This window comes from Microcaecilia unicolor, chromosome 1 (genome assembly GCF_901765095.1).
Source record: "Microcaecilia unicolor chromosome 1, aMicUni1.1, whole genome shotgun sequence".
Taxonomy (NCBI): Eukaryota; Metazoa; Chordata; class Amphibia; order Gymnophiona; family Siphonopidae; genus Microcaecilia; species Microcaecilia unicolor.
The window spans coordinates 704269372-704521041 of NC_044031.1; the positions used below are offsets into that span (position 1 = coordinate 704269372).

Consider the following 251670-nt stretch of genomic DNA (forward strand, 5'->3'; position numbering starts at 1 on the left):
GCTGAACTTGTTATAATCATAGCACATCAAGTGGTCCTTTTACTAAGGTGTGCTAACCAATTAGTGTGTGTTAGATGCCATGCAGCTCAGCTCATAGGTATACAATGGGCTGTGTGGCATTTAGCACACACTAAATCTGTTAGCACACATTAGGAAAAGTGCCTTCACGAGTCCCAAAACAAGTAAAAAATAAAAATAAAAAAATTAATGTGTACTTATCTTGTGAAAACGCTGTCCAAATCAAATCCACTTTTCACAATAAAGTTTTCCAATATCTCAAAAGTTCAATTGCATCTATAAGAATGCATTCATTCTGTAAGGTCCCAAACATGGACCATGTTTCACCATTCACTGCTTCAGGGAACCCCAAAAAGCCAAGCTTTTCTCTTCAGATATATACAATTGCACAGCCAAAATAGAACCCAGTTAACAAATATCTTTAACTTGAAAATAAACAAATACATATTTCAGCATCAAATATAAATTATTAAATAAATGAGTTATGCAAAGTAGATGGGATATCACAGGTGGAAATTAATAACTTGAAAAAGACGCCATCAAATGTCGAACCCACCCTTTTTAAAGGTCAGATCATGTGGTCAACAAACTCAAGGGGGTTGGAAATGTTCAAACTAAAGCAACCAATGAGCACATTGCAATTTTACAGACATGCTCACACTTCAATTTCATAATTCAGTCCAAAAGGAGTCATAGTCCGCCATGTGTATACCCACCTTAGAACCTTTTGTAATAAGTGTTGTGAAAAGTTACCTCCACAAAGGAGCCATGGAGCTATGAAACAACTGAAATCCTCAAGTCAGACTTTGCATGTACAGCAATACTAGAGAAATATCAAAACTGAAATGCAAGATATCAGACATGCACACTTCCCAAAGCTGACATATTCCATGTAAAAAAAAAAAATACAGAACAAAATACTTTTTTCTACTTTTGAGCATTTTATTTTGCCATTCACCTTGGTACCATTTTTTCCCTTTAGATTTCTGTGCTTTTTTTTTCCCTTTTCTTTGGGTCTCCTGTCCATTTGAAATTTCTTCTGTATGTTCACCATTCATATTCCCTCTGCCTCCTTATCCACCCTGTCTAGCATTTCTCCCTCTATGTCCCTGTCCCTATTCTCCTGCAATATTCACCATCTCCCCTCTATATCCTTAACTTGCCCAGTCTAATATCACCCCTCAGTGTCTATGTACCTCCCCTTCTGTGTCCCTATGCTTCCCTCCATGTCTAGCATGTGTCCCTGTTGTTCCCCCTTTGTCCAGCTTCTCCACTCTCCCCTGCAGTCTGGCATCTATCTTCCACAGCCCCTGCCCCCACCCTCCCTGTTCTGGCAACTCTTCCACCATAGGTCTGGTTATCCCTCCCCCCCCCCAACCTGCAAGTCTAGCATCTATCCCTCCTCCTTTCAACATGAATCTGGCATCTCTCCTTCTTCTCATGGTCCTAGCACCTGCAGACTTTCATTGGGTCACCAACTGCTAGCAGTGATGAAGACAGAACTACCTTCGACTGGCCCCATGGCCTTCCCTCTATCACATCTGACCCACAGAAAGCTCCATCAGAGGAGGCAAGACACCTCAGAGAGAAGGCTACAGGGTTTGGTTGGAGGCAGCTCATTCTTCATCATTGCCACCGCCAGCAATCTGTGGCGAGTTTGGAAAACTCTGGTGGACAAGAGGTGGGGGAAAAGATCCCAGACCAATGGTGGGAAGAGGCAAGGAAAGGGAGACGGAGATGCTAGACCACAGAGGCAGGGAGGCTGCAGCCCCTACCAATAAGCAACCCTGGGTTTCCTGTCAGGCTTGCTAAATGGTAGGTATGACCCAGGACAGCACTAGCTGGAATATGCAGTCCAAACCCAGTCTCCACTCATGTTCCACTTAGTTCATATGAATTACTTCAGAATTACATAGCTTATTAGTTGTTTGCTGTTTTTACTTTCATGCGAGTCCTTCTATATATAGAGTGGCCATTTTTGAACTTGTTTGTCTTCCTATAATCTATTAGTGCGGAGGTAATAAGCAGCAGTCCGGCTTTAAGATAGACTCCGATAAGAGGTACAAATGGTAACACTTTTCCTTTACTCACCACATAACACGCGAACCACAGAACCCTGAGGCAGGTCATCGAAACGGTGGCCATCGTAGGTCGTGGTCAAGGTGTAGGAAGGACCCGCATGAAAGTAAAAACAGCAAACAACAAGCTAAGTAATTCTGAAGTAAATTCATATGAACTAAGTGAATCTAAAGTGTAAATGTATAAGAATTGAGCAGTAGACAAGTTTAAAGAGGTTTTTTGCCCGATGATGAAGAAGCCCAGCCCTTGAAGCTAAGATTTTATGCTGAGGGCTTCTCGAGGCCTTTTCCTCTACACATAATTATTTCGAGTACTTGAGTGTTAAGTGCTTTAGTCAGACACACTGGTGCTCTATACTCGATATCTCCTGATTTTCTAGATAATTAGTGTATGCTGGCATTCCAGCATGGTATCAATTAAAGCATTTATGCACTAATAAGTGTGCTTTAATACAGACACAAACTGCTTAGCACACTTTAGTAAACAGAACTTTCAATATTTAAAAATTTCAAACATGTTGGTTGCATCTTATAGACTACCCAAAGAGCTTTCAAAGAGTCAGGTCACTTCATCAGATACACATCGTTATTTCTAAAACTTACAATTAAAAAGTAATTTTATTCTAAGGAATGCGTGTGGCACAAATCTGCTGGTAGAAAACAGCTATGTGATGCAGTTATCATTCCACCATCCAAGCGAACATGATATTTACTACTGCTCCATTTTGTTTTGGGGGGAAAAAAACTAATAGAACACATAAAAATATCTGAGTTTATGAACCACACATATTTCTATAGCTAAAAGCCAAAATAGGTTTCTGTACTGAGTTATTGTGGCTCAAAGAAGCATCCTGAATTTATAACAAGGGAGTGACTTCCTGTTCTCAAGGGTTCTGCTGCCAAAGGCAACAATTGAAGACAAGGCTATGAGCCAAAAGAATCACCTAATTCTGGCACTTTGCTTACATTATTTGCACAAATTGACTGCAGCATAACGGTTTGCTATTAGATATACCTATATCTACCTACCTATAGGTACTGATATTTCATGTACTTTTTATTTTACTGTCTATTTTAGCTGTACATGTTAACACAAAGTATTTCTGCCAAAATTGGAGAAAAACTATTTTATTATTTCTTGTAGCCATTATTTTCAAACTGTCAAATGCAGGAGCAGACTTTGTCAGTGATACAGTGTAGCATCTATATTACAAGTAAAGTAGCACATGCACAAGTGTTTAATACATTATATTGCAAATGTTACAGTATTTTCATATGAAAATATTGCTTTTAAATATTTAATATTGTTACAACCTGATATTAAAAAATAGTGCACTTGTTCAAAAATATATTTTGCAGTACAAAGCAATGTATACATTCTCCAGTGTGCACATCCCTTGAGTACATCAGTTTGGACACAGGCAGTATAATGCTCTACTTGCATTCATTACTACTATTTATCTTTCACAAGCACAGCTCAAGTAGAAAGGTAAGTTGAAAAGTTTTTTTAAGTCTCATTAAAACATGGGCATTCTACTGGAATTTGTATTACTTCCAGCATATTTTAAAATTAAAAACCAAAACTGATTATAAACACCTAAACCTAATAAAACTGTAGGCACTTTAAAATCAGTTAATACTTGCTGAGGTCAACTCTGACAATTAATGAATGATACCACGTGTTTGTTAAGATGACTCTGAGAAGAGTACAGTGAGCCTCTGCCCTCCTAACAAGGCACAAGACAACATATGTTAACATACTTCAGAGTATTTACAAGGTTTTACATGTGAAGATGCTTTATTATAAATACTTTAGTAATTTAAAAAAAAAGTGCTAAGAGGGTCCTGCCACATGATTCTCCCATTGTTATTTAATTACGTTCAGCAACACCATACAGGAATTAGAGGCAGAGGGTCTGTTGGATAACGGAGTAACATGATTAGTTAAAACACCTAAAGTGTTTTACACTTTAGTAGGAACATATGTAGCAAAAGTCTTCATCAGATTCTCTAACACTGACAAATAAAGCAGTGCATTTCAAACAAAACTGAGATTTCACAAGGCAGTTTTTATATATCCCCTCTTGGGGCACAGCATAAGTAAACATACGAGATGTGATTATTTCACATCTTTCTGGTGGGAATTGGGAAGAGAGGTTTTGTGTTTTGCTACTGAATAGATGACATGGATGGGCTGGAGTGTAAATTTTAAGGGGGCTTTAATGTTAGCTTCAGAACTTAGTACAAGAACCGTACTGGGTAGACTTCTACGGTCTATGCCCTGAGAAAGGCAAGGACATATCAAACTCGGGTATACATATAAAGTATCACATACTATGTAAAATGAGTTTATCTTGTTGGGCAGACTGGATGGGCTGTACAGGTCTGCCATCATTTACTATGTTACTATGTTACTCTTTTGTTGATTTACAGTGCTTTGGATCAGATTTAAAATGACAGATATTTCCTTTTGTTCTGAAACAGGGACTAAGATAAGATACCTTTTTTATTGGACTTAATATATTTTTCACTAGCTTTTGAAACCAGTATCACCTTCTTCGAGTCAGAAAAACAAGACACAGGCCTTCTCCGACACAAAGGAGGTTCTGCCTTTGAAAGCTAGTCAAAACAATGTACTAGGTTAGTCCAATAAAAAAGGACATCATATCTTCTCTTTGCTCCATTTTATTTATATTCATTCCCTTTGAAAATACACTAATATAGCTACCACACCACTTTATCCCTGATTCAGAAAATCATTTGTTTATTGTAGTCTCTCATGTAGAGATGTTAATCGTTAAACAGCAAGTACCCTTTCATGGGCATCACAAAATTTAAAACATGTAAAATTTACAAAATGATTGTGCAGTAACTTTGTAAAATACAACTGAACTTCATTTGGCCAGTAAGACTGAGCATTTGCAGCACATATTACAGCAGTGTTAGAGAAAAAATAAATTCTGTTTAACACTATGGTTAATATATGCATATGTAAAATTTTAAATGTGACTGATTTCTAAATGAAACAGAAAGGCTTATTTAGTGCAGTGATACAAAGTAAAAGCAAATTTTGTGTTAACAGACTTACACAAATTGTTTCACAGGTCTCCCACTTAGACCTCTCTCCTCTTCAATCTGTTCAAAATTCTGCTGCACGACTAATATTCCGTCAACGTCACTATGCTCATATTAGCCATCTTCTCCAGTCACTTTACTGGCTCCCTATCCGTTTCCGCATACAGTTCAAACTCCTCTTATTGACTTATAAATTGCATTCACTCTGCAGCTCCTCAGTACCTCTCCCCTCTCATCTCTCCCTACACTCCTCCCCGGGAACGCCATTCACTGGGTAAATCTCCCTTATCTGCACCCTTCTCCTCCACCGCTAACTCCAGATTCCGTTCCTTTTATCTTGCTGCGCCATATGCCTGGAATAGACTTCCTGAACCGGTACGTCTAGCTCCTTCTCTGGCTGTCTTCAAATCTCAGCTAAAAGCCCAACTTTTTGATGCTGCTTTTAACTCCTAACCCTTATTCACTTGTTCAGAACCCTTATTTTATCATCCTCACTTTAATATTCCCTTATCTCTTATTTGTCCTGTTTCTCTGTTCTAATTAGATTGTAAGCTCTGTCGAGCAGGGACTGTCTCTTCACGTTCAAGTGTACAGTGCTGCGTATGTCTAGTAGCGCTATAGAAATGATAAGTAGTAGTAGTTTCAAATAGGTTTGTGGTTACTCAGCTGTTTCTACAGACAAGGATCCTCAAAGTTTGCAGGCAGGAACCTGACGCCTAAAGAACATTTTTTTCAAGGCATTCATTTTCTTTAAAAATATATAAACAGTACATTTTTTACTTTGTGACTTTCACTTTAAGATTGTACTATTCATCTTTATGAGAAACATTTTGCTACAGAATTTAATTTAAAATTTTTCACATGCAGTATCAATTAAAGTGGCCCAACATTTCATTCCACTGCTTTGGGGAATTGAATTTTAAAGCACGGCAGACTCTGCTGCTCAGTACATGCTTTAAAATTTTCAATTCCCTGAAGCAGTGGAATGAAATGCTGGCCACCGGACAGTAGAGGTGAAGTTCAGCAAGTGGGCTTACTTCTGTGAAAGTTAAGTACAAAACTCTATGCTCCTATGTTTAATTAATGCAAGCAAGATACAAGATTACTGAAATGGTTGCACAGTTGTTATACTGAAGTTTTAAAAGTGAATTTATGGAGGTATTTTATGTCGATGATTGGACTGTAGCCCGTTTTTACACCAATACAAGTTATATTAAGTCTGGGAACACCAAGGCTTTTCCCGTCTTGTTTTAATTTTTTTATTTGATGTCTGATGAGTAGTGGATATATCACATTGAATTATCAGGTGTGAGGATTTTGTATTATTCCTTGTTATATGCACTCCATCTTCTTCCAATGAGAGATTAGGATATAAACCACACGTCGGGGTACTAAGAAGTTACATTCATTGCCCTTAAATGCAGCCTTCCTGAAAGATCAGTGTTGCTGCCGTTGCTACTTAACATCTACCTGCATCTATTAGTACCTCTTATTTTGTCTTATGGTGTCCTTTTGCTATATGTTCACAGATGATATTCAACCAAGGATTTCTGTGGGTAGAGATCAGTAAGACACAGAAAAACTAAATAACTGTCTGGATATGATAGCATTTAGTTGAGATCTATTGGTTAAGTTTGAACTCAGGTACAACAGACTGAAGAGGAAGTTATCGTTTGCTCTATTTTGGGGGGAGAACAAATCTTACATGTCAAAAGTAGGTCTATAGACAGGGTGTTTTGTTAGCTGAAAATCCAACTTTGGAATCACACATTTTGCAAGTGATTAGATAATCTTTGACATCTCCCAGACTCCTAAAATAGCTGAGAGCTTAAATTCCAAAATCTGAATAACTGCTAGGACTGATAATTGTATCAGGTGGGGGACGGGGGACGGGCTTTCTAAATGATCTTTGTATTGGATACAGATGATACAAACACTGCAGCTCAGTTGCTTCTTCACAAAACAAACTGTGATTATGTGACTCCTTTATTAAAGGCGCATTAAGAATTAAAATTACTGCGCCTGACAACACTGTATCAGGGTCACCCAGTATACTTGATGGAACATTTAAAGGGAATTCTATAAGGCGCACCTAAATTAAGGCACCAATTGTGCATCAATGTTTTTAGAATACTAGCACCTATGTGTGAGATTGGTGCCCTTCATTGGGAAACACACAAGTGCTAGGCGCTATTCTGTAAACATGGTGTGCAATGCCGCTTAGCACTCAACCTCAAGTATGCCATACCTGTGAGTGGCTTACAGTATACTCAGCTTCAATGATATTCAATTTCAAATATATCCACATTAACATAAAAGGCGCTTGTTGTAGGATCATCAGATTAACGTACCAACCTCTACAATGGCTATTTATGAGCCAAGCATTTGAAGGAGAGGCGGTATCAAAATCCTCATTAATCCTAGGTTTTTAATTATTTTACTTACCTATGAAAAAATAAGTAAAATAATTAAAAACCTGGGATTAATGAGGTTTGTACGTTAATCTGATGATCCTACAACAAGCGCCTTTGTATGTTTATTGTTAATGTGGATATATTTGAAATTGAATATCATTGAAGCTGAGTATATTGTAAGCAATTATTTACTCCCTTCACCCCTTAAATTGGATATATGCCTATAAACCTGTGAGTGGAGCATGGGCATTCTATAAGTGCAACTTATAGAATACTGTCAGATGTACACACTGCAAGGCACACTTAAGCATGCCAACTTACGGCCTGCCACTGACATCAGCATGCCAAGGCTACTATGTGTTAATACTCTAAAATGGGGTAGGTGCGTCCTAATGCAGGTATAGAATTAGCACCTATGTTTTGGCATGACTTTATAGAATTGCCACCTTTATGTACTATGAACTCTCCTGGTGGTCCTGATGGTGTTCTCAGGAAGAGCTATTGACCTTGCCTGTTAAACTTGCAAATAACTTTGAAATGGTCATTTGACTATGCTGGTCCTCTGTAATGGAATCGGCTATCTGTGGAGATCCAGAGGGAACAAGACAATTTATGTTAATGTAAACAAATAAGACATGGTGCTTCACAAAAGCTTTTGGGTAACGTAGCCAGTCTGGAGCACAGGGCAGACGCAGCAAGATGAAGTGAAGGATTTAGGAACTGAATTGTATTTTAGTACGACATTTTACACTTTTTTTCTTTCATCAAACATTTTTGATGATATGCCTCATCGAATACAGTAAATAAATATTCACAAAGGAAGAACACAGCTTTGATACACTTCACTTGTGTTGTGAAAATCTTTACCCATTTCTGGTTCTGCTTCTGCACACACTGATGCACAGGCTCATGGAACAGAGGACAGAAGAATGCAGAACTGATCTAGGACAAAAATGATGTTTCAGGCAATATTTCAAACATATAGCTATCAGCAATGGCAAATCCTACTTCCCCAGCATTAAAAAGAAAACATTCTAGTTAAGGCAATGCTTCAACTCAGCAGATTCAAACATTGGCTACACTAAAATGCCTTTATATGGATATACAGTGATGCTATTGTATACAACATGCATTTACAGAACATTAAGACAAGTGCCTTCTATAATTAGAAGTGTCATTCATATTAAGAACCTATGAAATTGTGTTTTCTTCTGAGCTCCACAAGCTATTTCCAAATAAAATCCATTGAGGGTCCAATTGTCAGTCAGTACTGCCTTGCAACGGAGGAAGGAAGGAAGTCCGCTTATGCTTAAAGCCAAGTTAAGTGCGTATCTGTAACTTAAGACATATGGCCCCATCATCACACACAGCCCTTTTTCTAGGATCCCCAATATTTCAGAGGCAAACACACTGTAGAGAAACCAAGCAAAACATTATTTTCATGTTCCCATAAATCAGCAAGATTGGACTTGTTTACTTCTGTCAATGCAGAGCCGTTTAGTGCCAAACCTGAACATAATGTCAAGAAGAAGCTCCTGAGAGAGTAGAGATATACAGTACCGTGCAACTGCACCACTACACTCACATCAAAAGACTTTTAAACATAGCCAATATTTGCACTGGCTGTGCAAATGCTTCTTTTTAATTCCCTGTTCTGTCCCTAGAAAAGGCAAATGTTACATTATGGGAACAGCACTTCTTAGATCCCTCAAAAGTATTAATAGCTGTTCTATCTGTTACTGCTTTTAGTTGTTTTTATACTTTGCTATAGAAAAACTACTATGAAAACCTCTCATATATTTATATACATCTTTGGTAAAATATACATAATTGTATCATAACAACATACCCTGCTATAAGGTCTCTGCACATATTAAAAAAAAAAATCAGCCCTGGCACTGGTAAAAACTGGTTTAAAAACACCAGCCATCCACAAAATGCTTTATTGCTCCATCATCAATTCAGTGCAACTATGCTGGATTACTGCGGCAACACCCTGGAGAGTAGACAACTGCAAACTTCTAGCACTCTACTGCAGTACTTCTAGCTCGTGTTACACCCGTAAGTTAGTAGGGGGCAGAGTAACAAAAACTCAAGAGGTTCAGTACTATAGGTGAGCAGGAGCTGCTGTCTCTCTTTTATTGTCCAATGTGTCTTGAATACCATTGTTCATATTTTATACCATGAGAGAGTGTTGCAAACCTTACAAACAGGCTGACTTACTAAGCATGGGGTACATTTACCAGAAGTGAGTAGTTAGTAACAGTGTATTCTTGCACTATAAATGCAAGATTCTGTTAATTTTAATTTGAAAATTTCTGTTATATATTACAGACCATTTCTAGAGTCCATGCATAAAACCCAGTTCAAAAAGCACATCCGTTTCTTTTGGGGAGGTATTTGATTTTCTTTAGGGCAGGTATATTGTACAACTGCCTTCAGCGGCAATAAATTTCAGCTTCCTTAAGCAATGAAAGTCTGAAGTGACAGTATCAGATCTCCTTTTACCAAATGTGTTGCATTTTTGAACAAGTTGTCTAGGGTTCCCAGCAGCTGCATTTTGTGGGCTTAATCTCACGAAATCATTTCTGATCAGATGTCAAGTTGCTGAAGGCCAAGACATTTGCTCCTTTGAAAGGAATGTATTCAAGATACAATATTTTTCACGTTCAGCTGCAGGATCCTCATATATGGGGTTTCAGCCCTCTGTGTAGGGCTGGAAAATTCCCAGGTTCCATTAGTTGTACTCTGACCACTTGTCCTGTTGAGAGATAAGAGAAAGTAATACCTCTAACTCAGAAGGTGGTCAGCAGAAACATCTTCATAACAATTATCCAACTTACACAGGTGCAGTGGGGCTTGTAGGGAGATCCTCACGCAAATCACTACACAGAGGAAAAGAAACAACATTTAGATACAAGTCACACAAATGGATGCAACTGGTATATGTAGAAAAAGCAGCAGTATGCATATATTTTCCCTTATGAAATGGCTTTTTTTTTTTTTTTTTTTTTTAATGTGCAACCAGCAGGCATAAAAATACATGTTCTGGTCCAGTTTATACACTTATTTGCTGCTTTATTTTAAAAAATTCACCCAAGCTGGTATATATTTTAGCACACTGAAAAATGTACATAAAAAAAGCCAAACCCCACACCTCAGAAAATGCATTTAAATATGCATATACTTTTATACATGTATTTAGTGGAACATTTTGTGGAGTGCCACAGGGATCGGTACCGGGACCGGTGCTATTTAATATATTTATAAATGATACGGAAATCAGAATTACAAGTGAGGTGATTACATTTGCAAATGACACAAAACTTTTCAAGGTTGTTAAAACACGAGCAGACTGTGAAATATTACAGGAAGACCTTAGGAAATTGGAAGACTGGGCATCCAAATGGCAGACGAAATTTAATGTGCACAAATGCAAGGTGATACACACTGGAAAGAATAATCCGATGCTAGGGTCCACCATGGGGGTCAGAACTCAAGAAAAAGATCTAGGTGTCATTGTAGATAATATGTTGAAATTTTCTGCTCAGAGTGTGGTGGCGGCGGCCAAAAATCAAACAGGACGCTAGGAATTATTAGGAAAGGGAATAAGACCGAAAAAACTATAATGCCTCTGTATCGTTCCATGGTGCGACCGCACCTTGAATATTGCGCTCAGTTCTGGTCGCCGTATCTCAAAAAAGATACAGCGGAATTAGAAAAGGTTCAAAAAAGAGCGACCAAAATAATAAACAGGATGGAACTCCTCTCGTATGAGGAAAGGCTAAAGAGGTTAGGGCTCTTCAGCTTGGAAAAGAGATGGATGAAGGGAGATATGACTAAGGTCTACAAAATCCTGAGTAGTGTAGAACTCATTCCAAAAGTACAAAGACTAGGGAATGCTCAAGGAAGTTACATAGAAATACTTTTAAAACAAATAGGAGGAAATATTTTTTCACTCAACGAATAGTAAAGTTCTGGAACTCTTTGCTGGAGGATGTGGTAACAGCGGTTAGCTTATCTGGGTTAAAAAAAAAGTTTGGACAATTTGCTGGAGGAAAAGTCTAGTCTGCTATTGAGACGGACATGGGAAAGCAAGTGCTTACCCTGGGATTTGTAGAATGGAATGTTGCCACGATTTGGGTTTCTACCAGGTACTTGTGACCTGGCTTGGCCACTGATGTAAACAGGATACTGGGCTAGATGGACCATTAGTCTGACCAAGTATGGCTACTCTTATGTTCTTATGCTATGGTTCGCAAGCAGGTCCTCTGAGATCACTTGGCAAGCCTGATTTTCTAGATATCCACAATGAATATGCAAGTATACTTGCATGCATTAATTGCCTCCACTGTACACAGCTCTTTCTCTCTCGTGTTCTATTGTGAATATCCTGAAAACTGGACTGGCTGAATGAGCCCCCAGGACTGGGTTGGGAACTGCTGCTTGTGGTATCTGTAGAAAGAATGTTTTGGTGCACAGCCACTTATTCTGACCTTGCAGGTTTTTGAATTAAAAGTGTCAAAGAGCTGTAAATTACACCAGGCAAACATTTCATATTAATTATACAACTTACACAGGGTCAGTGTGGCTTCCAGAGAGATCTTCAGGCAAATCACTGCACAGAGAAAAACAATTTGGGGTGTCATTCAATAACCTGATACAATCTATAACTGTAGTGTGTCTTCTGATAGTGTCAATGTAAAGTGTTTTGGTCAAAAGTACAATATAAATACAAATGAACTAAGCTAGTTTGGGTAGTTTGTGATTACAGAAAATAACCAAGATTATAAACATGTTTTTTTCTAATGCTGTGCATAGATGTGGCTTACTTTGACTTTCTTTAGGCACCAAAATTCAAAAGTAGTTGCTTTCTACAGATTTGGTCACGACAATCTGAGAGGGCTGTGCTGGAGTTTCTTTTAGAATGTAATGCAAACTCAACCAAATGATAAACTATGTTCTGAATCTGTCTGTATATAGCAGCACTGTCCTGAAAAAAATGGCCACACAAGTCATGAGGTGACCCAGAGGGATTGAAAAGAGCTCTAAACCTATACACATGGGGGAAAGATACATCTGAGAACTTGCTAGAATGAAATATTGCTGCTATGCCTGTAACTACATAATAAAAGCTGGAATCAGCAGGGCGAAAACATGGTATTTACAATCTTAAGCCTGAACAATATATAATGATTAAACAATCTATCTCATGAATCAAAAAGCATACCATGGTAATGGATTTAGCAGCAAGATTTCACAATAGGTGCATAACCCTGAATATCCAGGTTTAAAGAGAATTATCAAGCTCATCAATTCCTTATTTTTATTTCATATCTGCCTTTTGATTAACCAGGTTTACACTATAAACTTCAGCTGCCTCCAGAACACTAATAACCCTGTCTACCAAAAGCAGACATCAGAAAATCCTAAACTGCACATTGATTTCCTGAATTAATATTCTCACAGTTCAGAAATGGGACCACTTAACATGGAGAAACAATGAATCCTATAGCAGTTTTAAAAAGAATTTATAATTTAAAAAAAAAAACCAAAGTCAACCACACCTCTTGGTTAGATCACAGGATATTCCAATGTCTTGTGTTTCTATATCACTTTTTGAATGGAGTCCTCTAAAATAGTCCAGTTTATCTTGCAATTCATTATTCTGCAAAACAGTATTGGTCTTAGTTAGAGATTTTAGTCAGCTTCTTTATATACTTCTACAAAATAAATCCAGTGTAAACTTTTTTTTTGCTCCAGCTTCTCATATAACTATTGCAACTATTGTTACAAAACTAAGGAGAGCATGACTTCAAGGATTAAAAAGAGACCTGTATTTTGAAGCTGAAACTGCAGAGTTATTTCCTGTTAAAATTCTATTCCATGTTAAAATAAGCACATTAATCTGGAAGTGGCTCAGCACACTGTTCTCCAGAAATTCAGGTTTGGATCCCCTGTTCATTGTGGCCAGCTGGCCTTCGGGGGCACTGCGTTAGTAATACATAGGCTTTGTGAGCAGGGAAGATAGCTGCCCCTGCGGTGATCAACACCAGTTAAGAAACTGTTTTCCGGGTGTGCACGGGAGAAAAGATCTTTTAGCCCCAAATATGGGGGCAGCAAAGACCACTGAGCAGAAAAAGTTATTTACTTGCAAGCCTCCTGAATGCCGAGATCCCTACACATTCACATATAGTAACATAGTAGATGACGGCAGAAAAAGACCTGCACGGTCCATCCAGTCTGCCCAACAAGATAAACTCATATGTGCTAGTTTTTTGTGCATACCTTACCTTGATTTGTACCTGTCTTTTTCAGGGCACAGACCATATAAGTCTGCCCAGCACTTCACAATTTACAATGAGTGAGGGTCCCAAATTATGCAAGTACCATACCACATTCTGAAACAGCATAGGCTGCTTTACAACAATCCATTTTTTACAGCAAATTACAATGTTGAATTAAATTTCCTAATTTAAAATAAAAATGCTTTATGTGGTTCTACTATCATCTTCACAGGTATAACAAAGATATGAAATACAAGAATGAATGCAAATGTGTTTTTAACTATCCAACAACCTTCATAAAGTTCTAATTCAGACCAAGTTTTCCCACTTCTGTGTCCTGCAAATGGTACTAGGTAGTGTTCTGAAAGACTTGACACTCTACTGGCAATGTGACCCCAACCTTAACCACATGAGAAGCCTAGAAGCAGTGAAGCCGCCCACCTGACTGCCTGTGGAGACAAAGGGTGGAACCAAGCCAATGAGACACATTCTGAAAAACATCTTTCCAAGCACAGCTGGATCCTCAGACAACCAGCAGGGGCAGGAACAGGAACTGCAGAGTAAACTGCTTCCCAGCACCAGCCTTTGTTCTTAGTTTAATGATTAAAATCTGCTGAATTAAGCTTTCAGGGTTTTTTTTTTAAAGACACATCTTGAAACTGAAGATCAGATGAGTTATAATGTATTACATATAATCTATGACCAGTAGCAGAATTATAAGAATGTCAGATTACTCAACAATATGTTTCTTTGTAAAATATTTTGTTTTGCTTTTGGCCACTCAGGAGGATGGCACAAGAGCTATTGCTCTCTGGGTTTTTAAATTTATGGGATTGGTGCTACATGGCAGGGTCCCGATCCTGTAAACTAAGGTATGCATAGGACAATGGAAAGACAGCCAGTCCCAGAGTTTGTACACATCTCTTATTTGCAAGTATTTCCAGACTCATATCCACTTATACAGCTTAAATCCAGAACTTAGTAACATAGTAGATGACGGCAGAAAAAGACCTGCACGGTTCATCCAGTCTGCCCAACAAGATAACTCATATGTGCCACATTGTGTGTATACCTTACCTTGATTTGTACCTGTCTTTTTCAGGGCACAGACCGTATAAGTTTGCCCAGCACTATCCCCGCCCCCCCAACCACCAGCCCCGCCTCCCACCACCAGCTCTGGCACAGAACAAATAATTTTTCCAAGTGTGCTATTCAAACTTATTTTCCATAAAATAAATTTACTTTCTGTGATGTTCTGTCTCTAACAGAAAGGCATTAAATTGATACACTGGAACAATTAATGCACTCTTATGGCCATTATGAGTTTGAATGAAATAAATGGACCAAAAAATTCTGTAATGGGTATTCCCTTCCTGTTGCTCATTATAAAGTCTCCTTCCTTTTCCAGTGCTCTGTGACATTTCCATACTGGTTTCCTCATTATTTACGATAGTGAAATGAGCTGTCTCAAAGGTTCATTTAAAACAAATTTTCAAGTGAAACAAACAATGTCCCAGTGAAAGCAAAATTTAGGTTACAAATTTAAGCATAAAGGGTCAAATTAAACAAGTTGTAAAGTGCGTGTTAAGCCCGATTTGCGTAGGCTGTCAAGGGAGCAAAAGGGATGTCTAAGCCTGGACAATCAGAGTTAGCAGAGTATTTTACAGAAAGTTCCTTGAATATGGCACACTTTGTAAAATAACTATAAGGGCACAGGGAAATACACATATTGAATCCAGGCATGAACAGTGAGAACATTATTTTACAAAGGAACACGTTCATTAAAAAGTACGTGTAGCAGCAGAGCTTGCAACCTATCCAAGTAAATGCCACTACTTACAAGCATAAACAGTGGATTTTACAAAGGAGAGCCAGGCTACAAGGAGCTGAGGTACTTTTAACCACCAGAGATGTAAGCACAATTGACCTCACAATCATTCATTAAGTCCAAACACACAGTTACTTAACACTTGTGCAGGCTTCAGAATAGATCTAAATGCCAATGTCTAGAATTTTCAAATTTCCGGTAACGGAATTCAAACATGTGTGGGATAAACATAAAGGAATCCTGTGCAGAAGAAAGGGATCCTCAGGAGCTTAGCCTAGAATGGGTGGCAGAGCTGGTGGTTGGGAGGCGGGGCTAGTGTGGGCAGACATATACAGTCTGTGCTGGGGCTGGTGGTTGGGAGGCGGGACTAGTGCTGGGCAGACTTATACGGTATGTGCCGGGGCTGGTGGTTGGGCGGCGGGGATAGTGCTGGGGAGACTTATACGGTCTGTGCCAGAGCCGGTGGTGGGTGGCAGGGATAGTGCTGGGCAGACTTATACGGTCTGTGCCAGAGCCGGTGGTGGGTGGCAGGGATAGTGCTGGGCAGACTTATACGGTCTGTGCCAGAGCTGGTGGTTGGGAGGCGGGGATAGGGCTGGCCAGACTTATACGGTCTGTGCACTGAAGAGGACAGTACAAATAAAAAAGTAGCACATATGAATTTATCTTCTTGGGCAGACTGGATGGACCGTGCAGGTCTTTTTCTGCCGTCATCTACTATGTTACTATTACCATTGCAAAATTGAAAATACATGCATCCTTTCTTGGCCAGCCCAAAACACACCCCCTTTAAAAACTGTGTATGCTGCAGATATACATGAGTAAGTAGTGGCATTTCTAAAACCTAACATGGCATTTACACTTGTAAATGCTGATATTTATATGTTCAAACATCATGTAAAAATAAAATGAGCTCTCTAATGTAACACAACAGCACATTGTGTCTTCCTCAGTTGGAAGTGTTTATGGTGGGCATGTGTGTAGAGGGAAGGGAAGTATGTAAAGGAGAGACTGTATATGACACGTATGTATAAGGATATATGTAGGTACGGAGGCAAATAGAAACAGGATGTGGAGGACTGGCGAGTGGCATGTGCATGTAGGAGATGAGTATGTGTAGAGAAGATCATGGGAGCAGGGGTAGAGTCAACTGAATTTCGATTTTGGTGACGAAACTGGCCTCAAATCCGCATTCAGCCTTGTTTTGGTTTTGGCCAAAATGTCACAGCTGAAACCAAAACTTTTTATTCTATGTCCTGTGGCACTCCTTCTCACTCCATCCCTCCCCCCCACACATAAGATAACCCCCTTCCCAGGCCTACCCGTAAGCTGCCACCCCCCTTCCCTGGGTCTACCCTATCATCTTGGTGGTCTAGTGGCTACTCAGGGCAGAAACGGACACAGGATGGAAAGGAGCAACTGGGAATTGCTCCTGTCCCAACTTGCCACTAGACCACCATGGTGATAAGGCAGGCCTAAAGGCAATGCTGACCTACTGGTGGGTCTGGGAGGGGAGCTTCTGTTCAGCAGGGGATAGAAGAAGGAAATGGGAGCCCTCCCTCTTCCAGTCACTAATCCCTTCGGTCTCCTGCTTTAGCTGAAGGGCTTGGGACCCCCTGCTGGTAATAACTTTTCTTCATGGTGCTGCATTAGTGTCCTGTTTGCTGTCATAGTAACATATGTGGAGGGGCATAATTGAACGGGGCGCCAAGTTTTCCTGAGGGTGAACTCACAGGACGTCCCCGCGAAGGGGCGGGGAAACCCTTATTATCGAAACAAGATGGGCGTCCATCTTTCGTTTCGATAATACGGTCGGGGACGCCCAAATCTCAACATTTAGGTTGACCTTATGGTCGTCCTTAGAGATGGTCATCCACGATTTTCGGCGATAATGGAAACCGAGGACGCCCATCCCAGAAATGACCAAATCAAAGCCATTTGGTCGTGGGAGGAGCCAGCATTCGTAGTGCACTGGTCCCCCTCACATGCCAGGACACCAACCGGGAACCCTAGGGCAGGGGTAGGCAACTCCGGTCCTCAAGAGCCGCAGGCTGGTCAGATTTTCAGGATATCCAAAATGAATATGCATGAGATAGATTTGCAAGCACTGCCTCCATGGTATGCAAATCTATCTCATGCATATTCATTGTGGATATCCTGAAAACCTGACCTGCCTGTGGCTCTCGAGGACCAGAGTTGCCTACCCCTGTCCTAGGGGCACTGCAGTGAACTTCAGAAAAAGCTCCCAGGTGCATAGCTCCCTTACATTGTGTGCTGAGCCCCCCAAAACCCACTCCCCACAACTGTACACCACTACCATAGACCTTAGGGATGAAGGGGGGCACCTACATGTGGGTACAGTGGGTTTGTGGTGGGTTTTGGAGAGCTCACATTTACCACCTCAAGTATAACAGGTATGGGGGGGATGGGCCTGGGTCCGCCTGCCTGAAGTGTACTACAGTACCCACTAAAACTGCTCCAGGGACCTGCATACTGCTGTCATGGAGCTGGGTATGATATTTGAGGCTGGCATAGAGGCTGGAAAAAATATTTAAACAATTTTTTTAGGGTGGGAGGGGGTTAGTGATCACTGGGGGAGTAAGGGGAGGTCATCCCCGATTTCCTCCGGTGGTCATCTGGTCATTTAGGGCACATTTTTGTGGCTTGGTCATAAAAAAAATGGACCAAGTAAAGTTGGCCAAGTGTTCGTCAGGGACACCCTTCTTTTTTCCATTATCGGCCGAGGACGCCCATGTGTTAAGCATGCCCCAGTCCCGCCTTCGTTATGCTTCTGACACGCCCCCGTGAACTTTGGTCATCCCAGGCAACGGAAAGCCGTTGAGGACGCCCAAAATCGGCTTTCGATTATGCCAATTTGGGCGACCCTGAGAGGACGCCCATCTCCCGATTTGTGTCGAAAGATGGGCGCCCTTCTCTTTTGAAAATAAGCCTGACAGTAATATAGTAGATGACGGCAGATAAAGACCTGTATGGTCCATCCAGTCTGCTCAAATCATCGTATATGTGGACTACATATGTATACCTGATCACGATTCGTCCTTGTCATTTTAAGGGCATAGATCCATAGAAGTCTACCCAGCACTGACCCCCTTCTCCAGCAACTAAAGCTCAATCAGTCCAGCCATAATTGGGGCACAGACCATAGAAGTCTGCCCAGCACTGGCTTTGCTTCCCAATTGCTGGTGTTGCCATCTAATCTCCGCTAAGCTTGTTCAGTTCCACGCCTTCTATACAGAATTCCTTTGGATTTATCCCACACATTTTTAAAATTCTGTTACCGTGTTCATCTCCACCACCTCCCACAAGAGGGCATTTCAGGTATCTACCACCCTCTCCATAAAAAAGTACTTCCTGACGTTACTCCTGAGTAGACCCCCCCCCCCCCAACCACAATTCATGTCCTTAGCAAGATATGGCCTCCAAAACTGAACACAATACTCCAAGTGGGGCCTCACAAATGACTTGTACAAGGGCAACACCACCTCCTTTCTTCTGCTTTCTTTCTATGCATCCTAGAATCCTTCTGGCCACTGCCTTGTCGCATTGGTCATCTTGAGATCCTCAGACACCATCATCCCAAGGTCTCTCTCCTGAGCAGTGTTATTAATCTCTCTCCTCCTATCTGGTACATCTTCTTTGGATTTCTACACCAAGTGCATCACTCTGCCCTTCTTCACATTAAATTTTAACTGCTAGATCTTTGACCATTCTTCTAATTTTTGGAGGAGATCTCTTTTCATGGTATCTACTCTCTCTGGGGTAGCCACTCTATTGGCTATCTTTGTGTCATCCACAAAAAGGCAAACTTTTCCTTCTAACCCTTCAGCAATATCGCCAATAAATATATTAAACAGAACTGGCTCCAGTATGACCCCTGAAGCACTCCACTGCTCACCTTCCTTTCCTCCGAGTTGATTCCATTTACCATCATCATCTCGGTCAACCAGTTTGCACTCCAGTTCACCACTTTGGGTCCTCAGTTCACCACTTCAGCCCTCTCAGTTTATTCAAGAGTCTTCTGTGAGGAACAGTATCAAAGGCTTTGCTGAAATCCAAGTAGATTACATCTAGTGCATGTCCTTTGTTCATTTCTTTGGTCACCCAGTCAAAGCAAACAATCCGATTCGCTTGGAAGGATTTACCTTTGGTAAAGCAATGTTGCCTCAGATCCTGCAACTCGTTGAATTCTAGAAAGTTAACTATCTTTTCCTTCAGCAGTGACGCCATTATTTTTCCTACCACTGTCGTGAGGATTTCCCGCCTCTATTTTTCCACTTCTTCCCTGTCCCCTCTTGTGAAGAGGAACCACATCCACTCTCCAATCCTGCGGAACCTCTCTCATCTCTAAAAGATCTATTAAATAAATCCTTAAGAGGTCCTACCAAGATTTTTCTGAGTTCCCTCAGTATCCTGGGATGTATCCCATTTGGCCCCATAGCTTTGTCCACTTTCAGATTTTCCAGTTGCTAATAAACGCTTTGTTCCGTGAAGGTGCAATATCCACGCCATTCCCAGATATACTTTCAGCAGCTGACTGTGGTCCTTCTCTAGGATTTTCTTCCGTGAACACTGAAGAGAAGTATTTGTTTAGCACGTTTGCTTTATCCTCCATAGTCATATAAGTAATAATGCATATGGACAGACAAATTAGTGGTTTTCTGACATTTTTTTTTAGAGAAAATTATTCTGGTCTCAAGGAGTCCAGTGTCCGCAACATATATGCCCTAAGTGTCTTGTTTTAAAGTGTTTTATGTTCCCCTATGATAAAAGATCGAGGAGGGCAAGTTCTATAGACAGCACAAGGGGACTGCCATGGGGGCCACTAACCAGCTTATTTTCGAAACGAGAAAGATGCCCATATTTCAACCCAAATCGGGAGATGGGCGTCTCCCGTGGGCGCCCAAATCGGTATAATCAAAACCTGATTTTTGGTGTCCTCAACTGCAGTCCGTCACGGAGGCGAACAAAGATCACGGGGGCGTGTCGGAGGCATGGCGAAGGCGGGACTGGGGCGTGCTTATCAGCCGAGGAGAGATGGGCGTCTTTAGCTGATAATCAAAACAAGAAGGGCGTTTTTGATGAGAATTTGGTCCGTTTTATTTGGACCCCTTTTTTTCAGGTCCAAGTCCCAAAAAAGTGCCCCAACTGACCAGATGACCACCGGAGGGAATCGGGGATCACCTCCCCTGACTCCCCCAGTGGTCACTAACCCCCTCCCACCAAAAAAAAACCCACTTTACAAACTTTTTTTCCCAGCCTGTATGCCAGCCTCAAATGCCGTACCCACCTCCATGACAGCAGAATGTGTTCTATCCTCTGACAGCCTTTCCCTGGTTCTGATGTGGGTCTCGGGTGTGTGACACCTTTTCTGTTAAGGGCACTGCAGAGTCACATCAGCAATCCATTGTAGTGGGTGTAGGGTATTGGGCTCCGTGATTCCACTAGCTTGTGTTAAATGCTCACGATGTTGGTAGTTGGTAGGCTCTACTCCCATGGTGCTTTTCCCTCTGCTTACTGGGTCAGAGTGTGCCCTGTTTTATTTCCGGTAGTCCATGAGGTAGTAGCCATTTGTGTAAGACACTTTTAGATCCCTTTCATGTGTTAGCCACGTTTCAGCACTTAGCTCTTACCTTGAATGTTGCTGAAAGAGGGCATTGTACACCATTCTGCCAGCTCGGACCTACTGCTAATCTCAGTACCAGGGAGACTCGTTGCCAGTGGGGCACAACCTCTGATCTGCAGTTAACTGTGAGTAAACGTGCTTATTCAAATAAAGGACGTTTTCAGCGAGATTAGTCTTCAGGTGTGAACTGCTGTGCCAAGGTTATACACCAGCAACAAGTCCTGTCCCTGGAGCGCTTTTAGTGGGTACTGCAGTGCACTTCAGGCAGGTAGACCCATTCCCTCCCACCCGTAACACTTGTGGTGGTAAATGGGAGGCCTCTAAAACCCACTGTACCCACATGTAGTTGCCCCCTTCACCTCTAAGAGCTATGGTAGTGTTGTACATTTGTCCCTCCCACGACCAAATGGCTTGGATTAGGACGTTTCTGAGCTGGGCGTTTTTAGTTTCCATTATCGCTTAAAAAAAAAAACGTCCATCTCAGAAAGGACCAAATCCATGGCATTTGGTCCGTCCAAACCATATTTTCGAAACGAAAGATGGACGCCCATCTTTTTCGAAAATACGGTCTGTCCTGCCTCTTCACATACCCGTTTTCGGACATAGACGCCCATGGAGATGGGCGTTCGTGTTTGATTATGCCCCTCTAAGGCTCCCTCACTGGCTAACCTTTATACTATTATACTACACGTAATTGTTTTAGTTAAGTTTAATGGTTAGGTTTCTAGCATTGGCTGTGCATTTGTAATTACCAAAGAAACCTGTTACATCAATGTGTTTTGTTGATTACAGATTTATTGATGACATTTTCATTATATGGAAAGGAAGAGATGATACATTTTTGGAATTTCATACATAGCTGAACTCTAAGGATCGAAATTTGATCTGAAATATAATGCGACAGAGGTCTCTTTTCTTGATATTAAAATTAGATTGTAAGCTCTTTGAGCAGGGACCGTCTTTCTTCTATGTTTGTGCAGTGCTGCGTACGCCTTGTAGCGCTATAGAAATGCTAAATAGTAGTAGTAGTAGTAGTAATATTAAAATTAGATATACAGGAGGCAAATTTGAGACTACTTTTTATCACAAACCAAGTGATGTGAACAAACTTTTAAGCTACAGTAGTTGTCATAGAGACATATTTTCAAAGCATTTAGATTTAAAAAGATACATAGTAACCTATGGAACTTTATAAGTCTAAATGCTTTGAAAATGAGCCCCACAGTATGGTACTCAAGTGAAATTTACCATATAGCCAGTTCTTAAGGGTTAAGAGAATTTGTTCAGCAAGCAAAGATGTAACACATCCTAAGGGCCCTGTTTACAAAGCCGCGCTGTAGGTGCACTATCGTTTTTAGCGCACACTGCTAGAGACACCTATAGGAATATATGGGTGTCTCTAGCATTAGCGCACGCTAAAAATGCCAGTGCACCTTAGTAAACAGGGCCCTAAATTTTGCGGTTAAGGTGACATATACAACATTGGCAACAAAGAAAATGTCCCCAAACTTTATTTTTCTTATGGGTCTTTGGGAGGGCTGATGGTGCAAGAATATCCTTCAAGTTTTTATGCCTTTTAAAGGAAACTGTGTCTTTCCTTGCAAAACGGGGTATGGTTTGAATGATAGGCCAATGCTTCCTAAGAATCTTGATATCATCATGCAACAGATAAAAAAAACCAAAAAACTCAGTATGGCTGATTCTACATTTCTTACTGAGAGAGGAAAGGTGAGGAGCTGAAACTCTGCACTAAGGTGCTGTTGCTTTGTATCTAGGAGCTGCTATCTGTAAGTAATATTTCTTCTTGTCAGTACCCCTTTTACCCCCAACACTTAAGCCAATTTTTTTAAACAGCAGTCATACTGTTTTTTAAATTGCTTTCACACACATCTATTTTTTAGGCTATCTTGGATGCACACTTGCTAAATAAGGAGAAAAGGTTTTAAAACCCTTATTAGGTATGTGTCCTCGGTCTCTAGATTTTTTATGATTCACATATTCACAGATACATGTTAACACACACACACATATATATATATATATATATATATATATATACAGTGGGGGAAATAAGTATTTGATCCCTTGCTGATTTTGTAAGTTTGCCCACTGACAAAGACATGAGCAGCCCATAATTGAAGGGTAGGTTATTGGTAACAGTGAGAGATAGCACATCACAAATTAAATCCGGAAAATCACATTGTGGAAAGTATATGAATTTATTTGCATTCTGCAGAGGGAAATAAGTATTTAATCCCTCTGGCAAACAAGACCTAATACTTGGTGGCAAAACCCTTGTTGGCAAGCACAGCGGTCAGACGTCTTCTGTAGTTGATGATGAGGTTTGCACACATGTCAGGAGGAATTTTGGTCCACTCCTCTTTGCAGATCATCTCTAAATCATTAAGAGTTCTGGGCTGTCGCTTGGCAACTCGCAGCTTCAGCTCCCTCCATAAGTTTTCAATGGGATTAAGGTCTGGTGACTGGCTAGGCCACTCCATGACCCTAATGTGCTTCTTCCTGAGCCACTCCTTTGTTGCCTTGGCTGTATGTTTTGGGTCATTGTCGTGCTGGAAGACCCAGCCACGACCCATTTTTAAGGCCCTGACGGAGGGAAGGAGGTTGTCACTCAGAATTGTACGGTACATGGCCCCATCCATTCTCCCATTGATGCGGTGAAGTAGTCCTGTGCCCTTAGCAGAGAAACACCCCCAAAACATAACATTTCCACCTCCATGCTTGACAGTGGGGACGGTGTTCTTTGGGTCATAGGCAGCATTTCTCTTCCTCCAAACACGGCGAGTTGAGTTCATGCCAAAGAGCTCAATTTTTGTCTCATCTGACCACAGCACCTTCTCCCAATCACTCTCGGCATCATCCAGGTGTTCACTGGCAAACTTCAGACGGGCCGTCACATGTGCCTTCCGGAGCAGGGGGACCTTGCGGGCACTGCAGGATTGCAATCCGTTATGTCGTAATGTGTTACCAATGGTTTTCGTGGTGACAGTGGTCCCAGCTGCCTTGAGATCATTGACAAGTTCCCCCCTTGTAGTTGTAGGCTGATTTCTAACCTTCCTCATGATCAAGGATACCCCACGAGGTGAGATTTTGCGTGGAGCCCCAGATCTTTGTCGATTGACAGTCATTTTGTACTTCTTCCATTTTCTTACTATGGCACCAACAGTTGTCTCCTTCTCGCCCAGCGTCTTACTGATGGTTTTGTAGCCCATTCCAGCCTTGTGCAGGTGTATGATCTTGTCCCTGACATCCTTAGACAGCTCCTTGCTCTTGGCCATTTTGTAGAGGTTAGAGTCTGACTGATTCACTGAGTCTGTGGACAGGTGTCTTTCATACAGGTGACCATTGCCGACAGCTGTCTGTCATGCAGGTAACGAGTTGATTTGGAGCATCTACCTGGTCTGTAGGGGCCAGATCTCTTACTGGTTGGTGGGGGATCAAATACTTATTTCCCTCTGCAGAATGCAAATAAATTCATATACTTTCCACAATGTGATTTTCCGGATTTAATTTGTGATGTGCTATCTCTCACTGTTACCAATAACCTACCCTTCAATTATGGGCTGCTCATGTCTTTGTCAGTGGGCAAACTTACAAAATCAGCAAGGGATCAAATACTTATTTCCCCCACTGTATATATATATATATATATATATATATATATATATATATATATATATATATATATATGGCCATTTGTTAACATTCACCTCACTATGGAGTCCATCCACACATTGAGTCTCCAGAGCTCTGCCTGTCTCTTGGGCCCTACGCGTGGAATGGGTAGCATTTCAGAAAATGCTACCCTAGAGGATCTAGATTTGAGCTTTCTACCTAAGAGCCTAAAGTTGGCTTCCAGAACCTCTCTCCCACATTTTCCTATGTCATTAGTACCCACATGTACCAAGATAGCCCGCTCCTCCCCAGCACTATCTAAAATCCTATCTAGGTGACGCGTGAGGTCCGCCACCTTCGCACCAGGCAGGCAAGTCACCAGGCGATCCTCACGTCCACCAGCCACCCAGCTATCTATATGCCTAATGATAGAATCACCAACTACAACAGCTGCCCTAACTTTTCCCTCCCGGGCAACACTTGGAGACATATCCTTGGTGCGAGAGGATAGTACATCCCCTGGTGGGCAGGTCCTGGCTACAGGAGTACTTCCTACTTCACCAGGGTGATGTTCTCCTTCTAGGAGACCTCCCTCCTCCAAGGTAGCACAGGGGCTACCAGACTGGAGGTGGGACTTCTCTACAACATCCCTGTAGGTCTCCTCTATGTACCTCTCTGTCTCCCTCAGCTCCACCAAGTCTGCTACTCTAGCCTCAAGAGAATGGACACGTTCTCTGAGAGCTAGGAGCTCTTTGCACCGGGCACACACATATGACATATCACCAACTGGGAGATAATCACATGTGTGACACTCAATGCAAAAGACTGGATAGCACCCCTCTCGCTGCTAGACTGCTGACTCCATGTTAGTGTTTAAAACGTGCTACAGTATTCAGGATATTAGCCTAATATAAAAGTGTCTTTTAGTTTATATAGTATATTGTATGATTTATTTAGTGTTTCCTTCTTAGATGGTAATGAAATGTATTTAAAACTCTGTAAGAGCACGCCTTGCTTGCTACCCTAATTACAATAACTGACTATAAATGAAGAGTTGTCCTAGGGGTGGGTGGGAAGACTAAACTTGATCCTGCAGTGCCTGCTAGATTCTGTTAATGCTGTGGTACAAAGTTTTTAAAACTAAGTGGAAAAGATTATGGAGATAAGTTGATAAAATTGGTTTTTATATTTTTATTTTGCCTAACACTAACCTACAATTCCTCCTTTAAACCCCAATCTTTAAGTTCCCAAAGCACAAAGCAAAATAGTGTTCACTTACCAGAGAAATGTCCTCTTCTCTCGGAACTTCTCAGAAAGAAAGTTCAGTGGGACCTTTCCTCTTTATATAGTTTTGAATCTAAGGGGCCTTTTTTAAACAGGCTCTTTGAAGCTGACTCAGCAACCTAAGCAAGTATTCTACTTCCCCACACCTTAATTAACACTTAATTGAGGTCGCTGGATGAGCTCATCTCCAGCAGCCAAGGAACAGAAAATAACTGCCTTTTAGAACAAGAGTTTTTGGCTGTTTAGATGTCAGGAAGTATTTTTTCACGGAGAGGGTGGTGGATGCTTGGAATGCCCTCCCGCGGGAGGTGGTGGAGATGAAAACGGTAACGGAATTCAAACGTGTGGGATATGCATAAAGGAATCCTGTGCAGTAGGAATGGATCCTCAGAAGCTTAGCCAAAATTGGGTGGCGGAGCAGGTGGGGGAAGAGAGGTTGGTGGTTGGGAGGCGAGGATAGTAGAGGGCAGACTTATACGGTCTGTGCCAGAGCCGGTGATGGGAGGCGGGACTGGTGGTTGGGAGGCGGGAAATACTGCTGGGCAGACTTGTACGGTCTGTGCCCTGAAAAAGGTAGGTACAAATCAAGGTAAGGTATACACATATGAGTTTATTTTGTTGGGCAGACTGGATGGACCATGCAGGTCTTTTTCTGCCATCATCTACTATGTTATGTTACCTCTAGAAAAGGTTTCAATTTAAAACTATGGGAAAAATGCCTATTTCTAGAGAAATTTTCAGTTTAAAACTATGGGAAAAGGGTTTGTACACTATGGCAACTAGTTAATGATGTGCTATTTAAGATATGATTTTAATTGATTGAAATTGTATGTCTGGTTCGACAGTGTAAACCCCTGCCACAGCCTTTAGGCAAAATGTCGCCATTGTCAGGTATTAGCATAATAGAGTATCTCCATATCTGTTGGTCTGCTTCTTGCAGATTGCTATCTTCATACACAATTATACAGGGGCAGCAGAACATCTTTTTGCTTGGAACAGCCAAACAAACCAAGCTCTGCTCCCCCTCCTCCACCACGCTGGTGATAATGTGTGAAGAAAAAAAAATACTCATAGGGCCATGGCCTGTGGCCCATCCTGTTTTGCTGTCTATACAATTACATATATATATATGGCAGTCAGTTTTGCAAAGTCTACAGGGTTTTATTTATAGAAAGTCTTTCTAAAATCATCCTCTATGTGCAATCCAGAGAACTGTTGCCTACATGATATGGAGATTTGCTTTCTCATCTGCAGTCTGAAAATCCCACCAGTTTCTATGCATAATAAGTACTAGGAGTTTCAGAAAGTTTGGATAGAAGTGGAATAGGAAATAAATATGGAAAAATATCAATTCAGCAAGCTTATTATGGGGGAGTAGGAAATGCAATACTTTTAAGATCATTTTAATAAAAGGCTCTTGTGTTCGACAGAAGAAAATCACTTCTTTCACAACCACTATTTTACCAACACAGCTAGCAAGACTGTCAAAATGGTTTTAACAGAAGTTATATCAAAGTACAAAAGGTGAACAGTTCAGGAGAACTGAATATCATCTCGGCCTTACCTCTCCTTCCAGGAAGGCTACCCTTTCTAAGAGCTGCTGTATGAGTAAGTCTTTGTGGTGTATTCTTGTTCTTAATATTTCAACCTATGAAAAGATATGAATACATATATTTAAATAATAACAATTTATCTTATACTCCTTCAAACTAAAAATTCTTGATTTCAGGTTATATGGGATTTTAGATATTATTACTTCAGCACCCCAATAAATAACTCTTTGCCAGAGAATGTAGTAACAGCGGTTAGCATATCTGGGTTTAAAAAAAGTTTGGACAAATTCCTGGAGGAAAAGTCCATAGTCTGCTATTGAGACAGACATGGGGAAGCAACTGCTTGCCCCGCAATTGGTAGCATGGAATGTTGCTGCTAACTGGGTTTCTGACAGGTACTTGTGACCTGGCCATTATTTGGAAAACAGGATTCTGGGCTAGATGGACCATTGGTCTGACCTAGTATGGCTACTCTTAACTAGTAAGAAGCTGGTAAGAATGAAGTTACAAGTGTCCACATGGTATACTTAAAGGATAGTACTACAACTAGGCACCCACATTCACCTGCCCCTCAAGTACATAAATATACAGAACACTATACATTTTCACGCAAGTGTACACTTACTGTGAAAGTGACAGTAGGGTGACTAAGTGGGAATTTGTAGGGGAGAATGAGAACCTGACAGTTGGTAGATATCTGGGAAGCGGGGGAGTATTAGATGGGTTGGGAGTAGTGAGGGCATGAGGTGAGAGGAAGGGTATACAAAGGGTGGGGAGAAGTTGAGACATGCAGTAAATGACTTGGAGGACTGGAGACAGGATGAGAGGCAGTAGAAATTGGGTGAATCTCCTCATAAAGATGGTTAGTACTGTACTCTGTGCCTATGGTCCTGCTTGCTAGAATTGATCTGGGTCATCAACAGAGTCAGAAGGAGAATAGAACAGTCATTTTGGCCTGGTCATTGGAAGTAAGCAAGCAGACAGTTGAGAGTTTAGAGAGCCAAATCGTAAAGAGAAGGGATGACGTCAGTGGAGCACAAAGAGGTGAGTGTGGGATGGGGTTGGGTTTGGAATGGTAAGAAAGGAGTGGGGGGGGGGGGGGGGCAAAAGAGGGAAAGGAATAGTGGGGGAAGAAATGGGTTGTGCTACAGAGGAAAATGTGAGAGGTGGCAAGAGGGGGAGAAAGGGATAGGACTGGGCAAGAAGGAAAGAGGTAAGTGTGTGTGTGTGTGTGGGGGGAATAGGGAGTAAGAGAGGGAAGAAAGGGTAGGCAGAGCAATGGAAATTCACGGCAGAAGAAGGTAAGCATGAAGGGCTGGGTCCAAGAGCATGAGGTGAGGTACACGATAGAAAGAGAGGGTATGGCAACAGGAGGGGAAGAGAAGGTAGTAAGGTGTGAGAGGGTAGGGAAAAGAGAGATGAAGTAAGAGAGAGGAGTGTGGGTGAAGACAGAGGAGACAAGAGTGGAGGGAGCTTTTGGAAAGGCTGATGCATGAGTACTGGGTGACATAGGAGAACCTTCAGCCTTACCATGGCCCCCCCAATTAATTTTCAGATCCCTAGACTTTTGACTCCTCCCTCCAAAATTTTGTGAAGGTTTACATTACCTAACCAAAAGTGCCTGAGTTCAGTGAGTAAAAATGACAAAATCCAACAAATAGAAATATCTGCTGCTTGATAAGCAGTATAAAATCTATTGTACTGTTTTAGGATATTGCCAGGTACTTGTAACCTGGATTGGCCACAGTTGGAAACAAGATGCTGGGCTTGATGGACCTTCGGTCTGTCCCAGTATGGCTATACTTATAATCACTTCCACTTGGAAAAAATATTGTGATCATAATCTGGTAAAATACAGCACCTGTGATGCTATTATAAGACAACACACTTAGAACTTAAGGTGTTTATGTACTCTGCTTGGGTCTGCATTTGACAAAAATAAAATTTTAAAAAGTTGAACTCTTGCACCTTAATGAAAGATCAGGACAGAGCACTTGCAGCATGCATGATACAAAACTCTTACTGGAAGTACTTTCCAAAAAAACATGCAAAGTAGTCTGCCAAAGAACGAGTCAGAAAATTCTAGGACTATCCATGAAGACAATGAACTTCTATACAAAAATAAATAAACAAACCAGTAACAATGTACAATGGCTTGCAATTATTCATGCTCTATGTCATGGATGGATACAAATCTTGGTATTTCATTTTTGTGTCATCTGTACACAGTTTTCAGAAAAAGTGAAGATACTTACCTGTATAGCAGGTATTCTCCGAGGACAGCAGGCTGATTGTTCTCACAGTTGGGTTGACGCTCACGTCGGCCCAGGATCGGAAGTTTTGCTAGCAAAAATCTAAAAAATCTTCCACTCTTCTGGCGCGCAAGCGGTGCGTACTGCGCATGTGTGGACCGGTTTCCCACCCGTCGCATGAGTAAGGACCTCAGTGTAGTCCAAAAGCAAGAGGAGAACAATAACAACTCCAAAGGGGAGGAGGGCGGGTTCGTGAGAACAATCAGCCTACTGTCCTTGGAGAATACCTGCTACAGGTAAGTATCTTCGCTTTCTCCGAGGACAAGCAGGCTGCTTGTTCTCACAGTTGGGGTATCCATAGCTGCCAGGCTCAATCAAAACAATGAACATTGGTCAATTGGGCCTCGCAATGGTGAGGACATAATAGAGATTGACCTGAAAAGAAACACAACTAAGTGAGAGTGTAGCCTGGAACAGAACAGAAATGGGCCTAGGAGGGTGGAGTTGGATTCTAAACCCTGAACAGATTTTGCAGGCTGCTGAAGGCAGTAGTGAAATGTGAATGTGTGAACTGATGACCACGTTGCAGCCTTGCAAATCTCTTCAACAGAAGCTGACTTCAAGTGAGCCATTGACGCAGCCATGGTTCTGACATTATGTGAACATGGCCCTCGAATCAGCCCTGCTTGGGCATAAAGGATATGCAATCCGCTAGCCAATTAGAGATTGTGTGTTTTCCGACAGCGACTCCCCTCCTGTTGGGATCAAAAGAAACAAACAACTGGGCGGACTGTCTATAGGGCTTTGTCCACTCCACGTAAAAGGCCAGTGCTCTCTTACAGTCCAAGGTGTGCAACTTGTCTTCACCAGGGCGGGTATGTGGATGGGGAAAAAATGTTGGCAAGACAATTGACTGGTTCAGGTGGAACTCCGACACCACCTTTGGCAAGAACTTAGGGTGAGTGCGGAGGACTACTCTGTTATGATGAAACTTGATATAAGGTGCATGCACTACCAGGGCTTGGAGCTCACTGACTCTATGAGCTGAAGTAACAGCCACCAAGAAAATTTAATTTATTATATTTGTATCCCACCTTATCCCACCTATTTGCAGGCTCAAAGTGGCTTACATAGTATTATTAACATGGTTTTTCCAGTGTATCAAGTATTGTTAGTATTGTGTAGAGATTAATTAAGGGAAGAAAGAGAAGGAAGGGATTTATTGGGTATTTCATAATTGAATGGGTTGGTGAAGTGGATTAGTGGGGCTGTAGGTTCTCATTGTAGGCTTTGTTGAAGAAGTATGTCTTCAGAGATTTGCGAAAGGTAGTTGTTTCGTCGATTATTTTCAGTTCTGTGGGTAATGCATTCCATAACTGCGTGCTCTTGTATGAAAAGGTGGTGGCGTGCATCAGCTTGTATTTTAGTCCTTAACAGCTGGGGAAGTGTAGGTTGAGAAATTTGCGAGATGATCTTGTGGCGTTTCTGGGAGGTAGGTCCACGAGGTTTAGCATTTAGGTTGGGGTGTCTGCGTGAATGATTTTGTGTACAATCGTGCAGATCTTGAATGCAATGCGTTCCTTAAGTGGGAGCCAGTGAAGTTTCTCTCTTAAGGGTTTTGAACGTTCATATTTAGCTTTTCCATATACGAGTCTGGCGGCCGTATTCTGGGCTGTCTGGAGTTTTTTTAATAGTCTGTTCTTTGTAGCCAGCGTACAGTGCGTTGCAGTAGTCCAGATGACTTATTAACATTGACTGTACCAAGGTACGGAAGATGTATCTCGGGAAGAATGGTTTTACTCTTTTGAGTTTCCACATGGAGAAAAACATTTTTTTCGTAGTGTTTTTCACATGGGCATCAAGAGTAAGGTTTCGATCAATGGTGACTCCAAGAATTTTCAAGTTTTGTGAGATAGGAAGAGAACAGTATGGTGTGGTTATGGTGCAGAAGTTTTTTGTGTTATATTGTGAGGTAAGTACAAGACATTGTGTTTTTTCTGCATTAAGTTTTAGTTGGAATGCATCTGCCCAGGTGTGCATTATTTGGATGCTTTGGTTGATCTCGTTGGTGATTTCATTTAGATCCTGTTTGAACGGGATGGAAATTGTGAAGTCATCTGCATATATGTAAGGGTTGAGGTTTTGATTGGCTAGGAGTTTGGCTAAAGGTATCATGATTAGGTTGAATAAAGATGGTGAGAGGGGGGATCCTTGGGGTACTCCACATTCAGGTGTCCATGGGAGTGATCTGTCCGCGTTCGTTGTTACTTGGTATGATCTTGTGGTTAGGAATCCTTTGAACCATTTGAGAACTGTGCCTCCTACTCCGAAGTATTCTAGTATATGTAAAAGTATTTCATGGTTAACCATGTCAAAGGCGCTGGACGTGTCGAATTGTAGGAGGAGTATGTTGTTACCAGTTGCAATTGCTTGTTTAAACGAGTTCATTGCGGACACTAGAACTGTTTCAGTGCTGTGATTTGACCGAAATCCTGATTGAGGCTCGTGCAGGATTGAGTGTTTATTTAGGTATTCAGTAAGTTGTTTCGTCACTATGCCTTCCATGAGTTTGGTTATAAGTGGAATAGATGCTACTGGGCGATAGTTGGTTAGGTCCATTGTGCTTTTCTTAGCATCTTTCGGTAGCGGAGTAAGTAGGATGTTTCCTTTATCCGTGGGAAAGAGCCCATTTTGTAGTCTGTAATTTACGTGGGTCGTTTGGGTGCAGATCTTATTAGACTATTAGGGCAAATGTCTAGTTTGCATTGCGATTTGGCCTTCCAGGTCAAATACTTCAGATGGCAGGAATTCAGTGGCTCAAAAGGAGCTTTCAGCAGCTGGGTGAGAATGACGTTGAGATCCCATGACACTGGTGGAGGTTTTAAAGGGGACTTTGACAAAAGCAAACCTCTCATGAAGCGAACAACTAACGGCTGTCCAGAGATAGGCTTACCCGCTACACGTTGATAAGCACTAATTGCACTAAGGTGAACTCTTACTCTGATAAGTGTAGAAGGCATTCAAGCAGGGTCTGTGTAGGACAAGAAAAAGGATCTAGGGCCTTGCTGTCACACCAGATGGCAAACCTCCTCCATTTGAAAGAATAACACTTTTTCGTGGTATCTTTCCTGGAAGCAAGCAAGACTCGGGAGATACCCTCTGAAAGACCTAAAGAGGCAATTTCTAAGCTCTCAACATCCAGGCCTTGAGAGCCAGAGACTGGAGGTTGGGATGTAGAAGCGACCCCTCATTCTGGGTGATGAGGGTCGGGAAAACACTCCAATCTCCACGGTTCTTCGGAGGACAACTCCAGAAGAAGAGGAAACCAGATCTGACGAGGCCAGAAGAGAGCAACCACGATCATTGTCCCGCGGTCTTGCTTGAGTTTCAGCAAAGTCTTCCCTACTAGAGGTATGGGAGGATACGCATACATAAGGCCTGTCCCCCAATGCAGGAGAAAGGCATCTGACGCTAGTCTGTCATGGGCCTGAAGTGTGGAACAGAATTGAGGGACTTTGTGATTGATCTTAGTGGCGAAAAGATCTACCGAGGGGGTGCCCCACGCTCAGAAGATCTTGTGGACAGCGCCCATGTTTAGCGACCACTTCTGATGGTTGCATGATCCTGCTCCACCTGTTGGCCAGACTGTTGTTTACGCCTGCCAGATACGTGGCTTGGAGAAACATGCCGTGACAGCGTGCCCAAAGCCACATCCGGACGTCTTCCTGACACAGAGGGCGAGATCCTGTGCCCCCTTGCTTGTTGGTGTAATACATAGCAACCTGATTGTCTGAATCAGAATGATTTGGTTGGACAGCCAATATCTGAAAGTCTTGAGAGAGTTCCAGATTGCTCATAATTCCAGGAGGTTGATCTGAAGACCCTTTTCCGGAAAAGACCAAGCGCCTTGAGTGTGAAGCCCATCTACATGAGCTCCCCACCCTAGGAGGGATGCATCTGTCGTCAACAATTTTTGTGGTTGAGGAATTTAGAAAGGATGTCCCAAGGTCAAATTGGATCGAATGGTCCACCACTGAAGGGAACTGCAAAAGTCGGTGGAGAGATAGATCACATCCTCTAGATCCCCTGTGGCCTGGCACCACTGGCAAGCTAGGGTCCATTGAGCTGATCTCATATGTAGGCGTGCCATGGGAGTTACATGAACTGTGGAGGCCATATGTCCTAAGAGTCTCAACATCTGCTGAGCTGTGATCTGTTGAGACGCTCGAGCCATGGACACGAGGGCCAGGAGATTGTCTGCCCTTGCCATGGACACGAGGGCCAGGAGATTGTCTGCCCTTGCCTGGGGAAGGTAAGCTCGAGATGTCCGTCTGTCCAACAGAGCTCCAATGAACTCCAATTTTTGAACCGGGACGAGATGGGACTTGGGATAATTGATCACGAACCCCAGTAGCTCTAGCACTCGAATAGTAATCCGCATGGACTGTAGAGTGCCTGCCTCCGAGGTGCTCCTTACCAGCCAATCGTCGCGATAAGGGAACACATGCACTCCCAGTCTGCGTAACGATGCTGCAACAACAGCCAGGCACTTTGTGAAAACCCTGGGCGAAGACGCGAGGCCAAAGTGCAGTACACAGTAATGAAAGTGCCGCGTTCCCAACCGAAATCGAAGATACTACCTGTGAGCTGGGAGTATCGAGATGTGGGTATAGGCATCCTTTAAGTCCAGACAGCATAGCCAATCGTTTTCCTGAATCATGGGAAGAAGGGTGCCCAGGGAAACCATTCTGAACTTTTCTCGGACTAGGAATTTGTTCAGGGCCCTTAGGTCTAGGATGGGACGCATCCCCCCTGTTTTCTTTTGCACAAAGAAGTACCTGGAATAGAATCCCAGCCCTCTTCCCCTGGTGGAACGAGTTCGACCGCACTGGCCTTTAGAAGGGCGGAGAGTTCCTCTGCAAGTACCTGCTCGTGCTGGGAGCTGTTGGAATGAACTCCCAGTGGAAAATTTGGAGGCTTGGATTCCAGATTGAGAGTGTATCCTAACCGGACTACTTGAAAAACCCACCAGTTGGAAGTTATAAGAGGCCACCTTTGGTGAAAAAATATTAACCTCCCCCCCCCCCCCCCCCAACCGGTAAGTCATCCGGAACGGACACTTGCACTGTGGCTATGCTGCACCGGAGCCTGTCAAAAGCCCATCCCTTGCTTTTGCTGGGGAGCCGCAGGGGCCTTAGGCGCACGCTGTTGACGAAAACGGGCATGCTGGGACTGAGCCTGGGTAGGCTGCCGAGAAGCAGGAGTGTACCTACACCTATTATAGGAATAGGGAGCACTCCTCTTCCCTCCAAAAAACTTCCTACATGAAGAGGTGGTAGCAAAAGACGCCCGGCGGGAGAGAGAATTCATAGCATCATTGTGCTTTTTGACCTAATCGACCACATCCTCTACTTTTTCACGAAAAAGGTTATCCCCCCGGCAAGGAAGATCCGCCATTCGCTGCTGGATCTTATGATCCAGGTCAGAGACATGCAGCCATGAGAGTCTGCGCATCACTATAACTTGAGCAGCTATTCTGGATGTCACATCAAAAGTGTCGTAAATATCCCTGGCCAGGATTCTGCTGCCTGACCACCTGGTGAAAAGGTTCGGCCAGATCCAGAGGAAGCGCTTCGACCAAACTAGACAGTTCCCTCACCGAGTTCCACAATGGATGCTCGTGTAGAGCTGGTATGTCTGAATCTTGGCTGCGAGCATAGCGGCCTGATACGTCTTCCTCCCAAAAGAATCCAAGGTCCTAGACTCTCTGCCTGGGGAGTTAAAAGCAGCATCAAAAAGGTGGGCTTTTAGCTTAGATTTGAAGACGGCCAGAGATGGAGCTTGACGTACCGGCTCAGGAAGTCTATTCCAGGCATATGGTGAGGCAAGATAAAAGGAACAAAGTCTGGAGTTAGCGATGGAGGAGAAGGGTGCAGATAAGAGAGATTTACACAGCGAATGGAGTTCCCGGGGAGGAATGTAGGGAGAGATGAGAGTGAAGAGGTACTGAGGAGCTGCAGAGTAAATGCACTTATAAGTCAATAGGAGGAGTTTGAACTGTATGCGGAAACGGATAAGAAGCCAGTGAAGTGATTTGAGGAGAGGGCATAATGACACTGGTGGAATATTAGTCGTGCAGCAGAATTTTGAACAGATTGAAGAGGAGAGAGATGGCTAAGTGGTAGACCTGTGAGAAGCAAGTTGCAATAGTCTAAGCGAGAGGTGATAAGAGTGTGGATCACGGTTCTGGTAGTGTGGTCAGAAAGGAAAGGGCGAATTTTGGTGATATTATAGAGAAAGAAACGACAGGTTTTAGCAGTCTGCTGAATATGTGCAGAGAAGGAGAGGGAGGAGTCGAAGATGACCCCAAGGTTACGAGCTGATGAGACAGGAAGGATGAGAGAGTGTTATCCACAGAGATAGAGAATGGGGGAGGAGGAGAGGTTGGTTTAGGGGGAAAGATAAGAAACTCAGTCTTGGTCATGTTTAGTTTCAGATGGCGCTGAGACATCCAGGCAGCAATGTCAGACAGGCAGGCTGATACTTTGGCCTGGATTTCGGCTGAGATTTCTAGGGTGGAGAGGTAGATCTGGGAGTTGTCAGCATAAAGATGATACTGAAAACCATGGGATGAGATCAGAGTATCAAGGGAAGAAGTGTAGATGGAGAAACGAAGAGGTCTCAGGACAGATCCCTGAGGTACACCAACTGACAGTGGGATAGAAGTAGAGGAGGATCCACTAGATTATACACTAAAGGTATGCTGGGAGAGATAAGAAGAAAACCAGGAAAGAACAGAGCCCTGAAATCCAAGTGAGGACAGCGTATCAAGGAGTAGGCTGTGATCAACAGTGACAAAAGCAGCAGATAGATCGAGAAGGATGAGGATAGAATAGAGACCTTTGGATCTGGCCAGGAACAGATCACTGGAGACTTTAGCAAGCGATGTTTCAGTTGAATGAAGGGGGCGAAAGCCAGATTGAAGTGGATCAAGAATAGCTTGAGATGAAAGAAAGTCAAAGCAACGGAGGTAACAATACGTTCAAGTATCTTGGATAGGAAAGGGAGGAGAGAGATGGGGCGATATTTGGAAGGACAGGTAGGGTCCAATGAAGGTTTTTTAAGAAGTGGTGTGACTACGGCATGTTTGAAGGCATCAGGAACAGCGCAGTGGAAAGTGAAAGATTGAGGATATGGAAGATAAAAGGGATGACAGTAGGAGAGATAGTGCTAAGTAGATGGGTGGGAATAGGATCAGAGGAACAGGTAGTTTGTTTCGAGGAGGAAATAAGATGTGTAGTTTCCTCTTCAGTGATTTCAGAAAAGGAAGAAAAGGAGGCAGGGGTTGGAAGGGTGAGAGAATGGACTAAGGGAAGGAGAGGTGGAGGTGACCTGGTTGAGAATTCAAGTTTAATCTTGTGAACCTTATCATGAAAGAACTCAGCCAGAGTCTGGGGAGAAAGTGAAGGGGGGGGGGGGGGGTTGGAGGTGAAGGCACTTTGAGGAGAGAGTTCAGTGTGGCAAAGAGATGTCGAGGGTTTGAGCCAAGAGAATTTGTCAACTGGATATAATAGTCCTATTTGGCAAGTAAAAGAGCTAAAACAGCAGACTGGAAGGAGGTCAGCAAGAATTTGAAATGTATGAAGTCAGCATGGGCACGGGATTTCAGCCAAAGGTGTTCGGCAGAGTGGGCACAGGAACATAGGTAGCGAATTCTATTCACCATTATCTGCTCTCCGTGGACTCTGTACTGGGACTCAGCTTTTTTGGGGACCACTGGATTAGAGAGAGGGATCGACCAGTTTCATATAAGAACTTCCCTGAGTGTATTATGCAAAGAAGCCATTGCAACCTCTGTAGGTGGAGAAGGATAATCCAAGACCTCAAGCATCTCAGCCCTGGGCTCATCCACAACCTCCATAGGAAAGGGAATATCCTTAGACATTTCCCGGACAAAGGAGGAAAAAGAAAGACTCTTAGGCGGAGACATCCTTCTCTCAATGGGCGGAGTAGGATCAGAGGGGACCCCATAGGACTCTTCTTCAGAGAAGTATCTGGGATCTTTTTTTTTTTTTTTTTATTTGTACCCCGCGCTTTCCCACTCATGGCAGGCTCAATGCAGTATTTTATACCTGGGGCAATGGAGGGTTAAGTGACTTGCCCAGAATCACAAGGAGCTGCCTGTGCCTGCAGTGGAAATTGAACCCAGCTCTCCAGGACCAAAGTCCACCATTCTAACCACTAGGCCACTCCTCTTCCTCCCACAAATGCTCATCCTCGGTATCGGACAAAAGCTCTCTAACAGCAGCCCGAACCTGAGCCTGTCTCGACGTCGAGAAACGACGACCTCGAGGGTGATGTCAAGAAGTTGACCCCTGCCTGGACTGCAGTGAAGCTTCCTCCTCCAACATCGAAGGAGAGTCAACCCGGGTGGCAGCAGACCCCAATGCCGCAAGTGGCACCGAGGTCGAGGACCTCACACAGGCGAAGGACCAGATGCCACTTCAACAGACCGTGCAGAAGGCACAAGCACCCCTGGCACCATAGTAGACTGGCGCAGCAATCCCTCCAGAAGCTCTGGAAGAATGGCCCTGATGCGCTCGTCGAGAGCCGCCATCAGAAAAGGCTGCAGGGCCGGTGCAGGGGCTGGTGGGAGAATCTGTGGGAGCTCGAGAGCCGGTACCAGGCTGCCAGAAGACCGATGCATCGGCACCTCCTGTATAGAGGGCGAGCAGTCCTCTCGGCACCGACGCTTCTCGGGTGCCGAATCCCTCGGCTCCCTTGAGCTTTCGGTACCGCGCGTGGAAGGATATCGATGACAGTGCTTCTTAGCCTTCGCTCGACGCCCGTCATTGAAGCTCCTCGGTAGCAAAGAGGAGGACATGGAATCCTCACGCCTCCTCGGGGCTGGGTCCGACGAAGGACGGTCCCAGGGGGGCCTGCATAGCAGTAGGCCTCAAGACAGGTGGAGACCCACTCAACGCCTCACTGTTCCCAGCGCGATGTGGTCGTTCGGCAGCCATTACCTGTGCTCTCAAAGTCGATGCTTCCCTCGATGTCGATGCCGCAACTTCGGTACCGATGTCGATGTCAAAGGACCGGACCGATCCGCAAAAAGTTTTTCTAGTTGAGCCTCCCGAGACACTTGGGTCCGTTTTTTCATCAAAGGACACAGCTTACAAGCAGCTGGTAGATGATCGGGCCCAAGGCACTGGAGATACCACACGTGGGGGTCGGTACCCGAGATGGTCCGGTTGCACCGAGTACAACGCTTAAAGCCGCTGGGTGTCCTCGATGACATGGATGGAAAAATGGCGTCTGCGAAATTAAAGGATGCGATTGTGCCAATTAAAAAGGCACAAAAAGGGAAACAAAAGACAGTTGCGGTGAATAGAAAAGAAACTTAAACCTAGTGACTAACACTAAGAAAATAAAGGGAACTACTCTACTTTTTTTTTTTTTTTTTAATTTTGTATAATGACGAACAAAAAAGAAAAAGGAAGCAATCATGCACAGACTCTTTCCTGGGCCGAGAGGAACACAGCGGGAAAAAAAAACGAGTCACTTCATACACAGAGAAAAAAATACTGAGATCCTTACTCACGCACTGGGCGGGAAACCGGTCCGCGCATGCATGGTGTACGCCGCTCGCGCGCCAGAAGACTCTGGACGATTTTTGCTACCAAAACTTCTGATCCTGGGCCGACGTCGACCCAACTTTGAGAACAAGCAGCCTGCTTGTCCTCGGAGAAGATGTATTTATCCATTCATTTGGGACTAAGCAATACTCTGTATCAATGCCTGGAAGTGGCATAGGGACTTTTATGTGGGAAAGCATGGGCAGGACTCCCACTTACATGCATAATTTACAGAATTTACGTGATCGCAGTTACGCCAGGTCTGGCCGGTGTAATTGTAGACGTGTAAAGTATAAGGCATGCAAATACCAAGTTACACTGGTGGTTGTGTTTTTTTCCAGCACGTGGCAACAGGGCCCCAAAAGGAAACACACATTTACAGAATTGTCTTCATAACATTGCTCCACTTAGCCTGTTTATGCACATCACAGCTAAAGTAATCAAATATTTTAGAACTCAACTCTGAGCAATACACATACAAGTGACCAATGTAGGTGTGTTCTGGGGTGAAGTGTCGGCAGTGCGTGGGTGAATTGTGTGCATGCATATTACAAGCTAGCATTTATGCCTGCTTGGGAGCAGATGGAAATTTAGAGCCCACAATCTTAGTGCTATTTTTGCGAGGTTTGTGCTAGAAAGACAGATGCCTATCTAATATTATAAAACAGGCTACAAATAGGTATGTCCTCCACCTCCAAAACCTAGGCAACCTGTTAGAAAATTACCTTCCACATCTATCCCGCATACACCTGAAAATAATAGTAACTACAAAGGAAATGATAACTTTTTAAAAATGATAGGCATACATCTTGAAAGGACTTTTGTTTATCTGGCCCTGGGTGGCGTTGGATGTGGTGATTCAGTAAGACCAGGAGGTTTTCTGCGGATTAACTCTGTTGGGACTGGCATGGAGGAAGGAAGTGAGCAAGAGGAAGTGTTCTGCTAAATAGCCATGAGGTACTGACATCATTTTTGGAGGCTGGCTGGACATATAAAATGCTGTGGTATGCAGATGAATGATCAAAGAGGCATGCTCAAAGGGAAGTGCCTCTTTGGAGCCCCTGTGGAGCTGAGGTGGTTTGAACAGAGTACCAGGAATTTGCATAATTGTTGTGCTAAACTAGGTATTTAAAGTTTTGGGTTCCTATAATGCAGTAGAAAAATAAGTTGAAGAAATGCGATATGCTCCAACCTGCTCTCTCTCAGGGGTCTATGGATACATTTGTAGTGGCAGTGACATGATAAAGCAAAAGAAAAAATTATCAGAAAAAGAAATCTGACACTTTCTTCTCAGATTGCGGGGCAACAGCAAGAGGCATGGCTGGTGCAAGCACTTCACATGCCAATACACACTGCTGTAAAATTCCCGCCCAAGTGCTCTTGGAGCATGGCCCAGTGCCATATCCGTGAGTCCCCAGAACTCTTGGCTCTTTTCAGCACAGATACCACCACCTGGGAATAATGATGCAACTAAGGCTTGTCAAACCCTGGGGGATTCTGGATCCGGTATCTGGTGTCAATCGTTTTGGGCAGGACAGGGACCGACAGATGGTACTCCCAAGTTCTTCACCTGAACATCTTTCAGGATCCGGTGAAGAAGGCCATCACAGCCTCTCTAGGAGGAGGAGGAGTCATAGTCCAGGACCTCAAACAACTCAGACCTGTGCTCGTCCTCTGTCTCCAAACCAATTGGAATAGCAGACATTTTCCTGACAAAACTGGGGAAGAAAAGGCACTCAGGTAGAGACTCCTCTGGAGGGAAGAGGTCAGATGGGATACCTCATCGGTGTCAGTAAAGAACTCCTCATGGGAGGTCCAACATTGAGACTGCCTCAACACAGAGGGACCACTACCTCAAGAGGAGTGTTGAGGTGTAGGCTCCAACCTTGATACTGGAGAAGTTTCCGCCACCAACATCAAAGGGGTGCCCACACGGGCAGTTGCTGACATTGGTACTGCAGATGGCACTGGCATCAGAGACCTCACCGCAGGCTGAGGGCCTTGCGGGGAACAGCAAGAGGCATTGGATGGTGCAATCACCCCAGACGCCAGTGCACACTGTTGTAAAATCCTTGCTAAGTGCTCTTGGAACATGGCCCGGATGTGCTCATCGAGAATGGTCCAGGCTGTGTCATACGAAGACAAAGAATACAGCTGGAAGGGGTATGTTCAGGCCTTGCCAGAGATGGTCTTATTGAACCATGCACAGTGCTTAAAGCCACTGGGAACCTTCGATGACATGGAAGGAAAAACGCCTGTGGCAAAATCAAATGACTTGAAAAAAGGGGCTGAGCACCACAAAAAAAGGTAAAAATAAACCCCAACCAGAGCACAGGCCTAAGAGGGCCAACTGAGTGTGAAAAAAACAAAGAAAACTTAGACGCGGGGTAAAAGTGCTAAAACTGTAAGGGAAAGGAAAGGGAAAACCCCCTAAGGGGAAAAAAGAAATCCCATAGGGAAGGCACAAAAAAATCGCTGTTGAGAAGCAACCACACCAGACACTTTGAGGGAACCACGAAATAGTGCATCTTCTCCTCACGGTGGAAGGAAGAATGCTGCAGGTCCTGCATTCTCACGGTGGGCAGAAAGGCACTCATACACGCACAGTGGGAAAACTGCACATGTTGTTTAAAAGCTGTAATACACTATCAAGCATTACATACCAGGCGATGTGGATGTCGTTACCCATATGTGAGAATATGGCCTGCTTGTCCTTGGAGAACCACTTTTACCACATTCTCTGGCAACGAATTCCAGAGTTTAATTACACATTGAGTGAAGAAATATTTTCTCCAATTTGTTCTAAACTTACTACTTAATAGCTTCTTTGCATGCCCCCCAGTCCTTGTATTGCTTAAAAGAGTAAACAAGTGATTCATGTCTACCATTTCCAGTCCACTCAGTATTTTAGACTTCTATCATACCTTTCCTCAGCCATCTCTTCTCCAAGCTGAAGAGTCCTAGCCTCTTTAACCTTTTCTCATAGGGAAGTCATCCCATTCTGTTTATCATTTTTGTTGCCCTTCTAATTTCAATATACCTTTTTAGAGATGCAGTGAACAAAATTGCACACAATATTAAAGTGTGGTTGCACCATGGAGCGATACAAGGGTATTATAATATTCTCAGTTTTGTTGTCCATTCCGTTCCTAATAATTCCTAACGTTCTATTTGATTTCTTAGCAGCTGCTGCACCTGAGCAGAAGGTTTCAACGTATCATCAACGATGACACCTAGATCCGTTTCCTGGGTGGTGACTCCTAATGTGGAACCTCGCATCACACAGCTATAGTTTGAGTTCTTCTTTCCTACATGCTTCACTTCGCACGTTTTCACATTAAATGTCATCTGCCATTTGGATGCCCAGTCTCCCAGTTTCATAAGGTCCCTCTTGCAATTTTTCACAATCCTCTTGTGATTTAACAACTTTGAATAACTTTGTGTCATCAGCAAACTTAATTACCTCACTAGTTATTCCCTTCTCTAGATCATTTATAAATACGTTAAGAAGCAATCCCAGTACAGACCCTGGGGAATCCTATCTACCTTTCTCCATTGAAGATACTGACCATTTAACCCTATTCTGGTTTCTGTCTTTTAACCAGTTCTTCATCCACAAGAGGAACTGCCTTCTATCCCACGACTTTCTAATTTCCTCAGGAGTTGTTCATGAGATACTTTGTCAAATGTCTTCTGAATATTCCAAATGTACACGTCTGATCAGATTGCTGTTATTTTACTCCATTCCATTTGTCACCTTTTCTGTAGGCAACAGAAGATAACATTCACATAGCTATATCAAGTAAAAAGGTGTTTCATTTCACAGCATCCAGCACATGTGCATTTTCATCCATCTTCCTCATGAGTTTCCACTGGGCTTGACACAGAGTAATAAATCTTACAGAAGATTTGTACCTGGTACAATGCAGTACTACGCCAGCTCTACTGAAAACTTAACCAAAAAAATGCTACAAACCTACTCTGTGCCAGGCTGTGCATCAATCCATCCCAGTCACTAAATTAGAACATGAAACGAAGCTTTAATACACCCCCCCAATAAACAGTTACCTTTCCATCTAGAATAATGTACACGGCACAGCTCCCTAAAACAGGAAACCAAAATTATTTGATATTTTAAGTCACAATATCAGGGTAGGGAGGTAAATACAAGCAGCATAAGATACTGCTGAGTCTTCAAGGACTCAAATCTTTCTGATTTTATGTATTTTATGTACATTTAAATACTATTTTACTGATCTAGTGATCATTCAAAATGGTTTGCAGAATGCATAAAAGCAATACAAGTATGGAACAGAGAATAACAAACAGCATCAGATTAACAATAAGACCAGGAAAAAAAAAGAATTACTAAATTATTAAGAAAAAGTTAAATTTATTGGGGAAACAAAAATGTTTTTAACTTTCTCATAAACTGCTTTTCTTATTTCAACTTCATGGGGAGTTTACTTCCTAAATCTGGTCCAATCACTCAAAAGGCCTTCAACCGCCATCTAATCTATTTATTTAACAATGACCACTCCCATGACCTGTAGAGTAAGCTACCTTGACCTGATCGCAGCCGCCAGTTTGGAATGTAAGAAATAAGTTTCTCTTTTAAATATACTGGTATCTGATAAGGTAACACTTTGAAAATCAAAGCTATTCATTTAAAATGAACAGGACGCTAGTGTAATTTATTCAAGAGAGATTTGCCACTATCACAGCGATACCCTCCCAACAATAATCTGGCTGCCGCATTCTGAATTATTTGTAATTTCTTAAAGAGCATGCTGGGTAAACCTATACATAAAACATTACAATAACCCATAAGAACATAATAGCCATACTGGGTCAGACCAATGGTCCATCTAGCCCAGTATCCTCCTTCCAACAGTGGCCAATCCAGGTCACAAGTACCTGGCAGAAACTCAACAGCAACATTCCATGCTATCAATCCCTGGGACAAGCAGTGGCTTCCCCCATGTCCATCTCAAAAACAGACTATGGACTTTTCCTCCAGGAACTTGTCCAAACCATTTTTAAAGCCAGATACACTAACCACTGTTACTAAATCCTCTGGGCAATGAGTTTATTTATTTATTTGTAACACTTATACCCCGCGCTTTCCCACTTATTAGCAGGTTCAATGCGGCTTACATAGTATAACAGGTTTACAAAGTAACATAGAATGGATAACAATTGTAATATAGTGTATAAAGAGGTGGTCAATTAGATGTGGGTAAGTAAGATGAGTAAGGGAGGAGGGGTGGAAGAGGTAGGGAAGTGGGAGGAGGGTGTATTGGGAAAGCGTGTTGTTAATTAAGGAAGAATGTATAGTGAGGGGTTGGAAGAGTTCCAGAGCCTAACTATTCTTTGAGTGAAAAAATATTTCCTCCTCCAGTACAGGTGCTTTACTACTCTTTGTCGATCTGGCTCAGTACGTTTTCCAAGTTCACCGAGATTTCTTCCAATTTCTCCACATCATCATCCTTGAAAACCATTTCTGGTACAGGTAGATCACTTACATCTTCTTCCATAAAGAACAAAGCAAAGAATTCATTCAAACTCTACTATGGCCTTGTCCTCCCTGAGCGTCTCTTTTGCTCCTTCATGATCTGATGTACCTCAAAAAGGAGTTACTATGAGTTTTTGTTTCCGCAGTAAGTTTTTCTTCATATTCTCTTTTAGCCTTCTTTATCAATGCTTTGAGGCATATTTTCAAAGCACTTAGCCTTCCAAAGTTCCATAGGTTTCTATGGAACTTTGGAAGGCTAAGTGCTTTGAAAATATGTATCAATCTTGACCGTGCTTATGTTGCTTCTTATTTTCTTCATTCAAATCCTTTTTTCATTGTTTGAAGGATGTTCTTTCGGCTCTAACAGCCTCTTTCACTTCACCTTTTAACCATGCTGGCTGTCGTTTGCTCTTCTTTCCACCTTTATTAAGTGGAATATATCTGGTCTGGGCTTCCACAATGGTATTTTTAAAAAACATTCATGTCTGATTTAAAGCCTTATCCTTTGTGGCCGATCCTTTTAGCTTCTTTTTAACCATTTTTCTCATTTTGTCATAGTCACCCTTTTGAAAACTAAATGCTGCTACAGCAATTTTCTTAGTGACCTCACTCCAGATATCACCTCAAATTTGATCCAACATCATTACCTCTTGTAGCATATCCATACCACTAAGGACTAGATCTAAAATAGCTCCCCCTCTTGTCGGTTCTTGGACCATTTGCTCCAAGAAGTACTCATTTATTACATCTAGGAATTTTACCTCCCTAGCACTCCCTTGCATAACATTTATCCTGTCAATATTGAGGTAATTGAAGCCACCCATTATTATAATCTTACCCAATTTGCCAGTTTTACTTATTTCTGTAAACATTTCTTCATCTGTCTGTTCGTTCTATCCTGGCAGATGGTAATACAGCCCTACTAGTATACATTATCCCTTCACACATGAAATTTCTATCCACAAGGATTCCACTCTTAACAGCAAAGCATATGAAATACACTTCCAACTTCTCTATTATAAATTCCAAAAAGTACTGTTCCCAATCTTATTATATATTAAACTCTTGCATTTATTAAATATAGGTACAAAACAACTTAACTTGCTGATCTCTTTAGTTGCCAACACACCCACTCGTACTGGAAGATGCCAAACCTTCAATGAAACTTCTAATCCAGGGTCTTTCAACTTTCTCCATGTTTCACTGAACCTTATTTAAACAAGTAGGGGGAAAACTCCCGACAGTGGCACCACTGTTTTGCCAAAAAAAAAAAAAAACCTGCTGTTTCAAGTACAGTGCAGGAAGGATTTTTAGAAACTTTTGCTCTTTTTTTTTATTGTTTTACATAAAGGGGAGCATCAATGCTGCTGCTCAAAGGATGCAAAGGTATATTGTAAGAGAAAAGTAAGAGAAAAATTCAAAAGCATAGTAACCTGTTTTATAATGGTAGACACTGTTGGGAAAATGGTAGAGACTATTATAAAGAACAAAATTACAGAATATATTCAAAAGCATCGATGAATGAGACAAAGCCAACATGGATTTAGTGAAGGGAAATCTTGCCTCACCAATCTATCACATTTCTTTGAAGGGGTGAACAAACATGTGGATAAAGTTGAGACGGTCGATATTGTGTATCTGAATTTTCAAAAGGCGTTTGACAAAGTACCTCATGAAAGACTCCAGAGGAGTCTTCCTTCTGGTTTCCTTGGCACATGCTGGTAATGGAGGGATCATGCAAGTGACTCCTGCTTCTGCCTCTCCCGTGGCATTCTTTGCAGCTTGGGTTCCTCTCCCATGACAGTAGATAATTTCACTCACCGAACTTCCATAAGCAAGCCTTGAATGCATCTAACTTTCCTAGGACCAATGACTAATGTTAAATTGGCTAACAATGGTATTTCTGAGCATCTGACAAAATGCAACTCTTGTTAAGAGTGTGTGTGTGCCCTCTAGCTATCCTTTCTTGTGCAAGACAGAGTAGTTTACTTTTACCCCTGTTTCTTTGTTAGAGAATACATAAGTACACAAGTATTGCCATACTGCGACAGACTGAAGGGCCATCAAGCACAGCATCCTGTTTCCAACAGTGGCCAATCCAGGTCTCATGTACCTGGCAAGATCCCAAAACAGTACAATACATTTTATGCTGCCAATCCTAGAAATAAGCAGTGGATTTTTCCCAAGTTCATTTTAATAATGGTCTATGGAATTTTCTTTTAGGAAGCCATCCAAACCTATTTTTAAACCCCACTAAGCTAACCACTTTTACTACATTCTCTGGCAACAAATTCCAGAGTTTAATTACACGTTGAGTAAAGAAATAATGTCTCCAATTCATCTTAAATTTACTACCTTGTAGCTTCATTGCATGCTCCCTAGTTCTAATATTTTTGGAAAAAGAGTAAAGAATCGATTCATGTCTACCCGTTCCACGCCACTCAATATTTTATAGCCCTCTATCATATTTCCCCTCAGCCATCTTTTCTCCAAGCTGAAGAGCCCTAGCCACTTTAGCCTTTCCTCAAAGAGAAATCATCCTATCCCCTTTATCATTTTCGTCGCCCTTCTCTGTACATTTTCTAATTCCACTATATCTTCTTTGAGATGTGGTGACCAGAACTGCACACAATATTCGAGGTGCGTTCGCACCATGGAGTGATACAAAGGCATTATAACGTCCTCATTTTTGTTTTCCATTCCTTTCCTAATACCACCTAACATTCTATTTGCTTTCTTAGCCGCTGCTGCACACTGAGCAGAGGGTTTCAAAGTATCATCAACGATGACGCCCAGATCCCTTTCTTGGTCGGTGACGGCTAATGTGGAACCTTGCATTATGTAGCTATAGTTCGGGTTCCTCTTTCCCACATGCATCACTTTGCACTTGCTCACATTAAACGTCATCTGCCATTTAGACGCCCAGTCTCTCAGTCTCGTAAGGTCCTCTTGTAATTTTTCACAATCCTCTTGCAATTTAACAACTTTGAATAACTTTGTGTTGTCAGCAAATTTAATTACCTCACTAGTTACTCCCATCTTTAGATCATTTATAAATATGTTAAAAAGCAGCGGTCCCAGCACAGAGCCCTGTAGAACACCACTATCTACCCTTCTCCATTGAGAATACTGACCATTTAACCCTACTCTCTGTTTTCTATCTTTTAACCAGTTTTTAATCCACAATAGGACACTACCTCGTATCCCATGACTCTCAGATTTCCTCTGGAATCTTTCAGAAGGTACTTTGTCAAATTCCTTTTGAAAATCCAGATACACAATATCGACCGGCTCACCTTTATCCACATGTTTGTTCACCCCTTCAAAGAATGTAATAGATTGGTGAGGCAAGATTTCCCTTCACTAAATCCATGTTGGCTTTGTCTTATTAATCCATGCTTTTGAATATGCTCTGTGATTTTATTCTTTATAATAGTCTCTGCCATTTTGCCCGGCACCAACGTCAGGCTCACCGGTCTATAATTTCCCGGATCACCTCTGGAATCTTTTTAAAAAATCGGCGTTACATTTGCCACCCTCCAGTACCATGCTTGATTTTAAAGATAAATTACATATTATTAAAAATAGTTCTGCAAGTTCATTTTTCAGTTTTATCAGCATCCGGTCCAGGTGATTTGCTACTCTTCAATTTGTCAAATTGTACCATTACATCCTCCAGGTTTATAGAGATTTCATTTAGTTTCTCTGACTAGTCAGCTCTGAATACCATTTCTGGCACCGGTATCTTTCCCAAATCTTTGAAGACCAAAGCAAAGAATTCATTTAATCTCTCCGCTATGGCTTTCTCTTCCCTGATTGCCCCTTTTACCCCTCAGTCATCTAGCGATCAGATTCTTTTGTCAGCTTCTTGCTTTTAATATACCTAAAAAATTTTTACTATGTGTTTTTGCCACCAACACAATCTTTTTTTCAAAGCCCCTCTTTGCCTTCCTTATCAGTGCTTTGCATTTGACTTGCCATTCCTTACACTGTTTCTTATTATTTTCAGTTGGATCCTTCTTCCATTTTCTGAAGGATTTTTTATTAGCTCTAAGAGCTTCCTTCACCTCAATTTTTAACCATGCTGGCTGTTGTTTGGTCTTCCTTCCTCCTTTTTTAATATGTGGAATATATTTGGCCTGGGCTTTCAGGATAGTATTTTTGACCTTTGCAGCTGCTCCTCTAAGATTTTTTTTCACCATTCTTCTCATTTTATCATAGCCTCCCTTTTGAAACTTAAATGTTAGCGTATTGGATTTCCTGTGTGTACTTACTCCAAAGCAGATATTAAATCTGGTCATATTATGATCACTGTTATCAAGTGGCCCCAGCACTATTACCTACTGTACCAGATCATGCGCTCCACTAAGGACTAGATCTAGAATTTTTTCTCCTCTTGTTGGCTACTGTACCAGATGCTCCATAAAGCAGTCCTTGATTTCGTCAAAGGATTTTACCTGCCTAGCATGCCCTGTTGTTACATTTACCCAGTCAATATCGAGGTAATTGAAATCACCCATTATTGTGTTCCCCAGTTTGTTATATTCCCTAATTTCTGATAACATTTCTACATCTGTCCATCTTGGCGAGGTGGACGGTAGTAGATTCCTATCACTATCCTTTTCCCCTTTACACATGGAATTTCAATTTATAGGGATTCCAAGATGTGTTCCGTGTCATGTAGAATTTTCAATCTATTTGAATCAACGCCCTCCTTAACATACAATGCTACCCCCCTCCATCAATTCGATCCGCCCTATCACTACGATTTAGTTTATCCCCAGCAGTTCTACTTTCATAGCCTCTTCTGGATCCTTTAGGCACAGCCAGTTGGAGAAAGAAAATCTCTTATTTTGATTGTCTTTCCTGTGTCATCATTAATATGCCCTATTTGAGCAACAAGTCATACTATTGTGAGATAGTGTGACTGAAACAAGGGGAAAATTCAAAAAACAAAAAGAAAAACCCATGGGAAACTAAACAAAGTAAAAATTTTTATCCTGCCAACCTCTAGCCTCTAACTGGGCCCATTATCTTTTAATGGGGTCGGTGAATGTTCAATAATAGACCCCCACTCCCCTGACTACTTCAAAAACAAAGCTGTAGCTCCTTGAGCAACCACCATCCCTGATCCTTAAAACAGCTGCATCTATGGATTCCCACAGCTCTGGTAGCCTGCCCCCTAGCAGTAGTAATGCACGACAATTTCTAGAGGTCTGCTGGCACTATTTCAGAGAAAGCAGCTACTTGAGCAAGAGCAACCAAGGATCACTTTGGCCCATTCCCTCTAAACTATGCAGAAATCCTCCACCTTCATTCCTGCCAGTGATGGTAATGTTTCAATACCACATAGGCAAGTGCTGCAGGACTCTAGAGGACCTTCCTGTTCCTGAAAACTCTATATTGAAGCATCAACCCCACTGGAAGGAATGAGGTCAGAAGACTCCTGCACAGCTTAGAGTGAACACTGGACAGGTGAGGGATTTGAGAGAGAATTGTTAAATTTAAACAATTTAAACTTGAATCAGGAATCTAGCATGGGAGATGGCTCCAGGGCAGGTGGGTAGAGGACAGGAAAATTTTAAACATGGATCAAGAGACCCAAGAGGGTACCCACTTTATTTTTTTAAATAAAGGATCAGGTGTAAGGGATGGGACTGGTCCAAGAGGTGCCATTCTTAAGGGATTAAAGGATAGGGGAAGCATTTTAAACATTTTAAGAAATCCCTGGGAGCACTATCCCCCATCAGCAGACCAATGCATCCAAGAGAAAGTTAACACTTCCTGAGGTGATGTTAACATTCAATGAATAATGCAGCTTGTGAAGTTATTTATTTTGCATAATAATAATGAACTGCTTTGCATGCATCTGCATGTCTCACAGATCATTATTATTTAACATGTTAGAATAAAAATGTGTGCATTGCGCTGTATTAATGGCAAATAATGTAGCTTAGTAAACTGAACCCTTAGACTATGAGCCCTTTATAGAAAGGAGGAATCTACAGTACCTGCACTGTAACTCACTCTGAGCTTGGTTTTGGAAAAAAATCTAACTATAAAATCTAATCCAAATCTAAACCGAGATGGAAATTCAGCATCCCTTCTAATCAAGACACATCTGTAGGCCAGAGGAAGAAGGGAAGGTTTGGGCTATGATCAATTGACACATCAAGAAGGAGTTCCATATATAAGCAATTGCATAAAGACTAAAGGCCAACTCTTCAAAGTCCAAACAAATAACTATTGAAAGATGCTGCTTTTGTAGAGTTCCATACTGAAAAATTCAAGGCATATTGAAAAAAACCCCCCAATAATTTCATCAGCTACAGAAAAGAAAACAAAGTGCCTGCAAAAGCTCATGCTTCTACCTGACCTTTCTATTGGGTAGGAGCCCTTATATTTTATTTCAGAATGAAGACCAAGTTCTTGAGTATAGGCAGCCACCTTGTTTAACAAATTTATTACAAGTCTGAGCAATATGTGGAAAACGGGAGGAACCACAATACATCAAGCCCTAGATTTTACTCTAAGAATGCATAGTAGTTCTCCTTATTGGTTATATCAAACTTAATTGAAAAACTCAACCCAATTACTGGAACAAATTATTTGCTCCCATCTGAAGATACAGTGCCAATCTTCAAGAGTCTTGCTACATCGCTTTGCCTGAATTGCCACCTTGTGTTCTCACAGCTGTCCCAGAAAGTACTTATTTTGTAGCAAACCATAAAAGTGTTTTTTCCCCTCCATTAAGGTCTGTATAAATACTATTACTACTAAATGCTTCCAGTTGTACTATATTTCTCAGTTTTCACAAAAAGGACACCAACAGGCTCATTTTCGAAAGAGATGGACGTCCATCTTTCGACATAAATCGGAACATGGACGTCCATCTCCCAGAGACATCCAAATTGGTACAATCGAAACCCGATTTTGGACGTCCAAATTTCAAGGGGGAGTGTCGGAGGCATGGGGAAGGCGGGACTTGGGCGTGCCTAACACTTGGACGTCTGAGCCATAATCGAAAAAAGCAGGGACGTCCTAAAGTAAAACTGGGACGTTTTCACTTGGACATGTTTTTTTTTTTTTACGAATAAGGCACAAAAAGGCGCCTGAAATGACCAGATGACCACCGGAGGGAATCGGGGATGACTTCCTGTTACTCTCCCCCAGTGGTCACTAACCCCCTCCCACCCTCAAAAAACATCTTTAAAAATATTTTGTGGCAGCCTCAGATGTCATACACAGGTCCATGACAGCGCATGCAGGTCCCGGGAGCAGTTTTAGTGGGTGCAGTGCACTTGACACGCGGACCCAGACCCATACCCCCCCTACCTGTTACATTTGTGGAGAAAACAGCGAGCCCTCCTAAACCCGCCAGAAACCCACTGTACCCACATCTAGGTGCCCCCCTTCAACCGAAAGGGCTATGGTAATGATGTACAGTTGGGGGCAGTGGAGTTTGGGGGCTCAGCACAGATGGTAAGGGAACTATGTACCTGTGAGCAATTTATGAAGGCCACTGCAGTGCCCCCTAGGGTGCCCAGTTGGTTTCCTGCCATGTCAGGGGGACCAGTGCACTACAAATGCAGGCTCCTCTCACGTCCAAATGGCTTGCATTTGGACGTTTTTGACATGGGACGTCTTTGGTTTCGAAAATCGCTGAAAGTCAAAGATGTCCATGTCTAAGGACGTCCTTGGTATTTTCGAAACAAAAGATGGGCATCCATCTTTTTTCGAAAATACGGTTTTCCCCACCCCTGGATTTGGACGTTTTACAAAGAAGTCCAAATCCCAACTTGCATGTTTCTTTCGAAAATGCCCCTCCAAGTATCCTGGCAACAATAATCTGTATATATTATATTAACATATTTCTTCCCCAGTTTAATGTGCTTCTGCTGACTGATACAATACAAACTTAACTTAGGGCCCTGTTTACTAAGCCATGCTATAGGCACACTAGCATTTTTAGCGTGTGCTAACGCTAGAGACACCCATAGGAATATATGGGTGTCTCTAGCGTTTAGCATGCGCTAAAAATGCTAGCGCACCTTAGTAAACAGGACATTAGTGTATTACTGTACTGTTTTGCTCATAAAATGCTCATACATTAACCAGCATGACAAATGGACTGTCTAACCTCCTCTAGCATAACCACTAATTATAAAGATAACAGATTTGATTTAATTTTCCATGGAGACCACATTCTTTCCATGTGTCACATTTTAGCCAATAAGTATTTTTCATGGACTAAATATATGATGTGTGTCTGGATGAACTGTATTACAGCAATTCCTAATTTATTATTGCAACTCTTGATGAAAATCAAACATACAACCTATGTAAACATACCATTTCTTTACAATAGTTCACTTTTAAAATACAAAAAATAAATTATTCATATTACTAGAAGAAAGCTTTAAATATGTGCAAGATAAAACAGTAAACAATATTTTGAGTTTTTTCCTGGCATACAGCAGCTAAAGAACATTGAATTAATGTAGGGTCCCAGCATCTTAGAGATAAACAATACTGATATTTATGAGAGGTATTTAAAAAATATGATTCTTGGCCAGAGAGTACCTCTTCAACCATATTTTTGACTTTCTTCTGCTGGCAATGGACCATGTCATCTAGGTGTTTAATTCGTTCACGTAGACTGACTGCTGCTTCTTCCAGATGCTGAGATCTATCACAACAGGAAGGAAGATTCAGTAACTAATTTATGAGGCAATGTGGTATAAAAAATGAAATCCCATATGAATTACTCCAAATGACTCAAGACTCAGCATCTAAACATAAGCAAAATTCCACTAAAATCAATGAACTATAAAATGAGCAGCTAGTAAATGTTCAATAGTATTTATATCAAGCAAGTAATTACTTTAATCATTAACTTTCATTACTAAACTTCAATGGGCACTTTATATTGAAGTGCAGCTCTGGATCAATATTATAGTTTGACAGCCCACAGGTTCTTACTGGCCAACCAATTGCTGCCCAGCAATAACACTTCTTAGCACCTAGAAGCTAAGCACTCAGTCAACTAGAGATTGCTGCAAAGTCCCATGGAACTTTCAACTGCCATTCACTAACTTTCAGAAATTTCTGTTTTCAGTTGATTCTGTTTATGTTATTATAAGTCAACATAACAGATTGCTAACACTCTGGCAAATTGGAGATTCCCACAGCAAAGCACATGAAATTCTGAAGTTCTATGGCATGTCGAGATATTGCCTTTCAAGTAACGTAATGTAGTAAATGACAGCAGATAAAGACCTGTACGGTGTGTTTTTAATCACATATCACTTTTATGGTACATTTATTATGCATTATTTTTGTGTCTTGTAAATCGGGTTGGACTATGTCCAAGTAAGGCAGTAAAGAAAAATAACAACACAATACTTTGCTTCTTAACAGCAATATTAAGGCAAGTGTTCAAAATACTATGGTGCTCATTTTCGATGCAGATGAACATCTTAAAATGCCTTAAAAAACATCCAAATCCTGATTTTGCAAAATCAGAGTTTGGATGTTTCACACTGTAGTTCATTCAATTAGTAAGGAGGCGTGTTGTGGGCATGTTTTAAAGAGGACTACAGAGGGCCCAAATGAAGAACATCCAAAAGGGATTTTCGAATAGGAAGAAATGTCCGTGTCTAAAAAGAAGGATGTTTTTCTCTAGACCTGTTTCAGTCATGTCCAAGTTACAAAATGTTGTCCTAATTGAGCAGCTGACCATTGAGGGGATTAAGGCAATAACCCTCCTTAATTCTCCAGTGGTTGCTGTCCCCCTCTATCTCCCAAGCTCTATGTCAGTTGCAAATATTATAGCCATTCTGAACAAAGCAGGAAGAGGTCAGATGAGTACTCTAGTATTCAGTGCAGGGGACTGAACCAAAGGACCCATATTCAAGTCCCACTTCAACTTCTTTTTTTTTTTTTTTTTAATAATTCTGAGCCTTCCAGAAACAGAAACTTGCTGTACCTAAATATATAAGACAACTGCAAGCCTGAAGGATATTGAAGTGGTGTACATTCAGGTACAGCAGGTATTTTTCAGGTTCTAGAGGGATCACATTTACAAAAAAATAATTATAATGGTGTTTGTACCTGTGTCTCTTGGTTTACAGTTCACTGCACTAACCACTAGGCTACTCCACTGTTCTGCAAGGACATCTGTTTGGCTGTATTTTTGAAAGTGATGCCAGACAGACATTCATGTCCTTGGGTTTTTTTGTTTTTTTAAATCATTCAAAAGTTGTATGTCTCACTTTGCAAAATGGCTATTCATTTTGGATATTTTCAGTGCAAAAACATCCATCTCAAGGCCATAATCTACTGATACTACTACCTATTTCTAAAGTGCTACTAGACATATGCAGCGCAGTACACTGGACATGAAGAGACAGTCCCTGCTTGACGGAGCTTACAATCTAATTAGGACAAACAAGACAAATAAGGAATAAGGGAACTACTAAGGTGGGAATGATAAAACATGTGTACTGAACAAGTGAGTAAGGGTTAGGAGTTAAACGTAGCATCAAAAAGGTGGTCTTTTAGCCTACATTTGAAGACGGCCAGAGATGGAGCTAGATGTACCGGCTCAGGAAGTCTATTCCAGGCATATGGTGCAGCAAGATAAAAGGAACAGAGTCTGTAGTTATACTGGAGGAGAAGGGTGCTGATAAGAGATTTACTCAGTGAATGGAGTTCCCAGGGAGGAGTGTAGGGAGAGATAAGAGTGGAGAGGTACTGACGAGCTGCAGAGTGAATGCACCCACTTGTAAGACAGTAAGAGGAGTCTTAACTGTATGCAGAAATGGATAGGGAGTCAATGAAGTGACTTGAGGAGAGGGCTAATATGAGCATAGCGACACTCGCAGAATATAAGTCGTGCAGCAGAATTTTGAACAGATTGAAGGGGCGAGTGATGGCTTAATGGGAGACCTGCGAGAAGTAAGTTGCAATAGTCTAAGCGAGACTATTGTGTGGATGAGAATGTGGATAAGGGTTCTGGTAGTGTGTTCAGAAAGGAAAGGCCACATTTTGGTCATATTATACAGAAAGAAACGACAGGTTTTAGCAGTCTGTTGAATATGTGAAAAAGGAGAGAGAGGAGTCAAAGATGACCCAAGGTTATGAGATGAGACAAGGAAGGATAAGAGTCTTATCCATACAGAAAGAGAATGGGGGAAGAGGAGAGGTTGGTTTGGGGGGAAAAGATAAGAAGCTCAGTCTTGGTCATGTTTAGTTTCAGATGGCAGTGAGACATCCAGGCAGCAATGTCAGACAGGCAAGCTGATACTTTGGCCTGGATTCCTGCTGAAATGTGGAGTAGATCTGAGAGTCATCAGCATAAAGAGGATACTGAAAACCATGGGATGAGATCAGAGTATCAAGAGAAGGAGTATAGATGGAGAAAAGAAGAGGTCTCAGGACAGATCCCTGAGGTACACCAACTGATAGTGGGATAGAAGTGGAGGAGGATCTACCACAGTATACACAAAGTATGATGGGAGAAATAAGAAGAAAACAAGGAAACAACAGAGCCCTGAAATCCAAGTGAGGACAGTGTATCAAGGAGTAGGCAGTGATCAACAATGTCAAATGCAGCAGATAGATCAAGAAGGATGAGGATAAAATAGAGGCCTTTGGATCTGGCCAGGAACAGGTCACTGGAGACTTCAGCAAGCGCTGTTTCAGTTGAATGAAGAGGGCAAAAGCCAGATGGAAGTGGATCAAGAATAGCTTGAGATGAAAGTCAAGACAACGGCAGTGAACAGCACATTCAAGTATCTCGGACAGGAAAGGGAGGAGGGAGATGGGGCGATAGTTGGAAGGACAGGGTGAGTCCAATGAAGGTTTTCTGAGGAGTGATGTGATTACGGAATGTTTGAAGGCATCGGAACAGTTGAAGTGGAAAGTGAAAGATTGAGGATATGACAGATAAAAGGGATGACAGTAGGAGAGATAGTGCTAAGTAGATGGGTGGGAATAGGATCAGAGGAACAGGTATTTAGTTTCGAGGAGGAAAGAAAATGTGCAGTTTCCTCTTCAGTGATTTAAAAAAAGAAAGAAAAGGAGGCAGGGGTTGGAGGTTTGAGACAGTGGACTAAGGGAAGGAGAAGCGGAGGTGACTTGTTTGAGAATTCAAGTTTAATCTTATGAATCTTATCATGAAAGTACTCATCCAGAGTCTGGGGAGAAAGTGAAGGGGGAGTTGGAGGTGAAGGTACTTTGAGGAGAGATTTCAGCATGGCAAAGAGATGTCGAGGGTTTGAGCCAAGATAATTTGTCAACTGGATGTAGTAGTCCTGTTTGGCAAGTGAAAGAGAAGACTGGAAGGAGGTCAGCAAGAATTTGAAATATATGAAGTCAGCATGGGCACAGGATTTCAGCCAAAGGCGTTCGGCAGAGAATGCACAGGAGCGTAGGTAGCGGATTCTAGAGGTCAGCCAAGGTTGGGGTTTGGTATGCCTTACAGAATGGGGAATGGGAGGAGCGAGACTATCCAGAGCAGAGGAGAAAATAATATTATAGGAAGAGACAGTCTTATTGACAGACTTGGCTAACACAATGGTTAAGAAGATATTTGAAACACTGGAGGGCAGAGTAGAAAAGACAACAGCCCGAAGATTCCTAAACATATTGGTTGAGATTGGATGGGACTGGGGGGGGGGGAGGTGTTTAAGTGTGAAAGTTATTAGATGATAGTCAGAGAGGGGAAGAGCTGAGGCACAGAAACTGGAGAGTGAGTAGTTTGAGAAGATAAGATCAAAATAGTGGTCTTCTGGTGAGTGGGAGTAGTGAAGCAAAGTTGAAGATTGAAAGAGACTGTTAAAGCGAGAAACTGAGAAGCATAAGAGTCAGAGGGATCATTAGCATGAATGTTAAAATCCCCAAGAATGAGAGAAGGAGATGAAGGTTCAAGAAAGAAGGAAAGATGTGCATCCCCAAAAATATACATTAGAATACTAAAGAGCTCAGTGTAATATATTTGCATGGGGCTCTTGGTGGCTGCTAATGGCACACATTAGGAGCCACGGAAAACCCCTTTGTGCATTACTAGCTACATAAACGTTTGCTTTAGACTGGCTAGAACCAGTCTAAACCGAACATTAATAGCATGGTAAGTTTTGTGCATTTGGCCCCAAGAGATGTTTTTGCGGGTTCATAGACACCTAAGATAATTTTATGAAAGGATTTTTTTGTGTGTACGCCAGTGTAAGTACATAAAAGGCTTTTTATAAAATAAACATAGAAATATTTATAACAACGATACTTTATTTTACAATCTAAGAAAGTTTTTCCCTCCAATGTTCACAAAAACTTTTTTACAAAGTGTTTTTCCTAATCACTAACCTCTCAAGTGGCATAGAAAGCATAATTGTCCATTATTCTTAAACATCAGTACCCATTTAGACAATCCAATTTTCTTAATGCAAAGTAAAACTCTAATACAAACAATGCAGATAATTACCTTTATACTGATGTTTTCATCAATCCAAAGGTTTTGCATATGTCACTAATATTCTCTTGAAGCTTTAGACTTGAAACCAGGATAAAATGTTTCTAATTGAAGTTTTAATCCAACTATTTATGCTCTTTGCGATGCTCCAGATGTAGATCTTAATCTCTAATTTCCAGTTTAACAATGTCACCAGTTAATAATCACTTTCAGCTTATCCTCTGGCAACCACTGTGGCTCATTTCTCCCAGTTCTTTCACCAAGTTAATTGCCAAAATAGCCACTTGCCCCAAAAGGGCAGTTTAATTAGACGCGGCTTTGATGCTGCATTTGCTGCCCAACGCCGCAACCGAAGTTGCCGAAGTGCCGTGACAGCCAAAGACATACTGTGAGCCATAACCCGTAACATGTCATAAATAGCATCCACCCAGTAGGCAGACCCCATTTCCAGTGGGGAGTTATGGTGCCCATCTTGTGTTGAAGATTGCTGATGCCACTTCTGGCATGCTCCAGCCACAAACAAGCAGCGCACTGTCGCTTGAAGGCCCAAAGAGGCCAATTCAAAGGCTTGCTTCACTGAGTCTTCTAGCTTCCTATCCTGTAGGTCTTTTAGGAGAATGCCCCTTCCACAGGCAGCCTGGTCTTCTTAGTCACTGTCATAACCAGGGAGTCCACCCTGGGAAGCTGCACTTTATCTTTCTCTTCCTGAACTAGTGGGTAGAGGCAAGCCATGGCTCTTCCTATTCTCAGCCCCGAGTCCAGCGAGACCCATTCTGCTGTAATCATGTCTTGAATGTCTGGATGCTTTGGGAAGTACTAAGCTCCACTTTATGAAACAACCTCAGTACTTTCGGATCATCCCCCTCCTCAGGAGGGAGTTCTCCCTCCTCTAAGAGCTCAGCTCCTTTAATGATGGTTTCTCTGAATAGAACCAGGCCCCATCAGATAAGGAGGGAGAAACAGAGATAGCCTTATCTGTCCAGTCCTGGAGGTCTAAACAAGATCTCTTAGGAGCTGGAGGGGCAGAAGTGCGGGGAAACTGAAGCACCTTGAAGCAATTCTAACTGTCCCCAATTCAGTAAATAGGCCTGTGTAAGAGAAATATAAACTGCAGAAAAAACAACGTTCCTGATGAAGTTAAATGCTCTGTCAGACCCTGAGGCTGTAAAGTGGTGGCTGTGGTCCACGAGTGATCAGACAGAGGCTGCTCCTCACTGCCAGTTAGCCCCAACAAAATGGCATACAATCCTGCGTTCTTCTTCATCAAACTGCGCACCAGTCCTGCTGAGAGCCTGAAGACCCCGGCATATTCAGATGCTGCACAAATCCAAAGACGTGCTGCTGCCGATCATTTCTTCTATGTCCTATGGGAGTTCTGATTTAAATGCAGTGCAACGCCCCAATGACAGCCCCCGGCTCCCACAGCGGAAGACCGCTTAACTGTCTCCGCAGCAGTCACCATTCACCCTGGGCACCCTTCTCCCCATGATTCAGGAAAACAATTGGCTATGCTCTCTGGACTTCAAGGTTACACTCACATCCATGTGTGGTGGAGCACAACTCACGTTCCAAAGAGCTCTGAGCTTGTCACAAGCTCCAGACCAGGCAACGCAGATCGCGTTACCCACCATAGGCCTGCTTGTCCTCGGAAAATACCTCTTACAAAGGAAATGTGTCAGTCATTTCTTTTATCTTGATGTTTGTAATATGGAGTCCCTGAAATGCTCCATACTCTCTCACCACGGTTTATGTTTGTCTTCAACAGTTAGCTGCAATAGGACATTTTAATATTCCATTCCAGTTTTATGTAGATCTCCACTTTCCTGTACCACTAGGACCCCCCCAAAACTCGAATGGAATACTGAAAACCTGAAGTTTATAAAGATAAAGACCTTTGGGTTCATAACTATCTCACAGTGAGAGGAATACCTATACCATTTATGAAAACCCTACTAGTTTGGATCAAAACCTCAGTATGGAAGCACAAATTAGTGGGGCAATACGATAATACCTGTTTCTAACTGAAAATACTGAACCAACCAAAATGTTTTGTTTTTTGGTAAGGAAAACCCTGCCACCCTGATTATGTGCTTTGATAAATTTTGATCAATTCTTGTTTAGAATGCTGTAATGGGGGGTGGGGGGAGGGCATAAAAGAACTACAGTATTTGCTAATTTAATTTCTCCAAAATCTGACTGCCAGACTGCTAGCAGGGAAACAGTTGAGGAAACATATATCCCCTGTTCTTCTAGAGCTCAACCGGCTACCAGTCACTTTTAAATTGCTGGTTATAGTATTTAAGAGGACTCACAAACTGGATCAAGTTATTTACCATTGTGATACGTTTTTGCGGTTCCCCCTCATTAAGAGGAGTGGAGGAGTGGCCTAGTGGTTAGAGCACTGGTCTTGCAATCCAGAGGTGGCCAGTTCAAATCCCACTGCTGCTCCTTGTGATCTTGGGCAAGTCACTTAACCCTCCATTGCCTCAGGAACAAACTTAGATTGTGAACCCTCCTGGGACAGAGAAATATCCAGAGTATCTGAATGTAACTCACCTTGAGCTACTACTGAAAAAGGTGTGTGCAAAATCTAAAATAAGAGAAATAAAATTGGAAGGTACATGGAAGGGAGGTTTTCTTATGCAGGACCTTAATTTGTAGAATTATTTTTCAATTGTGTTTAGTGAATCATTGAGAGACTTTTAAATGTAAGCAAAGCGAGGATTCTTTTGAAGCCATCTGACTTAAAATTTTTTTACTTGATTTGTTTTTTTAGTTTGAGCGATGGTTAGTAGTTATAAGATTATGCCTTGTCTGAGTGCTGTCTTGCTTCAATTTTGTGTGTAGATGATATTTTATGTATTGATGCAAATTTATAACGTTCAACTCGCTAGAGAATGACACAGAGACAAAGTTTGTCCCCATCCTCGCCCCGTCCCCACCCCGTGAACTCTGTCCCCATCCACAGAAGCCTCAAACAATTGATTTTCTATTTTATTACAGTATAAAAATGAACAATATTCTGAGTGGAGGAGTGGCCTAGTGGTTAGGGTGGTGGACTTTGGTCCTGGGGAACTGAGGACCTGAGTTCGATTCCCACTTCAGGCACAGGCAGCTCCTTGTGACTCTGGGCAAGTCACTTAACACTCCATTGCCCAAGGTACAAATAAGTACCTGTATACAATATGTAAGCCGCATTGAATAAATAAACTGTCACTTATAAAACAAAAATAGAATATACATCCCCCCCATCTTTCCTCCCTCCTCCCCTTTCACAAACATCCCCTCGCCTACACTCCCTCCCTGCCCCACTTATAAGAAACACCCTTGCATTCAGCAAATATGAAGCACCTCACCAACAGAAGCACTCCTTATACTCTAGTGTTCTGGTTCTTTAATCCGTAGATGAATAGTAAGTCATCCACAATATCAGGATTCAGTGAAGCTTTCCTTTCTTCCACTGTCCTTCCTGCAACAGAAAATACCCTCCCCAAAGACATGCTGGTAGCAGGAATGCACAGGTGAACTTTATAGAGTAAGAAATTTATATTCAAATATTCCATCTTTGCATCTATTTATGTTAGGGTATCGATTTTTTTTAATTAGGAGTTGGGGAATATTTGGGCATTTTGAGTGCTTTTTTATGATGTGGTGCTGCAGTCTTTGCATCACCTTTTATTTTGTCATCTTGCCGCTATCGTAATCCTCCTTGAACCTTGCCCAATTAAAAATGGGCTATAAATGGCAGTTTAAATTTAAAATGTTTAAATTCACGCATGTGCATGGGGAAGGGATCAGGAAGAGATTCTTACAAACAGTAATTGAGGTAAAAAAAAATGTAGTACAAAATTTTTATTCAAAGGGGGTTAGAAAGGAAAGGAATCCTCAAAATAAGTGGGGGCTCGTGTGCCAATACCAATAAAACTAGTGACAGCAGAAAAACATATAGGGGAGGATGAGGAATAGGATTTGGGGGGGGGGGGGGTTATAAAGCCACTCGCGTTATCACCTACATTGCTGACCCGCCAGCTATAACTGACCAGAGAGGAAGTAACAGAGGCAGCCGCTCCTTACCACATTCTCGTTAGCAAGGCAACGCTCCCTTAAAGCTTCAAAACAGGTAGAAAAAGCGACGGTCAAAACCAGAAGGATGCTTGGGTGCATAAAAAGAGGGATGACCAGCAGGAAAAAGGAGGTGATAGTGCCATTGTATAAGTCTCTGGTGAGGCCCCATTTACAGTAGTGTGTGCAGTTCTGGAGACCACACCTACAAAAAGATATCAACAGAATGGAGTCGGTCCAGAGGGCGGCTACAAAATTAGTAAGCGGTCTTGAACACAAAAAATATAGGGTCACGCATATGAACCTCAACATGTATACGCTGGAAGAGAGGAGGGAAAGATCAATGATAGAGACTTTTAAATATCTCAAGGGTATTAATGTATACGAAGTGAACCTTTTTCAACTGAAGGAAAGCTCTGAAGGAGGGGGTATACCATGAAGTTAAGAGGGAACAGGCTTAGGAGTAATCTAAGAAAGTGCTATTTCACAAAAAGGGTGGTGGACTGTGAAATGGCCTCCTGGTGGAGGTTGTGGAGTGACTGTGTCAGAATTTAAAAAGGCATGGGATAAGAACATGGGATCGCTTAGGAAAAGGAAGAGTTAGGGGTTACAGAGAATGGGCAGACTGGAGGGTCATTTGGCCTTTATCTGCCATCATGTTTCTATGTTTTTTGTCTGTAGAGTCTTTTCTTTGCATTTTCTGCGGAAAACGCATTTGTTTGCTTCTTGGACAGCCGTAGTGAGGGAGAAAGAAAACACCCTGACTCGGGAAACCTTCCCTCACTGCCCACTAAATTGAGGGCATAGGAGACACTCTCCAGCTGCAGCTCCAGTCTTCAGCAGCCAACTTACAATCACAATGTCGGAACAGAAGGGGAACAGTCGGATTAATGTTCCTCTAGCTCCTGGACTGGACTTACACATGTGGCACGCTAGCTTCGCATCAGACAGTTGAGTCCTTCCTTGAGTGACTGAGTCCTCCAGCTTCTCCTCCTGGGTGAATGGGAATGGTGAATGACATCATGCGTAGTGGACGGGGAGTTCAAGGAGGATGGTGGTAGCTTGATTGCATGGCACTGCAAGCAGGGAGGAGCAGCCGACTAGCGTAGCCGGACGGACAAACAGTAAAATGGTAGGTGGTCAATTTACTGGGTGTGCAGGGGTTATTACCACTCCCATGGGGTAGGGAAATAAACACTGTTTGCACCCATGGTAAAAGAAAATCTGGAATTTTTTAGTGTTCTCATAGTTTTACCATGGATTATCCATTCCCATGTCTTTCTCTATAACTTGCCTTGGGCCACATACAGGGTAAGGTGTGATGTAAATGTAAATAAATGTAATTAAGATGACTAATTTACACTTTCCATTGTCCTTACCAACATAAGCCAACGGTGCATCAAGCTCTATTTTCAAAAGATGCTTTGCTGCAAGCATAGAATTCAAGAAACGTCTGAATTTAAAAAAAAAAAAAAAAAAAAAAAAGCAATGTTCAATTGGACAATATGGTAGTCAAAAAACTAAGAAAACAGTCAATTCCCACTGATGCTTAGTAGTCATCGGTTTAAGAAAGATCCTCCAAGAAATGTGACTCTACCTCTCTTTGTCCACATCGTTGCTTTGAGGTTCTGCTTCAAGACTGTGCATCTGTTCTTCGTACTGTGACAACTGGACCAGAAGGTGCTGGCGTTCCTGAAGCATCAATAAAATGAATTAGAGAGGGACAACATACACTTGTGTAGTCCTTGTTATTCTACACACAATACCATACTTTGCACAACTATTTGAGAATATGGCTTCCTAAAGAGGTCCACAGAAAAAGAATCCTAGTAGCAGGATAAACAAACAAAAAAAGGAAAACAAACTTGCTAAATATATTAAATCTGATTTAGCTTATGCCTTTTCAATAGTAGCCAAAGGTGAGTTAAATTCAGGATCAGTATATATTTTCCTGTTCCTGTAGGGCTTCCAATCAAAGTTTGTACCTGAGGCAATAGAGGGTTATGGGATTTGCCCAAGGTCAGAAGGAGCATCAGTGGGATTTGAACCTTAGCTTCCCTGGTTCTCAGTTGATTGTTCTAACCACTAGACTACTCTGCTAACAATTAAGGGTGTACCTCTAATTCCTTGATACCTTTGGACTGTAACAAACCCTACCACCACCAGTTACTAAGATTTGGCAGCGCTAACGTCAGCAACAACTTCCCCCTTTCACTTATCTACAAAACCATAAACTGTGAAGGCTCACAAAAAACATAACTGATGCCAAAACCAATTCACATTTACAAGGTAATCAAACAAGGGAAGCCCCTGAAGTCAGGGCTTCCTGATGCATCAAAAGAAACCTCCTACACAGGTCCAGAAACAAAGTACAAGGTGATATCAAAACAACATATTTTCAACAGCTGCTGCTAGAATCATGTTTGTCCCACCACTGCCATTTTCTGTTGACAGCATCCACGTCTTCCTGCTGAGTAAATAAGAGCAGGCAACAAAGCAAAAAATACATACTGTACTTGCCTTCAAAAAAAGCATGAGCTATATGTTTAAATAAATAAGAGGAAGAAAACCTCACGATAGGGCCAGACAACACAATACTATCCTTTCATAGCAGATCCTGCCATTCTCTAAAACAAGTAGGAAATGTGTACACCAGGGTTTTCTGTTTTATAAATAAGGAAGTCTTTCTGTAATCACCTGGAGTGGAGGAGTAGCCTAGTGGTTAGTGTAATGGACTTTGATCCTGGGGAACTGACTTCGATTCCCACTGCAGCTCCTTGTGACTCTGGGCAAGTCACTTAACCCTCCATTGCCCCTGGTACAAAATAAGTACCTGAATATATGTAAACCGCTTTGAATGTAGTTGCAAAAACCTCAGAAAGGCGGTATATCAAGTCCCCTTTCCCTTTCAGGACATCTCCTACAGCAGAGCTTCTCAAACTGTGAGTTGGGACCCCAAATGGGGTCACAAAACACGTATTTGGGGTCATGACCTAGATGGGTTCTCCATAGACACGGCACAAAGGAAGGAGAATCAAGCCTCACGAAAAGCAACAGCAAAAGAGAAACAGTGAAGCACAAAAGAGAAGATTCTCAAAGTCCAGTTAGTTTTTATTGGAGAATCTTAACAACTTGTGTCGAGAAGACTCAACACGGCCGTGTTTCAGAACCAAGTGCCTTCATCAGAAGTCTTCCAACCTTTTTTGAAGTAAGGACAGACAATTCCAGTTGGAAATGTAAACTGTATACTTTAATCACTGGAAAAATCCAAACAGTGCACAGTGCAGGGTCTGAATCAAAAGAATACAAATATAATACATTCATAACTTCTGAAATACCACACGGATATCTTTATAGATATAAACATTTATATAGAACATTAGTCTTTTATTCATACGTTCACCTAAATTTAAAAAGAAAGCTACTCTTAACTACAATTCTATTTATTTTATTTATTTAGATTTTGCGCACACCTTTTTCAGTAGTAGCTCAAGGTGTGTTACATTCAAGTACACTGGATATTTCTCTGTCCCAGGAGGGCTCACAATCTAAGTTTGTACCTGAGGCAATGGAAGGTTACGTTACTTGCCCAAGATCACAAGGAGCAGCAGCGGGATTTGAACTGGCCACCTCTGGATTGCAAGACTGGTGCTCTAACCACTAGGCCACTCCACTTAGTTTACAAATTCATAAAATTAAATAAGCGACCCACTATAATTACAAAATATGTGTGACCAGAAAAAAATAATAATCAAAAACGGAAGGAAAAAGCCTCAAAGAGCTCCAGACCCAAAGAGCTATAGAGCTAGAATGATCATAATGATCTGCGCTTCATCATTGGCTGAAAAAACCTTCCGAAAATCTCAAAGATTACTGTATGGAATACATGAAAACATCAGCTATCCTTATGCATCAAAATATCAATTTGCATCAATCAAACAAAGTCCCATACAGTATAAACAAACTTCAGAGAAGGTACTGAGCTCAAACCAGCTTTAAATGTCCCTCCTGAAGCTCTTATAACTGATAACTGACGTTTTCATGTATTCCATACAGTAATCTTCGAGATTTTCAGAAGGTTTTTTCAGCCAATGATGAAGCGCAGATCATTATGATCATTCTAGCTCTATAGATCTTTGGGTCTGGAGCTCTGAGGCTTTTTCCTTCTGTTTTTATTATTTTTTTCTGGTCATACACATTTTGTAATTACAGTAGGTCGCTTATTTAGTTTTGAGATTTTTGCTCATATTGACTCCACATCCACTCATTTTTTATCTTAGTTTACAAAGTTATATCATTTAGCTGAAATAGAGGAATAAAGATTCAAAAATATGTCAGAGTACCTCGTCCATGTGAAAAATTAACCTATCCAGTTCTCCAATCCGCTGATCTCTTTCTCCTATTCTTGCTTCTGCAAACTGAATTTTCTCATTGGCTTCCTCAATAGCTTTCAAATACTTGCTTGTTTGTGCCTTCAAAGAAAAACATTCAAGTATTTCTCGGCAAATGTGAAATTAAGAAATGAAAATAAATGTCAAGCAATCTTCCATTTTATACACAGGACATTCTGAAATGGTACATTATTTTAAACATATTTTTAACATTAGGCATGACTAAGTGTCCCAAGTGTATACTGAGGAAACCACCCTGGCCCAGAGCTTTGCAGGGCCCCATGATTTATAATCCTCTTCCCCATAAATACAATCTTCTCACCTCTCCTTCCTGCTAGAGCTTCTGACCTGCTTCTGCCTCCTTCTGGATACAACCTGATTTCTAAATGTGCAGGAAAACACACATTCAGACATCAGATTGAAGTCCAAAGAGCAGGCACCATTGTACAGGTAAGAGGTGATGTTCCCCACCTGGAGACAGGAGGGAAGGAAAGGAGAACTACAACAGAGGGCACGGGAAGTTGAAAAGGTTATACTGGAAGGAAATTATAGCAGCACATATTATAGCAGGGAGAAGGAAAAGTTGGACCTAAGACTATGGGTTCCAGAGCCTGGAGCACACAATGTCTTGAATTAAAACAAGATTTTATTGAAAATCAAAAGTGACAACACAACATTGTGTTTCTGCCGGAGGGCCTGCATCAGGAGTCTTTAGAAAGACTGTTGGTTGTTTAACAGTGCTCAATGCTGGGTCTGTAAGACTTAGTGTCTCTGGAACCCGTGGTCTTAGTTCCCACTGTTCCTTCTCCTTAACATACTCTGTGGGATCTTTTGAGTTCTCCACACATGTGGATTCTCTTTGGACATATTATAGCATGACATGTTTATCCACTCCTACCCTAGCCAAGATAATTTTCAAGCACCTTTCTGACATCATTTGCAACTAGCTTTAACTAGTCCCTTATTTTCTCTCTCATCTATCTATATGTTCCATCCTTGCTTACACCCTATGCTATTAAAATGTTTTATTGCTTATTGTGTGGGCATGTGTTGGTATTGTGTTGGCACACTTTGTATTGTTTGAATATTTTTACTGCTGTAATTGTCTATTGCTTATGTTTGACTTTTTCTTAATGTACACCGCCTTGAGAGAATTCCTACAAAAAGGCAGTAAATAAATCCTAATAAATAAAAAGAAGAGAGGGGATCAGACGGAGGAGAGGAGAGACTGGATAGAGGTGCCTTTTGAAGATGATTTGGCCTGGCCTTACATAGCGATGGGGTTGGCCCCTGGTATAAACTCAACATTTAGAGACACTAACTAATGTTTACACTGTGAAAGACTAACTATTTAGATTATTGAATGAAAGACTAACTATTTAGATTACTGGATGAAATATTTCTGTGTATATATTTCTATAAAAGCTCAAGAGAAGAACCAGAGGTCTGAGCTTTCAAGTCCCTATAGAACTTCCATAAATCCTACAATAAGTGTTACTTCTTCATCCAACATGGTCTATCATTAGGAGAATACAAAGGAGACTGACTTTTTTTTAACTTGGGCCTTATTATTTGAATTCCTTTCCCCCTTTTCTAAGGGGTGACTATTAAAAGCATGCTGAACACCTATTTACTTGGGACTTTGGTGAGCTGCAGGACGAAATCTGGTACCACCTCGAGGGCATGTTACCAACCTTCCTCCCTTCTATATTGCTCTTAATATATTATTTCTTTTCTTGCTTTTATCGTTTTAAGCTGCTTTGTTATGCTGAGTACCTCAAAAGGTAGGTATATCAAGAAAGTAAACTAAACAGATTTACTCAAATAAAGGTGAGATAATGAACTTATCGAACTTTAAGACCTGGTTATACACACTTGAAGGGATTCCTTTTCAGCTTCATGCTTGAGCTGTTGTTCTTGTAGCTTTGCTTCATACTGGTTGTACAATTTTCTAGTCATATCTCTCATCACCTCAGCATTGGCCTCTTGAGAATATTCCACCTACCACAGAAAACAAAACAAAATGAAAGAGAATACACAACGGATGCACTTGAATGTAGGCTTTATTCTTCCTGCTCACTCTTGAGGGAGGAGTTTGATGCTCATGATTTATGGAATTCATCCTCTCTCTCACAGAGATACATAGCTAACAGAAGTACTACTAATAGGCAACCCTTCTGCACTTATACTTGTATATGCAGAGACAGACTATCAAATACCAAGAGACAAATCAGAGACCAAGAAAATCCTCAAGAATAAGCTATCCAGCATCTGTCTCCCCCTCCCCCAGCCCTCCCCTGCACACTTCCAAACTACACTGGCAGTGGCAGCAATTTAAATGGGTAGCCTCCAGCTGGCCCCCTTAGGGCCTTTCCTGTGTCGCACTCCACAGGGTTGGCCAGAGGCTACCTGTTTAACAATATTGCTGGCACAAGTTTGGAGGTCTGTAGGGGGCAGGGAACTAGAAAGAGATGCCAGGAGGAAGAGAGGAGGACAAATGCTGGACCGGGGGGGGGGGGGGGGAGGGACTGGACCAGAGGGGAGATATGCTGGACCAATGGAGGGAGGGAGAGAATAATGCCACACCACAGGTGGAGGGGTGGCAGGGGAGAGAGAGGAAGATATGCTGGCCCCCAGGATGGGGAGTGCAGGAGGAAGGGAAGAGAAAAGGGAGAAGCTGGACATGGGAAGGGATAAAGACACAGAGGGAGCATAAGGACAGGGACACAGATGGGAGATGAAGGACAGAGTAAAATAGGGACACCAATGAAAGATGACGAATATGGAGGGAGGATAGGGACACTGAAAGGGCAGATACTCCTCGTGGGGGAAGGATATGGACCGGGACAGAAAAGGAGGGAAGATGGATACTAGGCATAAAGACAGATACTGTAAAGAGGGTTAAACATAGACAGAGTTAAGCAGAAAAGAGACACTGGGACTAAAGCAACGCTCAGACAACAAAGGTAGAAAAGAGTATATTTTTTCTGAATTTATTAACTGTAATATGTTTAGGTTTGGAAATTGTGCATTTCAGATACCTTGCATTTCAGTTTCTGTTTCACTTATTAAGACAGGCTCTCTACATAGGTCTGGAAGGAATTTGATTTTTGCAGGGTTTGTTTATTGGATCTTTGAAGGGGTTCCCCCTCCTCCTGGTGGGTCCCCACTACCTTGGGAAAGATGGTGTTATAGGGACCCATTCAGTCCTAGCTACACCACTGATTTCAACAACTTTACTTACTGCAGAATCTATGAATTACTAACTATTTTACCTTGAGTTTCAGCAATTGGTTTTCAACTTGAGCTGCTTCCAGCAGTTTCTGCTTTTCCTTCAACTCATCCAATGATTCTTCATATGAATTTTTCAAACTTTTTATCTCATCTCTAATGTCTCCATTTTCTAGAGTCATATCCACTAGTGTTTTCTGAAAGAAAACCAATATGTATTAAAGAGCATACAGAAAGAAAAGGAGCCATCATATGCATTCAGTCTACCCAATTACATGTTTCATTCAAGGCTCTAGATCAGGGGTCCTTAAACCAGTGTTGCTTGCACCCCAAGGGTCAAATGGGATGTGGAGAAGAGTCTTGAAATCTGAGGCAATTTATTCTAGACAGAGCAAAGGCAGTTATTAGGACAGTTATTAGTAGTATAACTGTGCATTACTGTAATTTTAGCAACATGTTATCCGCTAACAGTTAGTGACATGTAGCCCTCAGCAGTCACTAGTGGACATGTGGTTTATGAAGGGGGTGTGAGGGTTTCATTTATCAGTTAAAGGGGTGTGGGACAGAGAGCTGCACAGGAACAGAAATCTTACCCTTCCCCGCCTGTCCCCGCTGGAATCTTACCCATCCCCACAAGAACTTAACCTGTCCCCATTCAGTCCCGCGAGAATTTAATGGTACATAAAAAAAAATTTTTTAGGTTAGCTCTCGCAGTCTCTCTCTGGGTTCGAGCCGCGGCACTGCAGGTAAGAAAGGAATGGAAGTTGGAACTTGGAAAACACTCTGGTGCGCACATATAAGACTTGTTTCTGCTTCACTGGCACTGTGTGCTATGAAGTCGCCACATGAACGCACCAGTAGGTCAGGTGACATCTGATGCTTGTGCCTGTGTCAGAGCCGAGGTCTGTGCATCAGCCCAGGAGTAGAGAGAATTAATAGTAACATAGTAAGCGACGGCAGATAAAGACTTGAATGGTCCATCCAGTCTGCCCAATAATCACCCTCATTATCAATTCATGATTAAATCAACAATGAACATTGATATTATATACTTGATTATGGTCTTTCTTTGGTGTTTCTGGGACATAGACCATAGAAGTCCGTCCGGCCCTATCCTTATGTATCAACTGCTGGAGTTGTCATCGAACTCCACTCCAGCCTATTCATCTTCTCATTTGTGGGACACAGACTGTAAAAGTCTGTCTAGCACTGTCCTCATGTTCCAGCCACTAAAGTTGCTGTCGAAGTCCTTTCTAGCCCATCCTAAACCAGATTACCATATATGTTGCCATATATGAGACACAGACCGTACAAGTCTGCCTGGTATCGGCTCTAGTTCATCACAGCCGGCGTTGCCATCTAAGAGTCACCTGACACATCCACACACATGCAGCCATTTAAGTTTAGCTTTTTTTTATAGCTTCCATTTTCTAATTAGAGATCCTCTGTGTTCACCCCATACCTTTGTGAATTGTCACCATTTGTGTCTCTACCACCTCCTTAATGGAGACTTTCTGCACCTAGGCTGTTAAAGCAAGGAGGAGGAGACAGCACTCAAAGAGTTTGGTACTCGGTAGGAAAGAGTGGCTGGCGCAAGTACAGCGTACACTTCCATAGGAACCCCACAGGAATTGTTTTCATCCCCACAGAACTGCTTCCATTCCTGTGGGTTCTGCGGGATTCCCGCAAATCCCTTTCCTGTGCAGGTCTCTAGTGAGGGAACCAAAAAAGGCTAAGACCCACAAGGGATCTTCTGTACATGTCCCATGCTTTTTGAATTATTTATTGAATTTTCCCCCCTACTCCCCAGAATCCATATGTCACACACGTCTGCCCCAATTCCCCTATCACCATCATCATTTAGCCCCTCTCTCGCCGACAGGTAGGTATTCTGACAGTTTTGATTTGTCATAATGCTTCAGTTCTTTGTTTGTGATATACTAAGGAATTCTATACACAGCGTCTAATGTTATAACGGAATCAAGGCACAGAAATGGGCCAAAAATAGCAGATCTGTGCAAAAATACACTTACATGACCAGTTATAGAACAGTGCCTAGTTTTTTTAAGTGCAGATCTGAAAAGTGGGTATGATGGGAGGGGCATGGGCAGATCGGAGGCATTCCTTTAAAGCTCAAAATGTTATAGAATTAGTGGGATACACACTTAATTAGAATGCCTAGATTTACACCTGGTTTCAGATGGTAAAAATTATCGCGCTACCCGCTATTCTATAAAGGGCGCCCATCCTTAGGCGCCCTTTATAGAATACCGTTTAGCATAGATATTTTTTGTGCTGAGTTTTTGGTGCCATGTATTGAATTTAGCCCATAATGTACATTACATTTTCAGTTATATTCTGCCAGTGTTGCTATGCTCATATTAGCCTCAAGTCACATCACTGGCTCCCTATCCATTCCTGCATACAGTTCAAACTCCTCTTATTGACTTACAAGTGATTGCAGCTCCTCAGTACCTCTCCACTGTTATCTCTCACTACACTCCTGCCCGGGAACTCCGTTCACTGGGTAAATCTCTCTTCTGTACCCTTTTCCTCCACTGCTAACTCCAGACTCCGTTCCTTTTATTTTGCTGCACCATATGCCTGGAATAGACTTTCTGAGCCGGTACGTCAAGCTCCATCTCGGGCTGTCTTCAAATCTAGGCTAAAAGACCACCTTTTTGATGCTGCTTTTAACTCCTAACCCTTACTCACTTGTTCAGCACCCATGTTTTATCATTCCCACCTTAGTAATTACCTTATCCCTTAATTGTCCTGTTTGTCTGTCCTAATTAGATTGTAAGCTGTGTCGAGCAGGAATGGTCTCTTCATGTTCAAGTGTACAGCGCTGTGTACGTCTAGTAGCGCTATAGAAATGATAAGCAGTAGAAGTAGTAGTTTCATTTTAAGGGGAGAGGGAGGGGGACAGCAACCACTGGAGATGTCATGCTTTAATCCCTCCAGTGGCCAGCTGCTCAATCAGAGCACTTTTTTGTACCTTAGATGTGACTAAAAAAGGCCTAAATAAGGGCATCCTTCCTTTTAGGCTCAGAAATTTCCTTCCCTTTGGTAATGCAGTTGGACATTCTGATTTTGGGCCCTCTCTCGTCCCACCCAAAACACGCCTACAACACTCCTCCTTGCTATTTGGACTATAGAAGTGTCAGACATTCAAATCCTACCTATGCAAAATCAGGACTTGGATATTTCAAGCACATGGATGCCCATTCCAGCATTCTGGGACGTCCAAATGCTTTGAAAAAAAAAGCGCCATGGTAACAAAAACCCATTTTCATTTAAAAAAATATTAATTTTGTATTAATAAGTGCCTTATGGTAACAAAAGAAGAATGCTTGTTTTATCATACAAAATGATTTGGGGAAATAATTTAATTAAAAAATGTAAAATTTGCTTTTTTACCCTCAGAATGTATATACTGGAGTGCAATTAAACACAACACATTTATAATACAAAATATTTTAAAAAAACAAAACCTAAAACCACCTATTAAAACAATAAACCTTGATTAACTCTACCCTGCAGTGTACCAGAAACATAGGCCTGGAAAGGTGGTATATGAAAGTTCAACAGTACGATTGGATAAATACTCTTTGATGTTTTATATTAAAATGCAGGTACCTGTAAGTCTACTGCTACCGCCGTTAGTGAGCTGTTCATTTCACCAAAACTATCCAAAGCAGCAGACTGAACTTGGGAGTGACTCTGCCATGACTCCTGCTTGGCACTTGCAATCTGAATGAATTTACAGAGACGAACAAGCACAATGACATTATCAAACTTATCATTAATTTTTAATTACAGACAAAACAATAGATTAATCTCTGCCAAAGGTGATCCAAGATGCTACTTTGAACCAGTGAAACATAACTGAGCAAATTTACAATCTGACTTATAATGTAAAATAAAAATGCATGCTCAGATATTTACTGGGGATGGGCAAGAGATACCATTAGTGCTGTATTAATTTATTTTGAGAAGAGACACCATGAAAGGCATGAAAACATTAGGATACATTTTGGACTTTTGACATATGCTGCCATACCAAAGACCCATCAGTCAGACAACAAACTATCTTCAAATATTTTGTTAAAGTAGTAATATATCCCTGTCAACTCATAGTTTGTGAAGATGAAATGGAATTCAGGTTGCAAACTGCCAGTAAATGTTTCTGGAAAAGGACATGGACCACCAACAAAGGACTCCATACCACCTGCAAAAGTTAGCAAAAGTTAGTGGTTAGCAACTCTGGCTTCATCTCTGTCATAGTGCCTTCTGATGGAGGGAGCTCCCAGAAGAAACAAAGTTATGTCTTATCTGATCATTTTCTTTAGTTGCATCAGATGAATCCAGAGACTTGTGGGTTGTGTCATCTACCAGCAGGTGGAGATAGAGAGCGCTGAATTACACTGTCTTACAGGATGGAATGCTCCTCAGTGATTCTCATAACAAAGCAGAAGTAAACATACTTATAACGTTTCTCCTTCCCCAAAGGGAAACATGAGAATCCAAGAAATGAAAAGAGGTAAACTGCTTATCACAGATGCCTCCTAAAAGAAAAAGAGAAAACTAACAACCAACAGGGTGGGATGCTGGATTCATCTGCTGCAATTAAAGGAAAGAAAATATAAGACAAGACATAATTTTACATTCCTTAGTGTCAGCAGCAGATGAATCCAGAGATTTGTGGGATGAAGCAAAGCAGTCCTGAAATAGGGTGGGCATAAAAAATTTGCACACAGTACAACTATTCTAGAAAAGGTAGCTGCCTGGGTGGAAAAGAAGCACCTTCAGCACGAAAGAAAGACAGACCAGATCTGCCCTGGAAAAACAGATGGGAGCTTCCTAAAAGTGCCTGTATCGAAGATGTCCAGTAACTCCCAATCCGCTATGAAGAACAAGGAAGAGACCAGCCCTCATGCTCCCGCCATCTAGAATAGGAGTGGAAGCCCACGAAGCTGTGAAGCTCCGAGACAAGTACAAACAAGTGAATGGACCAACAGAACCCTTGGTTGCCTGTCCCACTTGCAAGAAGCCGAGGTCAGCAGCCCTCGTGCCTCATAGAGCCAGTATGGGCAAGGAAGCACCCTGACAGTGCGAGGCCCCAAGGCAATCACCCACTCACGAAGTGGCCAATGAAACCAGCTTACTGCCCCTCTAGCGCGCAGGAAGAAGCCAAGGTCAACGGAGGCAAAGACCAGAAGCCCTCCTAAGCAGAGAAAGGCGGCAAGGAGGGTTTCACCATCTGAGTAGAAAAAACCCCGCGGAACTGGAGAGGATGAATTCCTCTCAGACTGTATCCCAGAGCAGAGACCAAAAGCCAGACTGTCACACATGACAGCTGCTGTAACCCATACCCAAGGACAAGTAGAAATCCAACAGGAAGGGCGCTCAAACACACTCCCCAGAAGACACCTAAACCTGTAGCTCAGCTGGCGGTCGTTGCTGATGAGCAAACCCTCACTGAATAACAGTTGCCTACCAAAGGAAGTTTAAAAAAGTTCAGAGCTATGCCGAAATGGATGCCCAGCGACAAGCCCAGTCAAGAACAGGCTGTGACCTCCACAGATCGCTGCATGGACAACGCCAACAAAAGACATGGGAGACCTCCACATAGGCTAGCCTCAATCCCACCTCAGACAATGCAGGAAAAGGCCGAATGCCGGACTGAAGAACAGTAACTTATCTTTGATGAAACTTGCAGACTCTCTCGATAGGAAGAGTTGCAGCTCAGCCAAATCGCGTGTTATCGTATGAACATGCAATCCATCCTTGCGAAGGAAGAATGCCACAACTCCCATGGCTGGAAAGAAATGTCCCTGGTGAAGTGGAAAGGCTGAATGACATGGACATAAATTGAGAATGGCTCCCAAGGAATGCAAATCACAAATCTACTATGGAAAGATGAAGTGGGAATATGAAGGCACGCTTCCCTGAGATCCAGGAAGATTAGAAACTCTTCCTGATGGTGTGAACTAATACAGATTGCAATGTTCCCATTGTGAAATGGTGGCCCGTAAACACTGCTGACTCTGTTGACATCCAAATACAGATGGAAGGACACTCCATTCTTGGAACTACAAAGAAAATTGAATAACTTCCAGTTTCCCAATTGCAACTGGTGAGTCTCAACTGTGCCTAAAATGAAAAAGCGTTTGCAAGGTGGCTTAAACTGCTTGACATCTGAGCCAGAGCTTGCATGGACAGTCCACACAAAACCTAAGATGCGGCAGAGAGTTTTTAAAGAATCTTAAGACTTGCCCCCTGGCAATCTCTGAGACTTGGAGCCCCCTAGGTCATAACCCAACTCTCTAGATCTTCTTCAAACAGAAGTTTACCTCTAAAAGGTAGCTTGCTAAATGCAACTCAGAAGCCACATCTGCTGTCCAATGCCTAGGCCAGAGCTCTGTTCTTGTCAAGAGGGTCAAGAATTGGCAGGTGTGGCCATGCACTAGACCTGAGATATGTTCTTGCCAAGAATTGGCTGGTGTGGCCATGCACTAGACCTAGCTGGCATAGGTGCACATTGGAGTCAACTAGTGTGACAGAGAGCCAGAGCTAGACAGTGTAGCCAAATATGGCTGTTGTACCATTGTACCCTATGGATGGCAAACTGCCATGGGACTTGAACCAGCCATCTCTGTGCTCTATCAGCTGGCTGCATTAACCATTAAGTTATTCCACTACACTAAAGTAGCTCTGTAATATCGCTAGCTGTCCAATACAATGACAAGGCGCTTAAGTGCAAAAGAAGCATTAAGAGACACTACAGTAAGAGACACTACAGTACACAGCTAGTGGTGCCGCTGAAACAATGGTATCAGAAGCTGATATGCAATAGGTTTGGCCAACACCAGCGTGAAATACCAGGGAGAAGAGCTGCTGTGGCAAACCAACACAGCTAACCTTTAGCACGGCAGTGTAGTGTTAGCTGTCCCAGCCATGCAAAGAATTGCTTGTCAAGGCAAGCAATATGGGAGAGAGACATAAAATATGCCCCAGTTGAAAAGGAGCCGAGTTCCCCAGCTTCTAATAGGATGCACAAATCAGCCTTGGACCTGTGCCCTTCAGGTTGAAAGCCAGCCACCTTCCAGAATAAAACTATTTGCTGCAAAAACTGCACCTGGAGAAAATGCCACCATGGCAGCAGCACTGAGGTTCCATGGTTACCATGGAGACTAGTGCACTAGCCTCAGTAAAGCAAAGATACTTACCTGTAGCAGGTATTCTCCGAGGACAGCAGGCTGATTGTTCTCACATGTGGGTTGACGTCAGCGTCGGCCCAGGAATCGGCATTTTGCAAGCAAAATATAAACAAAGTTTTGCCACAGTCTTCTTGCGCACACGAGCGTACCTCAGTTAAATAAAAAACAAATAAAGAAATAAATAACAACTCCAAAGGGGAGGTGGGCGGGTTTGTGAGAACAATCAGCCTGCTGTCCTTGGGAGAATACCTGATACAGGTAAGTATCTTCGCTTTCTCCGAGGACAAGCAGGCTCACATGTGGAGTATCCCTAGTAACCAGGCTCACTCAAAACAATGAACACTGGTCAATTGGGCCTCGCAATGGCAAGGACATAACATAGATTGACCTGAAACCATAAACAACTAACTGAGAGTGCAGGCTGGAACAGAACAAAAAATGGGTCTGGGGGGGTGGGGTTGGATTCTAAACCCTGAACAGATTCTGCAGCACTGACTGCCCAAACCGAATGTCGCGTCGGGTATCCTGCTGAAGGCAGTAGTGAGATGTGAATGTGTGGACTTTAAGTGAGCCACTGACGCAGCCATGGCTCTAACATTATGGTCTGTGACATGGCCCTCCAGACTCAGCCCAGCTTGGGCATAAGTGAAGGAAATGCAATCTGCCAGCCAATTTGAGATAGTGCATTTTCCGATGGCGACTCCCCTCCTGTTGGGATTAAAAGAAACAAACAACTGGGCGGACTGTCTAAAGGGCTTTGTCTGCTCCACGTAAAAGGCCAATGCTCTCTTGCAGTCCAAGGTATGCAAACTGCTTTTGCTAGGGCGGGTATGAGGACAGAGAAAGAATGTTGGCGAGACAATTGTCTGGTTCAGATGGAACTCAGACACCACCTTTGGCAGGAACTTAGGGTGCGTGCGGAGGACTACTCTGTTGTGATGAAATTTGATATAAGGTGCATGTACTACCAAGGCTTGAAGCTCACTGACCCTACGAGCTGAAGTAACAGCCTTCCAGGTCAAGTACTGCAGATGGCAGGTATTCAGTGGCTCAAAAGGAGCTTTCATCAGCTGAGTGAGAATGACATTGAGATCCTATGACACTGGTGGAGGTTTGAAAGGGGGCTTTGACAAAAGCAAACCTCTTGTAAAGCGAACAACTAAAGGCTGTCCAGAGATAGGCTTACCCTCTACACGACGATAAAAAGCACTAATAGCATTAAGATGAACTCTAACAGAGTTGGTCTTGAGACCAGACTCTGACAAGTGTAGAAGGTATTCAAGCAGGGTCTGTGTAGGACAAGAAAGAGGAACTAGGGCCTTGCTGTCACACCAGACGGCAAACCTCCTCCATTTGAAAGAGTAACACCTCTTTGTGGAATCTTTTCTGGAAGCAAGACAGACTCGGGAGACATCCTCTGAAAGATCCAAGGACGTGAAGTCTAAGCTCTCAACATCCAGGCTGTGAGAGCCAGAGACTGTAGGTTGGGATGTAGAAGCGACCCCTCGTTCTGGGTGATGAGGGTTGGAAAACATTCTAATCTCCACGGTTCCTCGGAGGACAACTCCAGAAGAAGAGAGAACCAAATCTGACGCGGCCAGAAGGGTGCAATCAGGAACATGGTTCCGCAGTCTTGCTTTAATTTCAGCGAAGTCTTCCCCACCAGAGGTATGGGGGAATACGCATACAGAAGGCCTATCCCCTAATGCAGGAGAAAGGCATCTGACGCTAATTAGTCGTGGGCCTGAAGCCTGGAACAGAACTGAGGGACCTTGTGATTGATCTGAATGGCAAAAAGATCCACCGAGGGGGTGCCCCATGCTCGGAAGATCTTGCAGATTACGCCCATGTTCAGTGACCACTTGTGAGGTTGCATACTCCTGCTCAACCTGTTGGCCAAACTGTTGTTTACATAAGTGGTTTGGAGAAACATGCCGTGATGGCGTGCCCAAAGCCACATCTGGACGGCTTCCTGACACAGAGGGCGAGATCCGGTGATCCCCCCTGCTTGTTGGTGTAATACATGGCAACCTGATTTTCTGTCTGAATCAAAATGATCTGGTTGGACAGTCGATCTCTGAAACCCTTTAGAGCATTCCAGATCGCTCTTAATTCCAGGAGGTTGATTTGCAGACCTTTTATCCTGAAAGGACCAGGCTCCCTGAGTGTGGAGCCCATCTACATGAGCTCCCCACCCCAGGAGAGATGCATCCGTCGTCAGCACTTTTTGTGGCTGAGGAACTTGGAATGGTCGCCCCAAAGTCAAATTGGATTAAATCATCCACCACTGAAGAGAATTCTGAAAATCGGTGGACAGTCGGATTACATCCTCTAGATCCCCCGCAGCTTGAAACCACTGGGAAGCTAGGGTTCATCGAGCTAATCTCATGTGTAGACGTGCCATGGGTGTTACATGAACTGTAGAGGCCATGTGCCCCAGAAGTCTCAACATCTGCCGAGCCGTGACCTGCTGAGACGGTCGAACCATGGACACCAGGGACAGAAGGTTGTCTGCCCTTGCCTCAGGGAGATAAGCTCGAGCTGTCTGGGTGTTCAGCAGAGCTCCAATGAATTCCAATTTTTGGACTGGGGTGAGATGGGACTTGGGATAATTTATGACGAACCCCAGTAGCTCCAGCACCTGAATAGTCATTCGTATGGATTCCAGAGCACCTTCCTTTGAGGTGCTCTTCACCAGCCAATCGTCGAGATAAAGAAACACATACACTCCTAGTCTGCGTAGAGACGCTGCGACTACAGCTAGGCATTTTGTAAACACTCTGGGCGCAGACGCCAGGCCAAAAGGCAGTACACGGTACTGAAAGTGCTGTGTTCCCAGCCGAAATTGAAGGTACTTCCCGTGGGCTGGAAGTATTGAGATGTGTGTGTAAGCATCCTTTAAGTCCAGAGAGCATAGCCAATCGTTTTCCTGAATCATGGGAAGAAGGGTGCTCAGGGAAACCATCCTGAACTTTTCTCGGACTAGGAATTTGTTCAGGGCCCTTAGGTCTAGGATGGGACGAATCCCCCCTGTTGTCTTTTGCACAAGGAAGTACCTGGAATAGAATCCCAGCCCTTCTTCCCCTGGTGGAACAGATTCGACCGCTTGGGCCTGTAGAAGGGCGGAGATTTCCTCTGCAAGTACCTGCTTGTGCTGGGAGCTGTAGGACTGAGCTCCAGGTGGGCAATTTGGAGGCTTGGATTCCAGATTGAGGGTGTATCCCAACCGCACAATTTGAAAAACCCACCGGTCGGAAGTTATAAGAGGCCACCTGTGGTGAAAAACCATTAACCTCCCCGCAACCGGCAAGTCGTCCGGTACGGACACGCTTACTGAGGCTATGCTGAACTGGAGCCAGTCAAAAGCCCGTCCCCTGCTTTTGCTGGGGAGCCATAGTGGTCTTAGGTGCACGCTGTTGACAAGAACGAGCGTGCTGGGACTGAGCCTGGGCAGGCTGCCGAGAAGCAGGAGTGTACCTACGCCTAGCATAGGAATAGGGAGCACGCCTCTTCCCTCCAAAAAACCTCCTGGATGAGGAGGCAGTAGCAGAAGATGCCCGGAAGGAGAGAGAATCCATACCATCATTATTTTTTTTTATTTTTGTTACATTTGTACCCCGCGCTTTCCCACTAATGGCAGGCTCAATGTGGCTTACATGGGGCAATGGCGGGTTAAGTGACTTGCCCAGAGTCACAAGGAGCTGCCTGTGCCTGAAGTGGGAATCGAACTCAGTTCCTCAGTTCCCTAGGACCAAAGTCCACCACCCTAACCACTAGGCCACTCCATTATGCTTCTTGATCTGGTCAACTAGATCTACTTTCTCACCAAAAAGGTTATCCCCCCAGCAAGGAACATCCACCATCCGCTGCTGGACTGAATGATCCAGGTCAGAGACACGCATCCATGAGAGTCTGCGCATCACTATACCTTGGGCAGTGATTCTGGATGCTACATCAAAAGTGTCAAACGTAACCCTGGCCAGGAATTTTCGACACACCTTCTGCTGTCTGATCACCTGGCGAAAAGGCTCGGCCTGCTCCAGAGGGAGTGCATCAACCAAGCTGGACAGTTGCCTCAATGAGTTCCGCAAATGGACGCTCGTGAAGAGCTAATAAGTCTGGATCTTGGCAGCAAGCATAGCGGCCTGATACGTCTTCCTCCCAAAAGAGTCCAAGGTTCTAGATTCTCTGCCTGGGAGTGCCGAGGCATAGTCACTAGTGCTCTTGGCTCTTTTGAGGGTGGAGTCCACCAACACGGAATTGTGAGGTAGCTGAGACCTCATCAAACCAGGTTCACCATGGATCCGATATTGGGATTCAGCTTTTTTCAGGATCATGGGATTAGACATAGGGAACGACCAGTTTCGCATAAGGACTTCCTTCAGTACATTATGCAAAGGAGCCGTTGCAGCATCTCTAGGTGGAGAAGGATAATCCAGAACCTTGAATATCTTTTTTTTTTTTTTTTTGCTACATTTGTACCCCGCGCTTTCCCACTCATGGCAGGCTCAATGTGGCCTGAAGTGGGAATCAAACTCAGTTCCTCAGTTCCCCAGGACCAAAGTCCACCACCCTAACCACTAGGCCCAGGGCTTTTTTTGAGGAGGTACTTGGGGGTATTGAGTACCGGCACCTTTTCCATTGTCTGCTAAAATTGACCCATGGTCTCCAAGTTTTAATGAAAGAGCTCAGGCTCTACACAACAATTCTGCCTTATCATAGGTTCTGTTACTGGTTGCAGGGGGCCTGGCTATTGTGGGGTGGGTCCCTCAGTGATCACTCCCACCCCTGAAGGGTGGCCTGCCATTTGAGTACCGGCACCTTTTTCGCTAGAAAATATGCACTGACTAGGCCACTCCTCCACTCTCAGCCCTGGGCTCATCCTCAACCTCCATAGGGAAGGGACTAGCCACAGCCATTTCCCAGACAAAGGAGGTCAAGGATAGACTCTCCGGTAGAGAAAGTCTCCTTTCTGGTGGAGGGGAAGGATCAGAGGGAATCCCATAGGACTCGTCAGAAGAAAAGTACCTGGGATCTTCCTCTTCCTCCCACGAACGCTCATCTTCAGTATTGGGCAAGACATCCCTCAGAGCAGTCCGAAACTGAGCCTGCCTTGACACCGAGGGGCGACGTCCTTGATGGCGATGCCAAGACGTCCACGCCTGCGGTGAAGCTTCCCCCACCGACGTCGAAGGGGAGTCGACCTGGGTGGCAGCAGACACCGATGCCGCAGGCGGCATTGTTGATTTAATCATGAATTGATAATGAGGGTGATTATTGGGCAGACAGGATGGATCGCAGGCGGCACCGAGGTCGGGAACCTCACCACAGGTGAAGGGCCAGATGCCGCTGCAGCAGATGGTATGGAAGGCACAAGCACCCCCGACACCAAAGCAGACTGGCGCAGCAATCCTTCCAGAAGCTCTGGAAGTAGGGCCCTGATGCGCTTGTCGAGAGCCACCGTCAGACAAGGCTGCGGGGTCAGTAAAGGAGCTGGTGGCAGAATCTGTAGAGGCTCGAGAGCAGGTACCGGCCTGCCAGAAGACCGACAGATCGGCACCTCCTGAATAGAGGGGGAGCAATCCTCTCGGCGCCGACACTTCTCGGGTACCAATTCCCTCGACGCCCCGGAGCTCCTGGCACCGTGTGTCGAAGGAGAACGATGACGGTGCTTCTTCGCCTTCGCTCGACGCCCATCATCGAGACTCCTCAGTACCGATGAGGACGGCGTGGAATCCTCAGGCCTCCTCGGGAGGGGGGGGGGGATGGGCCTGCATAACAGGAGGCCTCAAGGCAGGTGGAGACCCACTCAATGCCTCACTGCTCCCAGCGCAAATTGGTCTTTCAGCAGCCATTACCTCCGCTCCCGACGTCGATGTTTCCCTCAATGTCGATGTTGACGCCGCTGACCTCGGTACAGATTTCGATGTCGAAGGACCAGACCGAGCCCAAAAAAGCTTTTCTCGTTGGGCTTCCCGAGACGCTTCATACGAAGACACAGACTGCAAGCGGCTGGGCTATGGTTGGGCCCAAGGCACTGAATACACTAGGCATGGGTATCAGTACCTGAGATGGTCTGGGTGCACCGAGAACAACGTTTGAAGCCGCTGGGTGTCTTCGATGACATGAAAGGAAAAACGGCTTCGGCGAAATCAAAAGACGTGATTGTGCCTGATAAAAGAAAAAGGGGCACAAAAATAAGGGAAAAAAACGGCCGCGACAAAAAAACAAAGGAAACTTGAAAGGGGACAAAACTAAATGTACACTACGAGAATTTTTTTTAAATGACAATAATAATAAAATAAAGAAAATTTAGAAGAAAAAAATCAAACACTCTTTCCTGGGCCTGAGTGGAGCGCAGAAAAAAAAAACTACCGAAACTCAACGGAGAGAAAAGAAAACTGAGGAGGCACGCTCGCGCGGTGGGAGGGAGGGAAGTCGGTCCGCACGTGCACAAGAAGACTCTGGCAAAACTTTGTTTATATTTTGCTTGCAAAATGCCGATTCCTGGGCAGACGTGGATGTCAACCCACATGTAAGAACAAGCAGCCTGCTTGTCCTCGGAGAATGAACTCAATATGAAACATTTCTCCAGAAACATGGAACCAACAGCCCTAAACCTGTTCTAAACTAACTCCTTGTAAAGGTGCTGAAAATAAAAAGGAATTCCTGTATTGCCAATATGCAAATAGAGTTCTGGTAATAAAAAAAGTTCCACAAAAGAAGTGAGGGAAACTTCCCTGGTGGTGACTTTCTTTTTTTGTTTGTGTAAACCACTTGCTGGGAAGTAAGTGAAGAAACGCTGACCAGCACCATGCGGGCATTGCACCCACAAGGAACATGCACTGGAATCAGGCCAAAGCCAAGAAAATGTGCCCTCCCCAAACAGGCTGTAGGGGGTGTGCCAGAACTACAGAAAAAGAGTTGCACCCACCCGTACCCGCCAAGGGGAGAAAGTTGCAAAGAAAATTCAGATTCTCAAAACCAGAAAGGCCACAGAAGCCATCCTGAACCACTAGACCTTACCAGAGTTCCAGTGAGCATGCCAGACTCTTCAAGAAGGTGAAGCACATGGCCCCTTCTGCACAAGAGACAGGAAAGAGCTTTGAGAGGGAATGATCAGAGGAGAAAATGGTGAAGCCGACAGAGAAATTTGGGAAAGGCTGATGCCCAAGAAACAAAGCTGAAAACATCTCATTCTGGCCGGGTCTGAAGAGCAGGACACTCAAGGTGCAAGCTCTAAAGTTGATGCCTCTACTCCAAAAGAGAAGGCAGTATCCACAGGCGAGTGCGAACAATGCAAAGACCCTAGGAGCTCACACCGTGGATGCCATATATTGCCAAGTACCCCCAAGAATGAGCAGTCTGCCATATCATGTACCAAGCAAGGTCAATGCATACCTTTTGGCACTTCCAATAGGGATGAGATGAGATGACTGCCCCCCCCCCCCCCCCCCCCGGAACACACAGAGTGGCATTCAGGCCCGCAGCATGGGAGGGTGCATGACAGTGCCAAAAAAAGCATGGTAGGAGTTAGGATGAGAAAACCAGGGTACACCCCCATATGAAACATCCTACACCCATAGGCAGAGCTCCTCCAATCCGCAGTTTCCTGCAGGAGGGAAGAAACAGAAAGACCCTACCAGCTCCCTGCAGAGGGGAGGCAAAAGAGGAATCCAGAACCTTCTATTGGATCCCAAAGGACCCCACCGGGAGCGAGGCCAGAGGAGGAAACAAACAGAGAGGACTAAACTCCAGGGGCAACAGGGGAATCCCCAAAAGGAGCCCCGCCTGCACTGTTGCTGCATGGGGTTTTTTGTCTTTTTTTTTTTTTTTTTTGCAACAGAAGTAAAACCTCGAGAAGAAGGGTGCCAATCACTCTCCCTTCAATCAAAGCACTAGGGACCGCTGACCGCCAAAGTGGAATGGTCACTGGAGGGTTGGGTCCCACAATGGAGGCAGTGCGGTCCCAGACCACACCTTAAAATAATTGCCTTTTGTGGAACAGATGTTATAAAAATATCCCCTCAACACTCAAACTAGAGGTGAAATCAATATTTTTACATGTGTACACACGCTGTCACACAATTTATTCATGTAACAACTTATTAACTCCTAGTAGCTCATTTCAATTTTTCCAGATGTAAAACTTACTTTCATTTCTCTGGTAAGTTCTTTTATCTTCAGCTTCATGTCATCATATTCTCCATACATTCTCTCCCTTATTTTCTCCAGGGTCTCTCTCACCTGCAAAAATAAATAATTTAACTAGTAGCCGGGACAATTGTTTTCACTGTTAAAGTGCAGCAGGTTATGCACTTACCATACACATTAACAGCAGAGATTAATGTACAGTAAGTGCAAAGACTGTATGGTAAATGCAGGGGGTTTGCCCTACATCTGACCTGTATTTACCACACAGGGCTCCCAGTTAGCACCAGGGCTAGTGCAACATGGTAAACGTGGTAAGCACATGGCAGGGGGCACCAAAAGGTGCTGCTACTTACCTGCTGCACTGATCCTGCATCACACCACCGGCATTAGCCCTCCCCAGCCCTCCCCAGCTGTCTCTCCACCTATCTGCCCTGCAGAGCAACGCAAGGGTCTCTCTTCATTGCCACTTCTCTGCCTGCCCTCAAACAGGTCTAGCTGCCAGCACTACATGCTCCTCTAAATCAGAGATTAACTACTTCCAGCGATAAGCATCTAGCACAGCATTTTTGCAGCACTGGCTGTTTTAGCATGTGGTAGACATAAGTGTGGATGCACACTGGTGCTTATTTTCTCATGTTACCTGCACGACATCAGTGCATCAGTACAACATCTTAGACAACTTGAGTGTTGTCGGCTTAGTTTAACTCACCATTTTGTGAAACAACAGATATTGCTCATACAGATACTTTGATTCCTGAAGCAGGTATTTTTTTGCCGATACACATAGTGTCGAGATCACGAGATCATTGGTTTCTCAATAAATGTTTCTTACTACAATCAACCACTGGATTTTTGTCTGGTTTGATTGTCCTGTGTCCCTTCCCTACTTCTTCAGTTGATTTCATTACTTCATAGAGAATCCTTCCTTGATTCGTCAGACTTTGGCTCACTTTCAAAGCACATTTATTTATGCATGCATTTTTCTATCCCACTATTATCCAAAAAGAAGTACTGAGTCATAGGATAGGAGGTAGTGTCCTATTGTGGATTAAAAACTGGTTAAAAGATAGAGGGTTAAATGGTCAGTATTCTCAATGGAGAAGGGTAGTTAGTGGGGTTCCCCAGGGGTCTGTGCTGGGACCACTGCTTTTTAACATATTTATAAATGACCTAGAGATGGGGGTAACTAGTGAGGTAATTAAATTTGCTGATGACACAAAGTTATTCAAAGTAGTTAAATCGCGACAGGATTGTGAAAAACTACAAGAGGACCTTACGAGACTGGGAGACTGGGCATCTAAATGGCAGATGATGTTTAATGTGAGCAAGTGCAAAGTGATGCATGTGGGAAAGAGGAACCTGAATTATAGCTACGGCATGCAAGGTTCCACGATAGGAGTCACCGACCAAGAAAGGGATCTAGGTGTCGTCGTTGATGATACGTTGAAACCTTCTGCTCAGTGTGCTGCTGCAGCTAAGAAAGCAAACAGAATGTTAGGTATTATTAGGAAAGGAATGGAAAACAAAAATGAGGATGTTATAATGCACTTGTATCGCTCCATGGTACGACCGCACCTCGAATATTGTGTTCAAATCTGGTCACCGCATCTCAAAAACGATATAGTGGAATTAGAAAAGGTGCAGAGAAGGGCGACGGAAAAGATAAATGGGAAGGGACAACTTCCCTATGAGGAAAGGCTAAAGCAGCTGGGGCTCTTCAGCTTGGAAAAAACACAGCTGAGGGGAGATATGATAGAGGTCTATAAAATAATGAGTGGAGTGGAACGGGTAGACATGAAGCGTCTGTTCATGCTTTCCAAAAATACTAGGACTAGGGGGAAAGCGATGAAGCTACAAAATAGTAAATTTAACAGAATCTGAGAAAATATTTCTTCACAACATGTAATTCAACCTGGAATTAGTTGCCAGAAAACGTGGTAAAGGCGGTTAGCTTATCAGAGTTTAAAAAAGGTTTGGATAGTTTCCTAAAGGAAAAATCGATAGACCACTATTAAGTCTGACTTGGGGAAAATATTTGTGAGATAAGCAGCATAAAATGTTTTGTACTTTTTTGGGGATCCTGCAAGGTATTTGTGACCTGGATTGGCCACTGTTGGAAACAGGATGCTGGGCTTGATGTACCTTTGGTCTGTCCCAGTATGGTAATACTTATGTACTTATAAAAGTTTTGGTTCAAAGTGGCTTACAATTTACATTTTGGTGGAGTTACAATAGTGCTGTGCAGTGTTGAAAGGGCATTTATAGTTTGTGTAGTTATTCAGAGTTTTTGAAGAGTAACCTATGTGACTTTGTAAATCTATGTGCTTTGAAAATGAGACTCCCTGTCTACCACAGGATAAAATCCCTGCTAGCTGTTTAATGCAGCATAGCTAAAGGGACCCTGTAACTGGAGACTCAGTGGCAATCCTAGTTATGTGGGATTGGCAACTGGTAAGATCTCTGTCTCTTGATGCAGTCATGTAATGATAGCGAGCACAATACATTTCAACTCTGATTTTCATTACATTAAAAAAAGAAAAATCAAAGCTAAAGTAGTAAAGTCATCTAAATCACAGCACTGTTTTCATTTGTAATGAATAAAAAGCTGCAGGCAGGCTAAAGATTGTAATGTATTTCTTTGGTGTGCTTTTCTAAAAGGGCAAAACTTTTGTTTTTTGGTTTTTATTTAAACAGCTGATGAAATGAGTTCTGGCTATGTCATCTGCTATTCTCTTTTACTGCGTCTCTGCAACCTGTCATTGACCAAGCTACTAATTGGTTGTTCCTTCATAAAACCCAGAGGAAGATTAAGCTCAAGGTCAAAAATGTTCAGAAACAAACATGGGCACTAGAGGCTATTAGCACCATATTAGCACCCACGTTTGCTACCGCCCCATGATCAGAGCCCCCGAGCGCTGTTCCAACGCTATTTTTAGAGTGCTGTTTGGAACAGTGTGGGCCTTTGATCATCTGTCCATCAGAGCCCAAGCCATAGTAACCTGAGAACATTCCCATAATCAATGATAAAAATCCAATGTACTCTTATTATCCAGTTCTTACACACAACATTACTCAGCAGTAGTTAATATTACAATCTTGGACCTACTCACTCAGTGGTTTCCCTACAACTTCAGACTGAAAGAAAACCATCCTTTGTAAATTTTTAGCATCTGGACAGAAATTACAAATATATTAACACATCTTAAAATACAGGGAGAGAAACAACTCACGTCTTTAATATAATTCATTTCTTCTTTCAGCTGATGAGTTGACCACTCATAAACCACCACCTCATTCTGAAGACCATCATCGGGCCTGTGCACCACTCCATACATGACTCCATGGGAAGCCACGTCTGGGGATCCTTCTTTGGGCATGGAGTAGAGATGCTGCAGAAAACACCCAGCAAGCCATTACAGTTATCGTTAGTATAAACACATCTGGGACATGAGGTTAATATTCCCAGCAGGAAAGATTACCGATTGCAAAAGAACCCTTATCATAAAACACAGCAACATAAAAAAAAAAAAAAAAAAAGTAATGGAGGAAAAGTATTGCAAGTTTACTCTGTATTGTGAGCTTGTGAGCTGATTTTCTGAGTCTAGGACTTAGCTCCTCTTCTCTCTCATATTTCATGAACTTATAGAAACTAATCATTAGTTAGTGGCGCCAATGAGACAAAGTTAATCCGTGTAAGACTTTCAAGGATGATACCTCATCTGCATTACTGGCTACTATGCATATAAAGGGGTAAAATTAACCCATATGTGAGATGCGGTAATGCAGGCGAGTGGCCATCCTCTATATTAAAAAGAACTGAGTTTACTTAATCTAAGTTATATGGAAAAAAGGATTATATCTGTTGTACAATTTGGGATTTCTGTGCTTACACGCTGTAGCCATCATATATCCATAAAAAACTCTGGGGCCCTTTCACTAAGCTGCTGCAAAAAGTGGCCTGCGGCAGTGTGAGCGTGTCTTTTGGGTGTGCGTTGGGCCAGTTTTGCCACGTCCTGGAAAAGGGACTTTTTTTTTTTTTAAGGGCATGGAAAATGGACATGCAGCAAAATAAACACCAGCACACGTTCATTTTCAGACTGAGACCTTACCGCCACCCACTGACTTAGCGGTAAGGTCTCACACACTACCCGGGTGGTAAGCATGTAGCGCACGTCCACTGCTATTTACCGCCGGGTAAGCACCATGCAGTAGAAAATAGAAAATATTTACTACCGTGTGGTTTCAGCGCACGACAAATTCAGAATTACCACCTGGATGTGTGTAGGCCTTTACATGTCTTTGTAAATGGGCCCCTCTGTACTTGTTTGGAGATTAAATTATTTATGTGAGAAATACAATATCTATAAGGTCTTAAGGGGAAAGGAAAGCAGGAAGAACGGTAACAGATCACATATGACAAACATGTCGCCCATCTATGTTTAGTACATAAGTACATAAGTAATGCCACACTGGGAAAAGACCAAGGGTCCATCAAGCCCAGCATCCTGTCCACGACAGTGGCCAATCCAGGCCAAGAGCACCTGGCAAGCTTCCCAAACGTACAAACATTCTATACATGTTATTCCTGTTATGCCAGTTATTTTTAACAGACACCAATTAGGTTATAACCTATTTTATATCTGTATTATACTACAACTCATCAACATTAATGAAGTCATTCATACTGTTGATCCAAGTGTTTACAGTTACTGAAGGGAAGAAAAGTCCTTTACAAACAACTACTTCATGGCAAAATAGAAAAAGCAATACATTACATGAATTAGGAGACCACAGAAGACAAAGGGTCCACCATACAGAAGAACAGTCTTAGCAGGAAGAGAAGGCTAAAGTCAGCAGATTAATTAATACTGTTCCAAAAAATGCTGTATAGGTTAAATTTATGGGTTTGGTTTAAAGATTATTTATTAACATTTTGACTCATAAAATAATCATCCAATCAAAAATGGGAAATATGGTTCAAATAGAACCCAAGATCTCATCACAACCAAAATTTTCTTTTAGACGGAAGTAATTTTGTCTTTATATAATTGTGAAGGTACCAAAACAGTACTTTAATAAAGGACTGCATCACCAGAAACCAGGCCAAACAACAATCCTGCTGCACCGATCCAGACTATAACCATGTGCTAGAGGCAGAAAACAGTAACAAGTTTCAGGTCTGCACCAATCCTTATAAGTAACGATGACCTCATTAAAAGTCAGTGCCTCCATCTGCTGGCTGGGGAGCATAACCCTGTGGTTTGGAGTGGTCTAGCAGGATAAGGAAAGCTGCTTTAGTGATACCGGTAATCAATAGTACTGTACAAAATTATTAAAGCAGTTCAGCATGAAATAACCAACCAAAAGGTTTACTGTGCCAAACTGTACATTTGTGAGTAACTATGAACACTAAGGATCCTGTTTACTAAGGTGCACTAGCGTTTTTAGCGCACACTAAACGCTAGACACCAATATATTCCTATGGGTGCCTCTAGCATTTAGCGTGCGCTAAAAACTCTAATGCATCTCTAGCACGACTTATTAAACAGGGCCCTAAAGATGCTACAAGAACAATCAAATCCCTTTTCACAGCTAAAACACTGTTTTACCTTCAGAAAAGAGCATCAGGGCTGGTTTAGCCTATGAACCAGCTAATGCACTGGCTCACAGCACCAGGGATAAAGGGGGCCAAACTCCTCTGCCTCCAACATCACCAGCCCAGCTTATTTTATTTTTAATTTAACCCAATCAGGCAAATGCAGGAACAACAGACGGGCTGGGATGCAGAGGCTGCTTTGGACAGCCTGGCATCTACTGCATATCCCCCCTCCCTTTCTCCACAGCACACTGCATCTTAGGAAGCACTCAGACAGGATGCAGAGGACGTTTTGGAACCACCCCCAGCTCTCCACCTCTTCCCCCTGCCTGAAAGGAAATATTAGGTCCCTCGGAATCCCCTCCCCTCATGTGACCTCAAATCCCTGGTGGTCCAGTGGGCCCAATGCCTACAGTCCCTCAAATCCTATCCTCCCCTCCCCAGGAACCCTAACTTACCTCAAGGGTCCTGGAAGTGACGGGGCAATAAGCAATCCCCACTCACTCATGCCATGGTGATTCCATTCTTCAAAATGACCCCATTGATCCCTGACTGTAATCTTCCACTACTACCTCTATGGATTTAAGCTGGCTTAAGGGCTTTTCTCCCTTAAATGGGCAACTTGAACCCACTATCAGCAATACCATTAGACTACCACTAGGGATCAACGGCACCATTTTGAAGCGGCAGCCACTGGGGCAGAAGAGAGTATAGGGATTGCTCCTGTCCCCATTGCCTCCAGGACCCCTGGGTTAAGTCAAAGATGGGGTATGCTGGCAGACAGCTGATGCAGGAAGGTGGGGAGTTGGGGAGGGAACCTGGCTGGCTAGAAGGAAGCTGCGGGGGAGGGAGGGGGAAGGCACTGCCAATGTGGGCTCAGGGTGCCACAATCCTGAGCTGACCCTGATGGGCTTTGTCATTGTTGGCCATCTTATAAACAGTAATAAAAAAATAAATACCCTCATTTTTGCACAATATGTGTACTTTTACCTACAGGAATTACAAGATGGTCCCAGAGTGGGGACAGATCACAGAAGGGAAGTACATGCATAGTTCTGATCAAAAATGTTTATGCATACTTTAACCCAAGACAAGCTCCTGCACAAAAAGTCTGTACAAATCTGAGCTATTATTTTTTTCCTGGGCAATAATCAAGCAACACTACACATGGTTGCTGATATGTGGGTAAATTTATTTACTCCCTAGTGCTCTAACCCCCTAGAGAGTGAAATTAACAATAATAAAAACCTTATAACCACCATAATTTTCAGACTGGCATGCACTGAGGACACTACCCTGACAGTTCTACCCCAGCTAAAAGCTCCTGGCTTTTAAGCAGATATGCACCTTAATGCAATACCATTTGTAATTCTGTTAACCGGAAATGGCAATCGCCATTACGGCAAATGTAAGTCACATTGAGCCTGCAAATTGGTGGGAAAATGTGGGATACAAATGCTACAAATAAATATGTTTAAATGTTTCTCACGTTATGTTTTTTTTTTCTGGCCAAAATGATTTGCTCAAAGATTCACCACAACCAACCAAGAACTTATCTTTGCAAAGTTTCCAATTAATGCATCATCCTACCAGTGCAGGCTGCTGTGTTGCCTTTTTTTCAGAATGTAACAGGCCATTTTTCCGTCTCCTTCTTGCAGCTGTATTTGTTGTTTCTGCCTGTAAAAACAGAATTCACATATAAAGCAATTACAAGAGCCCAATCTTGGTACATCACACTAACCAGCGAGTAACCTTTACTTTGAAAAACATTTTCTAGCCAGCCCAGACAGACTGCTGGAGAATTCCACAAATGCTTCATTAACTCTCGTACTCTCTCCTGTTTATTTTTTACAGTTAGAATCAATAAGTTATCACCTGCTTTGCTCCATTCAGTCATATAGACTTGTATGTTTACTAAGGTGCGTTAGCATTTTTAACGCGCCTTTAAAGTTAAGGCTTGTTAAACGCTAACGCGCCTATAAATTTCTATGGGCGCATTAGCGTTTAACACGTGTTAACCAATGCTAATGCGCCTATAGCAGTAAACATAGGCGTTAATTTTGTGGAGGAGCATTTTTGATATGACGTCTAAGTCCAACTTTGGACATTTTGCTAAAAAAGTCCAAAAATTCGAGTGGGGAATATAGCTATTTTCAAAACAGAAAAACGTCTTTTTTTTTTTTCTTCCAAAAATAGCTATTTGCTAAATCTTTTTGTGCTCTGTGCGTTTATCTTTTTTGGGCCATTAAAAAAAAACAAACAAAAAAAAAAGTCCAAGTGAAAAACATACAAAACCAAGCCATTGGGATGTACGAGGAACCAGCATTCTTAGCAGACTGGCTACACAGATATCCCAGGAGAGCAAATGGGGAACTGAAATGGACTTCAAAAAATAAATGCTCCCAGGTACCCATCTCACCATTGCTCCCTTATCTTGTCTGCAGAGCCCTCCCAAAATCCACTAATCCCAACTGTATGCCACTACAATAGCCCTTATGGGGGAAGGGGGAACCTATGTGTGGGTACTGTGGATTTCTGGTGAGTTTTGGAGGGCTCATATTTTCCACCACAAGTGTAACAGGTAGGGGAAGGTATGGGCCTGGGTCTGTCTACAGTGCACTGCACCCATCACTAGACTACTCCAGGGACCTGCATGCTGCTCTAAAGCAACTGGCTGTAACATCTGAAGCTGGCATAGAGACGTGGAGGAGCATAATCAAAAGGGACGCCCAAGTTTTCCTTGGGACGTCCTCGCAGGACGGCCTCGTGAAGGGGGGGGGGGGGGAACCCGTATTATCGAAACAAGATGGGCGTCCATCTTTTGTTTTGATAATATGGTCGGGGACACCCAAATCCTAAAATTTAGGTCGACCTTAGAGATGGTCGTCCTTAGACTTGGTTGTTTCTGATTTTCGGCGATTATGGAAACTGAGGATGTCCATCTCAGAAACAACCAAATCCAAGCCACTTGGTCGTGGGAGGAGCCACCATTCGTAGTGCACTGGTCACCCTCACATGCCAGGACATCAACCTGGCACCCTAGGGGGCACTGCAGTGGACTTCACAAATTGCTCCCAAATGCATAGCTTTCTTACCTTCTGTGCTGAGCCCCCCAAACCCCACAACTGTACACCACTACCACAGCCCTTATGGGTGAAGGGGGCACCTAGATGTGGGTACAGTGGGGTTTGAAGGGTTCACATTTACCTCCACAAGTTTAAACAGGTAGGGGAGGATAGGCCTGGGTCCACCTGCCTGAAGTGCACTGCACCCACTAAAACTGCTCCAGGGACCTGCATACTGCTGCGAGGGACCTGAGCATGACATTTGAGGCTGGCATAGAGGCTGGCATAAAATACTTTTAAAGTTGTTTTTTGAGGGTGGGAGGGGGTTAGTGACCATTGGGGGAGTAAGGGGAGGCTATCCCCGATTCCCTCCGGTGGTCATCTGGTCAGTTCGGGCACCTTTTTGAGGCTTGGTTGAGGACGCCCATGTGTTAGGCACGGCCAAGTCCCGCCTTTGCTACGCCTCCGACACGCCCCTGGGAACTTTGGCCGTCCCCGTGACAGAAAGCAGTTGAGGACGCCCAAAATCGGCTTTCCATTATGCTGATTTGGGCGACCCTGGGAGAAGGACGCCCATCTCCCGATTTGTGTCAAAAGATGGGTGCCCTTCTCTTTCGAAAATAAGCCTGATAGTAAGTAATATTTATTTATTTAAAACATTTCTATACCACCTATAGCTAGGTAGTTTACAAGATAACACTCACATTATTCAAGAGAACAACTACATACATACACCACAAAATCAATACATATATATATTTTATGTATAAATCTTTATTGGAGCAATCAAGCAGACAACAGCAGCATAACATATCCAAAGAAGTTTTTTTGTTTTATACCAAATGCCCACATCCTCCCCTCCCTCTACCAACTGATCTAGGAAGCAAGTAAAAGGATGAGCAGTGTAACAAAACAAAACTCAACAATTCAAAATCCAGCTGCAAACCCGATGTGACATGGCTAGTCAAAAAGGCTCCCAAATACATTGAAATTTAGCCCAACAACCCGAGTGGTCCCAGCCTGCATGATGGCATTCCAGAACCATGAGGGCATACACCTTATTAAGTCATTGGGTCACATTAGGAGGGTCAGCTTGTAACCACTGTAACAGGATTGCACGTTTAGCCAATAAAAACAAATAGAGAAGCAAAGTACATTTAGTCTTATTTGGTCAAATAGGATTATTGGTATACTTGTGAAACAAGAAAATCAATGGGTCCAGAGGCAAACAAAATCCAAATACTGAATTTGACACTGAACCGACTGCCAAAGTGTTGTATTGAATTACAAGCCCAAAACACATGGCCCAGAGTGGCCTCCGATTGTGAACATTTAACACATTGACTAGTTTGGGCCAGACCCACTTTAATGGCCCTCCAAGGAGAGAAGTAAGTTCAAAACAAAAACATAGTAACATAGTAGATGACGGCAGAAAAAAAAAGACCTGCACAGTCCATCCAGTCTGCCTAACAAGATAAACTCATATGTGCTACTTTTTGTGTATACCTTACCTTGATTTGTATCTGCCATTTTCAGGGCACAGACCGTAGAAGTCTGCCCAGCACTAGCCCCGCCTCCCTCCACCGGGTCTGCCACCCAATCTTGCAAAGTTGTCCCGATTGTAATGTAGAAGTGAGCTTAACCCATTAGTGCCCAATGTTCCCAAAATAAGTGCCCATATGGGAACATTGGGCACTAATGGGTTAACTAATGGCATACAAATCAGTTGCTGAAACAATTCAGAAGATAGTTCAACCCCTAGGTCACTGGACCAGGTAGCCATTCCCTTAGAGAAATTCAAAGGTGGAAGGTTAGCTCGCAGGACCTTATAAAATAAGGAGACTCTGTGTTGTGGCACTTCCCAGTAGAACAGTCTCCTCTATTTTCTCAGTTTCAACATCTGTCAATGCCTCTTTAAGTAAAGAAGCAACATTATGTCATGCCTGTGGGTAGGAAAAGTATCTGGTCGGAGACAATTGATATTGAGTACACAGATGGGTAAAAGGAACTATTGTGGAGTGGAGGAGTGGCCTAGTGGTTAGGGTGGTAGGAACTGAGTTTGATTCCCACTTCAGGCACAGGCAGCTCCTTGTGACTCTGGGCAAGTCACTTAACCCTCCATTGCCCCATGTAAGCTGCATTGAGTCTGCCATGAGTGGGAAAGCGCAGGGTACAAATGTAACAATAAATAAATAAATAAATTGTCCCCTTCTCCGTAATGCAATGCTTTATCAACGAAATCCCATGTTCTTCCCAATGCAAAAAAAGTTTTATTGGTCATTTATTTTATTTGTTGCATTTGCATCCCACATTTTCCCACCTATTTGCAGGCTCATACCAGCTGGGAAGTCATTGTTACATTGAAAAGGCACCCAAACTGTAACCCAAAAGTTCAAGTTTTTCTGCTTACATAACCACATCCACACCTTCTACAAGGAAGCTATCAAGTTTCACAGGAGCACTCAAATGGCATGGTGCAGCATGTAGAACATAGCTGGGAGATAAAGACGCCAAGAGGGTGTATAATGAGCAGTTTGTTTCAGTCAATCCTTGATATGCCTAAGATGGCAGGCTTTATTATACAAATCTAAATCCTGGAGGTCCAAAGAAAATGTTGTACCATTCGCTGCAGCTGTAATTTGTCCCATCTGCGCAGAGCCAAAGGGATACTTTGGAAAACACACAAAGTCAATATTAAAATAGTTCAATTCTTCATAAAAATTTTTAAAAGGCAGACACAAACAGTTGCATTTTCAGCAACTTTCTAAATTGTGTTTTACTACTACATTGCCGAAGCTGTCCAGACAATGCATTCTACGAATTAATACCAGCTGGAACAAAAGCTGAGGCTTGGGTTTCCACATAATGCAACTGTCTAATCACATCAGTTGAAAGAAGCATGGCAGCTTCAGACCTCAATGTACGCTGTGGGCAGTAAATCTGCAGTGCTTGTTTCAAGTAAAATGCAGCAGTAAAAAAAAAACAAAAAAAAAAACCTGCTGTATAATGGTCAATGAATCCTCTGTAAAACAGGAAGCCAATGATGCTGCTTAAGTACAGGTGTTATTATATGAGAATACCTTGCTACCCCCATTACTGTTCTAGAAGCCACGTCCTGAACTACTTGCAATGCCTTAACACTCGTAGATGATATCCCAATGTACAAGGCATTACAGTAGTCCAGATGAGTGATAACCATACTTTAAACCACACAACAAAAATCATAGGCGTATCAATTTTAGTTTATATAACGTGAAAATGTTTAAAAGCTGTTTGAATCACATTAACTAGATGGAACGTTATAGTCAATTTATTATCTAAAACGACCCCGAACAGTTTCATTGCTTTCTTGATTGGAACATCAATCCCATCCAAGCACACCTTGTCTGGCCAAACTACCATCTCTTCTCTACCTACAATCATAACTTCTGTTTTTGGCACATTAAAATAAAAAGTCCATATTCAACCATCCGTTGTTTTACTTTTCTCATATACATGTTTAATTGGTCATTCAAAACATCCCCCCCATGATACTATTGGAAAAACAAATTGCACATCATCCTCATAAAAGTGGTAACAAATCTCCAAATCCCGGAAAACTCAAGCAGGGTCTGTATAGGGCAAGCAAGGGGATCTAAGGACTTGCTCTCACACTAGACGGCAAATCTCTTCAGTTTGAAAGAATAGCACCTCAGTGGAGTCTTTCCTGGAAGCCAGCAAGACCCGGGAGACACCCTCCAAAAGACCCAAGGAAGCAAATTCTACACTCTAAACATCCAAGCTGTGAACCAGAGACTGGAGGTTGAGATGTAGATAAGACCCCTCGTTCTACAAGATGAAGATCAGAAAACACTCCAATCTGCATAGTTCTTCAGAGGATAACTTCAGAAGAGGGAACCAGATCTGTCACGGCCAGTATACTGCAATCAGAATCATGGTTCCTCAGTCTTGCTTGAGTTTCAAAAAACTTTCCCCACTAGAGGTATGGGAAGATACACATACAGAAGAACTGTCCCCCAACTGAGGAGGAAGGCATCCAACTCTAGTCTGTCACGGGCCTGAAGCCTGGAACAGAACTGAGGGACCTTGTGGTTGATCTGACAGGCAAAAAGATACACAGAGGGGGTGCCCCTTGCTCGAAAGGTCTTGCAGGTTATGCCCATATTGAGAGACCACTCGTGTGGTTGCATTATCCTGCTCAGTCTGTCGGCCAGGGTATTGTTTTTGTTCACCAGATAAGTGGCTTGAAGGAACATGCCATGTTGGCGAGCCCAATGCCACATCCGTACAGCCTCCTGGCACAGAGGACATGATCCAGTGCCTCCCCTGCTTGTTGGTGTAATGCACTGCAAGCTGATTGTCTGTTGGGATGAGTACAATTTGTTGAGACAGCCGATCTCTGAAAGCATTTAGAGCATTCCAGATTGCCCGGAGCTCCAAGAGATTGATCTGAAGATTTGTTTCCTGGGAGGACCAAACACACTGGGTGTGAAGCCCATCTACATGAGCCATCCATCCCAGGAGTGATACATCCATCGTAAGCACCTTCTGTGTATTGAGCATGGCTCCAATGAATTCCAATTGCTGGACAGGGCAAAGATGGGACTTAGGGTTGTTTAAAACGAACCCTAGTAGCTCGAGCACCTGAATAGTCATTCACATGGACTCCTGAGCTCCATCCGAAGAGGTGCTCTTCACCAGTCAATTGTCAAGATATGGGGACACATGGACTTCCAGTCTGTGTAGTGATGCTGCAACTACTGCTAAATATTTGGTGAAGACCCTGGATGTGTTTCTAGCTGAAATCAAAGATTCTTCCAGTGGGCTGGAAGTATCGGGACATGAGTATATGCATTCTTTAATTCCAGAGAGCATAGCCAATCATTTTTCTGAATCATTGGGAGACGGGTGCCCAGGGAAATCATCTTGAACTTTTCTCGGACTAGGAATTTGTTCAGGGTCCTTAGGTCTAGGATGGGACGCATCCCACTGTTTTCTTTTGCACAAGGAAGTACCTGGAATAGAATCCCTGCCCTTCCTCCCCTGGTGGAAAGGGCTCAATTGTATGGGCCTTCAGAAGGGCTGAGAGTTCTTCTGCTGAATGAGCTCTTGGTGGGCAATTTGGAGGTTTTGATACCAGTTTAGTGCACATCCGAGACAGACTATTTGAAGAAGCCTCCCCCTGACCAGCAAGTCATCCAGATGGACACTTTTATTGCAGCTATGCTCTGTTGGAGCCAGTCAAAAGCTCGTCCCTTGCTTTGCCAGGGGAACAGTAGGGGCCTTTGGTGCACGCTGTTGACATGAACAAGCATGCTGGGACCAAGCCTGAACAGGCTGGCGAGCCAAGAGGTTGTATCTATGCCTCTGAAAGTAATAGGTACTCCTCCTTGGTTTATCAAAAGTCCTCCTAGCTGAGGAGGTAGATGCAGAAAGCACCTGGTGGGAGAGATATCATCAGTATGTTTTTTGATTTGGTCTGCGACCTACTCAATCTTCTCTCCAAAAACTTAACTCCCTTGGCATGGTGCATCCACAAACCTCTGCTGAACAGAATGTTCCAAGTCAGAAACATGCAACCATGAGAGTCTACACATTGCTATACGCTAAGCCGAGATCCTGTATGCCATACCAAAAGTGTCATAAGTGCCCCTGGCCAAGAACTTTCAACATGCCTTCTGCTGCTTGACCAACTGGCGAAGTGACTCAGCTTGATCCGGAGGGAGTGTCTCAGCCAGATCCAACAACTTGTGCACAGAGTTTCACAAGTGGATGTTTGTGAAGAGCTGGTATTATTGTATTCGGAATCCAGGGTTCTAGCTTCTCTATCTGGGGGCGCCGAGGCATAGTCCCTGGAACGCCTGGCTATTTTGAGAGCGAATTTCACCACCATGGAACTGTGAGCCAATGGAGATTTATCAAAACCAGGTGCACTGTGGATCCGATATTGAGTGTCGATCTTTTTGGGCATGATTGGGACTAAAAGAGGGGTCTCCCAGTTCCTAATGAGGACTTCCTGGAGTACCTCGTGGAGAGGGATAGTCACAGCTTCCCTAGGAGACATGTAGTTCAGGACCTCGATCATCTTGGCTCTGGGCTTGTCTTCCACTTCCAAAGGAAATGAAATGGCATCAGCCATTTCCTTAACAAAAGAAGGGAATGAAAGGCTTTCAGGTGGAAGGGAGGGTTCAGAGGGAATTCCATAGGACTCATCCAAGGAAAAGTACCTTGGATCTTCCTCTGAATCCCATGAGCACTCCTCTTTGGTGTCAGACAATACCTCCTGATGGGAGGGTCGACACCGAACCCGCCTTGTCGTGGAGGAACCATGCCCTTGAGAACAGCGTCGAGAAGTCGGTTCCCACTTCGACTCCAGAAAAAAAGCTTCCACCACCGTCAAGAGAGTGCCAGCTTGGGTGGAGGTTGACACCAGAACCACATGCAGCATTGGTGTCAGAGGCCACGCTGCAGGCTGAGGGCCAAGCGGGGCCACAACAGTAGTCAGGGTAGGCATAAGAACCTCTGATGCCAATGCACCCCATTACATTCGGCCATCCAGCAGCTGAGGGAGCAAGGCCCTGATGCGCTCATCAAGGGCCAACACCAGGAAAAGCTGGGGTGTTGGTTCAGGCGCAGGTTGCAGAGCTGCTGCGGTCAATGCAGGAGCTGGGTCTTGGCTGCTGGGATAACGACATATTGACACATCCATCCATACATGGAGGGGGAGCGGTCCACCCGGAATCAATGCTTCTCTGGTGCCAAATCCGAAGCATGTCACAGAGGCTCCTCGGTGCCGAGGATGACGTGGGTCGGGTCTGATGATGGACGGTCCCCAGGGTCCCTGCATAGCAGGAGGCCTCAAGGCAGGTGGAGACCTACTCAATGCTTCACTGCTCCTAGTGTCTAAGGGTCTAGCAGCAGCCACGCTTACCCACGCTCCCAATGCCCCAGTGCCCACTTTTTGGGCACTGGGAGTGTTTTATCAGTGTTTATTGGTTAAAAGCTAAAACCACAAACCCTGCTTATAATAAAATATTTGTAAATGAACACATTCAATCAAAAACTCTACAGAGTAGTCATATCTTTTAACCAGTCTGGATTTTACTTCCATTTGCTGAATTTCTGCTTGCATTTGGTGAAGCAAAAACAGTTAGGTCTTTTCTTTCCCCCACAGGCACAGAATGACACAAATGCATTACAGTGGAGCTTAATAGGTTTATTAACTGTTTCCAATAACTATGTTCAATGAACAGAAGTGAAATGTCATTACCTGAATTTTAGATTTCATAAGCCTTATTCTCTTGCTCCTTTTGTTTACCAGCTCATCCAAAGCTAGGATAAGGATCTGGTTCACTGACCCTTCACTCACAACTATCTGGGAATTTTTCTCCCTTTTTCTCTCTCCTCCCAGCTCAATTTAGACCCATGATAATTTATAGACCAGGGTTCTTTCTGGAACCCTCAAATCATGGGCTCTAAGTTTAACCACTAGGTGTCACCACTGCATAATGAATGACACTCCCCTCTTTCCAGGAGCTGTAAATGCTGCCTCCATGGTATCCGAGCCCCAGATGACTCAGGGAATATTTACACCAGAAACTGAACCCGGATTCACCTGAAAACACCATGCCATCCCCTATGGGTATTATTCAAAACTGACTTTTCCTTACTCTGTGGCTATGGAAAATAATATTTGTAAAGTAAACCACCCTGTATTGAAAAGTAATTTAAAATAAAAATCTTCAACTCGGTTGTCTGTGCTCAGACAACAAATAAAATAAAGATATCCAAATCAATGACAAGTTGAGGATTATTTTTTCTTCCCCTGCTTACAACAGAATTTATTGCAAAGCTCCTTGCTATTGCTCTGTTGCCCAATCAGTATCCGTTGTTCTTCTATTGTTCTGTTGTTCTTTTCCATTGTTTTATTCTCCTTAACGATACTTGGACTTTGTTTTAACTTAACGCCTCATAATGTAACCATAATTATGTTGTAACAGATTGTACTTCCATCACTACAATGTATTGTAAGCCACACTGAGCCCGCAAATAGGTGGGAAAATGTGGGATACAAATGCAATAAAATAAAAATTATATGGATTATGTAGGGCTCTACTGGATGCAAACTGGTGACTGAGTCACAGATGGGGTAACATCAGAAAGAGCAAGACCTCTGTGTCTACTGAGTGTACTTTATGTCCCCAATTATCAGTCATACAATTGCTTTAATGTTGACAGATTCACATTCTGACATGTAAGCCCAGTTAACACTGATCATATCCAAGGTGTTTTGTTTTTTTAAATGACAACTTCTTAACTTTTCAGTAACAAGAGCAAAACAACCTATATAATAATTCTCACCTCCAACGTTCTGAAGCTGCCTGGGACCGTGGCTTCCGCCGGAGGTGGTCTGCTAGGTGCGGTAGATCACGATGATGTCATGACTTCCACACTGCAGAGAGAATCCAATGAAGTGGCACGCGCTGGGTTCGTAACAGGCCCCGCTCTCGGGTCAAAACGTCATTACGTCACAGGGTGGGGCCTGTAACGAACCCTCTCTCGCACTAAGCCTAATGAAACTTCCCCCTCGGTCGCCGCCCCTGTAACCCCCCCCCCCCCGGTCGCAGCCTTCCTGCCCCCCCCCCCCCCCCCCCGCGCATCACCCAAAGCACGAAAAAGCACGAAAAAGCACGAGACTGGCTGCTGCCCTCAAGAAAAAAATCACCACTGGACCCCTGCCCTCCTACCCAAGTCCCCGCTGCGGCTGCCTGCCTGGACTCCCCGTCCGCTCTCCCTCACCTGGACCCCAAGTCAATGCTGGACACCACCCTCTCTCTCCACTCCCTCTCTCCACTCCCTCCCAGTCGCCACTGAACCCGCTGCTCTCTCCCTCCCCCCTCCCGAGTCGCCGCTGCACCCTGTCCCCCCGCCCACAGTCCCCCTCACCCACCCTCCTTCACGATGGACACTCGCCGCAGCCGCACGCTCGTTGTTCCGCCGCCCTCCCTCTCCTCTTCAAGTCCGGGTTCAGACTCTCGGAAAGGACGAGGAGGGAGGGCGGCGAGACGGCGAGTGAGCGGCTGCGGCAAGTGTCCAATGTGGAGGAGGAGGGTGAGGGCTCAGGGCGGGGTCCAGTGGCGACACGGAAGAGGGGGGAGGGAAAGAGCAGCGGGTCCAACTCTAGCGCAGCTGTCATCCCCATTCACTCATAGCAAAGCAAGCAAACCTATGAGATGCTGCAGGACGAGACAGGAGTGGAAGTGAGCCAAGCAAGTCTACGGTAAGCAAGGAAGCCCATTGGTTAATCTCTGTTTCCGCTTCCCACGCAGCTGTCATTGGTATACACTCAAAAACAAGCAAACCTATGAGCTTCTGCTCCACATTGTCGTTTTTAAATTGTTGCTCCATTTGAAACAAGTCTAAAGCTGTTTCAACTGGATAGACAGTGCCTTAAAACATGGAGGACAAAAAGAGGGGGGAGACTGACAGACCCTGCAAATGGGAGGGAGGGAGGGGGACCCTGCAACTAGGAAAAAGGAAAGGAGGGAGGGGAGGACCCCCCCTGCAACTGGGAGACAGGCCAGGGGGCACGACAACCCTGGAACTGGGAAGGAGGGGGGACCCTGGCACATACTCTCATTCTCACACACACACTCGCACCCAGTCTCACTCTCTCTCTGTCACACACACTCGCACATTCACTCTCTCTCACACAGTCACTCTCACACACACTCTCTCAAACATACACACTCCGAGGAAAACCTTGCTAGCGCCCGTTTCATGGGCTCCCGTTAGCATGAGGTACGTGGAGGACAGCTGGGAGATGCAGGGACAGCAGCGGAGAAAGCGTAGCGAAGTTGAAGCGCAAACACGGAAGGGAGGGAGGGAGGGGGGTCTGGAACTCGGGAAGGAGGGGGGTCTAGAACTCGGGAGGAAGGGAGGGTGGGGGGGATTACCTTGCTAGCGCCCGTTTCATCGCCTACCGAAATGGGCCTTTTTTTACTAGTAAAGTAAGAAAAAAGGGAAAATTAGGTTCTTACCTTGGTAATTTTCTTTTCTTTAGTCGCAGCAGATGAATCCATTAACTGATGGGTTGTATCCGCCTACCAGCAGGTGGAGATAGAGAACACTGAAAAACCATGGTGCCTCTTGGACGGCTAGCCCCCAACTGCCTTCAGTATTTGAGACTTCCAAAGCAGAGTGAACCATAAAGGTATAGTAACACAAACTTTCCTCACAGTGAACAAACGCCCCAGAACAGGAGCAACAAAGGAGGGACGATCTCAACCTCCTGTAGTAGAACATCATGTAGAAATTCTGATAACTGTATTCCAACTTCTCCCAATGAGATTTATATCTGCATGAAAGATCTGAACAAAAAACAAAGTCAGACAGGGAAGGATCATAGATTCATCTGCTGCGACTAAAGGAAAGAAAATTACCAAGGTAAGAACCTAATTTTCCCTTCCTTGTTATCAGCAGCAGATGAATCCATTAACTGATGGGATGTACAAAAGCAATCCCTACGCCTGGAATAAACTTCCTGAACCCCTACGTCTTGCCCCATCCTTGGCCACCTTTAAATCTAGACTGAAAGCCCACCTCTTTAACATTGCTTTTGACTTGTAACCACTCGCCTCCACCTACCCTCCTCTCTTCCTTCCCGTCCACATTAATTGATTTGATTTGCTTACTTTATTTATTTTTTGTCTATTAGATTGTAAGCTCTTTGAGCAGGGACTGTCTTTCTTCTATGTTTGTGCAGCGCTGCGTATGCCTTGTAGCGCTATAGAAATGCTAAATAGTAGTAGTAGTGGGAACAGGCCACACCAACGAGCCAATACTTGAGCTCCAAAAACAGCGTCCTGCTTCGCTGCAACATCCAGCCTGTAATGCCGGGCAAAAGAGAGCTGAGAAGCCCAAGTAGCCGAACTACAGATCTCTTGAAAAGAGAGAGTGCACCCGTTTCAGCCCATGAGGAAGAGATGGCTCTCATGGAATGCGCCTTAAACGCTTCAGGTGGAGACTGACCTGAAAGCAGATACGCAGCAAAAATGACTTCCTTGAGCCAACGGGCTATAGTGGCCTTAGATGCTGGACCTCCACGCCGAGGACCTGACAATTGAGACAAAAAGGTGATCAGAAGTCCTGAAGTCATTTGACATCTGTAGATAGTGCAACAGCGCCCTGCGGACATCCAAAAGATATAACTGCCCAAAGGAGTCCGGGAACTCTTCCCAAGAAAAGGAAGGAAGAAAAATGGTCTGGTTCAGGTGAAACACTGAAACCACCTTAGGCAGGAAGGAAGGCACTGTACGTACCGTTACTCCGGACTCCGAGAATTGCAGAAAAGTGTCCCGACAGGACAGCGCCTGCAGCTCAGACACGCGTCTAGTCGATGTGATGGCCACCAAAAGACTGTCTAAAGAGTCACATCCTTCTCCGAAGCTCGCCTAAGCGGCTCGAAGGGCGAACACTGAAGAGCCTTCAACACTAGCCCCAGGTTCCAGGCCGGAAAGGGCAACCGGACAGGAGGACGGAGCCTATGCACCCCTCTGAGAAATCTGGCAATGTCCGGATGAGCAGCAAGGGACCAGTCAGTGACCTTCCCTCGATAGCATGATAATGCTGCCACTTGCACCCACAGGGAATTGTAAGACAGGCCTTTTGGTAAGCCCTCCTGCAAAAAGTCCAGCACAGTTGAGACTGTAGCTCGTGTGGGTGTGAAACACCCCACGCCTCAAATTTGCGCCAGATCCAAACATAAGATGCAGAGGTGGACCACTTGCAGGCCTGCAAGAGAGTGGAGATGACCTTATTAGAGTAGCCCTTGTCTCTCAATTGTGCCCTCTCAATAGCCAGGCCGTAAGACCAAATCGGCAGGGATCCTCAATAGACACCGGACCCTGAACCAACAGGTTTGGTACCAGGGGCAAATGCACCGGAGCGTCCACCAACATCCGGCGGAGATCTGTATATCACGGACGCCAATCTGGAGCTATGAAAATCACCAGACCTCGGTGCTGTCGAATCCGCAGAAAGACTCGTCCTATCAAGGGCCAAGGAGGGAACACATACAGGAGGACTGAGGGCAAGGGTTGAGCAAGAGCATCCAACCCCTCTCCTTCTGCTGAAAAAGCGAGGTACTTTGGCGTTTGCACTTGACGCCATTAGATCCATTCCAGGTGTACCCCCATTTGGCACAAATCTGAAGAAAGACTTCTTCTGCTAGTTCCCATTCCGCCGGGTCGATTTGATGCCTGCTGAGAAAATCGGCTTGCACGTTGCTCTGACCTGCAATGTGAGCTGCTGACAGAAGCTGCAGGTGTAGCTTGGCCCAGTGGCAAATCTGAACAGCCTCCGTGGCCAGGGCCCTGCACTGAGTGCCGCCCTGACGATTTATGTATGCCACCACTGTCGTGTTGTCTGACAGAACCCGGACAGCAAGCCCCTTCAGAGTCTTTTGAAAGGCCATAAGAGCCTGGAATATTGCTCTCAGTTCCAAGCGATTGATGGACCACCCCGCTTCCACGGGTGTCCACAGACCCTGAGCATAGCTTCCTTGGCAATGCGCTCCCCAGCCTAGGAGGCTGGCATCTGTTATCACCAGGCACCAGGAAGGAAGTGCCAGGGGCATTCCTTGGCACAGCATCCTATCGGAGAGCCACCACTCCAAACTGAGCCGGGCCGCAGGGAGCAACGTTAGTCTGCGTTGATATTCCTGGGACATCGGAGACCATTGTTGAAGCAGGGCAATCTACAGAGGCCTCATATGAGCTCTCGCCCAAGGCACCACCTCCAAGGTGGCCATCATTAACCCAACAGCTGGACAAAGTCCCAAGCTCACGGGAGAGGCATCCGCAGGAGCAGACGGACCTGATTCTGAAGCTTGCACTGCCTTTGGTCGGGGAGAAAAGCCAACCCCAATGCCGTGTCGAACTGGACCCCCAAATACTCAAGAGACTGAGCGGGGGACAGGTGACTTTTGGGTATATTGACCACCCAGCCTACCACCTGCAGGACTGCCACCACGACTCTCGGTTGTCGAGTCCGCTCTGATGAGCCAGTTGTCGAGATAAGGGTGAACTCTGATACCCTCTCGCCTGAGACACGCAGCTACTACCACCATTACCTTGGAAAAGGTACGAGGAGCTGTGGCTAGGCCAAAAGGCAAGGCCTGAAACTGGAAATGCTTTCCCAACACTGCAAAGCGGAGGAACCGCTGGTGTGGAGGCCAGATAGGAATGTGCAAATAAGCTTCTTTTAGGTCCAGAGACGTGAGAAACTCACCTGGCTGTACCGCCGCAATGACAGAGCACAGGGTTTCCATGCGGAAATGTCATACTCTGAGAGCCTCATTTACTCTTCGTAAGTTGAGGATCGGCCTGAAAGACCCGCCTTTTTGAGGCACAACAAAATAAATGGAATAGCGGCCGCAGCCACGTTCGGCAGGAGGCACCGGGATCACCGCTCCGCGGTGCAGCAAGACTTGCAAGGTCTCCTCTACCGCCGCCCGTTTTACGGCAGTGCCGCATCGGGACTCCACAAACACGTCTCTCACCGGGGCACCGAATTCCAGTCAGTAACCTTCTCTGATCAGGTCCAGGACCCACTCCTCTAGAAAGAGGGAAAGACGTCCTCCTATTGCAGGCAAGGAGGAATGGCCCGGCGTCCCATCATTGTGGAGGACGCCCCTGAACTCCCGGCCTTGAACTGGCCCCTGCGAAACGTTTGTCCGAGCTAAAGGAGTTCCTCTGCTGAAAACGGGCACGTTGAGAAAACCCAGCAGAGCGCCCCGGGCAATCCCTTCGAGCTTCACGAAAGTGAGGTCTGGAAGAGGAGGGAAACACAGAACCCTTGGAAGAAGGCCTCAGCCTATCCTCAGGTATCCTCTGGGGTTTAGATTCACCCAGGTCTCACAATCTTCTCCAATTCCTCTCCAATCTTCTCCAATTCCTCTCCAAATAACAAGAGGGTAGCCTTAAAAGTCTTTGCTTAGAAGCCATGTCAGCCGCCTAATGCCGCAGCCAAAGAAGGCGGCGGGCGGACACCGCCACAGACATCTGTTTAGCCGAAGCTCTGACCAGATCATACAGGGCATCAGCCAAAAATGGCAGGGCCAACTCCATCCGCGAGGCAACCTCAGAAAGGGGGCCCGCACCATCAGCTGGCTGTTCCACCGGGGGGAGGAAATAACCTCTGAAGTCATCCCCGGGGCATCAACACCCCGAAGGAAGCCAGGAGGCAACGCAGTGTCAGACACCTGCGGCAGAGCTCTTTTCAGAATGAAGGCCTTATGCATTAAAAGCACAAATTCAGGGGAGAAAAACTCACCCTGACCCTCCGCCTCTGAATTAGGAGAAACGGACGTAGGAGCTCCTCTGGCAGCCTCTAAACGAGGCATCCCCCTGCCCTCAGACTCCTCCGCAACCGCGAGGGTCGAGGCATGCGGCGCTTCCAAAATGGCGCCCTCTGCCAGCTCCATCGAGCGGGAAGAAACATCGCTCGGCATGCTCAAACCAGCGTGAGCGTCTAAGGAACACGTTTTACACAGCCCCGCTGCTGATCTGCGTTTACCACAACGTGAGCAGCGCTTAACTCCTTCAGCAGCCATCGTCCGTCTTTTCAAAGGATGGGAATATAGCAATAAAATGGCGGCTTCGCGCCAAAATTTACCCCAATCGGAACGGCGTCCGCGGGACCTCCCCGGAGGAGCTGGGCACCACTCTCACCTCAGAAGACCGAGTCAACGAGCTCCGGTCAAGCTGCACAGAACCAGGATCACTGGAAAAAGCCTCAGAACAGCCACGCAGTAAAAGCTCGCTCTTTTATTTTTTTTTTAACGCTGTGAGGAAAGTTGGAGGCAGGCAGCAACAGAGGGACTCCGGGAGGCGGGGGGAATGGGTAAGGCATAGAAAGGGCAAACCTATATGCCTTTAAAGTGGGCACCACCAGCCACAACACCCCTGCTCAACTGGCAAAGCACAGGGGCCACCCCAGGCAGTCTGAAATCCAGGAGCTGATCAAGCTACGTCCACACCTGCTGGGAGATAGAGAAATACTGAAGGCAGTTGGGGGCTAGCCGTCCAAGAGGCACTATGGTTTTTCAGTGTTCTCTATCTCCACCTGCTGGTAGGCGGATACAACTCATCAGTTAATGGATTCATCTGCTGCTGATGACAACGAACAGTGAATATGGCAAAAGTTTGGACACTATTTTGTGACACCTTGTTTGGCAAAAACAACAGTTACCAAAAATTTCCTATTGACAGACATGAGTCTTTCTATTCTTACTTTTGGTATTTTTTTCTTACTTTTCCTTGCTCAGAAACTTAGGTCTCTTTGCATGGGCTGCATGTTTGAAATCTACCTAGAGAGCCAAGTGAAAGCTACAACAAAGAAAATGTTCCACTCAATGTGGAATGTTCCACTCAATGTGGAAGCTCAAACAAGTGAAACTTTTCTTCCCGAAGGAAATATTCCATAACTTGGTACAATCCATGGTACTAAGCCAATTGGACTACTGCATTGGAATCTATGCGGGATGCAAAGAACAAATCATAAAGAAACTCCAGACTGCACAAAACACAGCAGCCAGGCTTATATTTGGAAAAACAAGATTCAAAAGCGCCAAACCCCTATGAGAAAAACTACACTGGCTCCCAATCAAAGAATGTATTGCATTCAAAATCTGCACCCTGGTTCACAAAATCATCTACGGAGAACCCCCGGGATACATGACTGACCTCATAGACCTACCAACCAGAAACACACTTAGATCGACAAGAACATACCTAAATCTCCATCACCCAAGCTGCAAAGGACTCAAATACAAATCCACCTATGCGTCCAGCTTCTCCTACATAAGTACACAACTATGGAATGCACTACCAAACGCCTTGAAAAAAACATATGATCACCTAAACTTCCAAATACTACTAAAAACTAACTTGTTCAAAAAGGCATACCCTAGCGATCCAACCTAGATGCCTTAACCCAGCAGCATAACAAAACCAAAGCTAGAACTGGACATAATTTAACTCTTCCTCCTTACGATTCCCAATGTGCTTATCACACATTTACCTTTGCTCTATCACTACTTCACTCTGTATTTGCTCAAACCGGTATTGGCGATCGCCTCTACGGTACTATGTAAGCCACATTGAGCCTGCAAATAGGTGGGAAAATGTGGGATACAAAGGTAACAAATGATAGTAATAATAATAGTATTCAAGTATGGCAACAGTGAAGGCCATGCCAAAACCTTCATCTTTCTTTCCTGTTAAGTACTTCATAGTTGAGTTTGAAGTTGTGATGCCAGTGTTTAATCATGAAGAAGTGTAACTTGCACATGGTGCCAGATAGAACTCTGGTCACTTTCTTTAGAAGACAGGATGGATCATATTTGACTGTCTCCGGCAAAAGATGACTAAAGTAGCAGATCCAAAATGTTGAGAATGGCCAATTTTTCATGCCATGGGTCCATAATCAGTCTGCACTTCTATAATTATTTTTTCACATTGCTCTAAGAGAATTCATTAAAACCTCATTTTTTTGTTTCTGGTGACTTTAGTCACCTTTTCCCAGAGATGGTCACATATAGGTTTTTATCTGCCATCATTTACTCTGCTACTATGTTACTACGGGGGTCATTTTCAAAGCACTTAGGCTTGCAAAGTTCCATAGCTTACTATGGGACTCATTTTCGAATGAAAAACGTCCAAAGTGTCATAAAGTACCGTTTGAATGGATTTCTTCTCAAAATGTCCAAAGCAGTATTTTTAAAACCTGTTTTGCAGACATTCATCTATGCATTTCTTCTGCAGTGCATCCAAATCATAAGGGGATGTGTCAGGGGCACCAAAGTTATGTATGAAAGAGGATGTTAATTGAGCACACATTCCATGCTAATGCATAGAAATGGACTGCACATGAATTGTTTTCTAACTCAGAGAAGTCCATTACAAATTAAAGCACTGCAAATCATTTTGAGAGCTATAGGAAAGATTCAGAACTAAGCGGAATAATAACTAACATGTGCTACTGTTAAATAGGTGTTATTTTACCACAGGCCCCATTTTATGAAATGAGACAGTTACTAATAGCTGGCATTAACAGTAAAATAACATGTCTTAATAGTAGCCTACATTTGTAATCACTCCCCTAAATATAAAGTAAATAGAAGTTGGGAGAAAAGTTGGGGGGGGGGGGGGGAGGGAAAGAGACACTCACAGGCCTGGGTTACCCAGACTGGAAACCCCTGGACACTGGGATTCTGAATGCGACTCCCTATCAGGATCCTCAGCCCCAGAAATCTAAGTGCCGAAATCCCTAGGTACAGGAGACTAAGGGACCCTTCAACTACAGTGTAGTAAGTTTTGGGCTTAAATCATTATAATGCAGACTTTTAATAAGCAGGAAGCCAAAAACTGCATCAAGGGGCGTTCCCACTTTTTTCTTGCAGGTTATGCGAAGTACCTGAATAATGCAGAAGGACTTATTGCCTATTTAGGAGTTAACTCTGCATTATGTAGTTAGCGTGCGGTAAGTGCTACGAATTAATTGCCAAATGGTTTCCATGTCCACTCTCTGCCCATGCCATACCCCCAACAGAGAAATTCACAAAAATTAAGTAATGCGTAGTTGAACAAAGTAACAGGCAAACTACCATAAAACCCCTTAATGTGGTCATGTGGTACCCTAGTTACATGTGTTAACTGTGTGTTAAGTGCTTAATGGACTTCAGCAGAAGGTTCCCCAACTCCGAGATCCCCAATCCCAATTTTTTTTTTAATTCAATGATCACAAGTATAAATGTAGCTTCACCTTCTAACTACTGAAGTTAAAAAGCATGGGGGTCAATATTCAGCTGTCGGCGGTTGGCGTTTTCCTCACCATCAACGGTGTTATTCTTGGATATTCAAAGCCAGAATCTGTGAGGGCTTCGGCTTTGAATATCCAGCTAACACATAGCCGCATAAGTCAGTATTTAACACTTAAGCAGCCATGGGTTACTGCATATTTTATGCAGTCCCATTTATACGCTGGCCACTTAAATGCTGATTCCGCCACCGGAACGCCCCCAAGACAGCCGACTTTGTGTTTGGAATCGGCACTAACCACGATATTCAGTGGCATTTTGCCGATTAAGTACCGCTCTATATTAACGGTTAGCCCTGACCAAGCGATTTAACCAGTCAGTGGCTGGCTAAACTGGTTTGAATATCAGGCCCATAGTAAAGTAAAAAGTATAAATTTTATTTAGCAAGTTAGTAAATAAAAATGTGTAAAATTTTAGTGACCTCACTGACAGAAGACAATCATAGGGCGTGTTCAGACTGGAGGAGGAAAAAACAAACAGACCTACAAATAAGATCAAGAGAAGGACAGTTATATAAAAGTAGCCTGATCCTGTAAAGAACTTAGGCTTCTTTAGAAAGAAATTCCATGAAACACCACTCTTGCTCAAATTCATTTGTACATAATACTTACTACCTAATTACAGTGAAAAATTACTGTTGAGCCCCAGAAGAGTACAAACAAGCATTTCAAGCTATGTGGGAGTGACATACATTATTTAAAAAAAAAATCATTTGTTAAGATGATGATGTATATCTGACCAAGAAGTTGTGATGCAGATTCTCTGTAATGCAAATGTCTATGGGGTCTCTCAGGATATTGCCCCCCCCCCCCAATAAAAAATATAAACATGAAAATACCCCTATGTATATAGAAACAATACATAATAAATATTTTATTTTCAGCTGCAGTTCTTAGTTCTGAGTTCAACTGCTCCACGCCAACAGATACTTTGCTCTGAGTCAACTTGCTCAATGTATGAGTTACCGAACTCACCTTGCTCCATTCTTGAAATGAGTCTGTTTTTCCAGAGTAAAGCATTAGCTTAATGCTCACAAAGTGTACAGCAGCTGAATCATTTATTGATTCCAATATTCAATGACTTTACAAAATATTAAAAAGCAAAACTGTGATGTCCCAATAGTAGCCTAGGAAGTTCTCCCATAGCATTGAGTAAAACTAAGCTTTGCAATCATTTGCAACTTCAAACCCAAAGGCTTTTCATGTCACCAAAGAAAGTGATCTGGCTTCTGTTCTGGAATGTACATGGGCAGCCAGAATAGAAAAAAAAAAAAAAAAAAAAAAAGACTTAACACCGAGCAATTCGGCTGACAATAGGCTAATTCTTCCTCCAGTTACATCTGGGTGTGCATGTACCAGTTGGGAGACATCTCTGAAGCACATCAGTTTTTGTAAATAAGGCAAAGACTATATTGAGCCTGTGGTGCGCATTATTATTCTCTAAACACACCAGAGCAAAACAAAAACAGAATATTTGAGATTCAATTGCTTCCTCTCCCAAAGAAAGACCTTCACATACTAACAAACAGTCATATTAAGTGCAATACCAAAGGTAGCAAAATACTTTTAAACAGAAATCCTAGTTCCTGGGAGAAACTGAACCACCGGGCAGAAACAGCATTCTAGAATACGTGAATAAACATAGTGCTTTGCAGAAAACTACTTAATAAAATGCTAAAGGAAACTGTACTAGTACTGTACATGCCAAGGTTGCATTGCCAGGCAACTTCACAAAGAGGTCTGCTCTTTCTTGCAGTAAAAGATCCAGAGAGCTCAAATACAAGCAGTTTCCTGATTGAATCCTGGGGTAAGCAGGGGAAAGAGAAGCAAATACTGTTTTCTAATTTAGTGTTTTGTTAGTGGACAACTAGCAACAAGTATTAAATAAATTCAGCATGTAGTTAAAAACCTACAAATACCACTACAAATAATAAAAATACCCTAATTATCATCATAGCCTAGAATATAACTAGTAATTATAATGGGACTCTGTTCTACAAATTCATACTCCATTAGCAACTTAATTAAGAAATTATCAATAAGATGCAGACAGAATTCCAGCAGTGAGATGGAGGCTATCCAATCTTTTGCACTAAGTGTTACATGTTTGATTATCTCCCAGTTGGTGAGTGGTCATAAGTACATAAATAATGCCACACTGGGAAAAGACCAAGGGTCCATCGAGCCCAGCATCCTATCCACGACAGCGGCCAATCCAGGCCAAGGGCACCTGGCGAGCTTCCCAAACGTACAAACATTCTATACGTTATTCCTGGAATTGTGGATTTTTCCCATTTAGTAGCGGTTTATGGACTTGTTCTTTAGGAAACCGTCTAACCCCTTTTTAAACTCTGCCAAGCTAACTGCCTTCACCACGTTCTCCGGCAACGAATTCCAGAGTTTAATTATGCGTTGGGTGAAGAAAAAGTTTCTCCGATTTGTTTTAAATTTACTACACTGTAGTTTCATCGCATGCCCCTTAGTCCTATGTCCTAGTCCTGGTCATATGTGTGTCCTCAGTGAAAAGAGCTCCTAGCATTCAGAGAACTGGTCCAATCCCTAGAACAAACCCCCCCCCCCCTCGTATAAGAGGCTTGGGGCTAAGCCTCCACAGTCCAACCGTGACCTGCTTCCCCTCGAATTCAGGGCAGGAACAAAATTCTACTTTCCTCTCCCCGCCAATGACGCCCCCCCCCCCCCCCCCCCAGGTCATTTCTTTTCTTACCGGCTGCAGCTGCCTGCCTGGCCCGATATATCCCTAAGGCTCCTTCCCTAGCAGTTCCGGCTCTGCAGGAAGGGAACCGTCCACCTCTAACACATTTCCTGCCTGCTGCCTTTCCCACGTCAGAACCTGCCTGTGACTGCGAGCCTGAGTGTTGCAGCACACGCCGGCTCTTTTCAATCAGTGACCGACACCAACCGAGCCAGGGAGGGAGTCAGCGGATCGAGCAAGCAAGCAGTAAGGAGTATCCGGGTCTCTTATTGTTTTGTTGAACAGGAGACTGGTGAAGGGATGGGGTGATGATGCTGGATGATGAAGGGAGGAGAGAGAGATGGGGAGACATAGGGGCAATGTTGGATGGTGGTGGGGGGCAAGACAATGGGGCAATGTTGGATTGGGGCAGAGAGAGAGGTTTTATAAGTCAAAATAAAAATAAATATTTTATTTCATGCAGATCTCTTGTTTAAACATAATTAAATGTGCTATAAGCACCTAATGCAGTCCATTAGTTTTCTTATATTTTGTTCTTGTGATGACATACTGTGACAAAATTGAAAACTCTTATCTCTATCTGATCGTTAATAAAAGGAGTTCATTGTGAACACTATCCACCCTAATAGGTTGTTTTGTGGCTGTACATGAGGAATTGTGATATTATGATCCTTTGTTTCATATTGTTGACGGTCTGTGTTTTCCGTATGGGTGGTATATTGGTGTATTAGGGTCTGCCCAGTGTAATATTTACAGTGCTGCCTTTTCATGCACAATGTTACTTCACTAATGTGACCATTTCATTTTGGGACTTTCCATGGATGAAAATAGCAGTGTTTAATAATTTATAACATTTTTGAATAGTATACATTGGTTAATATATGCTTTGAACAACCAATTTATTCTTTGACATACAATACATATCTAATACCTAAATTTAATAAAAGGTATTGTGACTATTTTACTTTTTTTTCTGTGTGTTGTCAGACAATTATGGACATAAGCCCCACCCCTGGCATCACCCCCTAAATCCACCGCCTTTAGCCTCCCCAAACAGTTGGGCCACCGACTGCCTATGCCCTAGAGGCTAGAGTAGCAGACTTGGAGGAGCTGGGGAAGCCAGAGAGGACTACAGAGGAGGCCTACAGGGACATAGTAGAAAAGTACCACCTCCAGTCTGGCAACCTCTATACTGCCATAGAGGAGAAAGATCTCTTGAAGGGAGAGCATCACCTTGGAGAAGCAGGAAGTGATCCTGTAGCCAGGACCTGCTCCCCCCCCCCCCCCCCACCCCAGGGGATGCAATATCCTCTCACACTGAGGATGTACCTCCAGGGACTTCTGCACAGGAGGGAAAGGTTAGGACAGCCGTATTAGTTGGAGATTCAATCATTAAGCATGTAGATAGATGGGTGGCTGGTGGACGTGAGAATCATTTGGTTACGTGCCTGCCAGGGGCGAAGGTGGCAGATCTCATGGATCACCTAGATAACATTTTAGACATTACTGGGGAGGAGCCAGCTGTCTTGGTACATGTAGGTACCAATGACAGAGGAAAATGTGGGAGGGAGGTTCTGGAAACCAAATTTAGGCTCTTAGGTAGAATGCTCAAATCCAGAACCTCCAGGGTAGCATTTTCAGAAGTGCTCCCTGTTTCACATGTAGGACTCAAGAGGCAGGCAGAGAGCTCTGAATGTGTAGATGAGACAATGGTGCAATGAGGAGGGATTTAGATTTGTTAGGAACTGGGCAACATTCTGGGGAAAGGGTAACCTATTCCAAAACTTCTATCAAACCATAACCTTAACCCATATATATACGCCGATGATGTAACAATATACATCCCTTTCAAACAAGGCATTAAAGAAATCTTCAATGAAATCAACCAAGGTCTACACATCATGAACACCTGGGCAGATGCATTTCGATTGAAACTAAACGCAGAAAAAACTCAATGCCTGATACTCACCTCCCAATACAACACGAATGAATTTACCGCTATAAATACACCAAAACTAAACCTTCCAATCTCAGAAACTTTAAAAATCCTTGGAGTCACTATTGACCGCCACCTAACACTTGAAACTCATGCAAACAACACAACCAAAAAGATGTTCTACTACATGTGGAAACTGAAAAGAATAAGACCATTCTTCCCAAGATCCGTCTTTCGCAGCCTAGTGCAATCCCTCGTACTCAGCCATCTGGATTACTGCAACTCACTATACGCAGGTTGTAAAGAGCAAATACTGAGGAAACTTCAAACAGCCCAGAACATAGCAGCCAGACTCATCTTCGGAAAACCAAAATACAAAAGTGCAAAACCCTTACGAGAGAAGCTACACTGGCTCCCACTCAAGGAACGCATTACTTTTAAAGTATGCACATTAGTCCACAAAATCATTCACGGTGAAGCCCCAGCCTACATGTCTGACTTAATAGACCTACCACCCAGAAACGCTAAAAGATCATCCCGAACTTTCCTCAACCTCCACTTCCCTAATTGCAAAGGCATAAAATACAAAGCGCTGCACGCATCAACCTTTTCTTATATGAGCATGCAATTCTGGAATACACTACCACGCAACCTGAAAACGATCTACGAACTAACCCCTTAATTTTACCTCATTTATACCTTTACTCACAGAAAAATGTTATACCGAATGTTCTCCTACTATTGTTTTGTTGCCCTATCAGTTTCCCGTTGTTTCTTTCCATTGTTCCTTTCCATTGTTCTATTCCCTCAACGATACTCTGACTTTGTCTTCGCATAACTCGTCACAATGTATTCCATAACCGAGTTGTAACAAATTGTATTTCCATCATTCACAATGTATTGTAAGCCACACTGAACCCGCAAATAGGTGGGAAAATGTGGGATACAAATGCAATAAATAAAAAAAATAAATAAAAAGGACGGACTCCACCTTAACTGGAATGGAATCAGGCTGCTGGTACTTATATTTGAAAAGGAGACAGAGCAGTTTTTAAATAAGAACCGGGGGAGGGGGGAGTCAACAGTTGCTCAGGAGCACATGGTTCGAAGTGAGGTATCCTTGAAGGATACTATTATAACAGGACAGTTAGGGAATCCCAATACAGAGGTTTCAACAAAGGTGAAAGAAAGCCAAGATTGTTTCAGGGTAGAACAGAGCAAATGTTGCAAAATTATCCCTATCAACTTCCAAGCAGCATGTAGATGCAAGGGGGGGGGGGGGCACACTTTAATGTGTCTGTATACAAATGCTAGAAGCCTAAAAAATAAGATAGGAGAGTTAGTGTATATAGCACTAAATCAAGAGGCAGATATAATAGGTATCTCAGAGACCTGGAGGAAGGAGAACAATCAATGGGACACTTACCATGGTATAGTAAATTATATTGCAATGATAGGGTGGAACAAACTGGAGTGCAGTTGCGCTGCATGTTATAGAGAGAATAGAGTCAAACAAAATAAACATTCTGCATAAAACAAATGTCAACGTGAAATCCTTATGGATAGAAATTCCTTGGGTCAAGGGAAAGAATATACACGTAGGGCTATACTACCAACCACCAGGCCAGAACAATAAGACAGATGAAGATACATTAACAGAAATTAGGAAAGCTAGCAAATTTGGCAACAGTATAAGAACAGGTCTTTTCAATTACCCCAATGACGACTGGTTAAATGCCACATCAGGGAGAGCTAGGGAGGTAAAGCTAGGGAGCAATTGGTCCAGGAACAGACAAGAGGGAGAGCTATTTTAGATCTAGTTCTTAGGGAACAAAAGCCACCATGGTTAAAGGGAGAAGTGAAAGAGGAAATTAGAGCCAAAAGAACATCTTTCAGAATATGGAAAGAAGATCCAAATGAAAAAAGAAGATGCAACATAAGCACAGGCAAATTAGATGCAAAACATTGTTAAAGAAGGCCAACAGAATACGAAGAGAAACTTGCCTCAGAGGCAAAACAACCTCATAGCAATAACGTTTTCAGGAATATTAGAAGAAGAAAGCTTATGATGGAATCCAAGGGACCATTAAATCATCACTGAGTGAAAGAGACACTCAGAGAGGCCATAGCAGACAGGCTGAATTAATTCTTTGTCTCTGTCTTTACTGAAAAGATGTAAGAGATCTACCTGTATCAGAGACGGTTTTCAAAGGTGATGATGCAGAGGAACTGAAAGAAATCTTGGTGAACCTGGAAGATGTACTGAGCCAAATCTATAAATTAAAGAGTAGTAAATCACTTGGACCGGATGATATATATACCAGGGTACTGAAGGAACTTAAATATGAACTTGCAGACCTGCTGTTAGCGATCTGTAACATGTCGTTAAAATCACCTGTAGTACCTGACTGGAGGGTGGCCAATGTAATGATTATTTTTAAAAAGGGATCCAGGGGTGATCCGGGAAATTACAGACTGGTAAGCCTGAAGTCAGTGCCAGGTAAAATAGTGGAAAATATTATAAAAAAAATAAAATCACTAAACACAAATGATTTAATGGGACAGGGTCAACACGAATTCAGACAAAGGGGAGTGTTGCCTCACCAATTTGCTTATTCCTTTGAAGGAGAGAGTAAACATTTGGATAAAGGTGTGCCAATTAATGTAGGGTATCAAGATTAGGAACTGGTTGATGGTGGGGGGGGGGGGGGAAAGAAAGGGTTAAATGGCCAATTCACTCAGTGAAGGAGTTGAATAACGGGGAGCCACAGAGATCTGTACTGGGACCGGTGCTATTTAGTATATCTAATAATGATCTGGAAATGGGAACGAGTGAGGTAATTACATTTACAGACAGCACAAAACTATTCTAAGCTGTTAACACACATGCAGATTGTGAAAAACTGCAGAAAGACCTTAGGAAATTGGAAGACCGAGCATCCAAATGGCAGATGAGATTTAATATAGACAAGTGCAAAGTGATGCACATTGGGAAAAATAATCCAAATCAGTTATTTGATGCTTGTGTGCTGACCTTGGAGGTCTGCACACAAGAAAAAGATCTAGGTGTCATTGTGAATAATACTCTGAAATCTTTTGCCCACTGTGTGGTGGCAGCCAAAAAAAGCAGAATGTCAGGAATTATTAGGAAAGGGATGCAAAATAAGACAAAGAATATTATAATGCCTCTGTATTGCTCCATGGTGCGATCACACCTTGAGTATTGTGTACAATTCTGGTCGCAGTATCATAAAAAAAAGATACAGCAGAATTTAAAAAGTTTCAAAGAAGGGTGACCAAAATGATTAAAGGGATGGAACTCCTCTCATACAAGGAAAAGCTTAAGAGGCTTGGACTCTTCAGCTTTGAAAAGAGACTGCGAGGGGGGATATGATAGAGGTCTACAAAATACTGAATGATGTAGAATGGGTAAGCATATATCAATTTTTTTCTTATTCTTTCAGAAAGTACAAAGACTAGGGGACACTCAAGGAAATTACATGGTACTATTTTTAAAATGAACAAGAGGAAATATTTTTTTCCTTCATTGAATAGTTAAGCTCTGGAACTCGTTACCAGAAGATGTGGTATCAGCGGTTAGTGCATCTGGATTTAAAAAAAAGTTTGGACAAGTTTCCTAGAGTCTGTTATTGAGACAGACATAGGGAAAGACACTGCTTGTCCCTGGGCTCGGTGGCATGAATCTTGCTACTTTTTGGGATTTTGTCAGATTGTGTTCTTATGTAAACTCTGTATCACTAAAACGTTAAACAGCTTCTCTTCTGCAATCTCCCTTTACTTAGTGACTACCATCACTATGAAGTTATGTAAATCACAGAGCTGCTCTATCGACCACTACCAGGACCTTCTATGGGCACAATATGGATATGTGTAAAGCATAAATATAATATAAGCAGCTGAACACCACACCAGACATCACCGCTGAGACCCAGGCCAAGGTATCGGCCTGCTTATCCGACATTGCTGCATGGATGTCCAACCACCACCTGAAACTGAACATGTCCAAGACCGAGCGTATCGTCTTTCCACCAAAACCCACTTCTCCTCTTCCTCCACTCTCTATCTCAGTTGATGGCACCCTCATCCTCCCCGTTTCATCTGCCCGCAACCTCGGAGTCATCTTCGACTCCTCCCTCTCCTTCTCTGCGCATATCCAGCAGATAGCCAAGTCCTGTCGCTTCTTTCTCTTTAACATCAGCAAAATTCGCCCTTTCCTCTCTGAGCACACCACCCGTACTCTCGTCCACGCTCTCATTACCTCTCGCCTTGACTACTGCAACCTACTCCTTACTGGCCTCCCACTTAGCCATCTATCCCCCCTTCAATCTGTTCAGAACTCTGCTGCACGTCTTATATTCCGCCTGAACCGATATACTCATATCACCCCTCTTCTCAGGTCACTTCACTGGCTTCCAATCAGATACCGCATACAGTTCAAGCTTCTCCTTCTTACCTACAAATGCACTCAGTCTGCAGCCCCTCATTACCTCTCTACCCTCATTTCCCTACGTTCCCGCCCGTCACCTCCGCTCACAGGACAAATCCCTCCTCTCAGTACCCTTCTCCACCACCGCCAACTCCAGGCTCCGCTCATTCTGCCTCGCCTCACCCTATGCTTGGAATCAACTTCCTGAGCCCTTACGCCAAGCCCCCTCCCTACCCATCTTCAAATCCTTGCTCAAAGCCCACCTCTTCAATGTTGCTTTTGGCACCTAACCTTTATACCTGTCAGGAAATCTAGACTGCCCCTATTTGACTGACTGTACGTTTGTCCTTTAGATTGTAAGCTCCTTTGAGCAGGGACTGTCCTTCTATGTTAAATTGTACAGCGCTGCGTAACCCTAGTAGCGCTTTAAAAATGTCAAGTAGTAGTAGTAGTAGTAACAGCATGTTCAGGAGACTTAAGATGATACAGACAAAATGGATTCAATAAAATTGTGTATATACCTTTTATTTTCAAAAAAGGGGTCAAAATATAATATAGTAGAGCAAACAAAAAGATAAAAATAACATCCCCAAAGCAGCAACGGATTCCAGAAACAGGAAAGTTGACATTTTCCAGGAACTTCAGTACTTCTGCTGACATATAAGCATTTCAAGAACAAAATCTCTTCTATCTAACTGTAATATATAATTACACATGCCCAAAACACATATTATACTTACATAACTATATCATTATCATCTTTAATATCAGATGTCCCCTGTTAATAATACTCATTATAGATGTAGCAATAAAGAAATATCTATATTAATAAATCCCACCTTGAACGTTCTGAAGCTCACTCCAAGGCAGAGAATCACAAAAATCCTTTAGTCTTCATAGGCTAGGACCAGTCACCCTCACTCATAGACCCGCCCTCAGCCACGCCCCATCTGTACATAAAACGCTACCTCAACATTCTGAAGACAACCTGCTGAAGCCATCCCTAAACATTTCTAAGTTCATGGTGGTGAAGCCATCCAACTCACCATGTCTCTCTGCCCCGCCCTCGAGGGCGGAACACAGAGAGTAAAGGGATCCATAAAGGCACCCCTACCAACTGGCAACCCCCTCCAACAAACAACGACCCAGGCAGGGGGAGTGTTTCCGTACTCCTCCCCCTGCCTAGGAATCGCTACAGACTGCTGGCAAACTCCCCGACCACACGACCACAAAAGCCACCCGCAACCCCCCCCCCCACACACACACACAACACAAACAAATGCAAACACACACACACAAAAACACACACACACACACAAAACACACACACACACAAAAACACACACAAACAAACACACACACACACAACACACACACACACACACAAACAAACACACACACACAAACAAACACACACACACAAACAAACACACACACACAAACAAACACACACACAAACAAACACACACACACACACACACACACACAAACACACACACACAAACACACACACACACAAACACACACACAAACACACACAAACACACACACACACAAACACACACACAAACACACACAAACACACACACACACACAAACACAAACACACACACACACACACAAACACACACACACACACACAAACACACACACACACACACAAACACAGGAACACACACACAAACACAGGAACACAAACACACACACACAGGAACACAAACACACACACAGGAACACAAACACACACAAACAGCCTCAACGGTGCACATCTAAGTGCCCCCCCTGCCACATCGCCACAACAACCCGTGCAACGGGGCATCAGAAAGCCCCTACCCCCCTTCTCTCCTCGCCGCATCACCCAACCCCTCCCCCGCCACTTCACCAAGCCCCCCCCCCCCCCACATCGACCGCCTCGCCACCCGCGACCGCTAATACAAACTCTGTCCGGCGGCTGCTGCTGTTCTATTCAGCAGCAGCAGCCCGTACATAAAACAAAAAAACAACCTCCTAAAACGCACCTCCGTGGAGAACCATCTCACATTGGCTGACGTCTCTGCAGCTGCTCCTCCTCTCCCCTCAACGTCAGTGCCCCTGCTGGAAGACCCCGGAGAAACGCCGAGACGTCAGAGGGGAGAGGAGGAGCGCATGCTGAGACTTCAGCCAATGTGAGATGCTTCTCAATGGAGGTGCATTTTAGGAGGATTTCTTTATGTACGGGCTGCTGCTACTGAATAGCAGAAGCAGCAGCTGCCGGACACAGTTTGGATTAGCGGTTGCGGGTGGCGAGGGGGTTGATGAGGGGGGAGGGGCTTGGTGATGTGCCACGGTGGGGGGGGGGGTCGGGTGATGCGCGAAGAGGGGGACAAGGGGCTTTCTTTGGGTGCTGTGCCGGCTGGGGGGGGGAAGTGGGGGTCTCGCTGGACATGGGTGGCTGGAAGGAAGCAGGGGGAGGGGAGGGTCGCTGCACATGGGTGGCTGCAGGGGGGGCAGGGAACAGGGAGATAAGGATGGGGCTCCACACACCACATGGGTGCCTGCAAGGGGGACAGGGGATACAGGACAGACACTGCAGGGCGGGCAGGGGGACAGAAGGGTTGGTGGTCATCAGGGGGGACAGGTGGGTCGATGGACATGGTTGGCCACAGGGGAGGAACAGGGAAAAAGGAGAGGAGTGTCCTCAGACATGGGTGGCTGCACAGGAGAGGAGGGTCGCTGGACATGGCTGGCTGCAGGGGGGACAGGGGAGAGAGGAGGGACGCTGCACATGCGTGCCTGCAGGGGGACAGGAGGGATGCTGAGGCGGGGGGGGGGGGCCTGAGACCACATGGGTGGCTGCAGGGGGAGCAGGGAAGACAGGAAGGACGCAGCAGGGGGAGAGGAGGGTTGATGGGCATGGGTGGCTGCAGGGGGATGCTGGACATGGGTGGCTGCAGGGGGAACACGGGGAGAGAAGGGTCGCTGCACATGCCTGGCTGCAAGGGGGCAGGGGAGAGGGAGGGGGTGAGGGGGTTCCTCACACCACACACGGTCACTCATTCTCTGTCTGCCACATACACTCTCACTCACACACTCACTGTCTTTGTCCCTCTCTCTCACACAGTGTCACACAGAAACACGAACACTGTCTCTCACACACTCTCTCTCTCGCACAAACACATACACTCTGTCTCTCTCTCTCACATTCTCTCTCTGACACACACGCTCCATCTCTCACACATGCTCTTTCTGAAACATACACTCCAAGGAAAACCTTGCTAGCGCCCGTTTCATTTCTATCAGAAACGGGCCTTTTTTACTAGTACCTATATAAGAAGCCAGGGAGTAGGAAAAGCCTTCTGAGGCCTCGGTCTGCAATTCTGCAGGCCACTGAATCCACATACAAGCCCACGTAGAAATCTGTAGCTTCGACTGAATCTACCTGCACAGTACTTCAGCAGTTCTTAGCTTTTCTATACACTTGTTTCTGTTTTGCTGATTTGCACATTTAACAGAGGAATTAAAACGTTCTGAAGGTATTATTGTGCTCATTAGTTCACCTCTACAGTTACCAGAGTACTGATAAATATTCTTCTGCTTATATTTTTGATATTCCAAAGGTGCCCGATAACAAAGGCAGACCATTCAACTTGAAAACAAAGAAAGGCTTCAACCCCAAAATAATCTCGAACAATATTGCTTTTTTCCCTTAAAATGCCTAGAGAAAACCTACTGCAGCACAACGAGAAGCCACAGAGAGAATCCCCCTTGTAGTGACATACAATCCAGAGCTAGAAAAACTGAGAAGAATCATAAAAGATCTAAAGCCATTACTCCAGGAGGATGAATTACTGAAAGAGATATTCCCAGTCCCATCAGTGTAGGCCTTCTGACAGCCACCTAATTTGAAACAGAAATTAGTGAAAATCAAACTACCAATACAAGCTCAAAAAGAACAGAATGACACACGTCCCTTCAATATACCTAGATACAAACTGTGCCAAAACATCTCACAGGATCCCACAATCACTAACAAGGGAAAAACATTCAGCATAAGAGGATCCTTTACATGCTTATCCTCAAATGTGGAATACAGAACACTATATCAATAATCTTAAGGTAAGAATCCTTGTAGCGCTATAAAAATGCTAAATAGTAGTAGTAAAAGGAAATTTTAAGACAATACCTTTGAGGTCAAAACGATGAAATATTCTGACACCCACCAGACAGGAGTTAAGGATCTGGGCTTTCTATTCCACTATAAACAAACCATAAAATTCTATTGCTTTGTCACTCTTATCAGCCACCCATCTCTCCCTATTTCTCATCTAACCTACCCCATCCTCTTCCTGTGAGACTGTCATTAGAATGCTTTTGTGTTTCACTTATATATTCTGATATTTGTCAACATTTGCTTATTTCCAATCTGAAGGGTTACCTTCGAAAGCTAATCAAAAAATGTATTGTTAGTCCAATAAAAAAGGTATCATCTTATTTCTATGTTTGTATTTATTTCTATTTATTATCTTTAAAAGTGGACTAACATGGCTACCTCACCACTTTATTCATATAATCATTAAAATCTTAATACAATGAAGAGCGTAATGCTACATCATTTGGTGGGATGATTCACTTTTAATGAATACTAGGAAAAAAATGCCCATTTCTGAGCGGAATGAAACGGGCGCTAGCAAGGGGCCCCCTCCCTCCGTCCCTCGAAGCTACTTGCCTTGTTCGCCCTCCCTCCGTCCCTCGAAGCTACTTGCTGCCTTGTTCGCTGTGGGCCATTTCGGCCCTCGAGTGTCAATAGCTCCGCCCTCGACGTCATGACGTTTTGACGCGGTGCAGACACTCCAGGGCACACCGGATATCTCGGGCGCCTCAACTTCCGTGCAGGCTTCAGAACGTTGGGGTTGCCTTTTATATATATAGATCTGTGTTTTCTCCAAAAAGTTGCACTATCCTTGCCGCTAATGCATCATTGTATTTCTCAGTGAGCCCTTTGTCCTTTATTCCCATCCTATTTCTATAAGTTTTTCCTACCAGACTATGGTGGTTGTCAATGCCATTTATTGCTATTGTGAAAATGAAATTAGGCTGCATCATACACTATGAATACCTCAACAGAAATGAAACCGACCTAGTCAGAGGAGAGAGTTTGTATACAAATTTTAAGCTACTTATCAAAGAACAGAAGAATAACATTTCCTCACATTAGCTTATGGTTCAAACCAACTGAAAAATATGCAGTTAAACCTACTTCTGGTAGTGTTTAACCAGGCATGACAGTTACATGAAGACTCGGTCCAGTTTAAAAACTCAGTCCATTATTAGAAATGAGTTGCATTTGCAGCAAACACATATGCTGATACAGCACAGGAAACAAAGTGACTGCACATTTTGCAGCAGAAAGGTCCTTAATACTCTCCACTTAAATAGATTTTAGAAATATAACAAAATTGAATTCTAAAGGTGCATGAAAGACAGTAGCCAGGGTTGAGACTTGATAACTGATGATCCTGCTCAGGTTTCACACCTGTGCTAATTCAACCCCCCTTCTACAACTGTTACCATGTATCCAACACACACATGCATTCTGCACTTAAGCCTTGGCAAGCGAGTCAGATAGGTAGCTGGTAGGGACATACACAGAGCAAAATTCTTCAGGGGTTTCAGTCCGGGCTTTTTTTTTTTTTTGGCTCATTTCACACATTTGTTTTAATTTTTAAAATTCAGTGCATTAGAACTTTTTAACATATACTAATTGACAGGGGCCGATGCTCAAAAGTCCCCGAAAAACCGTGTCAGTTTAGATCCACAGTAGAAGTTACCGATTTTGAAATAGCAAGCGAAGCTCAAATGAAAATCACATGCAAATAAGATTCATGTAAATTTAGCAAGCAGCTTGGTAGGGAAAGTGCTAGCACATGTGCATTACAGTCTCCAAGTGTCCATGTTCTGCCCAGGAATCCCGCTACTGAACTCTCTCCTTTCCCCCGCAGTATTTGCTGGCTCCACCCCCCCCCCCCCCAATCTCTTTTCCCCTGCAGTGCTCCGATTCTGTTTCCACCTTCCTCGCCTTCCCTCAGGCTGCCCCTGATTTTCGCTTAGGAATCTCCTCCTTGCTGAAAGCCTCCCTAACTGATATCACAGAGGTTTTCCCCAGCCAACTGGCTCTCTGTTCATTTCTCCACCCCCCCCCCCCCCCAGCAGCTGACATCATATGGGGTTTCCCTCAGCAGATTGGCTGTCTGCCCTATGATGTCAGCTGGGAGGGGGTGGAGAAACAAGCAGACAGCTAATCGGCTAGGGGAAAGCCCCTATATCAGCTGGGAGGACTTGAGTGAGGAGATTCCATCATCGGGGGAGGGGGGACTGCTTGAGGGAAAGCAAATAAGCTACAGGAGGAAGGTAGAGCCAGCATCATAAACATAAAGGAATCCTGTTCAGAAGGAATGGATCCTAAGGAGCTTAGCCGAGATTGGGTGGCAGAGCCGGTGGTGGGAGGCGGGGATAGTGCTGGGCAGACTTATACGGTCTGTGCCCTGAAGAGGACAGGTACAAATCAAAGTAGGGTATACACAAAAAGTAGCACATATGAGTTTATCTTGTTGGGCAGACTGGATGGACCATGCAGGTCTTTTTCTGCCGTCATTTACTATGTTACTATGTTACTATCAGAGCAATTTGCTATTGAAAAAAAATTTCCTCCTTGCTGAAAGGCCCCCCCCCCCCCCCTCCCACACACACTTGTTTCTCCAGCCCCTCGAAGCAGTTCTCTGCTCTTGGACAAATTGTATATTGAAAAATGCAAGCAGAGTCACCCTCACACAATGACAGCTTCAAACCTCATGGAAAATTTTGCATATTTAAAGGTAGGAGTTCCTTTCCAGGCATTGCTCAGAATGCTCATTTTAATACTAATCAGCTCATTGTAATACTTTTGCATAGGATTATCGTTGCCTGCTACAGTGATCGGTAAGATGGACAGAACCTCTCTGTGCATTACTCGCTAAATAACAAGAACGCTAAACTGGATAGAACCAGTCAAAAACCAGACGTTTCTAACATGGTAAGCTTTGTGCATTGAATTGACTTTTCACACATGGAGAGGCCCTTTCACTTAAGTTTAGTGCACGCTGACAGACATTAGCACATGCTAAATGCTGAACATCCTATTTTACACCAATGGGCCACGTGGTACTTAGTGCATGTTAAATGTCCATTAGTGCATATAAAGCTTTAGAAAAAGGGCACCTAGTGGCTGGTACTGATTTGCATGAATGAAGCTCTCATTGTAAAACAATCTCAATGAACCATGCTGTACAACACATGAATGATTACAGGAGCTCCTAAACAGTGCCAGGCAAAGATTCAACACTGAACCCTGCCTCTCCCTCCGAACAAATAACATTTCAATTACTCTCATTTCTCTTCCCTTTCACTCCCCTCCCTCTGCTCTTTTCCAGTCCCAAGTTCAAATGTATAATAGAGAACAGCCAGTGCTGAACAGTAGCTAAGAGACAAGCAAGAGGAAGTGATTCAACATCCTGATGCCTCTTCTACCTTCTAAGCCTCATTGGTTCTCCTGTGCAGAGGGAACCAATGGGCTGTGAAGGTGGCAGCAGATTCTCCAAAGACAAGCAGGCCAATATTCTCACTGATGGGTGACGTCACGTCGGCCCGGAGGACTTTCCAGCAAAGTCCATGACAAAACTAAAAATGTCCCCCGTCGCGCGGGCGGATGCAGTGCGCATGCGCGCGTCCACTTTCCCGCCCGCCGCGCGGGCACATTCCTCAGTTTTTTCTTCTCCGCGTCTGAGGTGACACGGAGCTCGACCTATCGTCTTCGTGTTTCTCCTGTGCCCGGAGGTGAAGAAAAGAACAAAACAGCGAAGTATCCTTTCTAGTTGTTTTAGATTATTTCTCGTTTATTAAGTTTACTTTCTTTTAGTCTGCGATTTTATTTAAATCGCTCGTTCGGGTGTTTTTCCCGTCTTTTTCTTTTGTTTTTTGTGTCATCTTTTTATAGACACAATTGCGTCTTTTGATTTGGCAAGGACAATTTTTCCCGAGATGTCAACGAAGACGCCCAGCGGCTTCAAGCCTTGTGCCCGCTGCCATCGGGCCATCTCTGGCACTGATACACATTCATGGTGTATTCAGTGCCTTGGGCCGGATCATTGCTCGGAGAGTTGTAAATTGTGTCTCGCCATGAAGAAGCGGACACTGCTCTCTCGAGACGCCCAGAGAGAAAAGATTTTTGGGCCCGGTGCTTCGGCGTCGGCGCCGTCGTCTAAGTCGGCGCCCTCCAAATCGGCGCCGATGAAGTCGGTGCCGTCGAGGATGATGTCTTCGAGGCCGGCGTCGTCGAGGTCGACGTCGAAGGAGGCGTCGGCACCGGGAGACAGGGGACAGGCTGCCATTAGACCGATGCACGCTGGGAGCAGTGATGCATCGAGTGGGTCTCCACCCGCCTCAGCGCCTCCTGCTGTGCAGGCCCCCCGGGACCGTCCTGCGTCGGACCCGGCCCCGAGGAGACGTGTGGATTCCACGTCCTCCTCTCCGGTGCCGAGGAGTCTCGACGACATGCGTCGGGCGAAGGCCAAGAAGCATCGTCGTCGGTCTCCTTCGAGACACGGCGCCGGGAGCTCCGGGTCATCGATACACTCGATACCCGAGAAGCGTCGGTGCCGAGAGGATCGCTCTCCCTCTATCACTGAGGTTCCGACGCGTGGGGTCACTGGCAGCCGAGTCCCCACTCCTCAACCTCAGCAGGCTTTGCCTCCGACACCTCAACCGACCCCCCAGTCTTTTCCGACACCAGCTCTGGATGAGAGTATGCAGGCCATGTTCCCTTTTTTCATGAACATGATGCAGCAGTGGCAGTCGGCGTCGAGGTTGTCGGTACCGATGGCGTCGACGGGGCCGGTGTCGATGCTTTCAGAGGCACCGGTGCCGACGGCGTCGGGGGTGTCGACATTACCAACGCCGGATGTTTCTGCATCAGGCCTTCAGCCTTTGGTGAGGTCTGTCTCACCGGTGCCGCCTCCGGTGCCGGTGTCTTTGACTTCCCAAGTTGACTCTCCTGAGGCATCGGAGCAGGAAGCTTCTCCGGAGCCTCTGGGACCATCAACTTCTCGGCACCATCATAGAGGCCGTCAAGCCTCTTCGTCGAGACGGGCTCAGATTCGGGCGGCTCTGTCTGAGCTTTTAGCCCCATCTGATGATACCTCATCTGAGGATGATGAAGGAGTGCATGGGGAGTTCTCTGGCGAGGATTCTCAAGGCATTCCATCTGACTCCACTCCCTCGCCACAAAGGCAGCTGTCTCCTCCCGAGAGCTTGTCTTTTTCATCTTTTGTTCGGGAGATGTCTGAGGCCATCCCCTTCCCCGTGGAAATTGTGGACGAGCCCAGGGCCAAAATGCTTGAGGTTCTGGACTATCCATCTCCACCTTCATCTTCTGCCACAGTTCCTTTTCATGAGACTCTTAAGGAACTTATGCTGAGGAACTGGGAGAAGCCTTTTTCTAGTCCAACCGTCCCTAAAAAAGTTGAGTCCCAATATCGGATCCACGGGGAACCCAGTCTCATGCAGACCCAATTGCCTCATGATTCAGCGGTGGTGGATTCCGCCCTCAGAAGAGCCAAGAGTTCCAGGAATTTCTCCTCGGCGCCCCCGGGGCGAGAATTTGCAACTCTGGACTCTTTTGGGAGGAAGGCGTATCAGGCTGGTCTGCTCGCTACCAAAATCCAGTCATACCAACTCTTCACGAGTGTGCATTTACGGAACTCTGTGAGGCAACTTGAGAGTTTAGTAGATACACTCCCTGAGGAGAAAGCTGAACCCTTTCGCCAAGTGATCAGGCAGCAGAAGGCGTGTCGCAAGTTCCTGTCCAGGGGCATTTTTGACACTTGCGATGTGACATCTCGCTTTTCCGCTCAAGGTATAGCGATGCGCAGGCTCTCATGGCTGCGTGCCTCTAACCTGGAGGAAAGAACTCAGCGGAAGATAGCAGATATCCCATGCCGGGGGGATCACCTTTTTGGAGAGAAGGTTGAAGAGATGATTGATCATCTCTACCAGCGTGATAACGCTATGGACTCTCTCTCCCGCCGGGCGCCTTCTGCGACCACTTCCACTGCTAGGAAGTTTTTTAAGGGAAAAAGAAGTGCTCCCTACGCTTCTAGAAATCGTAGGTACACTCCTTATTCCTGTCAGCCGGTTCAGGCTCGACCCCAGCCCGCTCGCTCTCGTCAGCAGCGGGCACCGAAGCAGCCCCCTGCAGCTCCCCAGCAAAAACCAGGGACGGGTTTTTGACTGGCTCCAGCAGAGCATAGCCGAAGTCAAAGTGCTTGTACCGGACGATCTGCCGGTCGGAGGGAGGTTAAAATTTTTTCACCAAAGGTGGCCTCTCTTAACCTCCGATTGGTGGGTTCTTCAAATAGTCCGGTGCGGGTACACCCTCAATTTGATTTCCAAACCTCCAAATTGCCCACCAAGAGCTCAGTCTTTCAGCTCCTGCCACAGGCAGGTACTTGCAGAGGAACTCTCCGCCCTTCTCAGCGCCAATGCGGTCGAGCCCGTACCACCAGGGCAAGAAGGGCTGGGATTCTATTCCAAGTACTTCCTTGTGGAAAAGAAAACAGGGGGGATGCGTCCCATCCTAGACCTAAGGGCCCTGAACAAATATCTGGTCAAAGAAAAGTTCAGGATGCTTTCCCTGGGCACTCTTCTTCCCATGATTCAGAAAAACGATTGGCTATGCTCTCTGGACTTGAAGGATGCTTACACTCACATATCGATACTTCCAGCCCACAGGAAGTATCTTCGATTTCGGCTGGGATCACAGCACTTTCAGTACTGTGTTTTGCCTTTTGGCTTGGCGTCTGCACCCAGGGTTTTTACAAAGTGCCTGGCAGTTGTGGCAGCATCGCTACGCAGACTGGGAGTGCATGTGTTCCCTTATCTGGACGATTGGCTGGTGAAGAACACCTCCCCGCAAGAAACTTTGCAGTCCATGCGGATGACTATTCAGGTGCTAGAGATGCTGGGCTTTGTCATCAATTACCCCAAGTCCCATCTCATCCCAGTTCAACAATTGGAATTTATAGGAGCTCTGTTGTGCACACAGACAGCTTGTGCTTATCTCCCAGGACCTAGAGCAGACAGACTTCTGTCTCTGGTTTCCAAAGTACAAGCATCTCAGCAGATCACAGCTCGGCAGATGTTGAGATTGCTTGGCCACATGGCCTCCACAGTTCATGTGACACCCATGGCACGTCTACACATGAGATCGGCTCAATGGACCCTAGCTTCTCAGTGGTTTCAGGCCACAGGGAATCTAGAGGATGTTGTCCGGCTGTCCACCAATTTTCGCAATTCCCTCACTTGGTGGACCATTCGATCCAATCTGGTCTTGGGGCGCCCATTCCAAATTCCTCAGCCTCAAAAAGTGCTGACGACGGATGCATCCCTCCTCGGGTGGGGAGCGCATGTAGATGGGCTTCACACTCAAGGAGCTTGGTCTCTTCAGGAGAAGCATCTCCAGATCAATCTCCTGGAATTGCGAGCGATCTGGAACGCTCTGAGGGCCTTCAGAGATCGGCTAGCCAACAAAATTGTTCTCATTCAGACAGACAATCAAGTGGCAATGTATTATACCAACAAGCAAGGTGGGACCGGATCTCGTCCTCTGTGCCAGGAGGCCGTGCAGATGTGGCTATGGGCCTATCAAAACGGAATGTTTCTCCAAGCCACTTATCTAGCCGGTGTAAACAACGGTCTGGCCGACAGGCTGAGCAGAGTTATGCGGCCTCACGAGTGGTCCTTGAACATGACTATTGCCAAAAAGATCTTTCGAGTTTGGGGAACTCCATCGATAGATCTTTTTGCTTCCCAGGACACTCACAAGGTTCCTCAATTCTGTTCCAGACTCCAGGCCCACGGCAGACTAGCGTCGGATGCCTTCCTCCTTTTTTGGGGGACAGGACTCCTGTATGCTTATCCTCCCATCCCTTTAGTGGGGAAGACTCTCCTGAAACTCAAGCAGGACCACGGAACCATGATTCTGATAGCGCCTTTTTGGCCCCGCCAGATATGGTTTCCCCTTCTTCTGGAACTTTCGTCAGAAGAGCCATGGAGATTGGACTGTTTTCCGACCCTCATTACTCAGAACGAGGGGGCGCTTCTACATTCCAACCTCCGGTCTCTAGCTCTCACGGCCTGGATGTTGCGAGCATAGAGGTTGCCTCCTTTGGTCTCTCTGAGGGTGTCTCCAGAGTTCTGTTTGCTTCCAGGAAAGATTCCACCCATAAATGTTACTCTTTTAAATGGAGGAGGTTTGCCGTCTGGTGTGACAGCAACGGTCTAGATCCTTTCTCTTGTCCTGCACAGACCTTGCTTGAGTACCTTCTGCACTTATCCGAGTCTGGTCTTAAGACTAACTCGGTCAAGGTTCATCTTAGCGCAATCAGTGCTTATCATTCACATGTTGATGGCTTGCCGATTTCTGGACAGCCTTTAGTCATGCGTTTCATGAGAGGTTTGTTTTTGTCAAAGCCCCCTATCAAACCTCCTCCAGTGCCATGGGATCTCAATGTCGTTCTCACCCAGCTGATGACAACTCCCTTTGAGCCACTGGATTCCTGTCATCTGAAGTACTTGACCTTGAAGGTCATTTTCTTGGTAGCTGTTACTTCAGCTCGTAGGGTCAGTGAGCTTCAAGCCCTGGTAGTTCATGCACCATTCCTTGTCTTTCATCATGACAGAGTAGTCCTCCGCACGCACCCAAAGTTTCTACCGAAGGTGGTGTCGGAGTTCCATCTGAACCAGTCAATTGTCTTGCCAACATTTTTTCCCCCTCCTCACATGAGCCCGGGCGAAAGCAAGTTGCACACTTTGGACTGTAAAAGAGCACTGGCCTGTTACGTGGAGCGGACGCGCCCCTTCAGAAAGTCCGCCCATCTGTTTGTTTCTTTTAATCCCAACAAGAGGGGAGTTGCTGTCGGAAAACGCACCATCTCTAATTGGCTAGCAGATTGCATTTCCTTCTCTTACGCCCAAGCTGGGCTGACTTTGGACGGTCATGTCACGGCTCATAATGTTAGAGCCATGGCGGCGTCACTGGCTCATCTAAAGTCAGCCACCATAGAAGAGATTTGCAAAGCTGCGACGTGGGCTTCGATCCACACATTCACATCACATTACTGCCTTCAGCAGCATAGCCGACGCGACAGTCGGTTTGGGCAGTCGGTGCTGCAGAGTCTGTTTGGGGTTTAGAATCCAACTCCACCCCCCTAGGCCCATTTTATTCTGTTCCAGGCTGCACTCTCAGTTAGTTGAATTTGGTTTCAGGTCAATTTTGTTTTTGTCCTCGCCGTTGCGGGACCCAATTGACCATTCTTTGTTGTGTTGAGTGAGCCTGGGGGCTAGGGATACCCCATCAGTGAGAATATTGGCCTGCTTGTCTTTGGAGAAAGAGTAGTTACTCACCTGTAACAGGTGTTCTCCGAAGACAGCAGGCAATATATTCTCACAACCCTCCCACCTCCCCTTTGGAGTTGTATTCCTCTAATTCTTGTAATTAACTGAGGAATGTGCCCGCGCGGCGGGCGGGAAAGTGGACGAGCGCATGCGCACTGCATCCGCCCGCGCGACGGGGGACATTTTTAGTTTTGTCATGGACTTTGCTGGAAAGTCCTCCGGGCCGACGTGACGTCACCCATCAGTGAGAATATATTGCCTGCTGTCTTCGGAGAACACCTGTTACAGGTGAGTAACTACTCTATATCAGAAATGCACTTCCTCCTGTTCTCCACAAGACTGGGTATACAGGGGTTGTTGGTTTTTTTTTTCTTCTCACACAGGAAACAATGCTTGGCCAGTGAGCTCTTCTCTTCTGCTGGATACTGCCCTGTGGTCAGCTTCAAAGCACATCAGCTCTGTGCCAGAATGGATCTTTTAAAGTTTCTGTCCATTGTAGCTCTTTGAATTTGCATTTTTTTTAGATTCTAGTTTGTCCCCATCTCGTCCTGTCCCTGTGGGTTCTGTCTCCGTCCCCACCCCGTCCCCACATGTTTTGGTTCCGTCCCGTGTCATTCTATAATCTAAATGCAGAGTTTTGAAAGAAGTGTATTAGGTGCGTATTTTGATTTGCTATTCGCTAAACAACTTTTGAAATTTTATAAAATATTATAGAAATAATTTACAGGAATTAGTGAGAAAAGTCTTTTAATTACTCACCCACCATCACAGCATCAGATATCAGTTGTAAAATTATAACAAAACTTACAAAATCTAACATCAGTAATAAGTAATTATGCTAATTATATAAAGAAGAAAACAGAAGGAAGGAAAGAGTTTGCTCTTCATACAAAGGTCACAGAACAGAGAGAAAGCAGAGAGAGAAAGAAAGAAAGAAAGAATTAGATTCTATGAAGGGGGGGGAGCAAATCCCTTCAGGAAAAACCATAGGCCATTGGACGGATCTGAAACTCTCTCCCCAAGCCCAGTTTTTCAGAGTTCTTTTGTCTGCAGCTTGGTTTTATAGGGTGTGGTGAGCATCCACCTCTCCTCTACCCTGGACTAATCATAGGTGCGGCATATGGGCTGGAGATTTGTAATTGGGACTTTCATATGTGCTGGAGGCTTGCAATTGGTCCCTGCCAAACCTTTTCTCAGTAAATTACTTTTGTAACAAGATATACCAGGTATCTGAGTTGTTAGGTGCCTTTGCAACATTTTCACCATCAGAGAGCATATGACCAGCCAGAAATTTCTTCATGTGGCTGATAGGAAAAGAGATGGGGGATGGGAAATAGTGAAGTATACCTGAAGTAAAACTTTATAGCTTATAGCTAAAATTATAGACTGAAGCTAAAAAGGAGCCACCTGCAGCACAGACGTTGGTTTTTGCTGCCTTTCTGGCTTGACTCCTCACAAAAAAAGCCAGCTGTTTTGACCATTGCCATCAGGATCAACCACAGGATGAGCCAGCTTATTTTACTGTTGCGATTCCTAGATTGTCTTTAATTTAAAAATGTCATTGATTTGCACCCTCTTGCATATTATACCCAAGAGAGGTGCCTCATTTACCTCGCCCTTCTCCTGGTTCTGCTCCTACAAAGTTTAATTCCAAGAATTCATATATATTTTACCATCTACATTAATTGGATGTGCTATTCCTGAGAGTATACACAGTTCACAGCGTATGGGAAAAATCTTTCCTGTAAGAATACTGTCTCTAAAGACCTAACTCGTTAAAAAACATTTCTTGCAGACAGGATGGGAGGGAAAAAAAATTCTTTAATGACTTAGGGCCAGATGCACTAAACCTTAACGAGCCATTAACAAGCAAGTAGTAAACTGTGGCATGCACTAAATGCTTCTCCGAGTCATTTTCCGATCACGGTAGCAGCTAACGAAAACGGAATGCAGATGAGCAAATTAGTACCCCAATGTGTATAAATCGTATTGCAATAAGATGCACTACCGTTTTCCGATTGCCTAACCGTGGAAAATCTAACGGGAGGTCTGTACCTCTCGTTGGGGCTGCGCAGCCTCTAAAAACTTCTATAAATGTAACAAAAAAAAAAATAGGGGAAAAAACGTCCAGTGCTCGTCAGGGACGTCCTTTATGGACGTCCTTCACTGCCTAGCCAAGTCCAAGTGCTCGTCAGGGACGTCTAACAAGAGCTGAACGTCTTCCTGCAGCTTTTGTGATGGGCGTCCTTCTTGGACATGTTTTTCTTACCTGCAATTAGGAAGGACTTCTCTGAAGAAAAAAAAAAAAAAAAAAAGAGGATGTCCCTGTTTTTCTTACCTGCCTAACTGACCACAACCACAGTTCTCTCAACAGTCCCCTCCAAGTTTGTTTTCAGCTTGTGCCCCTCCCCCCCCCCCCCCCCCCCCAAGATCGGGACCTGCGAGGACATCCAAATCAAAACTTTTTGGATGTCCCTCCCTCCAGGTCTCTCTCAGCCAATCACAGCGCGTTTAGCTGTTTTTTTTTTCTTCAGAGAAGTCCTTCCTAATTGCTTGATGTAAGCCTGCCTTTAACATGCAAAGCAGTAAACAATGGAAATGTTAAGAGCAGTAGCACTTAAATTAACTGGGGCTCTTTTCAGCACTGTTTCTCTTCTGAGGTTTCAGGCTGCTGACAAGTTTCCTGCTTGTCAAAGACCTCCTTTTTTTGTTGTTTGAGTGAAGGACCTCCTTGGCATGCGCAGAGCAGCCAGCATAACGCTTGGCTGCTCTGCTCATGCTCGACCGGCCGACTGGCTTCCGAGGGAATACAGAATGCAAGTAAGCTACAACGAGCAGCTCATTTGCATTCCCTTTCCTTGATGCATGGCCGTTCCCTACCGATTCGCTATGGAATCGGAACGGGAAGGGCTCTTCCGAGGACCTTAGTGCATCTGCCCCTTAGGCCCTAAATATTACTTTTGCAATGCATGGAAATAAATGTCACCAAGCAAAATAAATAAATATATGAAATTCTTGACTAGCTTTTTGAGTGTTAATACTCCTTTCCTCAGGTATGAGCAGAGTGAACAAGCAATCATGCTGCCAGAAAACACAAATGGATCATAAAAAAGCACATTAGAATGGTAACTTGAACAAAAAGAATGAGGTGTGTTAAAGGTGACAGAAGCCGTAAAACTGCTTCTGGTAACAAGGAATAAAAATCTCTTAAAGTTCTTTCATGTGAGTTACATGGAGTTTTATCATTTTAACTTTAAATATCTTAGGTTCCTGTCATGCCTCTGAATTTCCCTTTTAGCATCCCAATTAAAAGGTCATTGATGAAACTGGCTATATTATATATATATGTTTTCCTTAAAGAGTTCTGGCCTCTGTGTTGCATAGTTGATGCACAGTTATGTGTGTCCATCCTAACCTTTGGCCTGTTTCTTTTGTGGTGTACTCCCAGGTATATTACAGACTTCCTCAACTACCTTAGGCTCAGCAGTGATCAGTCAGCTGTAATGATATGTCTTAGCACAGAATATAATTGCCACAGGTGTCACAGAGCTTTGTCTCAACCTTCCTTATCAATCAGTTGCTAAATCACAAAGGGCAAACAACAAGTTTCATATTACCACCTTCCAGATACCAAGAACAGCATATTTGTTTACACCCTATAGCTTGTTTTGCTCACATACGTTGTAAGAGAACATTTTCATAAATATATAACATAGGCAATATCTATGGGCTGAAGGCATCCTATGTGAGCTGTGTATTTGCAAAACCAGTCTCTGCCCCCAGCAACACCAATCCATGTATCACATGGAATCAATGCTATGATTTCTACCTACTTTTACGTATTTATATCTGCAAGGCAATTAAGAATGGAGTGGAGGAGTGGCCTAGTGGTTAGGGTGGTGGACTTTGGTCCTGGGGAACTGAGGAACTGAGTTCGATTCCCACTTCAGGCACAGGCAGCTCCTTGTGACTCTGGGCAAGTCACTTAACCCTCCATTGCCCCAGGTACAAATAAGTACCTGTATACAATATGTAAGCCGCATTGAGCCTGCCATGAGTGGGAAAGCGCGGGGTACAAATGTAACAAAAACAACAAAAAAAATAAGTGCTTACCTCAACATATACATGGCTGTTCTGTATAATCAATTGTTTATAAAGCTACCCTAAATATCTTGCCAAAGGTTGTTTTTTTTTTTTTTTTTTTTTAACTTACAGACATTATTACATCTTCATACCATACAGGGTTCTACCACAAGCAGAATTTTTCTTGCTGTCATATCAAGAAATAAATCATCTATACTCTAGACATCCTCGCATGAAGCTTGCTTTTCTTTATAGAAAAAAAAAAAAAGTCCAGTTCCTAGTAATGGTGAACTTAGGTATTAAAGTCACAATTAAAATTCCACACCTAATACTTTTTCCTAACAAAGATATTTTTAAAAATTCTGCAAAGGGCTGTTTTTTTGTTTTTTTTTTTGGGGGGGGGGGTACATAGAAATTCCCCCAATATAAAGCTTAGGTTTTTCCTGCCCCAGGTCCGACACCTCCAGTTTTCTTCCTGCTCAGACTTGGCACCACTCCAACAAAAGCATAATGACTCCCATAGCTTAACTTGAAACCTTCTTGGTCTTGATCTCTCTCCTCTTTTGCTGATTCAAACCTCAAGCTTTCTCTGCCCCTTCTGCAGGGTAGACATTCCACTGCTTTCCTTCCCTCTATACCCATTCCTCAGCAAAACCCCCAGTTCATTCTTCATCCTCTTCACACACCTTCTTGGCACACACATTCCAACAGCTTTCCCTAATGGTCTCCAAAACCTCCTTCTCCATCGCTCTATCACATTCCTGCCCTCCCCCTTGCATGCACATACACACCCATAGCACTCTAACCCTGCCTGATACACATACCCCATCCTCACAGTTTACTTACAACCACACAAGCACAGCTGTCTCACAGACCCCCATCTCTTTTTCAACACCCCTCTGCACAAAGACACTATGGCTCTCTCAGTCCCCAAATGCACGTAGTCCATGGCCCATAGGGCTTCTCCTTAATCCTGCTGTGGCACTCCTCCAGTCTACTCTGAGCTTGGACTCCACCCCCCTCTCCCCAAGCTCATAGTCCCCACTCTTTCCACCCTCCCCCCAATACCTCTCTATACCACCCAGGCACAGCCACCTCCTCCAAGGCACATACCTCTCCTGCCTGCCCCTCTCCCCTCAGGCACTGCCCATCCCAAGGCACACACTTCTCCACCTCTCTCCCACCACACCCACTCCTTAATCATCCACTGAGCCCCCCTTTCCCTACCTCCCACAGCACAGCCCTCACATCTCACAAGACACTACCAGGGAAAAAACTGCTTAACATATTTGCCTTAGCCATAATCTTCCCCCTCTCCCCCCCCCCCCCCCCCCCCAGAGCCTAAGCCATAGCACTTTGTGAGGAGGAATGCAGCTTTTTCTCTACTGCTCAGGGCTGACTGAAGTATTTGAATCACCATACAGACCCACAGGGTTCACAGTTGGCCCTGAGCAGTGTAGGACAATGACACGGCCTGATAGGCAGCTGCATTCCTCCTCATTGGGCTTTTAGAGCTTAGGCTCAGGAAGGGAGGATAGGACAAATATCAAACTATTTCAAAAGTATGTCAGGCCTGCCTCAGGTATACCTTAAACTTATCATCTGAATAAGAAAGGGTGGGATTCATTCTCCATGTGAGGTTCTATCCAAGCCACTAGTTTAACCTCTACGCCAACCGGTAGGTGATCAGACATTTCTGCAGTGCCAATATATGCCATCTGTACCTTGGAAAATAGAGGCGCGCAGTTTTGCCATTATATGATATGTTTCATTTTCTTGGTGTTGGGGGAGAGGGTAGGGAACCAGACAAATCATCAATCCTTCCTGGTATCTGTGCAGAATTCTGCAATGTGCAGTAGCCCAGTCTGCATATCTGCAAAGGTGATCCCTCCCTGTGTTATCTTCCCAGGACAGTTACACAACATAAAGCACAGAAAGTAAAATTAGTTCTTACCTGATAACTTTCTTTCCATTAGTCCCAACAGATCAATCCAGAGATTTGTGGTTTATGTTCTTTTGAAAGCTGATGCAGATAGAGAGAACTTCTGAGGTTCACGATATGTGGTCATGTGCAGCCACCTAAACCTCAGTGTTGTCACTACCAGAGCAGTGTGAAACATCAAACCACGAGCACACCATTACTCTCCTGTGCCCATATGAATCAATCATACCCTACAAACACCATCATGGGAGGAACTCATGCAGATCACAGCAATTAAAGAGATTCGCTCAGCCCAAGTTCAAAAATACAACAGGAAACCTAAAACAAACCAAACATAAAACGAAAAACCACAAGGCAGGCCTCTGGACTGATCTGTTGGGACTAATGGAAAGAAAATTATCAGGTAAGAATTTTACCTTCCACAGCATCCCACAGATCAATCCAGAGACTTGTGGAATGTACCCAAGCAATCCTCAAGTAGGGTGGGACACAGAGATCCCAGCCTCCAGGACAGAGGCCCCAAACGCGGTGTCCCCCTGCACCGCCACATCCAGACGATAGTGCTTAGACCTGCAGATTTCTTCCAACGAAATCAAACGCGACTTAGCTGCCAAAGTTGCTTGTACCCTAATGGAATGTCTTCCCTGTCACAATGTACACCGAAGAAATGGCCTCCAGTAGACATCGAGCCACCGTGGCTTTAGAAGCCAGCTCCCCCTTCTTATGTCCCATGAAGAGAACAAACAGATGATCCGAGTGGCAAAAGTCATTTGTGACCTCCAAGCAGTGGAGAACACACTGCACATCCAGGCACCGAAAGGTCCGAAACTCTGAAGGGTAACCCTCCCTGCAAAATGCTGGGCGAAAGAGCTGCTGATTCAGATGAAAACATGGGAGAATCTTAAGCAAGGACGGAACTGTCTGAATGGAAACTCCTGCTTCGGTAAAGTGGAGGAAGGGTTCTCTACAGGATAAGGCCTGTAGCTCCAAGACCCTTCTCGCTGACACAGCAGCCACCAAAAACACTGTCTTCAGAAGATCTTTCAAGGATAAATGATCCAATGGCTCAAAGGGAGGCCACTGAAAAGCCCGTAGAACCAGATTAAAATTCCATGCGGGGACTACTAGAAGGCGTGGTAGACGCAGATTATTCACTCCATGCAGGAAGTGGACAATGTCCAGATGGGATGCCAGCGAGAACCTCTGAAGGCGTCTTCGAAAACATGCCCAACGCCGCTACTTGTACCTTCAAGGAGCTCAACTACCAACACTTTGTCAAGTCTGTCCTACAAAAAGGCCAGGATGCTCTCCATCAATGACGACGAAGCAGAAAGGCCCACAGCCGCACACCAGGGTTCAAATGTCCGCCACACTCTTGTTTATGCCATAGAAGTGGAACACTTCTATAGCATACGCAAGAACACTTCTGTGTCTGCAACATAGAGGTAATCATTCTGTCTGGGTAACCCTTCTTCCTTAACTGTGCCCTTTCAAGAGCCAGGCCTTAAGACCAAAGAGTAAGAGATCTTCCATGGTGATCGGTCCCTGCCACAGCAATCCTCGAAGAGCTGGCAGCCACAAGGGTCTGTCAATCTGAAGATGGACCAGGTTCTGGGGCCAATCCGGGGTCACTAGGATCACCTGACCCGGGTGATGTGCAATGCATCCCACTACCCTGCCCACCATGGGCCATGGAAGGAACATACAGAGCAGGAGAGATGGAGACCAGGATTGCAGGAGCACATGGATCCCCCTGCTGAAAAAATGTGGTACCTTCGCATTGATCCCCTGAGAGATGAGATCTATCACTGGTAGACCCCAGCATTCCGTGATCTGAGAAAATGCCTGACCTGAAAGTTCCCAATCCCGCAGGATCCAACACATGGTGACTAACAAAGTCTGCCTCGATGTTGAGAGACCCCGCAATGTGGGTGGGCCGCCGAGAAAAGGGGTAGGCACCACTTCACCCAAAGGCAGAGAAGCAATGCCTCCTTGGCTAGCGGGACGCTCTTGGTGCCCCCTGCCTGTTGACATATGCCACCGCCATGACATTGTCCGATAGGACATGAACTGTTCTCCCTTTCAGTAGTGGTAAAACTCCTGCAGTGTCAGCCTGATCACTCTGGCAGATGGACAAGGAAGCCTCCACCGGAAACCAAGACCCCTGTGCTGTCTGGCCCAGACAATGAACCCCCTCCCCCCCCCAGCCCAACAGGCTGGTGTCTGTAGTCACCACCACCCAGTCCGGGGTCGCCAGGAGCATCCCATGACACAGACTATGCGCGCATAGCCACCAACGCATGGTCAGCAGGGCGTACGGTACCCAGGGAAGGCAAACTGAGTAGTCCTCTGACAGGGGAGACCACTGGCTGAGAAGTGATCTCTGGAGTGGCTGCGCATGAATCCGGGCCCACGGCACCATGTCCAACGTGGCTGCCATGGAGCCAAAGACCTGCAAGTAATCCCAGGCTCTGGGGGCCGGCATTTGTAGAAGGCTCTCTACCTAAGCCCGGAGCTTTCGCCTCAGACAGAAACACTGTGCACATCTGAGTGTCAAAAAGCACTCTCAGATATTCCAGAGATTGCGAGGGAATCATGTGACTCCTGTCCAAGTTGACTATCCATCCCAAGGACAGCAGGAGCCTGACCACTTTTTTCATCGCCTGCACACTCACCTCAAACGAAGATGCCTGGATCAGCCAATAGTCCATGTAGGGGTATACCTGAACTCCATCCTTCCAGAGAAACATCGCGACTATCACCATTGCACCGTCGCCAGGGCCTGAAACTAGAGTGCTAGCCCAGCACCACAAATCGCAGGAAGCGGTGGTGAGGAGGCCAAATGGAAATATGTAAATAAGTCTCCTTGAGGTCGAGAGAGGTCAAAAACTCTCCCGGCTGCACAGCAGCAATGACCGGAGCATCTCCATCCAAAACAGCCCTGTTTATGCCGTTTAGGTCGAGCACCAGCTGATAAGACCCACCTTTTTGGGGTACCACGTAGTAAATGGAGTAACAGCCTTGACCCCGTTCCTCGGCCGGGATGGGCAAAGCCGTCCCCGAGTTTGAGCAGAGTCATGAGAGTCTCTCTGACCGCTGCCACCTTGGGAAGGGCTTTGGAAGAAGATTCCACAAAAAAGTCTACTAGAGGCTGAAAGAAATCCAATTTGTAACCAGACAACCTCCAAGACCTGGCATGGACCAAGGCCCCATCATTGGGCAAGTGCACCGGCTGCTGCCTGAGAGGCAGTGCCGCTTGCGTGGCGATCACCTCGAAATGGCTGCTGCTTCTGCTGGAAATGCAGCTTAGAAAATGGACCAGATCTCCACGGCCGATAATGGCAAGCCTCCCGAAAACGAGCATGTGAGGACCCCGAGCGAGAGCCGGGCTTCGGCTTATCCTCAGGCAAACACCACCTTTGGAGTCCCCCTTCACAATCTATTCCAGATTGTCACCGAAAAGCAGCTTACCTCTGAACTGTGAACGCACCAGACGAGAATTTGAAGCCGTATCCGCCATCCAGTATAACAGCCACATCCAGCAGCGAGCCATCACCGCCAGGAAGACCTCCTTAACCGAAGCTCGGAGAAAGCTGTAGAGGAGATCCGTCAGATAAGGGAGGCCTGCCTTCAGAGAAGGAAATAAGTCAACTCTTCCTCTCTATGATTCCCTAATGTGTCTGTTACACATGAACCTTATTCTACCACAACATTACTGTATTTATTCATACCGGAATTGGTGAACGCCTCTACGGTACTATATAAGCCACAATGAGCCTGCAAATAGGTGGGAAAATGTGGGATACAAATGTAACAAATAAATAAAAAAACTAGCTCCTCTGCATGTACGTGAGGCATGCCCTGGTCGCATACAATCCATCTGCTAGTTAGAGAAAATACTGAAGTTTAGGTGGCTGCACATGACCACATATAGTGAACCTCAGAATTTCTCTCTATCTCCACCTGCTGGCAGAGGGACATAACCCAAGTCTCTGGATTAATCTGTGATTCAGAAAAACACATTCTCTTTCTCTTTTTGTGAATAATGGGTATCATAATCATTTTGCAAGGAGATGGGGAGAAAGATAAAATAGATAACACACATACAATCATGTTTTGAAGCAGGAACATAAACATTTCCCTGCCAAAACCAAATTAATTCATCATATCAAAAAGAGGAACTAATTAGGACTGCACTGCAGATCAACTCTCTTTAAACAATATATATGGGAGGACACGTGAAGCTGGGCTGATGAGCAGGTATATTTGAGAAAAGCACCCAGTCATCCCACCCAGTTAAAAAAAAACAAACAACAAAAAGAAAACACATTAAGCAAGTTGGAGTTTCACACACACAATTTATAATTGTAACCTTTGTGGAACTCATTCCTACCGTTGATGACAGTGAAACAAGTAAGGAAATTGGCAAAACTGCAGAAAAAAGACCTTGAGCAAATTTATGAGGCAGAAACTAAGATGGCAGACAGGGATGGCTCCACATTTCCTACTACCAGTTTGACATGAGTGGCTGAGATTGTCATCAAAGTCACAGCGACAGTGGAACAGGCTCTTGACGAAAAGCTACAAAATATTCTAATATAAGATAGAGTCCATGGATGAGAGATTAGAAAGTTTTGGAAGAGATTTTACTACCTGTCAGCAGTACCTCTGGGATCTGGAGGGTCAAGTGTAGTGCAGTACGGAGGCACAACAAGGACTGCAAACCAAGATTACTGAATTAGAAGAGAAACTGGATGATCTTGAAAATTGCTCTCAAAGTAATTTCAGGTTAGTTGGTCAGCGCTGAGGACTATAAACGATGTGGAGCTGTGAGGCTTCTTAGAGACATGCTGGTGAAGTCATTGCACCTTAAACGTTTCAAGTTTTTCAAGTTTCAAGTTTATTGGGGTTTTGCTATCCCACCCATCACAGATCATCATTTAGGCAGCTTACAGCCTAAAATTGTAAAGAAAAGGGGGAAGGGAAGGACAAGACATGACAAGAGGAGTAGTGGGGGTTGTACTACAACTTCAATAGGCAGCAACAGCAGTACGAAAGGAGAGGAGCAAAGTCGTTCAGGCTCATTTCAGAAAGGGTAAGACATTCAGGTAAAGGAATCCATGAATATCCACAAATAGGAAGGTTTTGAGCTCAGATTTGAAGTTTTGTAGTGAAGTCTGTTGGCAGAGAGGCTGTGGTAGTCAGTTCCAGAGCTCTGGGACATGGACTGAAAAAATTGCTCTCCTGGTGTGCTCATGAAAAATTTCTCAGAATAAGGGTACTGTTAATAGATTTTGAGATAAGGATCTTAAAGTTCTCAGAGTACAGTAAGGAGTTAGTAAACGGGAAAAAATGGGGGCTCGCCATAAAGTTGGGTTTTATATACGAGTCTGACCACAGTGGTTCATGCCATGATAACATCACAACTAGACTACTGTAATGACCTGTACACTGGCCAAACCAAAAAGAGTATGTATCAGCTCCACCTAATTCAGAATGCTGCAGAATGACTGATAGAATGCTGTAAGTGGCATGACTACATCACACCATTCCTGCAAAAGTTACACTGGCTACCAGTACCTTATAAGGCCAAATTTAAAACTATGTTTGATTTTCAAGGTCCTCGGACAAAACTGGTCAGAGTACTTAAAGAATAAGTTAACCTTTTACACACCTTTAAGACCTCTAAGATCCTCTCAAGGATCATCACTATCTGTGATGTCCGCCAGCAAGCCTTTCTCAGGAGTAGCCCCCATGCTCTGGAATTTACTCCCAGAGAGGTTACGAATAACTCGAGACTACCTCTACTTCAGGAAGCAGGTGAAAGCCTGGCTCTTCTCCCAAGCCTTTAATACATAGGGTGACTGACTATACACTCATTCTGCACCTGGACTAGCTTGCCACACACACTATAACTTAGAATAGTTCTTTACCTCTTACTTAACTATACAATAAACTTACCTTGAGTTTAGCTAACCATCAAATTAACCCAACTGACTCTGTACCACGCATCTTGTTCCCATCATATATCTGCTCTTGGTCCCTCAGCTATATGGTAAGCTATATTGTAGAAAATATTTAGAATCATATCTATATTAGTTGAATGTTCTCATGCATGCTTATTAGGTGTATCATTAGTATTATGCTAACATTATATTATATCTCTGGTATTTGAATTCCAGTGCTGTTAAATGTGTATATTTTTTATACTGTTTCACGGTAGTTCTATTATTCGGTTTCAACTTACTTTTTTCAAGTTTACCTCATTTATTGTATTTATGTTTATTTTTATGCTGTTAACAAAATTGTAAGTTTTATATTAAACTGCTGTACACTGCCTTGGGTGAATATGTTCATAAAGGCAGTTAATAAATCCCAATAAATAAATACATACCAGGCTTATGGTTTTATAGATATTGCGATGGGGTAACCAGTGTGTTGCTTTCAGGAGAGGTGTCACATGATCAAATTTCTTTGCCCGGAGATCAACTTTATGGCAGTGTTCTGTATTAACTGTAGCCATTGGATGTCCCTTGTCCTGAAGCCATTGCAAAGTGTCTTACAGTAATCTAGTTGGACTGATAAGAGTGTGGACTAACATATTTAATGTTGGTGGGTGTATCAGAGATCTGATTGATCGGAACTGTCAGAGCCTAATGAAGCATTTCTTGACAACGGTAGAGATTTGTGGCTGAAAAGAAAGAGTTTCATCTAAAATGACGTCCATGATCTTTGTGCCTGGTTGCAATGGGATGGGAATGGAGCACAGAGAATTGGCAGAGGTAGAATAGTACTGGGGAAGCTAGAAAAGAGAATACATCTCGATTTATCTGGATTAAGAACCAGCTTGTTCCTGTGAAACCAGTTTGTTAGTTGTGTCAGATTATGATTGATGCAAATCTTGTGGGCGCCATTCAGTTCTAGAGCATACAGCAACTTGGCGGGCCCACTGCACACAGAGCGTGCACATAGGAGTCCAGAGACCTAATGACAATCACCCAATTGTAGTAATTTTTAAGTTGCTTAATTACGCTCACAAGCGGGAGATATTAAGAGCCATTTATGAAGGTGGGACTCTTACTTATGAACAGAAAAATATTATGTTTTCAGGACTACTCCACAAAAGTGACAGCTTTGCGCAGGAAAGTTGTACCAGCCTGCATGCTGCTATTCACTTAAAAGATCCAGTTTGCCTTATTCTGTCCTGCACAGGGAGCAATGCATGTGTTCATAGCAGTGAAAGCACTTGAGTATGCATAGGACTGCTTGACCAAAGATCTCCACTTGATCGGCTGGAGTGAGGTCGCACTTGATCAAGCAGTGACAGGGCTTTTAATGTGGTTTTTTTGTACCCAGTAAGTAACTAGCCAGTCCCATAAATTAGGATATAAAGAACTTATCTGTCTCTGTTCTATAATTGACTTAGTGACAAGTTGGGTTATTTACTGTGTGCTTATTGGCTGCCTTGCAGCACTGCTTCTCCTCAAACTGTGCTTGATAATTATAGAACTTTATGCCAGGGAAAGCGAGTGTCATTTACATCAGCTTTTTGGACTCAAGATTTTCTGCTTTGAGTTTTGATCCCACAGCTTAGCACTTACTCTATTTCTGGTTTACTATACAATGTTCCAGCCTATTTGATGGTTTTTTTTTTGAGTTGCTTAGAAAATGTAATTACATATAAACACAAAACAGGATTTGATCTAAGTTGTTTGTAAGGCACAAGTTATGTTTGCTCACTGGGGGGCGGGGGGCAGAGAGGGCACTGTGCGAACCACTGGATGGAATATTATATTTTCTGTATGCGCTTTCTTGGTCATACTACAAAAGTGAGCATATCTCATGGTGACCTCAATCCATTGTGGAGATATAATTAGACCAAAGGAGATTGGGGAGGGGTCTGTGAAGGAGGTAATGGGTATTAGGTGAGACTGGTTTTCTAGTAGGGGAGAAGGATCTCTTCTATGGAGGAATCTAGGATGGGGAGTAGTAGGTGGGGGAGGGGGATTGGAGGCTGGGACAATCCCCCTCAGAGATCACTTGGACATTACGTGTCTGGTTTGCTGGAACCCTTAGGATTACTTGAATAAATATGGAATAGTAGGGCCCTTTAGAGAAGCAATTCTTTTCAAGTACAACGGGCAACAGTCTCAGTTAATGGCGTTCAGTCTGAGTTCACTCTCTCATTTATTATTTGCTTCAACACTGAATACATTAATTAGGGAAATTTTTTGTAACCCAGACACATCAAGGATATGCACCTCAGAAAACAAGAATTTAGCATCACTGCTCTCGCTAACGATTTGCTTGTCCACATAACAGAACCCTAAACTTCGTTCCATGCCCTGATGAAGAGTTCTCAGGGTACAAACTGAACCTTACAAAGTTCGAGGCATTAGCCTCTGCTGATATAATGCAAAGAAGTTAGGTAGATCTTTTCCAGTTACAATGGGCTGGCACCTCATATCTGAACATAAGAATAGCTATACTGGGTCAGACCAATGGTCCACCTAGCCTTGTATCCTGCTTCTAATAGTGGCCAATCCAGGTCACAAGTACCTAGCAGAAACCAAATTAGTAGCAACATTCCATGCTACCAATCCCAGGGAAAGCAGTGGCTTCCCCCATGTCCATCTCAATAACACTTTTTCTCTAGGAACGTGTCCAAACCTTTGTTAAACCCAGATACGTTAACCCTCGTTACCACATCCTCTGGCAACGAGTTCAAAGGCTTAACTGTTCTTTGAGTGAAAAAATATTTCCTCCTATTTGATTTAAAAGTATTTCCATGTATTTTCATTGAGTGTCCCCCTGGTCTTTGTACTTTTTAAATGAGTAAAAAAAATCACAGCATTATGCTGTGAGGATGCTTTTTAGTAGCAGGGACAAAATGGCTTGTTAAGATAGAAGAAAAGATAGATGATTGAAATTACAAGCAGATCATGGAAGAAAACTTGTTCCTGTGTCACAGAACTGGGACTGGGGAAGAATATTCACCTTGCAGAAGAACAATGATCCTAAGAATAAAGCAAAAGCCAATGGAATGGCTTAGCAAAAAGAAAAATGAATGTTCTTGAGTGACCCAATCAAAACCCAGACATGAATCCAACAGAAAATCTGTGTCAAGACTTGAAGACAGCAGTCTGCAGAAAATCCCCAACCAACCCGAGCTTTACTGCCAAGAATAGACAAAAGCTACATAATCTCACTGTGTAATATTGGTACATACTTATTCTAAATGACTCATGCTTGTCATTGCCACAAAAGTCGATGGTTGAAAATTTAAGAATATTCAGTCATATAAGTACATAAGTAATTCCATACTGGGAAAAGACCAAGGGTCCATCGAGCCCAGCATCCTGTCCACGACAGCGGCCAATTCAGGCCAAGGGCACCTGGCAAGCTTCCCAAACATACAAACATTCTATACATGTTATTCCTGGAATTGTGGATTTTTCCCAAGTCCATTTAGTAGCGGTTTATGGACTTGCCCTTTAGGAAACCGTCCAACCCCTTTTTAAACTCTGCTAAGCTAACCGCCTTCACCACTTTCTCCGGCAACAAATTCCAGAGTTTAATTACACGTTGGGTGAAGAAAACGTTTCTCTGATTTGGTTTAAATTTACTACACTGTAATTTCATCGCATGCCCCCTAGTCCTAGTATTTTTGGAAAGCGTGAACAGACGCTTCACATCCACCTGTTCCACTCCACTCATTATTTTATATACCTCTATCATGTCTCCCCTCAGCCGTCTCTTCTCCAAGCTGAATAGCCCTAGCCTCCTTAATCTTTCTTCATAGGGAAGTCGTCCCATCCCCGCTATCATTTTAGTCGCCCTTCTCTGCACCTTTTCTAATTCTACTATATCTTTCTTGAGATGCGGCGACCAGAATTGAACACAATACTCAAGGTGCGGTCACACCATGGAGCGATACAAAGGCATTATAACATCCTCACACCTGTTTTCCATACCTTTCCTAATAATACCCAACATACTATTCGCTTTCCTAGCCGCCGCAGCACACTGAGCAGAAGATTTCAGTGTATTATCGACGACGACACCCAGATCCCTTTCTTGGTCCATAACTCCTAACGTGGAACCTTGCATGACGTAGCTATAATTCGGGTTCTTTTTTCCCACATGCATCACCTTGCACTTGCTCACATTAAACGTCATCTGCCATTTAGCCGCTCAGTCTCCCAGTCTCGTAAGGTCCTTCTGTAATTTTTCACAATCCTGTCGCGAGTTAACGACTTTGAATAACTTTGTGTCATCAGCAAATTTAATTACCTTGCTAGTTACTCCAATCTCTAAATCATTTATAAATATATTAAAAAGCAGCAGTCCTAGCACAGACCCCTGAGGAACCCCACTAACTACCCTTCTCCATTGTGAATACTGCCCATTTAACCCCACTCTCTGTTTCCTATCCTTCAACCAGTTTTTAATCCACAATAGGACATTTCCTCCTATCCCATGATCCTCCAATTTCCTCTGTAGCCTTTCATGAGGTACCTTGTCAAACGCCTTTTGGAAATCCAGATACACAATATCAACCGGTTCCCCTTTGTCCACATGTTTGTTTACTCCTTCAAAGAATTGAAGTAAATTGGTCAGGCAAGATTTCCCCACACAAAAGCCGTTCTGACTCGGTCTCAGTAATCCATGTCCTCGGATGTGCTCTGTAATTTTGTTTTTAATAATAGCCTCTACCATTTTCCCCGGCAGGACTTTGGTTTCTTTAATTACTTTTTGAATGTTTCAATATTTGTTCTTTCACACTGAAAGTGCAGAGTATATTGTACTGAAAAAGTTCTAATGAAGTTTTCTAATGAATGAGTAAAAAATTGATACACCTTCACTAGCTCCACGCCACTCAGGATTTTGCAGACCTCAATCATATCCCCCATCAGCTGTCTCTTTTCCAAGCTGAAGAGCCCTAACCTCTTTAGCCTTTCCTCATATGGGAGCAGTTCCATCCCCCTTTCATTTTGGCCCCTCTTCTTTGAACGTTTTCTAATTCCGCTATATCTCTTTTGAGATACAGCGACCAGAATTGAATACAATACTCAAGGTGAGGTCGAACCATGGAGTGATACAGAGGTATTATAATATTCTTGGTCTTATTTTGCATCTCTTTCCTAATAATTCCTAGCATCCTGTTTGCATTTTTTTTTGGCTGCCATATACTGGGCAGAAGATTTCAGCGTATTGTCTACAATGACACCTAGATCTTTTTCTTGAGTGCTGGCTCCTAAGGTGGACCCTAGCACCAGGTAACTACAATTCAGATTATTCTTCCCAATGTGCATCACTTTGCATTTGTCCAAATTCTTTTTCTCCCAGGGCATATAGCTTAGTGTTTAATACATTGTAACATGGGTTGGGAAGAGAAAAGAATTCCTCTTTGCATATTTATTAATTAAAATTAAGACAGGGGGATGGGGAGAGGGATAAGGGGTAGAATGAGTTTCAATAATAGTATTGGATTGCTGTCTACAGAGTTTGTAGTTATTGGATGTAGGGCGTCATAAGAACCAAGACTCCTCGCATTAGAGGTTAGTATGTGCTCTGTCTGATCCTAATGACTCTTGAGGTGGTGAGGGAAGGAAAATGGAATATAACACAATTAGATATTTTGCTGTGTTGCTTCAGTTTAATATATGAACAGAATAGCTGCTGACTTATGATTTTATTAATCTTTTCATAGTATTTTGTGTACTTGCTTGGAGAAACTTATTCAATGAATTGTTATAGCTTAATATTTTTGTTCTGTGCAAAACAATAAAAACAGATTAAAACAACACTGTATTTGATCTGAAATTCTGTATCTATGCCTCATGGAGTAGGTGATGAATCAAAGCAAACAATTACAAAGAGAAAAGTGTTGTATTGCCTATATTATATGTTTAGCGCTTTCAACATGGTTAACCACCATATCCTCAAAAGAGTACGTGATAAAATCGGTACTGGAGGAAAGGAGATTAGGCTTTACCTGCTAATTTGCTTTCCATTAGTCCCTCCGGACTGGCAGCCCAGACTATGACTGATAGGCTGTGCACACCTTCCAGCAGGTGGAGACCGAGAATTCTGATTGAACAGAGTGAGTCAATAAGAGCCCTCGGTAGGACTAGAAAGATCCTGTATATCGCACCAAAGCAGGAGAAAAACAGACACATTTTGTGTGCCTGGGAACCTCAGAAGCCACCAGCACCAGACTACCACTGAGACTGTGCCATATACTGAGTGTGCCCCGTCAACAGAAAGGCACTAACAGCACTGCAGGAACTTGTTTAAGCATGCAAAGCATGCTCATTTTGACTTATTTTTAACAATATTTAAGAACAGGAGACGGACAACATGACTTTCCTTAGCAGGATAGCCCAAAACTTGTCGAACGACACCAACAACAGCAAACAGGAATGGGAGGGATCTGGGCCGGTCTGGAGGGACTAAAGGAAAGCAAATTAGCAGGTAAGGCCTAATTTCTCATTCCTTTGCGTCCCTCCGGACGTGACTGATGGGAAGTAACAAAGCAGTAAGAGTTCATGGGCGGGACCCCAGTAAACCTGCTGTGAGAACTTGTGCTCCAAAAACTGCATCTGACAATTTTGCACATCCAACCAGTAATGCTTAGAGAAGGAATGCAATGAGAACCAGGTTGCCGTCCTGCAGATCTCTAATAGTGGAACCAGAAAATGTTCGGCCCAAGAAGCTGCCTGCCCCTTAGTAGAGTGAGCTTTCACACCATCAGGTTCCGACCTGCCCACCAGGAGGTAAGCAGAAGCAATCATCTCCTTAAGCTACCTAGATAGAGTAGGTTTAGAAACCACTAACCCCCTGTGAACTCCCCCCAATCAATACAAACAGACGATCCATCGGCAGAACTCGTCTGTAATCTTCAAGTAATGTTTGAGAACTCTCTTGATATCCAGACACTTCAGACGCCGCTGCTCCTCTGAGCTGGAAGACGACCCCAGCACTGGCAAAACCACAGACAGAGACATGAAACCGTAACACAACTTAGAAAGGAAGGGACCAGCCGTAAGATCACTCGGTCTTTAGCAAACTCCAAAAACGGCGGGCGGCAAGAAAGAGCCTGCAACTCCAACATCCTCCTGGCCGAGGCTATGGCCACCAGAAAAACTACTTTACGTGTTAAATCCTTCAAGGTTTAAAAGGAGTGAGACAGAGCTGAGAGAACCTGGTTAAGATCCCACAAAGAAAAAAATCACCCACGAGGGGGAACGAAACAGACCTGCTCCCCTTAAAAAATGGACAACATCTGGATAAGATGCTAGGGACTTACCCTGAACACACCCCGTGAAACAGGATAAGGCCGCCACCTGGACCTTAAGCGAAGACAGTGCTAAACCTTTTTCCAAACCCCGCTGCAAGAATTCTAGGATCTGAGCCCCGAAAGGGAGAGAAATTCAAGTCGGCACACCATGCCTCAAAGAGTCTCCATGTCCTGATACAGTTAAGAGAAGTGGACCGATGTCTTCAGTTAAGCAAAGTGGAGATGACACTTGCTGAAAAACCTCTCTAAGTTAGCCTCGCCCGCTCAACAGCCAAGCCGTAAGACAAAATCGAACCAGATCTGGATGAACTACCGGACCCTGGACCAACAGGTTGGGATCCCCGGGAAGCTTGAGAGGAGGCTCAACGAGCAGACGCTAGAGATTGGAATACCAGGGCCTGCAGGGACAATCTAGCGCTACCAGGATCATGCGACCTGGATGCAACTCCAGCCGTTGAAGCAGACGACCTATCAGGGCCACAGAGGAAAAGCATTCAGATGATCCGACAGCCATGGCTGTAGAAGCGCATCGACTCCCTGCACCCTTGGGTCCTTTCGCCGGCTGAAAACCTGTGGGACTTTCGTGTTGGATGCCGAGGTAAAGAGATCCAAGACTGGAAGACCCCAGTGATCTACCATTATTCGAAATGCCTTGTCGCTGACAGCCCACTCCCCGCGATCCAGAGTGGTGCGACTGAGGAAGTCCGCCTGAACATTCTCCACTCCCGCTACATGAGCCGCTGAGAGGGCCACCAGATGCCACTCCACCCAGCTCATGAGCTGAGCCATTTCCTGCTCTAGACGCAGACTTTGATTTCCTCCTTGACGATTGACATAGGCCACAGCCGTTGTCTGACATGATGCGGACTGATGCACCTTTCAGTAGAGGGTCAAACATATTGCTCTGGTCTCCAAAAGATTGATCAAGCAAGATGCCTCCTCCAGTGACCACAGGCCCTGGGCATACTGCCCCTGACAATGAGCTCCCCAGACTGAAAGACTGACGTCTGTCACGACCACAATCCACTGCGGGGTCTCCAGAGGCATCCCTCTGGACAAATTGGGGTACAGAGCCACCAACAAAGACTGCCTCTCTCCTGTGCTGGTAGTGACAACTTTCACAGGAGGGAGTCCCTCTGCGGTGACCACCTGAAGAGAAGAAACCGTTGAAGAGGTCTCATATGTGCCCTGGCCCAAGGCACAGCTTCTATTGTTGCCACCATGGAGCCCAAAACCTGCAGATAATCCCACGTGCACACGGGAGCGCAGACTGCAGAAAATGACAAATCTACGTCTGCAACTTGAGTATCCTGTCTTGGGTGAGAAACACTCATCTTCTCTGAGTGTCGAAGCACACTTCCAGATAATCTAAGGACTCAGTTGGCTGTAGCCAACTCTTCTGCGCATTGACTACCCATCCAGGGGACTGGAGGAAATTGACCACTGTCTCCACGACCTGACGACTCTCACTGTGCGACTTTGCTCTGATCAGCCAATCATCTAGATAAGGATGGACCAGAATCCTGTCCCTTCTGAGGGCTGCTGCACCCACTACCATTACTTTGGTGAAAGTTCATGGAGCTGTCGCCAGACCAAAGGGCAAAGCCCAAAACTGAAAATGCTGGCTGAGAATTGCAAAGCGCAGGAACTGCTAGTGCAAGGGGAGGATCGGAATGTGGAGATATGCTTCGGTGAGATCTAAGGCCGCAAAAACTCTCCGGATCGGACCACTACTATGACTGACCGTAGAGTTTCCATATGAAAGGAGGCCTTTAGTGCCCGATTGATTACTTTGAGGTCTAAAATGGGTCTGAAAGAACATTCCTTTTGAGGGACGATGAAAAAAAACAGAATAGCGTGCCTGCCTGAGCTCCAATGGACAAATAGTCTGGAGGTTGAGAAACCTTTCCAGAGTTCCCCGAATGACACCCGCTTTGAGACGGGACCAACAAGAAAACTCCAGAAATGCATCAGAGAGGCCGCACAAACGCTAAGGCATACCCTTCTCAAATAACCTCCAGAACCCATTGGTCGGAGGAGATTTGGACCCACCTCCAGTAAAACTGCGTCAAACGTGCCCCTACAGGCACTAGAGGCTGGGCCCGGACGAGCAGGGGATTGAAAAGAACTCCCCGAGTCTCTGCCCCCTCTATGAGCTCCCAGAAAGGCCTGGGACCTCTGGCAAAAACAGGACCTCTGAGTCAAAGTCTGTTTATTCGCCCGACAATGATGAAAACCACAACCCCAACCCCAACCAGACAACAAGCTGCGCCCAGAGGGCTAGGCCTATCTTAGGGAAGTCTCAGAACCTTAGTTTTCCCCAAACTACGAACCCGAATAATAAGGAGCCCTGAAAGGGAAACTTACTGAGCTTAGACTTTGAGGCTGCATTTGCCGCCGAGCCTCACAGCCAAAGAAACCTCCTCGCAGCTACTCCTAAAGCCATCGACTTGGCTGAAACCCACAAAAGATCATACAAAGCTTCGACTAGGAAAGCTGAGCCCATCTCGAGTTTAGTCACCTCAGCATTAATGGCTGATAAATCATCCGAGGACCTATCAAGGATCTTTTCTGACCACTGAAAGCACTCTCTGGCCACTAGGAAACCGCAGATGGCCGCCTGTACAGCTAAGGCTGACACATCGAAGCTACTCTTCAGCAACATTTCCATACGGCGGTCCTGCACATTCTTAAGTGCTGTGCCCCAATCAACAGGCACAGTATTCCGCTTGGTGACCGCAGAACAAATTCTGGGTGAAAGCCAGCCACTAACCCCACAGAAACATGAGCATTACCCTCAGAAATAATTTGGGGAGCCAGAACCTGAACAGAAACAGGCTGTTCTGCCTGCCCGGCAGCAGTCATCAAAACGGCAGCGGTTTCCACTGAAAATGGGATCACCGACTTTTCTTTCACCGCCTCATTGACAGTTGCCAAGAGCACTTGTGCAGGACACGACTCCAGGGTTTCCTTGACAGCAGTGCAGTACTTACAAGCGCTGCTAGAACCCAAACCACGGTGATGACAAACTAAACAGCACCAGAGCTTCTCAGCCATAATGAAGCCAAGGTGCGCGTTTTTTTTTTGTTTTGTTTTTTTAACTACTACTACTTAACATTTCTAAAGTGCTACTAGGGTTGCGCAGCGCTGTACAATTTAACAAAGAAGGACGGTCCCTGCTCAGAGGAGCTTACAATCTAAAGGACAAAATATCAAGTTGGTGCAGTCTAGATTTCTGAGTAGAGGTGTGGTGGTTAGGTGCCGAAGGCGACATTGAAGAGGTGGGCTTTGAGCAGTGATTTGAAGATGGGCAGGGAGGGGGCTTGGCGTATGGGCTCAGGGAGTTTGTTCCACGCATGAGGTGAGGCGAGGCAGAAAGGGTGGAGCCTGGAGTTGGCGGTGGTGGAGAAGGGTACTGAAAGGAGGGATTTGTCTTGAGAGCGGAGGTTACGGGTAGGAACGTAAGGGGAGATGAGGGTAGAGAGGTAAGGAGGGGCTGCAGATGGAGTGCATTTGTAGGTTAGTAGGAGAAGCTTGAACTGTATGCGGTACCTGATCGGAAGCCAGTGAAGTGACTTGAGGAGAGGGGTGATACGAGTATATCGGTCCAGGCGGAAGATAAGACGTGCAGCAGAGTTCTGAATGGACTGAAGGGGGGATAGATGGCTAAGTGGGAGGCCAGTGAGGAGTAGGTTGCAGTAGTCAAGACGAGAGGTAATGAGGGAGTGGATGAGAGTTCAGGTGGTGTGCTCAGAGAGGAAAGGGCGAAGTTTGCTAATGTTATAAAGGAAGAAGCGACAGGTCTTGGCTATCTGCTGAATATGTGCAGAGAAGGAGAGGGAGGAGTCGAAGATGACACCGAGGTTGTGGGCAGATGAGACAGGGACGATGAGGGTGTTATCAACTGAGATAGAGAGTGGAGGGAGAGGAGAAGTGGGTTTGGGTGGGAAGACAAGAAGTTCGGTCTTGGCCATGTTCAGTTTCAGGTGGCGATTGGACATCCATGCAGCAATGTCGGATAAGCAGGCCGATACTTTGGCCTGGGTTTCCGCAGTGATGTCTGGTGTGGAGAGATAAAGCTGGGTGTCGTCAGCATAAAGATGGTAGTGGAAGCCATGAGATGAGATCAGGAAGCCCAGGGAAGAGGTGTAGATTGAAAAAAGGAGGGGTCCAAGGTCAGATCCCTGGGGGACTCCGACAGAGAGCGGGATAGGGGTGGAGGACGAACCATGAGAGTGTACTCTGAAGGTACGATGGGAGAGATAAGAGGAGAACCAGGAGAAGACAGCGCCCTGGAATCCAAAGGAGGACAGAGTGTCAAGAAGTAAGTTATGATTGACAGTGTCAAAGGCAGCGGATAGGTCGAGAAGGATGAGGATGGAGTAGTGACCTTTGGATTTGGCGAGGAGTAGGTCATTGCAGACTTTAAATAGTGCCGTTTCTGTCGAGTGCAGGGGGTGAAAGCCGGATTGAAGCAGATCGAGGATGGCATGAGAGGAGAGAAAATCGAGGCAACGGCTGTGAACGGCGCATTCAAGTATCTTGGAGAGGAAAGGTAGGAGGGAAACGGGGCGGTAGTTGGAGGGACAGGTAGGGTCAAGTGATGGTTTTTTGAGGGGGGGTGTGACTACGGCATGCTTGTCCGGGACAGTTGCAGTGGAAAGAGAGAGGTTGAGGATATGACAGATAGGGGGGTGATAGTAGGAGAGATAGTGTTAAGTAAGTTGGTGGGGATGGGGTCTGAGGAACAGGTGGTGCATTTCGAGGAGGAGAGGAGATGGGGCGGTTTCCTCTTCGGTGATATCAGGAAAAGAGGAGAAGGAGGCCTGGGTTGGTTGGTTGAGGAAATGGGTTATGTGATGAAGAGGAGGAGAAGGTTTGGTGGTGAATTCAAGGTTGATCTTCTGGACCTTGTCACGGAAGTAGTCAGCCAGTGATTGAGGAGAGAGTGAGGGGTGGGGGTGGGAGCGGAGGGCACTTTGAGGAGGGAATTGAGGGTGGCGAAGAGACGACGAGGGTTAGAGCTGAGGGAATTGGTCAATTGGGTGTAACAGTCCTGTTTGGCGAGGAATAGGGAGGACTGGAAGGAGGATAGCATGAATTTGTAGTGAATGAAATCAGTATGGGTGCGAGATTTCCTCCATAGGCGTTCAGCCGATCGGGTGCAGGAGCGAAGGTAACGGGTGCCAGGGGTCAGCCAGGGCTGGGGATTAGTACGCCTTGTGGGGCGGGAGACAGATGGTGCAAGGGTGTCTAGAGCAGAGGAGAGAGTGGCATTGTAAGTGGAGACAGCCTTGTCAACAGACTCTGAGGACATGATGGAAGGCAGGCGATCAGAGATAATAGAGGATAAGGTGGGGGGGGGGGGGGGGGGGGTCAACAGCCAGGAGATTTCTGGAAGTGGTGGTTAGAGTTGGGCGGGACTGAGGGGGAGGGTGATGAAGTGTGAATGTGATCAGGTGATGGTCAGAGATAGGAAGAACTGATGTACAGAAATTGGAGGGTGAGCAGGTAGAAGAGAGAACGAGATCAAGACAGTGACCAGATTGGTGAGTAAGGGTGGTGGTGGAGCTGAACTGGAGGTTGAAGGAGGAGGTTAGAGTGAGGAACTCCGACAGGAAAGAGGAGAGAGCAGCAGAAAAACATGCCCAGGAGAGCCGGTATGCCTGTAAATACTTAAAGGACAATGCCCCAAGCTGCAAAGTTATTCTTTTTTAATAAACTTTGCTGACACTTAAGTTCTCTTGTGAACCAAGAGAAAACAGCTGCTTCTCCCTGCCTAGACACTCTTCCCCTGAAGAAGCTAAGGCTCAACCAGAACAGCACTGAAGACTGTGAAAGGGAGGACGGGGGGGGGGGGGGGGGGGGGGGGAACCCCGTCACCCAGGTGTAACATCTCCGAGGCTGGAATAGGCTCCCGTGGACCTCAGCCTCCAGAGAACAGGTTATTCTATACAGCCCAGGTGCACAGAAGTAAGGAAAAAAATAAAGAACTCACCCCAGAAAGAAAGAAAAAGAAATTTCAGAGAGACTGAATGGCTCACAAACTTCCACCTGCTGGAGACTGAGATTACTGGATCTTTCTAGTCCTACCGAGGGCTCTTATTGGCTCACTCTGTTCAATCAGAATTCTCAGTCTCCACCTGCTGGAAGGTGTGACCAACCCATCAGTCATAGTCTGGGCCGGTCTGGAGAGATGTTAAGGAAGTCCTTGTTTGATTTTATTCCTGACCACCAGATCCTATCAAGTGAAGACAAATTCATCTCTCTCCCCTCCATGGAAAGCAGAATGCCCTCCAGGGCTCACCACTCTCACCAATACTATTCAACCTGATAATGGCCCCTCTTGCACAAACTCTATCCAAACAAGGTTTCAACCCCCTTATGTATGCTGATGATGTATCAATCTACATCCCTTTCAAAAAGAATCTTAACGAAATCACGACCAGAATAACGGATTGTATAAACACAATAGAATTATGAGCTGCGACGTTCAAGCTCAAACTGAACAAAGAAAAAACTCAATGCCTGATAATCATACCACCACACAATACCGATCACTTCTCAAACATAACTGTCACAGGCAGGTTCCTCCAATAACCGACAATCTAAAAATCTTAGGAATCACCTTGTCCGCAACGTATCATTCGATAAACAAATCTCAAACACCATGAAGAAAATGATCAAAACCATATGGAAACTAAAACGCATAAAAAAAACTACTTCCCAAATAATGTATTCCACTTACTAGTCTAATCCATGGTCCTCTCACATGCCGATTAGTGCAATGGAATCTATGCTGAATGCAAGGAACAATTATTAAAAATGCAAACAGCACAAAACATAGCTGCAAGACTGATACTCTGAATAAACTTATTTGAAAGCGCAAAACCACTGCTCCAAAACCTACACTGGCTATTCATCAAATCACTTATATCATTCAAGATATGTTCACTGGCCTACAAAATAATCTTCAGCCAAGCACCAAAATACATCTCAAACCTAACTGAATTACCTATATGTAATGAAATCAAGGGAGCAAGAAACTACCTTACACTACACTTCCCTAAGTGCCAAGGACTAAAATACAAATCCTCATACTCAACCAGCTTCACGTACATCTGCCCCAAGATTTGGAACACAATACCAAAAGCACTAAAATGCATGAATGGCTACCCGATAGCCAACCTTCCGCAAACACCTGAAAGCCCACTTCTTCAGAAAGTTCTTTTTCAACTAACCCACTGAACAACCAACACACATTGTTGCATGACCACTAACAGATCATGAACTAAGCTATCAACTACTCCAAACAACATTGTAACTTGTCTATCTGAAGTAAACTGTAAGCCACATTGAACCGACATCTAGACTGGAAAATGTGGGGTACAAATGCAGAAATAAATAAATATGCATGCATTTTGGAAACTTGAGAACCTCTCAGAAATGGAAGGCTGTATTCCTAAGTCAGTGAACTTTGGTACTGCTTTCTTGAATCATCTTATCTGTAAGATTTTAAGCAGCTACATTTAGCCCTACCTTTACAAAGATAAGTGCAGCTGGATATTTTTCCTGCTCCTGGGGGTTTTAAAAAGTGACCTCAGTGTGTCTACCTGTATGAGATCTTCACTAGGATGAAATGGGGAGAAACAAAAACACCCTGGAAGTACTAACAAACAAGTGTTGTGTTTGCAGAAATACTATCAGGTTTTACTGCACTCTACCACAGTATACTGTCCTAGAAGATACAGAAAACTCTGAACGCCATAAGGTGCGAGTTGGGGATGGAAGGGAAGCAAAGGGTATACATACATAAGAGAGTTCAAAAGCAAGATGGAGTCTTGCTTAGACAGACACAGAAAACCAGACTAAATTGTTGCTTATTAGCACTGATAAAACAGTGCACCTAACATACTGACTTGTGATTAAAGTTAGCAGAGTGACACTAAGCCACCACAAAATGTAGATTAACCAAAGGTTTATTGGTAAGCTTTCAAGACAATTCTTGTTTTGTTTACATTGTACTAAAGAATGAAAGTGAGACAGAATACTAACCACACACATATGCAATGCTATTACATGGAAGAAAGGATTTCTAAGAACATTATTAGCAGGAGATCCCAGAAGAACATCTGAATTAAATACAAAAGGAAACACTAGAAATTCATTACAGCATGCAAATATGTAAGAACATAATAATAGACATACTGAGTGAGGCCAAAGGTCCACTGAACCCAGTATCATGTTTCCAACAGTAGGCAATTTAGGGCACAAGTACCCAGCAGACCCCCCCCCTCAAAAAAATAAATCAATTTCTCACAGTTCATTTCCAGGATGAGTAACAGATTTCCTAAGTCTATCTGGTCGAAATTCAAAATACAAAGTGATCTGCAAAAGCCCAAGATCTTATCGTTCCAGAATCCAGGGGTCCAGGTCCCATCCTCAAAAAGTGTGCAACAACAAGTCATTTATAGTCAAATCCAAAGCTAGAGTGTTCAGAGTACTTCTTGATTCCTCCTTGTTCTCCTGCCATATCAACCAGCCATGGAAGAAAACCCTATTTAAAATGAGACAACTCCAACTAGTGCGATTATTTTTAGACCAGAAAGCCATTGCACTGCTGGTCCAAACGCTGATCTTACCACATCTTGACCACTGTAACATCCTATTTTCAGGAAATAAGGCTCAATATCTAAAGAAAAGCAAATATAGAATACCGCAGCAAGACTAACTTTCAAATAAAACAGATACAATAGCATCTCATCACATCTGGCCAAATTACATTGGCTGCCGATTACTGAAAGAATCAGGTTCAAAGCTGCCTGTATAGCTTTTCAAAAATTTTCCTACCTGCTGGTTAGTATATCATCACTATTCCTAGCCCAATCAAACAGACTGAAAGACCAACTGTAATTATCCTGTAGAGACCAGATCTCAAAAAACTGTCAACTCGCTCTTCCATGCAGTTGGAATTTCCCTATGAAACTCCATCCCCATTGCTATCAGAACAGACAGCAACTACATCAGCTTTAGGAAAAAGCTAAAAACCTTCATTTTCCCCAAACACTGCTTCATAATTTACAATCACCGCATTATACCCCTACCACTCTCTAAGTCTGTATTTTGATCCTACTTGATTACATCTCTGTTTCCTCTCAAGGTCCACTACATGTCTCCTCATACAATGTACTATATTAAGTTAATCTAATTGTTGTAAACTGCATTAAACCCTGATAAGGGAAGGGAAAGGGAAATGGGACTTTATATACCGCCTTTCTGAGTTTTTTGCAACTACATCCAAAGCGGTTTACACACATTCAGGTACTTATTTTGTACCAGGGGCAATGGAGGGTTAAGTGACTTGCCCAGAGTCACAAGGAGCTGCAGTGGGAATCAAACTCAGTTCCCCAGGATCAAAGTCTACTACACTAACCACTAGGCTACTCCTCCACTACTTACCTGTAAGGAGATTTTAGTGGTATATAAGTCCTGAACTGAAATTTAAACGGACAGATTCCTAGACAGTTAAGTCGCCTGATCAGAGTTAACTTAATTTTCAGTGGCACTTAACTAGAAATAATAAGTAGTAGTAATAATAGTAAGTCAGCACAAGATGCCTGAGCGTATCCCATGGTACTCCATTTTCTGCTGCGCTAGGCGTGTGTTAGCACTTAATGCAGCTTACAACTACATGGGATATTAGGTTAACAACAATTCAACATTTAATTTTTTCACATTATTTTTCTGAGGATTTTTAAAATCCAGAATAAAAATGGAGGAGATATTCAATTACCTCAAAAGTATAAATAGTTGGAAACATTCTATTTAACAAATTAGCCATGTTTTGTCCTAGTTTAAAAATATCTCAAATAATATGAAACATTCTTGGGGGGGGGGGGGGGGGGGGATAGTTTCAAGATACGTCACGGCTGTTGAGCATTATTTGCCCTTTAACACCACCTGCCATTACTTATCTAAGTACCATCACTAAGATAAGTAATGGCTGGTGGTTTTCAAGGCAGTTAATTTGGCAATGTTGGTCGACTGCTCCTGAAGAAGCAAAAGTGAAATGGAGGCACTCTGTCAAGCAGTAGCCAATTTAAAGCTAAGCTGCCATCAAGTATATTAATATGTACTGCTTAACAACACTGAAAAAAAAACATTTTTATTTAAGTAGAGAAAAAAACCATACTTAATATGACCAGTTTTTCTGACTAATGAGGAAGCATCTCAGTAGTAAGATAAAATAAAGTCAAAAAAACATTTATAAGGCTGAGCATCTGAATTCTTTTCTTCCCATTAGTTAAATGTGTTAAAATTGAGTTTGGTTATAGTGAGTGCCTCAAAGAATGATGATTTGATTTCAGCTTGCGTTTAAGTGCATTTAATCAACTAGCAAGTCTGTAAGCCAATTAACACTATTTAGCCCTTATAAGAATAAAATAGGCACCTTTTTGAATTTGTCATACATGTATCCTTTCATAAAATTATTCCAAAAGAGTGGAAATAGCAAAGATATAATAACATCCACATCATGTCGATCTGCGAGAAATAGAAGTTTCTTAGAACTTCCTTATATGCCCTCTGGGAGAAGTTTTCCCTGTTCCTTCACATTGCTTCCCAGAAAACTGATTACACTGGCACCTCATATCTGAACATAAGAATAGCCATACCGGGTCAGACGAACAGTCCATCTAGCCCAGTATCCTGTTTCCAACAGTGGTCAAGCCAGGTCACAAGTACCTGGCAGAAATCCAAATAGTGGCAACATTCCATGCTACCAATCCCAGGGGAAAGGAATATACATGGGCAGCAAGGCAGGAAACTGGGCTAGGACACACAGACAGACGGACAAGCTAAAGGACAGGAACTGAAAGCTGACAAGCAGCCACTGGAACAGGGTACAAACACTGACAGAAAAGAGTCAGGACTGAAAGCTGCCACGCAGCCACTAAGAAAGCGACACAAACAGAAACTAGACCAGGAAGACAGACCAGAAACAAGACTAGGAAAATAAGCAATAAACCTAAGCTAAACTACACACAGACTAACTAGAACTAGACAAGAAACAAACAAGAAACAAGACTAGGCAGAAGTGCAACAAAGCACCAACAAACCAGGGACCTTAGCCAATGCAAAGGCAAACGCAGAAGTTTCTAGGTGATTAATAAAGCCCCTTAGCTGCTGAAGTTCAGCTGCAGGAATCACAAGGCAGCTACGGGTGCTGTTCAGGCACAAACAAGAGAAGCAAGTCTGGCAACCCAGAAGATCCGGACCGGGCTGAAGTCTGGAACGGGTGGCAGTTCATAGCAGCCACCGGTTCTGGCCACCAGAGGGCGAGGTGAGCACAGACAAGGAAACATTCACCTACGTGACAATTGGTCCCTGTGGCACTCCATTATTCACCCTCCTAAATTAAAATAAATGACTATTTAACCCTACCCTCTATTTTCTGTCCAACAATCAATTCCTAATCCACACCAGAACTTTGCCTCCTATCCCATGATGCATCAATTTTCTCAGGAGTCTCTCATGAGAACTTTGTTAAAAGCTTTCTGAAAATCTAGATATCAACCGGCTCACCTTTATCCACATGTTTATTCATGCCTTTAATGAAATGAAGCAAACTGGTGAGGCAAGACTTCCTTGGATGAACCTATGCCAACTCTGTCCCATTTAACCATGTACTACTACTATTTATCATTTCTAAAGCGCTACTACATGTATACAGCACTGTACACTTGAACATGAAGAGACAGTCCCTGCTCGGCAGAGCTTACAATCTAATTAGGACAAACAGGACAAACAAGAGATAAGGGAATATTAAAGTGAGGATGATAAAATAAGGGTTAGGAGTTAAAAGCAGCATAAAAAAGGTGGACTTTTAGCTATGTGTTCCATAATTTTATTCTTTATAATAGTTTCCATTATTCGACCCCGCGCTGATGTCAGACTTACCAGTCTGCAATTTCCCAATCACCCCTGGAACCCTTTTTTAAAAAATCGGTGTTACATTGGCCACCTTCCAATCTTCAGGTACTACAGATGATTTTAATGACAGGTTACATATTACTAACAGCAGATCAGCAATTTCATGCTTGAGTCCTTTGAGTACCCTTGGATTTATGCCATCTGGTTCAGGTGATTTACTACTCTTTAATTTGTCGATCTGACTCAGTACATCTTCAAGATTCACCAAGACTTCTTTCAGGTTCTCCGCATCATTACACTTCAAAACCATTTCCGGTACAGGTAGATCTCTCATCATAGAAAATAGCATGTTCTCAGTTTCTGTGTGGACCTCATCATGAGCAGTACTTTTGCTGGTACTGCAAGAATGATCCTTCAGAACTCAATTATGGAGAATGGAATTTATCCTGCAAGGGTGACAACGCTGTGCTTGCTGAAGCTATTCATTGCCAGATGTTAAAACAAAAGCTTCTTTGTGCCTAATCTGTACAAAAACGTTTTCAAGAACAATTTGCCAGTGTTAAAAGATTATCCCATAGTACTGTCAAGGACAATGAAAATGCTAAGCCCTGGATTCACATAAGTATTTAAAATCATTCAGTCTCACTGGATATGAGAATAAATGTGCATGTCAGTTATTCTGTGTTCTGAGTATTGTTGTGAATTCCAAGATATAATAAATTTTAAGAGCTATTTTGCATCTTCCTAACAGATTTTCTAACAAACATAAAGCAAAGCATTGGAACAAATTCTCTAAAATAAAGATATTCTTACAACACAATTACCAAATATGAAAGCAGAACCATAGTTAAAAGGTTGCCAAGGAATGTACTACAATTTGTAAAGATTATAATCAAATAAAAAAGCAAAGCTATGCTCCAATAATTTGGAAAGAGTTATGCATTGTTTAACACGTAGGCATGTTTGGGAATCAGTTGATCTCAAAAATATCCCAACCTGAACTTGAATTCCTCCCAACATTTACTGGGGAAACACCATATTAATTTTCTGTTCAGGAGGGCGAGTCATTCTGGTGCTGAAATACATGTACAGATAGATAGATGGACCTATCATCAATAATGGGGCTCTAGCATTAAAAAATAATCCACCTAACAATAAAAATAGTATGCATAGTGACAACTGTTCTAATATATTTAAAGGTACAATCCACTAATATGACTCTGTGGGTTCCATTTTTAACAGGGAGTAAAACAAACACTGACGTTATCAACCAAGTTGTACAAGTCGTAGGGCTCCTTTTACCAAGCGGGGGTAAAAAGGGGCACTGCAGCAGTGTCAGTGCGCGGGTTTTCCGTGCACCGAGGTCGCCTTTTATTACTGCCAGTAAAAGGCCTTTATCCAGAAAGGGAAAGAAATGGCCGTGTGCTAATCAAAGGCAGTTGCCGAGGCCAGTTTCTGGGGATAAAGGCTCCAGTGGTAGTCCAGTGTTAATTGGGTAGCACATGGTGCTGTCCACAAGCGCACCCCCACTGCTTAGAGAAAACTAAATACTACCGGGCTCCCCTGGGACTCCTGCGGCAGAGCCAAATTTCCACACTTCTGTAAAAGGGCCCCTTAGTCATCTGAGTATTTCAGATGCTGGATAAGGAAATTTTTACATCATATATGCCTGCTGACATTTAAAGATCAGTATGCATGTTATGAAATAAACACATAAATGCATATAATACATTATTACATTATATTGATTCTTGTATTCCACAACTACCTGATATAATACATTATTACATTATATTGATTCTTGTATTCCACAACTACCTGAGAGTTCAGTGTGGATCACAACACAGGCATATCCTGTGAGCGAACAATACAAAATCAAATACATCACAGACAGGCTAAACATTTCTTAAGAAGAATTTTTTTTTTAATTTCCTAAAAACTGCATAACTAGTGATTCTTCTAATGTTTAATGGAATAGAATTCCAAATGTCAGGCACCTGAAATAAAAGGCTGGCTGAAAATCTATTCTTGAACGTAATCCTAATAGAAGTAGGATAATGAAGTTGGAAATGATCTCGAAGGCCCTTGGTTTTAATAGCAGTTTGAACCCAGTGGGTCAGATAAGCTGGTGCTAACCCATAGAAGATTTTTTTAACACCATCGTACACATCTTGAACTGAACATGTGTCACCACTGGTAGCCAGTGGAGATCCAGCAGCAGAGGTGTAACTCGATCACTCTTATGAGCTGAAAAAAAAAACCCAAATGTGGTGCTGTATTTTGAATTGTTTGGATTCTTCTCGTAAGAAGTTTTTTTTTTTAACATCCTGTGTATATACTCTTACTATAGACCAAGGCTGAGAGAATTAGTTATTGAATGACAAGTCTAAATGTATAGGTATCAAACATATTGCAGATTTTTCTGAGCTTTTTTTCTAACAGAAGAAAAGACTTCTTAATAAGAAAATTAACTTGTGATTCTAATGTAAGAGAACCAGATAAAATTACACCTAATAATTTTACTCAAAAATGAAATTCTGACCACTTGGTTTAAGCAAGCTATCATTCCATAATTCATCTAGTTGACCTAAGAACAAAAATTAATCCACATTTCAAGAAGGGTGATACACTCTTATCCTAGCTGCAGTCTTTTCCATGGACTGAGCTACTGGTAGCAAGATTGTCATGCCATCAGCACAGCTGAAGACATTGAAGCCAGCAGAAACTAGTACCTGGCCAAGGGAAGACATCAGAACATTAACATAGTAACATAGTAGATGACGGCAGAAAAAGACCTGCATGATCCATCCAGTCTGCCCAAGACAAACTCATGTGTATACCTTACCTTGATTTGCACCTGTCTCTCCCAGGGCCCAGACCGTACAAGTCTGCCCAGCAGTTTTTCCCGCCTCCCAACCACCAGTCCCACCTCCCATCACCGGCTCTGGCACAGACCATACAAGTCTGCCCTCCCCTATTCTCACCTCCGAACCACCAACCCCTCTTCCCCCCACCTGCTCCGCCACCCAATTTTAGCTAAGCTTCTGAGGATCCATTCCTTCTGCACAGGATTCCTTTATGCATATCCCACGCATGTTTGAATTCCGTTACCGTTTTCATCTCCACCACCTCCCGCGGGAGGGCATTCCAAGCATCCACCACCCTCTCCGTGAAAAAATACTTCCTGACATCTTTCCTGAGTCTGCCCCCCTTCAATCTCATTTCATGTCCTCTCGTTCTACCACCTTCCCATCTCCGGAAAAGATTCGTTTGCGGATTAATACCTTTCAAATATTTAAACGTCTGTATCATATCACCCCTGTTCCTCCTTTCCTCCAGGGTATACATGTTCAGGACAGCAAGTCTCTCTTCGTACGTCTTGGAACGCAAATCCCATACCATTCTCGTAGCTTTTCTTTGCACCGCTTCCATTTTTTTTTACATCCTTCGCAAGGTACAGCCTCCAAAACTGAACACAATACTCCAGGTGGGGCCTCACCAACGTCTTATACAGGGGCATTAAAACCTCCTTTCTTCTGCTGGTCACACCTCTCCCTATACAGCCTAGCAATCTTCTCGCTACGGCTACCGCCTTGTCGCACTGTTTCGTCGCCTTCAGGTCCTCAGATACTATCACCCCAAGATCCCTCTCCCCGTCCGTGCCAATCAGACTCTCTCTGCCTAACACATACGTCTCCCTTTGATTTCTACTCCCTAAGTGCATCACTTTGCATTTCTTCGCATTGAATTTTAATTGCCAAACGTTAGACCATTCTTCTAGCTTCTTCAGATCTTTTTTCATGTTTTCCACTCCCTCCGGGGTGTCCACTCTGTTGCAAATCTTGGTGTCATCCGCAAAAAGGCAAACTTTACCTTGTAACCCTTCGGCAATGTCACTCACAAATATACTGAACAGAATCGGCCCCAGCACCGATCCCTGAGGCACTCCACTACTCACCTTTCCCTCCTCCGAGCGAACTCCATTCACCACCACCCTCTGGTGTCTGCCCGTCAACCAGTTCCTAATCCAGTTCACCACTTCGGGTCCTATCTTCAGCCCATCCAGTTTATTCAAGAGCCTCCTGTGGGGAACCGTGTCAAAAGCTTTGCTGAAATCTAAATAGATTACGTCCATAGGACGTCCTTGATTTAATTCTCCTGTCACCCAGTCAAAGAATTCAATGAGATTCGTTTGGCACGATTTCCCTTTGGTGAAACCATGTTGTCTCGGATCTTGCAACTTATTTGCTTCCAGGAAATTCACTATCCTTTCCTTCAGCATCGCTTCCATTACTTTTCCAATAACCGAAGTGAGGCTTACCGGCCTGTAGTTTCCAGCTTCTTCCCTATCACCACTTTTGTGAAGAGGGACCACCTCCGCCGTTCTCCAGTCCCTCGTAACCTCTCCCATCTCCAAGGATTTATTAAACAAATCTTTAAGAGGACCCGCCAGAACCTCCCTGAGCTCCCTCAATATCCTGGGGTGGATCCCGTCCGGTCCTGGGCAATGGCAACAGGGGAGGTCCTTGCTGGACCTAGTAATTAATCCACAGATTAATTTACTTTTCCAAATATAGCCCTTCATGTCACAAATATGTTCAAGCAACAATTCAGAAACATTTTTTTTTAATTGTCCATGAAGTCTTAACTGAAACTTAGCTTCTCTGAATATTTTTCCCTGACTTTGACTATTATTTCTACAAGTTCCAATATTCTAACTTGTTTTAACCAACACCTAACATAGAAAATCTGAATTCTGTAATACAACCTTGAAGATTAGAGTTTGTTGATTTCAAAACATGGTTTATGGGTTTGTGCAAGACAACAGAACAGTTTACAAGGTTCAATATTTTGCACAGTACAAAGCCATTCTTACCTTTTCTGTTCTTTCATTCTTAATTTCACTGTGTGAAACTTCATCGGGAGGTACAGTTAAGCGTAATCTACAGATGTTACCCTAGAAACAAATATGCATAAGAAATTGGTAACAAATAATTCAAAAATCTTTTCATGCATAAAGTTTCTTTTACACATAGAAAGGGTTGTTTATAAAATTGCACACAATTTTATATACTCATTATCCAGTGAACACAGCTCAGGTGGAGGCAAAATGTACATACATCCATTACACAATATACACATCCATCCAGAGTACAAGCACACACTTACAGTAGCCTCAGAGATGTAAATATGGGCATGTCAATCTGTACCCTAATCCAGGTTGGTCCGGAGTGCTTATTTTATAAGAGGTATCTCTGCAGCCTTTATAAAAATTTTAAAAAGGGAAACAATATAAGGAAACAAAAATTTCAACAAATGCTTCCCTCAGACATAAGAAATATAAGTATGTAAGGGACCATCAGAAAGGGAACACACAACACTGTTTTTAGAGCTATACCAAATATATAAAGAATATTTTCAAATCAAAACACAACAAATCCAGCTTAAATTGAAACAACAGAAATAATCATCACTCAATGCAAAATTGTTTTATGTTTGAGGAAAGCATTTGCTCATATTTTATCTTTATAAACTGAGCATAAAATAGGTACCTTTATCACTTTTTTTAAGCTATTATAAAATTACCTCCTAAGTCCATTTTGGAGATATATATATATATATACATACATACATACACACACACAAACAAACTATAACAACTTCTTGGCCAGCCAACTTATTCAGCAGTGACACCCAGAAGTACATGGTGAATGTTTCCTCTAAACTGAGCAGGAGTCCTCCACCTACAGTCCCTGCCAGCGGGGTGGTGCCTATCCCTAGTGATTGAAAACACAATCTTGACCACCTCCCACTGGCAGCCAATGCAGTTACAGGACTCCCACTCAGTTTAGAGGGAACAGTGGTTATCTCCCTATCCCCAGAGGGCCTACAATCCCTGAGAAAATAGAGGATTAAATGGCTTGTCCAACATCACAAGGAGTGTTGCTGGATTTGACCCGTCTTCCTGTTTCTCAGCCCACTGCTCTAACCACCAGGCTACTCCTTCATAAACAAATAGGTCCAGAATCTAGATGTACTGTTAGAAAAAAAAAAAAAAGTTACATTTAGGAGCACAATGAGCTCCATTACACATCTCAGAATTGTCACCTTAAAAAAAAACAAAAAAAACCACTAACGTAATACAAGCTTTCATTTCTATGGACAACAGGTTTATTTATTTATTATATTTGTATCCCACACTTTCCCACTAAAAGCAGGCTCAATGCGGCTTACATAGTAATAGGTTACACAGAATTTTGTTATGTAAAGTAGGAAATTAAGTATAACATAACAGAAGGATGGATGGGTAGGTAGGTAGAGACAGGTGATAGAGAGAGGAGGGTAAGGTGGGAGATAGATTCTGGGTCAATGTCGTTTTCTCTTCAGTATATGTAAGGTAGATGGGCTCAAGAGATTAATCTGGGTCTTTTGGGTAGGCTTGTTTGAATAGATGCGTTTTTAGTGCTTTTCTGAATGGTAGATGGTCATGGATTGCTCGGGTAGGTCTAGGGAGAGCATTCCATAGACGGCTGCCCAGGAAGGAGAAATTGGATCCATAATAAGTTTTGAACTTGAGACCTTTACAGCTGGGGTAGTGCAGGTTGAGGTACTTTCGTGAGGATACAGATAAGTAAATATACAGTGTACAATTAATACAGAATTCTGCATTCTAATAGTCACTGGCTCTAGCATTTGGTAGAAGAATATCCCTAGTTTAGGCATGGCATTGACCGCAGATTGGATAGAGGGTGCAATTTAAGATCCTCTGCCCTACACTTAACACAATTAGAGGACTGGGTGTGCTCTAATGAAATGGTACTTCCACTTATGTTCCCTGTGACCTTAGGCAAGTCACTTCACCCTCCACTGCCTCAGGGAGATAGCTTCTGTTGATTTGTCTGCTTATTGTATTGTGGTTTGATTTTTAGTTTACGTCTTGATTGTATTAGGTTATGAGAATCTGTTTAGAGTTGCTTGTAAATAATTACAGAGCATTGGGGAGGAATGGGGAGCCCTGTCCAGCATGCATCTGCTTGCTAGCAGGCCCCCCATCCCCCAACAGACATAACCCCCAAGCCCCCTTCCGACACGAGGGCACGGGGGGCTGGAGATGGGAGGGGGTTAGTGACCACTGGGGGAGTCAGAGGAGGTGATCCCCGATTCCCTCCGGTGGTCATCTGGTCAGTTCGGGCCCTTTTTTGGGACTTGGACCAAAAAAAAAAGGGACCAAATAAAGTGGACCAAATTCTCGCCAGGGACGCCCTTCTTTTTTCCATTATTGGGCGAAGCCGGCCATCTCAAACCACGCCCCTGTCCCGCCTTCACTACCCTACCGAAATGCCCCCTTGAACTTTTGCCGGCCCCGCGACGGAATGCAGTTGAAGCCGGCCTAAATCGGCTTTCGATTATACCAATTTGGCCGGCTTCAGGAGATGGCCGGCTTCAGGAGATGGCCAGCCATCTCCCGATTTGTGTCGGAAGATGGACGGTGATCTCCTTCAAAAATAAGCTGGTTAGACTCCCTAATGGTTAAGTGCAGCGGACTTTGAGCCTAGCAACCTGGGTTCGATTCCCATTACAGCTCCTTGTGACCTTGGGCAAGTCACTTAACCCTCCATTGCCCCAGGTAAAAAAAAAAAAAAGACAGACTGTGAGCCCTCTAGGGACAGAAAAGGTACCTCCATATAATGTGTACAGTGCTGTGTTATGTCTAGTAGTGCTATAAAAATGTTTTTATCCTAATTGTATGTTCTGACTTGCCCAGTCTCTTATCTTGTAATTCGCATCAAACTGCAAGGTTTTGCAAAATATAAAAATAAAAGTTATGTTATATAATGTAATTAACCAAACGCTGTAAGACCACGGGTTCACATAACATGCCTAACACTCTTTCACTGGCTCCAAGTGAGGGAGATTCTCCAAAAACACCTTAGAAAACAGAGCTTTAGCTATACCCTATTATATAAAGAGTTAAAAACAGCATAGTTATATCATCAATGTGACATTCCAAAGTGTGGTTTGTGCCACGTGCCAGATACCTTCAACCACCCAGACTGCATTTTTAATCTGTAGTCCACACCCTGAAACACTGTAAACCTTTTAATGAGAAGAACCAGAATACCAACTGTATGACAGCCAATTAAAAAACAAAACTATATGCCACTGTAATGTTAATTATCAAAAAGCAAAATCTCTGCATTTTGATTAACATTAAAGTCAAACTCAACAACAATATTCTGACAGAATGGGAAGAAATTTTCAACCAACAACACATCATCAGACAACCGTTTCTCACATTCCAAAACACCCCTAAAAGCGGGACACAACGATTTTGGACTCATGCTAAGGGCAATAGAAGGAAGCAGTTGAGAGGTTGAGTGAAAAACATGAAAAGAGGAAGCTGATGTTGGATTCTGAATAGGAATCTGCATGTTCAGCTTTGTAATCTTATTTTCTGCCATATGAAGTAGGTGAACTAACTTGTTGGTCTTTATCTATTGCAACTATGCAATAGATGTCTTTATCTATGTCTTTATCTATTGCAACTATGCAACTCATGCAGTATGATGTAAAGTAAACCAGCCAATAACACTCTGCTTACTACATTAGGAAGAGAGATGTCATTCTATACTCGTCATTTTACTTGATCTCTGCTGCATAACTTGAATAAGAACAACATTATAGGCTCTGGATATTTCTAGCACTGTGTTAGTTTGCAGCAAATCCACCTTTGTAATGGTGCATCCACTTGGAAACTTAGTAATATGGTGGTGCCAGAGGCATCTGTTCTGCACGATTATTTATTGCAGCCTTTGGGGGCAAGTGTTGTATTCTCCAGGGCCTGAACTATTAAACATATGCTCACAATATACAGGAGAAGCCTAAAGGTTAGTGTAGTGGCCTGAAAACCAGGAGAACCAGGTTAGATCCCACTGCAACTCTGGGCAAGTCATTTAACCCTCAATTGCCCTTGGTACAAAAATAAGTACAAGTATATAACATATAAACCACTTTGATTGTAAACACAGAAATCTCACCCCCTTTCCTTTCTTTGTGCCAGCCCACCCTGATATACCAACTTCCCACGTGTTCCTTGCCCAGTCTATGAACATGATTCAGATTTGATGGAAGAGAGCAAACTGACATTGAATATTAATACTGAAGTTCTCTCAGTAGGTAATACCTTAGCCCCTCATTTCATCTCCCACTGTTTGATAAAGGCATGTTCTCTCTCTTATCTGTGCAAGGTGCACAACCAAGAAATAGATTCCAGGTTAACTCTACCAAATCAAGCTAAGGCTATAGCCAAATCTTCATTCTAAAAATTACAGTTGGTACAGCAGATTAAGAGGTCCTTTTACTAAAGCTTAGCATGTGCCAATAGACATTAGTGGGACTAAATGCTGTGAATCCTGTTTTATTCCCATGGGCTACATGGTACTTAGCACATGCTAATGTCCATTAGTGTGTGCCAAGCTTTTGTAAAAGGGCTCCTAAATCTACTATATACCCCCACTCCCATGATTTCCTATAAAATAATGCAGTCTCTTGCTTTTGGTTAAACTGGACCACTACAATTCCTTGTATTTTAGAACTCCTGTCTATTTGACTTGTCTTTTACAGATAATTCAAAACGTAGTAATTAGGATGCTAACTATAGTTATTGTGAGCATGTAATCTTCAATGAAGCTATTAACAGATTAAACAGTACTCTGTTCAGCTGATACTGGATTGCTCTCAAATTCCTCATTAAGGCAAGCCCAAATCTCTATCACTCACAAATCGGGTATTACCTGTAGCACAACTACAATTATGGAACTCTGCATGCATATATATGAACAGAACTTGACTTTTTGTTTCTCAGAAAGAAAGAGAAAGCCTGTTTGTTCTACCAAGCTTTTAAATGACTGATTCTTTTGTTTATGTGGTAATGTTTATATGCTTGGTTATGATACCTACTCTGAACAACTGTATTTTTTGGACCTGCAGGTTATAAGTCTGTTAAAATAGTCCACTTGTGAGCAAAATTATAATAGTATTTAAAATAACACTGACTACCAAAAAATATGCATAAGCAGAATTTATTAAAGCCTTTCCCCTACTACTATTTTTACTTCATAATGAAACCTTATGTTTGATATAACATTAATGTTCATGCTGGCTAACAGCAATTACAAATACTTGCTTCTAGCAAGACCAACTTGACCAAAGACAAAAGCTACTTAAGAAACATGTATAGTGGTGTGCAAAAGTCCGGAATAAACTGCTCTTAAAATTGTTCTGAAGTATCAGTATGAACTTGTTCACATAACTGTAGATGATACAGTAGAACATCGTACATTATGTGCTTCAGTGTTCACTCCTCTTTCAAATGCAACTAATTTTGTACGTTGGATACACATTCATATTGTCTACTGCTTAACAAATAATAAAAGTTAAGCAGAATCGGATCCTGAAGTGGATCCAAATTCAGCTAATCACAGTTACATAATTCTGTGTGCAAGCTCACCTCACCTCAGCTACTCAGGCAGTGGAAGTTTCTTCATCTACAGTGGGTAAAAGATGCCTGGAATATGGATTGAAGGGGTGTAAAGCAAGAAGAAGCTGTTGCTGATAGAAGCACAGAGTCAAGTGAGCAAAGTATTCAAAATGAACATGCAAGATGTGGGAAAAGGTACTTTGCGCCTCTTTGAAGACCAGGCTTGCACATATGTAAGGTGATTTCCAGATGAAGAATGCAATCCACAGTGTCTGAATATGTCTGACAAACTTCTGTTGAACACTGTGGCTTGGAGTTGCATGACAGCAAATGGTGTTGGGATATCTACAAATTGTCAATAGCATGGTAAATGTCAATGATAATGCAGAAGGAGAAATTAGGTCCTACCTGATAATTTTCTTTCCATTAATCCTGCCCACTATTCCAGGACCTGTGAGATAGTTGTTTCCATCAACCAGCAGGTAGAGACAGAGAACTGAAAACTGAGCTGACACATCTCCCTTGGCATTCAGTCCAGCTCCTCAGTATTTATGTAGACAAGCAGTTAAGGAAAATAGTCAGAATAAATACTACAACCTTATACAACTCAATAACCTAACACTAATCAGACGAGCAAACGTGAGAACCTTTCATCTCTGGACATCTTATAGAGAACAAGAGATATGCAGGAAGCACCACACAAGGTGACAGTCATTATTTGATCCATTACTTCTCACCAACTAAAACATCTCAGAAACCTCGGGCGGGCCTCTGGAATAGTGAGGACTAATGGAAAGAAAATGATGAGGTAACACCTAATTTCTCTTTCCATTACATAGCTTCCTACTATTCAAGAAACTGTGGGATGTTTAAAAACAATCCCTAGAGTGGGTGGGATCCTGACAATAACGCCAAAGTGAGGACCAAAGCCCCAAAACTGGCTTCCGAGCGTGCCGCACAACATCCACCCTATAGTGCTTGACGAAGGTAAGTTTCACTGACCACGTCATCCCCTTGTAAATATCAGCCAGAGACAGCAAGGTAGTCTCTACTCAGGGTGTCACTGTACACCTTATATAATGAGCCTGTAAGGCCTAAAAAGTCTGCTTCCCCAGAAGCAAATAAGCTGACATGATAGTCTCCATCAGCCATCTAGCAACTGTGGGCTTAGAAGCCATGAGGCCAAGCTTCTGTTCACCAAAAAGAATAAACATTCTGTCCGATTTGAAAAACTCATTCATGACTTCTAGATATCTAATGAGGACTCTTCACACATCAACAAGCTTCAAGGAAGAATACTGAGCCTTTTCATCCTCTCTGCAAAAGGGCAGAAGCGCCACAGATTGGTTTAGATGAAATGCTGATACCACTTTCAGAAAAAAACATGCAAAGGGAGGCCCCCACCTCTGAAAAGTGGAGAAAGGGAGCCCAACGAGAGAGCCTAAAGCTACGAAATCCTATGTGCCAACGTAACAGCCTCCAAGAACGCTGACCTTAGCATAAGATCTTTCAAGAAGGCCTTCCAGACTGGCTCAATAGGAAGCTTCAGCAAAGCCCAAAAGATTAAATTAAGGTTCCACTCTGGATATGGCATATGAAAGCAGCCTGCTCCCCACAAGAATCAAATGATATCCAGGTGAGCCGCAAGAGATGTCTTCTGTAGTCGGCCCCTGAAACAGGCCAAAGACACAACCTGAACTTACCATGGCCTCCGCAGCCAATCCAAGGCTACAAGAATTATTCGACCCTGGTGCAATGTGATCCTTTTCAACACACAACGTACCATGGGGCAAGGAGGTAAGACATACAGTAGACGTGTTTCCGGCCAGGGATGCAGTAAGGCATCGATCCCCATCGAGCTTCAACCTCATGCGTTCTGTGAGGAAAATCCTCTCCCTCACTGTGTTGAACAGAACACTCAGATACTCCAGTGTCTGTGAAGGAGTTAGTCTGCTCTTCTCAAAACTGATCACCTAACCCAACGACATTAGAAGACTGACAACTGTCTGTCACCATCACGCTGTCTGAACAGAATGATGCATGAATGAGCCAGTTGTTGAAATACAGGTGAATTCCAATTCCCTGGCGCTGAAGGAAGGCCACCACCACAATTCTGGTAAACAATCTTGGAGCCGTGGTGAGACTAAAAGGCAAAGGCTTGAACTGGAAGTGATGGCCCAGCACAGCAAAACAGAAAACTCTGATGCAGCGGCCATATGGGTATATGCAAGTAAGTCTCCTTGAGATCGAGGGTGGTGAGAAAATCTCCCACTTGAACCAAGTCTATGACTGCTCTCAGTGCCAAAGCGGGAGATTCGGAGGCAGAAGTTTAGACCTCTGAGATCTAAGACTGGACGAAAGGCACCTTCCTTCTTTGGGACAATAAAGCAGATGGGAGTATCTCCTTTGTCCCTGTTCAGCCTGAGGAAGTAGAAAAATGGCCCAAAATGTGCACCAGAAAGGAATCTACGGTGGCCTGAACTTTGACCACCTTGGTTCCCTTTCGATAAGGAGACCATTCTGACGTTATTTTGGCCCACTCCTCCAGAAACTCCTGAAGACTTCCTCCCACTGGAGAAAGAGAAGAGTGGACCAGTCTCGCTTTACTGCGAAGCTCGGGAGGCATTGAGCGTCCTAGCTGAGAGGACTTCCTGTACGCATGAAAGACTGGTATGCCTGAAAGCAGGACTTCTGATCATACTGCTGACTCAAAATCAAGATTGAGAGCCCCTTTTGGCTTACCCTCCAGCAACTGCTGAGGCTTAGTTTCCCAGAGTTCTTCCACCAAGTTAATGAAATCTTTTCCAAACAGACACTTGCTCCAAAAGGGCAGTTTAACTTGAAGTGACTGATGCTGCGTCTGCTGCCCAATGCTGCAACTAGAGTTGCCGATGTGCTGTGACAGCTAAAGACATACTGCAGGCTGTAATGTGTCATAAACAGCATCCACCAAGCAGACCAACCCCACTTCCGGCTGGGCATTAACTGCTGATGCATAAATATATTTGCATACAATGGAAGCAGTACATGCAAATCAAATCTCACACATATTTATTGTGGAAATCTTGAAAACCCAACTGGGTTGTGCCCACCCCCGGTCTACGTAGTCTCTGTAGGGTCAGATACCATCCGCAAAATATTTGAGCACATTTTCCACCAAATTCACAGTTATTTTAGGTACATTTTGGAATATTTTCTTCCAACTCTTGCACTCCATGGCTTACCCAGATGCTTTTCCTATTCAACTAAATGCTTAGACACATCCCCCTCAGGCAGGACTCAGTACACCTTGAACAGTAAGCTCCTTAGTTCTGCCCTTTCCTTTACACATACTTCACAAGTAAAATCTTGCTCCAGATCCCCTCTTAACAGCTAGGTGATGAAGTGCTGTACTGCACATATAAAGTTGAAATCATTACAAGGCAAACTGAACTCTTCCTAGAGAAACACAAATGATCTAAGAATTTCCCCTTGAAAAACCTGCATCAGAAGGGTCAAGCCCTGGGCCCCCCTCATCTACTCACTCCTGAACTCTGAACCCTAGAGTCACAAATAGCCATGACACTTATTTTGAAATTAGGTCCAAGGTCCATAAAAAGTCTATATTACTCTCAAATCTAGCGAACTGTTTCATTTTTCCATTATATCCTTGAAAATAGCATACGACTATAATATCGAAACTTTAAAAACTGTATTCTAAATATTTATCCAATGTTAACTATAAGCCATAACACAGAGAAACTGAACATGCATTTACTCAAGAAGAAAAAAGGGGATATATTCAAACACACAGCAGGATTCAATGAAATATTAGAAGGTAGCAAATTCCACTGAATTAAAAGCTCAGGGATAAGGGGTCATTATATGAAGCTGATCAGAAGGAAGCAAGGAGCTGAAAAATATATTTCCCCGAGAGGAAATCACCTGGATAGGATTGTGTACACTCGAGTATTGAACGCGATTAAAAATGAAATTGCAGATTTCCTAGCAATCTATAACCTCTCTTTAAAATTGTATACAGTACCATAAGACTAGAAAGTAGCCAACATAATGCCAATGTATAAAGAGGATTCTAGGGGTGAACCAGGAAACTACAGACCAGGGAGCCTGGCATAACTGCTGGGCAAAATGGCAAATTCTACTATAAAGTACAAAATACTCAACACAGAGACAAACATGGCTTACTGAGGCAGAGTTAACATGGATTTAGCCAAAGGAAGTCTTGCCTTACCAATCTGCTGCATTTTTTTTGGAAGGAAAGAAGAGAGAATAAAACAAGATCATAATGCCTCTGGTGCAATTCTGATCGCCACTTCTCAAAAAAGATATATTAGAATTAGAAAAGGTACAAAGAAGAGTGATGAAAATGATTAAGCGGACAGAATTCCTCTCCTATGAGGAAGGCTTAAGAGGTTACAGCTCTTCAGCTTAAAGAAACGGTTGAGGGGGGGATATGACAGAGGTTTGTATTGCTGGGGTACATATTTTATTCAATTGTTATTCTTCTGGGGGGGGGGGGGGGGGGGTTATGCTGTAGTAAACCATGCTGTGCCTTTTTGGTTTGCTATAGTATATAAGAACTGATATGTTAATGTTAAAATCCTGAGTGGAGTACAACAGGTAAGCACGAATCAATTGTTTATGCTTTCAAAAAGCGGGCACGCTGTGAGATTACATATGTAATAATATACTTAAAATGAACATGAGAAAGTATTTTTTCAAGCTCTGGAACTCACTGCCAGAGGATGTAGTAAAAGCAGTCAATGTAGCTGTGTTTAAAAAAGGTATATGCAGGAAAAAACCATTGTTATCCTTAGAGGTAAGCAGCATAAAAATCTTGCTCTTTTTTGGGCTTCTGACTGGTACTGTGACCTGGACTGGCCACTGTCAGAAACAGGATACCGGGCTAGCTGGATGTTTGGTCTGACTTAGTATGGCAACTTTTATGCAGGCAGTGCCTTCTAGCCAAAACAGTGGTAGAACACAAACATCCATGTAAGACAGAGATGGGGTCTTCGGTGGAAGAGAAGATCAAATAACAGACCAGTGACAGCAGAGTAAGAAGGCACAAATGGGCAGGTGCTAATGCTGTCTATTTTTCTATGTAACCCATGGAATAAAATTTAACAGAAGCTCTAAATGTGCCATCAAATGTGACACACCTACATAATTTCAAAGCAATGTGTTTTGCAGGCATCTGTTCAGAGGTGTGCAAAAATTATAAACAGGTGCAAATATCTTTCTGGACCACATTTCTGCATGAAGCATTAAAAAAGGACAAAGCATTTAATTTTGGATATTTGGTCATTTACAAATGTGAAGAACTGAACAAAATCAAGATCTTAGTCAGTGAAGAACTAGTATTATGCTAACACCTTATTATCTCGGGTATTTTAATTCCACTGCTGTTAAATGTGTATATTTTTAATAGTTTCACAGCAGTTCTATTATTAGGTTTCAACTTACTGTTTTTAAGTTTACCTCTTTATTGTATTTATGTTTATTCTTGGTTATTTTACTATTGCTAACTGATAACAAAATTGTAAGGTTTATGTTAAACTGTACCTGCTGTACACCACCTTGGGTGGATCTCTTCTTCATAAAGGCGGTTAATAAATCCCAATAAATAAAATTTCCCTGAATTTATTTCATGTATATCCCACATTATCCCAAAACATCAGGTTCAATGTGGCTAACAACTTATTGCAATTAACAGCACAAAGAGTGATGCGGGATAGTATACATTAAGTAACAATAACAAAATAAATGAGGACTGAGTAATTACAACATGTAATATGTAAACTAATGCTAGACGCAAAAAGGTAACAATTTATAGTTATCCATGTATAATACCAATTAGAATGGAGGCACAGTATAGGGGGTGAAGTGCTTCTGTGTACAAAGGAAGAGCAGGATTTGGGGGTAATTGTGTTCGATGACAAAGTGACCAAACGGTAGAAAAAGTGACGGTCAAAGCCAGAAGGATGCTTGGGTGCAAAAGGAGAGGGAAGACCAGCAGAAAGAAAGAGATGATGGCCCTTGTATAAGTCTGTGGTGAGGCCCCATTTAGAGTACTGTGTGCAATTCTGGAGACCGCATTTACGGAAAGATATAAACAGGATGGAGCTGGTCCAGAGGGCAGCTACAAAATTGGTAAGCGGTCTTGGACATAAAACATAAGGACAGGCTTATGAACATCAACATGTACAGGCTGGAAGAGAGGAGGGAAAGAGGAGATATGATAGAAACATTTAAATATCTCAGGGGCATTATTGTACAGGAAGAGAGCCTTTTTCAAATGAAGGGGCATACGATGAAGTTAAGAGGAAATAGGCTTTGGAGGAATCTAAAAAAGTATTCATTTACGGAAAGGGTGCTGGACGCGTGGCATGGCCTCCCGGTGGAGGTTGTGGAAACGAGGACTGTGTCAGAGTTTAAGAAAGCATGGGACAAACATGTGGGATCCCATTGGAAAAGGAGGAGTTACAGAAGATGGACAGACTGGATGGACCATTTGGCCTTTATCTGCCATCATATTTCTATGTTTCTACCTCATGTGCACCTTTTTTTAAATTAGTCACTTTATTTTCTAACTCCTCTTACTCTCTTACCTATATGTTCCATCTTTGCTTATACCCTACACTGTCAATTAAAATGTTCCATTACGTATTGTGTTGTTAGTGTACTATGCTATACTTTGTATTATTTGAATATTTTCATTGCTGTAATTGTCTATTGCTCATTTGATTTATTCTTACTGTACACCACCTTGAGTGAAATTCCTTCAAAAAGATGGTAAGTAAATCCTAATAAATAAAAATAAATAATTAGGAGTTTAAATTCATTATGACCATCCTTGAGAAATTGTGTAAACAAAGATGCTTTAAGGTATTTCTGCAATATCAAATAATTAGGTTCCCATCTGATGAATTTCAGGAGGGAATTCCACCACTTGGTACAGAGGTAAGAGAATCCTGACATGTAGACTGACTTGTAGATCTCATTTTTGCAACTGGGACAGTGGAGGGTTAGATAATATCTTGAACCAGGGAGAGTGTTGCGAAGGGGGAGATCAATTAAAGGTTGCAAATAATCCGGGGTTAAGCCATATAGCGTTTTGAAAACAAATGTACATAGCCAGTGTAACTTTATAAGCAAAGGGACTGCACTTTCAAATCTCAAGGCCTTGCAAACTAATCTGGCTGGTTAAATCTCTAACTGCTATTCTGGTTGCCCCATCTCAAAAATATACATAGCAGAACTAGAAAATAAAGTGAATGGATCAGCTCCCCTATGATAAAGGCCAAATCTGCAAAGGCGCTTTGGCTTGGAAAACAGATACCTGAAAAGACATATGATAGAAATCTATAAAATCAAGAGTGGTGTAGAAAAATAAATAGGGCACTTTCTCAAATAGTAACTTAAGAGTAATCTAAGAAAATACTCTTTCACGGAAAGGGTGGTGGATGCATGGAATGGACTCCCGGTGGAAGTCGTGGAGATGAGGACTGTGTCAGAATTTAAGAAAGCGTGGGACAGGCATGTGGGCTCCCTTAGGAAAGGAAAAGTTAGTGGTTACTGAGGATGGGCAGATGGATAGGCCACTTGGCCCTTATGTTTCTAAGATGAGGAGACTTGCAATGAAACTAATAGGTAGCACATTTAAAATAATTGGAGAAAGCATATTTTCACTCAATGTATAACTAAACTGTTTAATCCAATGAGGTTTCAAGAATTTTTATTTATCCCCACATGTCTGGGCCTGCGTAGGTGTTGGGAAGAGGATATTCAGCAGCCCATTTCCGATAGCAGCTGGAGAAAGGTATGGAACTCAATGTAAGTGCTCCAGGTCTGCGGCCATAACACAGTCCTTCTATTTTTTCATGCACAGATCACTTTGGACGCCCCTCAGGTCGCATTCAATTAACCCTTCCATTCCCAGCTCATGTTGGTCTTGTCATGGTCAACTGGGCACTATCAAACATCTTATTTTTGAATGTGTATGTATTAAACCATTTTGGAATGAAGTATGGCTCACTTTAACAGATATGTTTCATTTCACTGGTCCTATGTTATGTGTTGCTTCGAGACCAGTGTTTTCAATCTATGTTAAGTCAAAATGAATGCTGCTTGTTAATACTTTACTTGCTTCAGCCTTGAAGACTCTGGATCAAGCCACACATCAAGGCTGGTGGAATTTAGCATTTCAGACTTATAAGTATGAATTATTCCTTGCTAAAAAGTCACGTCGTTATATCTCATATAAGGAGAAGTGGTCTTTGTTACTAACGTACTTTAGAGATGCATGTTGATAAGTCCTTTCCCTCCTGGGGGTTTTTTTTTTCTCTCTTTCCCTCCCTCACGCTTTTTGGCATTTGTATGATGTTATAATGCTTTATAATATGTTATTCAGTTCTTAAATCAATAAAAATACTAAGACGAAAAAAAAATATTGTAGCTGGTGGGAACAACACTAATAAAGGCTATATTTTGTGCTAAAAAAAAAAATTTATATTTATTTTAGTTTGATATACCGCTTTAGTTAACTGGTAGGACAAAGCGGTTCACAATGAAAACAAATCATAAAAGCAAGAAAGGGAATGCCATAAAACCATAGGAAAGAGTCTTTCAATCACAGGGGAAAAAAAGAGGGAGAGATAGGGGCTAGATTCAGTGCCAAAACAAAAATCTACTGTATAGGGTTAAATGCTAGTTCAAATAGGAATGTTTTGAGTCAAATTTTAAAGTTAAGAACATAAGAATAGCCATACTGAGTCAGACCAATGGTCTATCTAGCCCAGTATCCTGTTTCAAAAGTTCTTAAAATGATGATTTGGAGCAGAGACTAGGGAAGAGGGGAATTCCAAAGGCACAGTGACAAGAAAAGAAGGCTGAGTGAAGTATTTTATTTATTTTGTTACATTTGTACCCCGTACTTTCCCACTCATGGCAGGCTCAATGCGGCTTACATATACAGGTACTTATTTGTACCTGGGGCAATGGAGGGTTAAGTGACTTGCCTGAAGTGGGAATCAAACTCACTTCCCCAGTTCCCCAGGACCAGAGTCCACCACCCTAACCACTAGGCCACTCCTCCACTGGATTCCCATCGAGCGAACCATCCTAGGCGAAGGAAAATTAAGTCTGTGAGACTCCAAAGAGCGCAAGGTACATGTAGGAGTATATGGAGAAATGAAGGAAGAAAGGTAGAGAAGCGTACTTGCATAATATGCCTTGTGAGCTAATGATAATATCTTAAACTAAATTCTGTAACGAATAGGGAGCCAATGGAGATTAACAAGTAAAGGTGTTTCGTGATCAAATCATTTTAAGTTGGATATAAGATGAGCAGCCATATTCTGCAGCATTTTTAGATGATTTAATTAAGGTTGAGGAAGCCCAGTGGACACAAGTTCCTGAAGGAAAAGTCCATAAACCATTATTTGTTTGCCACATAATCTTTAGAAAGCCACTGCTTATCACTGGATATGAACAGTAAGGTAAAAGATCTACACTTAAGGATCCTGCCAGGTATTTGTGATCCAAATCTGCCACCGTCAAGAGACAGAATGCTGGACTTGATGAGGTCACTTTGGTGCATGCATTAATAACCAACAGATTTGATTATTGCAATTGCTTTTATACAGGACTTCCCAAAAGGCAGTTATGATAACTTTTGATTGGCAGCAGTATTTTGAATAGTTTATTAATGGGGAAAACATGTTTTGATGCATTTCACCTGTTTTAAGTCTCTACATTGATTGCTAGAGAGGAGTAATCAAATTTAAAATGTTATGCTTGGCTTACCAGGCTTTGCAGACACATCAGCCAAAGGCACACGAATTCCTTATGTCTCTCATAACATTCTCACAACAAACATTTTTGACCTTACCCAATACACCATGGAATGTTTTATTTGGGTCCAATGGTATGAAAGTCTCTGTCCCCGACTTTACCTCAGGAGACCTACTATCTTAAAGTTCCATAAATTAGTAAAAGTATGTTTGTAAGAGGAATATTATGAATGAATATATATATATATATATATATATATATACATGCACACACAAGGAATATCATATTAGTGCATAAACATTTTATAGCAATTAGTGAACTGTCAAAGTTTTTAAGGATAGAATAAACAAGGTGAAGAGTGGGTGTAGGATTGCATTTTCAATTTGTTGCGTTAGATTTTATGATTGTTACCATGTCAATTTATTTTATTGCACCATGCCTTTAGGAATGTTGATTAACGACATATTATCGAATGTAATAAAATAAAGTCCTTGGCCTGACCTAATACAGTACATTTTATATTCTAGTCTTATGATTCAGTTGAAATCAAATGTCTAAAAATCAAGGCAGAAAGGTCTAGCAATGTCACAGTTTCAAACTAGCGTTTCTGAACCCCAGAAAAGATTCAACATTTCCTAATCCATGCTGCATTAACTACTTGCATGTAGCTCAACGGGCACGAAAGAAGGGTTTTATCACTCCAGACGGTATCCGTACAGCAAGTCCACCTGCAAAGATGCAGCGCAGGGTGACAGGGTCGGTGGGGTGGAGAGGATGATGAACGACCGCAGCTCAGAGCACCCCCAATATTGAACAAACTTCTTGTCTTTGTCTAGAGAGAGGTAATTTCTGTTGGGTTTAGCACCCCCCAATTATTTTCAAAAGTTGGCTCCTATCGCCGTACCGGTGAAGGAGACGGTAAGGGGGAGACAGTAACAACTACGGCAAGAGCAAGAGAAAGCAGGGACCAGCACCACCACCGTCTTGAGCGGACCGGCGAGATCGGTTCGCTACACCGGCCGAATCCGAGCCTTACGGCACTTTGGGTTTGGGTGGTGTAGCCAACATCTTACTGCAGATTCCGAGAAGCGCTGGTATTCTACTTATAATAACTTTATAGAACTCTGGAAATTTTAACATTCCATATACTTACTTTCCTGGGAGTCTCTTGCGTCTCCGAAGTAGTCAGAGCAAAAGTGGTGGCAGAGTTGTATCTATCATTCTGTGCAGCTACAACCCAATGTTTAGCTGATTTGTTGTTGTTTTTTTCATATATAGCTGTTATACACAGGCGGTCAGACGAGGAGTGAGGCACTAGGACTTCAGCCGAGCAACTTTTCCGCCTCTCTCCCTTGCGCTGCCCTCCACACCTGACAAGCAGAAGTACACCCGCACCGATACCAGAGTTGATCTCGCGCGAAGTCAGCGTTGCTAAAGAGGCGATTTCCCTTTCCTAAAGCTAGGGGCTGAATTATTTGCTACCTGTCCTTCTTTCTCGTTCCTTCCGCATTCAGCTCCTGCAACTATCGGGCAAAGGGAATGAGAGAGACAACACAGCGCGGCAGCACGTACTTCCGCGCGCACATACCAACACGACAACGTCAGCACCTGTGCACCAACCACCGCTTTCGGTTCAAAGAGGTTTGTTTCGGTCCCGCAGTGACTAATACCGCGCTGCTCCTTGTAGAAAAACGCGGGACGACTGTGCGGGTTTGTGTGAGTGTGTTTGCAACCTCTTTGGTCTCCCTGTTGCTCACACCTGCGTGCTTAGAGGTTGATTGTAGATGCACTGCAGACGGCACTTTACTGCTCTAAATGTGTTCAGGATAAATAGTCTTCAGAGGTGAGGGGGAAGGAAATAAAGAGGGATGGGAATGGATAGCAGGAACGTAGCAGGTTAATGATAGTTTCACACTGTTCTGAAGTTAAGGTCATTTTATTTTATTATCCTCACTTTAATATTCCCATATCTCTTGTCTGTCCTAATTAGGATTGTAAGCTCTGTCGAGCAGGGACTGTCTCTTCATGTTCAAGTGTACAGCGCTGCGTACATCTAATAGCGCTTTAAAAAATAAGTAGTAGTAAGGTCGGGGGTTATCGCCCCTCTAGGTTCTGTTATGTGGTTGCAGTATATGGGAGGCTGCTTGAGGCACAGTTCAGTCCTTGCAAACCAGTAGCAGGTGGCTTTTAATTAAAATCTGCGTGGGAAAGAGGGGCCTCGCTGGTTACGTTTGTATGTAACAGTTGTTTACCCCTCTCCAGTTTCTCAAGCAGGGCCTCTTGTAGGTGTTTTGTCGTAGCAATTTATTTATCCATTTACACAGCTTCTTGGTTCAAATAATAGTTGATCTCTGCAGATTACATGGCACCACATAAAATGGCATAACAATAACATGCACAGAACCAAACCATCTACACACAGCTTCATACCCATATTGGGATTTGAAATTAAATTATCTAGATGGCCAAATTAAACCCAGGATTGATTGAGCACAGCAAATCCACCAAAAAATGTAGCAAACTATACTCCTTCTGAATTATGAAAATGGGCAGTTTGTCTTTCCTACAAAAAGATGGGTGGAGGTGAGCCTTTTGCTATAGGTAACAACAAATCAGTAATTACAGTGAATATTTTGTACAGTGCAGTGAGGGGGGGGGGGGGGGCATTTGAAGCTGGAATTAGCTGTCATATAAGCCTGACTCAGTCATTTCTGTGCTGTTACATAATCATAGCATATCATATTCAAACAGTGTCAGATAAAGTGCAAAGAAGAAGCAAAATGCAAGACAGAGCTACTTAGCTGCTGTAGTGTTAGGTGTACCTGATGAAGTATAGTTTAGTCAGAGTCTACTCCAAAGCGGCTGGCTATAAGTATTCTCTCATAATAGGGTTTTGTTTATGGAGAGAAATTGCCATATTAAGGGGGTCCTTTTACAAAAGGGCAGTAGGGGTAGCGGCAAATTGGTGTGTGGCAAATTGGCTATACCAGTGCACATCAATTCTGGGGCTAGAAAATATTTTTAAATTTTCTAGCACTGGATGCATGCCTGGCAATAATCGGGCACTGCTGCCTGCTGCCTAGTTACTGTTGGAACCCCTACCGCCTCCACCAGGAAGTAAGTTAAACCTTTGCTGCGTGGCCATTTCCTTCCTTAAAAGAAAAAAAGCCTTTTACTGGTGGCAGTAAAAGGGGGCCTTGGTGCACGGCAAACCAGTGCGCCCTTTTTACCGCCATTTTTGTAAAAAGACCCTAAGGTAGCTAAGGTGCACTGGACACCACTTTCAAGAGGCAGTTGTTTTCCTAATATCAAGGTCCAGCAAGGATATTTCAGAGAAATTTGCTGTCGCTATTTTTGTTTTGTCTAGCACAACATTCACTGATTAAACTTGGGCTGTGGATTTAGCCTTCATGCAAAAGATACTGCTGACCCATAGCTGTACAGCTTCTGTAATCGTTACTTAGTAGAACAACTTGGAATAGTGAAAAGCTTCTTAAATAGCATTGGGATAGCTGTACAAATGTGCTAAGGCAATCTTAATTAAAGGAAAAGTAAGAACTGAGAACACCTTTTTTTGACTGATGATCATAACATGAAGGGAAGATTATATAAATATATCTCAGAGCAGAGAAAGAAGCAACAATCTAGCACCAATTACTGAGAAAAAAAAGCAGCAAAAGAATGTTACGGGCTGCGAGGTTCCCTCACGCCGCCGGAGTTGGTCCCGCCTCCTTGCCTTGCTTTGATCCGAGGGCCGGAAACCCCGCTGGTGGGATTTCGGTCGGCAAGGCACCTCGGAGATCGGACGGGGAGGACTTAGAGTCCCAGGAAGAACCGGGAGAGATTACCCTGATGGTGGTCTGGAAGGCAGTAGAGGCATTAAGGTTAGCTGTTTCAAATTCAACAAAAGAGTTTGCTGTAATAGTGAGTAAATTGAAAAATTTGATCAATCTTTGGAGAAAATTAAGAACGATGTGGATGCCCAAATACAAAAGATACACGAGGAAATGTCTGGTTTAAAATCCTCAGTAACGGCTTTAATTAAGGACAAATAAATAATTCATAGGAAAATCGAGTCAATGGAGAACTATAACAGACGTCTGAATTTGAGACTTTTGAACTTTCCCATTTCTCCTTTATTGAAAGCAAATGAGCTATTTTCAATGTATTTGAAGGAAATCCTGCAGTTGCCAGATTCAAGTTTACCTCCTTATACACTCTGCAGGATTGTTACAAGGGGAGGCTCAGAAACCTCAAAATTTAACTGCATTCCTTGAAGACTCGAATTTTGAGATTACAGATCGAGGAACATTGTTCAGTTTGTATTTGAGAAAGATCTGAACCATGTGTTTAAATTGTATTTTAAGAATTCTTCCAAACTGTTTTATGGACAGAAAATTTGGATGTACCCTGACGTTGCGAAGGCAACTCAGGAGAGAAGGAGACAATTCTTGGATTTAAGACAGAATGTAAAAGCTTTGGGAGCATCGTTATGTTAGCTTATCCCTGTAAGTGTAGAGTTAACTTCCAGGGAAATAAGTATGTTTTTTCTGATCCACTACAGCTAAAGTTTTTGTGGAAGCTAAAAGGATCCAAACCCCCACAGTGTAATAACATCAGATCAATTAAGGTAGTTTGTGGAATAAAGGTTAGCCGATTATTTAATTAATTTTTATGTTTTAAAATTTCTCCTCATGTTTCTTAACGCCCCCTCCCCCCCCCCACATTGAGGTCTAAGGAAGAATGAAAATTGTTACAATGTAGACAATGAAGTGTATATCTAGCAGATAGCCAAGACCTGTCGCTTCTTCCTCTTTAACATCAGCAAATTCGCCCTTTCCTCTCTGAACACACCACCCAAACTCTCGTCCACACCAGACATCACCGCGGAGACCCCCAGACCAAGGTATCGGCCTGTTATCCGACATTGCTGCATGGATGTCCAACCGCCACCTGAAACTGAACATGGCCAAGACCGAGCTTATCGTCTTTCCACCAAAACCCACTTCTCCTATTCCTCCTCTCTCGATCTCAGTTGATAACACCTAATCCTCCCCGTCTCATCCGCCCGCAACCTCGGAGTCATCTTCGACTCCTCCCTCTCCTCTGCGCATATCCAGCAGACAGCCAAGACCTGTCGCTTCTTCCTCTTTAACATCAGCAAATTTCGCCCTTTCCTCTCTGAGCACACCACCCAAACTCTCATCCACGCTCTCATTACCTCTCACCTGGACTACTGCAACTTACTCCTCACCGGCCTCCCACTTAGCCATCTATCCCCCTTCAATCTGTTCAGAACTCTGCTGCACGTCTCATATTCCGCCAGAACCGATATACTCATATCACCCTCTCCTCAGGTCACTTCACTGGCTTCCGATCAGATACCGCATTCAATTCAAGCTTCTCCTTCTTACTACAAATGCACTCAGTCTGCTGCCCCTCACTATCTTTCTACCCTCATCTCTCCTACGTTCCTGCCCGTAACCTCCGTTCACAGGATAAATCCCTCCTCTCAGTACCCTTCTCCACCACCGCCAACTCCAGGCTCCGCTCATTCTGCCTCGCCTCACCCTATGCTTGGAACAACCTTCCTGAACCCTTACGCCAAGCCCCCTCCCTGCCCGTCTTCAAGTCTTTGCTTGAAGCCCACCTCTTCAATGCTGCGTTCGGCACCTAATCCTTACCGTTCAGTGAATCCAGACTGCCCCAATTTGACTGCCCCTATCAGACCGACCTGCTCTTTGAGCAGGGACTGTCTCTCTTTGTTAAATTGTACAGCGCTGCATAACCTTAGTAGCGCTCTAGAAATGTTAAGTAGTAGTAGTAGTAGTATTATAACTGATTCTTGAAATAGTGCTTTTTGTGTTTCCTATGCAAGTTGTTGTACTCATAAAAATTGAAATCAATAAGAATTTAAAACATAAAAAAAGATGTTATGGAAGCCCAAAAATATTGAAAAACTGCTCTTAATTCTAAAGTTTTATTTTATTTTATTAATATTAAATAAAAGTATAACTTTTACATGATATCTAGTTCAGCAAATAACTACTACTACTAATTTCTTTAGCGCTATTAGACGATTCCCTCGGGTGGTCATCTGGTCAGTTCGGGCACCTATATGTGGCTTGGATGTAAGAAAAACAGGAACAGGTAAAGTCATCCAAGTGTTCGTCAGGGATACCCATTTTTTTCCATTATGGGTCGAGGATGCCCATGTGGTAGGCATGCCCAAGTCCCGCTTTCTCTACGCCTCCGGGAATTTTGGTCGTCCCCGTGACAGAAAGCAGTTGGGGACGCCCAAATCGGCTTTCGATTATACCGATTGGGCGACCCTGTAAGAAGGACACCCATCTTGCGATTGTGTTGAAAGATGGGTGTCCTCTTTCGAAAATAAGCCTGTAACTGAGTTATGAATGGGGAACTCAAACTAATGTCTGCTTTTGTTAAACTGGAAGCTTTTTAATGAAGGGATTCATTTTATGTACAGTAATTTGTAGTAAAACACCACAAATATGCTAAATGAAACAGAATCTTAATGATTTTTTTCATATATGCTGATATTTAACATGTCAGCCAGTCCCTCATCAAGGTCTGGCCTAGGTTGGCCCTGCTTAGCTTCCTCAGACGCACTGCCAACAGGACGGGTCCACCACGCTCTGGTCTTAAATCTTTATTCAGCTTCAGTCCTTACTGCCAGTATTGCTGCTCTTCTATCCAAAAATGCACACCAACAAAAGTTTATTTGAGCAAACCATAGCAGTACTGCTTACAGCTTCACAGTGGAACTTCTTTCTCACTTCAGTCCTGCACACAGCTGTAGGAAGCTTTACTGTGCCTTTACTTTTCAGACACTGTTTTCAAACTCTCAGCAGTTAATGTGCTTCTACACCTTTACAACATCAGTATATTCCCCCACATGGTCACAGCTCATCAAACAAACAAATCTCTTTCATTTCTTCTACTCTGGTGCTTAATCTCTGCAACACCCCTTTCTATTCTCTGAGGCAAAAACCTGGCACATATTTCCCACAGGCTTTTTCCCCATTGCCTCACTTTCTTTCTCCTGTCTTCCACAATTGGCTCAGCGTGGCCGCCAGGAATCCTCTCACTGCATTCTCCTTAGTTTGATCCAGAGCTGCAATCTCCAAACCTTCCTCTTCCAGATCCTCAGCTAACCTCCATTTATCATAATCCCTAGTTCCCCCTCCCCTGGCACCATAGGCGGTCGGTGGCCCAACTGTTTGGGAGGCTAAAGGGGGCGGGTTATGGGTGTGCCGGGGGTGGGGCTACATCATAATTGTCTGACAACACACAGGAAAAATAAATAAATAAAAGTAAAATAGTCTCAATTAATACTTTAACAATTCAACATCAGATTCCTCCAAATATATTAAAACCACACAATCTTTCCCACTGCAAAACACTATACACAAACTTGTGCAAAAACCCACTCATAACCTTACCAACCATAACAGCACTAATTCCAAGGACAGGAACGAGCTACAACCTTATGCATGGATAAGGCAGCACTGTAATTACACCGGGCTCTAAAACACCAGTACACTACCTAGTGAAAAAAAAAAAGGGCTGCAAATACTACATGCTAGCAGAATACTGCAACTTGATCACACATGAAAAACACATGACAACTGATATGACAAAAGGAACTAGAAATCAAAAGATATGAAGGCAAAATATTGAACTGGAAATTACCTCAAGAAGTCAGACTCGGCATGTAGCAATACTAGAGAAATTGAAACTTACATGCAAAATATCACAGATGCACATTTCCAAAAGCTGACATATTCCAATTAATACATTCTGAATAAAATACTTTTTTCTACCTTGTTGTCTGATCTATTCGCTTTGGTCCCAGTGTCTTCTGTTTTATGCAGTGTCTTCTTTCCATTTGATATTCTTCACTCACCATGTCCACCATCCTCCTGTGTCCTTATGCGTTCTGTCTAGCATCTGTGGCACCCTGTCCCTATCCTTCTCCAGTTGCAGCATCTGCCCTCAAAGCGTTCCAATCCAGTCCTTAAATTCAGCATTTCTCCTCACTCCCCCTCCCCTCCATTCATCCATCCATGTCCAGGCAACTCTCCTCCCTCCCCTGCCCTCCATCCATATCTAGCAAATCTCCTCTCTCCCCTGATCCTCCATCCTTCCATATCTAGCAATTCTCCTCTCTCCTCTGCCCTCCCCTACATGTCCAGTGATTTCTCTTCTCCCCTGTCCCGTCTACCCCCCTCTCTCCTCATCCTTACATCCATTTTCCTCTTATCTCCCCATCCTTCTGTTTCCTCTTCTCTCTTTCTCTCCATATCCTTCCATTCGTCTACCCCCCTCTCCTGATCCTGCCATCCAACGTCTACCCCTCTCTCCCGATCCATCCAGTATCTCTCTCTCTATCCCGTTCTTCCATCCAGTGTCTCTCTCTCTATCCCTTCATTCCAATCCGTGTCTCTCTCTCTCTCTACCCTTTTCCATTCATCATGCCCCCTCTCTCTCCCCATCCTTCAATGTTTCTCCTGCTGTTAGTTTCTCTCCCTACCCTTCCTTCCAGCGTCTTCCCTCTTTCACCTCCCCCCCCCCACTTTCTCCTCATTTTCAGGCAGCTTTTCCCTTTCCTCCAGGACTCCAGCCCTTCTCCATGTCCCCTCCTTCTCTCCCCATCATACCTGCTAGTGCTCCCTCCATCACCCTTCCACCAGGTATTAAATTGTTGGCCACTGCTGCTTACTCCTCTGCTCAGCAGCAGCGCACCGACAAAAAAAAAAAAGAAAAAGTAACACGCATTACTTACATGCCTCTAAAGCAGGAATTAGCTGGGAGACACACGCAGGCTGCACCGCATTGGAGGAGCGTTGGGCAGGAATGCAACGGAGAGGGGCCGGCCCGCACATGAGAAACTGCAAACAGTAGCAGCTTTCCTTCAAGCATGGGCTGCCGGCACTGCAACCGCTCCTCTCCGTCCCCGAGCAGAGCAGGAAGTCGATGTCAACTTACTGCTCCTCCAGTGGGCAAGAGAGGAGCGGCTGCAGCGCAGACAGCCCCATGCTTGAAGGCTGCTATGGCCCCGCTCTTGCCGCTTTACATTTTTGTTTTGTGGTGCGACTCGCGCCGAAGAGGAGAAGCAGAGACTTTCCCGCTTTGGGCGGGAGTGCGGGAGTCTCCCGACTTTCGCAGGTCTGGGTTTGTGTTGGGTGTGGAGGGAAAGTGGCTATGTTTCGGGGGGGGGGGGGCGGGGGCATGCCCATGGGCGGGGAAGTTCACACAGCTGGCTGTGGGAGGCTTAGCTCCCCAAGCCTCTTCTACGGGTGTGCCTATGCCTGGCGCTCCCATCTGCTCCTCATCACTTTCATCAGAAATCATTTCCCAATCCCCGCCTCCCAGCTCCTGTGTGACTTGCCTAGGAAGAGATGGTTCCTGGAACTGGTAGTTCCTCCCCCCCCCCCCCCCCTTCAATACTTGGGCTGGTCTCTCGGCCATTGGGGGCGACCCCTCGGTGTACTAGGAACTTGATACTGCAACTTTCTCTTTCTGTAACTCCTGCCTGCTTGAGCCCCTGTTCCCGTAGTCTTTGGTCCAACTTTTCACCTGCCCCCTTACACGTGGTAGTGTTGTTTTATTGAATAACCTTTATTTATTTGCTATAGTAGTGAATATGAAACCACTGGGGAAGAAGAATTTGCATTTTGTCAGATCATGCTAATACATGTGGATTTGCATGGTTGCACTGATGTTCTCTTTTTCTCTTTGCAGTTTTGGGTGCAAGAGCTATGGAGATCATTTTGTTCTGGATTCCAGACTTTCACCATCATTGCTGCTCACATGTGGAAACAGTAAACAAAATGGGGTGAATTCTATGAATCATGTCTAAAAATCTGTGCTAAAAATCCTGCTTAAGCGCTAATCTATAAACTATGCCTAAATTTAGGCGGGGTTTATAGAATAGCGCTTTAAGCAGATGGGTTGCATGTCAATTTAGGCGCATCTGTTTTCACCGGTGGCAAATGCCCCCACCTAAATTTAATTATGGAACCCTCCCTTATTGTATAATTGTGCATGTCCTCCCGGTGCAGTGTTGCAGCTTCTAGATTGGAGGTCGTGGAGATGAAGACTGTGTCAGAGTTTAAGAAGGCATGGAACAGACACATGGGAACTCTTAGGAAAGGAGTTAGTGGTTACTGAGGATGGGCAAACTAGATTATTATTTAGTGCATTTGTACCCCACATTATCCCACCTTTTGGCAGGCTCATGTGGCTTACAGAGTGTTTGTAATGATGCAGTCCATTACATGATCTTAATACAGTCGATAATAAGCTGAAGGTAGATGATTTAGGATGCAAGGTGCTAGGTAAGGGTGGTTGTGAGAGGTGTTTTTGATGCACCTGAGTAGTTTGAGGAATGATTTATTAAGGATGTCTTTAGTAGGCTTTGTTGAAGAGATGTGTTTTCAAAGATTGCGAAAGCTGGTTAGATTGTCCATATTCTTCAGGGCCATGGGTAATGCGTTCCAGATCTGTGTGCTTTTATACGCAAAAGTAGTAGCATATGACTGTTTGTATTTAATTCCTTTACAGCTGGGGAAGTTCAGATTGAGGAATTTGCGGGCCAATCTTTTGGCGTTTCTGGGTGGTAGGTCCACTAGGTTTAACATATAGAGTGGGGCGTCTGCGTGGATGATTTTGTGGACGGTTGTGCAGATTTGAACTCGATTCGTTCCTTGAGTGGTAGCCAGTGTAGTTTCTCTCTTAGAGGTTTCGCCCTTTCGTATTTAGTTTTCCAAAGATGTCTGCTGCGGTGTTCTGGGCTGTTGTGGAGTTTTTAATGTCTGTTTTTTACAGTCTGCGTACAAAGTGATACAGTAGTCCAGATGACTTATTATTAATGACTGTACTAGGGTGCGGAAGATGTTTCTTGGGAAAAAAAGGGTTTATTCTCTTGAGTTTCCACATCGAGTAGAACATTTTTTTCGTTATATTCTTCACGTGGGTATCGAGTGTGAGGTATCGATCAATAGTGACTCCAAGAATTTTCAGATTTTCTGAGATAGGGAGTGTGCAGTATGGTGTGGTTATGGTAGGGTAGTTGTTTGTGTTTTATTGGGAAGTGAGAACTAGACATTGAGTTTTTTCTGCGTTCAGTTTTAACTGGAATGAGTCCGCCCAAGAGTGCATGATTGGAGGCTCTGGTTGATCTCGTTAGTTATTTCGTTTAAGCTACTTTTGAACGGGATGTGGATCGTGACATCATCCGCATATATGTAAGGGTTAAAGTTCTGGTTGGCTAGAAGTTTGGCTAGTGGTATCATCCAGTGGCGTACCAAGGGGGGGGGGGCGGTGGGGGCGGTCCGCCCCGGGTGCCAGTGGGTGGGGGGTGCTCCGCTCCCGCCGCCTCCTGTGGCCGTTCCCGCGGCGCCGCACATTAAAAAAAATGGCGAAGCAGCGTTGCAGGCAGTGCCTCGCGCCCTGCTTGTAAAATAAAAAATCAAATCTCCTTCCTTCTCCTCCTCGTCTTGACGTCTTGACGTCGACTCGGGCCTTCCAGTCCGTTAAAACCGGCAAAGCAGCGTCGCAGGCAGCGCCTCAGGCAGCGCCTCGTGCCCTGCTTGTAAAATAAAAAATCAAATCTCCTTCCTTCTCCTCCTCGTTTTGACGTCTTGACGTCAACTCGGGCCTTCCAATCAATTTGATTGGAAGGCCCGGTCAACGTCAAGACGAGGAGAAGGAAGGAGATTTGATTTTTTTTTTACAAGCAGGGCACGAGGCGCTGCCTGAGGCGCTGCCTGCGATGCTGCTTCGCCGGTTTTAACGGGACTGAGGTGGGGAAGGAGAGGGCGAAAGGGACTCGGGTGGGGGTGTTCAGAGGGGAGAAGGGGACTGGGGTGGGGGTCTCAGACAGGGGAGGGGAGAAGGGGACTGGAGTGGGGATCTCCGAGGGGAGAAGGGGAGGGGGAAAGGGGACTGGGGTGGGGGTGGTTCAGAGGGAGAAGTGGACTGGGGGGTGGGGAGAAGGGGACTGGGGTGGGGGTCGCAGATGGGGGGAAGGGGAGGGGAGAAGGGACTGGGTGGGGATCTCAGAGGGGAGAAGGGGACTGGGTGGGGGTGTTCAGAGGGGAAATGAGGGGAGAAGGGGGACTGTGGTGGAGATCTCAGAGGGGAGAAGGGGGACTGGGGTGGGGATCTCAGAGGGGAGAAGGGGACTGGGGTGGAGATCTCAGAGGAGAGAAGGGGACTGGGGTGGGGTCTCAGACAGGGGGAGGGGAGAGGGGACTGTGGTGGGTTTCTCAGGACAGGAGAAGGGGGAGGGGAGAAGGGGACTGGTGTGGGGGTGTTTCAGAGGGGAGAAGGGGGCTGAAAAAAGGGGCAGAGAAAGAGAGGGGACAGATCCTAGATGGAAGGGGGAGCGAGAGGGAGGGCAGACCCTGGATGGATGGGAGAGGGAGGGCAAATGGTGGATTGAAGGGGCAGAGAGAAGGGCAGGCAGTGGATGGAAGGGACGGCAGAGAGGGCAGACACTGGATGGCAGAGAGAGAGAGAGTGAAGACAGATGCTGGATGGAAGGAAGACGGTGAAAAGAAGATGAGAAAAGCAGAAACCCGAGACAACAAACTGTAAATAAAATATATTTTTTTATTTTTTTTGCTTTAGGATAAGTATTGTAGATGTGTTAAATGTTTATAATAGAACATGTAAATAAGGTAATCTTTTTATTGGACTAATTTTAATACATTTTGACTAACTTTCGGAGAACAAAACCCCCTTCCTCAGGTCAGGATAGGATACTGTAACAGCACTATACTGTACTGACCCGAGGACGGAGGTTTTGGCCTCTGAAAGCTAAATGTATTAGTCCAATAAAATGGTATTATTTTACTTTCTATATTTGTTTATTTCTGTTTGTTAATTTGTAAAGTGGGTGATTGGTACTTGTTAGTTTTTTTCAAATTTACATCTGCTGTCTTTATATTTTGCACAGTACTAGGGGACAGTTTCTGTTTCTGTGGTGTTGCATTGTATGCAGAGTCTGGCATTGGGGTTCAGTTTAATTTTTGTCTAAATAGAAAGTTTATGATTACTTATTCTATAGTGGATTAGGGTGTATCTGTGTTTGTGAAAAAGACATGGCTTTCAGTTGCACTGACTGTGCAGGATCTACGATCTGTATTTTTCTGTCTGGTTCGTTTTACAATAGGTGAATTGATGTTCTAGTGCTCACTGTAGTGTTTAAGATGCTTTCCTTTTCCTTGTGTGACTCGTAGAAATGACTGCTTATGGTATGGTAGAATTGCTCTATAGGTCCTGAGTGTTTTGTATTCTCGGCATGCCTAGTACTGGATTGGGGGGGGGGGGGGTGTTAAAAAATGACCGGCCTCGGGTGTCAACTACCCTAGGTACGCCACTGGTATCATCATAAGGGTTGAAATAGTTGGCGAAAGGGGGGATCCCTGAGGAACTCCACATTCCGGTGTCCAAGGTGGTGATCTGTCATTATTCGTTGTTACTTGGTAGGATCTGTGGTGAGGAATCCTTTGAACCATTTGAGAACTGGGCCTCTGATTCCAAAGTATTCTAGCAGGTGTAGTAATATTCCATGATCTACCATGTCGAACGCACTAGACATGTTGAATTGGTAGTACGAGTATGTCCTTGCCGGTTGCAATTGTTTTTTTGAATGAGTTAATTGCAGACACTAGTACAGTTTCAGTACTATGATTTGATTAAAAATCCTGATTGAGACTCATGTAGAATTGAGTGTTTGGTTAGGTATTCCGTGAATTGTTGCGTCACTGTGCCTTCCATCAGTTTTGTTATGAGCGGGATCGAAGCAACTGGTTGGTAGTTGGTTAGGTCCATTGTGCTTTTCTTGCATCTTTGGCAGTGGAGTGAGAATGATATTTCCTTTGTCCGTGGGGAAGAGACCATTTAGGAGTCTGTAATTTACTTGGTTCATTAGGTCTTTTGTGAATTGTTTGGGGGCGGCTTTTACTAGGCTAGTAGGGCAGATGTCAAGTTTGCATTGAGATTTGGCATATTTTCCGAGCCAGTGCGTGAGTTCGCCTACTGAAATCAAGTCAAAGTTGGTCCATGATCGATCGGCTGGATATTCCCCAGGTTTCGGGTCTAAGCATTCAAGGATGCCATATGGCCCTTATCTGCTGTCATGTTTCTATGTCACTGGAATCCGCACCCACGCTCCACTTTGAAATGTCCATGACCCTCCCATTTGTACACCCCCTGTTCTGAGGGATATTAAAATTTAGGCGTGAATCACGCGCCTAAATTACAGATGTACCTGTTAATTGATTTCAAGTAGTGCCAATAATTGCTTGTTAAAAGCCAATTGGCACTACTTAGCTTTTTATTCAATTAAATTGCGCATGTAAATTAGGCATGTGCCCAAATTTGCATGTGCAATTTTTGGCTACTTTTATAGAGTTAGGGGGAATGTGTATAAGCAATATCATGGAGAATAACCAGGTAAAACGTTAGACATTGGTGCATTTTGTTACTAATTTATACTTACCCTCTGGGATTCTGCACAACAAATATACGACACTGCACTTTTATGGAATTAAATATTTCTTTTCCACAAACTCTATCAATTCCCTCTATTTGTTTTTTTCACTGCTTCTAAAGTATCAGCTACTAAAACATCAGAATTAATTGAACCATTTAACTATACATAGCATTGTGTATTTGATGTCAGCAATGTAAATGCGATAACTTGGACGACTTTACCTGTTCCTGTTTTCTTACGACCAAGCCACAAAAAGGTGTCCGAACTGACCAGATGAACAGTTTTTACCATCTGGCAGACGTAGTCTATGGAACTCACAGACACAAGAGTGTACAGAGGACTATGAGTGATTACTTCAAGTAAGCCTAACGTCAGTTAACGGAGACTGTATACTGCACGTATAATAAACAGTACGGTACATATGTTTATCAGATGTCAAGCTTCTTTGGGTCACAACGGTTAACTGCATGTTTCCATATCATCATGCTGATCAATCCATAGACTGGTGGGTTGTGTCCATCTACCAGCAGGTGGAGATAGAGAGCAAACTTTGCCTCCCTATATGTGGTCATGTGCTGCCGGAAACTCCTCAGTATGTTCTCTATCTCAGCAGGTGGTGGTCACACACAGCAGCAGCTCTGGCTAGGCCTCCAAGCCTAATTTTTAGGTTTTGTTGAGTGCGTGGGGTTGAGGGCTCTTCTTGAGCAAGTGCAAACCTGGTGGCGCCAGGTCCCTCCTTTTCTCGCCCCCTCCCGCTGGCTCCGTTTAAAAAAAAAAAAAAAAGAAATTTTGAACGTCCTTAAAGGCGTTTATTTCGACGTTTATTTAAACGTTTATTGCAGCTACTCACTGGGACACCAGGTCGTTACAGCTCGGAGCGGACAGCAGGTATTTTTACCTTTTATAGCGGGCAGGGGGTTCCCCGATTGGTCTCCACGTGCCTATGGCGTCGGAGGGCGAGGGCGCAAAGAGTCCGCTCCCCGGATCGCGTGTGCGCTTCTAGAGGGGATGCGGGGGTCTTAAAGTCTGGTTCGCCCTTGTTGGGTGACAGTTTCGTGACCGATGAGTGTCCCGGTCCTTCCTCCGGTGGGCGGTTTTTCCCGCCATAAACGCCCATCCCCGCGGCTCGCCTCCGCCATATTGGCCGGCCACACGGCTCGGACGGCTGTCTTCTTGGGCCGCCCTTGAGGTGGAGACATTGATGCCATGAACGCCCTTAATTTGGGGCGACGGCACAAAAGCGGCTAAAGTTAAGCGCCGTTCTTCCCAGCGCGGCTCCTTCGCGGAGTGTCCGCGCCGGACCCATCTTGGATGCGCAGCATGTCTCTCCCCCGCTCTTGCGAGCGCCGGTTGAGGGTGCGTCTAGGGCTGTAGCCCAGGCTGCGGAAGTGCACAGTATGCGGGGTTTCTCCCCCGAGTTTGTTTTGCTGCTGCATCAGGCCTTCCTTATGCAAAACGCTGCCCCTGCTCCCTCGTCTGGTAAGAGGTTGAGGCCCCCGGAGGTAAACGCCCTCGGGTTGATTCCCAGGCCTTGGAGGACTTTGTCTCCTCCGATGTAGATGAGGGCAGCGTATCTGAGTTCTCCCAATGGTCCTTTGCGGATTCCTTGGAGGAGACGGATCCCCCGCTCGGATGGAGCGGATGACCCCTCTGCAGCGCGGCTCTTTAGCTCAGAGGATTTGCCCAACCTGTTAATGCAGGCCATGAGCATTTTGAAGATTTCCTCTCCGGAGGACGTCTCTCCCTCAGCCCCTGTTGGCTCTGCCATTATCTGGGGACGAAGCGCCCGCATAGAACCTTCCACGTGCATGATGCCATGCACACCTTAATTTCGGCTCAGTGGGATGTCCCGGAAGCGAGCCTTAAAGTGGTTAGGGCTATGTCCCGCCTCTATCTGTTGCCTGAAAGTGAACGTGAGGCCTATCTGTGGCCTACCGTGGTTTCTTTAATCACTGCGGTGACTAAGAAAACGGCGTTGCCGGTGGAAGGTGGCACGGCCCTATAGGACGCCCAAGACAGAAGATTGGAGGCGGCCTTAAGGTCGTCCTTTGAGGCGGCTGCTTTAAGTTTGCAGGCCTCAGTTTGCGGCTCCTATGTGGCCAGGGCGTGCCTGACTATGGTGCAGCGGGCTTCCCCCTCGGATCATTCCTTGAGGGCTGATTGGCCGGCCCTGGAATCGGGCTTAGCCTGTTTGGCAGACTTGCTGTATGATGTCTTGAGGGCCTCAGCTAAAGGCATGGCTCAGACAATCTCTGCGCGGCGGTGGCTTTGGCTGAAGCATAGGTCTGCTGACCACGCCTCTAAATCCCGCCTGGCTAGATTGCCTTTTAAAGGCAAGCTGCTCTTTGGGGTCGAGCTGGACAAAATCGTGACCGATCTCGGCACGTCTAAGGGCAAGAGGCTACCAGAGGTCAGGGCTCGGGCTAGTGCTCGCCCCGGTACCCTCCAGAGGACGGTTTCAGGAAGCCCGTCGGTACCCGCGCCCGGACAGGTCGGGCTCCTCTGCCCCCTCTTCCTTCAAGAGGAACTTCTCCCCCAAGCAGCATTCCTTTCGCAGAGACCGCCGTCCCAGAGGTGCTCCCTCCGGTCCTCCCCTAGGGTCTCGTACCCAATGACGGGGCCTTGGTCCACGCCCCAGTGCAGATTGGAGGACGGCTATCCTCGTTTCTGGACGAGTGGATCACAATAACTTCAGACGCTTGAGTGCTGGAAGTCATCAGAGACGGCTACAAGCTAGAGTTCTGCCGACCCTTAAGAGACGGGTTTGTACTCTCTCCCTGCAAGTCTCCGGTCAAAGCTGTGGCAGTGCAGCAGACCTTGGACAATCTGATCCGCCTGGGTGCGGTCGTTCCGGTGCCAGAAAATCAGCTTGGCAAGGGACGTTACTCCATTTACTTTGTGGTACCAAAGAAAGGAGGTTCTGTACGGCCTATCCTCGACCTCAAGGGGTCAATCAGGCACTTTCGCATGGAGACCCTCCGCTCTGTTATAGTGGCAGTGAAGGCAGGAGAGTTCCTGGCATCCTTGGACATCAAGGAAGCGTACTTGCATATTCCCATCTGGCCTCCTCATCAACGCTTTCTGCGTTTTGCAGTACTGGGCCGACACTTCCAGTTCAGAGCCCTCCCGTTCGGGTTGGCTACTGCTCCGCGGACCTTCTCCAAAGTAATGGTGGTCATCGCGGCCTTCCTGAGGAAGGAAGGAGTACAAGTCCATCCTTATCTGCACGACTGGTTGATCCGAGCCCCCTCTTATGCAGAGTGCGGCAAAGCTGTGAACCGGGTGGTTGCTCTTTTGAGCTCCCTGGGGTGGATCATCAACTGGGAGGAAAGCCAGCTGCGCCCAACTCAGTCCCTGGAGTATCTGGGAGTTTCGATTCGACACCCAAGTGGGCAGAGTGTTCCTGCCAGACAATCGGATTGTCAAGCTCAGGCTCAGATGGACCAGTTCCTAGTAGCCTCTCCTCTTCGGGCTTGGGACTATGTGCAGCTGTTGGGCTCTATGACGGCCATGATGGAAGTAGTGCCATGGGCCAGGGCTCATATGAGACCACTACAACACTCTCTGCTGCAGCGCTGGACTCCGATGTCGGAGGATTATGCTGTGCGCCTTCCCTGGACCCAGCAGTGCGCAAGGCGCTGAGCTGGTGGACGCAGACAGACAAGTTGTCTGCAGGAATGCCTCTGGTGACCCCGGAGTGGATTGTCGTCACGACGGACAGCCTCTTTGTCGGGCTGGGGAGCCCACTGCTTGGGAAGGACAGCGCAGGGGCTCTGGTCTCCTGCAGAGGTAAAGTGGTCTATTAACCTCCTGGAACTCAGAGCCATTCGGTTGGCGCTTTTGGAGTTCATCCCGGTACTGGCGTGGAAGCCTGTACGGGGTCCTGTCGGACAATGCCACGGCTGTGGCCTATGTCAACTGCCAGGGAGGTACCAAGAGCGCCCCTCTAGCCAAGGAGGCCATGAATCTATGCCAGTGGGCGGAAGCGAACCTGGAACAGCTGTCAGCGGCCCACATTGCCGGAGTCATGAATGTCAAGGGCGGACTTTCTCAGTCGCCATACCTTGGAGCCCGGAGAGTGGCAGCTATCTGTTCAGGCGTTCTTGGACATCATGAAGCGCTGGGGCCAGCCGAGCCTAGATCTGATGGCGTCATCGGCCAATTGCCAAGTGCCGCGCTTATCAGCAGAGGACGGGACCCTCGATCCCTGGGAGTAGATGCTCTTCTCCAACAGTGGCCGACACAGAGTTTCTCTATGTGTTCCCGCCCTGGCCCATGTTGGGCAGGGTGCTAGACCGGGTGGCAAAGCATCCGGGCCGGATAATCCTGGTGGGTCCGGATTGGCCCAGACGTCCCTGGTATGCGGACTTGATCAGGCTCTCAGTGGACGAACCTCTGCGACTGCCAGTGGAGCAGGGCCTGTTACATCAGGGTCCCGTGGTGATGGAGGATCCCTCCCCCTTTGGTCTTATGGCCTGGCTATTGAGCGGCAGAGTCTGAGGAAGAAGGGCTTCTCAGACAAGGTCATCGCCACTCTGCTGAGAGCAAGGAAGCGCTCTACTTCTACTGCTTACGCCAGGGTTGGCATACCTTTGCAGCGTGGTGTGAAGCAGGTTCACTTTCTCCATTTACTGCTCCAATTTCTTCAGTGCTGGCGTTCCTGCAAGAAGGTCTGGAGAAAGGCCTGTCGCTCAGTTCCCTGAAAGTCCAGGTAGCGGCCCTGGCTTGCTTCAGGGGGCCGCCTGAAGGGTGCTTCCCTGGCTTTGCAGCCAGATGTGGTGCGTTTCCTCAAGGGAGTTAATCACCTGCGCCCTCCTCTGCACTCAGTGGTGCCTGCGTGGAATCTCAACCTGGTGCTAAGAGCCTTGCAAAGCCGCCTTTTGAACCCTTGTCGAGGGCATCTCTGAAAGACCTGACGTTGAAAGCAGTCTTTTTGGTGGCTATCACTTCAGCCAGAAGAGTTTCCGAGCTCCAGGCACTCTCTTGTCGAGAGCTTTTTCTGCAGTTCACTGAGGCAGAAGTGACTATTCGCACAGTGCCTTCTTTCCTACCCAAGATTGTTTCTCGCTTCCATGTGAGTCAGCAGCTCTGTCTCCCTTCCTTTCGTAGGGAGGACTACCCAGAAGAGTATTCTGCTCTCAAATATCTGGATGTGAGACGGGTCATCATCAGATACTTGAAAGTGACCAATGATTTCCGGAAGTCGGATCATCTGTTTGTCCTGTTTGCAGGTCCTCGTAAGGGTCTGCAGGCTGCTAAGCCTACAGTGGCAAGATGGGTCAAGGAAGCCATTGCAGCGGCTTATGTGGCCGCGGGGAAGGTGCCGCCTAGTCAGTTGAAGGCCCACTCCACTAGAGCTCAGGCGGCCTCGATGGCAGAGGCTGGGTCCGTCTCCTTGGAAGAGATTTGCAAGGCGGCAACTTGGGCGTCGGCCCATACCTTCTCCAGACATTACCGCTTGACTGTGGCTGCTCGAGGCGGAGGCCCGGTTTGGAGCTTCAGTGTTGAGTTCAGGGATTTCAATGTCCCGCCCTGGGTGAGTACTGCTTCGGTACATCCCACCAGTCTATGGATTGATCAGCATGATGATATGGAAGGTAAAATTATGTATCATACCTGATAATTTTCTTTCCATTAATCATAGCTGATCAATCCATAGCCCCTCCCAGATATCTGTACTGTTTATATTCTGGTTGAATTTTAGGTTCAAGTTTCGTCTTCAGTTACTTCAGGAGGACTTCGTGTTCAAGTTTTTTCACTTGGATTCTTCAAGAGTTGAGACGAGTTTGTGTTACAGTGAGCTGCTGCATTCCTCTCCCCTCCGTTTTACGGGGCTGGATTGAGACATAAATTCTGCCGGCACTCCCTCCCGCTTCGTGCGGTTGTAGGGCAGCTTTGTACCCCTCCCGCTTCGGCGGTGTTAGGGTCAGTCAGCTCCTCCCGCGGTTTGCGGTTGCAGGATAAGCCAGATCCCCCCGCATCGGCGGGTGTGGTGTCCCTCCCCCGCTCCGCGGGGATGAGCTGGACGGATTCCCCTCCCCCACTTGTGTGGGGATGAGCTGGGTTAATTCCCCTCCCCCGTTTCGGCGGTGGTGAGCTGGGCAGAGTGTCCCTTTGTGGGTGTAATTCTCTAAGTGCTGAGTCCTACGGATGGAGCTTTGATATCGACATACTGAGGAGTTTCCGGCAGCACATGACCACATATAGGGAGGCAAAGTTTGCTCTCTATCTCCACCTGCTGGTAGATGGACACAACCCACCAGTCTATGGATTGATCAGCTATGATTAATGGAAAGAAAATTATCAGGTATGATACATAATTTTACCATTTCTTTGGTCCCACACCCTTGCACTTAAGCGGATTGCACTGTACATATAAATCAAATCCTATATAATAAAAAGCACCTCCAACGTTCTGAAGCTGGCTGCTTGGACAAAAACCTTGAAGCGTTTGTGCTCCTGCACCCATCTCCTGACATGATGACGTCTCCCACTCCCGGAAGCGTCATGAATGACTATGCCCAATCACAAAATAGCAGTGCTGCAGCGCCAGCCAACAACAACGGACTAAAAAAAAACTTGCAAAAACCGGGAGAACTTCTTCAATCTACGAACGAACAACAGCGCTCCCAAAAACTGGACGTGAAAACACAACCACACACGAACAGCGCTCCAAAAAAACAAAAAAAAACGGTCGAGTATGTTCCATAAAAGACGGGGGGTTAACTTCTGTGGCTTCACGGTTTTCCCATGCGTACTGCAGAACACCAGCGGAGGGGGTGTGGTGGAGGGGCTCCTTTCTGCCGATCGGGGTATAGCGGACGGCCTATAGTGCACACTATAGTCGTGTCCTTCGGTACTCCTGCCTACCGATGTCATCGGTTTCGGATACCGTTTTCACAGGATTCCCCACTGCCACAATACATCACTGGGCCCAATACAAAAACTGACGCAAGCACGCAGCGTATTACAGTGCTTTCACTGCGCTGGCACATCACTGGGGCTCCCAAATAATAAAATAAAAACAACAAAAAGTGGAGGTGACACGCTAACAAGAATGGAGGGTATTACATTTCTCTCACTGCGCCGGAACATCACTGGGCCCGCCAAATAACAAACAAAAAATAAACGCCGTGCAACGCAAACAAAAACGGAGGGTCTTACACTACGGTCATTAATTACTTTCCCTTCCCTTAACAATTTCACTGCGCTCATGAGAAGATTGCCTGCAGTACACGACAATCTCCTGTACAGGGTACTACTGCTTTCTAATACAAGCTGAGTATTACAACAACAAAAAAACCGACTTCTATGTTCTGAAACTAACTGGGAGGGAGGGGGGGCCACCCTGGCACTGGGAGGGAGGGAGGATGCCAGCCCACCCTGGCAATGGGAGGGAGGGGGGAAGACTCTACAACTGGGAGGCAGGGAGGGAGGAGGCCGGGCCACCCTGGCACTGGGAGGGGGGGACGGCCACCCTACAACTCACAGCGATGGGGGAGCAAAACCCTGGGACCAGGAGGGAGGGAGGGGGGCCCCTGGAACTGGAATGGAGGGGGGCCCCCTGGAACTGGAAGGGAGGGGTAGAGGCCCACTGGAACTGGAATGGAGGGGGGCCCCCTGGAACTGGAAGGGAGGGGTAGAGGCCCACTGGAACTGGAAGGGAGGGGGCCCCCTGGCACACACTCTCATTCTTACACACACACTCTCTCACACAGCCTCACTTGCACCCTGTCTCACTCTGTCACACACACACACATTCACTCTCTATCACACACTCACTCTCGCACACACTGTAAAACATACACACTCCGAGGAAAACCTTGCTAGCACCCGTTTCATTTCTGTCTGAAACGGGCCTTTTTTCCTAGTACATATATAAAAATTAAAGCCACAAAATTCAAATATAACAACTAGAATATTGAGTCCAAATTACATATACAAATACAATGTTTGAAAACAATATTAAATAATTAAATAAAACTTTAAAATGATATATGAATTTGTTGAGATAGCTAGACGGATCAGATTCTGTCATGAAATACCCATAAATAAAATGCAAAATTGAATGATAAAGAGGAGTTGTGGAAAAAATAGAATGAAAGAAAAGAATACCTTAAATAGATGTAACTATTGCACTGCTTCCTAAATCAGCTTTTAAAATTTAAGTTAATGTACTATACTTTATTCTGTGCTTTCCACATTGTGTTCGTGATGCCCTCTGACTTGTTCTTCTTTAATATGGGAATATAGCATGCTTGATTTGGTATTGAAGTTCCCAAGTTGAGTAAATATTATATATATAGTTTGGGTGTGTCTGCCATCTTATCTGGTTTTGCAGCAACTAATCCATTCTGAATTTGCCTAGAGGGCTGGCCCGGTGGCCTCCTCATTATGGTTCATGGTTTAATGAAACTGAGAAACTATATAAAGTGAAAAAGATGAAAAATTCGAAGAGGGGTGACTAGAGCATAGTATTATGTATGTAAGATGCAATAAGAGCTAAAGCAGAGATTAAAATAACCTGTTGCCACTTAACTGAGATAATGGGAGTGTGAATGTACCTTTCCTATGTTTCTGCACTGACTCACCCTGGCATTAGGTGGGTCACAGTGACTCGTGGTGAGGCAGTTATAATAGACATATAGCACTGAAAGCAGAATATGAAAACTCAGTGTAATATGAGAGGGAGGCAGAGTTGAAGAACAAGGGATCAACACAGCTAAACATAAAGGGAAACTCTCCATTATTGGTGAGGAGACTTGCTCATACTTTGCCAAAGCAAATACTTACTTGTTTTCGCGTTGTCTCTCCTAAATGTGTCGCTTGGTGTCGCTGCTTTTCCAGATATTAATCTCTCTCTTTGATTTCCTAGTTCTTAAGAGATTTCAAATGTTGGTATACTTTTGTCCACTAGGAAGAAACAAAGGTGCTGTTGTTGCTCTCCTTTTCATCCATTTATGTGTTTCTTTCTGACCGTAGCTCCCAGCTTCTCCATGTAGCACAATCAAACAGTTGTATTGGTGTAATGGGTCTGCCTGCCCCATTCCCATAAACAACCATTCACTGAAGATGAGACACGAGAGCCTCCATGGCCACCACTGCACTGCTAAGTTATCTGGTCCTGCCTACAAAGCTAAAACTAGAAGGTAACATATACAAAGAAACATAGTAGATGTCAGCAGATAAAAACCTGTATGGTCCATCCAGTCTGCCCAATGAGATAAACTCATTACATATGGTATGTATACCTGTTCTTGATTTATCCTTGCCATTAGTAGGCTAAAGGATTCCAGAGGTCTACAATGAGAGCACATCATCATACCTGACCTCCCTACAGGTCTGTTACTTAACTTATGGATGCCACTGATCTTCTCCTTTGACAAAAAATGTTTTCAGATAGGGTGAATTTATGTGCACACTGTACCCTACATAGCACTGAAAGCTATATGAACACATAACAGCATATAACAAGCAATAATGAACACTAATTGGCACTGATTAGAATTTAGGTGCACAACTCGCTAAGTGTATTCTGTAATGAAGTGCGCCGAACTTCTAATGCACTCAGGCAAAAAGGGGTGGACAGGAAAATGGGTGTTCTGAAATTTACGCTCGTAGTTATAGAATATAGCCCAGTGCGCTTAGATCTACGCACTGGGATTTTTACACCACGTTGGTGTAAATGGATGCGCATAGTTTTAGGTGTTGAAATATCAACTAAGCATATGATTTATAGAATATACTTGGCACTGAGTTCATCATCTACTTTTTTTTGTTGCCATATATAGAATCTCCGCTTAACTGGCTAATGCAGAGTTAAATGTAACACACTAGCTGGCTTAATGCTGCTGTGCCTATTCTCTGCCCATGCCATACCCCTTGTCAGAAAAATTATGAAACATTTGGTACCACACAGTTTTAACTCACAGAAATAGACAAACTACTTCAAAACCCTTTAATGCAGTCACAGGGTAGTATGTTTCGTTGCCTAAGGACTCAATTCTATAAATGACCACATTTTGACCCCAATAAAAAAAAAAAAGAGTGCTAAGTGCTATTCTATAAATGGTGCTTGGATTTGAGCGTCATTTATAAAATAGCATTTGGCGCCAGGATCCGCACCCAAATTTGGGTGCAAGGATTTACACCACTTGAAACCTGGTGTAAATTCTTGTGCCTAAATTAGGTGTGGATCTCCCTTATTCTCTAGCATTGCGTGCAAATTTCAGGAATGCCCCTGATCCACCCATGCCCCTCCCATTGCCACACCCCCTTTTCTGATCCACATGTAAATTTACAGTCAAATCCTGCTATCTAAAGATGTGCATGTAAATTTAAATTAATGCCAGTTAGCGCTGATAATTATCGCCAACATAAACCCATACACCAGGCAGCACAGCGATACCAATGATCGTACTAGACAATATATAATCTCCACTCCCCTCGACCCTCATGATGGCTGATGCACATCTTCCTCATTCGACCACAACATAACCTTGTATTTGGTTCTCACCCGGACTTGGCAAAAGCCTTTACGGTACTGTAAGCCACATTGAGCCTGCAAATAGGTGGGAAAACGTGGGGTACAAATGTAACAAATAATTGGCTCACTTTTCAATTAAATTGCGCACGAAAATTGGGTGCGCACCAAAACGCCAGTTATCAGCACTAATTGGCTCACTTGTCAGTTAAATTGCAGACAAAAATTAGGTGTGCGCCCAAATTTGTATATGCAATTTTGAGTGTTATATATAGAAATAGGATGTATGTGTTTAATGTCCTTTAGTAAAAGGGCCCCTAAATCAATTCTTTGCTTTGGACTTTACTGAGGAAGATATAAGGTGCTTATGCCAGAAATGATATTTAAAGGTGATGATCAGAGGAATTGAAACAAATCTGTTTAAACCTGGAAAATGTGATAAGGCAAATTGACAAACTATAGAGCAGCAAATCACCTGGACTGGATGTTATACATCCCAGGGTACTGAAAGAACTGAAAAATCAAATTGCAGATCTACTATTTAGTAATTTGTAAACTAACATTGAAATCTTCTGTGGTACCTGGAAATTGGAGTTTAGCCAATGCCATAGGAGCCGACTCTGTGGGTGCTGTGGGTGCTTGAGCACCCCCAATATTGAGAAAATACATTGTAAGTGTCCAGAGAGGGGTTATTTCCATTGGGCTTAGCACCCTCAATAATTTTGAACAGTTGGCACCTATGGCCAATGCAATGCTAATTTTAAAAAGGGTGATCAGAGAAAGTACAGACCGGTGAGCCTAATCTCAGTACTGGGCAAAATAGTATAAATTATTATAAAGAACAAAATTACTGAACATATAAATGACCACAGTTTAATGGGATAGAACCAACATAGTTTTTGCCAAGGGAATTCTTGCCTCACCAATCTGCTATATGGTTGGTTTTTTTTTTTAAGGTATGAGTAAGAATGTAGATAAAGGTGAGCTGGTTGAAAGTAGTTTATCTGGATTTTCAGGTAGTGCTTGACACTAGGGATCATTTTCAAAGCATTTAGACTTACAAAGTTCCATAGGTTATTATGTAACTTTGTAAGTAAGTGCTTTGAAAGTATGCGTCAAAATATCTCATCAGAGATCCCTGAGGACATTTTTAGAAACAGTATATAGAAGGCAATGCCTATTCTGGATTGGGAGCTGGTTAACAGATATTAAGGCTAAATGGTTATTTTTCTTAGTAGAGAGAGCACATGGAATGCCCCAGGGATCTGTATTGGGACCACTGCTTTTTGATATGTTTATAAATGACTTGGAAATAGGAACAATAAAGAGGTAATCACATTTGCAGGTGACACACAATTATTCAAAGGTGTTAAATGTCAAAAAGACTAAAAAATCACAAGAGGACTATGGGAGAGTGGTTATCCAAATGCCAGTTAAAATTCAATGTGGACAAGTGCAAAGTAATGCATCTAGGGAGGAGCAACCCAAACCATAGCTATATGATGCAAGGTTCCACATTAGGAGTTACCAACCAGGAAAAGGCACTAGGCTTCATTGTGGATAATATATTAAAATCCTCTGATCAGTGTGAAGAGGCAGCCAAAAATGCACATACTGTAGAACTATACAAAGACCAGAGAATACACATTGAAGTTACTAAGTAGTACATTTTAAAATACATCTGAAAACATATGTTTTTTTACTCAAACATAAGCTCTGTAGCTTATTACCAGAAGATATGATAAGTTAATGTAGCTGGGTTTAAATAAGGTTTACACAAGTTTCTGGAGGAAGAGTCTAAATCATTACTATGGTGGACTTGATTGATCCACAGCTTATCCCTGCGATAAGAGGCGTAGAATCAGTTTAGCTTTTGGGATCCTGCCAGGAACTTGTGATCTGAATTACCAATGTTGGAAACAGGATACGAGCTTGATGGATCTTTGATCTGTCCCAGTATGTCAAATCTTATGTTCTAATGTCCATTCATATTCTCATGTAAACAATTTAAGTAGAGCTCATGATTGTGGAATGTACGGAATGCAGCACCTTGCAGAGGAAGTACTAAACCAGTTTTTCTTTAGCTACTCTGTCAAAATGCCTAGCCAGGCCAGCCAAAATTGCAAGCTGAAGGCACACTACACAGAACAATTGAAAAATGCCATAACCACTTGTTGGTGTAAATCTGATGGGCCTTCTTCCAGCATGCAAGACTTTGGTATGTATTGCTGCGTTCTTGGAAAGTATTAGTAGATCTAGTTGAGGGGGTGCTCCCTTGAGGGTATCCTTAATCCAAGGCCAACCTGGCTAGAATCCCGCTTGGGCTTGCTAGTTTTAGTGGGTAAGATTTCCCTTCGTTCCCTCAGGAAAAATCCAAAACAAATGTGACTGTGAATAAAAACAGCTGAAAGTATTTAAAAGTTTATTCAACCTCATACTAACGTTATTGGCTAGAATGTAAGCTGCACTGAACCCTGAAAAGGTGATATTAACGGCATACAAGATTTGATTTGATTTGAACCTAGAGCCTATACAACTTATCTACAAAAATATTGAACTGTATGAAACATATACATTATAAAGAACAAGAAGATTTTCTTTATTCAGTACATTTCTTTAACACTTCAATTAACCAATCGGCTACATTGTGGTATGCGTCCCAACATAACATTGCACTCCTGTGTCCCATTTCTAACTGCTCTCCCCATTCTCATTCCCCTCCATAGCGCAAGTCTCACCCATAGGCTGGAATGCAACTGGACCACTGGCTGCTGGAGGATCTATGGTGTCTAACTTAGTTTGTTTCTGCTGTCTGACACCAGAGCTCCACCTCTCCTGGTCTGTGGCTCTATCAGCTACTGGACCTCCCTCTCACCTGGCACCCCTGCTGCCTAACTCCACAATTCCTCCTAAGCTGGTCCGCCCTCTTGTCTGGAGGGGGGACATCTGCAAGCTGCCTGGGCCATCTGCTGCCAGTCAGTCCCTCACAATGTGGCAGGCCGTTCTGTTTGGGAGGAGTTCCCATTGGTATAGATGAACTATGCTAGGTCCAAGACTCAGTACCTCTAGCTCTCACAAAGCTCTTGGACTGCAGCTCATCCTTACTTTTCTGGTTGTGGTAAGAGTTTGCTTTCCCCCTTGAACATATTCCTGCCACCTCCTTATGTTATATATACATTCTTACCCTTCCATTTGAATGATATCATTATTTATGTGTGTAGATAATAGTAGTAAGTGCTTTCTGTACAGCAGTGAAAGTAAGTTATTTGCATCTCTTTCTCCATGTTGTTCCTTCTAGTGTGTGGTGCGATTACCTAGTTGTCCACTGGTGTATAATATTACAGCTTTTATCTTCTGCTCTCCTCCTCTGGCAGTTTTTTCCAGCCTTCAGCAATAGCCCTCTCCTTTATTTTCCCCCAAACAGTTTACTCCAGCAAAAATAATTCTTCATCTTCCCCAAATCCCCAGGAGGTTCATTCATAATTCTCCATTTTCATATCTTTTTAGATATCATATTAAGAAGTTAACCACTCATATTTTATGTGACACAATATTGCAAATCACATTTTTACATTAACTGCATATATGTATTCTGAGCTAATGTGGACTGACAATCTAATGGTTCTGAGAAAGGTTTGGGAATCCATGTCAAACTGTATTCCAGAGCAAGTAAAAGGCTCAACATTCCAAATATTCTTGGTTCTAGCTCTTCATTTTCTTGGTGAAGCTGCACTTATGGCTTACCACTATGCAGAATTCAATTGGTCATTCATTGATTTGTTAGCCACACATAGCTCTCTCTTAATCGCTGCATAACGTTTGTAAGTATAAAAAGTGGATATGATTCCAAAGTTTGAAAATCATGTCCCAGCTATTTACAAGTAATTAAACCTGCAGAAAAGCACTGGCTATTTTTGTTGCAAAGCCAATAGGGATCATAGTAACATAGTAAATGACGACAGATAAAGACCTGTACGGTCCATCCAGTCTGCCCAACAAGATAAACTCATTTTACATGGTATGTGATACTTTATATGTATACCCGAATTTGATTTTTCCTTGCCTTTCTCAGGGCACAGACCGTAGAAGTCTGCCCAGTACTGTTCTCAGTTCTGAAGCTAACATCGAAGCCCCTTAAAATTTACACTCCAGCCCATCCCTATCTATTCAGTCATGATCAGGGCGTAGACCTGCCCAGCTCCTGTTTTGTTTCCAATTACCGGCGGCGTCACCACCCAATCTCCGCTAAGATTCCACGGAACCATTCCTTCTAAACAGGATTCCTTTGTGTTTATCCCACGCATGTTTGAATTCCATTACTGTTTTCATCTCCACCACCTCCCGCGGGAGGGCATTCCACATATCCACCACCCTCTCTGTGAAAAAATAGTTCCTGACATTAGTCCTGAGTCTGCCCCCCTTCAACCTCAATTCATGTCCTCCAGTTCTACTGCCTTCCCGTCTCCAGAAAAGGTTCATTTGCGGATTAATACCTTTCAAATATTTGAACGTCTGTATCATATCACCCCTGTTTCACCTTTCCTCCAAGGTATACATGTTCAGGTCAGCAAGTCTCTCCTCCTATGGTTTGCAACACAAATCCCATACCAATTCCATAGCTTTTCTTTGCACCGCTTCCAGTCTTTTGACATCTTTAGCAAGATATGGCCTCCAAAACTGAACACAATACTCCATGTGGGGCCTCACCAACGACTTGTAGAGGGGCATCAACACCTCCTTTCTTCTGCTGGTTATGCCCCTCTCTACGCAGCCTAGCATCCTTCTGGCCACGGCCGTCGCCTTGTCGCATTGTTTCTTCACCTTCAGATCCTCCAACACCCCAAGGTCTCTCTCCTGAGTCGAGCTTACTAATCTCTCCCCACCTATCCGGTGTCTGTCTTTTGGGTTTCCGCACCCCAAGTGCCACTTCTTAGCATTAAATTTTAACTAAGACCTATATCAAGAAACCTCTTAGCACTAAAACCTGACTATACCAGTGCGCTGTGAATAACTAATTTTTTATTTTGTAATATGCTGTTCTTAGTGGAGGGGGTGTTGTCCACAGGACTCGCATGCAGTATTTACTGCTTTAACCCCTTGTTGAACATCACTGCACACTTCCTTCCTACCCTACTCTCTTGCTGTCTATAATGTACAACATGTAATTAATGTAGCTAAGACATCCAACACATATATAGTCTTATAGGATAGATGTTACTACTTAAGTACATAAGTAATGCCACACTGGGAAAAAACCAAGGGTCCATCGAGCCCAGCATCCTGTCCACGACAGCAGCAAATCCAGGCCAAGGGCACCTGGCAAGCTTCCCAAATGTACAAACATTCTATACATGTTATTCCTGGAATTGTGCTTAAGCTTGTTCCGGAGCAATCGCTGCTCAGATCTGTTGATGTCCTGTGGGGATCCCCATCCTTGGTGAAGTTAAAATCAAAATCATAGTTCACTACTCCCTTAGTACGGGACTGGAATTCAACTCTCAAAGCCGATGTTCCTGGTTCCCTACATGCTCGGCATGTTTCGCATTCCGCGTCCTCAGGGGAACACCATATGAGCTGAAAATATAAGTCACACACATTTTAAGCTTGTAATTCTAACAACTCCACTCTCCCAAATATTCCACAAGGCTCATCATACTCTGAAATCTTCATAGAATGTGCTTGTCTGCATAATAGATACATTTAAAAGCAATATGTTTTGAAAATAATTTATCATTTCAGCTAACCTGTGGTGGTACCTAGCCGCTTTACAAACCAACCGTCAAATGGACGCCGGTGCATGCGCCCTGCTTATATAGAGGGGCATAATGGAACAGAAACGCCTATCTCCATGGGCGTTTATCTCCGAGAACGGGTCCGTGAAGGGGCGGGGCGGATCGTATTTTTTAAAAGAAAAAGACGCCCATGTTTTATTCGTCAAGGTGTGAGCTGGGCGTTTTTGCTTTTCAGCGATAATGGAATATGAAATCGCCCAGCTCAAAAACGAATAAATCCAAGGCATTTGTTCGTGGGAGGGGCCAGGATTCATAGTGCACTGGTCCCCCTCACATGCCAGGACACCAACCGGGCACCCTAGGGGGCACTTTTACAAAAACCAAATAAAAGGTAAAAGAGCTCCCAGGTGCATAGCACCCTTCCCTTGGGTGTTGAGCCCCCCAAATCCCCCTCAAAACCCACTGCCCACAAGTCTACATCATTACTATAGCCCTAAGAGGTGAAGGGGGGCACCTACATGTGGGTACAGTGGGTTTGGGGGGGTTGGACGACTAGTAGCATTAAGCAGCACAATTGTAACAGGTGGGGGGGGATGGGCCTGGGTCCACCTGCCTGACGTCCACTGCACCCCCTAACAACTGCTCCAGGGACCTGCATACTGCTGCTTGGGAGGAGGGTATGACATTTGAGGGTGAAAGTAAAAAGTTGTGAAACATCATTTGTTGTGGTGGGAGGGGGTTAGTGACCACTGGGGGAGTCAGGGGAGGTCATCCCCGACTCCCTCTGGGGGTCATCTGGTCATTTAGGGCACTTTTGGGGGCCTTATTCGTCAAAAAACAGGGTCCAGGAAAAGTGTCCTAAATTCTAGCTCAAAACTGTTCCATTATCGGCGAAGGGCGCCCATCTCTGTTCGCCCGATAACCACGCCCCAGTTCCGCCTTCGACACGCCTTCGATAAGCCCCCGTCAACTTTGTCCGCATCCGCGACGGAGTGCAGTTGAAAGCGTCCAAAGTTCGGCTTTCGATTATACCGCTTTATTTGTTTTTGTGAGAAGAACGCCCATCTCCCGATTTAGGTCGGAACTTGGGCGTTATTCTCGTTCGATTATAAGCTGGATAGTGACGTAGCGTCTCAACCCGTTTTTTTTGAAAATCATGACACCCACTCTATCTCTTTGTTCAAGCCACGTGGAGTGACAGTCTGCCAGTAGTAGATGAAACGCTGTTCTTTCCGGATCAGCATCGACGTGATGTCCCCCCGTCAAACTCCCTGCAATCTGATCCAGTATTACAAACTTCAGATCTGTATTGCTGTGATTCATTTCTACCCAGTGGGACACTAGTAGAGTATCTTTCTTCCGGGTCCTAAGATTGCTCAAGTGTTCCGCAATCTGATCTTTGATTCTCCGCCTCGTTTGCCCAATGTACCACTTTGAGCAGGGGCATATAATCCCATTATAGACAGCAAGAGAGTAGGGTAGGAAGGAAGTGTACAATGATGTTCAACAAGGGGTTAAAGCAGTAAATACTGCATGTGAGTCCTGTGGACAACACCCCCTCCACTGAGCACAGCATATTAAAAAATAAAAAATTAGTTATTCACAGTGCACTAATATAAGGTATAGTCAGGTTTTAGTGCTAAGAGGTTTCTTGATATAGGTCTTAGGAACAAGCTGGTAGAAACCGGACAGTATTTAGTTACCCCGGAGGAGTGTATTTGATTAAATTTTAACTGCCAGACCCTCAACCATTCTTCTAACGTTCAGAGATCCCTTCTCATCGTTTCTACTCCTTCCAGGGTATCCACTTTATTGGCTATTTTCATGTCATCTGCAAAAAGGCACACCTTTCTTTCCAACCCTTCAGCAATATCTTCCACAAATATATTAAACAGAATAGGCCCCAGCACCGACCCCTGAGGAACGCCACTGCTCACCTTTCATTCCTCCGAGCGGATTCCATTTACCACCACCCTCTGCCACCTGTCGGTCAACCAGTTTCTTATCCAGTTCACCACTTTCGGTCCTAAGTTCAACCCTTTCAGCTTATTCACAAGTCTTCTGTGGGGGACCGTATCAAAGGCTTTGCTGAAGTCCAAGTAGATTACATCTAGCGCACGTCCCTCATCCAGTTCTTTGGTCACCCAGTCAAAAAAGTCAATAAGATTCGTTTGGCAGGATTTTCCTTTGGTAAAGCCATGTTGCGTCGGGTTCTGTAACCCATCGGTTTCTAGAAAGTTAACTATCCTTTCTTTCAGCAGCGACTCCATTATTTTTCCTACCACTACCGTGAGACTTACCAGTCTGTAGTTTCCCACTTCTTCCCTGTTTCCACTTTTGTGAAGAGGGACCACATCCTCTCGTCTCCAATCTCGTGGAACCTCTCCCGTCTCTAAAGATCTATTAAATAAATCTTTAAGAGGTCCCGCCAGGACCTCTCTGAGCTCCTTCAGTATCCTGGGATGTATCCCATCTGTCCCCATAGCTTTGTTCACCTTCAGATTCTCCAGCTGTTCATAAACTCTTTCTTCCATAACTGGCGCAGTATCCACTCCATTCCCAGACGTTCCCTCGGCAGCCAACCGCAGTACTTCTCCAGGATTTTCCTCCATGAACACCGTTTAGCACATTCGCTTTATCTTCATCACTCTCCACATAGCCATTCTCATTATCTTTCAATCTCCCAATTCCATTCCTATCTATTCTCCTTTCTCCAATATATCTGAAAAAAGTCTTGTCACCTCTCTTTACATCTTTAGCCATTTTTTTCTTCCGCTCGCGCTTTCGCTAGCCATATTTCCCTCCTTCGCTTCTTTCAGTTTAATCTGATAATCTTTTCCATGATCCTCTCGTTGCATTCTTTTGTATTTCTTGAACAAAGCTTCTTTTGCTCTTATTTTTTCAGCTACTTGTTTGGAGAACCGTATAGGCTTCCTGCTTCTCTTGTTTTTGTTTACTTTCCTCACAAAAAGATCAGTCACCATATTTATAGCAGCCTTTAGCTTGGACCACTGTTTTTCCTTCTCCTACGACTTCCCACGCCAACAGCTCCTTCTTCAGTTATTCCCCAATTTTATTAAAATCAGTACATCTGAAATCCAGTACTTTGAGTTTTGTGCATCCGCACTCCGCCTTTGCCCTTATATCAAACCATACGGTTTGATGATCACTATTACATAGGTGCGCACCCACACGGATATCGGAAACACTACCTCCATTAGTGAGCACTAGATCCAGCATCGATCCTTCCCTTGTGGGTTCCGTCACCATTTGTCTGAGCAAGGCACTTTGACAGGCATCCACAATCTCCCTACTTCTTTCTGATTCCGCAGACGGGACATTCCAATCCACGTCAGACAAATTGAAATCTCCCAACAGTAGCACCTCCCCTTTCATACCAATCTTTTGAATATCTTCTATCAGATCCTTGTCTAACTTCTCCGTTTGCGCAGGAGGTCTGTAGATAGAACTGGAAACAGGTTCTGTCTTCTCTTTCCAGGACGATCCATAAAGCTTCTTCTTTTCCCCAGGTTCCCCGCATTTCAGCCGCTCTGATATTCTCTCTCACATACAGAGCCACTCCTCCACCTCTTCGGTCCTCTCTATCCTTCCTAAAAAGATTATAGCCCGATACGGTCACAGTATTCACACCAGTGCCTGGTTAGCTCTACAGCTAAAGTTAGGAGATCCTTTTTCTTTCCTAATTTTAGCCACTTACTTAACCACTTAGTGGTCTGAATATTGCCACTAACTAGTTAATTGGTGACATGTGTTTGTAAAATGGGGCAGCTACATGTGGAAGTTACAGGAAGCTACTGATATTCTCAAAATGAATTCAAATGAGATATACAAGAGATAGGAAAAAATGGAGAAAAGACCTCAGTTTACCTTGAAAGTTAAGCCCACACCGCTAACAAATAAATCATAATTAATAAATAAATAAATAGATAAATAGCAGCAGCGGTCAGAAAAACTCCACAATGGACATTACCATTTCTTCTTAAATACTAGTGTCCATATAACAGTAGAAAAAAAGAGATCCAACACTTAGCTTGTTCAAGAAGCAGTTCTTTTAGTTCAAAGGACATCCAAAATATGTCACCTTTCAATATTTAACCATCTCTCTGACTTTATGTGCAACTTTCTTGAAATTAGTCACCTTACTTTCTAACTCTTCTTACTCTCTTACCTATCTATATTTTCCACCCTTCACCATCAATTAAAATGTTCTATTATGTATTGTGTTGACATTGTAAGTAGTACACTATGCCATACTTTGTATTGTTATTTGAATATGTTTACTGCTGTAATTGCCTATTGCTCATGTTTGACCTTGTACAGTGCCTTGAGTGAATTCTTCAAAAAGGCGGTAAATAAATCCTAATAATAAAACTTCATCACCCTCTACAGTATCTTAAGTGAAATGAAGACACTGGCACAGTAAAGGGGAAACCGGACCCTTCAACATAACTCTGCAATTTCACAGGGGACCTTTCATTAAAGTTCTCGATAACGGCCCTGTTTCGCTAATGTGGCTTTAGTAGAATCTATTGCAACTACCAAACACTGCCTAGCTCATAATCTTTGAAAATTATGAGCTAGGCAGTGTTCAGAAAAAAATCACTTTTAAGATTTAAAGCTTATTTCACTCATTTTCATATTACTACCACTAATATGATCTTTGGTTACAGAGCTATTAATGTCTTATCTACTTTTCTGTCAACCTTTCTTCCCCCCTCCCTTTTGTGGTTTAGAGTAATTAATTCTCCCCTTTCCCTTATATTTTAGATTTTGATCTGTGGAATAAGCAACCACAGCTTGTTGGGCAGACTGGATGGATCATACAGGTCTTTTTCTGCCATCATCTGCTATATTACTATGAGGCATATTTTCAAAGCACTTAGACTTATAAAGTTACATATCAACCCGTGGAACTTTGTAAGTCTAAGGGGCCCTTTTGCAAAGGTGCATAAGAACCTACGTGCGTCCAGCATGCTCCAAATCGGCATTCCATATCATCAAGCTGATCAATCCATAGACTGGTGGGTTGTGTCCATCTACCAGCAGGTGGAGATAGAGAGCAAACTTTTGCCTCCCTATATGTGGTCATGTGCTGCCGGAAACTCCTCAGTATGTTCTCTATCTCAGCAGGTGGTGGTCACACACAGCAGCAGCTCTGGCTAGGCCTCCAAGCCTAATTTTTAGGTTTTGTTGAGTGCCTGGGGTTGAGGGCTCTTTTGAGCAAGTGCAAACCTGGTGGTGCCAGGTCCCTCCTTTTCTCCCCCCTCCCGCTGGCTCCGTTAAAAAAAAAAAAAAATTCTAAACATCCTTAAAGGCGTTTATTTCGACGTTTATTTAAACGTTCATTGCAGCTACTCACTGGGACACCAGTTCGTTACAGCTCGGAGCGGACAGCAGGTAATTTTTACCTTTTATAGCGGGCAGGGGGTTCCCCGATTCTTCTCCTCGTGGCATATGGCGTCGGAGGGCGAGGGCGCAAAGGGTCGCTCCCCGGATCGCTTGAGCGCTTCTAGAGGGGATGCGGGGGTCTTACAGCCTGATTCGCCCTTGTTGGGTGACAGTTTCGTGACCGATGAATGTCCCGGTCCTTCCTCCGGCGTGGCGGTTTTTCCCGCCATAAACGCCCATCCCCCGCTCCTCGCCTCCGCCATCTTGGCCGGCCACACGGCTCGGACGGCTTCTTCGTGGGCTGCCCTTGAGGTTGGAGACATTAATGCCATGAACGCCCTTAATTTGGGCGACGGCACAAAAGCGGCTAAAGTTAAGCGCCGTTCTTCCCGCGCGGCTCCTTCGCTGAGTGTCGCGCCGGACAACCATTTGGATGCGCAGCATGTCTCTCCCCCGCTCTTGCGAGCGCCGGTTGAGGGTGCGTCTAGGGCTGTAGCCCAGGCTGCGGAAGTGCACAGTCTGGGGGGTTTCTCCCCCGAGTTTGTTTTGCTGCTGCATCAGGCTTTCCTCATGCAAAACGCTGCCCCTGCTCCCTCGTCTGGTAAAGAGGTTGAGGTTCCCAGAGGTAAACGCCCTCGGGTTGATTCCCAGGCCTTGGAGGACTTTGTCTCCTCCGATGTAGATGAGGGCAGCGTGTCTGAGGTCTCCCAATGGTCCTTTGCGGATTCCTTGGAGGAGACGGATCTCCGCTCGGATGGAGCGGATGACCCCTCTGCAGCGCGGCTTTTTAGCCCAGAGGATTTGCCCAACCTGTTGTTACAGGCCATGGACACTTTGAAGATTTCCTCTCCGGAGGACGTCTCTCCCTCAGCCCCTGTTGGCTCTGCCATTATGCTGGGGACGAAGCGCCCACCTAGAACCTTCCACGTGCATGATGCCATGCACACCTTAATTTCGGCTCAATGGGATGTCCCGGAAGCGAGCCTTAAAGTGGCTAGGGCTATGTCCCGCCTCTATCCTTTGGCTGTGAGTGAACGTGAGGCTTATCTGTGGCCTACCGTGGATTCTTTAATCACTGCGGTGACTAAGAAAACGGTGGAAGGTGGCACGGCCCTAAAGGACGCCCAAGACAGAAGATTGGAGGCGGCCTTAAGGTCGTCCTTTGAGGCGGCTGCTTTAAGTTTGCAGGCCTCAGTTTGCGGCTCCTATGTGGCCAGGGCGTGCCTGACTATGGTGCAGCGGGCTTCCCCCTCGGATCATTCCTTGAGGGCTGATTGGCCGGCCCTGGAATCGGGCTTAGCCTATTTGGCAGACTTGCTGTATGATGTCTTGAGGGCCTCAGCTAAAGGCATGGCTCAGACAATCTCTGCGCGGCGGTGGCTTTGGCTGAAACATTGGTCTGCTGACCACGCCTCTAAATCCCGCCTGGCTAGATTGCCTTTTAAAGGCAAGCTGCTCTTTGGGGTCGAGCTGGACAAAATCGTGACCGATCTCGGCACGTCTAAGGGCAAGAAATTACCAGAGGTCAGGGCTCGGGCTAGTACTCGTCCCGGTACCTCCAGAGGACGGTTGCAGGAAGCCCGTCGGTACCGCCCGGGCAAGTCGGGTTCCTCTGCCCCCTCTTCCTTCAAGAGGAATTTCTCCCCCAAGCAGCATTCCTTTCGCAGAGACCGCCGTCCCGGAGGTGCTTCCTCCGGTCCTCCCCCAGGGTCTCGTACCCAATGACGGGGCCTTGGTCCACGCCCCAGTGCAGATTGGAGGACGGCTGTCCTCGTTTCTGGGCGAGTGGACCACAATAACTTCAGACGCGTGGGTGCTGGAAGTCATCAGAGACGGCTACAAGCTAGAGTTCTGCCGACCCTTAAAAGACGGGTTTGTACTCTCTCCCTGCAAGTCTCCGGTCAAAGCTGTGGCAGTGCAGCAGACCTTGGACAATCTGATCCGCCTGGGCGCGGTCGTTCCTGTGCCAGAAAGTCAGCTTGGCAAGGGACGTTACTCCATTTACTTTGTGGTACCAAAGAAAGGAGGTTCTGTCCGGCCTATCCTCGACCTCAAAGGGGTCAATCGGGTCTTGAAAGTGCGGCACTTTCGCATGGAGACTCTCCGCTCTGTTATAGCGGCAGTGAAGGCAGGAGAGTTCTTGGCTTCCTTGGACATCAAGGAAGCGTACCTGCATATTCCCATCTGGCCTCCTCATCAACGCTTCCTGCGTTTTGCAGTCCTGGGACGACACTTCCAGTTCAGAGCCCTCCCATTCGGGTTGGCTACTGCTCCGCGGACCTTTTCCAAAGTAATGGTGGTCATCGCGGCCTTCCTACGAAAGGAAGGGATACAAGTTAATCCTTATCTGGACGACTGGTTGATCTGAGCCCCCTCTTATGCAGAGTGCGGCAAAGCTGTGGACCGGGTAGTTGGTCTTTTGAGCTCCCTGGGATGGATCATCAACTGGGAGAAGAGCCAGCTGCGCCCGACTCAGTCCCTGGAGTACCTGGGAGTTCGATTCGACACCCAAGTGGGCAGAGTGTTCCTGCCAGACAATCGGATTGTCAAACTTCAGGCTCAGGTGGACCAGTTCCTGGGAGCCTCTCCTCTTCGGGCTTGGGACTATGTGCAGCTGTTGGGCTCTATGACGGCCACGATGGAAGTAGTGCCCTGGGCCAGGGCTCATATGAGACCACTTCAACACTCCTTGCTGCAGCGCTGGACTCCGATGTCGGAGGATTATGCTGTGCGACTTCCCTTGGACCCAGCAGTGCGCAAGGCGCTGAGCTGGTGGATGCAGACAGACAAATTGTCTGCGGGAATACCTCTGGTGACCCCAGAGTGGATTGTCGTCACGACGGACGCTTCTTTGTCGGGCTGGGGAGCCCACTGCTTGGGAAGGACAGCGCAGGGGCTCTGGTCTCCTGCAGAGGCAAAGTGGTCTATCAACCTCCTGGAACTCAGAGCCATTCGGTTGGCGCTTTTGGAGTTCATCCCGGTACTGGTGTGGAAGCCTGTACGGGTCCTGTTGGACAATGCCACGGCTGTGGCTTATGTCAACCGCCAGGGAGGTACCAAGAGCGCCCCTCTAGCCAAGGAGGCTATGTATCTTTGCCAGTGGGCGGAAGCGAACCTGGAGCAGCTTTCAGCGGCCCACATTGCCGGAGTCATGAATGTCAAGGCGGACTTTCTCAGTCGCCATACCTTGGAGCCCGGAGAGTGGCAGCTATCTGCTCAGGCGTTCTTGGACATCACGAAGCGCTGGGGCCAGCCGAGCCTAGATCTGATGGCGTCATCGGCCAATTGCCAAGTGCCGCGCTTCAGCAGAGGACGGGACCCTCGATCCCTGGGAGTAGATGCTCTTCTCCAACAGTGGCCGACACAAGAGCTCCTCTATGTGTTCCCGCCCTGGCCCATGTTGGGCAGGGTGCTAGACCGGGTGGCAAAGCATCCCGGCAGGGTAATCCTGGTGGGTCCGGATTGGCCCAGGCGTCCCTGGTATGCGGACTTGATCAGGCTCTCAGTGGACGATCCTCTGCGACTGCCAGTGGAACAGGGCCTGTTACATCAGGGTCCCGTGGTGATGGAGGATCCCTCCCCCTTTGGTCTTACGGCCTGGCTATTGAGCGGCAGCGTCTGAGGAAGAAGGGCTTCTCAGACAAGGTCATCGCCACTATGCTGAGAGCGAGGAAGCGCTCTACTTCTACTGCTTACGCCAGGGTTTGGCGTATCTTTGCAGCGTGGTGTGAAGCAGGCTCTCTTTCTCCCTTCACTGCTCCAATTTCTTCAGTGTTGTTGTTCCTGCAAGAAGGTCTGGAGAAAGGCCTGTCGCTCAGTTCCCTTAAAGTCCAGGTAGCGGCTCTGGCTTCCTTCAGGGGCCGCCTGAAGGGTGCTTCCCTGGCTTCACAGCCAGATGTGGTGCGCTTTCTCAAGGGAGTTAATCACCTGCGCCCTCCTCTGCACTCAGTGGTGCCTGCGTGGAATCTCAACCTGGTGCTAAGAGCATTGCAGAAGCCGCCTTTTGAACCCTTGTCGAGGGCATCTCTGAAAGACCTGACGTTGAAAGCAGTCTTTTTGGTGGCTATCACTTCAGCCAGAAGAGTTTCCGAGCTCCAGGCGCTCTCATGTCGAGAGTCTTTTCTGCAGTTCACTGAGGCAGGAGTGACTATTCGCACAGTGCCTTCCTTTCTGCCCAAGATTGTTTCTCGCTTCCATGTGAATCAGCAGCTCTGTCTCCCTTCCTTTCGTAGGGAGGACTACCCAGAGGAGTACTCTGCTCTTAAATATCTGGATGTGAGACGAGTCATCATCAGATACTTGGAAGTGACCAATGATTTCCGGAAATCGGATCATCTGTTTGTCCTGTTTGCAGGTCCTCGTAAGGGTCTGCAGGCTGCTAAGCCTACAGTGGCAAGATGGGTCAAGGAGCCATTGCAGCGGCTTATGTGGCCGCGGGAAGGTGCCGCCTATCCAGCTGAAGGCTCACTCCACGAGAGCTCAGGCGGCCTCGATGGCAGAGGCCGGATCCGTCTCCTTGGAAGAGATATGCAAGGCGGCAACTTGGGCTTCAGCTCATACATTCTCCAAGCATTACCGGTTGACTGTGGCTGCACGGGCGGAGGCCCGGTTTGGAGCTTCAGTGTTGAGGTCAGGGATTTCTATGTCCCGCCCTGGGTGAGTACTGCTTCGGTACATCCCACCAGTCTATGGATTGATCAGCTTGATGATATGGAAGGTAAAATTATGTATAATCATACCTGATAATTTTCTTTCCATTAATCATAGCTGATCAATCCATAGCCCCTCCCAGATATCTGTACTGTTTTTATTCTGGTTGCATTTCAGGTTCAAGTTTAGTCCTCAGTTACTTCAGAAAGACTTCGTGTTCAAGTTCTTCCTTCACTTGGATTCTTCAAGAGTTGAGACGAGTTTGTGTTACAGTGAGCTGCTGCATTCCTCTCCCCTCCGTTTTACGGGGCTGGATTGAGATTTAAATTCTGCCGGCACTCCCTCCCGCTTCGTGCGGCTGTAGGGCAGCTTTGTACCCCTCCCGCTTCGGCGGTGTTAGGGTCAGTCAGCTCCTGTTGCGGTTGCAGGATAAGCCAGATCCCCCCGCATCGGCGGGTGTGGTGTCCCTCCCCCGCTCCGCGGGGATGAGCTGGACGGATTCCCCTCCCCCACTTGTGTGGGGATGAGCTGGGTTAATTCCCCTCCCCCGTTCGGCGGTGGTGAGCTGGGCAGAGTGTCCCTTCGTGGGTGTAATTCTCTAAGTGCTGAGTCCTGCGGATGGAGCTTTGATATCGACATACTGAGGAGTTTCCGGCAGCACATGACCACATATAGGGAGGCAAAAGTTTGCTCTCTATCTCCACCTGCTGGTAGATGGACACAACCCACCAGTCTATGGATTGATCAGCTATGATTAATGGAAAGAAAATTATCAGGTATGATTATACATAATTTTACCTTATCGCCCGTCTACCACGTGCCCCTGGTGGTAATTCTGAATTTGGTGCATGCCAAAAACATGCAGCAGAAAATATTCTCTGTTTTCTATTATATGGCGCTTACCCGGCAATAAACAGCAGTGGACGTGCACTGCATGCCTACTGCTCGGGTTGCATGTGAGAACTTACCTCTAAGTCATTGGGTGGCAGTAAGGTCTCAAGCTGAAAATGGACGTGCACTTGTTTTTATTTTGCTGCATGTCAGCATGACCTTATGCTGTACAAGGCCCTAAGAGTTAGCCTAACAGAGGCTTCAGGGTAGAGAATGACACGGGGAACTGCGGGGACGGGGGACAGATCCCATGGGGCAGGGATGGGGACAAACTTTGTCCCCGTGTCATTTTCTACTTTGAAGCCTGTTAATGAACTGGACTGTTATTTATGTTTAAGTGATGCCTACAAAGATATTTTGATTTTTTGGAAAAACAAGCAAACATGCTGGCCACAAGTAGCAAAATTTGTATGAGGGATCCTGTACATCCTGGTACCAGCACATCTTCTAAGAGGACAACTTCTATTCCAGGAAGGACTGTGGAAGACAGGAGAGCTAGATTGAATCCTGAGATTGTTGTTGACTTCTTATTTGTCCACAGATTTAAAAACCATAACAGTGCTTCATAGGGCATATTTTTCCCCTCTATGGCATATAGAACGGGTTGTATTTATTGTGTTTATACCCCTGGACATTTTAACAGTGTGAATTAGGATTCCTTGGTGTAGTAGAAATCACCTATTGTTGGGGTTGGAAGGGTAGACGGTGCTGTTTTCTATTTGTAATTTATACACTTCAGGGCCTACAATTTATCAGCCTAAGACCTCTGAGAGAGCAGCTCTGACATTCCCTCCTCCCCTTATAGTCTGATCCCCTGGGAATGTCAGTGAAAGACTTAGACTGTGAGCCCTCTAGGGACAGAGAAAGTACCAACATAAAATGTGTACAGCGCTGCATATGTCTAGTAGTGCTATAGAAATGATTAGTAGTAGTAGTATGAAAAATGTAGGTTGGGAAAGAATATTTCATGAGCTATGGCCTGTGATCAAGTACAGATCAAGCTTATTACTGTCTTATTGGAAATTCTGATTACTGCTAAGTTAAGCCACTGGCTACCATCTCTTGTTCAGATGGCTAGCACCAAATTGCCTGAATTTGCTGTAACTAACCTTGCTTGGTGGACAGTCAGTGTTCCAATCTGTTCTCCCTAAGGATACTCTAGCTGTACTCTGATCCCATGGTCAGGGCAACACACTGTTATTTAACCTGTTGTTAACACTGGTGTGCAACTTGATAATATGCTAATGTATCCTTTGGACCATCTCACATGGGTGCAACTACTAGATGATAATGGACTTCATTCAAGCCTGTGGATCCCAGTTTGTGTAGACACAAACCCTTTCATCTCCAGTATGAATCTCATCAGTTTAAAGACGCTGATAGCTCCTGCTGGACCAATTCTTCCTTCTGCTCCCTGACTGCCAAACTCATACTCACCGTACAAAATGTGTGAGGTAATCTCAGAGTGGGACACTTTATTCATCTGTTCTCTCTCCAACATCTTTCCATTTTGATGGCTTCATGAGTACAGGACATTCGTCTTCCTAAGAGCGCTATGCTGCACAGTTCAAACTATTTACTGAATACCTGGTGCAGCCATACACCTTTGGTCTCCACTATTAATGGGACAACATATTCCACACCTCTTGTTACCAATTACACTATTGACATTCCAGACTTTATACCATATGCTGTGCATTCATTACCTCTGGGCATGGAAGAAGAGACTTTATATACACTGCTGACCTTTACAGGACTCCATGCTTATACTGATCACCTTAAGACAACCTCCAAAGTGAATCATACCATCACTTATATCAGAATGGACAGATTCAAGAAACTTGACAATTTGCTACAAGATGCTCATGTCTCTTTGGGAACTTTTATTTGGGTATTCACCTACTGCTGATCATGCCTTTAATGTTCTTATTCATCCTATCATTATTTTAACATGTACAAATTTTGTTATGCAGAGTTATGATCTTCTTAGGCTGTAAAATGAGACGCATGTACATCTCCTTGCAGCACATCTCCTATAAAATACCACTAACATTTAAAGGTAGCTACACATACTTTTTCCACTACTTTTCCCAGCATCTCCCTCTGAAACAGTTTAATTTGGTTTTCTAATTTGGCCTTTTCTACTGCATTGCATCCCAGGGGTCAGCTGTAGTATATTGTTTCCCACTATCTCATACTTTCACGTATTCATATTAATTGACTAATATTTGTTCAATATTAATATCATACATTTGTAGTCAATATTATAACTACAATACTTATAACATTTATTATCACTAAGACATTTCTTTCATACACAACCGATAAAGTTCAACATATATCTTTTCCATATATAAACTCCTATAAACAGCTGCAATAATTGTATAATCCAACGCTGTATATCTACTAAGGAATGATCTTATAATCTTGGCGCAACTGGCATGTCCAGCTTATGCTGCCCTCTCATATGTCCAAGCAGCAATAATGCATCGTACGTATACAATAGATGATTGTCTTATAAATTGGATCCACTTGATGTATCCAAATTATCGGATACTGTATTCAAGCAGCTGAAACAAAGTCCTCCAGTAGGGCAATCCCTAGTTGAACTTCATCTGGAGGTTTTCATACTTTCCAACAAACAACTCAATATCTTTCTTTGGTCTCAACACAGGCCGTGTTTCTTATTGCTTCATCAGGAGACCTTATACAAACCAACATATGTAATTACACAAAGTCCCAAATAGTGCATTCCCTAAATATAAATCAAGTTCAAGCAAATACCTTAAGCAGCCTCATTTGAACATCAGGCTCACCACGAATTACTCCAACTTCTGGCGTATTATAAAGTCATCTGTTTTATTGTCATGACATTATTTGATTCTACTTCCTTTTATATAGACATTAATAGGGGCCAATCAGTCTCCTTAGTCAAACCATGGGGTTCCACAGTATTCCAATTAAATATTAATTGCTGTTCAGTGCAACCTCTACCTTTTTGGATACAAACAAGTACTACAAATTGCAGATCATGTATTGTATGGTGATGTTGTAGCCAATGACTCACTAGGGGGGGGGGGGGCCACTTTTCTGTAGTCTGATATTGCTTAAATGTTGCGCTATGCGCATCTTAATTTTACGTTTTGTTTCGCCTATATACCATAATTGGCATGGGCAACATATACCATATACTACATTTTGTGAATTGCAATCTGTTCTAGTTTTTAAATAAAAGTATTTTTAATCGATTTTTATCCAAATTCAATCTGTGCATATTGCATGCTTTGTATTGCATATGCCCTCCAGTTGACTCTCCCCTAATCCCACTCTCTGTTGGAGTTCCCCAGGGATCTGTCCTTGGACCCCTTCTTTTCTCAATCTACACCTCTTCCCTGGGTTCACTGATCTCATCTCATGGTTTCCAGTATCATCTTTATGCTGATGACACCCAGCTGTATCTCTCCACACCAGACATCACCGCGGAGACCCAGACCAAGGTATCGGCCTGTTTATCCGACATTGCTGCATGGATGTCCAACCGCCACCTGAAACTGAACATGGCCAAGACCGAGCTTATCGTCTTTCCACCAAAACCCACTTCTCCTATTCCTCCTCTCTCGATCTCAGTTGATAACACCCTCATCCTCCCCGTCTCATCCGCCCGCAACCTCGGAGTCATCTTCGACTCCTCCCTCTCCTCTGCGCATATCCAGCAGACAGCCAAGACCTGTCGCTTCTTCCTCTTTAACATCAGCAAATTTCGCCCTTTCCTCTCTGAGCACACCACCCGGACTCTCATCCACGCTCTCATTACCTCTCGCCTTGACTACTGCAACCTACTCCTCACTGGCCTCCCACTTAACCATCTATCCCCCCTTCAATCCGTTCAGAACTCTGCTGCACGTCTTATATTCCGCCTGAACCGATATACTCATATCACCCCTCTCCTCAGGTCACTTCACTGGCTTCCAATCAGATACCGCATAAAGTTCAAGCTCTCCTTCTCACCTACAAATGCACTCAGTCTGCAGCCCCTCCCTACCTCTCTACCCTCATCTCCCCTTACGTTCCCACCCGAAACCTCCGCTCACAGGACAAATCCCTCCCGTCTCCACCATCGCCAACTCCAGGCTCCGCCATTCTGCCTCGCCTCACCCTATGCTTGGAATAAACTTCCTGAGCCCTTACGCCAAGCCCCCTCCCTACCCATCTTCAAATCCTTGCTCAAAGCCCACCTCTTCAATGTTGCTTTCGGCACCTAACCTTTATACCTTTCAGGAATCTAGACTGCCCCATTTGACTGCCCCTACTTGAGTGACTGTACATTTGTCCTTTAGATTGTAAGCTCTTTGAGCAGGGACTGTCCTTTTTATGTTAAATTGTACAGCGCTGCGTAACCCTAGTAGCGCTTTAGAAATGTTAAGTAGTAGTAGTAGCATATGCCCTCCAGTTGATTAAGCGATTTTTTAGACAAAATTTCCCCCATATAGCTTTCTCAACTAAACCCAGATGTAAAGATGGTATTGACCAATGTTTCATTATAATAGTCTGAATTGCCCGTGTTTGCTTGTAATACAGGAGTATACAATTAATGTGTCCACCTTGGTTTTCATTTGTCTCCTTTCTTTTTGTTAACCAACATCATTGTGCATGTTTTGCCCTTTTGTAGGCTGATCGGATAGTATTTAAGGGATATCCTTGCTGTTGAAACCTCTCTGTCATTATTTGGCCTTGCTGGACAAATCCCATATCATCTGAACACAGCCTTTTAATTTGCAAAAACTGCCCTATGAGTATGCTCTCTTTCAACTGTCGGGGGGTGGTGGCTACCAAAATGTAAAATAGTATTTCTGTCTGTAGCTTTACGATAAACACTTGTTCTAAATTGATTGCATGTATAACAAATATCAATATCTAAAAATTGCACTGTACTCCCCAATGATTGCATCTCAAACTGGATAGTGGAATCACAACTGTTCCTACTTCGTCCTTAGTGCCTGACCATATAACAAACACGTTGTCTATGTATCTTTTCCAAGCTACAATATTTTTCCTTGCATATTCAGAAGTGTACATATGCTGGGATTCATAATCTGCCATATAGAGGCATCCTGGTACCTTTAGGCCTTAACCTCTTGAGAAAAATTCCTGCATCCCTTATGCACTTTTCATTCTCTCTGTGACAGGCACTGAGGTGGCCTATTGGGTTTCCCCGCTCAGTAGTGGCTGCTCTACCCTAAGACACAAGGTTTAGACTCATAATGGGACTTATCTACACAGCTGACTTCTGGGGAACACCTTACATCTCTTACACCACACATCCATTTTCTGGCCCCTTAAAAAATCCCTTTTTCTAGGATGTGGCAAAAACCAGCCCGGTGCACATCCAAAAGACGTGCTTGCAGTGTTCCAGGCCACTTTTTGCCACAGCTTAGTAAAAAAGCCTCTAAGCGTGTTGAAAATGAGCCCCAGTGTAATTGTGTTCTCCCCTCAAACCCAATTTTTAAATTCTGATTTTGATTTTAGGTAAACCACTTAGATAGTCCTCTTGATGTGGGGGTATATTAAATTAAAAAAAAATATGAAAGTGGAGTTTCATATTAACTGAATCATCTTTATCCACATGCTTATTCACGCCTTCAAAAATAATGTAGCAGATTGGTGAAGCAGGACTTTACTTGGCTAAATCCATATCATCTGTTTCATTAAGTCATGTCTATCTGTGTGTTCAGTAATTTTGTTCTTTATAATAGTTTTCAACTGTTTTGCCCAGCACTTTCATCAGGAGGTCACTGTAGTTTTCTGGATCGCCACTGGAGCCCTTTTTAAAAACAAGTACAGTAGACATTTTTAATGATAGATCTGCTATTTCATTGTTGAGTTTTTCCAGTACTTGCGGGGACAGCTGCATTTTTATTTTCACAGAGTAAATGAAATGACATCATTCTTGAAGGAGAACTGGAGGCATATTTTCAAAGCACGTAGAGGCTCTTTTACAAAGCAGCGGTAAGCCCGCTGTAGGCTTAGCACGCGGCAATACGGAACTACTGCTGGCCCAACCCGGGCACTGATAATAGTTCCACCCCAAGCATGCAGTAGTTCTGGTACTAGTGGAAATATTTGAAAAATATTTCAGCAGGGGGTTACCCGGCGGTAACCGGGCAGTGCCATGTGCTGGCCAGTTACCGCCAGGTTAGTTCAGGAGTCCTTACTGCCACCTCAGTGGGTGGCGGTAAATGCTTCCCCGCATGACCATCCAGACTGCCCCAATTTGACTGCCCCTATCGGACCGACCGTTCACTTGTCTATTAGATTGTAAGCTCTTTGAGCAGGGACTGTCTCTCTTTGTTAAATTGTACAGCGCTGCGTAACCCTAGTAGCACTCTAGAAATGTTAAGTAGTAGTAGTAAGTGCAGTCTTACCGCATGGCCATTTCTTTTTTTCTGCTTTTTACTGCGTAAGCACTGCAGTAAAAGGGCCTCAGTGCACAGCAAAAACATCCACTTTCACTAAGGCAGGGCCCCTTTTACCACAGCATTTTCAAAAGGGTCATCCATGTTTGATATGGACGTCCTCGCAAAACGTCCCAATCTAGGGGCAGGGAAACCCGTATTTTGAAACAAGATGGACATCCATCTTCGTTTTGAAAATACCGTCAGGGATGTCCAAATCCTTAAATTTGTCGTCCCTAGACTTGGTCATTTCTTTTTTTTTTTTTTATTCTTTATGTATCTTTACATACCCAAAGCGAACTTTATCAAAATATAAGAAATTTCAAAGAAATATACATATCATTATGGAAAAACCATAAAAAGAAAACTTTTTCCTTATTACGTAGTCCTCAAATATGGGAGACTGAACATACATAAACCTTATATAGAGGATAAGGATATCTCACAGGAAAACATATCTTTAAGGAAAATAAGGCAGCAAGAATGTTACATCTTTCGTAAATCAAAGTCCAATGTTAGATACCTAAGGGGGTTTTGGAGCCCTTGCATTTAAAAAAGACTTGGTCATTTCTGATTTTCGGCGATAATCGAAACCAAGGACGTCCATCTCAGAAATGACCAAATGCAATTCATTTGGTCATGGGAGGAGCCAGCATTTGTAGTTCACTGGTCCCCCTGACATGCCAGCACACCTAGGGGGCACTGCAATGGACTTCATATATTGCTCCCAGGAACATAGCTCCCTTACCTTGTATGCTGAGCCCCCCAAACCCCACTACAGTACACCACTACCATAGCCCTTATGGGTGAAGGGGGGTACCTAGATGTGGGTACAGTGGGTTTCTGGTGGGTTTTGGAAGGCTTGCTGTTTCCTGCACAAACGTAACAGGTGGGGGGGGGGCGCCTAGGTCCGCCTGCCTGAAGTGCACTGCACCCACTAAAACTGCTCCAGGGACCTGCATACTGCTGTCATGTACCTGAGTATGACATCTGAGGCTGACAATCAATATTTTGAGAGATATGTTTTGAGGGTGGGAGGGGGTTAGTGACCACTGGGTGAGTAAGGGGAGGGCATCCCCAATTTTCTCCGGTTGTCATCTGGTCATTTCGGGCACTTTTTTGTGGCTTGGTCGTAAGAAAAATACGACCAGGTAGAGTCGTCCAAGTGTTCGACAGGGATGTCCTTGTTTCTTTTGATTATGGGTTGAGGACGTCCAAGTGTTAGGCATGCCCAAGTCCCGCCTTCGCTAAGCCCCCAATATGCCCCCTTGAACTTTGGCCGTCCCTGTGACGGAAAGCAGTTGGGGATGTTCAAAATCGGCTTTCGATTATACCGATTTGGATGACCCTGTGAGAAGTACACCCATCTTCTGATTTATGTCAAAAGATGAGTGTCCTTCTCTTTCGAAAATGAGCCCTATAGAAGCAAATTTTCAAAGTGCTATGAAAATGAGGCCCATAGTAACCTATGGAACTTTATAAGTCTTAAGTGATTTCAAAATTAGCCCCCCCCCCCCCCCCCCCCCCCCGGTCACCTTACACAAACATCCGTACAATCTAATAAGCTTCTCTTCTGATGGAACTACATAGAAAAAGGGAACTATGTTTCCTGTTTTCCTTAAATTCTGTTTGATGTAGTTTAAGCTTTTTGTTGTTGTTTAGTCTTTTTTTTTTTTCTTGATAACATACAATGACATTTTTTATTGCAAACACCCCGTTATTTGTCACTGATGTTAAAACTGTTCATTTAGGTATATGGTATTTGAAAGTAACTGTGGGAGGCATACAGATATTATTCTCAGTATCCAAAATCTCACTTTCAAAACCCTCTTTTTACTGCTTGCTACAGCCTTCAGGCCATTATGGAACTACCCCTTTCCTGAGGCACTGATTAAACAGCTGCTTCCTGCTTTGCTTCCTTACTGAGCATGAGATCCAACAGTAGCAAAGGAAAGTGCACACAAATATTAGAATAAGTGGCTGGGTTCCCCCTACATCCACCACAAATGAAATTGGAAAAAGTGCGATTTGCTTTTCAGGATAGTTGCTGCTTTTACAATACAATCTGATTTCTACGCAAATGTAATCACATTTCTTTTCAAATACACCATGGAGAGGTTAGTGTTTTATAAAAGGCTCGGCAAGTAGTGAAAATATTTTAGTGTTGCTGACAAAACACATATGCTTAGTGCTGCACACAAAATCAGTTTTATAAATGAACATTTTCAAAGAATGAATGGTATTCCATGGAGGTTAAGTTGACAGCCTGCAGAATTTGTAGCAGATTTTGTCAGTATTGTGCACACATAAGCACCCTCAAGCGGTCCCAGGTCTGAAAAACGTTCATCAGGGTCAGTCATGTGTGACTTTGAGCAGGTATAATGCTGACAAGAAATGTGTATTGCTCATCTAAAATACCTTATACACATGTATCTTGAAAGTCTAAACCACCTTTTCCCCCATTTAAATCCCTGCAGTCTACCATATAGATTTAGAAGTAATGCCTTTTCCTAAAATTTCTACCATGTTTATGCCATTTTGTCTATAAAAGTGCATTATTTATAAGTACAAAGAATAGCTAGAAGGGGCAGTGGAACAGCTTTTAAGTTGCCTGCCTGCCTCCCCCACCCCAAGCTATCTTGCTGCTGAGACCATGTGTGAGAAAAAGTCAGTGAGCTGTTGCCCACCCTGATCTACCTATGATAATGGTTGTGAAATTCATGCAAAAGGATTTTTTTTCATGGTCAGTTATTAAACAATATTTAACTTTCCTCTAATGGATTGTGTTAACTTCAAATAGTTAATCAACATAAATACAGTATAGAACTGTGAAGAGTTTCTTAGAAAGGTAGATTACTTATTAAGAACAGGCTATAATGAACAAAATAAAACATTGAAGTCTAAAAACAATTTCCTATTCTAACCACTTGATGGTGCTGTTCCTCCATGGTGGAGTTTTATTGGTGGCCTGTCAGAAAGCCCAGTCCTTCAAAGCAGTAAAGAAATATCTCCAACCCTTTCTAAACAGCCACACCTAATGTAACTAATATTGTAATCTAGCTTCATTTTTGTTTGATACTGAGCACTGTTGGGATTATGTTCTTTTTCCTATAAATAAAAGCTTGGCAGAATTAGCCTGCAGGGAAAAGAAACTCATCTAGTTTATTAGGTTTGAAAGCAACTTCAGTAACCTTCCCAATAATCATTACTGCCTATATTCCCAGAATATAGAAATTTACATTCATGCTTAAAGAAGCGATGGTTTATATATAAAGGTGCTCATTTTCAAAAGAGAAAAATGTCTCAAAAGCAGCAGATGAATGTATTTCTCACCAAAACATCTAAATTGCAATTTTTGAAATTCAGCATTGTGAGGTTTTATTCCGCAGTTTGTCTAAATTGCAAGGGGGCATGTTGGAAGTGTGTTTTCAATGGGCTTAAAATCTGTATGTTTTCCAGTGATAATGAAACAAGAAAAAGGTCCAGGTAAAAATATATATATATATATATGTTTTTGTCTAGACCTGTTTCAATCACGATTAAATCATAAAAAGATGCCCCCTAACTTCTACTACTACTTATCATTTCTATAGCGCTACTAGATGTACGCAGCGCTGTACACTTGAACATAAAGAGACAGTCCCTGCTTGACAGAGCTTGCAATCTAATTAAGACAGACAAACAGATAAGGGAATATTAAAATGAGGGTGATAAAATAAGGGTTCTGAACAAGTGAATAAGGGTTAGGAGTTAAAAGCAGCATCAAAAAGGTGGGCTTTTAGCTTAGATTTGAAGACAGCCAGAGATGGGGCTTGATGTACCAACTCAGGAAGTCTATTCCAGGCATATGGTGCAGCAAGATAAAAGGAATGGAGTCTGGAGTTAGCAGTGGAGGAGAAGGGTGCAGATAAGAGAGATTTACCCCGTGAATGGAGTTCCCGGGGAGGAATGTAGGGAGAGATGAGAGTAGAGAGGTACTGAGGAGCTGCAGAGTGAATGCACTTATAGGTCAATAAGAGGAGTTTGAACTGTACGTGGAAACTGATAGGAAGCCAGTGAAGTGACTTGAGGAGAGGGCTAATATGAGCATAACGACACTGGCAGAATATTAGTCGTGCAGCAGAATTTTGAACAGATTAAAGAGGAGGGAGATGGCTAAGTGGGAGACCTGTGAGAAGCAAGTTGCAATAGTCTAAGCGAGAGGTGATAAGAGTGTGGATGAGGGTTCTGGTAGTGTGCTCAGAAAGGAAAGGGCGAATTTTGCTGTTATTATAGAGAAAGAAACGACAGGTTTTAGCAGTCTGCTGAATATGTGCAGAGAAGGCGAGGGAGGAGTCGAAGAAGACCCCAAGGTTACGAGCTGATGAGACAGGAAGGATGAGAGTGTTGTCCACAGAAATAGAGAATGGGGGAGGAGGAGAGATTGGTTTAGGGGGAAAGATAAGAAGCTCAGTCTTGGTCATGTTTAGTTTCAGATGGTGCTGAGACATCCAGGCAGCAATGTCAGACAGGCAGACTGATACTTTGGCCTGGGTTTCAGCTGAGATTTCTGGTGTGGAGAGGTAGATGGGAGTAATCAGCATAAAGATGATACTGAAAACTATGGGATGAGATCAGAGTACCAAGGGAAGAAGTATAGATGGAGAAAAGAAGAGGTCCCAGAACAGATCCCTGAGGTACACCATCAGGCGGTGAAATTGGTATAATAGAAAGCGGCGTTTTTGACAGCATCGCTGCTTTCCCGTCGCCGAGCTGGCGAAAGTTCAAGGGGGGTGTTCAGTGGCTTAGCGAAGGCGGGACATGGGTGTGGCTACCAGATGGCCGGCTTTCGCGGATAATGGAAAAAAAAGCGGCGTTAATCAGTATTTCGCCAGGTTTACTTGGTCCTTTTATTTTCATGACCAAGTCTCAAAAAAGTGTCCCAACTGACCAGATGACCACTGGAGGGAATGGGGGATGACCTCCCCATAGTCCCCTAGTGGTCACCAACCCCCTCCCACACTAAAAAAATAAAAATAAAAACCATTTTTGCCAGCCTGTATGCCAGCCTCTATGCCAGCCTCAAATGTCATACCCAGCTCCCTGACAGCAGTATGCAAGTCCCTGGAGCAGTTTGTAATGGATGCAGTGCACTTCAGGCAGGCAGACCCAGGCCCATCCCCCCCCCCCTACCTGTTACACTTGTGGTGCTAAGTATTGAGCCATCCAAACCCCCCCCCCCCCCCAAAATCCACTGTACCCACATGTAGGTGCCCCCATTCACCCATAAGGGCTATGGTAATGGTGTAGAGTTGTGGGGAGTGGGTTTGGGGGGATTTGGGGGGCTCAGCACCCAAGGGAAGGGAGCTATGCACCTAGGAGGTTTTTTTGTATTTTTTAAAATTTTTAGAAGTGCCCCCTAGGGTGCCCTGGCATGTCAGGGGGACCAGTGCACTACAAATGCTGGCTCCTCCCATGACCAAATTCCTTGGATTTAGCCGGGGTTGAGATGGCCGGCATTTTTTTTCCATTATCGCTGAAAAACAAAACCAGCGATCTCAAACCTGGCGAACTCTGGCATTTCGCCGGGCTATACTGTATTATCGAAAGAAAAGATGGCCGGCCATCTTTTTCGATAATACGGTTCCGGCCAGCTGTAGCGCTGCTGACGTTTGATTATGCCCCTCCAACTGACAGTGGGATAGAAGTAGAGGAGGATCCACTAGAGTATACACTGAAGGTACGCTGGGATAGATAAGAAGAAAACCAGGAAAAACTGAGCCCTGAAATCCAAGTGAGGACAGCATATCAAGGAGTAGGCTGTGTTCAACAGTGTCAAAAGCAGCAGATAGATCGAGAAGGATGAGGATAGAATAGAGACCTTTGGATCTGGCCAGGAACAAATCATTGGAGACTTTAGCAAGCGCTGTTTCAGTTGAATGAAGGGGGCGAAAGCCAGACTGAAGCAGGGGCGTAGCCACGGGTGGGCCTGGGCCCACTCACTTTGGGGCTCGGGCCCACCCAGCAACGGTGCAGAATAATTCATCTGCTGCCGGCACCCTGCAGGCCTTCTTTCCTCCACCCCCCCTTGGGCAGCGCAGTGTGTAACACTACAGCAAAGCTGCACCGGGTCCGTCCTTCCTACCGCTACGCTGCTGCCCTCCGGCTCCATCTTTGTTCTTCTGCAGTGGATCCACACGCTACCAGGCTGTCTGTATGCTGCCTGTGACTGCTTCCTCTGCGCTGGCCCCACCTAAGGGGGCGGGGCCAGCGTAGAGGAAGCAGTCGCAGGCAGCATACAGACAGCCTGGTAGCGCGCGGATCCGCTGCAGATAAGCAGCAGAAGAACAAAGATGGAGCCAGAGGGCAGCAGCGTAGCGGTAGGAAGGACGGACCTGGTGCAGCTTTGCTGTAGTGTTAGACTGCGCTGCCCGAAGGGGGGGGAGGGAGGGGAAAGAAGGCCTGCAGCCAGCGTGCCAGTGGTGGCTGGGGAAAGGGAGGGGAAAAACGTGCAGCACATGCTGGAGGGTGGTTGGTTTGTTTGTGTGTGGGGGTGGGGGGTGGGGTGGAGACAGGAACAAGACAGGGTAGAGCTAGGTGGGGGAGGGACGGAGAGATGCTGCAAGGGGAAGAGAGGGAGATTGTTGGATATGGGTGGATGGGGGGGTCGGGGAGAGACAGGAGCACTGTTGGGATGAGGGAGTGAGACAGGGTAGAGCTAGGTGGGGGGAGGGACAAAGAGATGCTGCAAGGGGAAAGAGAGGGAGAATTGTTGGATATGGGTAGGATGGGGAGAGGGAGGGAAGGGCATGAGAAAAAAAAATGTGTTGGACATGGAAGTGGAAGGGAGAGATGAGAGGGGAAATGTTGACCATGGCATTGAGGCGAGGGAAAGGAAGGATGGAGAGATGGTGGTAGGTGGGGGTGGGGGGGGGGAGGGGGTAGAGAGAGGTGTCAAACCAGGGGCTCAAGGCAGGGAGAGGGAGAAAAGTTGGACATGAGGGTGGAGAAGAGGAGAGGAGAGATGCACAAGTGGGGGGGGGAGAAAGAGGGAAGATGGATCCAGGGAGGGGAGAAAGAGGGAAGATGGATCCAGGGAGAGAAGATAGACAGTGGATGGTAGGGAAGAGAAAGGGAAAATGCTGGACAATGGGGGAGGGGAGAGAAATGGGGCAGGAAGATGCTGGTGATGGGAGGTAAAAAGGATAGGGAAATATCAGGCTAGAGGGTAGAAAGAGGGAACAGATGCTGGGCTGGAAGGGTGGAGGGAGGGAGACACTGGGAATGGGGGAAGCATGGGGAAAGGCCCAGGGAGTGGAGATGGCAAGGAAAAAAAAAAATGAGAGAATAGTGATCACAGGGGGTAGAAATATGGTAATGGCATGTAGATTGAAGATGGAAGGGAATGGAAGGCTGAGAAGGAGAGAGATGCGGAATGGAGAGCTAGTGGGTGAAAGGAGATGGAAATGTGATAGATATCTGAAAAGTAAAAAGAAGGAAAAGATTAGAAAGAGGATGAAATTTGAGTGTACAGAGGCAGAAAAGAAAAAAAAAAAAGAAAGGAAAGAGCTAAAATGGAAGGATCAATATTTCCGAGGTAGGTGTAGTGAGGAAATGAAACGACAGGAGAAAAAAGACAAATGGACAACTGCTTGAAGAATTAGCAGAAGACAGACAGGAAAGCGGGAAAGAGAAATTGGAACCAACATGATGGAAAAATAAAATGTCCAGACAATAAAGGTAGGAAAATCATTTTACTTTGAATATTTTAAATGGAATATGTTAACTTTGGGAAATGTGCATAGCGGATGTCTTTTTATTGTGTTACGTAGAAAAGGAAATGCGCTTTTGTTTTGGGGGTTTTTTTCTCCAGTGTTGCAGTACATGCTGAGGTTCCCAGTTCAATTTTGTCTATATATTTTTATTTCTAATTTGTGATCCCTTGTTCTGTAATTTGTGATGATCTGTCAGTGTGACTTTAAGGGCAGAAGAGGAGAGGGAATTGGGGGAGGGGCTTTATTTTCTGCCCTGGTCACCAGCATGGCTAACGGCAGCCCTGACCCTTGCTGTAGCTAGCGGGGATTCCCAAGCCCTACTAGCTGGGGTATCTTCTAAAGCTGGCCAGAGATGCCTTCTACTGAGCTTGGCAGATGGGGGCAGCATCCTGGAGCCACTGACAACTAAGCATGTATGGGGGTGCTGGCATCAGTGGCTCGAGGAGTTGCTGCTGCCTACTGGGCTTGTGGAGAGGAGATCTGGCCATCTTTACTGGAGGCCTTCAGCTGACAGAGATTGGGGATCCTCATCTGCTAAAGTATTTATATTTTGAATTGGGAAGTGCTGGGGGGGGGGAGGGGAGAGAAAATTTTGTGCCCACCCACTTTGTGCTCAGGCCCACCCAAAATTGGCTGTCTGGCTACACCACTGGACTGAAGTGGATCAAGAGTAGCTTGAAATGAAAGAAAGTCAAGACTACGGTAGTGAACAGCACAAGGAGTGGTGTGACGGCATGTTTGAAGGCATCAGGAACAGTCACAATGGAAAGTGAAAGGTTGAGGATATGACAGATAAAAGGGATGACAGTAGGAGAGATAGTGTTAAGTAGTTGGGTGGGAATAGGATCAGAGGAACAGGTAGTTTCGAAGAGGAAAGAAGATGTGTAGTTTCCTCTTCAGTGATTTCAGAAAAAGAAGAAAAGGAGGCAGGGGCTGGAGGGTTGAGAGAATGGACTAAGGGAAGGAGAGGTGGAGGTGACAGTTGAGAATTCAAGTTTAATCTTGTGAACCTTATCATGAAAGTACTCAGCCAGAGTCGGGGGGAAAGTGAACGGGGAGTTGGAGGTGAAGGCACTTTGAGGAGAGAGTTCAGTGTGGCAAAGAGATGTCAAGGGTTTGAGCCAAGAGAATTTGTCAACTGGATGTAACTGACTATAAGAACATAAGTGTTGCCATACTTGGACAGACTGAAGGTCCATCAAGCCCAGTAGCCTGTTTCAAACAGTGACCACTCCAGGTCACAAGACCTGGCAAAATTCCCAAACAGTAAAATAGATTTTATGCTGTTTATCCTAGAAATAAGCAGTGGAATTTCCCCAAGTCCATCTTAATAATGGCTTATGGACTTTCTTGTAGGAAGTAGCCAAACCTTTTTTTAAACCCTGCTAAGCTAACTGCTTTTACTGCATTCTCTGGCAACAAATCCCAAAGTTTACATAAGTACATAAGTAATGCCACACTGGGAAAAGACCAAGGGTTCATCGAGCCCAGCATCCTGTCCACGACAGCAGCCAATCCAGGCCAAAGGGCACCTGGCAAGCTTCCCAAACATTCTATACATGTTATTCCTGGAATTGTTGATTTTTCCCAAGTCCATTTAGTAGCGGTTTATGGACTTGTCCTTTAGGAAACTGTCTAACCCCCTTTTAAACTCTGCCAAGCTAACCGCCTTCACCACGTTCTCCGGCAACAAATTCCAGAGTTTAATTACATGTTGAGTGAAGAAATATTTTCTCCGATTTGTTTTAAATTTACTACTTAATAGCTTTATTGCATGCCCCCTAGTCCTAGAATTTTTGGAAAAAGTAAACAAGTGATTCACATTCACCCATTCCAATTCCTTATTTTATAGTCCTCTATCTTACCTCCCCTAAGCCATCTCTTCTCCAAGCTGAAGAGCCCTAGCCACTTTAGCCTTTCCTTATAGGGAAGTCGTCCCATCCCTTTTATCATTTTCGTTGCCCTTCTCTGTAGCTTTTCTAATTCCACTATACCTTTTTTGAGATGCAGATGACCAGAATTGAACATAGTATTTGAGGTGCAGTCGCATCATGGAACAATATACTACTACTACTTGTCATTTCTATAGCGCTACTAGACGTATGCAGTGCTGTACACTTGAACATGAAGAGACAGTCCCTACTCGACAGAGCTTAATATAAAGGCATTATAACACTCTCATTTTGCTTTCCATTCCTTTCCAAATAATACCTAACATTTATTTGCTTTATTAGCCGCCGCTGCACACTGAGCAGAGGGTTTCAAACAATGACACCTTGATCCTTTTCCTGGTCAGTGCATCACTTTGCACTTGCTCACATTAAATGTCATCTGCCATTTGAATGCTCAGTCTTATATGGTCCTCTTGCAATTTTCCCAATCCTCTTTGAATAACTTTGTGTCCTTGACAAATTTTATTACCTCACTAGTTATTCCCATCTCTACATCATTTATAAATATGTTAAAAAGCAGCATTCCCAGCACAGACCCTTGCAGAACCCCACTATCTACCCTTCTCCATTGAGAGTACAGACCATTTAACCCTACTCTCTGTTTTCTATCTTTTAACCAGTTTTTAATCCACAATGGGACATTACCTCTATCCTATGACTCTCTAATTTCCTCAAGAGTCTTTCATGAGGTACTTTGAAAAATGCCTTTTGAAAATCCAGATACACAATCCAGCTTATTTTCGAAAGTGATCGCCGGCCATCTTCCGACATAAATCGGGAGATGGCCGGCGATCTCTCAAAAGCGGCCAAATCAGTATAATCGAAAGCTGCTTTTTGACACCATCGCCGCTTTCCCGTCGCCGAGTCGGCAAAAGTTCAAGGGGCCGTGTCGGCGGCGTAGCGAAGGCAGGGCATGGACATGGCTACCAGATGGCCGGATTCGCCCGATAAAGGAAAAAAGGAAGCCAGCCGTAATGAGAATTTGGTCCACTTTATTTGGTCCCTTTTTTTTCAGGTCCAAGTCCCAAAAAAAGTGCCTGAATTGACCAGATGACCACCGGAGGGAATCAGGGATCACCTCCCGACTCCCCCAGTGGTCACTAACCCCCTCCCACCCTCAAAAATACAACTTTAAAAACTTTTTTTGCCAGCCTCAAATGTCATACTCAGGTACATCACATCAGTATGCAGGTCCCTGGAGCAGTTTTTTAGTGGGTGCAGTGGACTTCAGGCAGGTGGACCCAGGCCCATCCCCCCCTACCTGTTACATTTGTGGTGGAAAATGTGAGCCCTCCAAAACCCACCTGAAACCCACTGTGCCCACATGTAGCTGCCCCCCTTCACCCCTTAGGGCTATGGTAGTGGTGTATAGTGTGGGGAGTGGGTTTTGGGGGGGGTTAGGGGGGCTCAGCACCCAAGGTAAGGGAACTATGCACCTGGGAGCTATTTTAATTTTTTTTTTAACTTTTTAGAAGTGCCCCTAGGATGCCCGGTTGGTGTCCTGGCATGTGAGGGGGACCAGTGCACTATGAATCCTGGCCCCTTCCATGACCAATGCCTTGGATTTGGCCGGATTTGAGATCGCCAGCTTCGGTTTCCATTAAGGGCAAAAACCGATGCCGGCCATCGCAAACCCAGCCATCTCTGACATTTGGCTGGCCCCAACCGTATTATCAAAAACAAAGATGGCCAGCCATCTTTTTCGAAAATACGGTTAGCTCCGGCTAGTTGCGGAGCCGGGCATGGAGATGGCCGGCGCCGTTCGATTATGCCCCTCAATATCAACCGGCTCTCCTTTATCCACATGTTTGTAGATTGCCGAGGCAAGATTCCCCTTTACTAAATTCATGTTGGCATTAATGCATACTTATGTATATTCTTTGTAATTTTGTTCTTTATAATAGTCTCTACCATTTTGCCTGGCACCGACATCAGGCTCACCGGTCTATAATTTCCTGGATCACCTCTGGAACCCTTTTTAAAAATTGACATTACATTGATCATACTCCATTCTTCTGGTACCATGCTTGATTTTAAAAATAAATTACATATTACTAACAATAGTTGTACAAGTTCATTTTTCAATTCTATCAGTACTCTGGGTTATATACCATCTGGTCCAGGTAATTTGCTACTCCAGTTTGTCAAATTGTCCCATTACATCTTCAGGTTTACAGAGATTTGATTCAGTTTCTAACTCATCAGTACTGAATATCATTTCTGGCATTGGTATTTCTCCCCAGTGGCATAGCCAGAAAGCAATTTTGGGGTGGGCCAACAGGTTGGATGGGTGGGCACTAGAGAAACACCACCATGCCCTGCCTACAACCCTACCCCACTCCCAATAACTTCAATGGGAGTAGCAGTGCTGGCCTCAGTGGCTGTAGTCCACATTCAGAGCTAGGGGAAATACAAGAGGGTGCACTCTTCATCCTCCACTGAGCCACGGTCCTCCAACACGAATATGCTTCCCCCAAATATTACAGTGGGGCCCTAAAATATCAATACATCAATAAAACTGAACAAGCCAAAGTACTATGGAATACTGCATAGAAAATTCATGCTAACAGAATATGTTGGTCACACACACAGAATACAAATGCCAAATACAGAATAAGTGACCACAAACCATAAACAAATTAAATTGAAATCCCAAGAGGCCAGACCTTCATGTAGCACAGCACAGAGAAATGCAAAGAGATGCATTTTCTACTATACTGTGCAAAATATAATGATAGCACATGCAAGAGATGGTGTTAGGGCCAGCCAGAAGCTGAAGGTGCAGCCTGTTAGTAAGCTTTGGGGTCCCCTCCCAAATATCTGCCTTGGGCCCCAGCCATATCTTAACACCAGCTCTGGCAGGATGTACATTTCAAATCTGACATATTCTAATCACAAAATAGAAAAATAAAATTATTTTTTCTACCTTTTCTTGACTGGTCATTTTATTTTTCAAGTCATGTTGGCCCCAGGCTCTGGTTTCTACATCTTTCTGTCTTCTCTTAACTCACTTCACCAAGGTCTCCTGTCCATTTGATATTTCTACTCTCTCCAAGTCCACTAACCATCTTCTTCCCTGTACCTCTACCTCCATGTTCAGTATCTCTCTTTCTCTGTGACCCTATATTTCCCTGTCCAGCTTCTCCCATATCTTCATCCTCAGTGCCAGTATATCTCTACCCTCTCTAACCCTACCCCATCCAGCTTCTCTCCCTCTCACTCCCTCCCCTTTCCAGCATCTGGCTTGATTCCCTGCCTGCCCACCCGCACTCACTTTCTCTCTCCCACTGTAGGTTCAGTATTTGATCCCCTTTCCCTTCATCTCCTTGGTCTGGTATCTCTTATTTCCCTTCCCTCCCTCCTTGTGCTGTTCCAGCAGTTCTCTCCCTTCCCTCCAGTTCTCCTCCTGCTCCCACAAGTCCAGCAGCTCTCTCCCTTCTCTCCAGCCCGTCCTCCTCTTCCTCCCACGTTCAGCAACTCTCTCCCTTCCCTCCAGCCCCTCCTCCTTCCACATCCAGCAGCTCTCTCCCTTCCATTCAGATCCCCTCCTCCTCTTCCTCCCACATCCAGCAGCTCTCTCCCTTCTTTCAAGCCCCCTCCTCCTCCCAAATCCTGCAGCTCTTTCCCTTCCATCCAGATTCCATCCTCTTCCTCCCACATCCAGCAGTTCTCTCCCTTCCATCCATCCCCTCATCCTCTTTCTCCCAAGTCCAGCAGCTCTCTCCCTTCCCTCCAACCCTCCCAAGCCCAGCAGCACTCTCCCTTCCATTCAGATCCCCTCCTCCCACGGCCTCCCTTCCCTCTACTCCCCTTCCCCAAGTCCGGCAGCACTGTCCCTTCCCTTCCCTCCAGCCTCCCTCCTCCCCCCACAAGTCCAACACTTCTGCCTTCCCTCAATCCAACATCCCTCGCTGCCTTTCTTCCCGCAGATCCGGCCATTCGGAAGTGTTGCCTGCCTTCTTCTGTTCCTCCTCACCACTGCCACGGTGCCTGCAGCTTTCTTTTTTGGGGCCATCACTGGAAGCAATTCACACAGGCATTTCCCCTGCCATGTCCATCCGGCCCTTTCTGATGCCAGATGGACGCAGCAGGGGAAATGCCCAGCGACAGCCCAAAAAAGAAAGCTGCGGATACCGTGGCAGCAGTGGGAAGGACCAGAAAGAGGCAGGCAACTCTTCCAAATGGCCGGACCCAGACCTGCAGGAGGAAAGGCTGCAAGGGATGTTGAATTGAGGGTAGTTAGGGTGGGCCTTGGGCAAAAGTACCTGTGGCTATGCCCCTGGCAATGCCCCTCATCCTTCCCGTCTCATCTGCCCGCAACCTCGGAGTCATCTTTGACTCCTCCCTCTCCTTCTCTGCGCATATCCAGCAGATGGCCAAGACCTGCCGCTTCTTCCTCTTTAACATCAGCAAAATTGGCCCTTTCCTCTCTGAACACACCACCCGAACTCTCGTCCACGCTCTCATTACCTCTCGCCTTGACTACTGCAACTTACTCCTCACTGGCCTCCCACTTAGCCATCTATCCCCCCTTCAATCTGTCCAGAACTCTGCGGCACGTCTCATATTCCGCCAAAACCGATTTACTCATATCACCCCTCTCCTCAGGTCACTTCACTGGCTTCCAATCAGATACCGCATTCAATTCAAGCTTCTCCTTCTTACCTACAAATGCATTCAGTCTGCTGCCCCTCACTACCTCGCCTCCCTCATCTCCCCCGTTCACAGGACAAATCCCTCCTTCTCTGTACCCTTCTCCAACACCGCCAACTCTAGGCTCACCCTATGCTTGGAACAACCTTCCTGAGCCCTTACGCCAAGCCCCCTCCCTGCCCATCTTCAAGTCTTTGTTTAAAACCCACCTCTTCAATGCTGCATTCGGCACCTAACTCTTCCGTTCACTAAATCCAGACTGCCCGTTCACTTGTCTCTTAGATTGTAAGCTCCTTGAGCAGGGACCGTCCCTCTATGTTAAACTGTACAGCGCTGCGTAACCCTAGTAGCGCTTTAGAAATGTTAAGTAGTAGTAGTAGTAGTATTTTCAAACATCTGTATACAGAAAACCTATGGACAGATGCAGCTACTGTCACAACTGCAGCTTCCACCCTTCACATACAAAAAATAGTCCATTATACACAGCCAAGCCACATGATGCCCTCATATCTGCTCTGACCCAAGAGACAGAGTTAAACAGCTCAAAATCCTGACTGAAGCCTTCAAACAAAAAGGATAAAACCCCAAAATAATCTCCAAGAATATTACCTCTTCCCTTAAAATACCTGGAGAAAACCTATTGCAGTACAAGGAAAAGAAAGTCACAGAGAGAATTCCCCTTGTAGTGACAATCCAGAGGTAGAAAAATTGAGAATAATTATAAAAGGATCTATAGCCACTACTCCAGGAGGAAGAATTACTGAGAGATAATTCCCAGCCCTACCAGTGCTGGCCTTCCGACAGCCACAGAGTTTAAATCACAAATTAGTGAAACGTGAACTCCCAATACAATCATGAAGAGCATGGCACATGTCCCTGCAATATACCAAGCTGCAAACTGTGCCAATATATTTTACAGGATCCCACAGTCATTCACATGGGAAAAACATTCAGCATAAGGGGATCCTTCACATGCTTATCATTCAATACAAAAAGTGTGAAGAAGGGTGTGTATACTTCTGTCATGCCTCTGGGACAGAAGTAACCTTCTGAAGGAGTAAATCTTTACTCCCCAGCCAGAATTCCAGGCAAGAAAAACTCTAATACTTATTTAGTAGCCAGAGTTTTTCTTGCCTGGAACTTATTATGTCTAATACTTATTTAGTAGCCTGACATAATAAATATGTATTCAAATTGTCAAAGAAGCCAATCAGTAATTATTGAAATATTAACAAATAAACTCCCAATACAGTATAATATGTAGCAAATAAAAACAGAGTTTTCCCTGGGAGCTGTCAATATGTCCACCTCCTAGTGGACACACTGAGGCTCCCCATCCTCAGTTATGTTTCCTCTTAAATACTTTTTTCTTCCTTTCTTCATTATCTTAATTATAATTACCCTTCCTACCTAATGAATATGCATCTTTCCAGAATATTCTGTTTCCTGTTGTGACGTCTCATGTTCCATCAAAGTCTATCATTTTATTCCCTTACTATATTGGCAGTTATGGCCTCTCATGCACATGAGCATAAGTTTTCATTTGATATAGGTTGACCTATGTCCGTGGTAAGCACAGTCAACATTCTAGCCCCCCTCCACCCTCGTTAGGGCTATAGCTTTTACCCACAAAATCTTACTTCTCCTTCTGATTGTTTATCTGGATACAGCAGGCGTCCTTAGTCATAGGAGTCTCTGGCTCAGTTGCTGACCAGCAACTTATTACAAGCTAGCACAGGCCATAGTACCTTTAATCATAAGGTAGATCAATTGACCTTTTCAACAACACTGTACTGAGTTGAATCATCAATTTAAAGATTTTGGGGATTGATCACATGACCCTTTCAGTCATGATGAAGATTGAGCATTAGAACTCTAAGCTGGAGCAATGCTGGATTTTCAGTCTTAATGCCATATACCCATATTGGTTAAATACTAGTATTGAGTGGAACTATTTCTAGGAACTCAGTACAAGGCACATAACTAAGGGTGTTTCCAGGCTGGCCTGGGCCCATCCACTTTGCTTCAGCTCCACCCAGCAGCCAGTTGAAGAAACATGGAACCCACCTCCAGGTTGTAAAGCTCGCCTGTCAGCAGCAGCACGTTGAGCCCCCAACACCAGCACTGCAAGTATGTTCAGTTCCACACATAATAATCATCCTTCTCTCTAAATTTTAGAAGACAATCCATCATATATAGCTACAATTTACAAGACAACAGAGATCTAGTTCAGCACTGAATCCAAGAGAGCTTAAAAATATTGCAGCTGTGGGTCCACTAAATCCAAAAACAAATCCTTATCACCTCCATTTCACAAGAAAAACCCAAAAGTAGAGATGTTTTACTTAATGTACCAATGGAGCCTCAGTCTTGACACATGAATGCACCTTCTGGGTTCCATCATTCTTGTTTTAAGGCTTACCAACATACATTAGCCACCACAGACATGATAGATAGGTACCACCACATAGGTCGTGCCCGAGGTAGTAAAGGTTTTTAAAATGATCTTTAAACCATCTTGGGAGGATGCCATATGCTTGCTTATGAACTTTGGCTATACTAAGTATCTATTCTCCAGATGGTAAATGTTTCAATGGAGAAAGTCATGTTCTCTTTCATGTTAGTTCTTAAAAAGAGATCAGAGATGCCTCTTTCAACACTACATAGAAAGTGCCAGCAACCACAGGTGATGGACTTGGTTGTTTTTACATTATGTACTAAAATGTAGTAACACATCAGTAGTTCTGCAAAATTCATCTTTTTCGGCTCACCCACAAACCC

The 251670-nt window shown here is 44.2% G+C and overlaps 1 protein-coding gene across 1 annotated transcript; it reads right to left on the reverse strand.

Annotated features, from left to right (window-relative positions):
* Positions 1 to 5741: 5741 nt before the first annotated feature.
* LOC115461666 (myocardial zonula adherens protein-like) lies at positions 5742 to 189622 on the reverse strand. Its single transcript, XM_030191665.1, has 17 exons — positions 189617 to 189622; positions 187540 to 187839; positions 170988 to 171068; positions 92938 to 93024; positions 88982 to 89140; positions 85752 to 85844; positions 74014 to 74127; positions 70419 to 70571; positions 69019 to 69144; positions 67096 to 67224; positions 64350 to 64444; positions 53803 to 53908; positions 27826 to 27909; positions 13153 to 13253; positions 12162 to 12203; positions 10429 to 10470; positions 5742 to 10346 (listed from the first exon to the last, which is right to left on the reverse strand). The coding sequence occupies exons 1-17, from the start codon at positions 189620 to 189622 to the stop codon at positions 10232 to 10234; spliced, it is 1833 nt and encodes a 610-aa protein (XP_030047525.1). The 3' UTR covers positions 5742 to 10231.
* Between the last annotated feature and the right edge of the window lie 62048 nt (positions 189623 to 251670).

Coding starts and splice junctions, on each gene's coding strand:
- LOC115461666 (XM_030191665.1), bottom strand. Junction 12,204..13,152: donor TCCTGTGATCTAACCAAGAG/GTGTGGTTGACT, acceptor TTCTCTGTGCAG/TGATTTGCCTGAAGATCTCT. Junction 10,471..12,161: donor GGAAGCCACACTGACCCTGT/GTAAGTTGTATA, acceptor TCCTCTGTGTAG/TGATTTGCGTGAGGATCTCC.